Source organism: Taudactylus pleione, unplaced genomic scaffold (genome assembly GCF_031769625.1).
Source record: "Taudactylus pleione unplaced genomic scaffold, aTauple2 ptg001312l, whole genome shotgun sequence".
NCBI lineage: Eukaryota > Metazoa > Chordata > Amphibia > Anura > Myobatrachidae > Taudactylus > Taudactylus pleione.
This window is the reverse complement of record NW_028285712.1, coordinates 1-243,312: the sequence shown is the minus strand read 5'-3', so window position 1 is coordinate 243,312 and position 243,312 is coordinate 1. Positions and strand designations below refer to the sequence as shown.

Here is a 243,312-nt window from a genome sequence, read left to right as displayed (position 1 = left end):
ATTTATGTATTTTACACTTCCAAGATGACAAGATGCCAATAAGCAGAGTGATATATAAATCATGTATCGGAGACTCATATAAACCTGTGGCTGTATGAGAGCTCATAGATTTGAGCTGTCCTGGTGGGTCACACCAATGACTAAGCACAGTCACAATGACCACCCTGCTGTACAAGATCCCAAGTGTGAGATAACCAGCCCTGTGTTACCATCTGAGAGCCCATAGATAAGAGCTGCTCTGGTGGGTCACACCAATGACTAAGCACAATCACAATGACCATCCTGCTGTGTAAGATCCGGCGTGTGAAATAACCAGCCCTGTATGACCATGTGACTTCATTTCCTGATATTGTGGAGAGGAGCCAAACCATACTGGCATGGTATTAGCTGAGAGCCCATCCCCTGTATGATGTATGAGTCATTTCTGGGATCCAAGAATACTCTGGACCTTTGGACATTGAGTTACAGCATAGGACATTTGCATACAAGCAATAGGAATTGGGTAATGTCACTTTACATTCTCCAAGATGAAGATTGAGGACACAGATTACATGTTGGCACTGGTTAGTTATGAATATTGTAATGAGCTATATATAAAGTGACTGTTGTAATGAGATAATAAGCTTTCAGAATTGAAGCTCAGACATACATGTCACTGCTGCTGACTGGGTGATATCTATATGCTAATGACTGCTGACTTGTAATTCCCTGATATAGAAACCTATAAAGAAAATGATTTAGATTTACCTTTTGTCTAGTGTACAAGTTATTCCCAACTTCGATACTGGGGTAGTGAATTTAATACGACTGATGTGTGGTATTATTTTTATTATATAGGGGGAGAGGGGACTGTACAGTGATATGTGTGATATGATATGACACAGCTCCCAGCACACACTATGTGGTATTATTATTATATAGGGGAGATGGGACCGTACAGTGACATATGAGGGGGAATAACACAGCTCCCAGCACACACTGATATGTGGTATTATTATATAGGGGAGATGGGACCGTACTGTGACATATGAGGGGGAATAACACAGCTCCCAGCACACACTGATATGTGGTATTATTATTATATAGGGGAGATCGGACCGTACTGTGACATATGAGGGGGAATAACAGCTCCCAGCACACACTGATATGTGATATTATTATATAGGGGAGATGGGACCGTACTGTGACATATGAGGGGGAATAACACAGCTCCCAGCACACACTGATATGTGGTATTATTATTATATAGGGAGAGGGGACTGTACAGTGATATATGAGGGGGAATAACAGCTGCCAGTATACACTGATATGTGGTATTATTATATAGAGGGAGGGGATTGTACAGTGATATGAGGAGGATAACACAGCTCCCAGCACACACTGATATATGTTATTATTGTATAGGGGAGAGGGAACCATACAGTGATATATGAGGGGGAATAACACAGCTCCCCGCACACACTGATATGTGGTATTATTATTATATAGTGAGAGTGTACTGTGCAGTGATATATGAGGGGAAATAACACAGCTCCCGGCACACACTGATATGTGGTATTATTATTATATAGTGAGAGGGAACCATACAGTGATATATCAGAGGGAATAACTCAGCTCCCAGCACACACTGATATGTGATATTATTATATAGTGAGAGGGGACCGTACAGTGATATATGAGGGGGAATAATACAGCTCCCAGAACACACTGATATGTGGTATTATTATTATATAGGGGGAAGGGACCGTACAGTGATATATGAGGGGAAATAACACAGCTCCCAGCACACAGATATGTGGTGGTATTATTATTATATAGGGGAGAGGGGACTGTACAGTGATATATGAGGGGAAATAACACAGCTCCCAGTACACTGTTGTGTGGTATTATTATTATATAGGGGAGAGGGGACTGTACAGTGATATATGAGGGGGAATAACACAGCTCCCAGCACACACTGATATGTGGTATTATTATTATATAGAAGAGAGGGGACCGTATAGTGATATAAGGGGGGATAACATCTTCCAGAACACACTGATATGTGGTATTATATAGGGGAGAGGGGACTGTACAGTGATATATGAGGGGAATAACAGCTCCCAGCACACACTCATATGTGGTATTATTATTATATAGGGAGAGGGAACCATACAGTGATATATCAGAGGGAATAACTCAGCTCCCAGCACACACTGATATGTGATATTATTATATAGTGAGAGGGGACCGTACAGTGATATATGAGGGGGAATAATACAGCTCCCAGAACACACTGATATGTGGTATTATTATTATATAGGGGGGAAGGGATCGTACAGTGATATATGAGGGGAAATAACACAGCTCCCAGCACACAGATATGTGGTATTATTATTATTATATAGGGGAGAGGGGACTGTACAGTGATATATAAGGGGAAATAACACAGCTCCCAGTACACACTGTTATGTGGTATTATTATTATATAGGGGAGAGGGGACTGTACAGTGATATATGAGGGGGAATAACACAGCTCCCAGCACACACTGATATGTGGTATTATTATTATATAGAAGAGAGGGGACCGTATAGTGATATGAGGGGGGATAACATCTTCCAGAACACACTGATATGTGGTATTATATAGGGGAGAGGGGACTGTACAGTGATATATGAGGGGAATAACAGCTCCCAGTACACACTGATAAGTGGTATTTTTATATAGGGGAGAGGGAACCGTACATTGATATGTGAGGGGGTATAACAACTCCCCTGCCAAGGTTTATATACAGGGTGCGGCATATGCGGTCTGCCGATAAAGGTAACATCCTATACAAAGTAGTAGACATCTAGAGCTGAATCTCACTCTCCTGAGGGAATAATGGAAAGAAGAATTAGTAATGACTACATCTGTATGCTGGAGGGAAGAGGATGAGAAAGGCAATGACAAGCTGTTGCCATATGCCATAATGACACAAGCTTCCCCCCTCCCCTGTAGCCTCCTGTATCTCTACCCCAGGAACTCTCCCGCGTGGAAGGGGGGACAGGTAAAGTTGAGGTAAGTAGACTTATAGGGGAGGCATTCTTGTCTTATTCTCACAAACCCTCTCCATTGTTCAAATGTCTAATAACCATTTCACACAGGCAAAAACCCAATTGTTTGCATGTGAATGCACATTGACCTAGGTCTGGCATATGTGTGAAAGATCTGACCATGGTTGACAGTCCTGGGTCTGCAACCATGGTCCTTATCGGTTTCTTCCGGGACTTACAACCCAGGTCAAAGACCCAGCTAAAGTCTGAGAGGTGCGACCTGGATCTTGATTACCAGGGTCACGCCTAAAAGAATTTGATTGGCCGGGGACAGTAGTGCTTGGAGATAATCTATATACATGTAGGGAAGGGGAAGATGAGATCATTGCACAGGAGATATGGTTCAAAATATCACACAGACTTGGGTTGGGTGGGTGTAAGGAGGTGCTCACTAGTGTATATACTGTATATAAGGGAGAGAGAATAGAAAATAACTCCTTTGGTAAGGGGAAAGTGAAGGGGAAGGTTTATATATTAATACATACCTTTTATTGGTATAAAATAAAATTACGGCATGACACATGTTAACAACAGAGATTAGTGCGCACAGAACACATATTAATGATAATATCTGCATCTATGCACTGGATTATAGATGAATTAGTCACATACTGATAATGCCACTATTAGTGTCTATTAAGGATATGATATACCGGTGTAGACCATGTGCGGCGGGGTTACTATCAGCAGTAGTATATGTATAGATACAGTATGTTTATGCAAACAGTCAAAACCTTCTTGTTACATTGTAAGTTGTAAGTATATAATACATAAATAAATCAGAGTAATCACGTCACACACCCACAACAGGTTACACTCAGCTAAGCCGCTGTACAAATGAGATATCACACCCACAACAGGTTACACTCACCTAAGCCGCTATACAAATGAGAAATATCACGTCACACACCCACAAACAGGTAACGCTCAGCTAAGCCGCTGTACAAATTAGAGATATCACACGTCACACACCCACACAACAGGTTACGCTCAGCTAAGCCGCTGTACAAATGAGAGATATCACATGTCACACACCCACAACAGGTTACGGTCAGCTAAGCCACTGTACAAATGAGAGATATCACACGTCACACCCACAACAGGTAACACTCAGCTAAGCCGCTGTACAAATGAGAGATATCACATGTCACACCCACAACAGGTTACGCTCAGCTAAGCCACTGTACAAATGAGAGATATCACATGTCACACACCCACAACAAGTTACACTCAGCTAAGCCACTGTACAAATGAGAGATATCACATGTCACACACCCACAACAGGTTACACTCAGCTAAGCCACTGTACAAATGAGAGATATCACAATTGGTCCCGTATGCACTGCAATTATATACTAGAAAAGAACAGACTCATTTGCACATATCAGCAGTTTGCTATAATAACATATTATGTTATGTACATCACAACAAGTATAATAAGCCCAAATTGGTGATAGTCCTTATATGCACTATCCTGATACACAGGTAACACAAAAGTATATACATGCAATAGCAATCAGCAAGCATCTGCAATGTATGTGTACCTTTGGCAGTAGTGGGCTTACACAGGCAAACACTGAGAGACATGAAACAAAGTGCATCAGGGAGGGACCCTCATGTGTGACAAAGGCAAAAATAAAGAAGAGAATACAACAATAAACAAAGGTGCAAAATACACAATATATTAAACGGCTGTTCCCCAGGAACCCATCCCAATTAGTTATCTCAATGGATATATAATAGAGGCGTACCTCCATTCTACCCGGGAGAATACGATACAAACCTTTTTAATCTATCAGATATGAAAATCAGAGGCTGTGCACTTATAGGTCAGGGATCTACTTTCCAATGTCTTACTGAGTATAGGAGGAAGAATGAGAGTCACTGGCACATAGAGAACAGTGTAGACTGCTTCTGCTGTTAGTGCCTGGACACTCTGACATTCCTGATGCACGAAGTAGCGCTGGGAATTAGGTGACCGGCAACTGAGAGAGCAGCGAGAAGATAAAGTAAAAGATTCCTGTAGCTGATCTCTCCCAAAGAATAGGTTTGCGGTGTGGGGGTCCGCAGTGCGCATTGAGGTACCCCCCCTATCTGGCTGGCTGACTTGCGTTTTGCCAGAGGCTTTGTCAGCTAAGTTGTTGGCACTGTGTATGAGAGCTGTTGGTGAGTGCGCACTCTGTACAGCAGTTACTAATTCCTGTGTATCGGGCTTTGAGCTGGCTACCGAGCAGCAAACACAAATCCAGCTACTGCATGAAGCTGAGGGAAATAAGAAAAGGTGGCAGGAACGTGAAGTTTTGCACAGCTACAAGTGATATTGAGGCATTCTTGTGCACTTTTGAACGTACTGCCGCCCGATTAAAGTGGCCAGAGGAGGAATGGGCTGCCCGGTTAGCTCCCTGTCTCACAGGGGAATCACAGCGAGCCTATACTGACCTGACAGTAGCGAAGTCTAGCTCGTATCCTCATCTAAAGCTGGCCATTCTTAGCAGGGTTGTGGTGATCGGCCCCAGTAAAGCTCAGGAGTTCCATGATTGGCGGCTGAACCCCTCTGTGCCTCCCAGAGTTCAACTGGCTAAGCGTGAAAGGGTGGTTACAGCCAGAAAATCATGCAGCACTATGCATAGTAGAAATTGTTGCCTTAAACTATACGGTTATTAGACCATGGGATACAACATTGGGCCCTGCAAGCTGACCCCCAGACATTTGAGGAGTTAGCTGTGGTGGTTGAGTGGCATTCTACCTTCGGAAAATTAACCAAAACTAAGCAAGGGTGGCAACCAGTGCCCGAAGCCCAGAACCCTGGTACCCGTTGCTAAGGACAAAACCCTGTTTTCTGTGGTGTGTTTCAACTGCGGTGAGTCCTGTCATATGCGGTGGCACTGTCCAAAACAGGATGAAACGATGGATTGCAGCGCTGGGAAAGTAACCCAATCTATGGTCATCATGGCTGCTGAGACCATCTCTCCGGCAGAAACCACCCTGTTCTGTATGATGGTACAAGTGGATGGCCGGCAGATCTGGGAACTAGTTGATACTGACTAGATTAGAATATGACTAGCCATAACGTAAACATTAATATTTAGACATATAACACATAAATACCGCATATAAAAAAAAATACGTACAACGAATGTATTGGTTGTACGTATTTTTTTATATGCGGTATTTGTTGGTATTTATGTATGTGTTACATGTCTAATTATTAATGTTTACATTATGGCTAGTCATATTCTAGTCAATAAATATACATTGCATATAAAATATACTAATAAATGTATATATATTTTTTAGTGAACATCAGACCCCCCGATTATTCTATTTTTATTTAATAATAAATGGTGTCGTATTAGCGCAAATAGACCTTTCTCTTTGTAATTCATGAGAAGGGGGCAACAGTATAAGAGACAGGGGATGGGTGAGACGTCCACCACTATCCAGAAAGACGTCATTTTTAACCTCTCCTCCTACGATCTGTCCGATAGTGAATATAGTTTATTATCTAAAGGACTATCATTTGTACCCAACACAAATTTTGATGAATTTACATGGAATATTGGGAAACGTGAACTAACATGCAAGTTGAAGTTAAAAGAATTAAGGATGAGAAAACATTAACTACAAACCCGATCCCACAACAGCTAAAAAATTTAAAAATAAATCATCGTTTGAGCCTCAGTCACACAATCCAAGTATAAAAACTTTTTCTAGTTTATTGGAACCGGAAGTAAAAAACAATATGAAAATAATACCACCACCACATCCTAATTTGTCTCCATTGGAACGGCAGGCCTTAAACAATCTGTCACGCAACAATAACCCGATGATTCGCCCCGCTGATAAGGGGGCGTCATTGTACTTCCAAGATTTAGCAGACTATAACAAAGAAATTGTGTGACAATTACCGGAACCATTGGTTTATAAGAAACTTAGTGGCGATCCAACTAACATCTGTAAGAAAAAGCTGTTTAATACTCATAACTAATACATTAGCAGTGGATTGTGGTCTTATTACTGAACAAATCAAAGAAATATTGTTACCAGAATTTCCTCGAGTACCAACTCTACTATCCCTAAAATAAATAAGGGCTTAGACCCGCCTCCAGGTCGCCCAATTGTGTCAGCCCAAGGCTCTTTATTTCAGCCTAAAGTGACATTTTTGGACTCTACTTCAACCATTAATTAAAAAATAAACTACATTTCTTTTGGATACAACTAGATTGTTGAATAAACTGGGTACACTATCAGAACTTCCTGATGAATGTTGGTTCTTTAGTGTTGATGTTACCAATCTATATACCATAATTCCGCATGCCATGAGCCTTATGTCTTAAGAATTTTTTTTTTTACATTAAGAAAGTAATTATGACATGACACAAATTGAGATTATACTTTATTTATTTGATTTGCTTTTGAATAATAATTATTTTGTGTATGATGACCATTTTTTTCTTCAGACTCAAGGCTGCGCTATGGGTTCTGCTGTGGCTCCGTCATATGCAAATATATTCATGTTTGCAGTTGAACATCAAATATTTTTTTGCAAATAAGAAAATGGTTGATCAAATTTTACTGTTTAGTAGATTCATATTTGATCTCTTAATTGTTTCGTGTGGAGATAAACAAATTCTTTGTGATCTGACAGATGATCATAATAGCTCAGACAGCCTAGTGAAATTCACATATCAATTTAGTTGTAATAATATTGATTTTCTTGATGTAAACCTTGTAATTCTAGATAAGCATATTAAAACCACCGTATATTCCAAACCTACCGATCGCAACACATTTTTGAAAGCTCAAAGTTGTCACCCTGGGAGCCTTATCAATGGCTTACAATATTCCCAGTTGATTCGGATTAGACGAATAAATAGTGATATAGGCACAGCGGAACTACAAATTGACTCATTAATAAAAAAAAAATCTACAAAGGGGATATGATAGAAATAACCTGTATACATGTAAAAATAAAGTATTAGCTCTGGAAAGACAAACATTACTGCAGAAACCAGACTGTAGAAGAAGATCTAGCAAAATTTCCATGGGTTAATAAATACCATTCTGCTTCATATATTATCAACAAAATGGCTAAAAAGGTTTGGTTTAGTGCACTCAGATGAGGCAGTTCATGTGTCTGATTATAATTTATTGCCTTGTTATACCAGAGGCCGTAATCTCAGAGACATTTTAATAAAAACTGAAATTTCAACTAAAGTGCAGTGAAACAATACTTTCTGCGCAGAACTAAATTAGACTGCTTTAAATGTACATGCATTAAGTGCCAGTATTAACTGGGGATACATTTGCACACCCCCATACAGGTAAAATGTTTAAAATATGACATTACTTTGTGATTCAACTTTTGTAGTTTATTGAATAATTTATCCATGTGGGCTGAACTATATCAGTAAAACTGAACAAAAATGTAAAGAACGCATGGAACAACATAGAGCGGCTATTCGTGCCGCACTTACAAGTGGTGGGAGCAAACTGTTGCTCGCCACTTCCAGGAATTTAAACATGCGCTAAGAAGTCTCAGATATTGAATGATTGAGTTTCCATCGTTAAGAGGTGGGAATCGCCCTCTTATGTTATTATAGAGGCGAGATGGATACATCACCCTAAAGGATTGAATGATAGTATCCCATATTCATGTTTCCAATAAAATTACAAAGTGTATTTTTGTGAAGCGACGTAACCATTAAACTATAGGACATATGTTTTATGATATTACATTGTATGGTGACTATAAGCCTCATCTCTGCTACAATGTATATTTTTGTATAGCTATGTTACTTGATTTTGCTGTTCCTTTAACTTTGTAACCATGGTGATGGGTAAACACTTCTGTATCATTGTAGTGTTCTTTGTTGATGAGGTCTACAATGAGCACGCTGCTGGGGCGGGAATGTGATCCCAGCCTGGAAGCCACCATTACACTTGGTTGATAAGGTATATAAGGTATGTTGTTGTGTTACTTATTTATCCTGATGACAATATGATAAATATATTGAAATGTTGAGAAAGTATCTCCGTAGCTGTGATCATTTCTAGTTTATGCCTGGAGTGCCGCACCTTTATGGTTATTATCTCAGTATTTGTGAGGGCACCTGCAGTAGCATTGAAAGCAAATTGGAGTGCCAGACCTTGAACTGATTTATATATATATATATATATATTACAGTATAATATTGTACAACGGGGATTGAAATGAGGACTCCAAACAGGCAGGTACTTGGTAAAGCAATGTCATTTTAATGGTAGCAGACACTGCAGCTTAGCATACATGAGGCTAGGCCTGGGCACATACAGGCACATAACAAAAACAAACATAAAAGTCTCAGCACTCCTTGTGCTAATCAGTCAGCAGTGGCTTGCAGCCACAATTTGGGCATGCTCTCCCAGCATACCCCTTTGACCTTCCAGATCCTGGCAACTTAATGCTAACCACCACCCCCTGTCTATCGCCTGGCTAGCTTATCCATCATCAGGAGCAATGAGCAATAGGTGTGTGAGAGTTTTAAACCCTTCCTATGCTGCTGACTTCCTAGTGGCTCTGGGAGACCAGGAAAACCCGGAATTCTATATTACCAGTTTGAGCTGTGCAGCCCAGAAAACCTGGAATTCCAAACTTCTTTTGTAGGTGCAGAATGTGCTAATCTTGTTTTCCTCTCCCTTGGAGGGAGTTGATCATACCAGAATGTGGGCAATTAAGATGAGAGACAACCCCTCTCACCACAGTATATTATATACATATAGCAAATTAATATTCATCCTAGGTCCCTATCGGAGACTTAGGGGTGAATTCAATTACTCACGATATTGCTTTAACTTAACGGGTGTTAAGTTATCGCACACTTCATGACGTTTGTGCGATCATTTCGTCTTTCTGCTATGCTCGCCCCATTATTCGCACAGATCTATTACAAAAGTCACAAAGCCGCACACACGTGATCATCTTTCATGTATTTTGCTAGGATAATTATAAGAAAAAAATAGGTAAATCTGCCTGTACCCCAAAAAGGCAAAGTGATGTAGGATAATAATATAAAAGTGTATTAGTGGCCCTAATAGAAGCATTTGGGGTTCTTATAAAGGGTGAATGACTGTTATAGGCACGTTTCTAAAACAGTTAAATAATGACAGTAAGTTTTTTTTCCTGCAAAATAAATGTACTGCTTTCTTAGGGGGGGGGGCATAAAAATGCATATAAGTATATTTTTGGGTTCTTATAGGCAACTTTTAAAAAACATTAAAAATACACTTGTAACGCCTATCTGCAAACTAAAAAACACCTGTCCCATCCATACAGCCCCCCCAAAAAACCTGTCCCACTACTTTAAACCCACTTTTTCCAACATGTCAATATTGGCCAAATTAAGCTAATTATAACATTCTTTTTTCCTAATTAGTCATACAGGAGGGTGTCCCAGTGGTTCTAAACCAAGTCCTGACATTTTTGGCCTAAAATAGGAGTTGTGCACTTTTTATCACCTACTCAGGAGGTGCTGAAAACTTTTTGTGGATTTTTCCTATGGAGCAAAAAGCGGCTAATTGAATTCCCTCCTTAATCTTTAGTGATCTATTAAATATACAGTATAACCAAGTTATTCAATTATTATTCATCCTACGTCCGTATTGAAACCTTCATCTGTAATTATGTAGAATATGGATAGCTTAGATTTAGGCATAATGAGAACCTCCCGTAAGATATCTTGGTATATTCGAATATGGAATCATACTGATATATAATATATACATACACAGATGGTGTAATGGTTAGCATTACTGCCTCACAGCACTGAGGTCATGGCTTCAATTCTTAATATGGCCCTAACTGTGTGGAGGTTGTATATTCTCCCTGTGATTGCGTGGTCTTCTCCGGGTACTCCGGGTTCCTCCCAAAGTTCCAAAAATATACTGGTAGGTAAATTGGCTCCAAACAAAATGAACTCTAGTGTGTAAGCAAATGGTAGGGAATATAGTGTAATATCCACTGATGTGAATGGCCAAATATTCAAAGCATTCCAGAATGTGTGTGCGAGCTATATAAGTAACTGATAATAAATAAATAATATACATACATACACATATAAACAAAAAGGTATAAAATCACATAAGTGAAGTCACACAGAGGATTATAACATATCTTGGGGGTCGGTAGGACCCGGTGACTCTTGTCTATCTAGTCTAGAAGACCACAGAGATATCAGGTGATAGTGATGAGTTTAATTAGTTGAAACCATCTTAGTGAAGCGAATTCAGTTAGCACATCCAGATCACCTACTGATGACACAGATAGTGAAATCTGCCACTGCCCCTAGGGGTGTTACTATTAAATACTATAAATTTTTATTGCATCTTTATCAAGCCCTATATTAATTATGTATCATTGTTTAGTTTTCTCTAGCACTGTATAGCCCTCCTCTTTTTATATTGACACACATCCCAATTATCTGCGGATGGATAACTTAAACTGTTACTGTGTGGCTGGAGTGTTGCTACAACGCTGTTTTGTATCAGCTCAGAAAAATGCTTTTCTCCTATGTGATAGGTGATGTCTAACAAGATGCAATTTTTGTGTAAAACATTTTCCACACTCAGAACATGGAAATGGTTTCTCACCTGTGTGACTTCTCTGATGTGTAACAAGATCTGATTTCTGTGTAAAACATTTCCCACATTCAGAACATGGAAATGGTTTCTCACCTGTGTGAATTCTCTCATGTCTAACAAGATATGATTTCCGTGTAAAATATTTCCCACACTCAGAGCATGGAAATTGCTTCTCATTTGTGTGATGTCTCTTATGTGTAACAAGATGTGATTTCTGTGTAAAACATTTCCCACACTCAGGACATGGAAATGGCCTCTCACCAGTGTGATGTCTTTCATGTCTAACAAGATGTGATTTCCGTGTAAAACATTTCCCACACTCAGGACATGGAAATGGCCTCTCACCTGTGTGACGTCTCTCATGTGTAAGAAGAAACAATTTACATGTAAAACATTTCCCACACTCAGAACAGGCAAACACTGTAGCAGGTGTATGAGCTGCACTATGTGTAACAAAAGCTGAGGTATCAGGAGAACAGTCCTCATGATTAGAGGGATCAGATGATATATCTGCACTGTGAGGTACTGGATGTTTATTAAGTATAACTGATTTGTCTCCTGGAGATTCCTGTGTGATGTTATCTTCTATCTTAATATCTGTAGACAAGATGAGATCTCCCTCCAAGTCATTCCTGCTTGTGCGTCCATCTGCTGGGAATACAATAAATGTATTATGAGATCTTTATACAGCTCACACACATTACCAGCACTTTACAAAGAATATTTGTCCGTTCACATCAGTCCCTGCCCCAGTGGAGTTTAAAATCTAGAATCCCTACCACATGGATACACATGTACCCACACTAAGATAATTTTGTGTCAGAAGCCAAGCAACCTACCACTATGATTTTTGGAGGGTTTGAAGGAAAAACATACAAACTCCACATAGATATGAAGATGGTACATCACCAATGGAAATCTCACCCCGAATGCAGACTTTGCTGGGTAACGTTCCCTAGCCTTCATCACAGAGCAGGAAGCCTCATTAGCCACAATATCCATCTATACCGCCCTCACACATACACACGGGAAACATGTGGGCTAATCACCAACTGCGTCACTACACAAAGTTCCCCAGGATATATATGTAGTAAAATCAGCCTCTATATGGTCCTCTGGTCATCCTCAGGGAGAGTAGCCCCACCAGAGTCATGTTACTAAATTAGGGTAATGAGTCACTGTATATAACCGCTGAGAGGGAAGGAGAGCGATAGGACAGAGCAACACAGAATGATGGCGGCACAGAGCGGGGGGCAGCAGCACAGGGTAGGGGAATGGTACATGGCACAGAGAGGGGAGGCAGCAGGACAGGGTAGCGGAATGGCGCAGGGCACAGAGTGGGGGAGGCAGCAGAACAGGGTAGGGGAATAGCACAGGGCACAGAGTGGAGGAGGCAGCAGGACAGGGTAACGGAATGGCGCAGGGCACAGAGCGGGGGAGGCAGCAGAACAGGGTAGGGGAATGGCACAGGTGTAACGCGGGGGAGGCAGAGGGACAGGGTACTAGAAAGGCGCAGGGCACAGACGGGCAACAGCAGAAAAAGCAAAACAGAAGGACAGAGCAGGATTCAGAGACAGGTCAGCAGATAAAGCGCAACAGTACAGAGCATCTAAGCAGAGAGACTGGAGGAAGCCATTGTGCAATGACGGGTGTGTGGTTATAGCTCTGTGTGTGTGTGAGAAGGTGGAGTTCATGTGACATGTGCATTGTGATGTGTAGTATGCAGCACATTGAAAATCAGTCACATATTACTCAAGTAAGATAATGGCTATTACATGTAGCTGTGCATGAGAAGGATCATGGGGTCTCATTACCTTAGCCAGTGATTTAATCATTATAGTGACATCCCATGTACTGATATACAAGATACACCAGAGAGAGGAGACTGGTCAGATATCTGGGCTGGTAACACACAGTGACATGATGTGAGGAGGAGAGCAGGAGTATAATAGGGGCTGATGGCTCCTGATGTATGAGATACACCAGAGAGTGTGGGGAGGAGACTGGTCAGATCTCTGGGCTGGTAACACACAGTGACATGATGTGAGGAGGAGAGCAGGAGTATAATAGGGGCTGATGGCTCCTGATGTATGAGATACACCAGAGAGTGTGGGGAGGAGACTGGTCAGATCTCTGGGCTAGTAACACATAGTGACATGATGTGAGGGGGAGAGCAGGTGTATAATAGGTGCTGATGGCTCCTGATGTATGAGATACACCAGAGAGTGTGGGGAGGAGACTGGTCAGATCTCTGGGCTGGTAACACACAGTGACATAATGTGAGGGGGAGAGCAGGAATATAATAGGTGCTGATGGCTCCTGATGTATGAGATACACCAGAGAGTGTGGGGAGGAGACTGGTCAGATCTCTGGGCTGGTAACACACAGTGACATGATGTGAGGGGGAGAGCAGGAGTATAATAGGGGCTGATGGCTCCTGATGTATGAGATACAGCAGAGAGTGTGGGGAGGACACTGGTCAGATCTCTGGGCAGGTAACACAGTGACATGATGTGAGGGGGAGAGCAGGAGTATAATAGAGGCTGATGGCTCCTGATGTATGACATACACCAGAGAGTGTGGGGAGGAGACTGGTCAGATCTCTGGTCTGGTAACACACAGTGACATGATGTAAGGGAGGAAAGCAGGATTATAATAGGGGCAGAGGAGGGTGTAGAATAAGAGATTGTAGTGACTGAATTATTATTCATGTTTACTTATAATAAGCCAATCTTAGTGCTATATGCAAGATATGTAGTTATTAACATGTGCCACACACATTGGAGCTTACTATCTAAATACCCGAACACACAGGTGCATTGTGTGAGAAGTCAATTAACATACCAGTATTTTTGGGGGATTTGAAAGGAAATCCACTCAAAACGGGTAGAACACACAAACTCCACACATATAATAAGATGGTTAAAATCTAACTGAACACTATATCATGGTGCAGAGAATGTGACTATTCTGTAATAAGTGTTTATTACTCACCTGTGCTGATATCTGTAGGGATTTCCTCCTTCTTACACTGCTGATCACTTCTCACATACGTCTCTTCTTCTCCCTCTATATTTTCTGCCTTTATATCAGTCACATACGTCTTTTCTTCTCCCTCAATATCTTCTACTTTGATATCAGTCACATACATCTCTTCTTCTCCCTCTATATCTTCTGCCTTCATATCAGTCACATACGTCTTTTCTTCTCCCTCAACATCTTCTACTTTGATATCAGTCACATACATCTCTTCTTCTCCCTCTATATCTTCTGTCTTCATATCAGTCACATACGTCTTTTCTTCTCCCTCTACATCTTCTACTTTGATATCAGTCAGATCTTCACTCTAAATGACCCATAAAATAATAACACATTAAAAATGTATGTTCCATTAAGAATATTTGTGTATTAGATGCACACAGGTCAGAAAATAAAATATTGGATTTCTATACTTACATTATGTATCCTTCTATCTCAGTCCTCTGAGGGACACTGGATACTATGAGGTACAGTGGGCTTCATTCAGAGGCGGCCGTACGATCTACGACCGAACGGCCGCCTCGATGTTTGTCCAGTGCGCATGCGCACGAGGGAGCCGGCTCCTTCGTGCGCATGCGTGAGACCCGCTACGACCGACAGCGCCGGTCGTAGCGGGTCTCTTTCCAAAGGGGGCGAGCTTTCGATGTTGATTGACAGCTCGCCCCGTTTGGAAGGTGGGCTGGGGGGGTGGCAGCCCAAACGGAGGCGTTCCCATGGGAACGCCTGCCGTTTGGGGGAGGCCCCACTGACATCACTAGTGATGTCAGTGGAGAGCTTCCGGCTCTGACAGAGCCAGAAGCTCTCCAGGGCTTACGACAAGTGAGACCCTACCCTAGGGTCTCGTCGTAAGCCCCGATGGTCGCTGACCATCGCGACCATCACCCTAGCGGTCATTAGAGCTGTGGGTGTAAACCCACAGCCTAACGACTGAAACAGAGGCGGCCGGTCAGGATGCAAGCGGTCGCCCAGTTTCTGAGCGACCGCTTGCATCCTCCGACCGCCTCTGAATGAGGGCCAGAGTGTGGAGACAGAAGCATGGTCACTTTATATTAACTGGAAAACATCCATAAGTGCTGGTGTTTCTGCACTGTGTACAGATCCCAGCTGGTGTGTGACTACCCTCTTCTGCTCTTCCTGCGGATACAGTGTACAGATCCCAGCTGGTGCGTGACTACCCGCTTTTGCTCTTCCTGCTGATACAGTGCACAGATCCCAGCTGGTGTGTGACTACTCACTTCTGCTCTTCCTGCTGATACAGTGTACAGATCCCAACTGGTGTGTGACTACCCGCTTCTGTTCCTCCTGCTGATACAGTGTACAGATCCCAGCTGGTGTGTGACTACTCGCTTTTGCTCCTCCTGCTGATACAGTGTACAGATCCCAGCTGGCGTGCGACTACCCGCTTCTGCTCTTCCTGCTGATACAGTGTACAGATCCCAGCTGGTGTGTGACTACCCGCTTCTGCTCTTCCTGCTGATACAGTGTACAGATCCCAGCTGGTGTGTGGCTACCCACGTCTGCTCTTCCTGCTGATACAGTGTACAGATCCCAGCTGGTGTGTGACTACTCGCGTTTGCTCCTCCTGCTGATACAGTGTACAGATCCCAGCTGGTGTGTGACTACTCGCGTTTGCTCCTCCTGCTGATAGTGTATAGATCCCAGCTGGTGTGTAACTACTCGCTTTTGCTCTTCCTGCTGATACAGTGCACAGATCCCAGTTGGTGTGTGACTACTCACTTCTGCTCTTCCTGCGGATACAGTGTACAGATCCCAGCTAGTGCGTGACTACCCGCTTTTGCTCTTCCTGCTGATACATGTACAGATCCCAGCTGGCGTGCGACTACCCGCTTCTGCTCTTCCTGCTGATACAGTGTACAGATCCCAGCTGGTATGTGACTACCCGCGTCTGCTCTTCCTGCTGATACAGTGTACAGATCCCAGCTGGTGTGTGACTACTCGCGTTTGCTCCTCCTGCTGATACAGTGTATAGATCCCAGCTGGTGTGTAACTACTCGCTTTTGCTCTTCCTGCTGATACAGTGCACAGATCCCAGCTGGTGTGTGACTACTCACTTCTGCTTTTCCTGCTGATACAGTGTACAGATCCCAACTGGTGTGTGACTACCCGCTTCTGTTCCTCCTGCTGATACAGTGTACAGATCCCAGCTGGTGTGTGACTACTCGCTTTTGCTCCTCCTGCTGATACAGTGCACAGATCCCAGCTGGTGTGTGACTACCCGCTTCTGCTCTTCCTGCTGATACAGTGTACAGATCCAAGCTGGTGTGTGACTACCCGCTTCTGCTCTTCCTGCTGATACAGTGTACAGATCCCAGGTGGTGTGCGACTACCCGCTTCTGCTCTTCCTGCCGATACAGTGTACAGATCCCAGCTGGTGTGCGACTACCCGCTTCTGCTCCACCTGCTGATACAGTGTACAGATCCCAGCTGGTGTGTGACTACTCGCGTTTGCTCCTCCTGCTGATACAGTGTAAAGATCCCAGCTGGTGTGTGACTACCCGCTTCTGCTCTTCCTGCTGATACAGTGCACAAATCCCAGCTGGTGTGTGACTACCCACTTCTGCTCTTCCTGCTGATACAGTGTACAGATCCAAGCTGGTGTGTGACTACTCGCTTTTGCTCCTCCTGCTGATACAGTGTACAGATCCCAGCTGGTGTGCGACTACCCACTTCTGCTCTTCCTGCCGATACAGTGTACAGATCCCAGCTGGTGTGCGACTACCCGCTTCTGCTCCTCCTGCTGATACAGTGTACAGATCCCAGCTGGTGTGTGATTACTCGCGTTTGCTCCTCCTGCTGATACAGTGTACAAATCCCAACTGGTGTGTAATTACCCGCTTCTGCTCTTCCTGCTGATACAGTGTACAGATCCCAGCTGGTGTGTGACTACCCGCTTCTGCTCTTCCTGCTGATACAGTGCACAAATCCCAGCTGGTGTGTGACTACCCGCTTCTGCTCTTCCTGCTGATACAGTGTACAGATCCAAGCTGGTGTGTGACTACCCGCTTCTGCTCTTCCTGCTGATACAGTGTACAGATCCCAGCTAGTGTGCGACTACCGGCTCCTGCTCCTCCTGCACATAGTGTACAGGTCCCAGCTGGTGTGTGACTACCCGCTTCTGCTCTTCCTGCTGATACAGTGTACAGATCCCAGCTGGTGTGTGACTACCCTGTTCTGCTCCTCCTGCAGATAGTATACAGGTCCCAGCTGGTGTATGTCTGCCCGCTATTGCCACTGAAATCCTCCCCTTAACCTCACTGGTTAAGTTTACACCCAGGTTATTTGACACACTGTGCGCCTGATTCAGAGCTGGCGTTTTTCTTTTTTTTTTTGTGCGGTCTCCTGGTCGGTCGCTTAGCTGTGGGTGACCACCCACAGCTATTGCGAGCGGCCAGGTGATGGTCTCGACCATCGCGACTAGCGACTAGACTCTTGTGGTAGGGTCTCGTTCCCGCAAGCCCCAGTGCGCTTTCGGCTCTATTAGAGCCGGAAGCTCACCCACTGACATCACTCGTGATGTCAGTGGGGCCGCCCCCAAATGGCAGGCGTTCCTTCGGGAACGCCTCCGTTTGGCCAGCCACCCCCCCTGCCCGCCTCCAAAATGGGGCAAGCTGTCAATCAAAATCGACAGCTGCCCCGCTTTGGTGCGAGACCTGTAGTGACAGAGCGCCCGTTGCTATCCGGGTCTCGCACATGTGCACGTCGGAGCCAGCTCCGGTGTGCGCATGCGCAGTGGCCAAACATCGACCCGCTTGCGAGCGCGTCTGAATCAGGCCCTGTGTCTTTGAAAAACTTCCCAAGCTAGAAATATATAATATGAACCAAGATAGGTGGGAACACTGGGCCGCCATGGAGTGCTGGGAGAAATAGGAATTATCAGGTACATAAATCACTGTTTTCGCCTTTAGTCCTCCTTGGCAGCCCTGACCATAGGACGTACAAAGGCTATACAATAGCGAGGACTACAAAGAAACATATAAAGCAACATATGCTGCATACTAATAATTTTTTTTCTACGATCCCCCGTGACAACCGTTACAATGGGATAACATTCCACCTCCTATAGCTTAGACAGGATGTTTTCTAGGGACCGCCCACCTGCTGGTATATAGCCTCACTCCTCTTCTTCCCTCTGTGTCTTTTCTTCTGTCTCGTAGTGAGTGGAGATTGTGTAGGAAAGTTTATTTTTTTCTGTCAGGGGTTACCTCCCTTTTTTAGCCAGCATAGGTGTGTTTCCCGTGACTGTGCGGGGTGGCACCTCGAGGGAGAGAATACAGCCCCTGGGAGTGTGGCCTTTACAGAATCCTGCCCAAAAAGTGTGCTGCCGGGAGTGTACTAACAGTCACCCTGGACAATGGCCACGGTGTTGGGAGCGTGGCCTTTTCAGATTCCTGCCCATACTGCCGCTGGAGGGGCTGGAACTTTCTATCCAAGCGGCCATTTGACTTACCCATGTGGCTGCTGTAGAGCCGGGCCATCGGGTGTATGAACAGAGCAGTTCCCTGCTACTTCAGGGATCGTGGAAGACCCACAGTGCACAGCAGGTTAGATGTGTCCCAGGATGCCGAGCGGGTCAGGTCGCGCATGTGCAGCAGCTAACCAAGGGAACTCTGCCTCTTTATAGATGACGCCGGCTACCACAGAGCAAACATAGTAACGGAGTTGTGGCTGTGAATTGCTACTGAGCTGCTTACTGGATTGAACCTCTGTTAAGAAATGGATAAAGAACCTTTCCCCATAAGCATTATAATGCCCAAAAGTGGTAAGTCCTTTTCTAAAGAGCTTGGTTTTACTCTGTTATTTTTAGGTAGTGACAGGTTTTATTGTTATATTCAGTGTGTCTGCAGTAACTTAAGGACCTAGAAAAAAGGGGCTAAGGAGAAGCATTTATCCTTAACATGTGCTGTCTGTGATACGATTTTTCCTGGGACTCTGGATAAAACTTTGTGTGGGGATTGTGAGGACAATCCAGTTTCTATTGCTAATCAGTCTAAGCAGCTTCAGGAGTCAATGGAATGGATGAAGAAAACTTGTGTGTCCAGAGAAGAGCTTTTGGGGATGCAGAGTGTTAAAAGGTCTAGATCTCAGATCTTGGATCTCCTCCGAATGATGAGGCTTGGGGCGACATGAGACTGGGATAGCCAAAGTTCTATTGCAACCAAAATCAAGGAGACTGCATATAAAATTTATTATAGGTGGTATTATACTCCTGAAAGACTTCATAGAATGTTTCTATCTTCTTCACCCGATTGTTGGCGGGACTGTGGCTGCAGGGGCACTATGGCCCTCATTCAGAGCCGTACGCTCTGAATGAGGGCCGGGCTCCATTTTCATGGAGCGTCCTCCTGGACGCTCGTATAGCTGTGGGTCACCACCCACAGGCTATACGAGCGTGCATTGTGATGGTCGCGATGGTCGAGACCATCGAATTTGCGAGCCGGAGCCTGCGGTTGAGGTTTTCAACCGCAAGCTCCGGAGTGATTTTGGCTCTATCAGAGCCAAAATCACTCCCACTGACATCACTAGTGATGTCAGTGGGCCGGCTTCTGACGGGAGGCGTTCCCGTGGGAACGCCCCCGTCAGGGAGGCACGCCCCCGGCACGCCCACCAAAGGGGGCGTGCTGTCAATCAACATTGACAGCACGCCCCCTTTGATCGGACACAACGAGCGAAGGACTTTCCTTCGCTCGTCTCGTCTGGCGCATGCGCACGACGGAGCTCCCTCCGTCGTGCGCATGCTCAGTCCATAACATCGACCCACTTGCGAGTTCTGGGACTACTAAATTCTCTTCTGGAAGCTCCAATTTCAAAAAGATCCTTGGATATTTTTATTGTTCTATTCACCCCCGAATATTGGCAAATTTTCAAAAAAAATTGGCTGCACACATCCTCGCAGCAGCAAAATCCCTTATCGCTCTAAATTGGAAAAAGACCTCCCCACCACTCCTCTCTGTACTTAGGGATCAGATTTGGCATGTTGCGACCATGGAGGAGATAACTTATTACCTCCATGATCGAGGGCCTGTTTTTTCTCAAGTTTGGACTCCTTGGCTGACTGCTGAGTATAGTCCCCCTCTTTCTTCCACACACTCTGTACAGCGACCCATGGGCAACGACTGATGATTACCGTCCAGAAGATGTTTGATATGTATTGGTTCTTTGGAAGATGTGTCGTCTCCTCTTCCCCCCTCCTTCCTCCTCTCTTACCCTCTGTTTACCCCTCTCTTTTCTACCAAGTATTTTGAGTAGCTTTTATTTTTCTTTTCTTTGTTTAGTATTGTTTATAAAATTTGGTCTGTATTGGGTCTCTCTGACCCGTTTTTTTCTTATGTACTAAATTGTATTTTGAATGATCAAAGAATTATGAAAAAAAAGGTCTAGATCTCAAACTATCCTAAATTAGGGATAGGTATGGGAGAACGACAGCGGCATTCAGATGCTCAGAATCCCGAAAGGGGCCAGATAAGTATCAACCCAGCCCATTCACACCCTAACCCTCCTTCCTGCATCCTAACCCTCCCTACCCCAAACTCTAATTCTTCCGGTTAGTGCCTAACCCTCCCCCCTTTGTGCCTAACCTTAACTCCCCCTGGGGGTGCATAACCCTAAGCCCCCCTCTTCACAGCCTAACCCTAGCCTCCCCGTGGTGCCTAAACATAACCTTCCCCCGCTGCAAACAACTACCCGGCCCGCTATACTTACGATCGGGCTGCTGGCTGTCAGGATTCCAGGCGTCGGCATCTCAACTGATGTTGGGATTCCAGCACTGGGATTTTGACTGCCGGCATCCTGATCGGAGGTAAATTGACTACATCCCCCTAAATTATGATGGTGCAGTTTCCTCAGAGGAGCCTTTGGAAGATGAATTATGTGACATTTCCAGTGAATAATCCGTTGAGATAAGGGAATAAGCTAGAATGTTTAATGTTGACCTGGTTGAAAGTATGCTAAAAAAAATATCTAGAAAACCATGAATTATAAAGCAGCTGTGGTTCCTTCAGGGGAACACGATCCGTTATTTGAGGATAGGATAGAAAAAGGTCAATGATTTTCTGTGCATAGAGTAATGAAAGAGTTAATTTCTAAGGAGTGGCAGAATTTGGATAGGAGACAAGAAAAATTGTCCTGGATAGAGCATATGTATCCCTTTAGGGGTGATCAGTTCCTTAATTGGTGTGTAGTGACTAAGGTAGATGCAGCTGTGGCAGACTTCTAGAACTACGATACCCTGGGAAGATGGTGCAACATTTTGTGGTTCTATGGACAGAAGAATGGAAAATTCTCTTAGAAGATTGCACATTTCTTCTGTGGCGTCTTTAAAATCTGGAGTGGCGACAGCCTCAGTAGCTAGGTCCCTTAGGCTGCGGAGTTCTAATATGCATATGGATCTAGAGGAGAAGATTTCTAAGCCTTATATAATGAGACATTTGTAGATTATGCAAAAGGCCATAGAATTCCTATGTGAAGCATCTCTGGATGTGACATCTTTCTCAGCAAGGTCTCTAGTGTCTGGTGTGTACCAGAAAGGAGAGCTTTATGAATACGAGCTTGGGTGGCAGATGCCCATTCCACGAATAGGCTGGCAACATTACCGTTTGAAGGTACCTTACTATTTAGCGCTGAACTTGATGCTATGACACAGAGATCATCTTTTGAAAAATCAGTCAGGCTGCCGCAAGATAGAAGGAATAGATTTTCTTTGCCTACATCCTCCAGACAACAATTGAGGCTAAAAGTTATAGGCCATGAGTTCCTGCCGGTCAAGATGCCGCTGGTCAAAATACCGACAGTGGAAGTTCAACAGTGAGAATCCTGACACCCATATGTAAGTATAGTAACACTAACCCCTACCCTAACCCTCCCTCCCCAGTGCCTAAACCTAACCTCCCCCTCCCCGCATCCTAAACCTAACCCTCCCCCCTTAGTGCCTAACCCTAACTGTTATGGGGCATCTGAATCATAAACAAGAAGTATTTTATTAATGCAGGACACAGCAAAAATTATGAGATTGGCAGAAAAGAATCTGAAATCTCTAACAGCAATGCATGTGCCTGGGAAACAGAATGTATTGGCAGAATTCCTCAGCAGGAAAGTTCTTCTTCCAGGAGAGCGGGAGATGAATGGCGACGTGTTCCGAATGATTGTAAACAAATTTGGCCAGCCTGATGTGGACTTGATGGCAACACATCTCAACAGGAAGGTAGAAAACTTATTTTCCAAATATTATCTTCCTGAGACAAAAGCAGTGGATGCTCTCTCAATACAATGGAAGTTCCAACTGGGTTATATCTTCCCGCCATTCCCAATAATAGCTTGAGTTTTAAAACAGATGAGAAGACCAGGTGGAGGTAGTGGCGATTCTTTCTTTCTGGCCAAGGAGAGTGTGGTTTGCAACTGCCATGTTCTTGGCAGTACAGGAGCTGTGGACTCTGCCAGTGAGGCCAGATCTTCTACATCAGGGGCCAGTTAACCACCCATACCCACAAAAACTCTGAAGGCATGGAGATTAGGCGGAACCAGTTGAAGGATAAAGGCCTAACCGACCAAGTAATCCAAGTCCTGCTGCAAGCAGGGAAGAAATGATAAAGTCTGGAAGAGATTTATTACCTGGAAAGGGTCTGCTGAGGAGGTTACCAAGCCAATAACTCTGCAAGTCTTGCAATTCCTACATGAGAGGTTTTCAAAAAGTCAGACAATTTCACCTATCAAGCAGCATTGAGTGTCCTATTGGATAGAAGGCTGTCAGAAGAAGATTTCATTAAAAGATTCTGCCAGGCTATTAAAAGAATCCGTCCAACCATCAAATCTTTTGTAGCTCATTAGGACTTGAACTTGGCTTTAAATTCCCTAATGATGCATCCATTCCAACCTTTACAGGATGTTCCATTAAAATTTCTGACTTGGAAAATTGTATTTCTTCTCAGTGAGTTGCAACCTTTGTGGGCAAAACAACCTTACTTGATTTTATGTATTATTGAATAAATATTTTGTTATGAATCATACCAGCGCAGAATTATATTTGTATAGTCTAGTCTAGTGTTTGTATGAGGTGGGCAATTACCTCTTAATGATTCTGCAGCAGGTGTGGTGGTAATTGAGCTTAGGCATGGAACAAGCACTGAGAATAATTATTCTTGATTTACTTAAATGTTCTGCCCGATAAGGTGGTATTGAGAACAAACCCAGCCTTTCTACCTAAGGTGGTAACATCTTTCAATTGGAATCAAGGGATCATATTACCCTCATTTTATCCTGAGCCTCAGAATGAAAAGGAGGAAAAATGACAAACGTTGGAGAAACAATGAAAGATATTAGAAAATTCAAACACTTGTTGGTTATTCCAGGTGGAATTATAAAAGGTTATGCTCCCACAAAACCATTTCCAGATGGATTAGAGAGCTGATCATATTCCTGTACAAAAATGACGGTCGGAAGGTTCCAGTTGTGATGAAGGCACATTCAACTAGGGCAATGGCTACTTCATGGGTAAGGAAACTCAAGCTTCAGTGAGGGATATGTGTGAAGCAGCCACATGGTCTTCAATTCATATGTTCTCTAAACATTATGCTCTTATGAGTCTTTGTACTAAGCCTTATAGAGAGATAAAGTTCCAACCAATCAGCTCCTGTCACTTTACAGGCTGTTTGAAAAATGGCATTTAGGAGCTGATTGGTTGGTACTTTATCTTCATCCACTTTACCTCTTTCTCTCGAAGTCTTAGTACATAGACCCCTTAATATTTCTACCGCCCACTTTGGGGGTCATGTTCTGCACAGGGCACTTGCTGAATAACTTGGCATGATAAAGTATCTTGTTGGCGTTACTGACCCGACCCTTATTCTGCTTTGGTATTTCCCATTGTGATGTCTGCCATGGGGGGGATCAGAGAAGAAAGTAGCAAATTACACTCACCGATAATTCCATTTCTTCATAGAGACCCCATGGCAGCCTTCAGAATATCCTCCCCTTGTAGTGTTTTCCAGGAACCAATTATACGGAGACACTGGAAAGACACAGAGGAAGGGGGGAGTGAGGATATATACCAGCAGGTGGACTGTCCCTAGAAAATGTCCTATCTAAACTATAGGGGGAGGGATGTTATCCCATTGTAAAGGCTGACATGGGGTCTCTATGATGAAATGTAATTATCAGTGAGTATAATAATACATTTATTACATGGCTGTGTGGAGAACGTGTCGCACACTGAGAATCAGCAGAGGATAATATATCCCAGTGGTAATGACTAGTGAGGTCATCCAGCTGCCTCTGCTAAGTTCTGTCACTGAGGGCTGTGCTTCCTTTGTCCAAAAAGTTACCTCTGCTCCAGTATAGGGGCTTATTACCACCCCTGGTACCTTATGTGCACATTTCCTGTATCCCTGTGTCATTACTTCTGTGCAACGTATGGAAGGGGCACAAACTTATACACCAGATACACTGTCACAAAGATGAGGTAATCAGTGACCCTGAGAAAAATTTACCCATTGAAGCAAGGTGTGTCAGGGTGGGTGCCCTGTAGACCCTCGAAGACAAAGAGTTAACTAAGGTAAGTCTATCATAACTCTTATTTTCTTCTTCAGGCTCCATGAGGATAAACAGGGATACCATGTGCAGTAAAGCAGTTTTCCCTAAGGGTGAGGACGCTCTTGAGCAGAAAGGAGAATCCACCGCCCAAAGGAAGCATCCTGAGAGGCAAACATATCAAAAGCTTAAAACCTGATGAAGGTGTGGACAGAAGACCACACGGCCACCCCCCACCCACAAATGGATGCAGCCTGTCAATCAGGCGAAGGTGTCCAGGGCACTGTAATCCGGGGTGGCAGTGATATCGCAGTACATGCGCCGTCCACCCACCATCGGGTTTGTGTACAGGTCTAAATCAGACCCCAGGCTTCTAAGAGACCTTGGGGAGATTTATCATAGCCTCTTAAGAGTGAACGAGTAGAGAAGTTGCCCATAGCAACCAATCAACATCCACCTTTTATTTTATAGAATGTATATGATAAATGCTAGCTCACAGCTGATTGGTTGCTCTGAGAAACTCTCCACTCTTTAGGAGCTTTGATATCAGGGCTGTGGGGTCGGGAAGCCAAACCTTCAAGTCAGACTCCTATTAGTAACACCGACCCCACAGCCCTGTGTAATACATCTCCCCCTCCTGCATGGAGACATAGACAGTGACATCCCGACACCTTATAGGAACCTGACATACGCAATGTTACAGTCATCACCCAGACACTTCCCCTGGTGTTACTGTATAATGTCCCATTCCCAGCAGTCACCTCTCCAGTCATCACCCAGACACATCCCCTGGTGTTACTGTATAATATCCCATTCCCAGCAGTCACCTCTCCAGTCATCACCCAGACACATCCCCTGGTGTTACTGTATAATGTCCCATTCCCAGCAGTCACCTCTCCAGTCATCAACCAGACACATGCCCTGGTGTTACTGTATAATGTCCCATTCCCAGCAGTCACCTCTCCAGTCATCACCCAGACACATCCCCTGGTGTTACTGTATAATGTCCCATTCCCAGCAGTCACCTCTCCAGTCATCAACCAGACACATGCCCTGGTGTTACTGTATAATGTCCCATTCCCAGCAGTCACCTCTCCAGTCATCACCAGGACACATCCCCTGGTGTTACTGTATAACGTCCCATTCCCAGCAGTCACCTCCCCAGTCATCACCCAGACACATCCCCTGGTGTTACTGTATAATGTCCCATTCCCAGCAGTCACCTCTCCAGTCATCACCCATACACATCCCCTGGTGTTACTGTATAACGTCCCATTCCCAGCAGTCACCTCTCCAGTCATGTCCCTGTATTATTACTATAGATATAAGTGATATCAGTGTGACACTCCCAGATCCCCTCACCTCCCCAGTCATGTCCCTGTATTATTACTATAGATATAAGTGATGTTACTGTGACACTCCCAGATCCCCTCACCTCCCCAGTCATGTCCCTGTATTATTACTATAGATATAAGTGATGTCACTGTGACACTCCCAGATCCCCTCACCTCCCCAGTCATGTCCCTGTATTATTACTATAGATATAAGTGATGTCACTGTGACACTCCCAGATCCTCTCACCTCCCCAGTCATGTCCCTGTATTATTACTATAGATATAAGTGATGTCACTGTGATACTCCCAGATCCCCTCACCTCCCCAGTCATGTCCCTGTATTATTACTATAGATATAAGTGATGTCACTGTGACACTCCCAGATCCCCTCACCTCCCCAGTCATGTCCCTGTATTATTACTATAGATAAAAGTGATGTCACTGTGACACTCCCAGATCCTCTCACCTCCCCAGTCATGTCCCTGTATTATTACTATAGATATAAGTAATGTCACTGTGACACTCCCAGATCCCCTCACCTCCCCAGTCATGTCCCTGTATTATTACTATAGATAAAAGTGATGTCACTGTGACACTCCCAGATCCTCTCACCTCCCCAGTCATGTCCCTGTATTATTACTATGTATATAAGTGATGTCACTGTGACACTCCCAGATCCTCTCACCTCCCCAGTCATGTCCCTGTATTATTACTATGTATATAAGTGATGTCACTGTGACACTCCCAGAGCCTCTCACCTCCCCAGTCATGTCCCTGTATTATTACTATGTATATAAGTGATGTCACTGTGATACTCTCAGATCCTCTCACCTCCCCAGTCATGTCCTTGTATTATTACTATAGATATAAGTGATGTCACTGTGACACTCCCAGATCCCCTCACCTCCCCAGTCATGTCCCTGTATTATTACTATAGATATAAGTAATGTCACTGTGACACTCCCAGATCCCCTCACCTCCCCAGTCATGTCCTTGTATTATTACTATGTATATAAGTGATGTCACTGTGACACTCCCAGAGCCTCTCACCTCCCCAGTCATGTCCCTGTATTATTACTATGTATATAAGTGATGTCACTGTGATACTCTCAGATCCTCTCACCTCCCCAGTCATGTCCTTGTATTATTACTATAGATATAAGTGATGTCACTGTGACACTCCCAGATCCCCTCACCTCCCCAGTCATGTCCCTGTATTATTACTATAGATATAAGTGATGTCACTGTGACACTATCAGATCTCCTCACCTCTCCAGTCAGCAGGTAGATGATCTCCAGGGTTAGATTTAGTATCCTCTCAGTCATGTGAGTCCTGTCTGTGTCCATCCTCAGTGATTTATACAGGACACGTCTCACCCTCACGTGACTTCTAGTAAAGACTCTCTGGTTCTTCTTGTGTCTAGTAATAAATATAATAATCATCACAGATTACATGTATCTCTGAGTAATCAATATATTATAATAAATATCACAGGGTATTTGTAATATATACCTGTTAAGTCCTCCTCTTCCCTGAGCCATTTCACACACCTGATACACACTGATCACTATACACAGGTCACACACCTGATACACACTGATCACTATACACAGGTCACACACCTGATACACACTGATCACTATACACAGGTCACACACCTGATACACACTGATCACTATACACAGGTCACACACCTGATACACACTGATCACTATACACAGGTCACACACCTGATACACACTGATCACTATACACAGGTCACACACCTGATACACACTGATCACTATACACAGGTCACACACCTGATACACACTGATCACTATACACAGGTCACACACCTGATACACACTGATCACTATACACAGGTCACACACCTGATACACACTGATCACTATACACAGGTCACACACCTGATACACACTGATCACTATACACAGGTCACACACCTGATACACACTGATCACTATACACAGGTCACACACCTGATAACCAGTGATTACTACACACAGTATAATATACACAAGTACACAACACCATATGACAAGATATTTCCCCAGGCCAGATCCCTCACAGCCCACCCACCTTTTCCTCCTCATTCCACCCTCAGGTCATTCTCCCCAGTAACCTGGGATAAAGTCTCTGCCCCCATCATCTCTCCCTACTTCTCTGCTCCCCCTCCCCCATTATATGCCCCCGATAGCGCACCACATCTCCCAGCCAGCCTCTCTCCCCCACTACTGCCCTATTCCTCTGTCTCCTAATATCTGGGCGACTTGTGTACAATCATCCATCTTATTTTCTCTGCTCCCACATCTGCAATAATTACTGTGTCAGCAGTGTTTTATGGTCTGTGACTCCGCACCTGGAGTGGGACCATAAGTCCCAGCATGCCCTATCATGCTGGAATCCACAGTAAGCCTACCACTGTTGGATGTACGTTCCATGTGTGACAATTCTCCAGGCCATATTTATGTAGCACAGGGGAGAGGCTGAAGCATTTCTTGGAGGATAATCACTTACAAACTGAGAATCTAGAACAGTGTTTCCCAGCTCCAGCCCCGAAAGGTTCTTAAAAGGGCATGTTTTCCATATCTTCTTGCAGAAGCAGAGGTGCCTGCATCACTGACTAACACAATCTAAACGATCCATAGGTGGTACTTATGATCTCACTGGTGATTCTGGAAGGAGACCTGGAAAACATGCACTGTCATGAATCCCTGAGGACTGGCGCTGGTCCTTACACACATGATGGTAAGAGAGAAAGTGCTGGGAGCAGAGGCGGCTCCATACAGGTTGGTAATAATTAGAGGAATGAAAAGAAAGCTAAGAAAGCGTCAGACAGGTGAGGAGTCAGCAGGGCCTATTACAGAGGACGTCTGTGCATCTTATACATCACCCGGTGTACACTATGGTGTCTCTCTGTGTATTCTGTCACTTCCACACTAATAACCACCTACTGAGGGTACTGACCACCAGCTACAGCTGATACATTCTGTATGGGGGGTCTGAGTGCACCGGACACCTCCCTATCTCTATAGTCTGTTACCCACCGAGCAGTGACTGCTCCAGCTGTATTATAGTAACACCAGGGTCTGCTCCACCTGTATTATACCAACACTGATGTCTGATCCACCTGTATTTGATAAGTAACAAAATAGTCTGCTCCACCTGTAGTATATGAAACACTGGAAGCTGATCCACCTGTATGATGGTAATGCAGCACATAGGTCTGCTTAAGTTATATATGTAACACTGGAGTCTGCTCCACCTGTAATATATGTAACACTGAAATCTAACCTACCTGTATAAAGATAATGCAGCGCCAAAGCTGTATTATAATAACAACAGTCTGCAGTGCATCACCTGTCATATATAACATTGGAGTCTGCTCCCCCTATATAACACAAATAAACACCATTACCTGCTGCCAGACACAACAATGGCCGCTCTCTGCCTCCTCCTCCTCCTACTGACACTGTATCCAGTAACGTAAGTTGCTGTTCTGGAAGAAGAAACGCCCCTCTCATCTCCCTGTAGCTATGGCTACTGTCTGCCCCGCCCCTCTTATCATAGTGACCGCCCTCTCATTCCCTTCAGGGCGGTGATTGGCAGCAGCGAGAAGCCAATCAGGCGGCATATAGTAGGAAGGACGTCCTGTAACTAGAAGCCACCTGCTCCTACCGCTCCCATCTCCATCACTAGAGTAACAGCTGTATAGTCTAATGGTGTCCTCATGTGCGGTGACCGGCTGCCATATTCTTATAGTCTCCCAGTCACAGAGCAGAGGGGGCGGGGCCACAGGGGCTTTCGCTGCCATTTTGTCATAGATATTCCTGACAGCCGGAGCCAGGTAACGTGTCCTGTATATATTATATTATTATTATTATTATTATATAGGGGAGAGGGGACTGTACAGTGATATATGAGGGGGAATAACACAGCACCCAGCACACACTGATATGTGATATTATTATATAGGGGAGAGGGGACTGTACAGTGATATATGAGGGGGGATAACACAGCTCCCAGCACACACTGATATGTGGTATTATTATTATATAGGGGAGAGGGGACTGTACAGTGATATATGAGGGGGGATAACACAGCTCCCAGCACACACTGATATGTGGTATTATTATTATTATTATTATATAGGGGAGAGGGGACTGTATAGTGATATATGAGGGGGAATAACACAGCTCCAAGCACACACTGATATGTGGTATTATTATTATATAGGGGAGAGGGGACTGTACAGTGATATGAGGGGGAATAACACAGCTCCCAGCACACACTGATATGTGGTATTATTATTATATAGGGGAGAGGGGACCGTACAGTGATATATGAGGGGAATAACACATCTCCCAGCACACACTGATATGTGGTATTATTATTATATAGGGGAGAGGGGACTGTACAGTGATATATGAGGAGGAATAACACATCTCCCAGCACACACTGATATGTGGTATTATTATTATATAGGGGAGAGGGGACTGTACAGTGATATATGAGGAGGAATAACACAGCTCCCAGCACACACTGATATGTGGTATTATTATTATTATTATTATATAGGGGAGGGGACCGTACAGTGAAATATGAGGGGAAATAACACAGCTCCCAGCACACGCTGAAATATTGTATTATTTAGGGGAGAGGGGATTGTACAGTGATATATGGGGGGGAATACCACAGCTCCCAGCACACACTGATATGTGGTATTATTATTATATAGGAGAGAGGGGACTGTACAGTGATATATGAGAGGGAATAACACAGCTCCCAGCACACACTGATATGTAGTATTATTAGTATATATGGGGGAATGGGACTGTATAGTGATATATGAGGGGGAATAACACAGCTCCCAGCACACACTGATATGTGGTATTATTATTATATAGGAGAGAGGGGACTGTACAGTGATATATGAGGGGGAATAATACAGCTCCCAGCACACACTGATATGTAGTATTATTATTATATAGGGGGAGGGGACCATACAGTGATATATGAGGGAATAACACAGCTCCCAGCACACACTGATATGTGGTATTATTATTATATAGGGGAGAGGGGACTGTACAGTGATATATGAAGGGGAATAACACAGCTCCCAGCACACACTGATATGTGGTATTATTATTATATAGGGGGAATGGGACTGTATAGTGATATATGAGGGGGAATAACTGCTTCCAGCACTCACTGATATGTGGTATTATTAGTGTTCATTCTAGGTCCGGCAAGGGGTATGTCACTCAAGCGCTCGCCTGCAAAGGGGGCATGATGCGGCCTGTTCATCACTCTTGGGGATTTGCCCAGCTAGGCTGCCCCCAAGCTCTCCTTTCTCTGTGAATATTCACCAGCGTTGAGCGCTGCACCGCAATTTTTCCCACCCGAGGGGCACTGCAGTCCGCAGGTGGGGTCACCACCTGGCATGATGTTTTAGCGGTTTGCCAACAGGGCGCCGCCAAAGGGGCAGGGTGCATTCTGCCCTTTGAAATTGGCCCACTAAAACAACCTAGTCAGAATGCTGTATTATTAATATTTAAAGGATAAGGGACTACAGTGATATATAATGGGGATTAAATCAGATGTTACCACAGACTGATATGTTGTAATAATATAAAGAGCTGTGGGAACTGTTTAGTGATACTTCAGCATGGAAAAACAGATCTCACCACACACTTATATGTGGTAGTATTATTATATAAGGGAGAAAGGATTTGACGGAAGAGTTTTTTAATTCAAGCGCGAAAAATGCAACCTTGCTGTGTCAAACGGCAGAAGGTAATGGTATTTTACTGTACAGAGGGAGTGGCCTGTGGTATCCTACACTATATAGGTGGAGCTGCCGGTGGTGTCCTACTTTACAGGGGGAGTGGCCTGTGGTGTCCTATACAGTGGTAGCAGCCTGCATTGTCCTACTGCACAGGAGGATCGGCATGTTTTGTCCAACACTTTACAGGGGGAGCGGACTGTGATGTCCTACTACCCAGGAAGAGCGGCCTATTGTGTCCTACTATACAAGAAGAGCGGCCTATTGAGTCCTACTGTGGTGTCTTATACAGGGGGAGCAGTCTGTAGTGTCCTACTATACAGGGGGAGCATCCAGTGGTATCCTACTATACAGGGGAAGCTGCCTGTTGCACTCTACTATACAGGGGGAGCAACATGTATTGTCCTACCCTACAGGGAGAGCAACCTGTGGTGCCTTCCTATACAGGGGGATCAGCCTGTTGCACTCTACTATACAGGGGGAGTGGCCTGTGGTGTCCTACTTTACAGGGAAGTGGCCTGTGTTGCCCTACTATACTGGTTGAGTAGCCTGTGGTGTCTTACTATACACTGGGAGTGGCCTACGGTGTCCTACTTTACAGGGAAGTGGCCTGTGTTGCCCTACTATACTGGTCGAGTGGCTTGTGGTGTCCTACTATACACTGGGAGTGGCCTACGGTGTCCTACTTTACAGGTGGAGCGGACTGCGGTGTCCTATTATACAGCTAGAGCAGCCTGCAGTGTGTCCTGCTATACAGGAGGAGCAGCCTTTGGTGTCCTACTATACAGGGAGAGCGGCCTGTGGTGTCCTTATATATTGGGGAGTGACCTGTAGTGTCCTACTATACAGGGGGAGCAGCCTGTGGTGTCCTACTATAGAGGGGGAGTGGCCTGTGGTGTCCTATTGAACAGGAGGAGTGGCCTGTGATATACTATACAGGGGGAGCAGCCTGTGGTGTCCTATACAGGGGGAGCAGGCTGTGGTGTCCTGTTATAGCAGCAGCTGCAGAGTAATAATAACAGTAATGAGTGGTCGAGGAATAACACATAATAGGTATAACATGTATGTATATACCAGATGATACATAACAGGAACTGGGGAAGGATGTGTGAGAAGGACACAGACAGGACATGTAATAAAGGGCTGCACTCCCTGAGCTGAGACTGTCTGTCAGGGCGTCTTGTTATCCTGAGCAATAGAGACTCTCTCAGAGACAGCCAGTGGCTGTGACAGTCCCCAGATCCTCAGAGTGTCACTGATTATCCCCCAGGACATGTCTCACCCCACCCTACGCTGCACACACACGGCCGGCAGGCTGGTCACACATGTAACATACATCTGAGGTGCGGTCATTTGTCATTTCATCATTTGTGCAGAGTGACTGATGGGATTCTGTATTGTGTAACCCTTTGTGTGTCCCCTGGGCTGCCTGCTGTCCTATCCCTGTGTTACTAACCTCTTCTGTTCCCTTCCCCTCCCCTGTGTTACTGACACCTCTGTACAGCTGTTACATCCCCTGTTGTGTGCTCTGTATTCCTACGTTACTTCCCCTCTCCCCATATCTGCACCCCTTCTGCTCTCCTGTGTACTCTCCCCTCACATCCCTGTTACCTGTATGACCTCAGTATAGTCACAGATTTTCTCCGTTTCTGGAATAAATGTAAAACAAAAGTAAAAAATCCCAACATCCCTAATTCATGTGTTTGTACAAGATACACGTGGAGCAAATTTCACCAAATCTGTGTCTGGGAGGAATAAGACCCCCGGCCAGGAGAGGAGCATTGGTGTAACCTTATACAGTACAGCATTGTGTGACGGCCTCTGAGGAGCCTTATGGGGCTGGGTCACAGGAACCTCTGACAGACACTGACCAGGGCTCTATGGCTGGGGGGAAAGGGGAGACTTACTGGTCACTCAGTGTTACATGTCTGACTGTCTTACATGTGTTCTCTGTGATGTGTATTCTATTTATTCCTAGATAATCCTGCTGTGAGGAACCAGAGTCTTTATTACACATCACACGTTCTATATTCTCACTGATTCACTGAAAATGGACATGGATGAAAGTCACAGGACTGAGAGGATCTTACATCTCACCCTGGAGATCATCTACCTGCTGACTGGGGAGGTGAGAGGGTCTGGGGGTGTCACAGTGACATCACTTATATCTATAGTAATAATACAGGGACATGAGTGGGGAGGTGAGAGGATCTGGGAGTGTCACAGTGACATCACTTATATCTATAGTCATAATACAGGGACATGATTGGGGAGGTGAGAGGATCTGGGAGTGTCACAGTGACATCACTTATATCTATAGTAATAATACAGGGACATGACTGGGGAGGTGAGGGGATCTGGGAGTGTCACAGTGACATCACTTATATCTATAGTAATAATACAGGGACATGACTGGGGAGGTGAGGGGATCTGGGAGTGTCACAGTGACATCACATATCTATAGTAATAATACAGGGACATGACTGGGGAGGTGAGAGAATCTGGGAGTGTCACAGTGACATCACTTATATCTATAGTAATAATACAGGGACATGACTGGGGAGGTGAGAGGATCTGGGAGTGTCACAGTGACATCACTTATATCTATAGTAATAATACAGGGACATGACTGGGGAGGTGAGGGGATCTGGGAGTGTCACAGTGACATCACTTATATCTATAGTAATAATACAGGGACATGACTGGGGAGGTGAGGGGATCTGGAGTAGTATCACAGTGACATCACTTACATCTATAGTAATAATACAGGGACATGACTGGGGAGGTGGGAGGATCTGGGAATGTCACAGTGACGTCACTTATATCTATAGTAATACAGAGACATGACTGGGGAGGTGAGGAGGATCTGGGAGTATCACATTGACATCACTTATATCTATAGTAATAATACAGGGACATGACTGGGGAGGTGAGGAGGATCTGGGAGTGTCACAGTGACATCACTTATATCTATATTATTAAGCAAGCAACAGGGAGCTGGTCTCCGATATTAGTATCAGTCCCAGAGTCCTCACTGGAGTTGGGAATTATATGTTGTTTTCTTTCTGTCAGTGACACAAAGATGTTGGAGCTGCAGGAGATACTATATACTCTACATTTTTCTGTATATAGGAGATTGCTATAATATTTGCTTTAGTGAAATAGTCTTTTTGTATATTATGCAAAGTGATCATCTAAATAAACAGCCCCATTTAGGTGGAGTTTAAATGACTGTCTCATTGATGTCTCCCCCAATACACAGGATTACACAGTAGTGAAGAAGACATCCGGTGAGCATGAGACTCCCAGCAACCGTCCCCATGTGACAGGAGGACTGAGCAGGACCCAGAGCCCCATCATGGTGCCTCCACCTCACTCACTGATACATGAGAGACACAATGACCAGAAGATGCTGGAACTCATCAACAATAACATTCACCTGCTGACTGGAGAGGTGATTGCTGGGAATGGGACATTATACAGTAACACCAGGGGCAGGGGCAGAACTGTGGGAGACAATGGAGGCGCCTGCCGCCGGGCTCCAGCTCTGAAGGGGGCACCTCCTTCATTGTCCACAACATATTCACCCCACTTAGGGCTGTAATTATATACCCGGAGTGTACCGTCACGGCCGCCCAATACATGGCACCCCTTCCCAGTACCTGAGAAGCCATCATACACTAGTGGAAAGCTCCATGTCAGACCATCAGCTGCTGCCTTTGTCTATCTGTAGCCTATCTGCATGCACATTTCTATATTAGAGTGTCAGCGGGTATGACAAGGGGGGGCACCAAATTATAACTTGCCTCCGGGCTTCTGGGATGAACTTACGCCACTGACCAGGGGATGTGTCTGGGTGATAACTGGAGAGGTGACTGTTGGGAATGGGACATTATACAGTAACACCGGAGGATGTGTCTGGGTGATGACTGGAGAGGTGACTGCTGGGAAGGGGACATTATACAGTGACACCAGGGGATGTGTCTGGGTGATGACTGGAGAGGTGACTGCTGGGAATGGGACATTATACAGTGACACCAGGGGATGTGTCTGGGTGATGACTGGAGAGGAGACTGCTGGGAATGGGACATTATACAGTGACACCAGGGGATGTGTCTGGGTGATGACTGGAGAGGTGACTGCTGGGAATGGGACATTATACAGTGACACCAGGGGATGTGTCTTGGTGATGACTGGAGAGGTGACTGCTGGGAATGGGACATTATACAGTGACACCAGGGGATGTGTCTGGGTGATGACTGGAGATGTGACTGCTGGGAATGGGACATTATACAGGAGATGTGTCTGGATGATGACTGGAGAGGTGACTCCTGGGAATGGGACATTATACAGTGACACCAGGGGATGTTTCTGGGTGGTGACTGCTGGGAATGGGACATTATACAGACACCAGGGGATGTGTCTGGGTGATGACTGGAGAGGTGACTGCTGGGAATGGGACATTATACAGTAACACCAGGGGATGTGTCTGGGTGGTGACTGGAGAGGTGACTGCTGGGAATGGGACATTATACAGTAACACCAGGGGATGTGTCTGGGTGATGACTGGAGAGGTGACTGCTGGGAATGGGACATTATACAGTGACACCAGGGGATGTGTCTGGGTGATGACTGGAGAGGTGACTGCTGGGAATGGGACATTATACGGACACCAGGGGATGTGTCTGGGTGATGACTGGAGAGGTGACTGCTGGGAATGGGACATTATACAGTAACACCAGGAGATGTGTCTGGGTGATGACTGGAGAGGTGACTGTTGGGAATGGGACATTATACAGTAACACCAGGGGATGTGTCTGGGTGATGACTGGAGAGGTGACTGCTGGGATTGGGACATTATACAGTAACACCAGGGGATGTGTCTGGGTGATGACTGGAGAGTTGACTGCTGGGAATGGGACATTATACAGTAACACTAGGGGATGTGTCTGGGTGATGACTGGAGAGGTGACTGCTGGGAATGGGACATTATACAGTAACACCAGGGGATGTGTCTGGGTGATGACTGGAGCTGTGATTTCTGGGAATGGGACATTATACAGTAACACCAGTGGATGTGTCTGGGTGATGACTGGATAGGTGACTGCTGGGAATGGGACATTATAAAGTGACACCATGGGATGTGTCTGGGTGATGACTGGAGAGGTGACTGCTGGGAATGGGACATTATACAGTAACACCAGGGAATGTGTCTGGGTGATGACTGTAGAAGTGACTGCTGGGAATGGGACATTGTACAGTAACACCAGGGGATGTGTCTGGGTGATGACTGTATCATTGTGTGTCAGGTTCCTATAAGGTGTCAGGATGTCACTGTCTATGTCTCCATGCAGGAGGAGGAGTATATAGAGGATGACAGGGGTCTGTACAAGGACGTGATAATGGAGAATCACCGGCCCCTCACATCACTGGGTAAGACGAGACTGTAATTTATTGTACAGGGGAGAGCAGGTATGGGGGCCTCCTATATACACCCATCACCTGATAATCACATATATACAATGTACTCAGGGCCTGATTCAGCTTTGGGAATAGAGTGAGAATTAGCATGTAACTGACAATCTTGGTGAAACCATGCTGCACTGCAGGTGCGGCAGATGTATAATGAGCAGAGAGATTTAGAGTTGGAAGGGAGGTGTCCAAACTGACGTCTAAATTGCAGTGTAAAAGTAAAGCTGTGCAGTATATGTGGGCTACATGCAAAAGCAGCCAGTATTTACCCTAAATGCAAAATAATGTATGTATTTGCACCCCTTGCATTGCAACATGGTTTGTCCTGGTTCACAGTTACATGCTCTTTCTCACTCTGAATCAGGCCCTCAGTCACTGTGTGTCTCCTACAGATGGACTCAGTAACAGAAATACTCCAGAGAGATGTCCCCGTCCTCTTTATTCACAGGATTGTACAGAGGAGAATCACAGGACCCCACAGGAGCATCAGGTAGGTGGGATTTAGGGTCTCACCAATATACCAAAGTGTCTTTATAGGATCTGTAGGAAGCTGTGTGTGTCTTATTAACCAGAATTCTTCTAATTAGTGTGATTTAATGAAATCTGACATTTCTAAATTGTTATTTTATTGATTTGTGGGTTTCTTAGGGTGAAAGTCTGGCTAATATAAAGGCAGAAGATATAGAGGGAGAAGAAGAGCCGTATGTGACTGATATGAAGGCAGAAGATATAGAGGGAGAAGAGACGTATGTGACTGATATGAAGGCAGAAGATACAGAGGGAGAAGAAGAGACGTATGTGACTGATATGAAGGCAGAAGATACAGAGGGAGAAGAAGAGACGTATGTGACTGATATGAAGGCAGAAGATATAGAGGGAGAAGAAGAGACGTATGTGACTGATATGAAGGCAGAAGATATAGAGGGAGAAGAAGAGACGTATGTGACTGATATGAAGGCAGAAGATATAGAGGGAGAAGAAGAAACGTATGTGACTGATATGAAGGCAGAAGATATAGAGGGAGAAGAAGAGACGTATGTGACTGATATGAAGGTAGAAGATATAGAGAGAGAAGAAGAAACGTATGTGAGGGGTGATCAGCAGTGTAAGGAGGAGGAAATCCCTACAGATATCAGCACAGGTGAGTAATAAACACTTACTCAATCACTACAACAGTACAAACTAATCAGGGAAATGTATCTGTCCAGTGGTGGAGTCAGGAGCCATCAGCCCCTATTATACTGCTCTCCTCCTCACATTATGTCACTGTGTGTTACCAGCCCAGAGATCTGACCAGTCTCCTCCCCACACTCTCTGGTGTATCTCATACATCAGCAGCCATCAGCCCCTATTATACTCCTGCTCTCCCACTCACATCATGTCACTGTGTGTTACCAGCCCAGAGATCTGACCAGTCTCCTCCCTGCACTCTCTGGTGTATCTCATACATCAGGAGCCATCAGCCCCTATTATACTCCTGCTCTCCCCCTCACATCATGTCACTGTATGTTACCAGCCCAGAGATCTGGCCAGTCTCCTCCCCACACTCTCTGGTGTATCTCATACATCAGTAGCCATCAGCCTCTATTATACTCCTGCTCTCCCCCCTCACATCATGTCACTGTGTGTTACCAGCCCAGAGATCTGACCAGTCTCCTCCCTGCACTCTCTGGTGTATCTCATACATCAGGAGCCATCAGCCCCTATTATACTCCTGCTCTCCCCCTCAATTCATGTCACTGTGTGTTACCAGCCCAGAGATCTGACCAGTCTCCTCCCCACACTCTCTGGTGTATCTCATACATCAGGAGCCATCAGCCCCTATCTATTTCAGGGTCCATAGGGGGTCCACAGGGTTGACCTTGGGATATAGGTTGGGAACCAAATCCGGGCACCACGCAGTTAAAGCTTTTAGCTCCCAGGATGCACTTGGGTCCACTCTCCCTATAACCCCACCCCCAAGCCAGAGGCACCTCAGTTTAAGTTGGTGCCCGGCCGGAGTCGGGTCACCGTTAGTGCAGGGGGAGCTGATTAGCAGCCCCTAAGCTTATTTTATTTTTATTTTTTAGGGACAAAGTTTTTTCCAACTTTGGACTCTTCAGAGCGGCAGCGTTGGACTGTCCATAGGACGTCTAACCTGCTGCTCCGTCACCCCGCTGGCGCTGAGACGCCAGTACAGATCTGGGGATCTCAGCGGGACCCCAGAGTCTGTACTAGCCGGACTCTGTGGGCGCCCAGGACTGCTTGCGAATCCACGGGGAGCATGTAAGGTCGCGGATCACCGCTTGCGGTGATCTGCGCATTTCAAATGCAGTCCTGTGCCTCCGGTCTCTGGGGACAGACCGGAGGCGCCGGCAGTGGCGGCGGGCCCCCCATACCCCGTGTGTCCACTAGACCACCAGGGACTTAACGATCGGCGCAGGGAGCCGGCTTCCCTGGGGTTAATAGCCGGCCAGGGGAGCAAGCCTTCCCTGTTACAGCGGCTCCTCCCCTCAGCTCAGCTCGCCTTTCAGTATTATAGTCTGGCGTCGCTGAGCTGCTTCCTCCGCGGGCTACGCTTCTTCTGAGGTCTCCAGGTGGCCATTTTCTATGTGCAGCAGCAGAGCTTCGGAGATGGCAGTGAGTCCAGTCCCCCTGCGTACCGCACCATCAGGTCAGTGTACACAGCGCTGTAGCCTTCCCAGACACTGAATCTGGGCAGTTGAATGCAGTGACATAGTGCAGTATATTATATGACATGTTTATGTATATATATGTATATATCTGCATGGTATGTGACTTATGCTAGTGCTGACTGTCTGTACTTTATTATCTCACCTGTCAATATATATCTATCCCTTTTCTTTATCTGCCCTAATACAGCTGTACTTAGGGTGGTTCTGAGGCCTCACATTTATATACTTGTTAATATTTGTGAGGTTTGTCACATACTGTTGCGTGCTGCACGTTGCCATATTTTCGATGGAACTGTGTGTTGCATACGCTGAAAATGTGTCCCTGCAGTTAATTTTGGCATCAGTCAGGACCAGTATATTGCTGCTTGATATTTCCGCCAAGATTGGTCAGATATGTCTGACCAGGAGATAGAGCGTTATACTGCAGCCATTTTTACTATCCTGCAAGTCATGTGCTGCAGGTGTTAGTGCGGAGGATTTGACTCATAAAGGGTTCTGTATGCGGCGCCATCTGGTGCCGAGCCCCTTACACGACCCCTTTGGGCGGTTTGTTTTCTTGGGATCCTCTCAATTGCGGATCGCCGGGCGGGCCCCATTGTTGTACCTCACCTGGGGGTTACTTCACCATACTGCCCTCTTCATCTCAGGGTATCTCGCAGTTTCTTGCACTCTTCCCCTGTGACACAGACTACCGCTCCCTGCAGGGGTTTTTCCAAGTATATGAATTCCCCCTGGTGCCACAATAGTCTGTCATTCCCCTTGCAGGGATTACCACAGCCACCCTGGGTGGATGTCGTTTTCTATGAAACGCAAATTGGCGTGGTTGGCGCCCTGTGGTTACTTCCCAGTTGGCTCTGCCGTGTACTGGATACTGTTTTGGGCTCTTTCCCTCTTACACGGGGGGAAGCCTATTTCAGGTTTTATTATCCCTGCTTTAGGGCTGGTAGCAGGTCCATTCTGGTTAGAGTGAATGTTGACCTGCACCTGTATCATACACCCTCCGTCTTACGTGCCTTCGGGTTCCCTGTTGCTGACTAGCGGTTGGATCGCATGGCGGGACTCTGGCTGTTGCCAGATACGAGGTATTACAACAGCGTTTGGCCTCCTGTCCCAAATTCCCTGAGGGTCATCACGAGACCCTCCTGGGGTGGATGGGCGTGTTACTCATCTCATTACAGATGTTACTATGCCTCCCATTCCGGCGTGGTCGGATTCTTCGGATCCATAGGTGGTAACTCTACCTGAAATCAGTATACTCGCTTTCAGGGGTTGTTACCCATCCTACCATGGCTATAGCATGGTTGGTTAATACTATTGCATACTGAGCTGATGCATTTGTAATGTTTTTTCCCTTCCAAAACGTCTGGGGTTCAAATGTATTTGGTCGCTCACGTAATATATGCAGTTGTCATAGGTGGAAATGCCTATATTGGATACCAGTCTCCTAACTTTCAGAGTTCCGGTTGCGACTGTATCCTCCGTCATACCCTATGGCTACGCTCTGGGAATGCAGAGGTGCAGATACCATCTATAGGGTAGATCTTGTTTGGTCCTGACCTTGACAAGATTGTAGTAACATTGGCAGTATTACTAACGACCAGTTTACCGCCTTCAGCTATGCCCACTACAAGGCCTCAGACTAAGTCTGTTAAGTCTTTGTGTCCTCTGGGTCAGCTGTAAAGGTCTGTTTCTTCGTAGACTGTCGGCCTCTACAAGGGCCGACATATCCAGTCCCGAGCAGGCCTGGACTGCCAGCCGATCCTGCTTCTGAACCTACGGATATATCTTCAGCCTGACGTGACAGGCCTCCCACTGGGAGATAGCGAATTTCTCAGTTAGCCTGGTACTAGTGTCAGGTTGCCGCGGCTACGTGGGTAGGAGGATACGCCCTCTCTTTGCTCAGGCGGCCTCTTTACATGTGATGGTACGCGGGCCCTTATTCAGACCCGAACAGGGCCTTACAAATCCAGAAAGCTATACAGTTGTTGCGGTCAGTGGAGCTGATGAGGCCATCCCCACTTTCTCAGCGAGGGACTGGTTGTTCTGCTTTCTTTCTGGTGTGGCTGAATGGTTCTCTTTGGCCTATTCTCTGTCTCAATTCCCTGAACCAGTTCCTAAAGCTACCTGGGCTCAGGAGGCAATCCCTATGCTCCATCATACTATGTTTGGAACCTGGGGACTTTATGGTATCACTGGATATACAGGACGCCTGCTTACGGGTACTTACAGAGACCTTTCCTCAGCATGGACTGAGGTTTGCTATATCACAGCAACACTTACAATTTTTCGGGCTCTGCCTCTTGGGACTGTCCTCAGCCCCACAGGGGTTTACCAGCGTTTTGGATTTTCTGACAGTTCTCCTGTTCAGTATATCCCAATGCTCCTGTACCTGGACGGTCTCCTGCTCTTAGCAGGATCACCGGGGTACTTTACTGCCAGATCAGGATGACCGTGGCTTCTTCAGGGTGCAGACGTTTAATCAACGGGGAATAAGTCCTCCCTCTCTGGGTATTCTTCATCTAGGAGCCCTGCTGGATTCTCAGAATCTGAGAATTCTTCTGGCGTAAGACGGAGTCTCCACTCTTCCATTAGGAGTCCATGGATGTCTACGCAGTCGACATATGTCTTTACACTCTGGGATGCATGATCAAATATTCAGTGTCTGCCTTTGGAAGGGTGGAATGGGCTCAGTTCCATTCCAGGCCTTTCCATAATTGGCTTATCTCCAGATGGAACGAGTTTTTTCTGTCAGATCACTGTTCGAACGATGTGCTCTCTCCGGAGGCAAGTCGGTCCCTTTCCGGGTGGCTATGGCCATCTCGTCCAGGGTATTCTTTGCTATGGACAGTGTCTGGTTCGCATCCATTTCAGTGCAGTTGGACGTCTGTCGATTCTACCCTGTCAATTAACTTGTTGGACCTTTAGCCTGTCTTGGGCCTTCACTCTGGCATAACTCTTGTTTCCCGGTGAACTTGAAAAGGTTCAGTCCGACAGGGTCAGGACAGTGGCTTCCTTTTTAGCAACACTGTTGGTTGGGTGGCAATGACAGGTATGTCACACATTCGGACATAGTCCGAGGGTCTCCTCCCGACCATCTTGGCAGCGTTCATTTCAGGAGCTCTCCATTGGGAAGCGGGAGTCCTCAGTCGTCACGACGTGCATCCCGGGGACTAGTCTCTTCCCCAAGAGAGGTTTCATCTCCTGGTGAGCAGGGGGGGCCCCTGAGGTGGCCCTCATGGCCTTCTGACTTTATCACACTATGGTGTTACAGTCCAGCTCTCGGGATTCTGAAGCAACTTTCAGTGACTCTTTGTCGGTGAAGTGGTCCTTCCACTTTGCGTACCTGTGTTCTCCGGTCTCCCTTCTTCCTCGAGGGAAGTGTTTCAATCAAGACGGAGATGCTTTCCTGCTGGTGGCTCCTGATTGCCCCAGATGTCAGGGGTACTTGGATTTTCGGATTCTCTCCATCGATACTCCATTCCTGATGCTTCACTGCCCGGACCTGTTGTCTCAGGGTCCTTGGTTTTGCCAAGGACCTGGGTCGTTTGTCTTTGACTGCGTCCCTACAGTGGTCTTACGGCTTCCCTGGCTTTGTCATCGTTGGAATGATTAGAGCACATAGATCAGCTTTTGCTGGGACCTACAAACAAACTGTGGCAGCCATAATTCTTATGGTATTGTACCTGTTGATACAATCCTCCGGTGTCCAGGATTTCCAGATATTCTGGCATTCCTTCCGGCTGGCTTGGGTTTCTCCCTCGGCCTGGCCTTCCTGACAGTGCGGATCCCTACACTGTCAGTAGGGTTAAGATATGGAATTGCTCCACTCTGGTATCCAGTTCATCCTTTGGAGTGTTTTCTGGATTATGCCTCCTTTTGTCCTCCCTAGGGACTCCTTGGGAGTTAGTAGTGGTTCTTCGTTCCCTCCGGGGACAGTCAATGGAACCGCTGGTTGTGATAGCCATTACATGGTCTATTGCTTAGGCTCTCTCTTTCTCTCAGGGTGTTTATATCAACCAGGAGAGTGTCTGAATTGGGAGCGTTCTCATGTGGTTCCCTCTTCTGGAGGGCATCATGTCAGGGTGTGAGTTGCTCCGCCCTGTGTTTCTTTTTAAAGTGGTTTTTAGGTACCATATTCTGGAACTTATGGTACGGCCATTCAGTCCCCAGTCCTCTCGGCTGGTGTGGCCTCATTGACTGTGGTCCGGCCTCTTGGGATTTATGTGATCCGTTCAAGGTCCTTACGGAAATCGGACCCCTTATTGGTGGTCTGCGATTTCTGGTTTTCACAGGAAAGGATGGCCGGCCTATAGCCAAATGTTGGCTCGATGGCCTTGTATGTCTTCCTCAGGGGCCTATCCATGGGTAGGCCTTTCTGTTGAGGCTTGTTTTCTCGGGCCATGTAACCCTCGAGGGCGGCCCGCTGTGGCGCCTCGCTGTTTTGCCTTACTAGGTGACCACGCCTTTTTAAGGTTCTAGGCATTGGTTTCCTTTGCCTCTCAGGATGCTTCCTTTTTGGCGACGGATTCTCCTCTCAGCACAGGAGCGTCCCCACCCTTGGTTGAACTGCTTTGAGACTGAAGTAGAAAACAAGAGATATGGTAAGAACTTACCTTTGTTATCTCTGTTTCTACGAAGTCCATAGGGTCCACAGGGCGCCCGCCCTGACGCACCTGGCTTCGTATGGGCTGTGTGGCTGGTCACCGGTTTTCCATCTCCCATTTCTGTGAGTATGGTTATTGAGTGTTCCAGTTTTCTCTCTCTTTTTCTCTCCTCCTTCGGCCTTTGGCTACTTACAAACTGAGGTGCCTCTGGCTGGGGGGTGGGGTTATAGGGAGAGTGGACCCAAGTGCATCCTGGGAGCTAAAAGCTTTAACTGCGTGGTGCCCGGATTTGGTTCCCATCCTATACCCCCAAGGTCAACCCTGTGGACCCTATGGACTTCATAGAAACAGAGATAACAAAGGTAAGTTCTTACCATATCTCTTGTTATTCATGTAAATATTCCCCAAAATGGCGACGTCTGTGCATTTCCAGCTTCTCTTTCTGTACATCCCATGGATATTGCGCATCTTTCCTGTAAGCCTAGAGGCAGCAGTGTCTTGGTCACGTGCCTTCAGCTTTCATGGTCTAGTACAGGCCTGGCCAACCTGTGGCCCTCCAGCTGTTGTGTAACTACACATCCCAGCATGCCCTGCCACAGTTTTAGCATTTCCTTATAGCCAAACTACAGCAGGGCATGCTGGGACTTGTAGTTTCACAGCAGCTGCAGAGCCGCAGGTTGGCCAGGCCTGGTCTAGGTTATCAGAACACATTATGGCCCTCATTCAGAGTCGGGCGCTTGATGCAAGTGATCGCTCTGAGGGTGGCCGCTTGCATTTTTTAGTGCGGCCTCCTGGTCGCTAGCTGAGCTGTGGGTTACCACCCACAGCTCTAGCGAGCGACCAGGTTAATGGTCGCAATGGTCAAGACCATCACGACCATCGGGGCATGCGACGAGATCCTAAGGTTGGGTCTCGGCATCCGCAAGCCCCAGGGAGCTTCCTGCTCTGATCGAGCAGGAAGCTCCCCACTGACATCACTGGTGATGTCAGTGGGGCCGCCCACAAACGGTCAGGTGTTCCTTGAGGAACGCATCCGTTTGCTCAGCCACCCCCCCTCGGCCCGCCTCCCAAACGGGGCGAGCTGTCACTCTCCATCGTTTGGTGCGAGACCCATAGCGATGGAGCGCCCGACGCTAGTCGGTACCGACGTGCGCATGCCCAGTAGTAAAACATCAACCCGGTTGCGAGCGCTCAGCGCTTGCGACTGGGTCTGAATGAGACCCTATATCTAAAGTATATGAGATATACTCTCCAGTGATGGCTCAAAGCAATCTCCAGCGCAAGTAAATTATTAACACAAACATGTCCGCACCTGTGTTACCCATATTGTCCATTTGGCCTAATGACGCCTTTGTCTTTTGGTCTTCATGCATATTGGAGTTTCCTGTTCATGCCTTCCGTACTAAGGAGACCAATCATGTAACACGTCATGTTTAAGTCACAATAATTTTGTATTCCTTCATAATGACTAAATATACTGTAATAAGTGTCAGGCTTATCACAGGAGGAATGTAATTAACCTGTTACTGTGAAATTGAAATTCTATTTAATTTTGGTTTCCTGATGTGATAACTGATGTAGAGTTTGGGCTGGATCCCTGCTGTGATATATACATTATCTGTATGTAAAGAACCGATGTAGCTCTGTAAGGTGTATACGCTCTGACTATCTGAGAGGAGAGAACCTGTGTAACACCTTCTATGCTTTGGAGTAACTGTCTTTGTATAGACAAATCCTATGAGCAATAAATATCCAATTGCCCCAGACACCTGCATCTGCTCGTATCCTGTGACTACCAGAGAAGCACCAAACACTACTTCCAGCTGTTCTGGTTTGAGCCCAGTGTCTCCAAGCTCAGTCCCTCTGCCAGCTACCATGTGCCAACTGGTCCACAGTGAGAGATCAGTGGCAATTAGCCAGCACCACCCAGGAGGCATTGGGGGGAGTCAGTAACAGGCGGTTGCTGACAGTCCCTAGGAGTATTAAAGTAAGCCCAAAATAATTCTACAGTCACCTGGAGGAACATCTGACACTTTGGGGCTTGTCACCTCCACTCACAATCTGTGTATCCAGCAAAGGCAGTGATCGCGGTGTTGACAAAATATGTGGGTCCCAGGGACCCTCCACTTTAAAAAAAAAATGGGGTCCTACCTGACCATTTCTAGGTCCCATCATAATTTATGCTTTAGAGCTCCCCATATGCCTCTCAGACCTCCCCTAACCCCTTACAAATGATGCCACACAGCCATGCCCGGCCTTTACACATTATGCCGCACATTAATGCCCTTTACACATTATGCCGCACAGCAGTGCCCGGTCTTTACACATTATGCCGCACATTAATGCCCGATTTTTAAACATTATGCCACACATTAATGCCCCGTCTTTACACATTATGCCATGCAGTAATAGACCTTACAAATGATGCCACACAGCCATGCCTGGCCTTTACACATTATGCCACACATTAATGCCCTTTAGTCCCACTATGCATTGCCCCAGTAGTAGTCCCCCCCATGCATTGTCCCTAGTAATTGACTCCCTATGCATTGCCCCCAGTAGACCCCCTATGCATTGCCCCAAGTAGGAATCCCCCTATGCATTACCCCTAGTAATAATCCCCCTATGCTTTATCCTTAGTAGTAATCCCCCTATGCATTGCCCCTAGTAGTAATCCCCCTACGCATTACCCCTAGTAGTCCCCCTATGCATTGCCCCCAGTAGTAATCCCCCTATGTATTGCCCCAGTAGTAATACCCCCATTCATTATCCCTAGTAGTCCACCTATGCATTGTCCCCAGTAGTAATCCCCCTATGCATTGCCCCAGTAGTAATACCCTCATGCATTATCCCTAGTAGTCCCCTTATGCATTGCCCCCAGTAGCAATACCCTAATACATTACCCCTAGTAGTAATCCCGCTATGCTTTATCCCTAGTAGTAATCCCCCTATGCATTGCCCCTAGTAGTAATCCCCGTATGCATTACCCCTAGTAGTCCCCCTATGCATTGCCCCTAGTAGTCCCTCTGTGCATTGCCCTCAGTAGTAATCCCCCCTATGCATTGCCCCCAGTATTGGCGTCACTCACACCTTCAATTGGGCCTAATGACCCCTATGTAGCCCAGGCCTTGTGCCCACCTATATACCTACAGGCCTATTGCCTGAAATTATTCCACGGGCCTAGTGCCCGACAACCCTGGTGGTCTAGGGAAGGGGGTAAATAACGGTGGCCGAAGGCCGCCTACCCGTAAGGTGGAAGAGGCTTCAGTCCTCAGCTTCAGTCTTCTGCCGTTGGCCCATCCTGGCCAGCGGCACCGCCTCTTCCTTTCTTCCTCCTTGATCACGCCGTCTTCTGGCCTCTTGCGTGGCCGCCGGAACTGTTGCCGCGCCGCTCTTCTCTTGTCTTCGGAAGGTCTTCACTCCTCCCCTCCACCACCGGACTGAACTTTCCCTCTCAGCGGCGTCTGATTCAAGACACCGTGATTGGCTCGTCGCTTCTGCCTCCGATTGGCTGCTGGACCGCGAGCCGTGTTTGGCTTGTGGCCAGTGCCAAACAACCGCCGCTTCTGGGCAGCGAGCTCCGCTTAGCTTGCGCCTGGAGCCAAGCTTCTCCCGCCGCCACTTTACCACTGACGCTGGTGGAAGGGACCAGGCGGCCCCTTCACCAGGTACCTGCCATGGTGGCTTACCCGGCGCTGGGAACAAACACTATCCCAGCGCCCGGCACGGATGCTGTGCCGATGCTGGGATCAGACACTTGATCCCAGCATGGCTTTCCACAGCAGCAGCAGCCAATAACAGACAGCATTGTGTCTTTCTCAGGGGGACGCGCTGTGCTGCAGCCAGCTGTCAGGGATTGGCCACAGCACAACGCGTCCCCGGGGACCCGGCTACTTGTTAAAAGTGAGTCCCCATTGCTCAATAGCGGGTAAAATATGTTCTATAGCGCGTATTTGCGAACACTGAAAGGACAGTATAGGGATTTGTTCATATTTTGGTCAAAACATTTAAGCTTGTAATCCGGCATCAGGAGTTCCTAATATTCTGCTAGTTACTCTATGACTGATCCTTCATACACCACTGACTTGTAGTTACATCTTTCTTGTCTCTCAGCTACAGAAGCTAATTGTGAAACAAAAACCTATTGCCACGCGGCTGGTACCATGTAACGTATGGGTAACATCCAGGACTGGCCTGTTTTATTTTGTTTGAAAATTGTGCCTAAAGTCCTGAATGCTGTCAATCATGCCGGTATGAGGCTGTTTTGTGTGTGGCTCACTAGCCTATGCTTGTTTAGGCGTTAGCCTCTGGATCTGGGAGGTGAGCACATGTTACCAGCAGTCTAATGGTGTTTGATGTATATACAATATAGATACTTGCAGGAACCTTGATACTGGGCTGTAAGCTTAAATGTTTTGCTGAAGTCCTTGTGCTTGGATTGCTAGATGTACCCAGGTTTGTAGTGGTGACTCCAATGCCGACAACAATTGTCTTTATGTTTTGTATTAGAATAAACATGTAACCCCTGTGATAGCTATAACATAGCATAATATGTGACCGTTATACATTGTACCATGACACAACGGAACTTCCCCATTTGTTACTAATTTGGGGACCTGTCACCGTAGTCTCTATTGGAAAACTATCCATGTTACAGAGAAACAATACTTTTTTCATATATTTAATTTATTCCCAGCAGATGGATGTAACAGAAGGAAGATCTCAGAGGGACATCACATCTTATCTACAGATGGTGACATAGAAGGTCACAACAACACCCGAGATTCTCTAGGACAAAACCCTAACACCACAATTATACATCCAGCACCTCACAGTGCACATGTGTCATCTGATCCCTCTTATTATGGGGAATGTTCTCCTGATACCCCAGATAGTGGTACACCTATTATAGCTCATGCAGTAGATAAAATGTATTCCTGTTCCATAGATCCCCAACAGAACACAAAAGTCATTAATGACCAACCAACTAAGACCAGTGCAAAGCACCATACATGCTCTGAGTGTGGAAAATGTTTCATCTATAAATCAGCTCTCGTCACACATCAGAGAAGTCACACAGGTGAGAAACCGTTTCCGTGTTCTAGGTGTGGGAAATGTTTTACACACAAATCAGATCTTGTTACACATCAGAGATGTCACACAGGTGAGAAACCATTTCCATGCTCTGAGTGTGGGAAATGTTTTAAACATAAATCACATCTTGTTATACATCAGAGATGTCACACAGGTGAGAAACCATTTTCATGCCCCGAGTGTGGGAAATGTTTCGTCTATAAATCATCTGTTGTTATACATCTGAGACGTCACACAGGTGAGAAACCGTTTCCATGCTCTGATTGTGGGAAATGTTTCAGAGACAAAAGATATCTTGTTAGACATCAAATATGTCAAACAGATGAGAAACCATTTCCATGCTCTGAGTGTGGAAAATGTTTTACAAGAAAATCAAGTCTACTTAGACATCAGAGATGTAACACAAGTGAGAAACAATTTCCTTGCTCTGACTATGGGAAATGTTTTACACATAAATCAAATCTTGTAAGACATCAGAGAAATCACACAGGTGAGAAACCATTTCCATGCTCTGAGTGTGGGAAATGTTTTACCAGAAAATCAGTTCTTGTTATACATCAGAGAAGTCACACAGGTGAGAAACCATTTCCATGCTCTGAGTGTGGGAAATGTTTTACCAGAAAATCAGTTCTTGTTATACATCAGAGAAGTCACACAGGTGAGAAACCATTTCCATGCTCTGAGTGTGGAGTATGTTTTACAAGAAAATCAAGTCTACTTAGACATCAGAGACGACACATAAGTGATAAACCATTTCCTTGCTCTGACTGTGGGAAATGTTTTACAAGATTTGATTTATATGTAAGACATCAGAGAAATCACACAGGTGAGAAACCATTTCCATGCTCTGAGTGTGGGAAATGTTTTACACAGAAATCAAATCTTGTTACACATCAAATAATACATAAAAAAAACGAGCTGATAGACATAAAACACAATACTTTAAGCAATTCAAATGCTTAAAATCTTTTGGCTAATTTATTGTGTTTGAGGGTATGAAGTTGTGGATGCTGATGGTCTAAATGCCGACCGTCGCCATCCCGACTGTCTAATCCCGGCTAGGCTCCAATGACAGGTGTCGAAATCCCGACAGCTGTCATTTTACCTTCGCCGGGAGCCCGATGCCCGGCATACTGATCGAAGGTAAGCCAGGCACGGACAGCCATGGGAGGGAGGGTTAGGTTAGGGGCTCCCATGGGGACAACCCCCCCCCCCCGGGAGACTTAGGGGTAGGCTGCGGGGAAGTTGGGGGATAGGTTTAGGCACTTAGAGGGGGGGTTAGGAGCGCCTAAGGAAGGTTAGGAGGGGGTTAGGATAGCGTTATTTATCTTAATGAACGATCAGGATTATCACCTCTGCCGGGCTATTGCTGTCGGGATTAAGTATTACACACTGATTCCGTTTTGAGTACCAGTAATAGTAGAATGGACAATACACAGCGCCATCAGTGCACAAACATTGCTACTTTTTTTCACATAACAATCAACCTTAATAAAAGGAAAGTATATATCACACAGTCATGGACAACTGAAGGGAACAGGGAGGGAAAGTTGTATTTTGTGTTGCTAATCAAAAGCAAGTAATCCTCAGCCTCCTTGTACTCTAGCTAAGAGATCCATGTGGTGACAAATACCCAATGTCAGTCCATCGTGGAGAACATCACATCTTCCATCTGATGTTATACATATGTGATGTAATGAGTTACTGTAATTGTCATTACCTGTGTGTGATGGGGATCAGTGAAGCATAGATTATAGTAGCACACTGCCTGTTATATACTCACACACACACAGTGCTATGTATGTCCTCTCATCACTCTGCATTTCATTCCACTGACCAATTGGCTCAGATGTAGTCTTATCAGCCAGACTATATCTTACCAATCAGTCTTAGGGGGCAACTAGCTGAGGGGGCAACTAACTGTGGTAATACACAAAGCATGCAATAACTAAGTGTGTTTTCTAAACAAGTGAAATAAAAACAGTGTAACAAACATTGATCACCATATGTGACCAGGCAATTTCGTATTCAAACCTGACATTTGTTTATGTCCTGTCCTACAAATTTCACCTTTTAATAGAAAAAAAACATTTGTTAAAAATTTGGTTTTTTTTATATCGCTCCATGGTATCTTCTCTAATGATATTACATCCATCACTCTCCCTGTATATCACCCCTCTGTATACATTCCCTCCTCATTACTCCCCTCTTATAAACACACATGAGCTTTTCCTATATCACTCCATGGTATCTTCTCTAAGGCTATTACACCCATCACTCTCCCTGTATCTCGCCGCTCTGTACACATTGCCTCCTCATTACTCTACTCCCCTCTTATATACACACATGAGCTTTTTCCTATATCACTCCATGGTATCTTCTCTAAGGCTATTACATCTGTCACTCTCCCTGTATACATTGCCTCCTCATTACTCTACTCCCCTCTTATATACACACATGAGCTTTTTCCTATATCACTCCATGGTATCTTCTCTAAGGCTATTACATCTGTCACTCTCCCTGTATATCACCCCTCTGTACACATTGCCTCCTCATTACTCTACTCCCCTCTTATATACACATATGAGCTTTTTCTTATATCACTCCATGGTATCTTCTCTAAGGCTATTACACCCCTCACTCTCCCTGTATATCACCCCTCTGTACACATTGCCTCCTCATTACTCTACTCCCCTCTTATATACACACATGAGCTTTTTCCTATATCACTCCATGGTATCTTCTCTAAGGCTATTACACCCCTCACTCTCCCTGTATGTCACCCCTCTGTACACATTGCCTCCTCATTACTCTACTCCCCTCTTGTATACACACATGAGCTTTTTCCTATATCACTCCATGGTATCTTCTCTAAGGCTATTACATCCATCACTCTCCCTGTATGTCACCCCTCTGTACACATTGCCACCTCATTACTCTACTCCCCTCTTATATACACACATGAGCTGTTTCCTATATCACTCCATGGTATCTTCTCTAAGGCTATTACCTCCGTCACTCTTTCTGTATGTCACCCCTCTGTACACATTGCCTCCTCATTACGCTACTCCCCTCTTATATACACACATGAGCTTTTTCCTATATCACTCCATGGTATCTTCTCTAAGGCTATTACATCCGTCACTCTCCCTGTATATCACCCCTCTGTACACATTGCCACCTCATTACTCTACTCCCCTCTTATATACACACATGAGCTTTTTCCTATATAACTCCATGGTATCTTCTCTAAGGCTATTACATCCGTCACTCTCCCTGTATGTCACCCCTCTGTACACATTGCCACCTCATTACTCTTCTCCCCTCTTATATACATACATGAGCTTTTTTCTTATCTATTTACACTGACAAACATCCTTATCCTGTCACCATAAAAATCTTTTATACACCGCTTACAACTATAGTTATCGTTCTCTCCCTCTTCTATTTGCTGGTGTCATATCTTCAAATCCAGGCCCCACTCATAACGGAATATAAATCCAGTAAACTTCATAAACATCATGTTTTTCCCATTACCCTCCCAGTCACTATAATGTGCCTTATGGAATGCTGCTCTGTAACAAATTTACATCCATCCATGATTTTATCTCAAAAAACCACAACCTTCTAGTGATAACAGAAACATGGCTCACACAATCAGACACTCCCTCCCCTGCAGCACTGTCACACAATCAGACATTACCTCCCCTGCAGCACTGTCACACAATCAGACACTCCCTCCCCTGCAGCACTGTCACACAGTCAGACACTCCCTCCCCTGCAGCACTGTCACACAATCAGACACTCCCTCCCCTGCAGCACTGTCACACAATCAGACATTACCTCCCCTGCAGCACTGTCACACAATCAGACACTCCCTCCCCTGCAGCACTGTCACACAATCAGACACTCCCTCCCCTGCAGCACTGTCACACAATTAGACACTCCCTCCCCTGCAGCACTGTCACACAATCAGACACTCCCTTCCCTGCAGCACTGTCACACAGACACTCCCTCCCCTGCAGCACTGTCACACAATTAGACACTCCCTCCCCTGCAGCACTGTCACACAATCAGACACTCCCTCCCCTGCAGCACTGTCACACAATCAGACACTCCCTCCCCTGCAGCGCCGTCACACAATCAGACACTCCCTCCCCTGCAGCACTGTCACACGGTGACTATACGTCACACACACCTCCAGGCCTGGTAATAGTAAAGGAGGAGGGGTTGGAATATTACTGTCCCAATCTATCACATACACAGTTCTCCCACAGGTACCATCACTCACAGTTACATCATTTGTACATTCTATCAGGACTGTCACCCCTTTCTCTCTGCTTGTTGCTGTCTATCGCCCACCTGGGCCACCCCAACAATTTCTGTTACATATTTCTGCCTGGCTCCCTCAACTTCCTATCCTCAGACATCTCCACCATCATCATGGGTGATATCAGTATCACTACTGACAGTCCCCAATCATCTCATGTCTCCAATCTACTCTCTGTAACCTCCTCTCTCAGCCTCTCCAAATGGTCTCTACTCTTCAGGAGGTTCACTGCCTTGTTCTACTAACACCAAGGAAGAACTAGAAGAGGTTGTCTGTCATTGGTGCACATGTATAATATATAACTTATTGTTAGCTGTAACATGTATAGATTATATTAGATTATATACAGTCAGTGAGATATTAAGATAATTAGAAATGTGACTATATAATGAAACGTGTCATAAGGAAATTCTGAGCCATACAGCCCTAACATTAATTCCTCATATATATGATATATATATATATATATATACGTATCTTTCTCACTTGTTATATATCATTATATATTGTGATAATAAATTCTTTATTCCAAATCCCTCAATATTGATCAGCGTTTTATTCTATGTGCTCTTATGTCTATTTAAATCACATTCATTGGTGATCCCAAAACATCTTCCATAGAGAATATCATCTGATTCCTTTTACAGTACAGACAAATTAGCCAGAGTATAACGTTTTGTACAATGTATCTCTTTGTTGAAGCTTAATTTATAAGGAACATATTTTACATAATTCTATACTTACATATGCTTTATAGTGAATACAGCTCATGAAATTCAATATGGCCATTGCACAGCCATTTTGCTTTGTACAAACTTAGTAATAATAAGTAAAATGAGTTGAGATATCTTTAAGGACAACTCTCTATGAAAGTGTTTATCTGAAGAATGGTACAAGAGCTTGTCCATTTACATATAATTCTGGTCTAAGAGAAATGTACGCACCAAATATAGTGATAGAGCATCTCATAAATGAATCTATTTCTTTTTGTTTGCCAAAGGAACGAGCCAACAAGAATAAACTATGTCTAACTGCTGAATGTTATATCTGAATATGCCAAATGTCGTTATATGCTTGCATAATGTGGAATAATGTAAAATGTTCTAGATGGATGATGTAAGGGGGCGTATTACCTGAATATTGTAATAGAAAGATATAATAAACTCTGTAATAAAGTCAATCATTGTTATTTTGCATTATAACCCTGGGGGATATGCGCTCCCAGTTAAGGGCTAGATCTATTTATTTAATTAATAAATGACAAATTCTTAAGTGTACTGGATTGGAGTCTATATTACTTTGTGCAACAATGAAACACCAGGTAAAAGGATTAAACAGCTGGAGGCACTGCTGAGATACCTTTACAACACCTACACCTGTCGTTTCTTCACTTCCTCAACAAGTGGAGAGAAGTGTCTGTGCCTGCTGTGTGGCCAGCAGCTGGAACATCCCATCTTATATATCGGTGAGTATAGAAATGTTTGTATTCATATACGTATTCTGTTATGTGAGAGGAAACAGGTGACCAGTGGATGTAGCTAAAGTTGAACTCAGAGATGATTTTACATTGTTGTTGCATTTAAGTAATATTGCTAAAAATAAAGTTAATTGTATTGAGATACTGTAATAATTTTAGAATGTGGACTGATCACCCACAGCTCAGGTGAGAAGAATAATTAATTTAGAGATTATGTATTTTAATATTTGTGTAGTGAAGACTATATGAAGTTATTCTGGAGTGGGTGCCTGTGTTTCGTATGACAGATGTGTCCCAAGTGGTAATACAGACTGTAAATCAGTATGAGTGCTGGTATTTGCTTGGAGAAAAAAGGCGATCATAGAACAGCTTATCCTGAGTACGTGCAGTACTATGATGAGTTATGTTAAATGACAAGAGATGATAAAATGTGTTTTCCATTATATGGAACATTTAGTAGAAATAGTTTAACTTGGGTAGAATAAATAATAATTAAAGAAATACTGTAAATAATAGCAAACTGCATCTCTTTAAAAGTGCAGCAGAAAGTGTGAATTTGTAATGTTTACATAATTGGTATGAGTAATCTAAATGCAGAGATCAGCCTGTGTGCATGCGTAGTTCTAGTCCTTAAACCCTACACTTTCCTAAATAAATACATGATACATGCTGCTGGGACAAGTATAGCAGACTCTTTTTTTGCTGCTGTAGATACTTAGAGATTTCTTACATTGTCATTGTTACATGAACCTATTGGAAAAGATTGGAAATGTGATTTATGAGATAAAAGTGTTGATATTATTACTGCCAATAAACCAAATCTTTAATGCTACGTTATACTGGACTAAATAAGAAATGTTTGAACCAGTTGCTGATAATTATTAGAGATTATTGGTAAATCTTAAAGATTACATAGGTTGCTTATATAATTAAGGGACTTTTTATGGATAGGTTGAATGATGCATTACGTTATGTAATAGGGTAACAATTCAATATCTGGAGTGAAAAGAACAATCCTTTAACATAATTGTTAACTTTAGAACGGCATAGGAGTAATATCTTACAGCGAAGAGAAACAGGAAAAAAACGTATGAATTTTTAGATAAAGAGTTTTTAGAAAAATGTAGTTGAAAGTGGACTATTAGTGACAGAAATATGATCCTATATACTTCTTATATACAGAGCAGGATTGTAAACTTTCATGCAGATAAATGTAACCATAATTGTAATTGTTTTACTTGTTTGAATATTTTCAGAGTGAGAAATTGTCCGTCTGTGTACTTAGTACATCAGTGTATGTTACCACCATATATGTATATCCCTCCCAGATCTGAGAAAAGTTTGTTTCAAGGGGATAAAATGCTTTAACTCTTTTATAGCATAGGATTGTGTTGTATTCTTGCATCATAGTTTTCTTTTGTACCTGAGCAGAGTACTAATGAAAGAAGGTTATGACATACTTTTTTATTAGATACACAGTATCTACAAAGTGTTTTAAAGAGACAGAGGTAATATGTTTTATAATGTCACAGTTTACAATATGTAAAGAAGAATCTGCAATCTTTTTTTGCTCTTACAGATGACTCAGTCCTAATCTAACAGTGATTTATTGTTATATTCTAAGTTGTTTCAGACTTCAGTAAGAGATACTAAGCTGTTGTGGTTTTTTTGCAGAAGCAGGTTACAAAGTTTAATGAGACAAAATCCAACTGTATACTGATGAGTTTAAATGTACAGGACATTGTTTACCATCAGGTCGAAGACATTTATATCCTTAAAGGGTGGTATTTATTGTTAAGATGAATTGCATCTATTTGTTTACATACTATTGTTCAGATATTTAATAATGCTCCACTTAAACATGTTCCTACAGCCAGATTTTCTCGATGGGAGATCACAGATGTCATATTTTGAATTGTGCTACATTGATCGTCTTTATCCTCAACAGGGGGGAATATGGTTGATGGTGAGGAAAAAGGAAGACAATGAACATGTTTGCAATAATGAAATATAAAAATAGTTTTCAACAATGGAAACTTCAGCAATGTTTGTTTTAGCTGAAGCTTAATTAGATAATCCTGACTTGGTTCTCTTTACAGTGAGGGCAATGTTAGGAAATTAAAGCTTTTTACAAAAGAATATCGTATTGGGTTTTTGAGAGGAATTAAAAATATGAGCAGCCCTTGTAGAATGTGTTCATGGGTTAGTACAGTTAGGAGCAGATAATATGAGTTGCATTGTACAATCTTACTAGTATGCTCCAGCCAGAGCTAAATGTGAAAGTTGATAAACAATGTAGAGAAGAAGGTAACTACTAAAACATTTGCTAAGTATTACAGATACTGTAAATTGATTTTATTCACTTACCAAAGTAAAAGGGGATTAAAGTATGCTCTTGTCAAGTTTTCAGGATGTTTTAAAGTATGTTGTTGACATGTTTTTAGATACTGCGGAGTTTACAGCTCCGAGATGCTTAGAAAGAGATTTTGCAGGAATTTGTATGTAGACATGGTTTACCGAGTGTTATTGATAGTAAAAGGGGAACTCATTATGTCAGGGGAAGCTTTTCAGAAAATGTGTGAAATTATGGGAATAGAATTAAAGTTACACGTCATATTAGACTTAATGGTGTTATAAAAAATAGGCTAGTTAAACTTACAAAGGAGACAGGAATGGCATTGTCTGAAGGCCTACATTTGGTGCTTCATAGTATTAGAATCACACCTAAGCCTCATCTCAATCTCTCTCCTTATTTACTGTTTATTTGGACTACAATCAAGATGTTACTAAACCAAAGTCTGATTTGAAATTGCAACATGATTTGACTGTTCAATATGTTATACAATTGTCTAAGCAGCTATAAGAAGATCTTTGGAAGCTCAACAGGATATTCAACAAATCCCGGCATTTGTTCCAGAAGATGAAATACAGCCTAGAGACTATGGTATGATGAGAAGTTTTCCTTATGTTCTGGTTCCGTTACAGATCAATGGGATGGTCCTTGGCATGGCAAAGTAATGCTGACAACAGGTACAGCTATAAAGGTTGCTGAGAAGGACACCTGGATCCACGGCTCACATTGAAAAAGGTCAGAGAGATCCGAGCTTAAAGGGGACTAAAAGACTCAGACTCAAGTGCTGATATAAAGACTGAGATATAGAGACTAAGTTGCATTTATGAGAACTCTTCCATCAAGATTGAGATGATTGCTTACAATAGACTCTGCCTATAGACTAACAAAGAAAGCTTTTCATTTTCCTTAGTTGGTAGCTGAAACATTCGTGTTTATTGTAACATTGACTTTTTTTTTTCTGGAGAGAGGGTGAGCAAAGGTTTATGGTATGAGTACACATCCAGTAGTGTGGATAATGGGGTTTATTCTAATAAGTCTTTTCCTTCCTCTTTTATAAGCAGGGAATATGAATGGTGTCGGGAAGCTATTGAAAAGTGAATTTGTGATTACTGTACTAAATCACCAGAACAAAGGTGTATACTATGAATATTACTCAAAAGAATATCCAATTCTACAAACTTATTCATTGATGGGTAAAGTATTAAATGCTACTAATAGTTGAATTTGTGCCATTGTTGAGTTGAAATATACTGAAATTACTAAGATAGTTACCATAGAAACAGAGTGAGGATTGTGTAATTAAAAGTTGTGAAGAAAAAGGGTTACTGATAACTATAACGTGACAAAAACACTAGTAATTGTGTTAGATCCATATGTAAGTGAACGCATTCCTTTTTATTGTAATAAGATAGTTTATGAAATGAAGCAAACTACACCTCAGATTTGGATGACTGCAGGAATGGTTACTATTCCAATGCTAGAACACTCCATACAAGTAGGAAAATGTTGAGTCAGAATATTTTAATAAGATCATTACTGTGTACAAACTCTAAGTTTATCGCTGTATTGAACAATGTAAGGAAGATTTTAAAAGAGCTGAAAGCTTATTATGTGTAATAGACTTTTACAATGAGGCATTTGATTGTACACTGCTAGTGATTAGTTCTAATAGTGAGTTTTCCAAATAGTGAGACAGATTATATAAGTCAGACATATTGGCTATTGAATGATAGTTGTTACCATGATATTTGGGTTTTATGTTCTTCTACTAAATAATATTTATTATATATGTGGAAAGTATGCCTACAAATGTTTGCTAATTAATTTTGAAGATATTTTCTATTTAAGCAGACTGATACTACAATTTTATGTTATAACTCATGATAATGTGTGAAAAGTTCTTTTGCAGGATGCCAGACGTTCTAAAAGGTTCATTGATCCAGTGAATAAAAGATCAATTTCCCGGATTGATACTTGTGAGACATCGTGTTGGCACCACCTTTGCTAACATCCGTACGTATGGTAATTTGGGATATTTGGATAATCAACATGAAATTATTGAACTGGACAATTTTATTGACAATGAGACTGAACTTTATGATAGGACTTTATAGTTATGTTGGACATGAATTAAAAACATTCCTGAATGAACTGTTACTACAGCACTGTCCATAATTGATCGCTTAATTGTGCAGACTGGAGGATATTGTCTAATTTTTTTATACAAATCTTGGAATTCGTTGTTGAAAGTATTTGACCAATGATACTACAGATGAAGAAGTCATTATTATCAATTACATAAATGAGGCTTATAATATACAAAGAAGAATTTGAATGAATACATTTTGATAAAGATTTTGAAAATAATTTATGATGATCATGATTAGATTCTAGTTTTTGATTTCTCAGGTTTAGAAAAGTGGTTTTTCAAACATATTTTATCTACTGACAAAGTTTATTCTTGAGATTTTAATCCTGGTTCTATGCATTCTATAGTTTTGGCCTATGCTGTATTCAGATGGTTACTTAAAAAATGAGAACCGACAAAAGTGAAAACATCCAAGAAATGGAGGTTGATGAACATTACATTCCGATGTAATTTACAAGATATAGCACATGTAAAATGTGTATACCTAAGGGTGGAATTGTGGAAACTTAATTTATAAGAAACATTATATTTTATATAATTCCATATTTACATATGCTTTATAGTGAATACAGCTCATGAAATTCAATATGGCCTTTGCACAGCCATTTTGCTTTGTACAAACTTAGCAATACTAAGTAAAATGAGTTGAGATGTCTTTAAGGAGTTTGATCATTTACGTATAATTCTGGGCTAAGAGAAACATAGTGACCAAATATAGTGATGCACAGCACAATGAGCATTTCATAAAGGAATCTATTTCTATTTGTTTGCCAAAGGAACAAGGCAACAAGAGTAAACTATGTCTATCAGGATAAATGTTATATTTGAATATGCCAAATGTTATATGCTTGTATAATGTGGAATAATTAGAAAATTTAGGAGTATGATGTAAGTGGGCGTATTACCTGAAGATTGTAATAGAAGGTATAAAACCTCTGTACTCTAATCAATCATGTTTATTTGCTGCATTATAACCGTAGGGATATGTGCTCCCAGTTAAGGTCTAGATCTATTTATTTAATAAATGACAAATTCTTAAGTGTACTGGATTGGAGTCTATTACTTTATGCAACAATGGAACACCAGGTAAAAGTTAGGATTCAACATCCTATATGTCACACTGTAATGATATAATACACTACAGGGATATAGTGATTACAGACATGCTCTCAGTATATGATGTGCAATCACACACACATAGAATGACAAATGAGAGTTACCTTTGTCTATGTGTCACACTGTAATTATATAATACACTAGAGGGATATAGTGATTACAGACATGCTCTCAGTATATGATGTACAATCACACACACATGGAATGACAAATGAGAGTTACCTATGTCTATGTGTCACACTGTAATGATATAATACACTAGAGGGATATAGTGATTACAGACATGCTCTCAGTATATGATGTGCAATCACACACACATGGAATGACAAATGAGAGTTACCTATGTCTATGTGTAACACTGTAATGATATAATACACTAGAGGGATATAGTGATTACAGACATGCTCTCAGTATATGATGTGCAATCACACACACATGGAATGACAAATGAGAGTTACCTATGTCTATGTGTCACACTGTAATTATATAATACACTAGAGGGATATAGTGATTACAGACATGCTCTCAGTATATGATGTACAATCACACACACATGGAATGACAAATGAGAGTTACAAATACTTAGAATGAATGTATAATCACTTTATTACAGGATTGCAGCATATAGATGATGAGCGTTTTATAAAACATATCACTTTTCTAATCATTACTGTTCACCATCTTAGGTCCGTATTCAATCAGACGCGAAAAGTCGGAGAAGTTTCACCTGTCTGATTTTCAGCCTCATTAACCAGTTTCAAAGGTGAAAACTTTTTGCACACGTCCCGGCTTTTCGCCTTATTCAATTCCAAAGCAGGCGAAAACGGGAAACGGCGAATGCGGAACAGGCAGAAAGTACTGAAACAAATGGGGGAATCAGTCTGTTCCCCCCAAAAACATGCCCCGACAAAGGAAATGAATATACATGTGTGCTAATTTGGGGTACTTACAGTAAGTTGGGTAAATTGCTTGCTTTTAGCGTCTTTGTAAAAGTGGTGAAGAATGATTTAAAGCAGTATTTGTAGGTGGAAATATGTGCTCCAGGCAAATTTTGGGTACTTGAAAATGGGTGCTAGCATATTTTAAGGCTCAAAAAGTGAACTTTTTAAAAAATGTGAAAAACCCACCTACAATCCTAAAAACACCTGACCCATCCTTGCAGACCAACAAGAAGTCTATTTTGCTAGTTTTTATGCTTGACCCCCACTTTGGGGTATTTTGGTTTTTAAAAAAAAAGTTTTTTGGTTGATTTGTCCTTTGGGGGCTGTCCCAAGGGGTCTGAGTCGTTTCCCCATGTTTGAACCCCAAAATAAAGATTTTGCACTTCTTTTCACCTGCTATTTATAGGAGATACTTTTCCGCCTATTACAATGCATTGAGTTACCGCGTAGGTGAAATCCGCCTGGAATTGAATTTGGAAATACTTTGAAAACAGGCGGAAAGTCCGAACCCGCGGAAACTTATCTCCAAACTGCACTTTTTGCCTCTTATTGAATCCGGCCCTTAGACTCTATCTAATTGATTTTAATATTTTTCTAAGCAAGGTCTTTAATAACTTAATAATAAAAGTTACATTTTATGTATGATTACTTCTATTTATGTGCACCATTATAGGAACATTCCTTCTCCCTCTGTCTGTGTGTTATACTGTAATCTGGTATTATAGATGTATCATAGATGTATATGCATATTCCTGCCTCTAATATATTTCAGTAACTGGTTCAGGCTCAGCGGCTCCACCTTCTTCTTATATTGTATATGATGGTAGCGCAATAAATACCAATTGGTGGGATCTATTGGGGCCCTGTGAGGATGTAGAAACTCCAGCTAGGATGAGTCTCCCCAGAATGGTTGTTATTACGCTGCCATCATATACAGTTACAGTGTTATTATCTCTGTACCATCATGTATAGTTAGTGTTATTACGCTGCCATCATATACAGTTAGTGTTATTACGCTGCCATCATATACAGTTAGTGTTATTATCTCTGTACCCTCATATACAGTTAGTGTTATTACGCTGCCATCATATACAGTTAGTGTTATTATCTCTGTACCATCATATACAGTTACAGTATTATCTCTGTACCATCATATACAGTTACAGTGTTATTAGCTCTGTAGCATCATATACAGTCACAGTGTTATTATCTCTGTACCATCATATACAGTTACAGTATTATCTCTGTACCATCATATACAGTTACTGTGTTATTAGCTCTGTACCATCATATATACAGTTAGTGTTATTATCTCTGTACCATCATATACAGTTAGTGTTATTATCTCTGTACCATCATATACAGTTAGTGTTATTATCTCTGTACCATCATATACAGTTATAGTATTATCTCTGTACCATCATATACAGTTATAGTATTATCTCTGTACCATCATATACAGTTATAGTATTATCTCTGTACCATCATATACAGTTACAGTGTTATTATCTCTGTACCATCATATACAGTTATAGTATTATCTCTGTACCATCATATACAGTTAGTGTTATTATCTCTGTACCATCATATACAGTTAGTGTTATTATCTCTGTACCATCATATACAGTTAGTGTTATTAGCTCTGTACCATCATATACAGTTAGTGTTATTATCTCTGTGCCATCATATACAGTCAGTGTTATTATCTCTGTACCATCATATACAGTTACAGTGTTATTACGCTGCCATCATATACAGTGTTATTATCTCTGTACCATCATGTATAGTTAGTGTTATTAGCTCTTTATATGTGACCTGCAGACACTCCTGGTGACTGATTACGCTGTGATCAATGCTCTCACTGCGTCGCCTCCACTTCCCGCTGCTGTACTTCGTTTACGGGTGACTATAGCGTATGTAGTGTTCATTCTAGCACCCTGCACCAGTCATAACCCGTGTAGTTCCTCTTTCCTGCCTGGGGTGTCGCTCTCTGCTCTGGTGACTCTACCACTCTCAGCTGATGCAACAAACTGCTATGATACAGACCAGAGTTTGCTAGAAGCACCAGAGCAGAGAGCGACACTCCAGGTACAAAAGAGGAACTACACAGGCTGTGAGGGTGCAGGGTGATAGAATGAACACTACGTATGGATTAGCAGCATTGCATTGACTGTCACTAGATACCGCCTACATAATGTTCTTTACTTAATTTTTAAACTCTATTCATTGTGTTTTTCCTCTACACATCTGGATTGTGCTCTGAGCAGCAAGTAGGGTCAATGAATATTAGCTAACTGAAATTGTATTCTCCCTGTGTCGAGTTCTCTGATGTCTCAGAACATGTGATTTATTCTTAAAACATTTCCCACATTCAGAGCATGGAAATGGTTTCTCACCTGTGTGACTTCTCTGATGTTTAACAAGAGATGATTTCCGTGTAAACCATTTCCCACACTCAGAGCATGGAAATGGTTTCTCCCCTGTGTGAGCTGTCTGATGTATAACAAGTTATGATTTATAAGTAAAACATTTCCCACACTCAGAGCATGGAAATGGCTTTTCACCGATGTGTGTCATCTTATGTCTAACAAGAAGTGATTTCTGTGTAAAACATTTCCCACACTCAGAGCATGGAAATGGCCTCTCACCTGTGTGACTTCTCTGATGTGTAACAAGACTTGATTCATGTCTAAAACATTTCCCACACTCAGCACATGGACATGGTTTCTCACCTGTGTGACTTCTCTGATGTCTAACAAGATATGATTTCTGTGTAAAACATTTCCCACACTCAGAGCATGGAAATGGCCTCTCACCTGTGTGACTTCTCTGATGTGTAACAAGTTTTGATTTCTGTATGAAACATTTACCACAGTCAGAGCATGGGAATGGTTTCTCCCCTGTGTGATGTATCTGATGTCTAGCAAGTTCTGATTTTAGAGTAAAACATTTCCCGCACTCAGAGCATGGAAATGGTTTCTCCCCTGTGTGACTTCTCTGATGTATAACAAGAGTTGATTTAGCTCTAAAACATTTCCAACACTCAGGACATGAAAATGGTCTCTCACCTGTGTGACTTCTCTGATGTATAACAAGATATGATTTCTGTGTAAAACATTTCCCACACTCAGAGCATGGAAATAGTTTCTCACCTGTGTGTGTTACCATATGTCTGACAAGATGTGATTTATGTGTAAAACGTTTGCCACACTCAGAACATAGAAATGGCCTCTCACCTGTGTGACTTCTCTGATGTGTAACAGAAACTGACTGACATATAGAACTTTTACCAGATTTAGAACAAGATAATATATCACCTATATGAGCTGTACTGTGTGTAACAAGATCTGATTTATCTGGAGAAAGTTCCTCATGATTAGAGGGATCAAATGACATATCCGCACTGTGAAGTGCTGGATGTATATTTAGGGTAATTGGAGTTTCTCCTGAAGAATCTTGTCTTATGTTCTTATCTTCTATTTTAAAATCTGGTGACGTGATGAGATCTCCCTGCGAGGTATTCGCGCTTGTGTGTCCATGTACTGGAAACAAATATATGAGAATAGAAAAAATTGTTTACATTGAGGAGCAAATTATCTTGACGTCTCAGCACTTTCTTAACATGTCTAAGACCGAGCTGATTTTCTTCCCACCATCTGCGTTCCCTGACCTTCCTCAATTTTACTGTCCATTGACAACCTCACTACCTCTTCTATCCCATAAGGCAACGGTCTTGGAGATATCCTTAACTCGCCCTCTGCTTCAATTCCCACATTCAGGGCCTGATTCAGACTTGAGATTAGAGTGAGATATCTCTCTCAACTGTTCATCTTGGTGAAACCATGCTGCACTGCTGGTGGGGCAGATTTAAAATGTGCAGAGAGATTTAGATTTGGGAGGAGAGTTTCCAAACTGACATCTAAATTGTAGAGTAATAATAAAGCTGTGCAGTATTTGTGGGCTACATGCAAAAGCAGCCAGTATTTACCCCACATGTAAAAAATTTTATGTATTTACACCCTTTGCATTGCAATATGGTTTGTTCAGGTTCACAGTTGAGAGTGATATTTCTCTCTATTCCCAAGTCTGAATCAGGCCCTCAGTCCCTCTCCCACACCTTCAATATATCTTCAGATCAGACCCTCTCTCACCCTGTAGGTAACTAAGACCCTCATCCACTTACTGTTCAACTCCAGACTGGGCTACTGTAACCTCCTCAACACCCATCTCTCTTCACTGTAATCTGTCCTCAATGCTGCTGCCTGGCACTTCTTAAAATTACAGCTTCTGCCTCCCCTCTACTACAGGTCCTACACTGGCTCTCCATCCCTCTCAGAACCCAATTCAAACTCCTCACACTCACCTATATAGCCCTCACCCAATCATCACCCCCTACATCTCCAACTGCATCTCCCTCCACTCTCCCATCACCTACTTTGCTCTACCAATGCCTGGCGCCTCTCCTCCCAAATCAGTATATCCTCCCACTCCTGCCTTTAAGACTCTGTCCCTGTTGCTCCCCACCGCTGGAACTCTCACCCTCTCAGATTCTCCACCTCTCTCCAAAGCATCCCACAGACTTTCAAAACCTACTTCTTTACTAAAGCTTCCCTGCTCTCATCCTAACCCACCGCGCTATGCTCCTCACTCAGTCTCTCCTGTGTGACCCATCTATCAGCCCCTCCTCCTATAGATTGTAATCTCTAATGAGCAGGGCCCTCTTCCCTTCTGTGCTTTCGCTCCCCTGACCTATACTATCACCTCCTCCCCAATACTAACAGCGGCACCGAACCATTGGGCTCAGCCCGTGCTGCTTCTGTGATTACTGTGACTATAAGCTGCAGTGTTGTTATAGCTGGTGTCCCATATGCTACAATGTTTGGTACTGTAAGTCTTTTGTACTATTCCCTTGTTAGGCTTCCAATGTGTTCTGTTTATATACTGTGTAAGGCAATGCTGAACCCATATAAATAATGGTAAATAATACTATTAGTGAGTCCACGATGTATAATTTGAATTTGTAAACTACTGTACAGCTACTTTATTACAATAATAAATGTACATACACAATATATGGCTCTTGCTGCACAGATAAAGTGTTGTGATAAAAATACGATCTTACCGTAAAATCTCTTCCTTGGAGTCCATCTGGGGGATGCCTTACATCTGGGTTATGTGTAGTGATGGGTGGTGTACATCTGGGGGATGCCTTACATCTGGGTTATGTGTAGTGATGGGTGGTGTACATCTGGGGGATGCCTTACATCTGGGTTATGTGTAGTGATGGGTGGTGTACATCTGGGGGACGCCTTACATCTGGGTTATGTGTAGTGATGGGTGGTGTACATCTGGGTTATGTGTAGTGATGGGTGGTGTACATCTGGGGGACGCCTTACATCTGGGTTATGTGTAGTGATGGGTGGTGTACATCTGGGGGACGCCTTACATCTGGGTTATGTGTAGTGATGGGTGGTGTACATCTGGGTTATGTGTAGTGATGGGTGGTGTACATCTGGTGGATGCCTTACATCTGGGTTATGTGTAGTGATGGGTGGTGTACATCTGGGGGACGCCTTACATCTGGGTTATGTGTAGTGATGGGTGGTGTATATCTGGGGGACGCCTTACATCTGGGTTATGTGTAGTGATGGGTGGTGTACATCTGGGGGACGCCTTACATCTGGGTTATGTGTAGTGATGGGTGGTGTACATCTGGGGGACGCCTTACATCTGGGTTATGTGTAGTGATGGGTGGTGTACATCTGGGGGACGCCTTACATCTGGGTTATGTGTAGTGATGGGTGGTGTACATCTGGGGGATGCCTTACATCTGGGTTATGTGTAGTGATGGGTGATGTACATCTGGGGGATGCCTTACATCTGGGTTATGTGTAGTGATGGGTGGTGTATATCTGGGGGATGCCTTACATCTGGGTTATGTGTAGTGATGGGTGGTGTATATCTGGGGGATGCCTTACATCTGGGTTATGTGGAGTCGGACACATTAAAAAACGTCTCCCACCCGGTTCCCATCGGCTCCCATCCCCTATATAACTACTCCCAAGCCACCGTAAGCTCAATCTAATGTTTAACAAAGCCGGAGGAGAGCCACGGAAGAACTGAGAGAACCAGAAACCAACAGTTATCCAGTATGAAAAACAAGGGAGGGATCCCGGCATCCCCCAGATGGACTCCAAGGAAGAGATTTTATGGTAAGTAAAAATCGTATTTCCTTTATCATCCATCTGGGGGATGCCTTACATATGGATGATATACCATATACCAAAGCAAGCCAATTAAGGGCAGGGGAAGCATAGAACTGACCGCACTAAGAATTTTCTGCCCAACACTAGCATCTCTTGCGCTGAATGTATGGATGCGGTAACATTTTGTAATCTTGTGAAAGTGTGTACGGATGACCAGGTCCTGTAGATGATTTTCAGAGTTGCTCAACTGAGGCACCATGCCGTACAGCCCAAGAAGCTCCAACAGCACGAGTAGAATTAGCCCGAATTGAGGCTGGAACTGTCATATTCGAGGAAAAACATGCCTGTCTAATAGCAGAAGTGACCCATCTAGCGATTGACCATTTTGAAGCAGGCCAGCCTCTAATTTGGTGCATCGATCAACACCAACAAAAACATTTTGTACAAGTAAAAACAGTGACTTGTTTCTTAGAACACTTGTCTGGCTTATCCATACTGAGAAAGACAAGTCTACTCCAAACAGAGAGCTACCTAACTTCCCATAGAAAGAGCTCCGGGGTTACGGCTTAGCTTGTCAGGCCTCCATCACGCAGTGCCTGCTCTGACTTCCACCAGACCTCAGCGCTCTGGCTTTGCAGGAGCCTGTATTTTAATCAAAATAAATACCTGGGGGAGTGGATGCGTGGCCGGGCGCCGGGTCCTGCTAATTCCGGACACCTGTGAACATAGCATCCAGCATCTGCGGCTCAGCCTAATGATATCACCGCTGCGCGATTACACGTGCAGCAGTCATTTACTCACTCTTTGACACATAGCCTCCGGCGCTTGCCAATGACGCCACCCGCCGCAGGCTCTATGTGCAGCGGCGCTCTATCTATCCGGCCACCTGTTTAATCTCTGGCCTGGAAACTACTTGTGGCCCCTCCTGATGACATCACTGCTGTGCGCCTGAACGTGTCAGCGACGGCCTGGAACCAGCAAAGTCTCTCTCCTTTAAAAGCAGCAGTATGTCTCTGCTGCTGTAACCCTCAAACCAAATGCAGCGCTGAGGATTGAAGCAGTGTTGTGCTGAGCAGCCTCTGGAGGTGTGAGACAAGCCGACTCTACAGGATCTGTAATAACAAGGCCCAGCCAATCTGCTCTAAAGCACTGTGCAGTATAATGGTAACAAGATTCTTATACTAGTAACATATATGACCTTTATGCCTGCGGCCCCCTCAGATGTGTGTCTGGCATGGAGAGAGACCCAGGGACATGGTAGTTTGGTGACTCTCTCAGTGGCCGTCTTTAAAGTGGGATCCAGGTTCATACAAACCATCTAATCTATATAACTCCCTCTCTGTTGGTGCTTCTCCAGGAACCAAGCTCCCAAATCCAAAGCTTTAACATAAAGAAATAAAACCTAACTAAAAGCTAGGACCTATCTAGTGCCTTACTCCAAAGGCACTAAACACAAGACTGAGCTTATGGTGGAAAGTTATTATATATATATTTTTATTCTTTATTTTTTATTTTCATTATCCCATTAATATGTCATTTTTGCATTTCCTATCCTATATGTATTTTTATTAATTTTTTGAGTGTTTAATTTTACTATTTACTGTGGTCTTCTTATTAAATATTAGTATCTTTAGCGCCTGTCTATCTGTGCTTTCGATTTCTTGGTAATTGTTGGGAGGGTCCAGATTCCTCCACCTCTATGATGGCTGCTTTATACTAATTAATCCCCTGGTCCTCTACACACTCCCTACATTTATCCTGGTCCACTGAGGTGGTTATAGTCCAGCGCCTATTTTTTGTCTGTGTGTTATGGTGGAAAGGGAGGAGTTATATAGGGGTGGGAGCCAGTTTTCAATTAGCTAGTGTCCGACTCCATCCTTCACTATATATAACCAGATATAAGGTGTCCCCCAGATGGATGATAAATGTATATTATGCAGCTGGGTCCAGCCCAAAACCACTCTACATAAGTTAACAAATCATTAAACAAAAATTAAATATAATTTAAATTTCACAGTAACAGGTTAATTGCAAATTGAGCAATAATATTCTGCATATAATCCTATGTAGTATCAGTAGGCCAGGCCAAGCCCTTTGGCTGAGCGTGTAGAATTAGGGTTTGTTGTAGCAGGGCATGGTTGCACCCTAAGCCGGCCCCATCCACTGAGCGTGCAACACCATTACCTCATGCGGAAGGGGCGTGACACACTGCTTCACTAAGTGCAACAATGACCGTCCTAAGGACGCCCGATTGCCCGCATATACTGGCCAGGGAGCCAGTCAGTCCACAGGATACTCTGCGGGTGATCCAGAAGCAATCCTGGCTGTAGGCACCCTGCTAACCAGGAACAGGGACCAGCGGGGTAGACAGTGCTGCACACTGAGCCTCTGCGCCCTTTGCGACGACACAGGTCATCCACAGCTAGTTACAGCACTGTCTACAACACAAGGAGAATATGCAACTCCTTTCTGTAATAAGTCTTTATTACTCACCTGTGGCGATATCTGTAGGGATTTCCTCCTCCTTACACTGCTGATCACCCCTCACATACGTCTCTTCTACCTCTGTATCTTCTGCTTTATTATCAGTCACATACGTCTCTTCTTCTCTCTCTGTATCATCTGCTTTATTATCAGTCACATACGTCTCTTCTTCTCCCTCTGTATCTTCTGCCTTATTATCGGTCACATACACCTCTTCTTCTACCTCTGTATCATCTGCCTTATTATTAGTTACATACGTCTCTTCTTCTCTGTATCATCTGCTTTATTATCAGTCACATACGTCTCTTCTTCTCCCTCTGTATCATCTGCCTTATTATCAGTCACATACGTCTCTTTTTCTTCCTCTATATCTTCTGCCTTCATATCAGTCACATACGTCTCTTCTTCTCCATCTGTATCATTTGCCTTATTATCAGTCACATACGTCTCTTCTTCTCCCTCTATATCTTCTGTCTTCATATCAGCCAGAATTTCACCCTAAGTAACCCACAAAACAATTAAATAACATTTTAAAAATGTCAGATTTCATGAAATTACATTAAGTAGAAGAATTCTGGATAATAAGACACACACAGCTTCTCTACATATCATATAGTGACAGTCACTTTGGTATATTGGTGAGACTGTAAATCCCACCTACCTGATGCTCCTGTGGGATCCTGTGATTCTCCTCTGTACAATACTGGGAATTAAGAGGATGGGGACATCTCTCTGGGGTATTTCTGTGACTGGATCCATCTGTAGGAGACAGACAGTGACTGAGTACATTGTATATATGTGATTAGCAGATGATAAGTGTATATAGGAGGCCCCCATACCTGATCTCCCCTGTACAACAAATGAGTCTCTTACCCAGTGATGTGAGGGACCGGTGATTCTCCTTCATCATGTCCTTGTGCAGACCCCTGTGTTCCTCTATATACTTCTCCTCCTGCATGGAGACATAGACAGTGACATCCTGACACCTTATAGGAACCTGACACACACAATGATACAGTCATCACCGAGACATATCCCCTGGTGTTACGGTATAATGTCCTATTCTCAGAAGTCACCTCTCCATTCATCACCCAGACACATCCCCTGGTGTTACTGTATAATGTCCCATTCCCAGCAGTCACCTCTCCAGTCATCACCCAGACACAACCCCTGGTGTTACTGTATAATGTCCCATTCCCAGCAGTGACCTCTCCAGTCAGCAGCTGAATGATCCTGTTTGTGAGTTCCAGAATCCTCTGGTCATTGTGTCTCTCATGTATCAGTGAGTGAGGTGGAGGCACCGTGATGGGGCTCTGGGTCCTGTCCTCCTGACACACGGAGACGGCTGCTGGGTGTCTCACATTCACTGGAAGTTTTCTTCACTACTGTGTAACCCTGTTTATTGGGGGAGACATCGATAAAAGGGTAAAATTATACTCATGGAGCTGTTTATTAAGGTTTCATCAGTCCATAATATGCATGAAGGGTCTGTCTTACAAATAAAACCCCTATCCCATCTGTAACTATTTACCATATATAGGAAAGTGGACAGAATATAGCACATCTCCTGCCATCTTCATTTCAGTGATAGAAAAGAAACAAAACAAGATACCATGAGCAATGTAATATATCCCAGCTCCTATGATAACTAAGGCACTGATACTATATCTCTCTGTATTATTACTATAGATATAAGTGATGTCACTGTGACACTCCCAGATCCTCTCACCTCCGCAGTCATGTCCCTGTATTATTAGTATAAATATAAGTGATGTCACTGTGACACTCCCAGATCCCCCCACCTTCCTAGTCATGTCCTTGTATTATTACTATAGATATAAGTGATGTCACTGTGACTCCCAGATCCTCTCACCTCCCCAGTCATGTCCCTGTATTATTACTATAGATATATGTGATGTCACTGTGACACTCCCACATCCCCTCACCTCCCCAGTCATGTCCCTGTATTATTACTATAGATATAATTGATGTCACTGTGACACTCCCAGATCCTCTCACCTCCCGTCATGTCCTTGTATTATTACTATAGATATAAGTGATGTCACTGTGACACTCCCAGATCCTCTCACCTCCCCAGTCATGTCCCTGTATTATTACTATAGATATAATTGATGTCACTGTGACACTCCCAGATCCTCTCACCTCCCGTCATGTCCTTGTATTATTACTATAGATATAAGTGATGTCACTGTGACACTCCCAGATCCTCTCACCTCCCGTCATGTCCTTGTATTATTACTATAGATATAAGTGATGTCACTGTGACACTCCCAGATCCTCTCACCTCCCCAGTCATGTCCCTGTATTATTACTATAGATATAATTGATGTCACTGTGACACTCCCAGATCCTCTCACCTCCCGTCATGTCCTTGTATTATTACTATAGATATAAGTGATGTCACTGTGACACTCCCAGATCCCCTCACCTCCCCAGTCATGTCCCTGTATTATTACTATAGATATAAGTGATATCACTGTGACACTCCCAGATCCCCTCACCTCCCAAATCATGTCCCTGTATTATTACTATAGATATAAGTGATATCACTGTGACACTCCCAGATCCCCTCACCTCCCAAATCATGTCCCTGTATTATTACTATAGATATAAGTGATATCACTGTGACACTCCCAGATCCCCTCACCTCCCAAATCATGTCCCTGTATTATTACTATAGATATAAGTGATGTCACTGTGACACCCCCAGACCCTCTCACCTCCCCAGTCATGTCCCTGTATTATTACTATAGATATAAGTGATGTCACTGTGACACCCCCAGACCCTCTCACCTCCCCAGTCAGCAGGTAGATTATCTCCAGGGTGAGATTTAGTATCCTCTCAGTCATGTGACTCCTGTCCTTGTCCATCCTCAGTGATTTATACAGGACACGTCTCACCCTCACGTGACTTCTAGTAACAAGAATTTGACGCCTCACTGCACAGAAATCTAGGAATGAATATAATTATTAGAAGCTATTTATTACCAGTTATTTATGTAGTGTGCACATATTACACAGTGCTTTATAGGGAATATTTAGTCACATCTGTCCCTACCCAGATGAGCTTAAAATCTACATTCCTACCACATAGACAGCCCATACACACACGTTCTAGAGGTAGTTTAGAAAGAAGCGAGCTAACCTACCAGTGTGGCTATGGAGAGTGGGAGGAAACCAGAGCACCTGGAAGAAAACAATGCAAACTCAAAGAGAACATACAAAATCCACACAGAGCCTTGTTCAGTAATTTAATTCATGACCCCTTGTGCTGTGAATTACTAATGCTGTCCACTATGCTATCACGTTGCCCATAAAAATACATGAGTGACCACTAAGGGGCCGATTCAGACCCAGACGCTGAAGGTGCCCACACACATACCGATGTCCTCACGATACGATTTTATGGCCAATTTCCTCATGAACTTTCACGGGAGCTCCCTTGCCGTCGTGATCACGATTTGGAGTTAAAAATGTCCAATCTGACTAAAGATCTATCTTGCAGCCAATGCATTGTATCCCAGATTTATTAATCTGCCCTACAGCACGGCTGATCAGAAGATGCGATATACGACGAGCGGGAACGCGCATCGGCATCGTGCTTGTGAGTATAAACTCACGATTTGTAGGTTTTTTTTACCAGATTCGTTACCAAATCGTGTAAAATGTCGCTATGTGTGTGGGCACCATAAGCCGCATTCACTCGCTATGGGCGATTGTCGCCCATCAGCACATGCATGTGTGGCAAAATACACATGCGCAAACTAGTCTGTGCGATGGGGAAGTGCTCGCTCGAAGAACACAGACAGGCCGTTCCTTTGAGTGACAGAGAGTGCCGTTTGTGGGTGTAATATGGGATGATCCGGGAAAAAGGGTATGCAGTCAAGAAGCCAGCGGCTTCCCGACTGTCATATCCCGGCGAGGGTTAAACGACCGGCATCTACATCTAGACACCTGTCATTTCACACACGCCAGGAGACTGACGCCCGGCAACCCGATCAAAGTGATGCTGGGCGCCTCTGCGTACAGCCGCGTGCGGGGGGGGTTAGGTTTAGGGCTCCCGAGGGGGACTTAGGGTTAGGCTAGGGGGAGGGAGGGTTAGTTTTAGGCACCCCTGGGGGGACTTAGCTTTAGGCGGCGGGGAAGGGGGGGTTAGGTTTAGGCACTTAGAGGGGGGATTAGGATTAGGTACAGGGGGGAAAGGTTAGGGTTAGGGGGTTAGAAATAGGTTAGTCTATACTTACCTTCGACGATCGGGATTCCAACCACCGGGCAGGGGTCCGGCGGTAAATAATACCGATTCCGGAAAAAGGGGGAGTGGATGTGCAAACGCAGGCGTGTCCGAGCGTCAAAACAGCGTTCTTTGGGCGTGCATAATTAGCATGTCAGCGTCACTGTACACTTCACCTAGTTTTATTTCAGCCTGCAGTGATCGCAGTGCTTGCGGCGGGGTAGGGTCTACCTTAAGGTCTGCGAGCAGCTGTGATGGCTCTTGATGTTACAGATTAATCATACTGTTCCTGGAGATGACGTGTGCTAAGAAAGAAAAGTGCGCGTCCTTACACCTGCGAGTGTTCACTCTGCCGTCGCTCTCTAAGACATAGAGAGCATAATTTAGCCTGGCTGTGCGATCGCGAAATTTGCATATCCGCCCCCTGATGGCTGCGAGAGAGCGCAGCTTAGCGTCCGTGTATGAATGAGCTTCTAAGTTCCATCATTCCCAGAGCCATAGACACTAAGGGGGTCATTCAGACCCACTCGCAAGCGGCAGTACGCTCGCAAGTGGGTCGATGTTCCCCACTGTGCATGCGCACGACGGAGGGAGCTCCATCGTGTGCATGCGCGAGACCCGGACTGCGACAGCCAAGCTGTCGCTCCGGGTCTCGCAGCAAAGGGGGCGTGCTGTCGATGGTGACTGACAGTACGCCCCCTTTGGTGGGCGTGCCGGGGGCGTACCTGCCAGACGGAGGCGTTCCCATGGGAATGCCTACCGTCTGAAGTCGGCCCCACTGACATCACTAGTGATGTCAGTGGGAGTGATTTTGGCTCTGATAGAGCCAAAATCACTCCAGGGCTTGTGGCTGGGAGACCCTACCGCAGGGTCTCCGTCGCAAGTCCGATGGTCAAGACCATCGCGGCCATCTTTTTGGACGCTTGTATATGCTGTGGGTGGTGACCCACAGCTATACGAGCGTCCAGGGGGACGCTCCATTATAATGGAGGAGGGCCCTGATTCAGAGCGAGCGCTCTGGTCAGAGCGTCGGTTCTGAATCAGGCCCTAAGTCAGTGTTTCTCAGATGTTCCTCTGACCCAGCTTCATAGGGCTGCTCAGTGACCACCACACGGCATTGCTGGAGGTTACACCAATGTCTCTCCCTCATGGCCAGGAGTCCTGGACCTCCAAGACACATACTTGATGCAATTTGCCTGAGGAAGCGGACCTGATCCAAGTAAAGGAGGTTACACCGACACTCCCAGGTGCCCCCCTCTATTAGTGACTTGGTAACCATGGTTGGGCTGAGCCTTCCTGGATGAGAGGGTTATTAGTCCCTTCCCTAGATATGATGTTGTCCCCAGTGTTGGGGTAAAAGTGAAGGATGACTTGTTATTGTGGCCCTTTGTATGCAGATGCTCTCCCTCTGGGTGTGTGTTTTGCAGGGGCCCCTTCAAAATGTTGCTGTGGGGCCAAATTCTCTATTTACATCCATGGTACTGAGACACCTATTCTCGGAGCTGGAAGAGATGGAATTGGTAACCTAACATCTATTCTGACAACTCAAACAGATAGAACTACTGCTCCAGCACAAATTCCAGCAGCTGGAATGAAGGGATCAGGTAATTACAGCCCTAGTCTTGAACCCAGAATGGATGGCTAAGGCACTGGTAGAACCAATTGGGGCAGCTATAAGGAATGGCCAAGGTTCTCGTAGCCCTATACCAGCACCTAGAATTGCTGGCTATTGTACACAGAGCTACATTCTGGCTCCCAGAACAGATAGCTAAAATACTCAGGGCTCCGTTGCGGTAGCCCAAACACCTGCCTAACATACTCAGAGCTCACCCCAACACCCAAAACCGTTGGTTAAGGTTATCAGAGCTCTAATCCAGAACCAGGAACAGATTGCTAATGTACTCAAAACTCCATTCTGGCACCCGGAGTAGATGGCAAACATACTCTAGCTCTGTTTGAGCACCCAGAATGGCAGGCTAACATACTGTAGCTCCATAATGGCACCTCTTCCGGTTTATCGATGCCAGCTGCATACTATCACACTATCACTGAGTCACACTTTCAGGCAACCAATGTAAAATGGTCCAAGGGGGCTCTAAAGCATAAAAAAGGGTGTGAGGAGGCTCTGAGGCATATAAAGGTGCATGTGGGGGCTCTGGGGTGGCATATAATGGCATAAGGAGCTCTGAGGCATATGAAGGGGCTTTGAGGCTTAGGAAGGGGCACAAGGGGGCAAGAGTCATATAAAAGGGCATGAGCGGCCTTTATGGCATTTACAGTGCTGTTTTTGGCAACGTCTCAGGAACCTGTAAAATGAAGAGGTGGTAATCCTACCCTCAGATCTGGTCACAGTGATGGAGAAGGCACGGTAGTGGTGAGGGGGCATGTTTCCCCACCGTGTATGCAGATAGTGCTGAGGAGCAGAGCTGGCTCCTTGCAGGGATTCTGGGCTGCACTCTGTCCTGAGCAGCAGCAGCTTCCTATGAGGAGGCTGTAATTTCTCCCTTTCTGTCAACCACCCCCAAATGAGGACGTGTACTGATAGCTCCACAGAGGCAGGGGGCGCTGCAGTGAGCTGAGCCGTTCAGGAGGATTCCATGTGGTAGTGGATAGATCCCCATCCGTAGATGTACCGACATCATCAGTTACTGTCCAATGTCATTCCCTACTATGCACGTGGACATAGATGGAGAATACAAACCTGTGGGAAGCGAAGCGAGCCCCCGTGCCCGAAGCGTGGCGAGCAAAGAGATCCTGTGAGGGGACAAATACTTCTTTTGGTGGCCTTTATGGGCATGGAATCGCACGTCCGGACTCACTCCACATCACTTCCAGGTACAACTAGTGAATGGGATCTATACACTACCGTTATACACAGTCGAGTCACATTATTATGACCACCTCTTGCATTTGACGTCGTCAGCGCATAGCCCATGAAGTACGTCACGTGGCGTGCGCTGGCTTGGTGGGTATATAAGGTGTGCGATAGGCCGTCTGCACACATATCACCCGTTGCGGTCATGGGTAAAAGGGGCGATTTATCCGAGTTGCAGAAAGGGATGATTACTGGCTCTCTGGCCAAGGGTGGCAGTATTTCTGACACAGCGCAGTTTGTGAACTCGCGTGCTGCTGGGGTGAAGGTGTATCGTGACTGGACAAATGGCACCATTGGGTATAACTGACTTGGAAACTGCGGAGCACCACGTGCCATTGATGTGAGAGGTGAACGTCGGCTACGAAGGTGCGTGTGGGCCAACCGACACGCTACAGTGGAGCAGCTCACCGTCAAAATGAACCTGGGGGGGTCACCAAACGTGTGTCTAAAATGACAGTTCAGCAAATCCTGCTGCGTATGGGGCTCCGAAGCAAACGGATGGTCACTGCACCTATGCTAACGAAGGTGCATCGCTGGAAAAGGCCTCAATTTTCACACCTGTATCGGAATTGGATCTCTGCTAATTGGTGAAGGGTTGTCTTCTCTGATGAGTCACGTTTTCTGCTTCATCGAACGGATGGACGCTGGCGTGTCAGGCGAGAAACATCGGAGAATAAACACCCTGCAACCATTGTTGTGTTCGCTCTATGGATACTCCACTATGCATCCTCCAGCAGCTGTGGGACGCACTGCAGTCAGCATGGCTCCATATACCTGTGCCCACCTACCAGCACCCTCTAGCTGCTGTCTGTGCTGGACACGGTGGTTACTCTGGCTATTAGCTGGTGCTCATAATAATGTGACTCCACTGTGTATATTTACCAGATATTGCTGACTAATTGTATTCTACCAAGTCACCAGAAAGCAGTCTCTTACCAAGCAAGGTCTGTGCTATCTGTATTATAGTAACAATGGAGACTGCACCACCTGTATTATAGTAACAATGGAGACTGCACCACCTGTATTATAGTAACAATGGAGACTGCACCACCTGTATTATAGTAACAACTGAGTCTGCAACATCTGTATTATAGTAACAACGGGGTCTGCACCACCTGTATTATAGTAACAACGGGGTCTGTGCCACCTGTATTATAGTAACAATGGAGACTGCACCACCTGTATTATAGTAACAATGGAGACTGCACCACCTGTATTATAGTAACAACTGAGTCTGCAACATCTGTATTATAGTAACAACGGGGTCTGCACCACCTGTATTATAGTAACAACGGGGTCTGCGCCACCTGTATTATAGTAACAACTGAGTCTGCACCACCTGTATTATAGTAAAAAAGGGGTCTGCATCACCTGTATTATAGTAACAACTGAGTCTGCACCACCTGTATTATAGTAACAACTGAGTCTGCACCACCTGTATTATAGTAACAACTGAGTCTGCACCACCTGTATTATAGTAAAAAAGGGGTCTGCACCACCTGTATTATAGTAACAACTGAGTCTGCACCACCTGTATTATAGTAACAACTGAGTCTGCACCACCTGTATTATAGTAAAAAAGGGGTCTGCACCACCTGTATTATAGTACCAATGGAGACTGCACCACCTGTATTATAGTAACAGATCCTGCACCACCTGTATTATAGTAACAACTGAGTCTGCACCACCTGTATTATAGTAAAAAAGGGGTCTGCACCACCTGTATTATAGTAACAATGGGGTCTGCACCACCTGTATTATAGTAACAGATCCTGCACCACCTGTATTATAGTAACAACTGAGTCTGCACCACCTGTATTATAGTAACAACTGAGTCTGCCCCACCTGTATTATAGTAACAACTGAGTCTGCACCACCTGTATTATAGTAACAACTGGGTCTGCACCACCTGTATTATAGTAACAACTGAGTCTGCGCCACCTGTATTATAGTAACAACTGAGTCTGCACCACCTGTATTATAGTAACAACTGAGTCTGCACCACCTGTATTATAGTAACAACTGAGTCTGCACCACCTGTATTATAGTAACAACTGAGTCTGCACCACCTGTATTATAGTAATAACAGAGTCTGCGCCACCTGTATTATAGTAACAATGGAGACTGCACCACCTGTATTATAGTAACAACTGAGTCTGCACCACCTGTATTATAGTAACAACTGAGTCTGCACCACCTGTATTATAGTAACAACTGAGTCTGCACCACCTGTATTATAGTAAAAAAGGGGTCTGCACCACCTGTATTATAGTAACAACTGAGTCTGCACCACCTGTATTATAGTAACAACTGAGTCTGCGCCACCTGTATTATAGTAACAACTAAGTCTGCGCCACCTGTATTATAGTAACAACTGAGTCTGCACCACCTGTATTATAGTAACAACTGAGTCTGCACCACCTGTATTATAGTAACAACTGAGTCTGCGCCACCTGTATTATAGTAACAACTGAGTCTGCACCACCTGTATTATAGTAACAACTAAGTCTGCGCCACCTGTATTATAGTAACAGATCCTGCACCACCTGTATTATAGTAACAACTGAGTCTGCACCACCTGTATTATAGTAACAACTGAGTCTGCACCACCTGTATTATAGTAACAACTGAGTCTGCACCACCTGTATTATAGTAACAACTGAGACTGCACCACCTGTATTATAGTAACAGATCCTGCACCACCTGTATTATAGTAACAACTGAGTCTGCACCACCTGTATTATAGTAAAAAAGGGGTCTGCACCACCTGTATTATAGTAACAATGGGGTCTGCACCACCTGTATTATAGTAACAGATCCTGCACCACCTGTATTATAGTAACAACTGAGTCTGCACCACCTGTATTATAGTAACAACTGAGTCTGCCCCACCTGTATTATAGTAACAACTGAGTCTGCACCACCTGTATTATAGTAACAACTGGGTCTGCACCACCTGTATTATAGTAACAACTGAGTCTGCGCCACCTGTATTATAGTAACAACTGAGTCTGCACCACCTGTATTATAGTAACAACTGAGTCTGCACCACCTGTATTATAGTAACAACTGAGTCTGCACCACCTGTATTATAGTAACAACTGAGTCTGCACCACCTGTATTATAGTAATAACAGAGTCTGCGCCACCTGTATTATAGTAACAATGGAGACTGCACCACCTGTATTATAGTAACAACTGAGTCTGCACCACCTGTATTATAGTAACAACTGAGTCTGCACCACCTGTATTATAGTAACAACTGAGTCTGCACCACCTGTATTATAGTAAAAAAAGGGGTCTGCACCACCTGTATTATAGTAACAACTAAGTCTGCGCCACCTGTATTATAGTAACAGATCCTGCACCACCTGTATTATAGTAACAACTGAGTCTGCACCACCTGTATTATAGTAACAACTGAGTCTGCACCACCTGTATTATAGTAACAACTGAGTCTGCGCCACCTGTATTATAGTAACAACTGAGTCTGCACCACCTGTATTATAGTAACAACTAAGTCTGCGCCACCTGTATTATAGTAACAGATCCTGCACCACCTGTATTATAGTAACAACTGAGTCTGCACCACCTGTATTATAGTAACAACTGAGTCTGCACCACCTGTATTATAGTAACAACTGAGTCTGCACCACCTGTATTATAGTAACAACTGAGACTGCACCACCTGTATTATAGTAACAGATCCTGCACCACCTGTATTATAGTAACAACTGAGTCTGCACCACCTGTATTATAGTAAAAAAGGGGTCTGCACCACCTGTATTATAGTAACAATGGGGTCTGCACCACCTGTATTATAGTAACAGATCCTGCACCACCTGTATTATAGTAACAACTGAGTCTGCACCACCTGTATTATAGCAACAACTGAGTCTGCACCACCGGTATTATAGCAACAACTGAGTCTGCACCACCTGTATTATAGTAACAACTGAGTCTGCACCACCTGTATTATAGTAACAACTGAGTCTGCGCCACCTGTATTATAGTAACAACAGAGCCTGCGCCACCTGTATTATAGTAACAACAGAGTCTGCGCCACCTGTATTATAGTAACAACAGAGTCTGCGCCACCTGTATTATAGTAACAACAGAGCCTGCACCACTGGTATTATAGCAACAACTGAGTCTGCACCACCTGTATTATAGTAACAACTGAGTCTGCACCACCGGTATTATAGCAACAACTGAGTCTGCACCACCTGTATTATAGTAACAACTGAGTCTGCACCACCTGTATTATAGTAACAACTGGGTCTGCACCATCTGTATTATAGTAACAATGGAGTCTGAACCACCTGTATTATAGTAACAACTGAGTCTGCACCACCTGTATTATAGTAACAACTGGGTCTGCACCACCTGTATTATAGTAACAATGGAGACTGCCCCACCTGTATTATAGTAAGAACTGAGTCTGCACCACCTGTATTATAGTAACAACTGAGTCTGCACCACCTGTATTATAGTAACAACTGAGTCTGCACCACCTGTATTATAGTAACAACGGAGTCTGCACCACCTGTATTATAGTAACAACTGAGTCTGCACCACCTGTATTATAGTAACAACGGGGTCTGCACCACCTGTATTATAGTAACAACTGAGTCTGCACCACCTGTATTATAGTAACAACTGAGTCTGCACCACCTGTATTATAGTAACAACTGAGTCTGCACCACCTGTATTATAGTAACAACTGGGTCTGCACCACCTGTATTATAGTAACAATGGAGTCTGCACCACCTGTATTATAGTAACAACTGAGTCTGCACCACCTGTATTATAGTAACAACGGGGTCTGCACCACCTGTATTATAGTAACAACTGAGTCTGCACCACCTGTATTATAGTAACAACTGAGTCTGCACCACCTGTATTATAGTAACAACGGGGTCTGCATCACCTGTATTATAGTAACAACTGAGTCTGCACCACCTGTATTATAGTAACAACTGGGTCTGCACCACCTGTATTATAGTAACAACTGAGTCTGCACCACCTGTATTATAGTAACAACTGAGTCTGCACCACCTGTATTATAGTAACAACTGAGTCTGCACCACCTGTATTATAGTAACAACTGAGTCTGCACCACCTGTATTATAGTAACAACTGAGTCTGCACCACCTGTATTATAGTAACAACTGGGTCTGTACCACCTGTATTATAGTAACAACAGAGTCTGCACCACCTGTATTATAGTAACAACTGAGTCTGCACCACCTGTATTATAGTAACAACAGAGTCTGCACCATCTGTATTATAGTAACAACTGAGTCTGCACCACCTGTATTATAGTAACAACTGAGTCTGCACCATCTGTATTATAGTAACAACTGAGTCTGCACCATCTGTATTATAGTAACAACAGGGTCTGCTCCACCTGTATTATAGTAACAACTGGGTCTGCACCACCTGTATTATAGTAACAACAGGGTCTGCTCCACCTGTATTATAGTAACAACTGAGTCTGCCCCACCTGTATTATAGTAACAACTGAGTCTGCACCACCTGTATTATAGTAATAACAATGTCTGTACTCCGAATGTAGACAAGCAACAATAATAATAATAATAATAATAATTATATTACCTGGCTGCTGTCAGAGTCAGACAGAACAATACAATGGCTGCTCTCTCCGTCTCTCCTGTTCCTGTGCTGGGAATAGATCAGAGGAGACAGAGCTCAGACCAGGGGAAAATGGCCGCCGCTCCCATAATAACTGTTATTACTGTATGCTGCCTGACTGGTATACAAGAAAATGGCCGCCGACTCCCAACACTGAGGACATGTATGGTCACTGTTACTGGAGGAGAGATTACCAAGAGGCAGGGCTGAATAAAGCGGCTCCGCCCACCCGCCGTCTCTATGGCTGCAGCCATCGCCTCCTCCCTGATAATGAGGTGAGTGACGTTTCGAGGAGCCAATCAGATTGTTAAAAAAATTAAAGCAGAGCGTAGACCGCCTAAAGGTAAACACGTGATGCTGGCTGGGGAGCTGAGGCCTGGCAGTGACAGGGTTACATAGAGCGCACAGAAGGCGACGTCTCTGTGTCCGGCATCAGCAGGTAATGCTGTCCTACTATACAGGTGGAGCAGCCTGTGGTGTCCTACTATACAGGGGTAGCGGCCTGAGGTGTACTACTATACCGGGGGAGCGGCCTGTGGTGTCCTACTATACAGGGGGAGCGGCCTGTGGTGTCCTACTATACAGGGGGAGCGGCCTGTGGTGTCCTACTATACAGGGGAGCGGCCTGTGGTGTCCTACTATACAGGGGGAGCTGCCTGTGGTGTCCTAGCCTGCGGTGTCCCACTATACAGGAGAAGAGGCCTTTGGTGTTCTAACATACAGAGTGAGCAGCCTGTGGGGAGCTGCCAGCGGTATCCATACTATACAGGGCGAGTGGCCTGTGGTGTCCCACTATACAGGGGGAGCGGCCTGTGGTCTCCATACTATACAAGGGGAGTGGGAGGGGCCTGCAGTATCAAGGTCCTATACAGGGGGAGTGGCCTGCGGTGTCCATACTATACAGGTGGAGCATTCTGTGGTGTACTACTATACAGGGGGAGCGTTCTGTGGTTTACTACTATATAGGGGGAGCAGCCTGTGGTGTCCTACTATACAGGGGAGCAGCAATACGGGAGGAAAGGCCTGTGGTCTCTGTCCCTAGAGTATATACCAGTGAGGGGAGGCCTGGGCTATATACCCTGTACTGTCACACAGTCTCCTCATACAGCAGCACTGGGGGTCTCTGTACCTATAGCATATACCAGTGAGGGGAGGCCTGGGCTATATACCCTGTACTGTCACACAGTCTCCTCATACAGCAGCACTGGGGGTCTCTGTACCTATAGCATATACCAGTGAGGGGAGGCCTGGGCTATATATTCTGTACTGTCACACAGTCTCTCATACAGCAGCACTGGGGGTCTCTGTACCTATAGTATATACCAGTGAGGGGAGGCCTGGGCTATATACCCTGTACTGTCACACAGTCTCTCATACAGCAGCACTGGGGGTCTCTGTACCTATAGTATATACCAGTGAGGGGAGGCCTGGGCTATATACCTGTACTGTCACACGGTCTCATACAGCAGTACTGGAGGTCTCTGTACCTATAGTATATACCAGTGAGGGGGAGGCCTGGGCTATATACCCTGTACTGTCACACGGTCTCTGTACCTATAGTATATACCAGTGAGGAGAGGCCTGGGCTATATACCCTGTACTGTCACACAGTCTCCTCATTCAGCAGCTCTGTATATATCAGTGAGGGGTATATACCAGCCTGGGCTAAATACCCTGTCCTGTCTTATGGTCTCCTCATACAACAGCACTGGGGGGTCTCTGTACCTATAGTATATACCAGTGAGGGGAGTCCTGGGATATATTACCTGAATGGGACATTATACAGTAACACCAGGGGATGTGTCTGGGTGATGACTGGAGAGGTGACTGCTGGGAATGGGACATTATACTGTAACACCAGGGGATGTGTCTGGGTGATGACTGGAGAGGTGACTGCTGGGAATGGGACATTATACAATAACACCAGGGGATGTGTCTGGGTGATGACTGGAGAGGTGACTGCAGGGAATGGGACATTATACAGTAACACCAGGGGATGTGTCTGGGTGATGACTGGGGAGGTGACTGCTGGGAATGGGACATTATACAGTAACACCAGGGGATGTGTCTGGGTGATGACTGTGTCATTGTGTGTGTCAAGTTCCTATAAGATGTCAGGATGTCACTGTTTATATTTCCATACAGGAGGGGGAGTATATAGAGGAATACAGAGCTCTGTACAAGAACGTGATGATGGAGAATTATTGGCCCCTCACAACACTGGGTAAGAGGAGACACGTTTTTTGTACTGGGGAGAGCAGGTATGGGGGCTTTCCCTATATATAATCTATTAATCACACATATATATTAGTACCCAGTTACTGTGTGTCTCCTACAGATGGACCCGGTGGCAGAATTGCCCCAGAGAGATGTCCCCGTCCTCTGTATTCACGGGATTGTACAGAGGAGAATCGCAGTATCCCACAGGAGCATCAGGTAGGTGGGATTTAGGGTCTCACCAATATACCACAGTGACTGTCACTATGTGATCTGTAGAGAAGTTGTGTGTGTCCTATACCCTGATATTCTTATGTTTTTATTTCATGTAATTTCATCAGACTTTCTTAAATAATTTTTTTTGTGTTGTGGGTTATTTAGTATCAAGGTCTGGCATTTATAAAGGTTGAACATATAGAAGAAGACATGTATTTAAGTGATATAGAGGGAGAAGAAAAGATGTATGTGACTGATAATAAGGCAGAAGATATAGAGGGAGAAGAAGAGACGTATGTGACTGATATGAAGGCAGAAGATATAGAGGGAGAAGAAGAGACGTATGTGACTGATATGAAGGCAGAAGATATAGAGGGAGAAGAAGAGACGTATGTGACTGATATGAAGGCAGAAGATATAGAGGGAGAAGAAGAGACGTATGTGACTGATATGAAGGCAGAAGATACAGAGGGAAAAGAAGAGACGTATGTGACTAATATAAAGGCAGAAGATACAGAGGGAAAAGAAGTAACGTATATGACTTATATGGAGTCAGAAGATATAGACAGAGAAGAAGAGCCGTATGTGAGGGGTGATCAGCAGTGTAAAGAGGAGGAAATCCCTACAGATATCAGCACAGGTGAGTAATAAACACTTATTACAGAAAAAAGTCACAATCTCCTCATTCAGTCACTACAACAGTCTCCTATCCTACACCACCTTTTTCAGTACAAACTAAGGGCCTGATTCAGACCCACTCGCGAGCGGCTGTCCGCTCGCAAGTGGGTCGATGTTATGCACTGAGCATGCGCACGACGGAGAGAGCTCCGTCGTGCGCATGCGCCAGACGCAACGAGCGAAGGAAAGTCCTTCGCTCGTTGTGTACGATCAAAGGGGGCGTGCTGTCAATGTTGATTGACAGCTCGCCCCCTTTGGTGGGCGTGCCGGGGGCGTGCCTCCCTGACGGGGGCGTTCCCACGGGAACGCCTCCCATCAGAAGCCGGCCCACTGACATCACTAGTGATGTCAGTGGGAGTGATTTTGGCTCTGATAGAGCCAAAATCACTCCGGAGCTTGCGGTTGAAAACCTCAACCGCAGGCTCCGGCTCGCAAATTCGATGGTCGCGATGGTCTCGACCATCGCGGCCATCACAAAGCACGCTCGTATAGCCTGTGGGTGGTGACCCACAGCTATACGAGCGTCCTGGAGGACGCTCCATGAAAATGGAGCCCGGCCCTCATTCAGAGCGTGCGCTCTGCTCAGAGCGTACGGCTCTGAATGAGGGCCTAAGGCATTAAATGTGTCTGCCAAGTGGGACCCCTCCCACCTTGTCGCTGTGTGTTACCAGCCCAGAGATCTGACCAGTTTCCTCCCCACACTCTCTGGTGTATCTCATACATCAGGAGCCATCAGACCCTCTTATACTCCTACTCTCCTCCTCACATCATGCCCAGTGACTTGGCCAGTCACCACCTCACACTCTCTGGTGTATCTTATACATCAGGAGCTATCAGCCCCTATTATACTCCTGCTCTCCCCCTCACATCATGTCACTGTGTGTTACCAGCCCAGAGATCTGACAGTCTCCTCCCCACACTCTCTGGTGTATCTCATACATTAGTGTAAGGGATGTAGCTATACTAAATAAATCACTGGTCAATGTGATGAGACCCCATATAACAGCCATGATTCTGGCTTGTGCACTACCACATGTGAGAGCACCGACTATGTTTTTTGAATATTATGTGATTGTCGGTATACTGTGTACTACCCATCACACACAGACACACAACCACACACCCGTAGTTGCACAGTTGCTTCTCCACTTTCTGTGCTTAGATGCTTTGTACTGTTACACTTTATCTGCTGACCTGTCTCTGTATCTTGCTCTGCCCTCCTGCTGTCTTCCTCATTCTGCTGTTAATTATCTGTGCCCTGCACTATTCCCCTACCCTGTCCTGCTCTCTCCCCCGCTCTGTGCCATTCCCCTACCCTGCCTTTCTGCCTCCCCCGCTCTCTGCCCTGCACAATTCCTCTACCCAGTCCTACTGCCTCCCCTGCTCTGTGCCCTGTGCCATTCTCCTAGCCTGTCCTGCTGCCTCTGTGCCCTGCTCTATTCCCCTACCCTGTCCTGCTGCCACCCCAGCTCTGTGCCCTACCCTGTCCTGCTGCCTCCCCCGCTCTATGCCCTGCACCATTCCCCTACTCTGTCCTGCTGCCTCCCCCGCTCTGTGCCCTGCACCATTCCCCTACCCTGTCCTGCTGCCTCTCCTGCTCTGTGCCCTGCACCATTCCCCTGCCTGCTGCCTCTCCTGCTCTGTGCCCTGCACCATTCCTCTGCCCTGTGCTGCTGCCTCCCCTGCTCTGTGCCATGCACCATTCCCCTGCCGTGTCCTGCTGCCTCCCCCACTGTGTGCCCTGCACCATTCCCCTACCCTTTCCTGCTGCCTCCCCCGCTCTGTGCCGCCATCATTCTGTGTTGCTCTGTCCTATCGCTCTCCTTCCCTCTCAGTGTTTATATGCAGTGAGTCATTACCCTAAGTTAGTAACATGACTGTGGTGGGGCTACTCTCCATGAGGATGACCAGAAGACCATATAGAAGCTGCTTTTGCTATATATATATATATATATATATATATATATCCACCTGGAGAATTTTGAGTAGTGTGGATGCAGCTGTTAGTAATTATCCCACAAGTTTCCCATGTGTATGTGTGAGGGTGGTCTAGATGGATATTGTGGTTCACCAACATAACTGGTTGAGATTGTCCATGTGGCTGGATCTATGACTTGTGCAATTAATGTGCTTGTGTCATTTTACCTGTTCAATGAGAGTCTTGTTTCTTGTTGGTTCATTTGTAAATATAATAATGTGGTCATCGTTTGTACCTGCAAATTAAACAGCTAAACGACTTCATTTATAATAACATGGTGGTGTAGTGGGGTTAGGATTGCTGACTCACAGCACTAAGTTCATAAGTTTAATTTTCAACCAAAGTGATGTGTGGAGTTTGTATGTATTTCCTGGAAAAATCATACTGGTAGGTTAATTGACTTCTGACCCAAATAAAGCATATTGTGTGTGCGAGTAGATATGGTTGTGAATATAGATTGTTAGCCAATTGGCCAAATATTATCTGTAAAGTGCTGTGAAATGTGTGAGCTTTATGAAGAACTCTGAATAATAATAATAGTTATTGTATTTCCAGTAGATGGACGCACGAGCAGGAATGACTTGGAGGGAGATCTCATCTTGTCTACAGATATTAAAATAGAAGATAACATCACACAGGAATCTCCAGGAGATAATCCTGTTACTCTAAATATACATCCAGCACCTCACAGTGCAGCTATATCATCTGATCCCTCTAATTGTGACCAATGTTCTTATGATATAGCTTTTGTTACACATAGTGCAGCTCATACACCTGATAAAATATTTCCTTGTTCTGTGTGTGGGAAATGTTTTACACTGAAATCAAATCTTTTAACACATCAGAGAAGTCACACAGGTGAGAAACCATTTCAATGCTCTGAGTGTGGGAAATATTTTACTTATAAATCAAAGCTTGTTACACATCAGAGCTATCACACAGGTGAGAGGCCATTTCCATGTTCTGAGTGTGGGAAATGTTTTATTGATAAATCAAATCTTGTTATACATCAGAGAAGTCACACAGGTGAGAAGCCATTTTCATGCTCTAAATGTGGAAAATGTTTTACTAATACATCACATCTTGTTATACATCAGAGAAGTAACACAGGTGAGAAACCATTTCCATGTTCTGAGTGTGGGAAATGTTTTACTTCTAAATCAAAGCTTGTTACACATCAGAGCTATCACACAGGTGAGAAACCATTTTCATGTTCTGAGTGTGAGAAATGTTTTATACAGAAATCAGCTCTTGTTAGACATCAGAAATGTCACACTGGTGAGAAACCATTTTCATGCTCTGAATGTGGGAAATGTTTTATTGATAAATCAAATCTTGTTATACATCAGAGAAGTCACACAGGTGAGAAGCCATTTCCATGCTCTGAATGTGGAAAATGTTTTACTAATACATCACATCTTGTTATACATCAGAGAAGTCACACAGGTGAGAGGCCATTTCCATGCTCTGAGTGTGGGAAATGTTTTACACTGAAATCACAGCTTGTTATACATCAGAGACATCACACAGGTGAGAAACCATTTCCATGTTCTCAGTGTGGTAAATGTTTTACACAGAAAGCAGATCTTCTTATACATGAGAGAAGTCACAGAGATGAGCGGCCATTTACATGCTCTGAGTGTGGGAAATGTTTTACATATAAATCGGCTCTAGATATACATCAGAGAAGCCATTTCCATGCTCAGAAAGTTAAAAAATGTTATACACAAAAAGATCATCTTGTTACATATCAGAGATCACAAAGGTAAGAAACCATTTTCATGCTCTGAGTGTGGGAAATGTTTTAGACCGAAGTCACATCTTGGTAGACATATATCACACAGGGGAAAGCATTTCCATGAGCTGATACAAAACAGGGCTGTAGGAACACTCCAGTCACACAGTATTTTAAAATTTGAAGTTTTAATACATAATTGGGATGTGTAACATTACTATACAAGCGGAGGGATGTACAGCGCTAGGGAAATCTGAACAATAATAAATGATTAATATAGGGCTTGATATAGGTGCAATTAATCATTTATACTATTTAATTTGAACTCTCACAGGGGCTTATCTGGATGTTCTAACTGAATTCAATCCACCCAGATGGTTTGAATGAATAAGTAGAACTGACCACTATTTCCTGATATTTCATCGCTATCATGTTAGTGGGTTAAACAGTTAAACCTTGTCTGCTGTAATTGTGATCCTGGAGGAAGGAATGTAATAACATAAATTACTGCAGCCTGGCATCTCTACAAAAGGATTTTTATTTATTAGATACAATTGATCTCTAATACTTATAAGAATAGTTGATGTGCAATAAGGGTCAATTTAATCATATAAGCTGAATACAAAAGTGTAAAGAGGCGTATCCACTAGGCGATATATGCAGGCGATTACACAATAACGATGTAGTTATCGTGCAATCGCTTGCAAATCGCACATGAATCAGGCAGGTTTAGGTCGGAAACAACCAGTGATGCGTGCGCCCGATGGTTGTTTCTGATATCTATCATCGCCCGTACATGCTGGTCAACCTGATCGCGTCAGGTTCAGCATGTACGGGGATGATGGATGTGCCTGGACTGAACGAGTGAACGTTCAGTCTAGGTACATCACAAGACATACAAACGATAGCACGATTGCAATGTCGTAATTGTGCTCTCATTTGTATATCTATAAGTGGATACGCACCTTAAGCCTATAACACCCCAAAGAGCAAAAACAAACAACCAGAAAACAAACAGTAGAGATTACCGTACATAGTTGTGCACTGTAGGAGAGCAGGCTGGGGTAGGAAGGGAAATTATGGCCAAAATAAGGTGCTAGCATAGAGACCTTGTGGGTTAAGTCAATGGCTGATGCTGCAGGGTCTCCATGGTGAACTCCTGAGTATCCTTGGTGATTATAGGTGGTATGTAGCTGCCGGCGGAATCTGTATGACATACTGCCAGACCTAAGCTCGGCGGATGAAATACCAATACCAGAAATCCAGTAGATGAAGATTTCGACTGTGCCTGGTAAGTATCCTAACCCTCTCCCCTCCTAACCCTCCCTTAGTCCCTAAACCTAACCCCCCCGTGGCCAACAGGTCCTGGCACCTGGCTTACCTACGTTCGGTATGCTGGGCTTTGGGATTTTGGCGTGGGACTGATGATAGGCGTCGATATTTAGATGCCTATCATTAGTCCCATGCCGGGAGAGTCTGGAGGTCGGCATTTCAACCGCCGGTTTCCTGACTGCATACTGCTGCCGGCTAATGGTGATTGTATTTAGTGTCAGTACAATCCCTGGACATCTGCATTATTAACGCTGTAAGGAAGGGTGTGACCACAGCTGCTAGAATAGGAATTCATTACGCAACTAAACAGCACCACGAGAAATTTACACTTCACCACGCAATACTGTAACACAATGGTACAGTTCCTAGACCTGGATGTACATATACAAGAAGGGAGGATACAAAGACCCACTACACAAAAGTAGTCATGAACAGTTTTATCCTGGCAAATAGGGAGCATCATCCACAGTGGTTGGACAACATTCCAAAGGGTCAGTTTATCCGTATAAGAAGAAGAAGAAGAAATTGTTCCACGGTAGATAACTTCAAGAAACAACAGAAGATTTAAAGAAACAACTAAAGGAGAAGAAATATATGTATATAAAAAAAAGCAATAATATAGACAGCGTATGAAGAAGTCCATTTCAATGAAAGAGAAACATTGCTACAATATAAAAACGGACAAGAAATGCTGTAAACAAATCAGTTTATTTCTTAACGGAATACAACGCGAAATCTCTCAGCATAAAAATAATATGTAATAAACACTGGAACATACTACTAAAGGATGAGACACAATTCTACCGCTGAGACTTAGTAATATTCAGAAAGGCTCCTGATATCAGGAAACGACTGGTTCACAATCACATAAACCCAGGAAACTCCCAACAAACGTCAGTAATTAACCTATGGAAAACCAGGGGCTTCTTTTACTGTGGTAAATGTAAAAACAACACAACACAACCAGTGACACTGTATATCTAATGTAACGAGAGAACTTTAGCATCCGACACTTCATGATGTGTGACACAAAGGGCATTATCTATTTACTAGAATGCCCGGGGTTGAATGTAGTATGTGGGTATATTGATTCCTAATAGTCGCTATTTAGCGCTGCAAGTCGCTTAAGAAAGAATTGCTTTCCAGTCCAATCGTGTGGTTCCAAAGCACAAAAAGTTATTTATGTAAAGAAAAAGTAACACGATTAAAGATTTAACAATTAGAGTAAAAAGCAATAAAATAGTACAAGCCGATACATACGCATGCGCACTGATCCCGTATACAGTCATCAATCCAGATGTCTGTGATCATCAAAGAGGATGAGTGTACACTGAGATCGGGACACAGCCTATATACATTACAAGTTTCAGAGTTAACAAAGGGACAAATTGACAGGTTCTCATTGGTTCTTGCTTCTGGTCATTGGTCAGTTCATACGGTGTCAGGGGTATAGCTCAGCTCTCCAACAGTCCCTTTGTGTATCTTTTCTGCTGAAGAACTGGTTAAAACTGGCTACAACACTACATACAAGAAATAACATTCTATTCAATAACTGCCTATCCATAAGTAGCGGACGCATTATGCGATTTCCTTTCCGATAGAAACGGATGTCTGCAAATAAACAGGGATTTAGTATGATACCAAACATGACATGTCCACTGTATTCCATACTTTAGATCTTGTTAAAGTACATATTAAATCATAATTATTACATAATACCTTTAATAACTCTGGTTATCAACTATAGTGTGTGGGAACCATTTTATACATATGCGTTTGCTTATGTGCGTCTGCATTGAAATAGCAAATGTGCGTATGTATGTATGTGAATACGCATATGAGCGTCTATATGTACGTATGTGGATACACATATGAGCGTCTATATGTATGCATATATGTATGTGCATCAGTGTATGTGTGTGGTGGATGCGCAATTGTGCGCATCAGATTGCGCCGATGCAGAGTAGTGTTCAATTTACTCGCCATCAGACTATAGATGACTAGATCATCAGATAATAATTGCAAACGATCATATCCAATTATTTGACTTTGACTGTCCACCTTTTGATAGCAAACATAAAACAATCACATTCTATTCTTAACCTTTATAGCCATGCATAATAAATCATTCAATGTTCTGAATGGTGTGACACAAATTGGTCATTGAACCGTCAATAATGCATTTCAGAAAGGGTAAAACAACCCTTATACGCACTCAGCAGATCTATAGGGGATCATTGGTAGAATGTGGGACCTCATCAAACCTATAAAGGAAGTTTGGGGGAATTGAGACTACATTATCTATGATGTTTAAAAGAACACTTACAATAATTATTATTATACATGACTTAGCGTATTCACATATTATTATCCGATGGTACACTCAATTTCAGGATTGTAATGCAGTTCTTTATCAACCTTAGTACCTACACCACCACTATTCACCATCATGATTTAATTTTTACTGTTTACCTTAGTGGTACTTTTTCCACACTTCAACACAGCTAGAACACATCTGGCACATAAACCAATTACTAAAATAACAATCAGTATAAGAATAAGGAGCTTACCTATACTAGCAAAAATTTCCTGTACCCACTCTCCCAGACCGGTGAACCATTTTACAGGGTTTAACCATGAGAACCATTTCTCTACCCTTTACCTCTGACTCATACAACAAAGTATTATGGTCCTTCCGAAACTCCCACTTCAGTTGTAGGATTTCATCCATTTTCCGGTCAATCACCTCTTTGGGGTCACTAGTATTATTGGTAATGTACGTGCAACACTTGACACCAAATTGGGTGGCCAAAGTCACACAATATCCACCAGTAATAGATGTTAAGTAGTTTAAAACTAGCCTATGTTGTACCAACTCCTTTTTATAAGTCTGTAGCTCCTTACCAGTATACCTGGAAGTGTCATTATACATCTCTGTGATGTTGTCTATTAATTTAGCCAAGTCTTGGATATATGATAACAACAATGTAGACAGACCAACATAATTCCATTGGTTCTTGGTCTTTGTAGTACACTGTAGTTCATAGGACAGTTCACTAGGGGTATGTCCCAATTCTCCAAATTACATTGTCTTTCTTTAATTGATTTAAACTAGATAGAGACACTACAGTTTATACAGTCTAACCAATAATTTCCTATATTCCATAACCATCGAATGCAAGATGTGACTCCCTCGCTGATAGATTCGGATATCTGGAAATAAACAGTGTTAGTTTAGTACCAAACATGCCATGTCTATCATGTTGTATACCATTAATATCAAATACATTTTACATCATAACTTTAATATAAATCATAATGCGCAGGAACCTTTTATGAGTGCATGTATATTTATGGTTATATGTAAGTATGCATTGTGTGTCTACATGCAGCATAAAAGGTGCACTGTATGCAGGGGTTGTGTACAGCGCAAAACATGCACTGTGTGTGATTATTTACAATGGAAACTATATGTGTACACACATTGTGGATACACATGCGATTGTGTGTGTGTATATATATATATATATATATATATAGCTTTAAACAGTAACTGGTTATTATTATTACTTCTGTCTGAACTAGAAAATGACAGACAATGGAGTTTCTCCCATTCACAGGTGGAGCAAGCCTTGGAAAGATGTCTGATAATTTTAACAAATACAATCTAGAATACAATTGTTAGTTCTGCTTAACCACATCAGCATTGGACACAAGGCTTACAATTGCTAACGATAGCTAAACGTCTGACAATTGTTTCCAAATCTATATTCAGAACACTCCCTCTGAGCATATCAGTGTCTGTGTTATACTTCAATCGCCACAGGCATACTGTGTATGCAGAGCAAACACTTACAGTATCTGTGTATTCTTAATTATTTGTCACAGACATGTCCTCAAGACTTGTCTGTCATCACTGAATATATGAAGTCTTTAAAAATATATATATGTGTATTTGTGCACATTTATTATATAAAGACTTTAACAGTGTGCAGTAACACAGCAGATGTACACAATGCTAAAATAGCGCCATGCACAATGATATTATACTGACTACGCCAGATGGCGTCATGCAGACAATGCAAACATGGCGTCTTCAGATATTAATTTTACAATTTAGGTCTCAGCCAACCATCCAGCTTCAACAGTCCACCCTTTGATAGAAACAATATGCTATCACACTCTGGGCCTGACTCAGAGATGGACGCTCTGAAAGAGCGCTCGCTCTGAATCGGGGCATTTTTTTTATTTTTGGAGTGGCCTGGCCGCTCGCATAGCTGTGGGTGACCACCCACAGCTATAGCAAGCGTCCAAGTTGATGGTCGCGATGGTCAAGACCATCGCGACCATCGGGCTTGCGACGAGACCCTTGTGGTAGGGTCTCATGGCCGCAAGCCCCAGAGAGCTTCTGGCTCTAATAGAGCCGGAAACTCTCTTAATGACACCTCTGGTGATATCAGTGGGGCCGCCCCCAAACAGCAGGCATTCGCTTGGGAACACCTCCATTTGTGAAGCCACCCCCCGGCCACGCCTACCAAATGGGGCGAGCTGTCAATCACCATCGACAGCTCGCCCCCTTTGGTGCAAGACCCAGAGCGACAGAGCACCCATAGCTAGCCGGGTCTCGCGCATGCGCACGACGGAGCCGGCTCCATCGTGCGCATGCCCAGTGGGCAAACATCGACCCGGTTGCGAGCGCTCAGCGCTTGCGACTGGGTCTGAATCAGGCCCTCTGATCTTAACCTGTTGTAGTCATGCATGATAATGGATTATTTATGGTTATACATGGTGTGACACAAGTAGGTCACTGAACCATTAAATAATGCGTTATCAAGAAGGTAGAACAACCCTTACATGCCATCTGCGGATCTATAGGGATCTTTGGTGGGATGTGGATCGAACCTATAAAGGAAGTTTGGGGACTTGAGAATACATTATCTAGGATGTTTTAAAAATAACCTTAATATATCTATGCATGACCACACGATTTCATATTTCATCATCTGATGGTACACTCTAATTCAGGGTTGTAATACAGTTCTTCCTTGACCTTGGTATCCATAATATCATTGCTCACCACCATCATCTCTGTTGCTCTGTTCACCCTTGTACATTTTCCACACTTCAATACATTAGGAACACATCTGACACACAAGCTAATTACTAAGATGACGATCAGTATAAGGATCAGGAGTTTACCCACAATAGCAACCAGTTCCTGGACCCACTCTCCTAGACCGGAGAACCATTTCACAGGATTCAAACAAGTGAACCACTCTTCTACCTTTTCCTCTATTTCAACCAGTGAAGCATTATTGTTCTTTCAAAATTCCCATTTCAGCTGCAGAATTTCATCCATCTTCCAGTCTATCACCTCCTTGGGGGTCACTTGTGTTATTGGTGATGTATGTGCAACACTTGACACCAAATTGGGTGGCCAGAGTCACACAGTATCTGCCAGTGACAGCCATTACATAATTTAACACTAGCCTATGTTGCACAAGTTCTTTCTTATAAGCTTGTAACTCCCTATCGGTATACCTGAATGTGTCATCATACATCTCGGTGATATTATCTATTAATTTAGCAAGATCTTGGATGTCACCAGGTGTCATGTTTCTTTTCTCACGGTGTTCATAATGCGTATGAAGATATTGAGATGGTGTGTTTTTATGGATGCCAAGCATTTCACCATGTGTAAGGGTCATAACCTCTGTGTGAGGGTCTGGGTTTGTTGTGGACCCGTGGTGTGACAGGAGCAGACACAGAAGCAGATTTAAATAAAAAGGTGGAGTTTTAATAAGTGACTTAGCAGACATGAGAATGGCAAAAGAAAAAGTCCACTAAAGTGCACTTGATAACTGTGGTGAAGCAAATGGGAGAATGTCCAGATAATGAGAGGCAGGAAATGTCCAGTATGCAGGTTTTGGTGAGCTGTAGCGAAGTGCAGGCAGAGGTAATAAAGTCCAGCTGGGAGTTAGAGTGTGAGGCAAGGTGCAGGGAAACAGCAGGTTCAGGTACTCAGGCAGGGGAAAGGTAAATGGAGGGTGCAGGGTGAGTCAAGCAGGTTTGGAGCAGGCAAGGTAACAGGCTAGTAGCGCTTCCAGACGGACAGGTAAGGCACAGGTACTCTCAGCCGCAGCTGAGAAACACGTTGCACTGGCAATGAATGAAGACCTTCCTAAATACTAGGTGCCGTGCTGTGACTGGCTGGAAAGGGCTCATGACCCACCAGGTTTGGACAGCTTGAATCACATGACCTGAGGCAAGATGGCGGCGCCCATGCCAAATGGAACGGAAACACCACCAGGCCTCAGTGACAATGTGGCCGCACAGAACCACGTGCAGCCAATGCCCCTCGCCAAACACCAGCACCACTGCGAGAGACCCCTCGCCACAATGACCTCACAGGTAATACTCAGTGACCACCATGCCAAGAAACGCTGGCCGTGACAGTACCCCCCCTTAAACCCCCCAGGTTTCTCCGGATGGGCAGCGTGGAACCTTTTGATGAGTGCAGGAGCATGGATATCACGGGCATCAGTCCAACAATGCTCCTCTGGGGTGAAACCCCTCCAATCCAAGAGGTACTGCAGATGTCCTTTGCGGATACGAGAGTCCAAGACTTGGGAAACCTCGAACTCCACGCCTCTTCCCATTTGGACACGGGGTGAAGCAGGAATGACACAGTGGAACTGATTCAACACTAGGGGTTTAAGCAGGGAGATATGAAAGGAGTTGGGAATTTTCAGGTAAGGGGTAACTGAAGGCAATAAGCCATGGGGTTAATAATTTCTATAATGGAGAAGGGCCTGAAGAAGTGTGGAGCAAATTTCATAGATGGTACTCTGAGCCGTAGGTTCCGGGTGGACAACCAGACTGGGTCTCCAACTTGCATACGTGGTAATATCCTACGCTTCTTGTCAGCTTGAAATTTGTAACGGGAGGATGCCTTTTCCAGGTCAGCATGAACTTGAGTCCAAATTGATGCAAATCTTTTTACAGTGTCTTCCACAGCTGGTACATCAAAGACGGGCAGGCTTTGAAATTGAGGAACCCAAGGATGAAGACCGTAGACCACTTAGAATGGGATTTGGTTCTTGGAAGAATGGTAGGAGGCTTTATGCGCAAATTCAGCCCATGGCAGCAATACACACCAATTGTCTTGGGAAGATATCATGAAAATCTTCAGGAAGGTCTCAAGGTCTTGATTAACCCTCTCAGTGGAACCATTGCTTTGTGGGTGATAAGCCGTAGAAAAATTTAGTTTTACTTACAACACTGAACATAAGGCTCTCCAAAATTTTGCTGTAAACTGAACACCATGGTCAGAGACTATCTCGGCAGGAAGACCATGGAGACGGAATATATGTTGTACAAACAAATTAGCTAGGTCAGGAGCAAAAGGTAATTTCTTTAGTGGTATGTAATGGACCATTTTTGAGAATCACTCTACTACGACCCAGATGGTAGTGAACCCTTGAGAATTCTGCAGATCCGTGATGAAGTCCATGGCGAGATGCGTCCATGGACGTGATGGAATAGGTAGCGACAACAACTCACCAGCCAGAGCCTGACATGAAGACTTATGCTGAGCACACAAGGAGCATGAAGAAATAAACTCCGACACGTCCGCTTTCATGGATGGCCACCAATAGCCTCTCTTCAGAAATTCCAGGACTTCCAGGTACCTGAGTGACCTGCAAAGCAAGAGGAGTGAGCCCAGGTGAGGAGCTACTTCCTTAACTCTGGGGCCACAAAGTACTTCCCAATGGGAGGCTGTACTTGGGGTGTGGCAAATACTCTTGACTCCAAGAAAGGGGTATTTTGTTGATTCTCCGCTTTGTCATCACAGAGGAGAGATCTGGACAGAGCATCTGCCTTTTGATTAAGGGCTTCAGACTGGAAGGTCAGAGTGAACTGGAACCGAGCAAAAAATACTGCCCATCGGGCCAGACGAGGACTCACACACTGGAGGTTCTTGAGGAATAGAAGGTTTCTATGATCTGTGAAAACAGTGAAGGGGAACTTAGCCCCTTCCAGCAGGTATCTCCATTCTTTTAATGCCAATTTCACTGCCAGGAGTTCTTGTTCACCTATGGCATAATTTCTTTTGGCAGGCAAGAATTTGTTGGAGAAAAACCCACAGGGATGAACTCAATTATCCTCATAACGCCTGGAAAGAACTGCACCCACGGCCTCTGAAGACGCATCCACTTCCAATAGAAAAGGCCTGTCGAAATCTGGTTGAAGTAAGACTGGAGCAGAAATAAAAGCCTGTTTTAAAAGCTGGAAGGCAGTCTCTGCCTCATGTGATCATAGGGCAGGATTAGCGTCTTTATGGGTCAGAGTGGTGAAGGGAGCCAATAATGAGGAGAATCCTTTAATAAAACATCTATAGTAGTTGGCGAACCCAAGCAATCAATGGCTTTCAAGGTTTGAGGTCGGGAGCAATCCAAAATTGCCTACACCTTCTTGGGATCCATTTCAAGACTGGAGCCGGAGATGATGTAACCAAGGAATGGCACACTGGGTACCCCAAAGACACATTTCTCCAATTTGCAGTAAAGGTGGTTCTTTCTTAGATGGAATAATACTTCCTTCACATGTTCATGATATTTCTCTATAGAAGACGAAAAAATCAGTATATCGTCCAAGTAAACTACAACCGAGACATACAACAAGTCCCGGAAATTTTCATTAACAAAGCCCTGAAATATGGCAGGGGCATTGCACAACCCAAGGGCATCACAAGGTATTCAAAATGTCCATCTCTAGTATTAAAGGCAGTCTTCCATTCATCACCAGCACGAATATGGATGAGATTATAAGCCCCTCTCAGATCCAATTTTGAGAATATGATGGACCCCTTAACTCTGTCAAACAACTCTGTGATCAGTGGAAGAGGATTCTTGACCGTTATATCATTTAGGCCCCTGTAATCTATACAAGGCCTCAGGCCACTGTCCTTTTTGCTGACAAAAAAGAAGCCAGCTCCAGCAGGAGAGGTGGAAGGATGAATAAATACTGTTGCTAGGTTGTCCTGGATGTATTCAGACATGGCTTGAGTATCGGGCAAGGATAGAGAATAGGTGCGACCACGGGGTGGCATCTTGTCAGGCATCAGCTGGATTGGACAATCCCATTCTCTATGGGGAGGAAAGACATTCGCCTGTTGTTCGGATAAAACATCAGAGAACATCTGGTACTCCTTGGGAATAGCTGGAGATATTAATGAAACTGTCTTTCTTACAGGTCGTATTTTGGGAAGAAAGGATTTCTGACAGTCAGTTCCCCATGACAGAATCTGCATAGAACATCAGTCTATCTTGGAATTATGCTGGTGTAACCAGGGTAGTCCTAAAATGATTTCTTGGGAGGCCTCATGTATCACTAAGAATTTTAAAGACTCGGAGTGGTATGCCCCAACACGGACCAATACTGGTTGAGTCTCCTTGGTGACCACTCCTTTAGCTAGAGGCCATCCATCTACAGAGGTCAGGGAGATTGCGTGATTGAGAGATGAACAAGGAATCTGTAGTTTATCAACTAGGCTGGAAGTCATGAAGTTTCCGGCTGCTACAGAGTCCAGTAGAGCAGAAACAAAAACAGGCTTAGGCTTAAGATCCAAAGCTAAGGAAATTTTGAAATCTTTAGTATTTGGGGATGGGCTCATAACTCCTAACTTGATGTCCCCAGGGTCAGTTAGGAATGGGTGTTTTCCCGATTTACAGGAGCAGAAGGCCACCAGGTGACCCGAATCTCCACAGTATAGATAGAGGTTTTTTAGCATCCTTCTCTGACGTTCCTCTTTGGAGAGATGGGTTTGGTTCACCTGCATAGGCTCCTCATCTATTGGAGGCTCTTCATCTATAAGAGGATGGGGTGGATGGGTAGGCAAGGGAGGAGTAAATGACCTTTACCAGTCAGTTCTGTGCTATGCAGCCTGACATTCTCTGAAGCGTAGGTCAATTTTGTTGCAGAGTGAGATCATCTCATTTAAATTAGTTGGAAACTGACGGGTGATCAGATCATCCTTTAGTTGGTCCGAAGGCCATGCCAAAAGGCTGAGGTGAGGGCCTCCTCATTCCATTTAAGCTCTGATGCCAAAATTTTAAACTGTACAGCATATTGGCTGACAGGACGGGTTTCTTGTCTCAGGGTCATGATACTGGTCGATGCTGGCACAGTGCATCCAGGTTCATCGAAAATCCTCCTGAATGATGATACAAAGTCCGCATAGTTATCCAGCAGCGAGTCTGAACGCTCCCAGAGTGGTGAGGCCCAATCCAAAGCTTAGCTGGACAACAAAAACACAATGTATGAAACTTTAGTTCTAGCAGTGGGAAAATTATCAGGCTGTAAGATAATGTGTATATTACACTGATTTAAGAAACCACGACAGAGCTTGGGATTGCCGTCAAATATGCTTGGCATAGGTAGGTGTAAACGAGGGGATACCCTGGTCCCTGTATTACCAGGCACAGGAGGAGGTGTAGTTGCTGATACCCCAGGGGTGGATAACGAGGTTTGCATATTATCTTGTCACTTACACATCTCCTGTATAAACGGAGCCATTTGGTTCTGCATAGTTTCCAGGTTTTCTAAACGACCAGCAATACTCTGGAATAAATCCACTCCAGACTCCTGTTCCGTGGCCAGATCCATGGGGCCAGTGCAAACTGTGAGGGTCTGGGTTGGTTGTGGACCCGGGGTGTGACAGGAGCAGACACAGAAGCAGATTTAAATAAAAAGGTGGAGTTTTAATAAGTGATTTAGCAGACATGGGAATGGCAAACTAAAAAGTCCAGGTTTAGCACTAAAGTGCACTTGATAACTGTGGTGAAGCAAATGGGAGAATGTCCAGATAGTGAGAGGCAGGAAATGTCCAGTATGCAGGTTTTGGTGAGCTGTAATGAAGTGCAGGCAAAGGTAATGAAGTCCAGCTGGGCGTTACAGTGTGAGGCTAGGTGCAGGGAAACAGCAGGTTCAGGTACTCAGGCAGGGGAAAGGTAAATGGAGGGTGCAGGGTGAGTCCAGTAGGTTTGGAGCAGGCAAGGTAACAGGCTAGTAGCACTTCCAGACGGACAGGTAAGGCACAGGTACTCTCTCTCAGCCGCAGCTGAGAAACACATTGCACTGGCAATGAATGAAGGCTCTGGACCTTCCTAAATACTAGGTGCCGTGCTGTGACTGGCTGGAAAGAGCACATGACCCACCAGGATTGGACAGCTTGAATCACATGACCTGAGGCAAGATGGCAGCAAACATGCCAAATGGAACGGAAACACCACCAGGCCTCTGTGACATTGTGCCTGCACAGAACCACGCCAGGCAATGCCCCTTGCCAAACACCAGCACCGCTGCCAGAGACCCCTCGCCACAGTGACCTCACAGGTAATACCCGGTGACCACCATGCCGAGAAACCCTGGCCGTGACACTCTGGAAGTATCCTTCCCAGATAACATAAACCTTTGGGAACTCAGAGAGAGCCACTTACACGCTTTCCTTCCACATATAAAATACACATCATCTGGGAGTACATAAGGAATAGAATGCATCATTATCTACACAATTCTCTAACAAATAATCTTACTCCAGATTTTCCCATCTGACTAATACATGTTTTAGGTTGTACAATAACTGCACAGTACCCTTCTGGTACTCTGCCAACCATTACCTTGGTGGAACTGAGGGTATATCTATATCGGAAGTGTCTCCCACCTAATCTAATGGAGCGTAAAAGTAAAAAATTGGTGATATTCAAACATAAAAGTGATCTATCTACTTGGTACTGGTGGAGTTTAAAATGGGGTGGTTTGGACATAAAAAAATTTCCATCCAGTGTCTCCCCTTTTTGTAATTCTAAAACCTCAGAGACATTCAATGGAAATGGCACTAACCCTACTACATTATGCTGTCCCTGAGACATGTGAGAGCACACCCAACAGTCAGTTTGGTTTAAAACTTTGCCCACCATGGTATGATAATCCTCTAAAGGATACCCATCCCAATACGGGTTATACTTAGGCTGGCACCCACAGAACTCACAAATACAATATTCCTCAGACAATAACCCTTCACACTGCCTCCGAGTTTCCAAAATGACAGATCTCTTGGTAATTACTGTACTGAGTTTGGTCAGATACTCCCCCGATTGGTTTAGCACTCCTTTTGCCGACTCCACTCCATCAATATCACCATCATCCTCTCTCTCCATCATCTGCCCCCCGTTACAGAAACAGGACCTCCCGAACCAAACAAGGATCATGAGAACTCTGGAAGAAAGAACACAAACCCAGCCCACCACTTCATTGCTGGAACAGTGGGCTGCAAATTTCCCTAGCTCAGATTATCTCACTACAGTCTTTAACTCTCCCAGAACAAGCTCGCGATTGACAGGGCTATGTTATCTGCCTCGACACCGCCTTGTATCTCCACGGGTTGGTTGACCTTTCTGCAGTAAGTGGAATGGACCCAGGTATCTCTCTCTGCCAATTTTAAGGATGTTGTACTAATCGGCAACACTTGATACGGACCTTTGAACCGATCTGTCAAACAACCTGAACATAAGAAATTTTTGATCATAACAAATCTCCAGGTTTGACATCATGACAGTTTGTTTCTGGCATATCAGGTGACTTCAGTTTCTGCTGCTGCTGTTTCAACTGTTTACTCATTGTTATAAGATACTTTACAGTAACCTTGTTGTTACTCTTCAATCTTCCTGTGGACTTGCAATCAAATGAGGTTGTCTACCAAACAGTATTTCAAAGGGGGAAAGCTCAAGAGGGGGTCTAGGAGTTGTCCTGATGCTATGAAGGACTAGCGGTAATGCTTCTAGCCATCACAATCCACTTTCTGCCATGATCTTACTACCCATCAACTTACAGATGTTCTGGAAGACATCACCTATGAAATGAGTACCTCTATCACTTTCAATAATTCTAGGGATACCGTATCTGCATACAAACTCCTGTACAATCTTTTTAGCAATGAACACAGCAGTATTAGTGGCAGCTGGGTATGCCTCTACCCAGTTAGAAAACACATCTGTACAAACTAATACATACTTGGGGCTCCTGCAGAGAGGTAATTGGATGAAATCGAATTGTATTACCTGAAAGGTCCATCTGTCAGAGGGATGTGGGATGGCTCGGTTGGTATTGTTTTTCCAATGTTCTTCCTCAAGCATGTCAAACAGGACATTGCCCTCTTTTTAGCTTGAGAAAACCCGGTGCACAATAATACGCCCTGACCAACTTGCACATACCTTGCTTTCCCAAGTGAGTCAGACCGTGCGCTGTCTCAGCCAAGCTTGGGTAGTATGCCTTAGGTGCCACCGGCTTACCTTGTCCATCTCTCCAGAGTCCAGAGGACTCCTGTCCACATCCCTTGGATCTCCAGACTACCTTTTCCTGAATGGAACACAAATTTTGCATCTCAATTAACTTCTGCATATCAATAGTTTGAAAAAAAAAACATCATCTGATCAATTGGTATATTTATTTTCAACCCTGCTGCCCATTTGGCAGCTTCATCTGCTCTGTTATTTCCCAGTGACACCGGATCATCCTCGCATGTATGGGCTTTACACTTAATGATGGCCACTGCCTTAGGCATTTGAATCGCTATTCGGTCAGTAGTCAGATGACATAGCCCCTGGGTTAGGCAGTGTCTCAAGTATTTAACCCTGATCTGGCATGGCTGTAATTTGTCCTTTGCAACCTTGTGCCCTGCTTGTCTATTGTATTAGAACAGATCCAGTGGCAGGTTGAAAAGATTGTAAACAGTCGTGTATTGAAAGATTGTTGTTGTGTGGGTTGGGGAGTGTGGAAAGATTGTGGTTGTGTATGGGGATATGGGTTTGGAGGTTGTGTGGGACATGTGTATTGTGGCTGTGTGTGATAAGAGTGCTGCGGTGGTATTTGCATTCCTTCCAGAGCTTGGATACTAACAGCCATTAGTTTCTCGCTCTGCATTTCTCTCTTCCTAAGGATGTTTTATCATGTTCAATTGTAGATTACCTGAGTGTGTCTACTGTAACTCCCCTCCATCCAGGAAGTGAGGTCTGAACCCTGGTCTTTATAGTGTTTTTAAGAATATAAATTAGCACCGTGATTTTCATTTCCCTGTGATGGGTGTTGTCTTTGATATCTTCTATACCTGTGTAATGGGTAATAGTCTGCAGTGCTCTGGAGAAATAATCTGCTGCAGACTCACCCTCTTTCTGCTTAATTGTAAAAATGTTACTCCAGTTAACTACTACTGGGAAATATACGGCCAATTGGGTGACAATGCTGGTTATGTTGTCCTGATTGCCTTCATCAGTTATGGGACTATCTCCATCCAATACACAGGCCATGATCAACTTTTTTCATGTCGGTATTGTGTGGAAGACATGCCCGTAATACCACTTGCCAATTTGTTGGTTGGCTCATGAGCATTACATAAATCCTTTACAAATCTCTGGCACTTTGCTAATTCTTTCCTAGGATCAGGAAAATCTGTCATTATGGAATGTAGCTCCGCTCTTGTCCATGGACAATGCATCGCTACTTCCCTTGTGGCCACTACACCATGTGCGTCTGGATTCCCATCGGGAACAGTTATTGTCCGGATGGGATGGATGCCTACTGCACCGCTACCTATGGCCTTGTTACCTGGTGGAGGGTTCAGCCTACTACTACTACGTATGGTATTAGTAACTCCGCTATGGTTACAGCGGGTGTTAATACTTCCTGCACTATCACTGGTGGGGCTACCTCTACTACTGGTACTGGTGGGGTAGCTAGCTGTGCTTGTTGTGATGGTGAATTTAACATTTGGGCAACATGGGAAAGAGCGGACATTACAACAGGTTCATCATCTGCACTATAAACATGTTCCTTATAGTTACTCAAGAGAGGGTACAAGTTGTTACATTTTTATGATTTTTTTAGATCGACTGTACCTTCACCCCCATCTGCATAGGGCAGAGGAAGTGCGCCTGCACTATTAACATTTCCTTCGGCAACGCTACCTTGCCATACGTGCTTGCTCCCCTGAGGTGCGCTCACAATGCTATTTAGCGTTGCGTATGCGTTCCCTTGCGTCGTAAGAGCGACACTAGTTTCCGCCGCATGCACACCGCTAAGCCACATACTCCCCTCGTGCTGCCACAACTTTAAGCAATCATTGAACTTTATCCTTTTCCTTAGAGATTTCACTAAACATATACCATCTCTAACTTATTTAGTATCTCTGAATCAAAGCTACCAATCTTAGGAAAAGGTTTTCTACATGTCTTGGTCATCTTGACCCATATGTCACAGTACACCGTAATGCACGCACCATACTTTTAAACATGATAAACCTTGCTGAGCCAACCGGCCATTCCACCAGCAGCACATCATCAACCATTAAAATAGAGGGCTTCGCACCCATCTGAGAAAACGCTTAGCAATTTCTAGAGAATTTCGATTGGTGAACGATTTTTAGTGAGCTACGTTCACGCACTCCCTCCGGTTTATGCACAGCCATCCCGTTAGCATTTCAGACAGCTTGCACAATGAGGAGCAGAATAACCACCTATTAAATTAGTCTACCTGCGGCGATTTCAACCCAAGCTTCAGCCGCTCGCTTCTTCCCTTTTATGCACCACCTTCCCGATAAGCGAAATGGTCAGTGTGCATAAACGAGGAGTAAAATAACCACCTAGCTGATTATTTTACTTGTGGTGAATTTATCTCAAGCTTCACCACTCGCTTCCTACTTTGAGTTTACTCCAAGCTGGTAGCATCTAGGAGTTCCAATAACTCCTAACCTTGCCAGCAAGTTAACTCCCACAACAACCCACTTCATAATCTCAGTTTATATAACCATGCGGTCCGATCGCATTGCCCAAAGACCCTAACTGATCAACGGACTTTGCCATTAATGGGTGTCGGACTGAGAACCCCCTTAGTTTCTCGATAACCACAATGTACCTGCTTTGTACACTGGCCCAGTAGTTTGCACGGCCTCGTCAGGCCCCTACTGAGTTTCCACTTTAGGCTTAACAGACAGAAGCCTCCACTTTATAATAACACGTTTCAATCACATACACCCTTTTCTGCGCAGAAAAAAAATAATCCTTTTCCCCAAATATAGTAGTGTAATTCAAAGGTTTAACAAGGAATCACATTATAAATATAATGAATGTTTGAACACGTGGCAGCAATACAGGAAATATGCGTACGCTATTGTGCGAATTACCCTCTAACACAAAACTTTAACAATGAAAGAAAACAACTTTTCCTTCCTTGTCCCTAGGTCCTAGTTAGCGTTCCTTTAAATCACACAATAACGGATAGCGGACTCTCAACATTAGCTGGACTTTGTAGTACGCTGTAGTTCATAGGACAATTCACTAGGGGTATGTCCCAATTCTCCAGATTACATTGTCTTTCTTTAATTGATTTAAACTAGATAGAGACACTACATTACAGTGTATACATTCTAACCAATAATTTCCTATATTCCATAACCATCGAACGCAAGATGCGACTCCCTCACTGGTAGGTTCAGATATCTGGAAATAAACAGTGTGTCAGTTTAGTACCATACATGCCATGTCTATCATGTTGTATACCATTAATATCAAATACATATGTTTATACATCATAATTAATAACGTTAATATAAATCATAATGTGCAGGAACCTTTTATGAGTGCATGTATATTTATGGTTATATGTAAGTATGCATTGTGTCTACATGCAGCGTAAAAGGTGCGCTGTATGCAGGGGTTGTGTACAGCGCAAAACATGTGCTGTGTGTGTTTCTATTTACAATAGCAACTGTATATATGTGTGCATGCATTGTGGATACACATGCGATCGTTTAAGTGTATATATACATATATATATTAATATATATATATATATAGCTTTAAACAGTAACTGGTTATTATTATTACTTCTATCTGAACTAGAAAATGACAGACAATGGAGTTTGTCCCATTCACAGGTGGAGCAAGCCTTGGCAAGATGTCTGATAATTTTAACAAAAGGTTTTCCTATGCTTATCTAGAATACAATTGTTAGTTCTTAACCACATCAGCATTGGACACAAGGCCTACAATTGCTAACAATAGCTAAACATCTGACAATTGTTTGAAAATCTACATTCAGAACACTATCTCTGAGCATAGAAGTGTCTGTGTTATACTTCTATCACCACAGGCATACTGTATCTGTATGCGGAGCAAACACTCACAGTATCTTTGTGTATTCTTATTTATTTGTCACAGACATGTCCTCAAGACTTGTCTGTCATCACTGAATTTATAAAGTCTTTAAAAATATATATATATGTGTATTCGTGCGCATTTATTATATAAAGACTTTAACAGTGTGCAGTAACACGGCAGATGTACACAATGCTAAAATATCACCGTGTACAATGACATTATACTGACTACGCCAGATGGCGTCGGGCAGGCAATGCAAACATGGCGTCTTCAGATATTAATTTTACAATTTAGGTCTCAGCCAACCATCCAGCTTGACAATATCTGCACAGTACCCTACTGATACTCTTGCCAACCATTACTTTGTCATAACTACGCATGTACCTGTACCGGAAGTATCTCCCACTTGCAATAATTCTGCATACAAGTTCAGAATCGATAGGCTCATTATCAGCTCTGGTGAATAGGTCATTGTTTGATTGTTCCAGATCACCTCCCAATTTCCCAGTTTTCTGAAATTTGTGAGATTTAAGCATAACAGGGATCTATCTACTTCGTACTGGTGGAGCTTAAAATTAGGGGGTCTAGATATATTATATTTCTTGTCCACCGGCCTTCCCCCATGTAATTCACGGACCTCAGAGAAATTTAATGGGAATGGTACTAATCCTACATTATGTTGTCCCTGAGGCACACTGAACATTCAGTCTGGTTTAAGACCTTACCCACTAAGGAATGGTAATCCTCTAAAGGATGCCCACCCAAATACAGATTACTCTTGGACTGGCATCACTGGATGACTTTTCATCAACTAGGGATCCACAGTACTCACAAATACAGTATTCCTCAGACAATAACCCCTCACACTGTCTCCGAGTTTTCATGGCTAACAGATCTCTTAACAATTCCTGTACTGAGTTTGACCGTATACCGCCCTGATTGTTTGATCAATCCCTCTTCCGACTCCACTCCATCGACATTACTATCGGCCTCCCTCTCCATGATCTGTCCTCTGTCACAGAAACAGGAAATCCTGAAACAAATAAGGATGAGAAGAACCCTGGAAGGAGGAAAAGACAGAAAAACAGTCCGCCACGCCATTGCTGGAATAGTAGTCTGCACATGTCTCTGGCTCAGGTGTTTTCACTGCAGTCTCTAGCTCTCCCGGAACAGGCTCGCAATCAACAGGTCCACATTATCTGTCTCGGCTCCGCCTTGTACCTACTTCGGGTGGTTGACCTTTCTGCAGTGAGTTCAATGGACCCAGGTATCTCTCTCTGCTACTTTCAAGGATGTGGTACTCATCATCAGCACCTGATAAGGACCTTCCCACCGGTCTGTCAAGCAATCTGAGCATAAGAAATTTCTGATCATAACATATTCTCCAGGTTCAACATCATGATGTCAGGGTTCAGCCTAGGATCGGCCTCTCTCACCTCCTTGCCGGCTTCCACTGACTTCCTTGCGGTCAGATGTCTGGTGCAGTGATGAATGTGGGGCTGAGTATTCTGCCTTAGGTGCTTTTGCGAGCTTCCATGGTCGGCTGTGTGCTGGGGTTCGAAGTTCCCATCATGGGTGCCGCCATGACAGTTCCTCTCATGTGACAGTACTCCTAACCTATGGTAGCATGATTAGAGTCAGCTGATGCTGTGCTCCAGTAATCTGCTACCCCTGGGTATAAATCCGCCTCCAGAACTCCAGGAAGTTGCTGTTCAACTTCTTCTCTGTTCCAGTGATACCAGCATTGCTCTGTGCTAATCTTTCAGAGAGTTACTTCAGCCTGTTCACAGTTCTCCAGTTTCCAGTATTAGCTTCCAAGCTATTCTTAGTCTGAGAGTAGTTCTCTCCCAGTATCCAGACTGTTTTGTTTTCTGTCTGTGTGTCTTTGTATATGTGCTGCTAGTATTGCAGCTTCCTTGTGTCACTGAGGTGTCAGATTACCTGCTGGTATTAATTAGCTCTCAGCTGGACCTCCCAGCACATATCTGTGTCAATCTGCCCTGTGTCTTGTCAGTGCAAATCTGCACTTGCATTTAGCACTCTCCTAGTGTATGCCTGACTTCTCTTTGTGTCTTGTCTCTGCCAATCATTTCCAGCATTCCCATATATTCCCTGAGTCCACTCTGCTCTTGTCTGTACAATCTCCAGTATATGTCTGTGTTCTTTGCTCAGTGTCTTGTCTCTGGTAATCAGCTCCAATCATTTCTAGCATTCCCATATATTCCCTGAGTCCACTCTGCTCTTGCCTTTGCAATCCCCAGTATATGTCTGTGTTTTTCTGCATACTTAACTGTTTACAGTCCATGCCTGTGTTATAGCATTCAGTTCCATTTCCAGAGTTCATTCATTCCATTCACCTCCAGTGCTATTGCATTCATTATAGTTTCTGGTCTTCTGCCATTCCCAGGTACCTGTCCAGAGGGCCGCGACCTGCTCACTTGGTGCAGCTGAAAACCAAATCCCAATTGGAGGGGTCACTGGAGAAAACCACCAAGTGAGTTAGACTCCACGCCTCTGGGCAGGTCTAGCCAAACCTGGGTTTGGCCACAACTAGGAGACCTAGTCTAGTCACTCCCCTAGTCACCCGAACCCCTCGGCTCACCGTCCTCCACAGAGGAATTCTTGCACTGGATCATGACACATGACAGTTTGTTTCTGGCATATCAGGTGACATTTTCAATTTCTGTTGCTGCTGTTTCAGCTGTTTACTCATCTTTAAAAGATATCACACAGTAACCTCATTATTACTCTTCAAATCATCTCAAACAGTATCTTAAAGGGAGACAGATTAAGAGGAGATCTAGGAGTGGTTCTGATGCTATGGAGGACGAGCGGTAAGGCTTCTGGCCATCCTAATCCACTTTAAGCCATGATCTCACTCAGTTTGTTCTTAATAGTACCGTTTACCCTCTCCACCTTGGCACTGGCATGTGGTCGGTAGGGGGTGTGAAGTCTACTATTGATACCCATAAGCTTACACATGTTCTGGAAAACATCACCAGTGAAATGAGTACCCCTGTCACTTTCTATGATTCTAGGGATACCGTCTCTGCATACAAACTCCTGAACAATATTCTTATTAGTAAAAACAGCAGTATTAGTGGCAGCTGGATATGCCTCTACCCAATTAGAAAATACATCTGTATAAACTAATACATACTTGAGATTCCTGCAAGGTGGTAATTGGATGAAGTCAATTTGTATTACCTGAAAAGGCCCGTCTGTCGGAGGGATATGGGATGGCTCAGTGGGGATTGTCTTCCCGACATTTTTCCTCAAGCAAGTCAGACAGGACATGGATCTCTTTCCAGCTTGAGAAGAAAAGCCTGGTGCACACCAATATGCTCTGACCAACTTGCACATACCTTCTATTCCCAGGTGAATCAGACCATGCGCTGCCTCAGCCAAGCTTGGGTAATATGCCTTGGGAGCAACAGGCCTACCTTGTCCATCTCTCCAGAGTCCGGAGGACTCCTGAACACATCCCTTCGATCTCCAGAGTGCAGGCTGAAGAGGTTGTGCAGGTACCATGGAGGCTGCACAGGCAGCGTTTTTTAGGGGGCGTTTGAACCTGATTGCGTTGGCCAATGGCGAGGTCATACAGATGTTCAGGCTCAATAGAGCCAACATATTCCATCTGTATGATCTTGCCTAGACCCTGAGACAGGTCGCTCATGTGCTGTCTCAGGAATGCATAAGCTTTTGAGTGTATTGCACTTTTTTGCTACAGGAAACTTCCAGTCTATCACTGGTAGGGTCATTGGAATTTCCCAGTCCACATTTTCCAGGTATTTAACAGGTCATGGCCTCATTTCAGCCTCTGCTCCAAGCCTTAATCTGCTTCCCTAACCAAGAGTCACACTGGCATGCAGTCAAGGTTGCTTTTCATGGCACTGCAGGCATGCCAAATGTCCTTGGTGCAATAGACTGCACAAACATTGAGCTAAGACCACCTCGGGCTAGGGCCCATATGTTTTTGAATAGGCACCATGCCCATTCTACCAATGTCCAGGTGGTTTGTGATGAAAAACTCAAAATCATGAGTGTTGTAGTTGGCTACCCTGGCTCATGTCACGATGCCTTTATCCTCAGCCAGTCATCCCTCCATGACAAATTTGAGGCTGGTCAAATGCCGGAAGGATGGCTGCTGGGTAAGTATTTTCAATTTTGGTTTTGTCTAAGTTACATAGAAATACACATATAGTTCTAAATCTAATTTCTCTCTTCTGCACAATAGGTGACTTTGGTTATGGGTTTTGCTCTTGGTCACTGACTCCACTGTTGCTTCCAAATTCGCCAGCTGAGCACAAGTATAATGATGCACATAAGTCCACCAGGTGTGTGATAGAACGTACATTTGGCTTGTTAAAGTCTAGATTCCGTTGTCTAGATAAATCTGGTGGAATTTTATTATATGCGCCCAATAAAGTGTCAGATATTGTGCTCTGCTGCCGTCTTTTGCATAATATGTGTTTGCAGCAGCCTTTAACCGCTGATTATGTGGAGGACAGCCAGCTGGCTGGCTTTTTGGACACATCAGGCGACAGCGTGAGCACAGGAACTGGAAGACAGGTGAGGCAGAATCTGATTGAGGAGCATTTTACTGTCATTCCTCACCTGGTTTATTAAATGTGTCCTATGTTTTTATGTTCCAAATTTATGCTTAAGTGTTTTTAATGGCTTTTTTGTTGTCCAATTTTTTTGGGCTTATTCTAATACCTACATTGTTTGTTTTTTTTGTCATTTAATTAGGAATTAACATATTTGGCCAGTATGTTTTTTTCCCTAGAGTTTTCTGCTAGCTATTTTTTTCGGTATGTTTGTAACCTGCTGTTTTGGTCCCCTGAGTTTGTGTGTTCTGCCCACACCCTTGGGCCAACATTGCTGCTTTTACTGTTATTTGTTATTATGTTTTGTTGGTCAACCTTTGATGGAACCTGTACCTTTCTCATCTTTAACCAAAGCTTAATACATATTTACCACGTCATTACACCCATTTTGTGATGTCTAACTCAAAAATAGTCTGGTCTTTGGCATTCCAAAAATTGTTTTTCTTTTTTTATTATTTTCGAAGCAACCAATATAACCTATTTGGTCATTTGAAATGTATATTTGCAAAGTAAACAATCTGCTTGGTCTTTTTGACAAAAATATTACACAACGTCTTTGTGAAATAAACAAACACATAATTACATAAAAAATGGACAAAGAAGAGGACTTCCGGTTGGCGGCGCATCGTGTATGGCCGCTTTTTACCAGAGCTCCTCCAACTTATTTGAAATCCTGGTCTATCTGTCCTCCCACACAGCCTCTGTCTGTGATACTTTCACAAGAAACTGATAAGGAAGACTAGAGGCTGCTGCTGGACTCTTTATTTTTGGAGGAGCTGCTTTATTCCCCGGAACCCAGCCTTTACTTCTAAGGTGTTTATGACCGCCAGTGTTTGGCGCAAAACTATGCTGTGACTTGTTTCTCCTACTCATCACAAGCTAAGATACCTCTTGCTCTCCCTCAATAACTGCCCAGTAGCTTTCTTCACTGGTTGCTTCCCAGTTTGGCCCCGTTGCCAGTGTGGTACCTCCTACCTCTGAAGTCTGGCTTGCTGTGCGGTGTTGGGAAGACGCTCAGTGGAGGAAGCACTGTGTGCTTCTTCCCCTGTGCCTGCTGCTGATGGGAAGATCTGACTGCATCTGTTGCTCTGTGCTCCCTCTGTCTTCCAGGCTGGTTATTGCTGTGATCTTTCCTGCCACCGCTGGATCATACTCCCTGGACAGTGACCCTCTTATTCATTTGGCACCATCTTGTCACCGCTGCTGACTTCCTGAGGACTTATCTTCAATGCGCCTCCTAGATGGTGGCTTCAACTTCTGTATCTATCCGGCTTCTGCACTCTCGGCAGCATCTAACTCTGAGTCTTTCAGGTAATCTGTGCAATGCTGCTGCCTGCTGATACTCTATTGGATGTCCGTCTGTGAAACTGTGACCCAGCTGTTTGTGTCTGCCTGATTCTACACCTATCTACTGGATTTATATTCTCAGGTATATCTGAGTCTATATTACTGATCAACTTCAGACCAAGGACACTGTCAACAAAATTATAATATTGCTGGACTCGTAGCTTATCAGTTTTCTAGTATTGCTGTGATTGCATATAACAAATACGCCATCTAGTGGTGAATTATATTCAATACAACTTACTGGTTAAACTTTTATTACAGTGTCATTGATATATTCAAACCTGCCAACTTTATGGTTACTGTTTATGGTTTCAGTTGACCTGGGTTATAACTGTACTTTACTGCTCATGTAATATTGCTTTTGTACTGTTTTGTATTATCTGTGTTACTTGGTCTGTACCTTTATTGGCTATGGATTCCTTGCCCAAATTTCCCATTGTAAACACGCCACAACTGACTGATTTTGTATCTCAGCTCTGTAACAGGCTGGATGTTATCTGGGTTTCACTCCAAGCAGTGATGTTACGATTAAGCTCTGTCGCACCACCTGTCTCCGACTTACAGCAGAAGCTAGAGGATGGTGATAGCGTACTGCCTTTACTGACAAATATTGCTCAGTCTAATTCTCTGGTTCTTGTTTTCCCACCCACTGATCTGGTTGACCTGAGTAATTATGATGCTCGTCCTAACCTTGAAATCCCTGGTGTGCCTGGGGGAATCGGGAGATCTGAGCTGCCTGATATGTTTAATGATTTCTCTCTCCCTCCCATTTCCATCTTTGGCTATACACGTGTGCTTCTTGGTGACGGAGTCCTCCTGGGGCTCCCCAAATTTAGGTTTGGTTTCCCAATTTCTCTGGCTACACAGGGCTCTGCTTGCCTAATTTCCTTGGATGCTCCCAGGTTGGTTTCAAGCACTCCCATTCCTTACTTAAATCGCCCCTTTTTATTCCCTAGAAACGGTATGGGTTGATGCATATATTTATTTTACTTTTGCCTAGTCCATTTCCCACTGGATGCTTTATTGTTGCCTAATACAATTTATTCGATTTCATGCTGGCTGCATTTAAACCACGATTAATGTCTCACTCCTCAAATATTTGTTTACTTGTCACTATCTGCAACTAACATTTTATTTCTCAAAGTTCACTGCATATACAAAATGTATCTAACATACTGTTAAATGTTTTAAAATCTATGACATTTGTCATTTTGACCACATTTGTGTTATTTCTGCTTTCCTTGTTTCTCCTTCCCATGACTCCTCTTATCCGATTATTATGCTAGTTTTGCATATATAGAAAATTGAGAAAGTTTCTTGTTCTGCTATCATCCTTTGTTAAATATCTATCTGGATGTACCACTTTGTTTCTCCTTATTTATTTTTTTTGGGATAACGTGTTTTTTTTGTGTGTATTTTACACAACCATGATGTATATCTCTCTCTATGTTTGTACATCTGTAGGAACTTTCTTGCAATAAAAACATTTTGGAAAAAAAAAAAATGGACAAAGAAGTGTATTAAAATACACTTGAAACACAACACACAAAACTGTCCAATCCCCTTTTCATGTTTTCAGGTAGATTAACACATACAAATTTCCATCAATACTAGCAATTCTATCAAAACATAGCAATTCTTTACAAATGTACGTAAGGATAAAGGGGCCTATTCATTAAACCTAAAAATTCTCTGGAGATAATTAGCTTTAGAACTCGCATGGAGTTCTACCTAATTATAGGTGGAATTCATCATTCCTCCTCTCCATAAGTATCTATTCCAAAAAGCTGTCATTTTTGCGATGACAGCTTTTCGGGAAATAGATACTTTTCCCTCTCTACACCACCTTATCGCATCTGGAAACAGTGCTGCGCATGCGCTGTTACATCTGTAAAACCAGCGCATGCGCAGCACTGCCTACAGATGCGTTACACCCTACACCCCCCTCCGCTCACCTCCCCCCCCCGACTTACCTGTCCGCGCAGCAGCCTCCGGCTCCGTCCTGCTGGTCTGTCATGTGGTTTCCCAGCAGACCACATGACAGATTAGAAAAAAAAAAACTTTTAATTTTTTGTCTAAACTTTCTTGTGCTCTGCTGGGGAGCACACATGTCCGATCAGCCTCCGGAGCCTGAGGACGGAGCAGAGCACTGGAGGGACTCGTTGGGGGACCTGCACACGCGGATACAGGTAAGTTTCACCTGCTATTCACCACCTCACAGTGGCGAATAGTAACTGCATCAAATTCCGAAAATTGATAATTGTCGGAATTTGATGAATACCACAATTTCCACATCCCCATACTAATGTACTAATGTACCCATACTAATGTACTAATGTATGGGGAGTGTGAAAATTAACGCAAGGGAACTTAGCAAGGAGATATCTGTGATATCTCCTGTGCTAAGTGGCTACATGAATACCAAAATAACGTTATTTAAGGAAAATGTCCTTAAAAACGTTATTTTAGTGTTGATGAATAGGCCCCAAAATCTGATTTGTCTATTCACCATAGTTTTTACATCTGGCTTTTGTTCAAGAAATCAGTTAGAGTGACCCCTCCCTGACTTGGTTTGCCACCCTGACTTGGTTTGCTGCCACCTCTGGTTCGCAGTGTTTGTCTAGGTGGTTTTAATTGGTGTTGGTGCCAGTGAAGTGCTGCTCGAGGTCAGGCTTGCTGTTGTTTCGTGTAAGCGACCTAACATTTGTGTGCCTAAATTTTGCAAAACAGCACAATACTCCCTAAAGGCAGCGGTTTGGTTTGCCATGATCATGAAATGATTGTTGTACGTGTGCAGCCTCCAATCTCACAATGCTCTGTCTTATTTGTTCTAAAGAGTTGGCCATTCGTGTAAGCTCCACCCTCTGAGCCATCTGGATTTTGATATGCCTATGACCAATTTTGTTTATGGTCTGATTTTGGGAAATGTGCTGTTGCAATCAATCAATTTGTTGTTGTTGACAAATATACATTTCTTGCCAGTATGTGGTTTCTGGCTGTGGTGGTGGAGGTTGAGATGCTGGTTGTGCTTGTGGTGTCCCCAACAAAATTGGGGGAGTGGAGGGTAGAAAATTTGATGCTGGCATCACTGGTGTTGGAGGTATGATGGTTAATGTAAATGTGTTTTCAGGTTCAGAAAGTCCGTCTTCAGTCGAAATGGTGTCTGCAGGAAGATCAGGTTGTTCCAGAGAATCTAGAAGAGAGTTTCTGGTAAGTTTTTTTGAAATCACCGTCACATTTCTAAAGTTTTACCCGCAAGAATAAAGTTTTAGTAGGTATTGTCCTCCAAACCTAAGAACATGAGCCATATTATCTTGGTTTACACACATTTAAAAGCCAAATTATGGAGAATGTTTGGTGTCCTTAAAAACAGAAAAATTGTTTAGGTAAATAAGACAAAACTAGCATGGGCCCAAAAAAAAAAAAACCCCAACAGGTGCAACATGACATACCCAAGCCAAAAAAATAAATAACAACGTATGATTTAGGTTTCACAACATACAAATCTATTTTTGGAAAAATAGAAGGCACATAGGTAACAAAAACAACTTTTTTTTTGTGATAAAGTCAGCAATTAAGGTTCGTACATTTTAAAAATGTGTAATGTATGTTTTTAAAACACATACGAAGTCAATATAATATATGAACAGAGTAACTTTTAGGAAAATAACAAAGTTATCCTTTTTAAAATGCAAAATCACAGGTATGATCTTACATTTAAGTACCTAACTAAGTTGAGAAACCAACACAATACTGCAAATGAAAGGCACAACAGAACTCGCCAGTGTGTTTCCATGGGACGAATTAAAAGTAAAAAAAGAAGACCCTTAAAATTAGTGTTAATTTGTCCAAACTTCTAAAAGCAAAACCATGTAAGTAAACCTCTAAAATTACTGAGACCTTAAACTAACAATGTCAACCATGAAAAAGTATTAGAAAAAAATGGAAAAAAAAAATACTAACAATTATGCATATATTTTCCCAAAACAGATCCACAACAACTCACCGTACAGAAGAGGTGTAGAGGGGCCTCCAGAAAACAAATCAACTTCATCACATATTGGTGTTGCAAAAACTGGGGGGTCAGATGCCTCTTTTTGGGAGGGCAGATTTGATGGTCCTACAGAACAACATTAACATTGTCATGGTCTCATTTACATTACTGTGGGTCTACACACAACTCCAGCTCCACAACTCACCAGCCTCCTCGGCCTCTTCATGCTGCTGTGTTATTTGGAGCTGCTGCTCTTGTTGCTTCTGCTGTTGCTGGGGTGGTTGCTGCTCCTTTTGGGGGAGTGATTTTTTACTCTTTTTCTTGGCTCTTTGTTAAAAAGAAAAATATTTTTTTTTACACCAAAATGCATGCCATTTCTATGTGCTAACAAGGTACCATCAGACAAAAATGAGTGATGCCTCATTAATGACATAGGGCTTTAAAGAAATTAATCAAGTTGCATTAAGTGTGTTGCAGGGGTATTTCCATTACATTTCCAGGATTTGGGAACCTGATCTTTGTTTTAATTAATTGTACTTTGGACCATTTAATAAAAAAAAAAACACATTATGTTGTTAACTCCAATATCTAAAAAAACATTTGTGGTTGACTTATTTAGTGCTTGGTATTTGAAAGCGTATACCAAGAACAAATCCAGGATGAAATGACAAACATGTTCGAACCTACCAACTGCAAAATACACTGCAAGCTGGGTGAAAACACCTAACACAATGCATGTGATTGTAGGGTCCAAATACTTTCTGCAAAATGGTTGCTGTTGGTTACCACACTCAAATTAGTAAATTCATTTATAAAAAACGTAAAATAAAACAATGACACTGGACCATTAAGTGAAAACAATACACTTTTTACATGTTGAAATTAACTATTGTGAAGAAAATGTTAAGCTTAGCGCTCTATGGTACTGCAATAAGTATTCTATTCACGTCCTAATGTATGTCGTGGTCTATCTATAGAGCGTCCTAATGATTGTGTGTAGTTCCTAGTAGGCTTATGTCAGGTAGGCAATATCTATAGGCTGGATATTCCTTAATAATGCAAAAAGACCTTGCACTTCAGTCCTATATCAGCTCAGCAATAACTTTGGGCAGTGTGTTCTGATGGTGAAATATGCAACAACTCTGTGTTCTTACACCAGGTGGACAATATCTTTGGGCAGTGTGTTCTGATGGCGAAATATGCAACAACTCTGTTCTTACACCAGGTGGACAATATCTTTGGGCAGTGTGTTCTGATGGTGAAATATGCAACAACTCTGTTCTTACACCAGGTGGACAATATCTTTGGGCAGTGTGTTCTGATGGCGAAATATGCAACAACTCTGTTCTTACACCAGGTGGACAATAACTTTGGGCAGTGTGTTCTGATGGCGAAATATGCAACAACTCTATTCTTACACCAGGTGGACAATAACTTTGGGCAGTGTGTTCAATAGGTGGTGAAATAAACACATAGACAACTGTGATCCAACTCTCCTTGTATGCAGGAAGTCTCTGAGTGTTTCTTCCCTCCTCTCTGTATAACATCATGGATACCTCAAAGTGAAATGAGTGCAGTATCAGGGTACTTGGACACTATATATGCAGATTGTTAGTAGATTGGAAAGTACTCACCAAATAGTGGCTTCTGCTGGTCCCCCAGCTTGCTGACTTGTAACTTCATGCATATGGGGCTAAATGATGTGACTATGGAGCTGATGTTAATCTGAATAAAACCTTTTATTGTACGCTTGTACTAAAAAAACAGCTGTGTGTTGCTGCTATTAACAAAAAAGTCCAGATATTTAAAGTCAATGCAACAAATGTTCTGGTGGTCCCAACGCATATCGTCCCCGTTTTGGGACTTTTTCAAGGGCAAATGGGGTGGTGGTGTGACTTACCCTGCTTTATACCCACTGTAATTAACCTGGGAATCCCTTCTGTGTGTGTATCAGCCTTACTTCCGGGTTCCGTCAGTATTGCCGCTCACGTGACTCATCACATGTCCATGTATTCCTACTGCACATGCTCCGATAGGTGTATGTGGTCACAATGTGTAGCGCTGGTCTATCTCTAATACCTCCCCTATATTTCTCATTAACAGTGCTTTGTATGGTATTTAGACCTGCCTAGTGGTTAGGCTTCGGTCTCTACCCTTGAGGCGGCCATTTTTGAAGTGATATTTACAATGCCACAGACTCGAATACAGTCTGCCTTTTGTTAATGTTTATTTTTTGTGTTTGGGAAATCTCTATTACCTCACAACTAACCACCTTTTATAAATGTGGTTACATAACAAGTAAATTTCTTTATCTCCATCATCTGCATAGCTAGAGTCGAATAAATATACTGAATAAAATGAAGTGTGGAATATTCTATTCCGATATATAATATTCTATATGCATATTCAATTGAGATTTATTGGTGGCTCACATATATACACATATATATATATATATATATTACACATACATATCGCATGACATCTTCTGCATGTTGCATGCTAAGTTAACTGATTAACTAATGTGTCTTAGTCTTACACGTGGGGTATTCCCCCTAGGATATTTGGAGTATAAATTTAAACAAGTAGGATTGTATTATTGGGGGACAGATCAATCCTTCATTGGATCTAACTTGTCATATAGAGAGTAGGGTTGTTGTTCATGAATCTATATGACATAATCACTAACTCAGGGATTAAGATTAAGTTCGATGCCTATCCAATGCCTAGGGTGGATTTCTGCACCAGAAGGGTTGTTCCAATACAAGATGTTGCCATTTGGCTTACATGGGGCACCTGCTACCTTTCAAAGGATGATGGATAAAATTCTAAGGCCCCATAGACAGTATGCTGCTAATTTAGCAGTCTCACTTACCCAGAGTACAAGCAGTGTTGGTCTACATCTATAAAGCTGGATTGACAGCCAAAAAGTGTTGTCTAGGGATGGAAGAAGTAAAGTGTATTGCATACACCATTGACAGGGGTTTGATGAAGCCCCAACTTAATAAAATCAAGGCACTACAATATTGGCCACAACCCCTAAATAAGAAGCAGGTGAGAACATTCTTAGGAATCACGGGGTAGGAGTTTATACCCAATTTTGCCACCATTGCAGTCCCACTGACAGACCTTACCAAAGGCAAAGAAACAGTTATGGTTAAATGGAGTCCTGAAGCAGAAAAGGCTTTTCAAGAGTTAAAAGTAGCATTGTGCACCCAACCAGTTCTGACGATACCTATATCTGATGAAATTCAGGTTGATTACTGGTCATGCCCCTTTAAAATGGTCAGAGAATAAAGAGAGCAATGGGAGAATAACTAGGTGGTTCTTGGTACTGCAAAATGTTACATTTTCAGTAGAGCACAGGCCAGGAAGCCAGCTGGCCAATGCAGATGCTTTGTCTCATGTGTTTTATATGGTGGCTGCAGTTGTTCCGTCCCACAGGTCAAAATAAAGGGGGGGGGGATATGTGACAGAAGCACTGGTAAAGTGCTAAATCACATATATGTATCTAAGGTTTTTGACCTATGTATTTTAAACCCCCAGGAAATGTATGTGTCTGCTTGATTAGAGTTTGGGCTTTAAGTAAAAGCCGGATAATGGGTCCTGGGGGTGTGGATGTGAGAGTGAAGGGAGGGCTCCATTCACGAGGCTGGTTTATGTGTTGGGGCCTTCAGCCTGAGAGCAGGCTAATTAGTGACTGCAGCTGTGAGAGGCTGATAAAGGCTGTGTCAGGGTTTGGCTCAGTGTCTCATACCTGGGAGACAGGCAGCAGACACACTATGATGTACCACTTGTAATACTGTGCATATGCCTATGTTGGTGGTTAAGGCAGTAGGCCCTATCACTTTGAGAGAGGGAATTTATTATCTAGTTAGTGCCCAGACAGACTAAGATTTATTTTTGTTTTACATTTTTATACTGCACAATAAAAACTAGCTGTGGCTAGCTTGCACGAAAATCCTGGACTGCTGTGTTGTTTCCTGGCAGGTGTGTTTTGAGGTGCACATCTACCCTAGGAGAGGGACCTCCTACCCCAATCCTATTACAGCACATACATACACACACATACTTTCTGTGATCATTTTATCCTTAATGATAATGGGTAATGAATATTTGTCAGTGTAACAGCAGTATATTAGTATATTTAGACATTGAAGATATAATGGCTTTAATTTTTATAAAAAATTTGCTATGAATAAAATTTGCACTACTATTGGGGTAAGAATTTGGTATTGGGATTGCGTAGAATAAAAGTATAGGGCAATATTATTGTTATTCATATGCTACTGAGGACAATGCCTAGAATTTATTTCATTGTCTATACAGGAAACTAATAACTGAGGTTAGGTTGTGGGTGAGATACTTAGACTTTGGGGGGGTTACAGTTAAGCTGTGGGGGATAGTTAGGCTGTGGGTGGAAGGCTTAGGCTGTGGGGGGGTTAGGGTAAATCTGTGGGGGGTTATGGTTAGGCTGCGGGTGGAAGGCTTAGGCTTTGGGGGTTATGGTTAGGCTGTGGGGTGGTTAGGGTTAAGGCATAAGGTTTAGACTGTGCAGGGTTAGGGTTAATCTGTGGGGGTCAGTGTAAGTCTGGGAGTTATGGTTAAACTGTAGGGGATAAAGTTGGGCTGTCGGGGTAGGGTTAAGCTGTCAGGGGGTAGTGTTAGGCTGTGGGGGTTAGGGTTTAGCTGTGGGGGATAGTTAGAGTTAGGCTGTGGGGGATAGGGTTAGGCACCTTATGGAGGATTAGCAGGATACTTACTGGAATGTTGAAGGATCACAGGTCTGAAGTTACATGACAGCTGGGACACGGAAGCTGCTGCAGTCATCAGGAGCAGGTAAGTAGCTGCTGGGCCACCAGGGAGAATATGGTGACATTCAACATGGTTCATATTGACATTCTCATTGCAGCATTATAAATGTTGCCAGATCACACCATCGATGGCTTGGTTCCAATGTTAAGTGGCTTACCCAAAAAGGCTGAGGTTCCAATGTTTCCTTATCATTGACAATTCAGTTCCAATGTTAGCTCACTGTGACTGACTCCCGCGGCCGACCTTCCCCCACTAACTTCAGAGAATCTTCAACCAGACATGCAGCTTGGGCAGCGGCCAGTTGTCTGACGTGATGGTAACACTCATTATGTCACAACAGAGCAGCTCTGCCTGGCAATGACAAAGTGCACTGCTGATTGGCTAATCTCAGAGTCCATCAGGACAGTCACATGGGTGTCACAGGAGGCAGAGCAGTGTGTGATCACTACTGATTGGCTAAGCTCAGAGTCCATCAGGGCAGTCACATGGGGGTCACAGGAGGCAGAGCAGAGTGTGATCACTGCTGAGCATGAAGCACAGTAAAAGCCAGCCTACCATTATTAGGAGGTGGTGGGTCAGCTCAGCCAGTCCTGCTGTAACCATGAGGAGTCCTGTGTAGAGACATCAGAACACACTGATATTTCATAACCAATGTTTAACATTAAAATTTTTTGACCAAAGCTAAATACATCGGCTCTATCAATGGTTTCTTTATGTCCATTTCTTACTGTAATACAGACATCAGTAATATTATCTAAGTTGTCATCAGAGAAAATGTGGAGATGATTTACCAGAGATGGTTCCAGTGACAATTCCCAGCATCCTCCTCCAGTCCTCAGACCAAAGCTGGGGGATGTGCAGAGGGGCAGGTACATTAGTCCATGTATAAGGGGGAACTGTCCTATTATATCTGTATGACTAACATAGAGCAGACACTTTACTGACATAGGGAGACGCTGTGACCCATCAGATAGGCTCATACACAGGTCCTTGTACCCATTACATGATCCCACATATGGGCTGTTATGGATCACGTGTGGTGAATTCTCCCATGTAATACAATTCTTCATTGCTGATCAATACCATATACTATACACTACACGGGAACCCTGGTATTGCTATACTATACACTACACGGGAACCCCGGTATTACTATACTATACACTACACGGGAACCCCGGTATTACTATACTATACACTACACGGGAACCCCGGTATTACTATAATATACACTACACGGGAACCCTAGAATTACTATATTGTACACTACACGGGAACCCCATTATTACTATTCTATACACTACAGGGGAACCCCAGTATTACTATACACTACACACAGAAAAAAGAAAATTGCCCTCCAGCACACTGCAGATAATTCAAAAATACTTGAATCCTACATGATAATAGAAATTCAGAGGTATTGGTTTACATACATTTGCAAATATATGAATAAGCGCTGGGCCGTCGTCAAGGCTACTCTATACCAGCGTCCCTAAAATTAAGGGGTTCACGTCCGAGAAGCAAGGCACCCCAAAAAATTCCAGCCAAGGACCACCCCCAGGGCATCACACGAAAAGGGGAAAAAAGGTGATAGTGAAGTGTTAAAGGATAGGTGTGTAAAGATAAATCAATAAGTGTTAATGAGATGTAAAAGAATTAAAATGACATAAATAATACACAAACGCATAGAAAAGTGAAAAAATATTCTATGTGAATTAAGTGGTGATGCCATGAGCAAGGTCCAGCCAGAACAATCCCGGGGGCCCCACTCCCAAACGCTCACCCCCAAATAATTATTGCTACATAATAGTAGCACCCACTCTGGGTCATATAATAACAAATTGATGTACTGCATGATAACAGTACATGTATGAGCTGAGAGCTAACTTACCTTGGAGGTACCCCAAAAAACCTCCACATGGCACTATAAGGATCAGCACCTCCTCCTAATGCTGACTCCTTTCGTGCCTCCAAACTGCAAGCAAAAAATATGGTAGTTGCTCAATCAGCTTGTAAAGGGCGGGGTTTACACTGAACACAGAAAAAAGAAAATTGCCCTCCAGCACACTGCAGATAATTAAAAAATACTTGAATCCTACATGATAATAGAAATTCAGAGGTATTGGTTTACATACATTTGCAAACATATGAATAATATAATTTTTTGGGGTGCCTTGCTTCTCGGACGTGAACCCCTTAATTTTAGGGACGCTGGTATAGAGGAGCCTTGACGACGGCCCAGCGCTTATTCATATATTTGCAAATGTATGTAAACCAATACCTCTGAATTTCTATTATCATGTAGGATTCAAGTATTTTTGAATTATCTGCAGTGTGCTGGAGGGCAATTTTCTTTTTTCTGTGTTCAGTGTAAAGCCCGCCCTTTACAAGCACCTGTAGTATATTAAGCTGATTGAGCAACTACCATATTTTTTGCTTGCAGTTTGGGGGTGAGCGTTTGGGAGTGGGGCCCCCGGGATTGTTCTGGCTGGACCTTGCTCATGGCATCACCACTTAATTCACATAGAATATTTTTTCACTTTTCTATGCGTTTGTGTATTATTTATGTCATTTTAATTCTTTTACATCTCATTAACACTTATTGATTTATCTTTACACACCTATCCTTTAACACTTCACTATCACCTTTTTTCCCCTTTTCATGTGATGCCCTGGGGGTGGTCCTTGGCTGGAATTTTTGGGGTGCCTTGCTTCTCGGACGTGAACCCCTTAATTTTAGGGACGTTACTATACACTACACCTGAACCCCGGTATTACTATACTATACACTACATGGGAACCCCAGTATTACTATAATATACTCTACACCTAAACCCCGGTATTACTATAGTATACATTACACGGGAACCCCGGGATTATTATACTATACACTACACGAGAACCCCGGTATTACTATACTATACTCTACACGGGAACCCCGGTATTACTATACACTACATGGGAACCCCGGTATTACTAAACTATATGCCACACGGGAACCCCGGTATTACTATACTATACACTACACGAGAACCCCGGTATTACTATACTCTACACGGGAACCCCGGTATTACTATACTATACACTACACGGGAACCCCAGTATTACTATACTATACACTACATGGGAACCCCGGTATTACTAAACTATACGCCACACAGGAACCCCGATATTACTATACTATACACTACACGGGAACCCTGGTATTACTATAATATACTCTACACCTAAACCCCGGTATTACTATAGTGTACATTACACGGGAACCCCGGGATTATTATACTATACACTACACGAGAACCCTGGTATTACTATACTATACTCTACACGGGAACCCCGGTATTACTATACTCTACACGGGAACCCCGGTATTACTATACACTACACAGGAACCCCGGTATTACTATACACTACACGGGGACCCCGGTATTACTATACACTACACGGGGACCCCGGTATTACTATACTATACACTACATGAGAACCCCGGTATTACTAAACTATACTCTACACGGGAACCCCGGTATTACTATACTATACACTACACGGGAACCCCGGTATTACTATACTATACACTACATGGGAACCCCGGTATTACTAAACTATACGCCACACAGGAACCCCGATATTACTATACTATACACTACACGGGAACCCTGGTATTACTATAATATACTCTACACCTAAACCCCGGTATTACTATAGTATACATTACACGGGAACCCCGGGATTATTATACTATACACTACACGAGAACCCCGGTATTACTATACTATACTCTACACGGGAACCCCGGTATTACTATACACTACACGGGGACCCCGGTATTACTATACTATACACTACATGGGAACCCCGGTATTACTAAACTATACGCCACACGGGAACCCCGGTATTACTATACTATACACTACATGGGAACCCCGGTATTACTATACTATACACTACATGGGAACCCCGGTATTACTAAACTATACGCCACACAGGAACCCCGATATTACTATACTATACACTACACGGGAACCCTGGTATTACTATAATATACTCTACACCTAAACCCCGGTATTACTATAGTATACATTACACGGGAACCCCGGGATTATTATACTATACACTACACGAGAACCCCGGTATTACTATACTATACTCTACACGGGAACCCCGGTATTACTATACACTACACGGGAACCCCGGTATTACTATACACTACACGAGGACCCCGGTATTACTATACTATACACTACATGGGAACCCCGGTATTACTAAACTATACGCCACACGGGAACCCCGGTATTACTATACTATACACTACACGGGAACCCCGGTATTACTATACTATACACTACACGAGAACCCCGGTATTACTATACTCTACACGGGAACCCCGGTATTACTATACACTACACGGGAACCCCGGTATTACTATACTATACACTACATGGGAACCCCGGTATTACTAAACTATAAGCCACACAGGAACCCCGATATTACTATACTATACACTACACGGGAACCCTGGTATTACTATACTATACACTACATGGGAACCCCGGTATTACTAAACTATACGCCACACAGGAACCCAGATATTACTATACTATACACTACACGAGAACCCCGGTATTACTATACTCTACACGGGAACCCCGGTATTACTATACTATACACTACACGGGAACCCCGGTATTACTATACACTACACGGGAACCCCGGTATTACTATACTATACACTACATGGGAACCCAGGTATTACTAAACTATACGCCACACAGGAACCCCGATATTACTATACTATACACTACACGGGAACCCTGGTATTACTATACTATACACTACATGGGAACCCCGGTTACTATACACTACACGGGAACCCCAATATTACTATACTATACACGGGAACCCTGGTATTACTATACACTACATGGGAACCCTGGTATTAATATAATAAGTTGGGGATGGGATGTTGGCCGTCAGAATACCAACAGCAGCATACAGTCAGAATCCTGATGCCTGGAGGTAAGTACCCTAATCCCCCCTCAGCCCCCTCCTTGTACCTAACCTAATACTTACCATCAGGATGTCAGCGGTGATTCTGGTGCTGGGATTCTGATCGCCAGTATTTTACCGCAGAGCTGCCGACTACATCCCAATAAAAAAATGGTTACAGGTATATCCCTCATTCCCCCCACACATCGCCTTTTCCTTTATACACAAGTTATCACTAAACATAGCAGTGAGGCAGAATTTTCTACATCAGAGTCATTTTATTGCAAGGTTACAAGAATATAGTTTCCTTCTGTAGTAACACTTGGAATGTTATTTATTGAATATTTAATACTACAGATTACTATAATATTGTGTGAATGTTTTGCTGCTAGAATAGTGCAAGAAAAGCAGATTATAAAATGAGCAGCTGCTGTATCCTGCAAACCTAGGGGCAGACACACAAGCAGCAGATAAGGTGGGTGGAGCTGGAAATCTTTAACTACAAAGAGAATGGTAACAGCAGCACAAAGTAATTCAGCTCATATAACTCCATTACAACTATGATCAGACAAGACTGACATGGATACAGCTAGGTAACAGAACAGAGTAATGATGTGAGGCTCCCGGCATACTGGTGCAGTGACTCTGTGCTGTGCACCTGTATATAGATAACAGATCATACATCCAACGCTCAGAGATGTGCAGCATCCTGGCATTTTCCATCAGGTGGGGTCTGTACGTATTAGGAGCCATCCATGAGGAATAGCTGTTCTGGCTTTCTCTCTTTGGTATAATATAGTCCTTACATTAAAGATGAGAGTAACATCCTGCACATAATAGTCCTGTAAAGTCCAGTTACTCATATAGAGCAATTCCTGTTATTATTCATGGCTTGTGTACAATACGTCATTTCTGTATTACTCATGTATTATAAGCTGCAGGATATGATACTCGCACAGTGCTGTCATTCCCTCCATGACACACATACAATAGAGATGACATATTATCTAATACATATGTACTAACAATATACTGATATATACCATGATAGGAGGTAATAACAGGACAGGCCAGTGTATCCATGCAGGTGCCCATCAGAGAGCAAATCCCCAACACCAGAGCGGTGTCACAGTGACAGGAGACAGGAGAGAGGGGCACACGTGTAAGACAAAACCTTTCTTGTTTGGGTATGAGAAATGGATACTAAGACAGTCACAGTATAAAGGTACTAAAAGCAAAGTTAGGATAAATCTAAAAAACAAAACAAAGATCTTACACCTAGGCCATCACAGAATATGTGCACCACCAAAAGGACAACTGGTCACTATTCCAGCTTTACTAACAATGTACAAAAAGTTGCAGGTCAAAAAGTGTGGAAAATACTAACAAGCGCGACACGCAGCTGTGTTACCCCACATGGACGTCAGACAGGTCCGTGCGGTGTTTGATTTTCTTACTTGTTACCAAACTCTTTGAACTATTTTTGTAGGTTAATAACAAAGCTTGTATTGTCCTTTCTATGCTCACTACCTCACTACCAAATAATCTCCATCTCCTGACCCTGCACATTACTGGTGGTGTCACCACTGTGGGAGGTGAGACAGGACATACTGGGGACAACCTGTACTGATCCTACTTATCCTGTAATGTCCCTGTATTATTCCCCAATTACTTCGTACCCTGCTCACATATGTATTCTGCTGGGGATATCGGGAGCCTGATGCACTTATTGTACATTACTGTTAGTGGTTTATACCAGGACCAGCAGCTTCCTGTGTCCCAACACTAATTACATTATATAATAATGTACAAATTACATAAGTGATAATCATTGTAATGTCCTTATCTTTTGGAATAATGTAAATAGTAGGTTACAGAGAATCTAATTAGAAGGAACCAGACATCAGACTGCTGTAAGGAGATTAGAGATCCATTTACCAGGAAACCCAACCAGAGAATACTGGATCCAGTGAGATAAAATCAGCGGTTACAGATGTCATTATATCGCCCATCTCACCCCATCACTTACAGCCCAGTCATCACATGATGTCATAGTTTCCCACTTCCCATATTACATCCCCAGCACATTGTCATGATGACAGATTAGTTATGTCCCTATATTACATCATGTGGTCTTGTTACTGTACAAATAGGCCAATAGCACAATAATATTCTAATACAGAGCTTCCCAAACTCTGCCATTACAATCCAAGTTTTAAGGATATCCATGTTTTAATACACATTGTTAATTCAAACTGACTAAGGCATTAAGTGACCTGTGCTCAAGCATGGATATCCTTAATACTTGGCCTGTAATAGTGGAGTTTGGGAAACTCTGATCTGATAGAATAAGGAAACTGACAGCCATTACATGAGGAATGTGTGGGAGCCCTATGTTGGTGACATCCGTGTGGATATATAATAAAATGTAATATATTAGTGTATAGGGGCTGATTCACCAGCGGACACAATGATGATAGTTACACAGATAGAGCGAATGTTTGCCATCACACCAGCATCTAAGTTACACTGCGCACGTACAGCGATCACATTGTGATTACGGAAGCACAGAGGAATACATCGCATAGTGAGTGGCAGGGTGACAGCATTTGGGGGGGAAGTAACAGGGGGGTGGACAGAAAACTGCAGGAGTGTCTGTCCGTGTGATTGCCATGTCATGGGCGTGGCTGTCCGTGTGATCGCCATGTCCTGCAGATGTGTCCGTGTGATCTCCATATCATGGGCGTGTGTCCGTGTGATCGCCATGTCATAGGCGTGTCTGTCCGTGTGATTGCCATGTCATGGGTGTGTATAAATTAGCCATAGCGATGGCAGCTGCAGCATGAGACCTCTCTGCGTGTCAGGAGAGCTGCAGTGTTTGCGGCTGGTCAGACCTGATGTAAATGCTGTGTGACTGCTTGATGTGCGGCGATGGTACCGATGATTACACAGGAGGGCGACATTGTACGGTAAGAAGACAGCAGTGGGCGTGGTTATGGAGGCTGTGCCCCGCCATTAGCACCTGCAATCTGTAAGAGACTGCAGCTGCATTTGCTTCCACTGCTGAATCAGGCCCATAGTGTGATAATGCAAATGTAATTTAACCTTCACTAAGCAGGGACAGCAATCTAGGCTAACATTGTATTTATGCTTGTTCTGATAATTCCCAATATTACAGTACTGCAAATACCGCTGCAATTTCTATATATTTCTAGATGCTCATACACATCGTTTTTCTCCTGTGTGACGTTTCTGATGACTAAAAAGAGCAGATTTATTTGTAAAACATTTCCCACACTCTGAGCATGGAAATGGTTTCTCACCTGTGTGACTTCTCTGATGTCTAACAAGATATGATTTCTCTGTAAAACATTTCCCACACTCTGAGCATGGAAATGGTTTCTCACCTGTGTGACTTCTCTGATGTCTAACAAGATATGATTTCTGTGTAAAACATTTCCCACACTCAGAACATGAAAATGGTTTCTCACCTGTGTGAATTCTCTGATGTATAACAAGATTTGATTTCTCTGTAAAACATTTCCCACACTCAGAGCATGGAAATGGTTTCTCACCTGTGTGAATTCTCTGATGTCTAACAAGATCTGATTTCTGTGTAAAACATGTCCCACACTCAGAGCATGGAAATGGTTTCTCACCTGTGTGAATTCTCTGATGTCTAACAAGATTTGATTTCCCTGTAAAACATTTCCTACACTCAGAACATGAAAATGGCGTCTCACCTGTGTGACATCTCTGATGTATAACAAGGTTTGATTTCTTTGTAAAACATTTCCCACACTCAGTGCATGGAAATGGTTTCTCACCTGTGTGACGTATCTGATGTACATCAAGTGTTCCCTGATGCAAAAAATATTTCCCACATTCAGAACATGTAAATGGTCTCTCACCTGTGTGAATCTTTGTATGTCTAGTAAGAGCTCCTTTCAGTGTAAAACATTTCCCACACTCAGAACATGAATATGGTCTCTCACCTGTGTGACTCTTTGTATGAATAGTAAGAGTTCCTTTCAGCGGAAAACATTTCCCACACTCAGAACACAGAAAAGGCCTCTCAGCTACGTGAACTCTCTTCTGATGTATAGAAAGACTGATCTGATTGGTAAAACCATTCCCACATTCAGAACATGACAATGGATTATCACCTGTGTGATATGAGCTGTGTGTAACACTACTGGGATTATCAGGGGAACATTCTTCATGGTTAGAGAGATCAGATGATATATCTGTACTGTGAGATGCTGGATGCATACTTGGGATAATGGGGTTTTCTCCTGGAGAGTCCTTTGAGAAGTTATCATCTACATCACCATCTGGAGATATGAGACGTCTCCCCGAGTTATTCCTGTTGCTGTGTCCATCTGTTGGGAACAATGAGTGTTATGGTAAGAACTTACCTTGATTAATGCTTGGTTTCGAAGTCCATAGGGTCTAGAGGGAGATCTTGGGGTATAGCTGGATCTGAATCCCGTGCACCACACAGTTAAAAGCTTTGCTCCCAGGATGCACTGGACCATCCTCCTCTATACCCCGCCCCCGAGGCACCTCAGTTGGTAAGTAGCCAAAGGCCAGAGGAGGAAAAAAGAGAGAAGACTGGAACACTCAAAAATCACACTCACAGAGGAGACGGAAAACAGGTGACCAACATAAGAACCCACATGAAGCCAGGTGTGTCGTGGCGGGTGCCCTGTGGACCCTATGGACTTCGAAGAAAGAGTTAACCAAGGTATGTTCTTACCATAACTCATTTTCTTCTTCAGAATCCATAAGCTCCACAGGGAGACTGCCCACGAGGGGGGCTCACAGACCGAGTAGAATGAGCTTTAACAGAAGCCGGAACAGGCAGGCCTGCCTGTGTGTAAGCCTCTGGAGACAGTTATACGAAGCCATCTAGCCAATGTTTGTTTGTCGGCTGGCCATCCCTTTTTGTGAAATCCAAAGAGCATAAATAATGATTCCAATTTCCAAAGGGAACTGGTCCGGTCCACATAAATTTTGAGAGCACGGACCACAGCCAAGGAGGTCTCGCCCGCTGAGAGGTCAGGTGACAGAATGGCCGGTCCTATAATTTCCTGATTAATGTGGAAATTAGAAACCACTTTAGGAAGAAACTCAGGGCGAGTGCGAAGCACAGCCTTATCCTTGTGAAATATCAGAAAGGGAGAACAATAGGAGAGAACCCACAATTCTGACACCCTCCTGGCAGATGCATTTGCCAGAAGAAAAAGAGTATTAGCTGTTAACCACTCAATTTCCACCGAATCTAGTGGTTCAAATGGAGGGCCTGAAGAACTACAACCAAATCCCTAGGAGCCACCGGAGGGACAAAGGGAGGTTGAATCTGGAGAACACCCTGGAAAAAGGTGTGGATATCCAGGAGCGGAACCACACAGATAGTGCAGAGACATGCACTTTCAACGAGGCCAGTGAGGAGGTCCAAACCAGATTAAAGGAATGCTAATATTCTGGAAATACGAAACACTTGAGGGTCGAATGCCTTGTGCGACACCACTAAGAATATGTATGCCACACTCTGGTAGATCCTGGCTTAAGTGCTCGAAGCATCATGCCGATGACCAAGCTAAAGAATCCCTCGGAGCTTAAGATGGATGTCTCAAGAGCCACACCGCCAAAGACAGATAATCCAGGTCTGGGTAAAGACAAAGACCACGAGACAACAGGTCCTGATGTTGAGGCAGCAGGAACGGAGTGTCGATGGAGAGACTCCGAAGATCTGATTACCAATTACGTCTGGGCAAAGCTGGAGCCACTAGCAGGACCATGCCTCCGTCTTGCTTGAAATTCCAAAGAACCCGAGGAACCAGGGATACTGGAGGAAACAGGTACGCAAACTGGAAGGTCCACTTCACTGACAGAGCATCCATTTGCTTCGGCATCTCTTGTCTTGGACCCGTACACTGGCAACTTGTGATTGTGATGGGAGGCCATGAGGTCCACCTCTGGGAGGTCCCATTTGTCCACTAAGAGTTGAAACACCTCTTTGTGAAGAGATCATTCCCCTGGATGCACGCTGTGATGGCTGAGGTAGTCCGCTTCCCAAATGAGGACTCCCGGAATGAACACTGCCGAGATGGCCAGGAAGTGACTCTCTGCCCAAGTCAGGATGCGTGACACTTCTGTCATTGCTGCCCAACTTCGAGTGCCTCCTTGATGGTTGAAATAAGCCACCGTGGTGGCATTGTCGGACTGAACCTGCACGGCTTTTCCGTGAAATATGTGTCTTGTCATCCTGAGGGCCCTGTACACAGCCCAAAGTTCCAATATGTTGATTGGAAGGAAAGCTTCGTCCACTGTCCAACGGCCCTGAAACAAATGCGGGCCATTCACCGTGCCCCATCCCCGGAGACTGGCGTCCATTGTGAGAAGTACCCAGTCCGGGATCCAAAAGGGGCAACCCTTGGTGAGAGAATTTGTCTGTAGCAGCCAAGGCAGAGACAGGCGCACCAGCGTCTGAGTCCTGATTTGGTGGGGTAATCTGTTCCACTTGGATAGTATCAGTCTCTGCAGGGGCCTTGAATGAAACTGGGTATATTCCACCACGTGGAATGTGGACATCATGGATCCTAGAACCTGCATTGCCGAGTGTACCGACACCCGGCGACAGAGCAGGCAATTGCGCACCCACAGTTGCAGAGAGATCTTTTCCGGAGATAGAAAAATCCTCTCTGATGAGGATCCAGAAAGGCTCCCAAATTAACCATTCTCTGAGGGAATGAGGACTTTTTCCAACTGATCAGCCACCCGTGCGCTTGTAGACAAGCGATCATCAGGTGCAACTATTGCTGAAGTACCTCTGGAGAGCACGCCAACTACAGGTGGTCGTCTAGGTACGGCAGGAGTTGTATACCCTGACTCCGTAGGTGGGCTGCCATGACCGCCATAATTTTGGTAAATACCCTTGGAGCCGTGGAAAGGCCAAAGGGCAGCGTCCGAAACAGGAAGTGTTGTTGCAGTATAGTAAACCACAGATAATGCTGGTGGGAAGGCATTATGGGGACATGTAGGTATGCATCCTGAATGTCCAGTGATACCATGTAATCCCCAGGTTCCATAGCCAGTATGATGGATCGTAAAGTTTACATCCTGAACCTGGGCACCCGGAGGAACTTGTTCAGAGATTTGAGGTTGAGAATAGGCCGGCCCATTCGGCTTTTGAACCAGAAACAGAGTACAGTAGTAACCAGTCCCGCGCTGAGATAGTGGAACTGTAACAATAACCCCTGCTTTCAGCAAGGACTTTATGGCTTCCTGAATCTGTAAGGCCTTGGTCTTGTCTATAGGAGGGCTCCTGCAGAAAAACTGGTGGGGAGGTCTTTGATGAAAATGAGAGACCACTTCTTTTATCCATGCATCCTTGGTTGGGTGACACCAGTACTGGGCAAACTGAAGAAGTCGGCCTCCCACCCTGGGATCCCCCAGAGGGAGGCCCGTTCCATCAGGCTGAGGGTTTATCCTCTGTAGGTAGTAGGGCTTCTGGCACCCCAGGCCTGTTTCTAAAGCTGCGTACACACACAATGATTTTTTGAACGATTATCGTTAAACGATATCGTTTGAAAAAATCGTTCACTTTCTGAGTCAAACGATGAACGATTATCGTTCATGTGCGTTCACGTTTGTAGTTCAGGCAGACTTGTCAACTCAACGATTTTCATTAAGGGAAAAAAACGTTCATTACACTTTAAAAAATCTGACAGATAATCTGACAGAAAATCATTCATAAAATCGTTGGTAACAAAATCATTGTGTGTGTATGTAGCTTAAGGCTTAGAGGTCGACTTGGCCGCTGATTGTCTAGGGAAAGACTGTCCTTTGGGCTTTCCTTGAGAACGAAAGGACCGAAAGGAAGAGGTTCTAGCCTTTGAAGGAGCAAATAGCAAAATGCCTTTGATGCAAATGGCAGAAAAGCTGAGTTAGATTTTGCCAGAGTGTCCACAATTTTGTCCAGGTCTGGGCCAAACAATATCTCCCCATTGAAGGGCAAGGCTTCCAGGCCCTCTTTGGAATCAGCATCCGCCGTCCAGGAGTGTAACCACAAAGAGCAGCGAGCAGAAACGGCTGCGGCCGAGACTCTGGAGGTCAGTAAGCTGGTATCCAAAGCAGCCTTACCAATATAGTCGGCTGCATCCATCATGTGGCCCACTAGAGACCTTTGAGTCTCAGAGGCCTCCTTGGCGAAGGTGTCCTCCAGAACATTTGCCCAGTTCTCAATGGCCTTAGCCACCCAAGAGATAGCCATGGACGGAAGGGCCACAGCTCCAGAGAGAGAGTAAATAGATTTCAGGCATGGCTCCACCTTCCTGTCTGTAGAATCCTTCAGAGAAGAAATGGAAGGCACAGGCAGAGTAGTTCCCTTAATCAGGTGAGTAACATGAGAATCCACCGCAGGTGGCGATTCCCACTTCTTGCAATGACCGTCAGAGAACAGATAACATGAGGCCAAATACTTTTGCGGTTGATACCTCTTACCAGGCGATTGCCAGGCCATGTGGTTTGCCAGCTGGTCATAAAGAGGGAAAACTGCTGAAGTCACCGTAGCCTGTTTAAACTCAGGGTATTTGGATTTAGGGGCAGGAACGTCATCCTCTATATCTAGTATGGATCGGACCATCCTTACCAATGCTGGAACATTAATAGCGGATTTGGGCTCCACCTACAATGCAGGGGAATCCGAATCAGACACCCCAGCCATTTCCCCATCATCTGATGACAAGTCCGAGAGTTGCGTAGACTGGGATGACAATACAGGACGCCTTTAGATGCCTTCTGAGGTCTTTCATTCCGCAACATGGTCTGACAGGCCATAGACGAAACTGCCAAACTCTGAACTGAACTAGAGAAAACATCCACCCAGGGTGGTTGCACAGCTTGCGTAAGACCCTGGAAGGAAATGACATTGTTGTGGTACCAGAGGGGATTGCATATAGAGTGGTAACCCCCGAAAGGGAACAACAGTTTGAGGCCCAGGAGTAGACTGCAATATTTGCGGGATACCCAAAGAGAGAAGGATGGCTGTTTGGTGTATTCCAATGAGGATACAATTCTGTGAATTAGCAGCTCCACCATTTTGTGGGTGACAGCAATCTCATTCTGTGAGAGTGCTGAATCTGCAGTTAACCACATTGTGTCATGGCATTCCATATCTGTATTATGCAAGGAACATGTAAAGTAAGGCGTCAGCCTTAATGATCGTAATTTCATTGCTTTTTAGAGTTTGAGTGGCAGAAATTCAGTAGGTTTTGTGAAATTTGAGATCATGTCTAAGAAGCCCTAATGGGACATGTGAAACCTTAAGGTTTTTTGGCTATGGAATTTCATTGCTTTTTTAAAATGTATTAACAATCAGGGTTTTTAGGAGCAAACCGGGTCACCTGTAGGGAAGAAGGGCAACAAAATGATACACTAGCGCAGGTGGAAGAGGGGCCGGAACACAGGAGACGAGAGTCGGCTGCAGGGGTGGACTGTATGTGTGCGGGGTAGCAACAGCAGCATGGGTGCGGAGGGGCAGCAGCGGGCGACAGAGTGCTCACCGGTACTGGGCATGCGCCTGAGAAAATAAAATCAATAAGTCACAAATGCACGGGCGCATCTGTGAGATCCATCTATGGGCTATTCAATTTGGAACGAAAAGTCCGTTATCAGCGATAATTCATCGCCGATGTCATTTTCACTTATCCCCATATTCAATTTTAAAGACTTTTCGCACGTGCGAAAAGTCTTTGTAAACAAAAAAGGGGATAAGTTTTCACCACTGCATAGGTGGCGAAAAAAATTGCAGAATTGGGGTGTAGAATTAAAAAAAGTACCCTGCAGCCTTTGGAATCTCCCCTTAAAGTAATCTGTGGAAATTTTTTTTTAAAAAAACAAGCATAGGACAGCCCAAAAAAAGGGGTTAAAAACTAGCAAAATTGACTCAGGGGGGTCCCCAAGTATGCTGCAGGTGTTTTCTAGAATGCGGGTGGTTGCGGCAGGTGGATTTTTGAATAATTTTTAAAAATAATTTTAGGGACTTAAAAATATGCTTGCACCCATTTTCATGTACCCCAAATTTGATGGGAGTAGTTATTTTTACAAAAAAAGAAAACTAAATGCTATTCTTCACCACTTCTTCAAAGACGCATTAATGCACCTGCCGCAGCTGGTTAAAACCCCCCATTACCTTCAGCATGCCAAATCGGGGGTACCCATAGTGATCCCCCATGTCAGACCATCTTTGGTTGTTGACAGGAAGATTTCCCCAAAAGTGACAGGATTTTTTGATACTTACCTTTTTTTATCCCGTTTTCGCCGATTCCTAACTGAATACGGGGATAAGTGGGCACGCGCCCGATACTTTATCCCATTGAAAAACGGCGATGATGGTGAAAAGTCTGACCACGGACTTTCTGCCTCTGAATATGGCCCTATGCATTTATGTTAAAAATTGAATGTGTAGTGTCCTTAGAGGACACTACTAATGTTCGTGTTGTTGTGTTTTTTATTTGCCAAGACCCTGGATTGCCTACTTTGGAACGAAGAAGACAGATCCACGTATAGGAGGAGGAGAGTATGGATTTTTTATTACAGGTACTCCATAGGATTATCTACTGGGGACAGATTGGCTACAGGGATACATAGGTGAGTATGTGAGATAGTGAGTACGTGTGTGTGCATGTTAGTTGTAATAAAATTTTACTTTTCTACGGTGTGTGTGTTCTGTGGTCTTTTAATATTGATTTTGCTATGGTTCTCCAAGTACCAGCATGCAGGGGAGGCTTGCTGGGAACTGTAGTTCTGCAGCGAAAGATAATATTTTAACTTTAATTGCACCACACTTTACATAATCAACCCGGCACCCACCGGCCAGGGGTGCCGTGGATAGTCCCGGGCTATCAGCCTGGGATGCCCTGGAGAGGGGGACCCCTTTATTAGGGGGGTCCCCAGCTCTCCAGGGATCCCCGGCCTGGGCTGATGCTTTGACTGGGGGGGGGCTCGGTGAAAGGGCTTCCCTGGCTGTGGCATCACCCCCCCCCCCACTAGAAACGGTCCGGTGCTGTTTCTGGTAAATCCAGGGGGACCCTACACTTTTTTGCCCTGTATTTCCAGAACCAGGGACGGCTCAGAGCCCAGTGCTGGTTGTGCTGAATACGGGGGACCCCTAGGTCATTTGTCCCCAGTATTTTGGCAACCAGGACTGGTTATGAAAAGCCTGATATGGGTGAGCCCCACGTTTTTTGTCCCCTGTATTTAGCAAAACCTAGCCCGGAGCTGGTTGTTGTTTTTGGGTGGAAGGCCACGCCATTTTTTTATTTTTAAACAAGTTTTTTTTTTAAATTAAACACAGATGCACAGACGAATCTTAAGGGGCGTACACACTGGGCGATATTACTGAGCGATTGCACGATTACAACATCGTAATTGTGCAATCGCTCAGTAATCGTGCACTAAAATGTAGGAAATGACCAGCGATGCACGCGCCCGCTGATCGTTTCCGACATTGCAGGCCAATCTGCCGATAACGACAGATTGGCCATGTTCAGGAATGATGGAGTGTGCCTGCACTGAACGACTGATCGTTACATGATTACAATGTCGTACTCGTACTGTCGTTCCTGATCGCACAGTGTGTACGCACCTTTACTGATCCCGTATTTTGTTTCTGTGTTTGTTTATTTAAACACAGATGCAGGTATTGCAGATCTTTCAGATCCGAGCATCTGTGTGCTGCTACCTCCCCCGGGGCCTAACGCCTACACCACTGCCACTAATGCCCGCTACCGTCCCCAGGTCCCGCCAGGAGCTAACGCCCACAACCTCCCAGGTCCCGGCCGCAGCTAACACCAGTCTAATTCCCCTGAGCTCATCGCCGCTACCGCCCGCAGATGACAGCCATCTTGGTGCACCCGAGTGAAGCCACAGTGAGTACACCTGCTGGAGGCTCCTACTGAGGCTGCGCAACAAATTGAAACTTTCTATCTGTATAATGGCGGGTTCCTGAGGTAATAGTTTTAAAACTGTAACTTTCTCAATTACCTGAACCCCAAAAGGCCGACTGTGCCCTTATAATATATATATACGGGAAATCAGGAAGCGCAAAACTGAGAACCCACAAGTGATGCAAAACACTGGTCCAACAATACGGCACCGTGCAGCACACATGTGACAGACTCACAAATAATTGACATATAGAGATATATAATCCATAAAACCTCCCCTCACACACCGGTCAGGGCTGTAGGAAAAGGAAAGGGATAGATACAGACTGACAGAATTGAGAAAAAAAAAAAGCCAGCACTGGCATAAGTGACATACAATGCAGATAGAAAATACCTACTGCAACTTGGCACTACAATCAGCTGCCCAGATTCAGTGTCTGCTGTATACACTGACCCCAGGGGAAAGATATACAGGGGGACTGGTCCGCACGCTTCTCCAGACAGATCTGTACTGGCGTCGGCGGGGTGAAGGAGCGGAAGCGCAGATGGCCTATGGACAGTCCGACGCTGCCGCTCTGAAGAATGAAAAGAAAAAAAACTATAAACTCATAAAAATAAAATAGCTTTGTGGCTGCTAATCAGCCCCCCTGCGCAAACAGTGACCCGACTATGGCCGGGCACAACTAGAACTGAGGCGCCTCTGGCTCGGTCGCGGGGTATAGAGGTCGATGGTTCAGTGCATCCTGGGAGAAAAGCTTTTAACTGTATGGTGCCCGGGATCCAGATCCAGGTATACCCCCAAGGTCTCCCTGTGGAGCCTATGGACCCTGAAGAAGAAAGAATAATTATATGGGAATTAGTGCTCCTGCATAACTATACTATACTGTGAAACTATTATAAGTTGTGCCCGGCTGTACCCCAACATCTCCATACTGTGTAACTATAATAAGACGTGCCCGGCTGTACCCCAACATCTCCATACTGTGTAACTATAATAAGACGTGCCCGGCTGTACCCCAACATCTCCATACTGTGTAACTATAATAAGACGTGCCCGGCTGTACCCCAACATCTCCATACTGTGTAACTATAATAAGACGTGCCCGGCTGTACCCCAACATCTCCATACTGTGTAACTATAATAAGACGTGCCCGGCTGTACCCCAACATCTCCATACTGTGTAACTATAATAAGACGTGCCCGGCTGTACCCCAACATCTCCATACTGTGTAACTATAAGACGTGCCCGGCTGTACCCCAACATCTCCATACTATGTAACTATAAGATGTACCCAGCTGTACCCCAACATCTCATACTGTGTAACTATAATAAGACGTGACCGGCTGTACCCCAACATCTCCATACTGTGTAAGTATAATAAGTCGTGCCCGGCTGTACCCCAACATCTCCATACTGTGTAACTATAAGATGTACCCAGCTGTACCCCAACATCTCATACTGTGCAAGTATAATAAGACATGCCCGGCTGTACCCCAACATCTCCATACTGTGTAACTATAAGACGTGCCCGGCTGTACCCCAACATCTCATACTGTGTAACTATAATAAGATGTGCCCGGCTGAACCCCAACATCTCCATACTGTGTAACTGTAATAAGACGTGCCCGGCTGTACCCCAACATCTCCATACTGTGTAACTGTAAAGACGTGCCCGGCTGTACCCCAACATCTCCATACTGTGTAACTGTAATAAGACGTGCCCGGCTGTACCCCAACATCTCATACAGTGTAACTGTAATAAGATGTGCCCGGCTGTACCCCAGCATCACCATATTGTGTAACTATAATAAGACGTGCCTGGCTGTACCCCAACATCTCCAAACTGTGTAACTATAATAAGACGTGCCCGGCTGTACCCCAACAACTCCATACTGAGTAACTATAATAAGACGTGCCCGGCTGTACCCCAACATCTCCATACTGTGTAACTATAATAAGACATGCCCGGCTGTACCCCAACATCTCCATACTGTGTAACTGTAATAAGACGTGCCCGGCTGTACCCCCAACATCTCCATACTGTGTAACTGTAAAGACGTGCCCGGCTGTACCCCAACATCTCCATACTGTGTAACTGTAAAAAGACGTGCCCGGCTGTACCCCAACATCTCCATATTGTGTAACTATAATAAGACGTGCCCGGCTGTACCCCAACATCTCATACTGTGTAACTATAATAAGATGTGCCCGGCTGAACCCCAACATCTCCATACTGTGTAACTGTAATAAGACGTGCCCGGCTGTACCCCAACATCTCCATACTGTGTAACTGTAAAGACGTGCCCGGCTGTACCCCAACATCTCCATACTGTGTAACTGTAATAAGACGTGCCCGGCTGTACCCCAACATCTCATACAGTGTAACTGTAATAAGATGTGCCCGGCTGTACCCCAGCATCACCATATTGTGTAACTATAATAAGACGTGCCTGGCTGTACCCCAACATCTCCAAACTGTGTAACTATAATAAGACGTGCCCGGCTGTACCCCAACAACTCCATACTGAGTAACTATAATAAGACGTGCCCGGCTGTACCCCAACATCTCCATACTGTGTAACTATAATAAGACATGCCCGGCTGTACCCCAACATCTCCATACTGTGTAACTGTAATAAGACGTGCCCGGCTGTACCCCCAACATCTCCATACTGTGTAACTGTAAAGACGTGCCCGGCTGTACCCCAACATCTCCATACTGTGTAACTGTAAAAAGACGTGCCCGGCTGTACCCCAACATCTCCATATTGTGTAACTATAATAAGACGTGCCCGGCTGTACCCCAACATCTCCAAACTGTGTAACTATAATAAGACGTGCCCGGCTGTACCCTAACATCTCCATACTGTGTAACTATAATAAGACGTGCCCGGCTGTACCCCAACATCTCCATACTGTGTAACTATAATAAGACGTGCCCGGTTGTGCCCCAACATCTCCATACTGTGTAACTATAATAAGACGTGACCGGCTGTACCCCAACATCTCCATACTGTGTAACTATAATAAGACGTGCCCGGCTGTACCCCAACATCTCATACTGTGTAACTATAATAAGACGTGCCCGGCTGTACCCCAACATCCCCATACTGTGTAACTGTAAAGACGTGCCTGGCTGTACCCCAACATCTCCATACTGTGTAACTATAATAAGATGTGCCTGGCTGTACCCCAACATCTCCATACTGTGTAACTATAAGACGTGCCCGGCTGTACCCCAACATCTCATACTGTGTAACTATAATAAGACGTGCCCGGCTGTACCCCAACATCTCCATACTGTGTAACTATAGTAAGACGTGCCCGGCTGTACCCCAACATCTCCATACTGTGTAACTATAAGACGTGCCCGGCTGTACCCCAACATCTCATACTGTGTAACTATAATAAGATGTGCCCGGCTGAACCCCAACATCTCCATACTGTGTAACTGTAATAAGACGTGCCCGGCTGTACCCCAACATCTCCATACTGTGTAACTGTAAAGACGTGCCCGGCTGTACCCCAACATCTCCATACTGTGTAACTGTAATAAGACGTGCCCGGCTGTACCCCAACATCTCATACAGTGTAACTGTAATAAGATGTGCCCGGCTGTACCCCAGCATCACCATATTGTGTAACTATAATAAGACGTGCCTGGCTGTACCCCAACATCTCCAAACTGTGTAACTATAATAAGACGTGCCCGGCTGTACCCCAACAACTCCATACTGAGTAACTATAATAAGACGTGCCCGGCTGTACCCCAACATCTCCATACTGTGTAACTATAATAAGACATGCCCGGCTGTACCCCAACATCTCCATACTGTGTAACTGTAATAAGACGTGCCCGGCTGTACCCCCAACATCTCCATACTGTGTAACTGTAAAGACGTGCCCGGCTGTACCCCAACATCTCCATACTGTGTAACTGTAAAAAGACGTGCCCGGCTGTACCCCAACATCTCCATATTGTGTAACTATAATAAGACGTGCCCGGCTGTACCCCAACATCTCATACTGTGTAACTATAATAAGATGTGCCCGGCTGAACCCCAACATCTCCATACTGTGTAACTGTAATAAGACGTGCCCGGCTGTACCCCAACATCTCCATACTGTGTAACTGTAAAGACGTGCCCGGCTGTACCCCAACATCTCCATACTGTGTAACTGTAATAAGACGTGCCCGGCTGTACCCCAACATCTCATACAGTGTAACTGTAATAAGATGTGCCCGGCTGTACCCCAGCATCACCATATTGTGTAACTATAATAAGACGTGCCTGGCTGTACCCCAACATCTCCAAACTGTGTAACTATAATAAGACGTGCCCGGCTGTACCCCAACAACTCCATACTGAGTAACTATAATAAGACGTGCCCGGCTGTACCCCAACATCTCCATACTGTGTAACTATAATAAGACATGCCCGGCTGTACCCCAACATCTCCATACTGTGTAACTGTAATAAGACGTGCCCGGCTGTACCCCCAACATCTCCATACTGTGTAACTGTAAAGACGTGCCCGGCTGTACCCCAACATCTCCATACTGTGTAACTGTAAAAAGACGTGCCCGGCTGTACCCCAACATCTCCATATTGTGTAACTATAATAAGACGTGCCCGGCTGTACCCCAACATCTCCAAACTGTGTAACTATAATAAGACGTGCCCGGCTGTACCCTAACATCTCCATACTGTGTAACTATAATAAGACGTGCCCGGCTGTACCCCAACATCTCCATACTGTGTAACTATAATAAGACGTGCCCGGTTGTGCCCCAACATCTCCATACTGTGTAACTATAATAAGACGTGACCGGCTGTACCCCAACATCTCCATACTGTGTAACTATAATAAGACGTGCCCGGCTGTACCCCAACATCTCATACTGTGTAACTATAATAAGACGTGCCCGGCTGTACCCCAACATCCCCATACTGTGTAACTGTAAAGACGTGCCTGGCTGTACCCCAACATCTCCATACTGTGTAACTATAATAAGATGTGCCTGGCTGTACCCCAACATCTCCATACTGTGTAACTATAAGACGTGCCCGGCTGTACCCCAACATCTCATACTGTGTAACTATAATAAGACGTGCCCGGCTGTACCCCAACATCTCCATACTGTGTAACTATAGTAAGACGTGCCCGGATGTACCCCAACATCTCCATACTGTGTAACTATAATAAGACATGCCCGGCTTTACCCCAACATCTCCATACTGTGTAACTATAAGATGTGCCCGGCTGTACCCCAACATCTCATACTGTGTAACTATAATAAGATGTGCCCGGCTGTACCCCAACATCTCCATACTGTGTAACTATAATAAGACGTGCCCGGCTGTACCCCAATATCTCATACTGCGTAACTATAAGACGTGCCCGGCTTTACCCCAACATCTCCATACTGTGTAACTATAATAAGACGTGCCCGGATGTACCCCAACATCCCCATACTGTGTAACTATAATAAGACGTGCCCGGCTGTACCCCTACATCTCCATAATGTGTAACTATAAGACGTGCCCGGCTGTACCCCAACATCTCATACTGTGTAACTATAAGACGTGCCCGGCTTTACCCCAACATCTCCATACTGTGTAACTATAATAAGACGTGCCCGGATGTACCCCAACATCCCCATACTGTGTAACTATAATAAGACGTGCCCGGCTGTACCCCAACATCTCATACTGTGTAACTATAATAAGACGTGCCCGGCTGTACCCCAACATCTCCATACTGTGTAACTATAATAAGACGTGCCCGGCTGTACCCCAACATCTCCATACTGTGTAACTATAATAAGACGTGCCTGGCTGTACCCCAACATCTCCATACTGTGTAACTATAATAAGACGTGCCCGGCTGTACCCAACATCTGCATACTGTGTAACTATAATAAGACATGCCCGGCTGTACCCCAACATCTGCATACTGTGTAACTATAATAAGACGTGCCCGGCTGTACCCCAACATCTCCATATTGTGTAACTATAATAAGACGTGCCCGGCTGTACCCCAACATCTCATACTGTGTAACTATAATAAGACGTGCCCGGCTGTACCCTTACATCTCCATACTGTGTAACTATAATAAGACGTGCCCGGCTGTACCCCAACATCTCCTACAGTCAGTGGTCGCGATTGTGGGAGCTCCCGGAGCAATTAAATTCAGCGCAGTGTTAAGTCAGAGAATGCCAGCTCTCACGACGTAACCTGGGTATTTAGTCATGAGAACCGGCATTCTCCGACTAAAGTGCTGGCTGTGAGGCTGTTAGTGCCGGGCTAAGCCGTCAAACAGCCGCGCGGTCGGAACTTTCATCAGAGTTCCTCTTCCACCCTCAGAAACATCGCGCTATACTGAATGGCGGCCAATGACTTCATCATGTATTTGGCGATGTTTCTCATGAGGAGGATTAGGGTGCAGCAGTAACACTGGCCGGGGAGTAATCACTAAAAATTACAAAGGGGGAGATGTACCAAACCTTTCAGAAGGTTTGTGGAGAAGTTGCCCTTAGCAACCAATCAGCTTCTGTCATTTCACTGACTGTACTTGATAATGATAGCTAGAAGCTGATTGGCTGCTGTGGGCAATTTCTCCTCTGTATCTCTCTCTAAGGCTTCATACATTTCCCCCAGATTCTCTCTCTTATGATATGTTATGTACTATGGGTGCAACATCAGGGCTTAAACCTGGGATTTCCTGCACTGAATTCAGACACCTTATCTATAATCTACACCAGTGGTCGAAGTGTGCCGGTATGCGGCGGTATGACATACCGGCACTTCGATTTGCACTGACCCAGAAGTTGCTGTGTCTGTACACTACAGTGAGCTTCTGGCCTTCTGCACAGCGGGGGAGTGGCTGCACGTGTGACTCATACAGCCACACACTCCAGAGCCCGGCTTGCCACTTGCCTGTATAATGCTGCTTCTCGCCGGAAGTTCTGCTGCTCACAGGGCTGGGAGGCTGGATGGCCCTTGTCTGCTGTTGCTACTGGATGGATCTCCGGCGCTCCCCTCTTCATAGACACAGATACACTCCCTCTGTGCCTCCACTCCTCCTCAATTGACTGCTGCCCTTGTCTCCCGCGGTGTTGCAGATTACCGATGGACACTGTGGTCCCTGCTCCCCGCTCCCCACATCATCTCCACTCCCTCAGTGCCTCCCCACCCATCCTTCTCAATTAATTGCTACTGCTGCTCCTGTCTCCCACGCGGTTGCAGATTACAATGGTCGGAAATGCGGTCCCTGTTCTCCGCTCCCCTCCCCTTCTCCTTATTTGACAGCTGTTGCTCCTGGCTCCCACAGGGTGTGGGTTGCTGCTTGATGGAACTCCGGTCCCTGCTCACAACCACATCTCCTTTCCCTCTGTGCCTAACCTCCCCTGCTCCTCAATTGACTGCTGCTGCTTCATGCTCCTTTGGGGTTGCGGGTTGAAGGTCGGAACTCCACTCCCTGCTCCTCTTCTCATCTCCACTCCTTCTGTGACTACACACTGCCTCTGGACAGACACCATCCTAGGAGACAACCTGCCTACCTGTACCATGTCTCCGCAGCTCTGTTGACTGATTAGTGAGTAATACCTTCTATGGTGTATGTTTTTCCTGTGGGGCCTATGTCTGTGTATTTATTACTGTGGGGGCCTGTGTGTGTGTGTGTGTGTGTGTGTGGTTATTACTGTGGGGGCCTGTGTGTGTGTATTTATTACTATGGGGGCCTGTGTGTGTGTATTTATTACTGTGGGGGCCTGTGTGTGTGTATTTATTACTGTGGGGAATGTGTTTGTTTGTATTTTGTTATTGGTGACAATGTGTGTTTTTTTCATGTGAATTCTATGGGGGGAATTCAAAGTGCATAATGTGTAATGGGCACTACTGTGTGTACAGAGGCGTAACTAGGGTATTTGGAGCTCAGGGCAAGCCCCCCCTATGCGCCGAAAAATGGGTATGGTCATGAGGGCATGGTCACTTTAAAATGGACGTGCCAACATGACACACCCCTTTCTCATCACTCTGCACCTTAATGTGTGGTCCCCCCTATGCAGTGCCACTTATATAGTGACCCCAGTAGTAGTCCCACCCATGCAGTGTCCCCAGTAGTGGTACCCCCTATGCAGTGCCCCTTATATAGTGACCCCAGTAGTAGTCCCACCCATGCAGTGTCCCCAGTAGTGGTACCCCCTATGCAGTGCCCTTTATATAGTGCCCCCAGTAGTGATCCCCCGTATGCAGGCCCCCAGTATTGATCCCCCCTATGCAGTGCCCCTTATACAGTGCCCCTGTAGTGGTCCTCCCTATTTAGTGCCCCCAGTAGTGGTCCCTCCAAGTGCAGTGGCCCTTGTGCCCCCAGTAGTAAGCCCCCCCAGTAGTAGTCCCCAGTAGAGGTCTCCCTTCCCGATGCAGTGCCCCCAGTAGTAGTTCCCCCCCCAGTAGTGCCCCCAGTAGTAGTCCCCCCCACCAGTAGTGCCCCCAGTAGTAGTCCCCCCCCCACAGTAGTGCCCCCCAGTAGTGCTGACAAAAAAATAATAAAAATAAATAAAATAAAAAATTACCTGAATCCCCGCTCCGGCTCCCGCATTCATCCACGCATCAGTCCTCCCGGGCTGGCGCGCTCTGCATTATGGGAGCTACGTCATGATGTCTCTCCCATTACCCACTGCAGGAGCTGGAAGGCCAGCTCATGAGTTAGCTCCAGCCCGGCTCTTGCAGTGGGCGCTGCAGAAGTCAATGAGAGTCTGTCTGACTCTCTTCGGCTGCTGATTAACACACACATTGCCGCCGCGCTGGCGGCAATGTGTGTGTAAATACACAGCCTGAGCCCGCATATTTACAACCTTACTTTTTCCATACCCCCACTACAAATTCCCACTTCGACCACTGATCTACACTGTAATGGATGTTACACTGAGCTAAAACAGTCACTACTAATAGAGTGCAGAGTGCTCTATACATTATATCACACACAGGACATACTAGCTGCATCCTGCTGTGTCCTCATACTCTCCATATCTCCATCTCAGTATGTGTAACAGAGTGCAGGCATGGTCTATACATTATATCACACACAGGTCATACTAGCTGCACCCTGCTGTGATCTCCATCTCAGTGTGTGAGATACACCAGAGAGTGTGGGGAGGAGACGCATTCGGTATGGAATGCCGGCTGCCGCATGACCGGCAGTTCGAATCCCGGCTACGGCAGCCCGACAAAACAGCATAACCCGGCAGCGGAAGACCGACAGCGCTGGAAATCCCGATCGTCTAAAGGTAAGTATAAACTATTCTATTCTAACCCCCTAACCCTCCTTAGGGGTGCCTAACCCTAACCTCCCCCCTCTAAGTGCCTAACCCTAACCCCCCCTTCCCCGCTATCTAAACCTAAATCCCGGGGGGGGTGCCTAACCCTAAGACCCAGTGGGGGTGCCTAGCCCTAACACTCCCTCCCCCTAGCCTAACCCTAACCCTCCCGGGGGGGTGCCTAACTCTAAGTTCCCCCCAGGTGGCCTAAACGTAACCCTCCCCCACCCCTGCGGCTGTCCGCTTGCAGCGCCCGGCATCCCTTCGATCGGGATGCCGGGCGCCAGTGTCGGGAAAATGACAGGCGTCTGGATTATAGACGCCTGTCATTTAACCCTAGCCGGGATTAAGGATTCTAGATGCCGGCAGTCGGGATTGCGACCGCCGGCATCTTAAACATATCCCGGAGGAGACTGGTCAGATCTCTGGGCTGGTAGCACACAGTGACATGATGTGAGGGGGGAGAGCAGGAGTATAATAGAGGCTGATGGCTCCCGACTCCCCAACTAGGCAGATACATTTCCCTCATTAGTTTGTACTGACAGTGAAAGGTGTAGGCTAAGAGATTGTTGTAGTGACTGAGAAAGGAGAATATGTGACTGTTTTCTGTAGTAAGTGTGTATTACTCACCTGTGCTATCTGTATGGATTTCCTCCTCCTTACACTGCTGATCACTCCTCTCATATGTCTCTTCTTCTCCCTCTGTATCTTCTGCCTTCATATCAGTCACATATGTCTCTTCTTCTCCCTCTATATCTTCTGCCTTCATATCAGTCACATAAGTCTCTTCTTCTCCCTCTGTATCTTCTGCCTTTATATCAGTCACATACGTCTCTTCTTCTCCCTCTGTATCTTCTGCCTTTATATCAGTCACATACGTCTCTTCTTCTCCCTCTGTATCTTCTGCCTTTATATCAGCCACATACGTCTCTTCTTCTCCCTCTGTATCTTCTGCCTTCATATTAGTCACATACGTCTCTTCTTCTCCCTCTATATCTTCTGCCTTCATATCAGTCACATAAGTCTCTGCTTCTCCCTCTATATCTTCTGCCTTTATATCAGTCACATACGTCTCTTCTTCTCCCTCTATATCTTCTGCCTTATTAGTATGAGCTGCACCCTAAACAGAAATATTTTTTTTAAATAATGTTTGGTTTCAATAATTGAGAATAAACAGTAGAATATTAGTGTATTAGACACACACAGCATCTCTACACATCATATAGTGACAGTCCCTTTGGTACCTGATGCTCCTGTGGGATCCTGTGATAGTCCTCTGTAAAATCCTGGGAATAAAGAGGACGGGGACATATCTCTGGGGTATTACTGTTACTGGGCCCATCTGTAGGAGACACACAGTGACTGAGTACATTGTATATATGTGATTCTCCTCTGTACAGTGCTGGGAATACAGAGGATGGGGACATATCTCTGGGGTATTACTGTTACTGGGCCCATCTGTAGGAGACACACAGTGACTGAGTACATTATATATATGTGATTCTCCTCTGTACAGTGCTGGGAATACAGAGGACGGGGACATCTCTCTGGGGTATTTCTGTTACTGGGCCCATCTGTAGGAGACACACAGTGACTGAGTACATGTATATATGTGATTCTCCTCTGTACAGTGCTGGGAATACAGAGGACGGGGATATCTCTCTGGGGTATTACTGTCACTGGGACCATCCGTAGGAGACACACAGTGACTGAGTACATTGTATAAACAGTGTTCTCCCCAGAAATTTTTTCCAGCCGGGTGGCATCATGAAGTAGCCGGGTGAGGGCCTTCGCAATAATAAAATGTTTTAAACCCTGACCTTACAATTAAACTTGAAATAACAATTCATATAGTAATTTTCTTATTATTAGAGGTCCAGGGGCCTATTCATGATGTTAATTATCAGGGTCTGAATGGACCCCTACAATTAACATTCTGACTCACCGCGGCTACCGGAGCAACTCATCATTGCTCCGGCGCAATGACAGCTGATGCGATATCAGTTGTCCCCGGGAGCCGCTTCATTGCTCCTTTTCGGAGCAGTGAATCTTTTTACTGCTCCTAGCGGAGCAGTGACGGGACTGCGCATGTTTAACCTACAGGTCACGCATGCGCATAAGAGTCCCGACATCCAAAGGAAGGAGCCAGACAGGGGCGAAGGGATCTGAAAACATCCTTCATCGCAACCTGGACCTCCTTACCATAGGGAAGGAGCAGGTTGCAATGCCATAGCAGGAGCATTCGCCATCTGAAGATGGCGAATGCTCCCACAGTCAAGCTCTAAAAATATTATATTTCCGGAGCTTGATGAATTCTGTCCCCATACTAGTGTGTGGGGACAGCAGGCCGTTCCACAAAAGGAAGGTAAGTAGGAGATAGCTGTGATATCTCCTGCTTTACCTACTTGATGAATGGCACGATAAGTTAATTTTTACAATTGCAGGTGAAAATGTGCACTTTCACTTTCTTTTGTGAAAATTAAGTGATGATGAATAGGCCCCTCAGTCATCTGATTATGAAAAATCTGCAAAGTCTGTAGGATCTGGTCCTTTTTATATAGCTCCCAGATACTGTCCCCACTTGCAGGATCTCAAAGTGCCGGGTGGTGCCTGGGGAGAACACTGATATATGTGATTATCAGGTGATGTGTGTATATAGAGGTCCCCATACCTGCTCTCTCCTGTACAATAAGTTATAGTCTCATCTTACCCAGTGATGTGAGGGGCCGGTGATTCTCCATCATTACGTCCTTGCACAAAGCCCTGTGTTCCTCTATATACTCCCCCTCCTGCATGGAGACATAAGACAGTGACATCCTGACACCTTATAGGAACCTGACACACACAGTGATACAGTCATCACCCAGACACATCCCCTGGTGTTACTGTATAATGTCCCATTCCCAGCAGTCACCTCTCCAGTCATCACCCAGACACATCCCCTGGTGTTACTGTATAATGTCCCATTCCCAGCAGTCACCTCTCCAGTCATCACCCAGACACATCCCCTGGTGTTACTGTATAATGTCCCATTCCCAGCAGTCACCTCTCCAGTCACCACCCAGACACATCCCCTGGTGTTACTGTATAATGTCCCATTCCCAGCAGTCGCCTCTCCAGTCATCACCCAGACACATCCCCTGGTGTTACTGTATAATGTCCCATTCCCAGCAGTCACCTCTCCAGTCATCACCCAGACACATCCCCTGGTGTTACTGTATAATGTCCCATTCCCAGCATTCACCTCTCCAGTCATCACCCAGACACATCCCCTGGTGTTACTGTATAATGTCCCATTTCCAGCAGTCACCTCTCCAGTCATCACCCAGACACATCCCCTGGTGTTACTGTATAATGTCCCATTCCCAGCAGTCACTTCTCCAGTCATCACCCAGACACATCCCCTGGTGTTACTGTATAATGTCCCATTCCCAGCAGTCACCTCTCCAGTCATCACCCAGACATGTCCTCTGGTGTTACTGTATAAAGTCCCATTCCCAGCAGTCACCTCTCCAGTCATCACCCAGACACATCCCCTGGTGTTACTGTATAATGTCCCATTCCCAGCAATCACCTCTCCAGTCATCACCCAGACACATCCCCTGGTGTTACTGTAAAATGTCCCATTCCCAGCAGTCACCTCTCCAGTCAGCAGATGAATGATCTTGTTGGTGAGCTCCAGGATCTTCTGGTCATTGTCTCTCTCATGTATCAGTGAGTGAGGTGGAGGCACCGTGATGGGGCTCTGGGTCCTGCTCAGTTCTCCTGACACACGGGGATGGCTGCTGGGTGTCTCACACTCACCGAATGTCTTCTTCACTACTGTGTAACCCTGTGTATTGGGGGAGACACAAAATATCACTGAATACACTCCCAGATCCCCTCACCTCCCCAGTCATGTCAGTGCACAACAGGGGGTGTAACAGCTGTACAGAGGTGTCAGTAACACAGGGGAGGGGGAAGGGAACAGAAGAGGTTAATAACACAGGGATAGGACAGCAGGCAGCCCAGGGGACACACAAAGGGTTACACAATACAGAATCCCATCAGTCACTCTGCACAAATGGTGAAATGACAAATGACCGCACCTCAGATGTATGTTACATGTGTGACCAGCCTGCCGGCCGTGCGTGTGCAGCGTAGGGTGGGGTGAGACATGTCCTGGGGGATAATCAGTGACACTCTGAGGATCTGGGGACTGTCACAGCCACTGGCTGTCTCTGAGAGAGTCTCTATTGCTCAGGATAACAAGACGCCCTGACAGACAGTCTCAGCTCAGGGAGTGCTGCCCTTTGTTACATGGCCTGTCTGTGTCCTTCTCACACATCCTTCCCCAGCTCCTGTTATGTATCATCTGGTATATACGAGGGTGGTTCAATAAATAAAGTAACAAGACCTCTCATTGCGTAAATGTATTCACCTTGTACATATACGTATAATAAATAGTATGGCCTTGGTACAGATTGTTTATCCACAGTTGGCTGTGAATCGCCTTCCACCCAGGTACTTCTTCCATGGTCCAAAGAGATGGAAATGACTTAGTGCCAGGTCAGGGCAGTAGGGAGGATGGTCCAGTATCTCCCAATGGTAGCGCTGTAACAACACATGCATGCGGTTGGCTGAGTGGACGTGCTTGGCTGCTCATCTTGAATGTATGTCCTGCTGTTATCAAAGGCACCAACCCCAAACCTGTTACCATGACATTATCACCGTACACTCCAATAAGCTGGTGATGAATTACAGCTGCTGATGTGCCCTTTATACACAGAAATCTGATCACACTATGCACCTTAATGTGTGCCCATGTTACCGCCAGCCCCGCCATCTTACACCTGATGCTGGGACAGTATGACTGATATGAGGCGCAGTGTAATGGGTGTGAGGGGAAGCAGTGGTCTACCTGCTCTGTCCTGGTGGGTAATTAGAATGAAATAGAGAACATTACACATGAGAGGTCTTGTTACCTTATTGACCACCCTCGTACATAAGGGGTTGGGTTCAACATCCCGATGGTCAAAATGCAGATGGTTGGAATGCCGGAATCGGAATCCCGACACTGAAAATCTCGACATTTTCACTAAGTATCCTAAGGTTAACTCTAAACCCAATCCACCCTCCCACAGCCTAACCCTAACCACCTCCTCTCCTCCCGCAGCCTTACCATAAACCTCCCCTCCGGTACCCTAACCCTCCACTCCCACAGCCTAACCCTAACACTCACCATTTGAAGTTGTCGGCATTTTGACCCGTCCGGATCCTGCAGACGGTATAGGGCGCATCAGGATTCTGACTGTCGTGATACAAGCTATTTCCCATACATACATGTTATACCTATTATGTGTTATTTCTTTATCTGACAGCTCATTTGTGTTATTATAACTCTGTATCTGCTGCTATATAATAACAGGACACCACAGGCTGCTCCACCTGTACAATAATTGTAGCAGGACACCACAAGCTGCTCCCCTGTATATAATAATAATAACAATTAATAACAACAACAACAATAACAGGACACCACCTGCTGCTCCCCCTCTATAATGATAATAAAAAGGAAATCACAGGCTAATCCACCTGTATAATAATTTTAACAGGACACCAGAGGCTGCTTCTCCTGTATAATAATAATAACAGGACACCACAGGCTGCTCCCCCTGTATAATAATAATAATAACAGGACACCACAGGCTGCTCCCCCTGTATAATTATAATAATAACAGGACAATACAGGCTGCTCCCCCTGTATAATAATATTATAAATAACAAACAAAAAGACACAGTATTCCTTTATGGGGCACTCACGGACCTATATCAGTTCAATATGACAAAATTTTGTCATTCAGTTATTTGGGAATATGATAACTATATTAAAATATAACCTTTATTCATATTAATGTGTAAAAAATGTTGTCCTCGAAATATAAAGTATACAATGAAAAGAAAATAGTATGAAATTAAACCAGTTAATAAAAGTTGTGTTACCACATCAAGTTCTTAACGTATTATTTATTATTATATGAATATTATGTCATGACATTTTAATAATCCATGATTAGTGTATGAATAGGGTGTCAGTAGACAATGGACACTTCACAAATAATAATTCACATAGATCTAATTAAACTCAACTCACATCAACTGTTAGTATCCACAGTGACTGTGTGCAGACGTATTCACAAACCCTCCTCACTGTCTGATTACAGCACTAGCTATGTAAGGGCTCAATATATAAAGGTATTATATCTATATAACCCACAGTATAGTGAGTAATTGTAATGCTGTCCTCTAATGGAAGATCTCATAAGATGCTCTATCAGGCATTTGGAATGACGTTCCCTAATAATCTAATGCACTGTTGTATGAGGAATCACCAATCACAGTTATATAATATAATAAAGGGAGGCTTGTATTTATATGCACTGGTCTGAGTGGTATAAGGTCAGAGAGCGTATTCTAACAGTGCCTTATCTGCACTAGCTCCTATAACTTCAGTCTCACATAGAACTGATCTTAGTCAGATTATATAACGTGCAGATAGCTGAGGTGATCTTGTGCCCATTGTAATTAGAATAGGCAAAAAGATCCGGAGTAGAGGTACCTTACTAACAGGTAGGATCATTCTATGGCAGAGGTTCCCAAAGTACGCCATTACAGTCCATGTTTTAGGGATATCCAAGCTTGAGTCCAGATGGGTAAATCAAATGGATTGAGGTACTAATTAAGTCACCTGTGCTCAAGCATGGATATCCCTAAAACGTGGACTGTGAAGGTGGACTTTGGGAACCTCTGTTCTTTGGGATGGTCCGATCTAATTGTTTTTTGAGTTCATCAGAGTTCTCGATACTAACGATTTGAACGTAACACTTTCCTGTGAGACTAGCCACACAGAAGTCACGTTCCCGGATCTGAGAATACAAAGATCACCAGACGGCAAAATACAAACGGATCTTTTCAGGAAAAAGACAGCTAGGAACAGTTTAGTACATAACACAAGTGCACACTTTCCTCCAGTATTACATAACACAAGTGCACACTTTCCTCCTGTACTACATAACACAAGGGCACACTTTCCTCCTGTACTACATAACACAAGTGCACACTTTCCTCCTGTACTACATAACACAAGTGCAAACTTTCCTCCTGTACTACATAACACAAGTGCACACTTTCCTCCAGTATTACATAACACAAGTGCACACTTTCCTCCTGTATTACATAACACAAGTGCACACTTTCCTCCTGTAATACATAACACAAGTGCACACTTTCCTCCTGTATTACATAACACAAGTGCACACTTTCCTCCAGTATTACATAACACAAGTGCACACTTTCCTCCTGTACTACATAACACAAGTGCACACTTTCCTCCAGTATTACATAACACAAGTGCACACTTTCCTCCTGTACTACATAACACAAGTGCACACTTTCCTCCTGTACTACATAACACAAGTGCACACTTTCCTCCAGTACTACATAACACAAGTGCACACTTTCCTCCTGTACTACATAACACAAGTGCAAACTTTCCTCCAGTATTACATAACACAAGTGCACACTTTCCTCCTGTATTACATAACACAAGTGCACACTTTCCTCCAGTATTACATAACACAAGTGCACACTTTCCTCCTGTACTACATAACACAAGTGCACACTTTCCTCCAGTATTACATAAAACAAGTGCACACTTTCCTCCTGTATTACATAACACAAGTGCACACTTTCCTCCTGTACTACATAACACAAGTGCACACTTTCCTCCAGTATTACATAACACAAGTGCACACTTTCCTCCTGTACTACATAACACAAGTGCACACTTTCCTCCTGTACTACATAACACAAGTGCACACTTTCCTCCAGTACTACATAACACAAGTGCACACTTTCCTCCTGTATTACATAACACAAGTGCACACTTTCCTCCAGTACTACATAACACAAGTGCACACTTTCCTCCAGTATTACATAACACAAGTGCACACTTTCCTCCAGTATTACATAACACAAGTGCACACTTTCCTCCAGTATTACATAACACAAGTGCACACTTTCCTCCTGTACTACATAACACAAGTGCACATTTTCCTCCTGTACTACATAACACAAGCGCACCCTTTCCTCCTGTATTACATAAAACAAGTGCACACTTTCCTCCTGTACTACATAACACAAGTGCAAACTTTCCTCCAGTATTACATTACACAAGTGCACACTTTCCTCCTGTACTACATAACACAAGTGCACACTTTCCTCCTGTATTACATAACACAAGTGCACACTTTCCTCCAGTATTACATAACACAAGTGCACACTTTCCTCCAGTATTACATAACACAAGTGCACACTTTCCTCCAGTACTACATAACACAAGTGCACACTTTCCTCCTGTATTACATAACACAAGTGCACACTTTCCTCCTGTACTACATAACACAAGTGCACACTTTCCTTCTGTACTACATAACACAAGTGCACACTTTCCTCCAGTATTACATAACACAAGTGCACACTTTCCTCCAGTATTACATAACACAAGTGCACACTTTCCTCCTGTATTACATAACACAAGTGCACACTTTCCTCCTGTATTACATAACACAAGTGCACACTTTCCTCCTGTACTACATAACACAAGTGCACACTTTCCTCCTGTACTACATAACACAAGTGCACACTTTCCTCCAGTATTACATAACACAAGTGCACACTTTCCTCCTGTATTACATAACACAAGTGCACACTTTCCTCCTGTAATACATAACACAAGTGCACACTTTCCTCCTGTATTACATAACACAAGTGCACACTTTCCTCCAGTATTACATAACACAAGTGCACACTTTCCTCCTGTACTACATAACACAAGTGCACACTTTCCTCCAGTATTACATAACACAAGTGCACACTTTCCTCCTGTACTACATAACACAAGTGCACACTTTCCTCCTGTACTACATAACACAAGTGCACACTTTCCTCCAGTACTACATAACACAAGTGCACACTTTCCTCCTGTACTACATAACACAAGTGCAAACTTTCCTCCAGTATTACATAACACAAGTGCACACTTTCCTCCTGTATTACATAACACAAGTGCACACTTTCCTCCAGTATTACATAACACAAGTGCACACTTTCCTCCTGTACTACATAACACAAGTGCACACTTTCCTCCAGTATTACATAAAACAAGTGCACACTTTCCTCCTGTATTACATAACACAAGTGCACACTTTCCTCCTGTACTACATAACACAAGTGCACACTTTCCTCCAGTATTACATAACACAAGTGCACACTTTCCTCCTGTACTACATAACACAAGTGCACACTTTCCTCCTGTACTACATAACACAAGTGCACACTTTCCTCCAGTACTACATAACACAAGTGCACACTTTCCTCCTGTATTACATAACACAAGTGCACACTTTCCTCCAGTACTACATAACACAAGTGCACACTTTCCTCCAGTATTACATAACACAAGTGCACACTTTCCTCCAGTATTACATAACACAAGTGCACACTTTCCTCCAGTATTACATAACACAAGTGCACACTTTCCTCCTGTACTACATAACACAAGTGCACATTTTCCTCCTGTACTACATAACACAAGCGCACCCTTTCCTCCTGTATTACATAAAACAAGTGCACACTTTCCTCCTGTACTACATAACACAAGTGCAAACTTTCCTCCAGTATTACATTACACAAGTGCACACTTTCCTCCTGTACTACATAACACAAGTGCACACTTTCCTCCTGTATTACATAACACAAGTGCACACTTTCCTCCAGTATTACATAACACAAGTGCACACTTTCCTCCAGTATTACATAACACAAGTGCACACTTTCCTCCAGTACTACATAACACAAGTGCACACTTTCCTCCTGTATTACATAACACAAGTGCACACTTTCCTCCTGTACTACATAACACAAGTGCACACTTTCCTCCTGTACTACATAACACAAGTGCACACTTTCCTCCAGTATTACATAACACAAGTGCACACTTTCCTCCAGTATTACATAACACAAGTGCACACTTTCCTCCTGTATTACATAACACAAGTGCACACTTTCCTCCTGTATTACATAACACAAGTGCACACTTTCCTCCTGTATTACATAACACAAGTGCACACTTTCCTCCTGTATTACATAACACAAGTGCACACTTTCCTCCAGTATTACATAACACAAGTGCACACTTTCCTCCAGTATTACATAACACAAGTGCACACTTTCCTCCTGTACTACATAACACAAGTGCACACTTTCCTCCAGTATTACATAACACAAGTGCACACTTTCCTCCTGTACTACATAACACAAGTGCACACTTTCCTCCTGTACTACATAACACAAGTGCACACTTTCCTCCAGTATTACATAACACAAGTGCACACTTTCCTCCAGTATTACATAACACAAGTGCACACTTTCCTCCTGTATTACATAACACAAGTGCACACTTTCCTCCAGTATTACATAACACAAGTGCACACTTTCCTCCTGTACTACATAACACAAGTGCACACTTTCCTCCAGTATTACATAACACAAGTGCACACTTTCCTCCTGTACTACATAACACAAGTGCACACTTTCCTCCTGTACTACATAACACAAGTGCACACTTTCCTCCAGTACTACATAACACAAGTGCACACTTTCCTCCTGTATTACATAACACAAGTGCACACTTTCCTCCAGTACTACATAACACAAGTGCACACTTTCCTCCAGTATTACATAACACAAGTGCACACTTTCCTCCAGTATTACATAACACAAGTGCACACTTTCCTCCAGTATTACATAACACAAGTGCACACTTTCCTCCTGTACTACATAACACAAGTGCACATTTTCCTCCTGTACTACATAACACAAGCGCACCCTTTCCTCCTGTATTACATAAAACAAGTGCACACTTTCCTCCAGTACTACATAACACAAGTGCAAACTTTCCTCCAGTATTACATTACACAAGTGCACACTTTCCTCCTGTACTACATAACACAAGTGCACACTTTCCTCCTGTATTACATAACACAAGTGCACACTTTCCTCCAGTATTACATAACACAAGTGCACACTTTCCTCCAGTATTACATAACACAAGTGCACACTTTCCTCCAGTACTACATAACACAAGTGCACACTTTCCTCCTGTATTACATAACACAAGTGCACACTTTCCTCCTGTACTACATAACACAAGTGCACACTTTCCTCCAGTATTACATAACACAAGTGCACACTTTCCTCCAGTATTACATAACACAAGTGCACACTTTCCTCCTGTATTACATAACACAAGTGCACACTTTCCTCCTGTACTACATAACACAAGTGCACACTTTCCTCCTGTATTACATAACACAAGTGCACACTTTCCTCCAGTATTACATAACACAAGTGCACACTTTCCTCCAGTATTACATAACACAAGTGCACACTTTCCTCCAGTACTACATAACACAAGTGCACACTTTCCTCCTGTATTACATAACACAAGTGCACACTTTCCTCCTGTACTACATAACACAAGTGCACACTTTCCTCCAGTATTACATAACACAAGTGCACACTTTCCTCCAGTATTACATAACACAAGTGCACACTTTCCTCCAGTATTACATAACACAAGTGCAAACTTTCCTCCTGTATTACATAACACAAGTGCACACTTTCCTCCTGTATTACATAACACAAGTGCACACTTTCCTCCTGTATTACATAACACAAGTGCACACTTTCCTCCTGTATTACATAACACAAGTGCACACTTTCCTCCTGTATTACATAACACAAGTGCACACTTTCCTCCTGTACTACATAACACAAGTGCACACTTTCCTCCTGTACTACATAACACAAGTGCACACTTTCCTCCAGTATTACATAACACAAGTGCACACTTTCCTCCTGTATTGAGAGGGATTCCAAAAGGCGAATTTTTACACCTAAGAAGGAACTGCTCGAGTTATCTGCACGTTATATAATCTGACTAAGATCAGTTCTATGTGAGACTGAACTTATAGGAGCTAGTGCAGATAAGGAACTGTTAGAATACGCTCTCCCCCTGTAAAAAAAAATAATAACAGGACACCACAAGCTACTCCCCCTGTATAATTATAATAATAATGGGACACCACAGGCTGCTTCTCCTGTATAATAATAACAATAGAACACCTCAGGCTGCTCCCCCTGTATAATAATAGTAACAGGACACCACAGGCTGCTCCCCCTGTATAATAATAGTAATAACAGGACACCACAGGCTACTCCCCCTGTATAATAACAGGACACCACAAGCCGCTCCCCCTGTATAATAATAGTAACAGGACACCACAGGCTGCTCCCCCTGTATAATAATAGTAATAACAGGACACCACAGGCTGCTCCCCCTGTATAATAATAGTAATAACAGGACACCACAGGCTGCTCCCCCTGTATAATAGTAATAACAGGACACCACAGGCTGCTCCCCCTGTATAATAGTAATAACAGGACACCACAGGCTTCTCCCCCTGTATAATAATAGTAATAGCAGGACACCACAGGCTGCACCCCCTGTATAATAATAGTAATAACAGGACACCACAGGCTGCTCCCCCTGTATAATAATAGTAATAACATGACACCACAGGCTGCACCCCCTGCATAATAATAGTAATAACAGGACACCACAGGCTGCTCCCCCTGCATAATAATAGTAATAACAGGACACCACAGGCTGCTCCCCCTGTATAATAATAGTAATAACAGGACACCACAGGCTACTCCCCCTGTATAATAACAGGACACCACAAGCCGCTCCCCCTGTATAATAATAGTAACAGGACACCACAGGCTGCTCCCCCTGTATAATAATAGTAATAACAGGACACCACAGGCTGCTCCCCCTGTATAATAATAGTAATAACAGGACACCACAGGCTGCTCCCCCTGTATAATAATAGTAATAACAGGACACCACAGGCTGCTCCCCCTGTATAATAATAGTAATAACAGGACACCACAGGCTGCTCCCCCTGTATAATAATAGTAATAACAGGACACCACAGGCTGCTCCCCCTGTATAATAATAGTAGATGACATTACCAGGGATACAGCAGGAGCCGCCGCTAGAACAGGATCACACGGCAGCCGGTCATGTGACGCTGATGCTGCTGCTGGAGTAAGGGGGAGGAGCTCCGGGCACTAGAGCAGGACTCTATGTACAGCTACAGTAAGTGTCCCCAGTGTGCAAAAGAGACGGAGGCGGCGGCCATTTTCCCGAGGCCCAAATCACTTCATGAAGAACAACAGGTGACTATAGATCCCCTTCAGTGTTTGTTCCCTGGAAGTGACGTAGTAGTGAGGGCGGAAGTGACGTTACACGCCCATACAGTCTCTCTCTATCATTCCCAACAACTGCAGATACAGGAAGCAGCAATTGTTGTATTTGGCAGGAGGTAATTATGTTATTATTCTATAGGCTGAGCAGACTCTTGTGTCACTTTACTGTAGTACAGATGGAGCTGACTCTGGTGCTGCATTGTCATTGTGCAGGAGGGTTGCATTCAAGTCTCCTCTATTTGTATGATACAGGTGGTGCAGACTCAGTTGTTACTATAATACAGGTGGTGCAGACCCTGTTGTTACTATAATACAGGTGGCGCAGACCCCTTTGTTACTATAATTCAGGTGGCGCAGACCCCATTGTTACTATAATACAGGTGGCGCAGACCCCATTGTTACTGTTATGCAGGTGGTGCAGACCCCGTTGTTACTATAATACAGGTGGCGCAGACCCCTTTGTTACTATAATTCAGGTGGCGCAGACCCCATTGTTACTATAATACAGGTGGCGCAGACCCCATTGTTACTATTATGCAGGTGGTGCAGACCCCGTTGTTACTATAATACAGATGGTGCAGACTCCGTTGTTCCTATAATACAGGTGGCACAGACCCCGTTGCTGTTATAATACAGATGGTGCAGACCTTGCTTGGTAACTGATTGCTCTGATGCCTAGGGATAGGGATTATAAAATGGGTCAGCGGAATTTGGTAAATATATGGAATTCTCCTGAACGGCTCAGCTCACTGCAGCGCCCCCTGCCTCTGTAGAACTGTCAGTGCACGTCCTTATTTGGGGATGCGTGACTTAGGGATGGACATCGGAAGCCAACCATCAAATGTTTGAAACTTACGATGTGAAGGTAACTAACCATCGCATCAAAAGAATTCAATGGTAAAACTATATGATATGCACATACGCAATAATAACTGCAGCTTGGTAGGCAGGGGGTGGGATTGGGGGCGGGGTCTGGAGTAACAACATAATACTGTGTACTCTCTAATGTGCGGATTCAGACCCGCTCGCGAGCGCAGGAAGCTCGCAAGCTGGTCGATGGTGCAGAATTGCGCATGCGCACTACGGAGGGAGCTCCGTCATGCGCATGCGCGAGACCCGAATAACGACGGCCAAGCCGTCGTTATGGGTCTCGCACCAAGGGGGGCGTGCTGTCGATGGTGAGTGACAGCACGTCCCCTTTGGTGGGCGTGCCGGGGGCGTGGCTGCCAGTTTGAGGCGTTCCCATGGGAACGCCTACCGTCTGAGTCCGGCCCCACTGACATCAGTAGTGATGTCAGTGGGAGTGATTTTGGCTCTGATAGAGCCAAAATCACTCCAGGGCTTGCGGTCACCGAGACCCTACTGCAGGGTCTCGTCGCAAGCCCGATGGTCGCGATGGTCTTGACCATCGCGACCATCATCATGGACGCTCGCATAAGCTGTGGGTGGTAACCCACAGCTATGCGAGCGTCCATGAGGCCGCTCCAAGTTGAGGGAGGAGGGCCCTGATTCAGAGCGAGCGCTCTGGTCAGAGCGTTCAGCTCTGAATCAGGCCCTCAGTCTTTGCATATAAATGAAGGGACATAAATAAGTGAACAAGAAACCAGTGACTTACAGTACAATACAATGCAGGACAAGGGTTATACACATTGCTGCATTAGTGATCAGAGTACTCAGATACACAACAAGGCGTGTTAGGTGCTCTAGTGGGGAGTGAGAGGTATATGTAAGTATAAGTAAGTAGAAGCACAAGAGGGATGAGGGCCCTGCTCGTCAGAGCTTACATTCTAATGGCTGTCCCTGCGTTATGCTGCTGGGACTGTAGGGTACACTACATACCCAGGATGAACCCATGAAGATTCCCTGATGCTGGCAGCAGACAAGGAGCCAGGGGAGGCATAGCTATTAGCAATTCAAAAAAACAAGCCACCACCGGAACACCACTGAATGATTACCACCCGATGGTGACAAACAATCGAAGGCCGCCATCGAATGGTAAAAAGCACTACCATAAAAACAAACATTGATGGTGAGTAAACATCGGATGTCAGTGTCCATCCCTAGTGTGACAGGCAGAAATTACAGCCTCCTTGTATGAAGCTGCTCAGGGCAGAATGGAGCCTGGGAGCCCTGCTCGGAGCCAGCTCTACTCCTTGGCGTGATCTGCATACACGGTGGGGATACATGCATCCTCACCACTACCGTGCCTTCTCTATCACTGCACATTGTGACCAGATCTGTGGGTTGGGTTACCACCTTTTCATTTTATGGGCAAAAACAGCACTTTATATGCTATAAAGGCCCCTCGTGCTCTTTTATATGACTTAGAGCCCCCTTGTGCCCCTTTATAAGTCTCAGCGGACAATCGCACCCCTTCATATGCCTCAAAGCCCCCTTATGCCGCTATATGCCAGCCAAGAGGCCACACGTGCCTTTATATACCTCCAGAGCGCTCTCACACCCCTTTTTATGCCTATGAACCCACTTGCACCCCTTTATATTGGTGGCCTGCAAGTGTGACTAAGTGATATGCAGCTGACATCGATAAACAGGAAGAGGTGCCAGTATGGAGCTACAGTACGTTAGCATGCCATTCTGGGTGCTCAAACAGAGCTAGAGTATGTTTGCCATCTATTCTGGATGCCAGAATGGAGTTTTAAGTGCATTAGCAATCCGTTCCCGGTGCTGGATTAGAGCTCTGATACCCTTAACCAACCATGGTGGAGGGAGCTCTGAGTATATTAGCCAGGTGTTTGGGCTGCCAGATTGGAGGTCTGAGTACGTTAGCCATCAATTCTAGACCCAGAGTAGGGCTACAAGAACCTTGGCTATCCCTTTAAGCTGCCCTAATTAGGTTTCCCAGTATCTCAGCCATCCATTCTGGGTGCCGGTATGGGGCTCTAAGTTGCCGAGCCGTTCATTCCAGCTGCTGGAATAGGTGTTGGAGCAGTAGTTCTATCTGTTTGAGAACAGGTGTTAGGTTACTAATTCCATCTCTTCCAGCTCCCGGAATAGGTGTCCCAGTACCATGGTTGTAACTAGAGCTTTGTGGCCCCACAGTAACATCTTGAAGGGGCCCCTGCAAAACACTCACACCCAGAGGGAGGGCATCTGCATACAAGACAATAACAAGTCATCATTTACTCTGCCCTCAATACTTAAACACTGGGGGGCAACATCATCATATCTAGTGAGGGAGCTATTAACCCTCTCACCAAGGAAAACTCAGGCCAGCCTTGGTTACCAAGTCACTAATAAAGAGGTGCACGTGGGAGTGTCGGTGTAAGCCCCTATACACGAATCAGGTCCACTTCCTCAGGCGATTGCATCAAGTATGTGTTGTGGAGGTCCAGGACTCTTGGCCACGAGAGGACTATTGGTGTAACCTCCAGCAATGCCGTGTGGTGGTCACTGAGCAGCCCTATGAAGCTGGGCCAGAGGAACTTCTGAGAAACACTGACCTAGACTCTATGGCTCTGGGAATGAGGGGATTAGTGGTCACTCAGTGTACTCTTACATTTATATAGGCAACACAATAGCGTAGTGGACAGCATTTCTACTCTGCTCTGTGGTCGTGAATTTAATTCCCAACCAAGGTCCTGTATTTGTGGATTCTGTATGTTCTCCCCCTGTTTGCATTGGTTTCTTCCACTCCAAAGAGACACTGGTAGGTTAGTTGACTTCTTTCATAAATACCCCTAGTGTGTGTGTATGGGCTGTCCATGTGGTAGGAAATGTAGATTGTAAGCTCCCCTGGGGCAGGGATAGATGTGACTAAATATTCCCTGTAAAGCGCTGGGTAATATGTGCGCACTACATAAATGACTGGTAAGAAATTGCTTCTAATAATTATATTTATTTCTAGATTTCTCTGCAGTGAGTTGTCAGATCCTTGTTGATAGAAATCACGTGAGAGTGAGATGTGTCCTGTATAAATCACTGATCACCGACGATGGACAAGGACAGGAGTCAGATGACTGAGAGGATACTAAATCTCACCCTGGAGATAATCTTCCTGCTGACTGGGGAGGTGAGAGGGTCTGGGAGTGTCACAGTGACATCACTTATATCTATAGTAATAATACAGGGACATGACTGGGGAGGTGAGGGGATCTGGGAGTGTCACAGTGACGTCACTTATATCTATAGTAATAATACAGGGACATGACTGGGGAGGTGAGAGGATCTGGGAGTGTCACAGTGACATCACTTATATCTATAGTAATAATACAGGGACATGACTGCGGAGGTGAGAGGATCTGGGAGTGTCACAGTGACATCACTTATATCTATAGTAATAATACAGTACAGGGACATGACTGGGGAGGTGAGAGGATCTGGGAGTGTCACAGTGACATCACATATCTATAGTAATAATACAGGGACATGACTGGGGAGGTGAGAGGATCTGGGAGTGTCACAGTGACATCACATATCTATAGTAGTAATACAGGGACATGACTGGGGTGGTGTAGGGATCTGGGAGTGTCACAGTGACATCACTTATATCTATAGTAATAATACAGGGACATGACTGGGGAGGTGAGGGGGATCTGGGAGTGTCACAGTGACATCACATATCTATAGTAATAATACAGGGACATGACTGGGGAGGTGAGAGGGTCTGGGAGTGTCACAGTGACATCACTTATATCTATAGTAATAATACAGGGACATGACTGGGGAGGTGAGAGGGTCTGGGAGTGTCACAGTGACATCACTTATATCTATAGTAATAATACAGGGACATGACTGGGGAGGGGAGGGGATCTGGGAGTGTCACAGTGACATCACTTATATCTATAGTAATAATACAGGGACATGACTGCGGAGGTGAGGGGATCTGGGGGTGTCACAGTGACATTACTTATATCTATAGTAATAATACAGGGACATGACTGTGGAGGTGAGAGGATCTGGGAGTGTCACAGTGACATTACTTATATCTATAGTAATAATACAGGGACATGACTGGGGAGGGGAGGGGATCTGGGAGTGTCACAGTGACATCACTTATATCTATAGTAATAATACAGGGACATGACTGGGGAGGTGAGGGTCTGGGAGTGTCACAGTGACATCACTTATATCTATAGTAATAATACAGGGACATGACTGGGGAGGTGAGAGGATCTGGGAGTGTCACAGTGACATCACATATCTATAGTAGTAATACAGGGACATGACTGGGGTGGTGTAGGGATCTGGGAGTGTCACAGTGACATCACTTATATCTATAGTAATAATACAGGGACATGACTGGGGAGGTGAGAGGATCTGGGAGTGTCACAGTGACATCACATATCTATAGTAGTAATACAGGGACATGACTGGGGAGGTGAGAGGATCTGGGAGTGTCATAGTGACATCACATATCTATAGTAGTAATACAGGGACATGACTGGGGAGGTGAGGGGATCTGGGAGTGTCACAGTGACATCACATATCTATAGTAATAATACAGGGACATGACTGGGGAGGTGAGGGGATCTGGGAGTGTCACAGTGACATCACTTATATCTATAGTAATAATACAGGGACATGACTGGGGAGGTGAGGGGATCTGGGAGTGTCACAGTGACATCACATATCTATAGTAATAATACAGGGACATGACTGGGGAGGTGAGGGTCTGGGAGTGTCACAGTGACATCACTTATATCTATAGTAATAATACAGGGACATGACTGGGGAGGTGAGGAGGATCTGGGAGTGTCACAGTGACATCACTTATATCTATAGTAATAATACAGGGACATGACTGGGGAGGTGAGGGGATCTGGGAGTGTCACAGTGACATCACATATCTATAGTAATAATACAGGGACATGACTGGGGAGGTGAGGGTCTGGGAGTGTCACAGTGACATCACTTATATCTATAGTAATAATACAGCGGCATGACTGGGGAGGTGAGGAGATCTGGGAGTGTCACAGTGACATCACTTATATCTATAGTAATAATACAGGGACATGACTGGGGAGGTGAGGGGATCTGGGAGTGTCACAGTGACATCACTTATATCTATAGTAATAATACAGGGACATGACTGGGGAAGTGAGGGGATCTGGGAGTGTCACAGTGACATCACATATCTATAGTAATAATACAGGGACAGGACTGGGGAGGTGAGAGGATCTGGGAGTGTCACAGTGACATCACTTATATCTATAGTAACAATACAGGGACAGGACTGGGGAGGTGAGAGGATCTGGGAGTGTCACAGTGACATCACTTATATCTATAGTAATAATACAGGGACATGACTGGGGAGGTGAGGGGATCTGGGAGTGTCACAGTGACATCACTTATATCTATTGTAATAATACAGGGAGATATGGTATCAGTGCCTCGGTCCTCACAGGAGCTGGAATATATCACATTGCTCACAGTATCTAGTTTTGTTTCTTTTCTATCACTGAAATGAATATGGCAGGAGATGTGCTGTATTCTGTCCACTTTCCTATATACAGTTACAGATAGGATAGGGGTTTTATTTGTAAGACTGACCCTTCTTGCATATTATGCGCTGATGACATTAAACAGCTCCATGAGTATAATTTTCCCCTTTTATTGATGTCTCCCCCCATACACAGGGTTACACAGTAGTGAAAAAGACATCCGGTGAGTGTGAGACACCCAGCAGCCGTCCCCATGTGTCAGGAGGACTGAGCAGGACCCAGAGCCCCATCATGGTGCCTCCATCTCACTCACTGATACATGAGAGAGACAATGACCAGAAGATCCTGGAGCTCACCAACAAGATCATTCATCTGCTGACTGGAGAGGTGATAGCTGGGAATGGGACATTATACAGTAACACCAGGGGATGTGTCTGGGTGATGACTGGAGAGGTGACTGCTGGGAATGGGACATTATACAGTAACACCAGGGGATGTGTCTGGGTGATGACTGGAGAGGTGACTGCTGGGAATGGGACATTATACAGTAACACCAGGGGATGTGTCTGGGTGATGACTGGAGAGGTGACTGCTGGGAATGGGACATTATACAGTAACACCAGAGGATGTGTCTGGGTGATGACTGGAGAGGTGACTGCTGGGAATGGGACATTATACAGTAACACCAGAGGATGTGTCTGGGTGATGACTGGAGAGGTGACTGCTGGGAATGGGACATTATACAGTAACACCAGAGGATGTGTCTGGGTGATGACTGGAGAGGTGACTGCTGGGAATGGGACATTACACAGTAACACCAGGGGATGTGTCTGGGGGATAACTATCATTGTGTATGTCAAGTTCCTATAAAGTGTCAGGATGTCACTGTCTCATGTCTCCATACAGGAGGGGAAGTATATAGAGGAACACAGGGGTCTGTACAAGGACGTGATGATGGAGAATCACTGGCCCCTCACATCACTGGGTAAGAGGAGAATGCAATTTATTGTACAGAGGAGAGCAGGTATGGGGGCCTCCTATATACACATCACCTGATAATCACATATATACAATGTACTCAGTTACTGTGTTCTACAGATGGACCCAGTAACAGAAATACCCCAGAGAGATGTCCCCGTCCTCTATATTCACAGGATTGTACAGAGGAGAATCACAGGACCCCAGAGGAGCATCAGGTAATATAGGCTCTTCCCAATGACCACAAAAAACAAAGTGACTTTTCACTAATTGACCTGTATTTATTACTTATTCTGCATCTACGATATTTTAACATGCTGATATTATACTATTTATTCTCAAATAATGTACTCAGACATTATTAAGGTGTTATTTTATTGTTTTCTGTGAAATTTAGAGTAAAGATCTGACTGATATGAAGGCAGAAGATATAGAGCGAGAAGAAAAGACGTATATGACAGAAATGAAGGTAGAAGATATAGACAGAGAAGAAGAAATGCATGTGACTTATATTAAAGCTATAGAGGAAGAAGAAAAGATGTATGTGACTTATATGAAGGCAGAAGATACAGAGGGAGAAGAAGAGACGTATGTGACTGATATGAAGGCAGAAGATATAGAGGGAGAAGAAGACACGTATGTGACTGATATGAAGGCAGAAGTTACAGAGGAAGAAGAAGACACGTATGTGACTGATATGAAGGCAGAAGAACAGACGTATGTGACTGATATAAAGGTAGAAGATATAAATGGAGAAGAAGAGACGTATGTGACTGATTTTAAGACAGAAGCTACAGAGGGAGAAGAAGAGATAAATGTGTCTGATATGAAGACAGAAGATACAGAGGGAGAAGAAGAGATGTATGTGGCTGATGATAATAAAGCAGAACATACAGAGGGAGAAGAGATGTATGCAAGAGAAGATCAGCAGTGTAAGGAGGAGGAAATCCCTACAGATATCAGCACAGGTTAGTAATAAACACTTATTTTTTTGCAGAAAAAAGTCACATATTCGCTTTGCTCAGTCACTACAGCAATCTCTTCTACACAATCCTCTTCCAGTACCAACTAAAGAGGGAAAAGTATCTGGACAGTGAGGAGTCAGGAGCCATCAGCCCCTATTATACTCCCTGCTCTCCCCCTCACATCATGTCACTGTGTGTTACCAGCCCAGAGATCTGACCAGTCTCCTCCCCACACTCTCTGGTGTACCTCATATATCAGGAGCCATCAGCCCCTATTATACTCCTGCTCTCCCCCTCACATCATGTCACTGTGTGTTACCAGCCCAGCGATCTTACCAGTCTCCTCCCCACACTCTCTGGTGTATCTCATACATCAGGAGCCATCAGCCCCTATTATACTCCTGCTCTCCCCCTCACATCATGTCACTGTGTGTTACCAGCCCAGATATCTGACCAGTCTCCTCCACACACTCTCTGGTGTATCTCATACATCAGGAGCCATCAGTCCCTATTATACTCCTGCTCTCCCCCTCACATCATATCACTGTGTGTTACCAGCCCAGAGATCTGACCAGTCTCCTCCCCACACTCTCTGGTGTATCTCATACATCAGGAGCCATCAGCCCCTATTATACTCCTGCTCTCCTCCTCACATCATGTCACTGTGTGTTACCAGCCCAGAGATCTGACCAGTCTCCTCCCCACACTCTCTGGTGTATCTCATACATCAGTAGAAGGGATGTCAGCTTTATCGTACCTGTGTTCAGGGCCGTAAAGAGCTGCGCTGAATCCCAGTGGGGGGCATTGGCTAATCACTGGAGGTGTGGCCATGACCCCTTAGGGTTTAAAAAGGAACATTTTTGCAGTGCCGCGTAGTGGTGCGCTGAGAGCCCCTCAGCTCTGCGCAAAGCCTGGTGGAGGCACGATTAGTGTGATCGCCCACCAATCCCCCCCAACAGGCAAGAGGCTATTCAGTGTGTGGTGGGCTGATGTGAGGTAAGAGGGAGCGGAGGGGGTGGGGCCGAGCCTGAGCCAGGCCCCTCCAGCAAGCCCGGGTCTGGGTAATTAGTACCCGGTCTCACCCCTCTGCCCCCATACCTGTGTTCTACCACATGTGAGATTATCCTCTTGAATAATAATACCTTACTAGTTCATTCTTTATATGTGTATACTAATACTTCAATACTAAAGCTGAATAAAACTTACCACACATCTAAAGATTATCTGTCCAACCAGCCAACTAGTTGATTGGTTGGAATGAAAGTCTGGTAACGTATGGGAGTAAATGATGATCAGCAATTTGCTCCTAAATGCCAGAAAACAGATGAAAATGGCCGTCAGTTATGTTTGATCTAAACAATTTGTTCAAACAACAGTTTTTGTCCATTTTCCGGCGTTTGTGAGCAAATAACTAATTGTTATTTGCTTTCATACTTTACCAGATTTTCATTCCAACCAATCAACTAGTTGGCTGGTTGGACAGATAATCTTTAGATGTGTGGCCAGTTTAAGAGGCGTGACTTTATATTGCATTCTAGTGTAGCAGAGTTAGTGCACATTTTGTGATGTTTTTACAAAATGTGCACCAACCCTCCACTGTATTAGAGGGCTGCCAGAATTGTGCCCCCGCTTATATACCGTGACCATCATCTAATATTAGAGACTAGTGTAAAACATCAGCAATAAGGTCAAAATGGCCGCAAGAGGATTTCCTATGACTCCACCTTAATAGAGTTGCCATGTTCTAGATATGGAGGTCTTAGGACTCCGGATATACGTTTTAAAACAAAGTATTTACACTGGTATCTAATTTTAGATGATGATCACAGTGTAGAAGAACTTAGGCTTGTTATTATTGTATATAACCCTGAGGAAGTCATACAGACCACACTGGTGGTCAGGACGAAACGCGTTGTGAAGACTGATGGAGGTTGTGTCAGTGTCTATTATCTGCAGTCTTTTAGAAAGATTTTTCAGATAAGTGATTCATAGGGCTCGATTCAATTGATCGAAAAGTAAATAGTGCCTGGAGGGAGCTCCCGGCGCTATTCAATTCTGCGCCGTTAGGTCAGGGAATGCCCCTTCTCCCACCCCTTGTGCCTTAAACAGGGTGTTTAGTAACGAGAACGGTCATTCTCCGACTAAACTTCCCGGCACGTGCTGTTTTCTCAGCACTAAGGGCAGAAAACAGCAGTAGCGCGTAGACTTTTGTCGGATTTCTTCTCGCATCCCAGGAAGGGTGAGAGAAGAAATCATTATCCGGGCTTTGCAGCGCGCTGAATTGAATAGCTTCGGGAACTAATTTCCGGAGCTATTCAATTCACGTTGAATTGAATCGAGCTCATATATTTTAATCATAGTACGTTTGGATTTATCTTGTTTTTCCAGTTATATTGGCTGCACTAGAATGGATATTTTCACCATTTTTGTGAGATGATCATGTGACCTGTTTATTTTTGGGACGGGACCATGTGGTTATTACACATTCTCCTTTGGATGTGTTGTTGATTTTATGTGGACAATATTGCACAAATATATAGAGACACACTATTGCACAAATATATAGAGACACACACACATATAGTAATGTATGTGAGGCTTTGTCTTTTTGGGACATCGCAAGACAACTGCAGATGGAGTAAGAAGGCGCTTATTAATTATCTTGGAAGAGTAAAGCTTGATTCTCTATAGCCCTGAGGATGTTGTATTATACAATGAAACGCGTAAGGAATAGTGCACATGCTGGAGGGTCCTCTTATTCTGGATGAGGATTTAGGTTTCCTGAATCCAGAAAGATCTTTTTTCTGCTATTTTGTTCTTTATTATTGTATATTATTTATAAGACAGCACAAAGTGCTCACAGGACCATACAAACAGGGTAAACAAAAAAAAACCATGTCATTGGGATATTTCCCGTAAGGACAGAAGAAAGGATCCTTTTTGGGGGCACACTGTTTTAATGATTGCAGAAAAAAATAATAAATAAAAATGATAGGTAATATCTCCATGTATTAAGATTAAAAAATGTCCGATTTAAAATAAGTATTAAATGTAGTATATTTTGTAAGGGATATCAATACTTGCCGTAGTCTGAGAAATGGCGAAAATATTTAACGCATATATATGAAAACGGGTAAATACCTATAAAAGTCAATGGTTCTAGAATAATAAATGATGATCGAAGAGGCTGGTAGAGAATTTTTAGATGCTTAGAATATATGGAAAATTTTGGGGAAAGAGGGCCTGGCCTGCACACCCTAGCTCTAATGGGATGTGTTACCTAGTTGAGACTTATTACAACAAAGAAAAAAGAGAAACCAGATGCACCCGAAACCACGCTGGGGGGGGGGTTGGGGGTGCCCCGTGCCCTAGACATGAACCCCTATAGTGTTAGGGACTTACCCGATGAGGTTTATTTTGACGATGGTGGGTAAGCTCATATATTTGGCCTAATTTCTGCCAAAAACCTCATATATTATGCATAATTATTAATGGTTGTATGGTGCATCTGGTTTCTCTTTTTTTTTTTTTAATATATGGAAAATACCAGAATATATTAAGATTAGAGCAGCATGTCAAAGTTTGACAGATAAATACAAATGAAAGATCTAATTTACTCCCAGATTTAGTATAAAATACAATTGAGCAGCTGGATCTGCTCAAGGCTTGGCAAAAAAAATAATTTAAACACATGAAGTTTCTGCAGCCCATAAATTGTAACGTTTGTAGCTGATAATTGACAATGGCCCGTATTCTATTTGAGGCGAAAAGTCCAGACTTTTCACCTGCTGGACTTTTCGCCTCCTTCACCTGTTTTCCTGGCGGAAAAGTATCGCGCGCGTTCCTGCTATTCCCCATATTCAATTCCAAAGTAGGCGAAATTGGGAACCGGCGAAACTGGGATCCGCGAAATAAAAAATGGGAATTTCCGGGAATTAATCCTAGGACCCCCTAAAGATGTCCAGACATGGGGGATCACTATGGGTACCCCCGTTTTTGCCTGCAGAAAAAAGTCGGGTTTTTAAATAGCCGCGGCAGGTACATAAATGCGGCTTTGAAGAAGGTTAAAAAAAATAACTATGCCCATCACATTTGGGGTACTTGAAAATGGGTGCATGCATATTTTTAAGTCCCGTAAATGATTTTTAAAAATTCAGCAAAAATGCACCTCCCGCAATGAAGAAAACACCTGCCGCATATAAGGGAACCCCTCTGGACTCCATTCCGCTAATTTAGAAATGTGATTCCTATTTCTTTTTTTTTTTAAACCAAAAATTTTAATAAATTTTTTGGGGTGTCCCTATTTTTTTTTAAACTTAACACAGATTATTTTTAGGGACTATTCCCAGGGGTGCAGGCTATTTTTTTTTTAAACCTGCACCCTTAGACCCCATTTGTACACTTTTTTTCGCCTGCTAAAGGCGAGCGATAAATTATCCCCGTTTTTTTACATTGACTTTTCGCACCGGCGATAAGTCAGTGAAATTGAATACGGGCATAATGGAAATAGGCAAAAATTACAGACTTTTCGCCCCATTTTGAATATGGCCCTATGTGTATTATGTAATCGCAGCCCTGTGATGATAGGAGAGGTGCTGTCCTGAAGTAGGAGTTGAAAGGTGTAGTTCCAATACCTATGTCCCGCTTCTGCTTTCATACCATGTGCAAGCAGTGAACGGGAGGAGGAGAGAGCGGGTCATAGGATTGAAGTCACAGGAGGAGGAGAGAAGTCACTTATGGTGCAGGGCGAGTGTAGCTGTGAGCACCGATATCCAGGAGCATGGAGGGAAAGGCAAAGGGCCTGATTCAGCTGCGGAAGTAGTTACTATTGCAGCTGCTAACATGATAGCAGTTGTGAAGCTTTATTATGGTAATGATGCAGGAGGCATCCATTTGTTCTGCATGCATTACTTTTCCAAGCATAGTCCAAGGATGCAGCATCGGATCATCTGCGATCACATTGGCTGGCCTTGCTGACCATGGGGTCAGGCAAACCACGCAGATGCTCAAAAGAGACCTGGCCTCTCCAATCCTTCCCACACCGTGGTGACACTCCTTAATATCGGGAAAACAGAGGCCGTTGCTGCCGCAGACTGTTAATCATTGACAGTCTGCTGCCAAACTCCGTCCAACAGACGTGTACTGCACATTTGCATTATGGGTCTGGCGCATGCGCATATTCCTGATCCTTGGGAGTCTGTGATCAGGCTCAAAGTACCTGATCGGGTTGTGCTATATATGCTGCAACCCATGTGCCCCATGGGGCAGGTTGGAGGTCCCACCACTCACTGCTGGGATCACCCCATGTGTAGGGGCCGGTTGGAGGTCCCACCGCTCACTGCTGGGATCACCCCATGTGTAGCGACATGTGTTTCGCTTAAAAATATTTTTTTAATTTACAATCATTAAGTTATTTCTTCCATACAGCTCCACAGGGCGACAATGGGGTGTAGGTGGTACTTGGAGGACCAGACACCAACAGCAAAGTTTTTTTCTATAACAGGATGCTCCAGTCCTTCCCCCTATGCCCCGCCCAAATCCCAAAGGCAACTCAGTTTCTTTGGTGTCCAGCAGAAGCTGGATCACCGTTATACAGTGGGGCTGTTATAAGGCCAAGCTTTATTTTTATTATTTCTTCTTTGGGGTCCTTGGGGTCCACAGCCATTACGTTGGGGTATGAATCCCGGTCACCAAACAGTTAACACAAACGAGCTCTCTGCTCCCAGGATGCACCGGGGTTCCTCCTCATATACCCCACCCCCTGCCTCAGGTAGCCAGTTCTTCCTGTTTGGTGTGTACAACACATAGACAGTGGGACTGCAGGAGCAGTCCTGCAGACGAGTAAAAAAGAAAAGAGAGTTCTACTCTCTGTCTCAGCGGGTGGTCCGAGCTGTCCTGGAAGCAGCCTCGTGCCTGACCGGAGACGCACCGGCCACGCGCTGCAACTACCTTCCCCGGCGCCGCACCGCTAGCCTTGGCTGGGCTTCGGCAGGGGCTCTCATGCCCTGGACCGCACCCGGATCAAGGGGATGGCGGTTAAGCAGGTGGTTGCGGCAGCCGCTGACGCCGGGACCACGTGGCGGTCCTGCCTCCGGTGGTGAGACTGGCCGGAGGCGCGCTGCAGTCGGGAGGCATACGGCTTGTTTCCTACACTAGACCGCCGGGATATGATGTTCCTGACCAGCCGGGGCTTGTGGCAGGGGCCAGGTCAGTTTACCGGGCAGGTCCAAGCAGCATAGGGGAGGTATGCTTCCCCAGCGGCCCCTCCCCCAATCCACATGCTAGTTCAGTACTCTGGCACAGTGATTGTGGGTTGCTCCTCCCAGCCTCCATATAAGGCAGCCAGCGTGTATGTCAGTTGCTCTCTGATCGCTGCTGCTGCAGGACGCTGGGCAGTCTCCCTGTTTACCTTTCCTACTGCTACTTCAGGTTTTACAGGGCTCTATCCTACCTAAGCCTAGGCTGATTGTTGGTAGTGAGAGCTTATATGCGTATGACTCATAGAAGTGTTTATGCATGACATGTGATTGTTGTCTATATGGATACTGTAATTCCTGTATACTGTCACTCTCTCCCCTTCCCTTGCTATGGGTGTGTGGGTTGAGAGTAGAACGCAGCACATATACACTCAGAACCATTGGCATAGTGTTATGTGTAAGGAGTCTGAGGGTCAGGTGGCGGGAGCCCCGTTGCTGATATCCTGTATAGCCTGCAAGGCAGGATTGTCCCCACAGGACTTTCTACAAAATGGGCTTTGTGGGAACTGCTTTAGACAGCCACCACACCAATTAACTCTGCCTGTTACAGGCCCTGAGCCACCTTGGGCATCATTTTCTTAGGTTATGGCTCAGGTGGCGGAGCGGCTGGCTGCTCCGGTACCACCAGTGTGGGGTTTGCCTCAGCAGATGCATCCTATGCCCATGATGTGGCCGCCTTGGATGGACCCTGGTGCTGGTAAGGTTATGGCATCCTCGGGGGTTTTTCAGCCTCAGGCTGTCAAACCAAAGCAGCCTAAATCTAGGTGCCATTTGCCTTCTCGCATGGGTGAGTACTCCAGTACCTCCTCCGAGGAGAAATAGGCACAGGACTCTTCACAGGAGTCTAGCTGTAAGGACCTGGTGCTGGTAAGGTTATGGCATTGACTTGGATGGATCCTGGTGCTGAAAAGATTATGGCATCCTCGGGGGTTTTTCAGCCTCAGGCTGTCAAACCAAAGCAGCCTAAATCTAGGTGCCATTTGCCTTCTCGCATGGGTGAGTACTCCAGTGCCTCCTCCGAGGAGAAATAGGCACAGGACTCTTCACAGGAGTCTAGCTCCGAGGAGGGTGATGATCATTTCCCAGTAGCCGATGTCCCCTTTCTAATAAGGGCTGTAAAATCAGTGTTAAATATCGAAGAAGGGGATCCTCCGCTTAGGAAGGCCCCCTGTTTAAGCGCCAGAAGGTGGTTAACGCAGAATTCCCAAAGTCTGAACATTTGTCAGAACTTATGGAGGAAGCGTGGGTCTGTCCAGATAAGAAAATCCATTCTTCTAAAAGAATGGCGCTTCTATATCCTTTTCCAGCAGAGGACTGTGCCAGGTGGTAGAATCCACCGTCAGTTGAGGCACATGTGGCGCAGCTGATTAAACGTACCACACTGTTAATCCCAGCGGCTTCGCTGAAGGAAGCCACGGATTGGAGACTTGTCTCAAATCAATTTTCTCACTGACAGGAACGGCCACCCGCCCAGCTATGGCCACTGCCTGGGTAGCAAGAGCTATTGAGGAGTGGGCCAAAACTTTAACGGAGTCTTTACCAGATGCCTCTAAGAAGCAACTGGATATGATCTCCTTTATTAGAGAAGGGGCCTCTTATTTGGCGGATGCCGCCTTGGATGCAGGGATCCTTTCCACCAGGGTTTCTGCGGAGTCCGTGGTGGCATGTAGGATTCTCTGGTTAAAGGATTGGAAGGCAGATGCCGGGTCCAAAAAGGCCCTTCCATTCACAGGGGGTGTTCTCTTTGGTCCAGAATTGGACAAAATTGTATCCTCCATGGCAGCCTCAAAGACGGCAGGTTTGCCATCAGCAACCTCGTCTAAACTGAGAGGGGCGTCCTTTTGGGGGTTTTGGCCGCAGGGCAAGGCCAAGGGTCAGCCCTCAGTGAGATTTCCACCAAAAAAGGCAGGACCCAGGAAGCCTTGGCAGAACAAACGTCCAGGATCTAGGGTCCAGGATAAACCAGTGGCCTGATGGGACGGGCCTCCCCCTGGGGGATCCCAGAGTGGGGGGCCGACTGCTTCGGTTCTCGGGCGCCCTGGCACCTCACGATGGAGGATGCCTGGGTTCGAGGAATTGTCTCCCGAGGGTACGCCCTGATGTTTTGGAGGACTCCTCCTCAAAGGTTTTTTTGTGTAAACCCACAGGAGGGTTCAGAAAGAGCTTTGGCCCTTCAGAAAGCAATTCTTGTCTTACTAGCATCGGAGGTAGTGATTCCGGTGCCAGAGAATCAGTTCCGAGAGGGGTTTTACTCCAATCTGTTCTTGGTTCAAAAGCCGAACGGGTCGTACTGGCCTATTCTGAATCTGAGAGAGCTCAACACATTTGTTCGAGCCCCCGGGTTCAGGATGGAAACATTGCAATCGATTGTGTTTGCAATGGAGCAGGGGAACTATATGGTATCCTTAGATATACAGGATGCCTACCTCCACATAACAATCACACAGGCTCATCAAAAATGTCTTCGTTTTGCGGTAGGAGGGGAACATTTTCAGTTCCAGGCCCTACCTTTTGGCCTGTCCACAGCCCCTTGGGTATTCACCAAGGTGATGGCGGTGATGATGGCATGCCTCAGACGCCAAGGCATCAGGATTTTGCCTTACATGGACGACCTCCTGTTGCTAGGGCAGTCCCCGCAGCAGTTACAGGATCATTTGAGGCTGACAGTATCATGTCTGTACAGTCACGGCTGGATCATAAACTGGCAAAAGTAGTTACCCTGTCCGGTAAAACAGTTGTGTCATTTGGGAGCAAGATTGGACTTCGTGGTGCAGAAAATATATCTGCTGGAGGAGAAGATTCTTGCCTTACAATCACGAATATGCAGGTTGCTTCGCAACAGGCAGATATCTGTTCTAGTGGCCATGCAAGTCCTGGGGTCGATGGTGGCAACCTTCAGGATGGTGGAATATGCTCAATTCCACTCCAGACCTCTGCAGCAATTAATTCTGTCTCACTGGGACAAGGATCATCGCACGATCAGGTCTCAGTTGCTGCGTCTCTCTCCAGAGCTGCGGTTGTCCCTGTCCTGGTGGTTGCAGACAAAGCATCTCAGGCAGGGTCACCCCTTTTGGGTGTCGGATTGGACATTGGTCAAAACCAACGCCAGTCTTCAAGGTTGGGGGGCGATGACGGGGTCACACACTTTCCAAGGAAAGTGGTCAGTGGCGGAAAGCCGGCTACCGATAAACATCCTGGAACTAAGAGCTATATTCAAAGCTTTAGTGCAGGCTCAGGAAATCTTAAAGGGCAGGCCGGTGCAGATACAGTCGGAACAATCGCACCGCGGCTGCCTACCTACATCATCAAGGGGGCACAAGGAGTTGGGCTGTCTTGGCAGAGGTATCAAAAATCTTGGTCTGGGCAGAGACTCGTCTTCCCACGATATCTGCTGTGTTCATTCCGGGGATTCTGAATTGGGAGGCCGACTTTCTCAGTCGGCAGGAGCTAAATGCAGGAGAGTTGGCCCTACATCCACAGGTTTTTTGGAATCTTGTGGACAGGTGGGGTCTACCAGAAATAGATCTGATGGCATCAAGAAGGAACAACAAGGTTCCCAGGTACGGATCCTGGACAAGAGATCCGAGAGCTGAGTTTGTAGATGCACTGACAGTAAAGTGGCGTTACAAGCTGGTATATCTGTTCCCCCCCATTTGCTCTTCTTCCCAGAGTGGTCAGACAGATCAAACAAGAGGGCAGCACCGTGATATTAATAGCTCCGACGTGGCCGAGACAGCACTGGTTCACAGATCTACGGTCTCTCTCCATAGACACTCCATGGCCTCTGCCATTGAGACCGTATTTGTTGCTGCAGGGTCCCTGCTGGTACCCGGATCTTCATCGGCTATCGTTGACGACATGGCTCTTGAGGAAGAAGGGGTTTTCCGAGTCTGTTATATGGGCGATGCTGAAGGCACGGAAACCATCTTCAGCCCGTATATACTATAAAATTTGGCATACTTTCTTTCAGTGGTGTGAACTGAAAGGGTAAGACCCACAGAAATTTCTGATATCCAGAGTGCTTGATTTTCTTCAAAGCGGTCTGGAAAAAGGGCTCCGCCTGGCCTCTTTGAGAGTACAGGTGTCTGCTCTTTCAGTCTGGTTCCAACATAAAATTGCTCTGAGACCAGATATAAAGACCTTTTTTCAGGGGGTGTTGAGGTTTCAGCCTCCCTCCGTTTCCCTGGTTGTTCCGTGGGACTTGACTCTAGTTCTGAAGGGTTTACAGGCTCCTCCGTTCGAGCCTTTAAATTCAGTAGACATCAAGTGGCTAACAGCAAAGACGGTATTTCTTCTTGCTATGGCATCTGCACGTAGAGTGTCGGATTTAGCTGCGCTTTCCTTCCGTGAGCTGTTCTTGATATTTCATCAAGATAGAGCAGTACTACGTACTAGGGAGGGTTACCTTCCGAAAGTGGTGTCTAAATTTCCTATTAATGAAGAAATAGTAGTTCCAGCATTTCAGGGCTCTAGTCTCTCACCAGGTGAGGCTTCCCTGGATGTGGTCCGTGCATTGAGAATTTATGTGAGACGCACAAGCAAATGGATTGTGTTTCTGTTTGTTGTTGGTTTTTTGAGTTGTAATTATTTAGTTATTTTCTTCTATTTTTGAGATATTGTCTATTTGTTCTTGTAATTCTGTTTCTTTGTAGCCCTTTTGGATAATTAGTTTTCTTCATTTCTCTGCAATGTTCAATGAAGATGTGGTCACCTGTACAGTTTTGTCTTAAGCATTGGAATTGTCCTTCTGGAATATTTACCCATTGTCTATGGTAATTACTGTTGTATGCCAACATATTGTTTCCATTCACTTTCTTGATATGGGGTCTTGTTTGGATACTGTTTTCTTTTATGTGAATTTCAAGATCCAGGAATACCACCATATCTGTGCTGTAGGTGGTTGTGAACTCCAGATTTAGAGAATTCCTGTTCATATAAATAAGAAATTCCTTCAGCTCTTCATGGGACCTGTGGCCGGAGGCTGGCCACACGTGAATCATGGCCGCGGCTCTGAAAGGGTTAACCCCCTGTGCTGCGGCGCCATTTTTAAATGTAACAATAGGTGCTAGGCGCTCTGTATTTAAATGTTTTAACGGTGCTAAGTGCTGGGTGAGTATTAAAATGTATTTATATAGTCTTCCGCGGCCCGGACCTCCTCTGATGACCGAGGCAGTATTAACCCCTCGTTGCACGGTGTCAGGGGGGAGGTTGTAAGGAGCCATTGAGTGCTTCATGCTGGGGATGGGAGCTTAGCTCCCCGGTGGCACAGCTACACAGCAAGGCTGCAGTGCTGTGTGCTGACTGCCTGGAGCCGTAAGCACAGCTCCCTGGGCTCCAGGGCAGCAGGAAGCCGCTGCAGCCAGGACAAGTGTCCCAGACTGCAGGGCTAAGCACTGCATGCAGGGGGGACCAGGCTAGCCGTCTCCCTCCATGGCGCTGATTAACCCCTGGTGCACGGTATCACGGGGCACTGTGCGCTGACGCTGGGGGTTGGCGGCCTACCTCCCGGCGCCCCAGATCCACGGCTCAGCGTGGATGCCAGTTAACCCTTGATGTGCTGCACCGATGGGAGGACTGCGGCAGCTGCACGCTGGGGGTCGGTACCCCAGTACGGAGGAGAAGCCGAGGGGGCTGTGTGCCAGCTACTGGGGACCGGTGCGCTGTCCCAGGAGTCAACGGTGCCACCAGCCCCAGGAGCTCCAGAGGCTGCGACTAACAAGTGGGGGTGGGAGCGCTGGGGGACCAGGCAAGCAAGCTTCTGGTAACCCCCGGTACTGAGAGAGCCCCAGCCCTGAGCTCAGTCTGCAAGAGTTCCGGGCTAGGAAAGCCCAGCGCTTAGCCCAGAGTATACAAAAACAAATGGGTTTAAATGAAAATGTCTTTAAACTGTATGTGCAGCACTGAGCTGGGCTCACAGAACCCAAGCTGCAGTGATTAGAGCCTGATGGGGGGCACAGGCACAGAGTGCATATGTGTACAATATAAACATTTATTTTAACGGTATATACTTAATGTATGATTTTAAATGTATTATTTAAGGAAAATTGCACTTACCTTTGATTTCCCTGGTTGGCCAGGGATTCCAGAGTTCTCAGAGGGCTGCTGGATCCTCCAGCCCCTTCCAGAGCAATAAATGTGCCACCTATGCAGCCTAATGCCTGGAAGTGGTATGAGGATGTGCATAGGAAGCTGGCTAATGCAGCCAGATAATTGTTCTCAGTGAGCTCCAAAAGAGCTTCCCCTCTGTGGCCAGGAAACCATGCCTAGGGACCCTGCTTGTCCACCTCTGGAGCTCGGATTCAGGCAGGGGTGGCAGGCTTGGTCCCTTAGCAGATTCCTGGAAGACGGTTTTGGGGGTAAACCTCCCCTGGCCCTAGATGAGCCGACTCCTGGGTGGCGACTAAAACACCAGGTAGGCTCAGGCACAGGGGAGTGATCACTCCTCCTTGTCCATAGGGGACAATGTTAAATGTGCATGTGGCCAGCACATGCACAGGACATGTACTTAAGGTGATTGGCTGGAAACCACAGGGTGGACTTACCCCCTGTGGTAATGTGTATTTGAGTGGCATAAAAGAAGGCTGCATACCTGGTAAAAATGTGAAACCTTGTATATCTTTGGAATATCAAGACTGCTGTATCATCTATGTATACTATACCCCTGTAAAGCTAAAGGGAAGATCTTTTTCAAGTCTGTGAGCAATAAACATCTTTGCCGTACAACTGCATCTGAATCTTGCGACCAACAGAATTGCAAAAAGTGCTATTCCGTTCTCCAGCTGTTCTTTATTGATCCAAATGTCTCCAAAGCTCAAACCCATTGCCAGCTACCCTGCAGAGTCTGGTCCTTTGCGTGGGATAAGGAGGAATCAGCCGACACCAATCAGGGGGTGTGGCCGCAGCTAGCTAACGCATACGCAGCAGAAGCGGTTCCAGGTGCCGGAGGTAGGAGTCTGAGTGTACATAAGGAAAAGCGGTTCCAAACGACAATGGTGGGAGTTCGGTGGTGGCAGTTATATACCCACCCACTGCGCAGTGGTTGGAGTCAGTGACAAGCGGTCACTGATGGTAAGCAGGGATCCCTGATACCCCAAGGTCCAGTAATCTGTGATCGGGAGTAGAGGCTGCAGCCATCTGGTCACAGGACCAATTCTAGACGAAAAACAGATGGTCTATATACTTTACCTATTCACTATTTTATCTATGTAGATAATGCAATGATACCAGCATCTATGCTTTTTATTGTATTTCATGAGGCTTATATAAGCTAGAAGTTCTTATAGTCTTGAATCATTTTTTTTTTATATATATTTTCTATCTTTGTATATTCTTATTAAATTTATATTATTCATTTGCAATCATGGGTGCTTCCTGATTTCTCACTGCCCTACCATATGTATGGTACTCTGTAATGCTGGCACACCCATGCTTGCCTCCGGTACTGCGCCCGGTGACCTTCAATTACCTCTCCCAGTCAGGAGAGGCATAAATATATAGCATCTATATATAGCAGCACTCAGGACGACTACTAAAATAGATATACTGTGACAGAAGCACCGGTAAAGTGCTAAATGGCAAATATATTTCTCCAAGGTTTCTGACCTATGTATTTTAAACCCTCAGGATTAGTGCCTGAAGCTGTGAGATAAGCTGTGTCAGGTTTGGCTCTTGTACTACTTTTAAATACTATGCCTATGCTTGTGGTGAGGGAAATAGGCCCTACCACTTTGAGAGGGGGAATCTGTTTCGTGCTAGGATTTGTATATTTTCCATTTTATACTGCACAATAAAAACTAGCTGAGGCTAGCTTGTAGGAAAATCCTGGACTCGTGTACTGTTTCCTAAATGCTGTGTGTTTGCAGGTTGCATCTACCCCAGGAGTGGGACCTCCTGCCCCAATCTTATTACAATAGGTAGAGCTATATAACTAGACAGATAAAGTTATTTATATATATATATATATATATACATACAGATTCGGAGGTATAGGCGGCACTCCTCCAGACTTGTAATAAGTATAGAATACGTCCATTATTTCCAACGTTTTGGAAGGAGTACCTCCATCTGAAAAGTTGAAAATAAAGGACGTATTTTATACTTATTACAAGTCTGGATAAGTGCCGCCTATACCCCCGAATCTGTATATTGAGTGGGCAGACACTCTAGGAGGGCACCACAGCAAGATATATGATTGAAACCACACAGAGTGCCAGCCTCGCAGGGTTCGTATATCTTTATTAGCACAGTATTCATCTTTTTTTTTACTTTTTGTGGGACTAGCACTACTCCTCATTTTACTTAGCCGCTGTTTTTTCCCCTATAGACTAATATACAATTTTCTATTAAATTTATATATAGGATATATTACATCCTTAATCAATTAGTATTTTGTACGTTTTTTATTAGCACTAAGGAATTTTTTCTGCCTTTTGTGTCAATAGTGAGGGATAGATCTATCACCCTTTGCCTAGAACTTGGGAACCGGGTGAAAGTTCCCCCTTGGGCATTATCTAGGGCTGGCCGGCTCCTGGGATAGTAAAATGAGCCTAGAGTTCTAGGGTTCTGATCTATTTAGTAAGGTTTGTTTCTTCTCCTATATTATGTGTATGAGTGTGAACGGTAGAAGCCCAGAGTGTTCTGCATGATGTTGTACTAAGCACAAACCTCTGGGAATAGGGGTGAGAATAATATTAATTAATGATGCCTTTTCTGTGGGATACTTGGATAACTATTTTATTTCTACCAGGTGGAGAGAATACAAGGAAGACCTCGGAGGGACATCTTGTTTTGTCTCCAGATTTTAAATTAGAAGATAACCACACACAAGGATCTCTGGAAGAAAATTACATAACCCTAAATATACATCCATCACTTCTTAGTGCAGATATACCATCTGATCCCTCTATTTTTGAAGAATGTACTTCTGGTTACTCACATATTGTTGCACATAGTACAGATCATAGCAGTGATACAGTCACTTCTGATTGTGGAAAATGTTTTACTCCCAAATCAGCTCTTGTTAGACATCAGATAAGTCACACAGGTGAGAAACTATTTCCATGTTCTGAGTGTGGGAAATGTTTTACAAAGAAATCAAATCTTGTTATACATCAGAGAATTCACACAGGTGAGAAACCATTTCTATGTTCTGAGTGTGAGAAATGTTTTACAAAGAAATCAAATCTTGTTATACATCAGAGAATTCACACAGGTGAGAAACCATTTCTATGTTCTGAGTGTGGGAAATGTTTTACAAAGAAATCAAATCTTATTTCACATCATAGAAGTCACACAGGTGAGAAACCATTTCCATGTTCTGAGTGTGGGAAATGTTTTACAGAGAAATCATCTCTTGTCACACATGTGAGAAGTCACACAAGTGAAAAACCATTTCCATGTTCTGAGTGTGGGAAATGTTTTACACAGAAATCACATCTTGTTATACATGAGAGAAGTCACACAGGTGATAATCCATTTCCATGTACTGAGTGTGGGAAAATTTTTCCAAGCAAATCAGAGCTTATTGCACATCAGAGAAGTCACAGGTGAGAAACCATTTTCATGTTCTGAGTGTGGGAAATGTTTTACACAGAAATTAAGTCTTGTTACACATCAGAGAAGTCACACAGGTGAGAAACCATTTATTCTAATCAAGTATTAACCAATTTGGTATGAAAGGAATAAGTGCTAAAGCTCCCGTTCTCCATTCCTATAAATGGAGGAGAATCTAATAGTGGTTATAATTCTCGATCGAATCCTTACCATATAGTGTGTTCCAACACTTGAAACGCTTCCACCACGTGGTGGAGCACCGGAAATACATCATCTAAAGTGAGTCTTCGGCATCGAGCATTTTGTGAACACGTGGATCGTTCCGCTCACGTGATGTCCACACGCCTGGAATGTATCATGCATGTGTGGGGCTTCATGCCCATCAAGTCACATGGGCAGTATGGGGGGAAGACCTTCCATCTATTTAGACAGGATGGGTAATGTACTTAGGAGACAACACTTTTCTATAAGAAATGGGATAGATAATAAAAACCTCCCACATTAAAATGACATCACCATGGTTTAACAGTTTAAATACACTGAATAACATCACCAATTTAATAAACATTTAAATGATATATAAAAGGAGAATACATTTGTCATAGTGAATTCCATATCTACTATAGAGAAAAATCATCTAGTATTACATACGATTACATAAATACTTATAAATATGAGTAAAAAATATTTAAAAAAAAAACGTAAGAAGCCGATAAGATAATTCATGAATTTAAAAAAACCATTTGAGCTCAAAATCGCTGTTTCACCCTAAAGGTTCCAGGGTCCTCAGCTCATATATGGTTTTCATTTCCGTTTTGGCTAGACATATCTGATTTTTATTATTCTCCAGTTTCCCTCAACTTTTTTAATACCTATAATATGTTTGATACCTGCCGTAGAACATGCATATTTTAATTTAAAATGTTTAGTGTGTGATTTTAGTACCCTCTTTTAATACTCCTCATGTTCCCCCATCTATCTTTTAATTTCCTTTTTTGTTTTTCAAATATATTGGAGATTACAAGTGCATTCTATAATGTATATACAATTAGTGCTTTCACAGGTAATGAAATCCTGTATTTTAAAAACCTGTCGTGGTTGTTGATTAATAGGTCTCTTACATTTTTGATGTTGATGGGTCCTACATGGGATGCACTTTCCACATCGATGGAATCCAGTGGTTTTTATTCTATTGCGCCTTTTTTCTGGGATTGCACTTTTCACAATTTTATTTTTCATATTTTGCGCTTTTCTTTATGTGAAAGCAGGTACAGGGGTAATATCTTTTAAAAGGTTAAAATATGCCAATGTTTTTTAAAAATCTGTTCTACTGAATGATACTGATTGTTGAAAGTGGACACGAAAGGGAGTCTTGGATGATTATTCTGCGATTGTGGTTTTCTGCATTCCAGCAAATTTCTCTGGGGGATTTTTTTCATCTCTTCAATATTGTCTTCAATTGATTTTGTATCATATCTTTTTACAATGAACTTATTTTTGAGTTCTGCTTGTTGGAATACATTTTCGTTGGTACAATTTCTTCTAATTCTCTGAACCTGGCCCTTTGGGACATTTTTTAGCAACCTCGGGTGATGATTACTGGTGGTGTATATGTAGGCGTTACTGTCAGTTTGTTAACTATCATTTTTGGTGTTTAATTTATCTCCTTTATAAATTAAGTCTGAAAAATTCATCTCATATTTATTCTTGTTAAAAACTAAATTAATATTAAAGAGAGTTTTTTAAAATGTCACAAACTAAAAGAAGGTTGTCCTCTGTCCCGTTCCAGATAAAAAATATAAACATCGATATATCTAACCCATAAAACTGTATATTGTGAATAAAATCATTATTTTCCCATATTGTTGACTCCTCCCACCATCCCATAAATAAATTGGCATAAGATTGTGCAAAAGGGTGCCCATAGCAGTCCCCCTAAGTTGTAAATAGAACTGTCCATCAAACCAGAAATAGCCATTTTGTAAAATGTATAAAATGGCTTCTTTAATAAAATTTATCTTTTTATCATTAAAAAGAGGATTCTTTCTCAATGCATATTCTACACCCTTAACTCCTGCCTCATGGTCAATAATGGTGTACAATGCACTTACATCTGCTGTAAACAAGAAGCTTCTTCCATAAGGTTAATTCCCTATATTTTTCTAATTACATCCATTGTATCCTTTACATAGGATTTCAGTTTGATAACTTCTGGTTGTAAAAATGAATCGAAGAAGTGTGATAGGTTAGAGGAAACTAAGTCAGTTCCCGCAATGGGGCGTCCCGGTGGGTTTTGTTGATCCTTATGTATCTTTGGTAAGATATAAATTACTGGGAGAACTGGATCTTACTTAATTACATATTTGGATTCTTGTTCACTTATCTCATCATTTACTGATCTTTGTATCATGATTTTTATATATTAAATTTTTTCACTGGGATTTCTGTTTAGAAGTTTGTCTCTACATCGGACCCATGCACACAATAGTGGTTGACCTGACCCTCCCACAGAATTGCTAAACTTCCTGCACGCAGTAAGAGCTCAGGCTGCATCTTCCATCGCAGGGGCTTAATTATTAATGTACCTGTAATGGCCGAACGGTCACTTCCTGTCAATCAATGTGCAATGAGACTGCGTGCTCACTGTGATCGGTATCCAATCGCATTGGGCAGTTTGCGCGGGTGCACTGCCACTCATACGCATGCGCAGTGCAAAACAACTGGGTGCGTGCAAATTCGCATCTGTGTCCTTTGCTGAATCAGGCCCATAGTGTGTTGTAAACAAACAGTGAAGGGTTAAAATGTGTTATAAAATTTTAACCCTTCACTGTTTATTATATATGTACTTCACTTTTTATTTTCATTCTTTATATGCAGCCTAGGCTGCTCTTAGCTATCTTTTACACTGCACTTTTCTTACTATGGTGGTGCCCTGGGGTGGCTTGGCTGGGCCAGTTTGGGGATGTCCTGCGCTCTGGATTTGAATCCTAGTATGTTAGGGACCTACCTGGCAGCGGTGGATAGGCCCATAACCTTGGCCAAGATTATGCCAAAAACATCTATTCATTGCAAAAATGTATTTATTTATATACAATCAGTTAATTTGGAGTTGAGCACCTGTACTTCTTTTTTTTGTGCATATATCAATTGTCTCCACAGGTAGTACGTCCAATTATATATATATATATATATATATATATATATATATATATATATATATATGTTCAAGGTGTGCAGTCTGAAGCCCATTTCCCATATAAACATCCATAACTATGACAATACCGATCACAATACTGACAAGTAAACAATCTCCCTTCACTGTCACAATACCGACAAAAGCCAACCAAGAAGTCACATCAGTCAGAGGAGTCTCGCTAAGTCCCGTAATTGTCCAGATCCGCCATGGAACAGACGGCAATGTAGATGGCTAACCCCAGGCTAATGCGCGAGTTCTGCCTTCATATACCATCTAAAAATAGCCGGCCATCCCGTTTACAACGGCCATACCTGTCCCTTAGTAGAGGGCAAGTAATACCCCTTTTACACCGGAGCTAAAACCCGGGTTTTTGAAGGGTTAACCCGGGCAGCTCCCTGGTGTAAAAGGGGAGAGGGTTGGATCGCCGGGTCGAGTGACCCGGCAATCCAACCCAGTTAACTAGCAGGGTTTAACACGGGCGTAGCCCGTGAAACCCTGCTGTGAGAACAGCGCACTCCGGGTCACGATGACCTCGAGTGCGCAGTTAGCCGGCCGATTGGTCCGGCTTCAGTGGCGCTTGGAGATGACGTCATCTCCAAGCGACCACTTTCACTCCGCAAAAGCCGGGTCTATGCAGACCCGACTGCGGTGTGAGCGGCGCTGACTCGGGAATATCCTCACATACTGTGTATACGGGATACGTATCCTAATCCTACAAGGGAGATGTCTAAACATCATCCCCCCCCTTCCCCTAGCCTAATCTTAAACCTCATGCGGGGCCTAAAACTAACCCTCCCCCCATAGCTAACAGCTACTATAGTTTTGCTAACCTGCATTTTGGAAGCCATCCGTCGGGGTTCTGGCATCTAGATCTAGACAGACCTTTGAATATAGATGTCTGTCTTTAGTCATGCCTCTAGCTTTAGAAGCAAATATGTAGTAGGCCTGCTTTTCTGCTGTGGGCATTTTTAATACCTCTCTCTCTCTCTCTCTCTCCTCCCCCCCCCAGATAATGGTGCACTCCATGACCCATCGATAGCATGTCCCAGTGCCTTCTTTATCCCTGGCGGAGTCCAATATTGCAATTGTGGAAGCCGTCGCTCAGCCCAAAAAAATTTAACAGCAGGTAAATTAAACGTTTTGAAATCCAGAACCACATAAAATACATTGAAAGAGCAAAGTTCACCTAATACACACTTCAGCTCCTCCATGTGTCACTCCAGCCCCCTCCCTTACCATTCCAACCCTACAGCTCACAGGCGGCCTCCCCCAATGGCTCTCAGGCAATAGTGCCCCCGTGTATTTGTGGCCCTTATGCAGCGCCTCCTGTATTTGTGGCCCTTATGCAGCGCCTCCTGTATTTGTGGCCCTTATGCAGCGCCTCCTGTATTTGTGGCCCTTATGCAGTGCCTCCTGTATTTATGCCCCTTATGCAGTGCCTCCCATTTTTGTGGCCCTTATGCAGTGCCTCCTATATCTTTGGCCCTTATGCAGTGCCTCCTGTAGCTTTGACCCTTTTGCAGTGCCACTTATGCATTGTCCCCTGTTGTTTTTATCACATATAGTAGTGCCCCGTATGCTGCGCCCCCAGCCTACTTAGTATAACTTACCTGACCACTTTGTCTTCTCCAGCCTCCGAGCGTCTCTACTGCTGCTGCTGCCTTGCGCCTCTGACTTGATCTAACTTTATCCATCGGGTGTGCAGGGTAGGCTCTGCACCGCGTGGGTAACAATGATTTCACCCTCGCAGTGCACTACTGGGAACGCTGCTGTTCTCTGAAGTAAATGCTTCTTTAGCCTTCGGTAGCTTCAGAGGCCAGCGTTCCTGTAAGCAGGGGTAGGAGCGGAGCGCCCTAGGCAATTGCATGGGTCGCCTGCCCCTATAAACGGACCTGCATTTGTGTATACACAAACACACGCATGTTTAATTTTATATGGCAAGTCGATATTACATATTTTGATAAAAATACAATAAAGTTATGTTTATTATTATTTATTTAAAGTTAAAAAAATAATGCAAGCCATGTTTTATTCACAAAGCAAATCAACATAAATTTAGCAAATCAACATAAAATTTTAGTTTAACATTTACAAGCTAAAAAATATGAAATATACATTATTTCTTATTCATGCAAATAAAAAAAGAAATACTTTGCTTAAGACAAATTAAACAATACATTATATGTTTTTCTTTGTATAATTTTGTTATTGTATTTGTATAAATGTTTTTTATTTATTGACTTGTATTTTTTAAATCCATTTTCACTAGTTCAAATTCCTCTATTAGCTATGAAAAAAAATAAGATTAAAATCTAACTATACTCCAATATGTTATTTAAATCAATAACACACAGTCCTAAATTATTGAAACAGTTCTTCTTTCGTATAATAAATATTTAGCCAACTATTTTCTATAGCTTTGTGTATGAAATTCTGACGGCTGGTAAGTATCTCACTAAATACTGACGTTGCAATCACAAACTCTGAAGATCCTGACTGGGCATGGTAAGTATACTAACCCTCCCCTTCTCCCCCAACCCCTAACTGGAACCCTCCCTTAGTGGTGCCTAACCTCCCCCCTATGGTACCTAACCTCCCCCACTGTGGTGCCTAACCCCAAGTCCCTCTTGGTGGTGCCTCAACCTAAAATCCCCCTCCCGCAACTTAACACTAACGCACCGGTTGTGCCTAGACCTAACACTCCCTTAACCTCTGAAACTTACCTTCTGCATGCCTACATTTTGCATTCTGTAGCTGGGAAGCTGACACTGGGCTTGATTCAGCACGGATAGCAATCCTGCACACGCTGAAAAGTTTTTGAAATGAATGCCATCACAATACACTCGCAGCTCAATACTTAGAGACGCAGCACAACATAAATCCTCCCCCTTCACACAGTGATTGCTCAGGCTGCATATAGGTTTGCAATGGATAAATTATACATACCCCTGCAACTTTATTCATATACAGTGACACGCCTGCACTTGCTTGACCACACTCCCACACCACCCACCAATGATACTTGGTGTCAATCACTTCCAGGTGGGCCTGTGTATACATTGCAATCGCATTCCCTATTTTAGTGACTAGTTTGCATACACACTGTAACTAAGATGTATATACGAAGAATGCAAGAATCATCTGACTGCAGAGTTGCACTTGTGTTACTTGTAGAATTAGGGCCACTGTTTGTATTCTAGTAATGGTAATTACAGTGAGCATCCCTTAAGCTGGGATGATGACTATCCCTTTTTTATTCAAGTATTACTTTATCTTAAAACAAAATGTTGTGGGGGAAGCCCCAGAGAATCTTTGCGCTTACCGTCTGCCCACCGCCTTTTCAGCTCTATGCCAGCCTCATTGGTTCCTCCCCGTCTAGTGGCAGGCTGGTCCCTTCATACCGCCCCGCTTCTCCTGGACACAATGGCGGAGGAAAACAAACATGGCATGAAACTTCAATCTTCCCGAAAGAAAAAACAACCAGCACCTTGTCCCCAAGTCCTACTCTCAGCCCGATATCCTCATGCTGTCATCACAGGGTCCTGCGCACCAAAGTAGGATGCAGACCCCTTACGCCCAGTCTAACTCCAAAAAAATATACCGCCCAAAAAAACATCTTTTACCCCCAAAAAATAAAAGGAGTGTAACAAAACACATCCTCAGCCCCCGGCAAAAAATAAATCAATACATTTATAGGGTTACAATCAAATATCTATTTTACCTTTATAAATCATGGTTCATCAGTTCTTGGTTCCGGGTCCTGTTCTTCCTGGCTTGAGAATTGCATCCGTTCCATTTCCATCCTCATCTGAAGCTCTCTATTTTCTTCATGCATTTGCTGGACTACACTGTATGTTGATGGCATTGCAACCTGATCAGTTTGTATACATATGCATATATGTGTGTGTATATATATATACAATGGATACAATGGCAATGGCGGCGCGTGTATACGCTGCGGCTGCACTTACCGTTGGTGCCGGTGATGGCGATTCCTATGGTCCGGGTGTCCGTGTGTTGCACGCTCCGGATGTGGTGTGGTTGTTCCTGCTTGTCGGAGTCCTGTGTGGTGACGGCGGCCGGTGTGGGATCACATACCCCCGCGAGGTGCTCCTTGGTCTCCGCCTGACTGGAGTTTGGAGTGGAGTGGCAGGTTCCGGAGCTGGTGGAGTGGAGCCGCTTGCGGGAGCTGTTGGGTCCGGCGCAGAGGCTGTGCAGGTTTCTGAGGGAGGGACAGCCCCGGGTAACCCCTCAGCCACAGGCATTGTGGGTGGAGCGGGGGTGGCTGGGATTGCTGCCGCTTCTGGAGCCTGTGTGTCTGCTGCCCCTGGAGTTACTGTGCCTGCAAGCGTGGCGGCCCTGGATGGGTCTGTCGCAGCTGGGGTGGTGAGTGGTGGCTGGTCTGGAGACTGGAGTTGTGAGAAGAGCCATGTGCACGGCAATGGAAGTAGAGATTATGGGGGTGGGCAGCGCTCTGGAGGGGGGCATTTCTGGAGACTCGGTTATCCCTGGAGATGCAGGCAGGGTTGGAAGAGGCATCGGAGGAGGGAGAGGAGGCAAAAAAGGGGTAAACGAGCTGGTACTAGAGCCAGGCTCAATTTATGTTTTATCAAACCCCCTTTGCCTAGCTTATTTCTAGCAAATGTTCAGTCCCTGACTAGTAAACTGGACGAATTACATGTAGTTCTTTCATACATGAAGCATCTGGAGTCCTGCTCTGTATTAATTTTTACCGAGACTTGGCTAAATGACTTAGTTCTGGATACTGCGGTCTCTTTTGGAAACAGGATTCTGTTCAGAGCAGACAGAACTTCTTCATCAGGGAAAAGTAGGGGTGGGGGGCTGTGTTTGTATGTCCTGCGTACCTGGTGTATTGATGCTATCTGTATTGGTAATCATTGCTCAGTGGATATTGAATATCTGTCTGTCAAATGTAGACCCTTTTATTTGCCCAGAGAAGTTTCGGTGGCAATTATCATTGCCGTTTATATTCCCCCTCAGGCTAATGTGACAATTGCCCTGGGAATTCTTTATGAGAAAATTGCGAAATTACAATCTGTGTATGTTGAGGCAGTTTTTATTATAGCAGGTGATTTCAACCTGACCTGAGGAAAGTATTGCCTAAGTTATATAAAAATGTATCGGCTCCAACTAGGGGCATGCGTACCTTGGACCAGGTGTATACAAACCTCAAGTCAGCTTATGAAACTGTTGTTTGCCCCCATATTGGCAGATCCGATCACATGTCCCTGTTTCTCATACCTGTTTACAGGTCATTAGTTAGGAGAGTGCGACCGGTCAGACGTCTGGTAACTATATGGCGGGAGGATGCACTGATTAGATTACAGGATATGTTGGAATTCACAAACTGGGATTTGTTTATTGATGAGAGTAGGGTAAATGGCGATATAGATATTGACTCTCTAGCATCATTGGTATTAGGTTACATCGGTTGCTGTACAGATAGTGTTACAGTAACAAAGAGTATTAAAATATTTCCCAACGTGAAGCCTTGGTTGAACGGGGAAGTTCGATCTCTACTCAAGGCTCGTGATAGAGCGTTTAAATCTGGTGATTTAGAAATGTTGAAATCTTCCAGGTGTGAATTGCGGAAAGGTATTAGGAGGGCTAAAATTAGTTACTCCGCAAAGATTGAAGCTAGAAGTCATGATAACAGGAATCCGAGAAGCCTGTGGCAGATGATCCAGGATATTACTGGTTGTAAAATAAAAAAGGAGGTGATTAGCAATGACAATAATCTATTAGCTGAAGATTTGAACCTGTTCTACTCTAGGTTTGATCAAGAGAATAGTTTTTCTGTTACGCCCCAAATTCCCCGGGTGGGGGAGTCTCCTCTTATGTTGGAGGAGTATGATGTGATTAAATGTCTACGTCGGGTTGATTTGTGTAAATCAGCCGGCCCGGATGGGATTAGCGGTAAAGTCCTCAAGGGGTGTGCAGACCAGTTAAGTTGGATATTAACGGTCTTATTTAATTTGTCCCTTTTTAATTGTGTAGTGCCGAGATGTTTTAAGAAGGCAAATATTGTTCCAGTTCCAAAAAAGGGGGTAGTAAAATGCCTTAATGATTATCGCCCAATTGCACTAACTTCATTGATAATGAAATGCTTTGAAAGGCTGGTATTAGGACATATTCAATCTTTTTTCCCAGCAGATTTTGATCCTTTTCAGTTTGCATATAGGAAAAATCGTTGCACTGATGATGCGGTACTTGCAGCACTTCACTCTATTTTAGCTCATTTGGAAGTGAGGGATTCTTATGTTCGGATACTCTTTGTTGATTTTAGTTCTGCTTTTAATACGGTCATTCCCGTCTCACTAACATCTAAGTTGTTTGACTTGGGGTTAAGTGGGTCTATTTGTAACTGGGTTTTAAACTTTTTAACTGATAGACCACAAGTAGTTAGAATTGGAGGTGCTGTGTCGGGGGAAGTGTTGATTAAGACTGGTGTTCCTCAGGGTTGTGTTCTCAGCCCCCTATTATACTCGCTATTTACCCACGACTGCGTGTCGACTTCTGATTCTGTGAAAATCATCAAATTTGCTGATGATATTGCAGTCGTTGGGTTAATTAGCGGGAACGATGAGTCCCATTATAGGAAAGAGATCAAAAATTTGGTTTCTTGGAGTGGTGATAATCACTTGCTCCTAAATGGCGACAAGACAAAAGAACTGGTAATTGATTTTCGTAGGAGATGTTTAGAGCAGAAATTGCCAGTGTCTATTAACAACCAGGATGTTGATACAGTCGAGTCTTTTAAATTTCTGGGTATCCAGGTTGCGGCAGATTTGACATGGTCTTTAAATACACTGTCCCTAATTAAAAAGGCGCAACAGCGTTTGTTTTTCCTAAGACGTTTGAGGGCCTCGGGAGTTAGCAAAGTAACTATGCTAAACTTTTACAGATGCTCAATTGAGAGCATTCTGACGTTTGGTATCATTATCTGGTATGGCAACTGCACAGCGAGTGAAAGAAGTGCACTGGAACGGGTTGTTAGGGCTGCCAGCAAAATCATTGGCGTGCAGTTGCCAACTATTCATGATGTTTATGGGCTTAGGGTTCTAAAGAGAACCAAAGGTATCATATCGGATCCAAGCCATCCATTTCATGAATCTTTTGATAAGCTCTCATTTTTAAAACGGTTCAGAGTACTTCGGGCACGTAGGAGTCGCTTGAGGGTTAGTTTTCTTCCATCTGCTGTGCGCATGCTGAATGCTATAAATGTATCTCTTTAGTTAATTTAATTTTATTATTTTCGTGAAATTGTTTGTGATAACCTTTACCATGGATTGCTATTCACTGTTTTTTTTTTAAAAAGTGCAATGTAATTTCGTCTGTCAAACTTGTTTTGCTGATGACAACAATAAATACAATACAATACAATAGATGTGGATCTACTTCAGAGGGTCTTATTTTTATATTGTCCGTCAACAGCTACAGTTGGTTGGCAATCAATCTTGTGTTTGTGTTGCCTTGATGCTGCCACATTACCATATGGTTAAAGTGGCTGTCCATCTGTTGGAGACGACTAAAAAGCACATCAATCGTAGTCATTTGACGAAGTACTGGCCTACCGTTTCCCAACTGCATGAGTGATTTAGCTGTATATTTGAAATTTGGTTCATGCTCTGCGCTAGGCTGTTAAAATGTCGTCCCATCCTTTCCCGATCTTCTGTCCTTTGTTCTTCTATCCAATCCCGATCTTCTCTTCTCCTTTGTTCAAACCGTTCCCGATCTTCTCCTTTGTTCAAACCATTCGTGTTCTCATGTTTTCTGTTCCATCCATTCACGATGCTCTATTATTGCATTATTAATATAACAAAGTTAAAGTTTTGTAAATAAAAATAAAGATATTAAAAAATTTAAACTTTTTAATTTTTTTTTATGTATAATATTTTTTGGGTCCTTACCAATAATCTCTCTTTGAGGTGCATTTTCTTCATTTGATTGCAAGTTTGGTGAGGATGGTCCTCCAGATGCAGTATCTATGTTACTCTCTATTGTACTTTATTCTCCTGCAATTATAAAAAACAATTATATAGATATATATATATATTTTAATGTAAAAAAACAAATTTTTTTATGTTGATTAATAGAAAAAATAAACAATTTTAAAATATTAAAATTTAATAACATTACATTATAACAACGGTATGTAGTGATAATGTTGATGTAGAACAGTACAATGAAAGAAACTTAGTCTTTGATTAGTTTAGAAACAGATATACCTGTGTTTTTTCCTTTAAGCTTCCAACATATTAATGTTTTACCAATGTCATAAAATTATATTCTGTTATGAGTATTGATAGCCCAAGAAAAATCACTAGTGGAGTGTGTACTAAATATGTACTAAATCAGATTCCCTTTATGTAATCATCAGTTCTTGCAGAATCCCACAGTGAAGATTGGATGAATAAAAAAGTTGTGTACTCCACTCACTATGCAATAGGTGTTCTCAGGTATTTTAAGTTTAATTTAAACAAATGTGTACTGAACTCACGTATAGTCTAGATGTTTATTTCCATAAGTCTTTTTCATTGATGAGACAGCTTTGTGATTTCCCAAAAATATTGTGGATATTCACCAGAGTTAATTATAAATGTTCATTAAAAAAAATATACTGCTGGGTGTAAGCACAACAGATAACAGGAGTTCTCATACACTTTTACAATCTACTGAGAATAAGAAAACAGTATATTCCTGTACCTTAGTTGAAGTCCAGTATATTATATAATCTTGCATCATGCTGCAATCATTTCATAGTAAACAAGATTACTATTCTCCCTGCGCTTGTCCCTGAGGGACAGATGTACTAAGCTGTGAAAAGTTATACACTGGAAAGTGATAAACAGCCAACAACTCAGCTGCTAACTGTCATGTTTCAGGCTGTGTTAGAAAAATGATAGTTAGGAGCTTATTGGCTGTCGTTTATCTCGGTCCAGTTAATCACTTTCCAGAGCTTAGTACATTTGGAGCAAAGTGTTCGAGTGCACAGCTTCCCCGTTTCACAGTTACATTTTATCCACAAGTCTTTAAATGACAAAATTCTCTCAGCAATGAAAGATACTTTTATGGGAATAGAACATCTGTCTTGTTTTGGATGAACTAACCACTATGAAGATGAAAAGTTAACCATATCATTCAGTTTTTACATATTTATGTCCAATTTATACATATACCCAGAGTGCAGTTTTCTTTAACTTGTGAATGAACTTTCTAAAAATAAATGCTCCCCACTCCAATTAACTAATGTAGTTGGGGTAGGGTTGGATTTAGGCACTAAGGGACAGAGGGCCTGATTTAGACCTGCTCGCAAGCACATAGTGTTCGCAAGCGGGTTGATGGTTGGCCATTGCACACGCACGGCATGTGCAATGCACGTGCACGAGCCCCGGAGCGAGTGAGAATTCACTCATTCTGGGGCTCGCTACAAAACGGGATGGCTGTCGATGTTGATCGACAGCTCGATCTGTTTTGTAGGGGGGGTCTTAAACTCGTGAATGAACTCTCTAAAATGTAAATGTAGTAAATGTTCCCCACTCCAATTAACTAATGTAGTTGGGGATAGGGTTGGATTTAGGCACTAAGGAACAGGGTTAGGTATAGGGTATGGTGAGTGTTAGATTAAGTGTACTTACTAGGTGAGATTTTAGGCTCTATCACTAGGTAATGAGGGTTAGAGTAATGAGAGGGCGAGGCATATAATATCGACCAAAATGTGTAGTAATGTTTGCATTGTAATTCTGACTGACTATTTCAAGCACAACCATAATGGACAAAACACTGCTTTAAATTTTATAGCTTAAAAATTAATTATAATCAATAATTATTCAATGTCTCTACTAAGTAAATACATTGTACATTTTGGTTAAACATGCATACCTGTGTCCAACGTGGTTATTGCCCTGTCCGCTGTCCTTGGTTCACTTTCGCTGTCATGTTCTTCCTCAACAAAAGAAATTCTTCTCTTTCTCTCTTCTCCTGTATATATATATATATATATATTTTTTTTTTAAATCATTTAATAATTTTATGTATAATGTTCAAACATTTTTAAAGCAAAGTAAATAACTATATTATTTACTTTCTGTTTCTGATGGTGTCGTTGCATGTTTCTTTCTTGTAATTGTTTCCTTCTTTGTTGGTCTGGTTTTTTTACTGCTCTTCTTTAGCGTTCCTATACAATAACCACAATGAAAATTGGACATTTAGTTCTGACAATTACAAGTCTTAAACCTCACTACTTATAAAAAAAGAAAAAAACAACCATATAATAATTATAAATGACATACATACCTTGTGAGCTAGTGCCTGGAACTTCTTCCTCCCTGACCATATCGAAGTTTGTCTGTATCTTCTTTTCTCATTCTTCCTACAGGTCATTTCCATCTTGGATTTTGGTATTTGTTGTCCTTTTACAGTCACAAAGCCTCTTCTTGCATTTTTCCGGTGTGCGTTCTGTTTTAATGACTGAGGAAACGGCTTGTGAAATCTTTTCCCATGTTGAATTTGTGGTGCATGTTCTTTGCCTGCGAACCAAAAGCAGAGAGGTGTGAAGAAATACCTGGTAGATGAGGATCTCCATTTGCCTTGTGCTGAAATTCAGGGCTCTCTGCCTTGATCCTTTATCTTCAGACTCATCTTCATCATGTGAAACATTGACAGTCTCCATTGTTGAGGTGTCTTGGTTTGCTTCTTCTGGACCGATCCTCTGGTCATGCTCAGTTTCTTCTTGTGTCCTCACCTCCACGGACATGGTTTAAATAGCTATTTAAAAATAAACATTATTTAAAGACACTCAAAAAAAAGCAAAAAATTAAATGACTATTCAAACAGTTTCAAAATTACGCATACACGTTTCTAAAGTAAAAAGGCCTTAAACAAGGTAAATCAGGTTGTGTACTGGATCACAGACCAGGAATACTCAGTGACATCCCACACATCTAAAGTTAATTAACAAATCCCCTTCCACTAACCTTTAATAACCTTACATCAATACGTAACCCTTCACTTCACCCTTGCGATTAACCCTACCCCACAAAATTTAACAGTATAATTTGACATAACTGGATTGTAGCCACAGTTATACTGGCGGCAACATTCAAGCTCCATAATGGTGAGCGTTGGTATGATGAGATCCTGATACAAAATTGCATCCTGTTAAAAATAAATATATTTATATCCCTTAAAAGCGATGAAAAAATAATGCAATATCAAACATTAAATATATGTAACAAACTAAACTTATTATTTTAAATGTTTTCAAAATTTAAAATGTTGAACTTATAACATTGTTTACTATACTAATTTCTTAATGCATTTATACAGGTCATGGTTTAAGGATATCCATGGTTTAACTACCTGTCTAAGTAAAACATCAAATTCTTCATTATGTATTTTCTTTAAACTAGGACTGTTAGACTGGCTTAAGGATTGAGGGCTTCTTTTAAGCAGACGGCACCCTGGCCTTCAGTATTACAACTACATTACATTTCAAATATATACATTCATCCAATTATAAATGTATATCTCTCCCATGTTACCAGGCATGCATCTGTGCATTAAACATGTTTTGCAGGTGCTAAAAGTGTATTAAGATTTTTGTTGTACAAAAATATAAATGTATTTTTAAACTTTTATCATTTAAAAAAAATTAAAATATTTTGTTTTCTCAATACCATATTTTTGGATACATGCATTAGATTATCTATAAACACACACACACACACACACACACACACACACACACACACACACACACACACACACACACACACACACTAATCAATATTCCCACCAACAACAGAAACAAAGAATATTCATTTATATATTATATAGACCATTGATTATCAAACTGAGTAACCACATAATACACATTTTCAATCTCACACATCAGGTGCAGATCTGTGTTCATTAAATTGACTAACACAATTCAAATTATCCATAGGTATAGCTAATTATGGGATCTATTTACTAAGCATTGTTAGGAGACAGAGTGAAAAGTGATAAAGTGCCGGCCAATCAACTCCTAACTGCAACCTCACAGGCTGTGTTTGAAAAATGACAGTTGGAAGCTGATTGGCTGGCACCTTATCACTTTCTTATCACTTTTCACTCTGTCTCCTAACACAGCTTAGTAAATATACCCTTATATGAGGAAACCTAGAAAATAGGCACAGTATGGGGTGCTAATTCCAGAGTATGATAACATTTCAATGAACTAACATATAAGGGATGTAGTTAATATACCACCGGACTAAATGCCAGCAGTATATTTACTGACACCTAAATTCCAGAGGATTAAGAATAGGCGTCAAAATACCAATGCCTTTCTCAAGACCGACGCTGGAATGCTGAAGGACGCCAGACCGAACGAAGTGTCCGGCGTCCATCTGTATGGCACCGGTTGGGGGGGAGGGTTTGATTTACTGTGGGTTAGGCACCACTAAAGGATGGTGTGGTGGGGGAACAGGGGATACATGTAATATTTATAATAGTATTTTATTAACTCTCCCAAAAATTATTTTTAATAACAGTAAATACTTACGTTGATTAAAAAAAAACTTTCAGAAGCAATATGGTATTTGCTATCTCGATCAGTTAATCACCAGTTAGCAGTTGTCAATAAAAGAGCCGATTCCCTCAATGCTGTCACCATCAGTTTCAGTGGAAGGAAAATGGCAACTGTGCTAGGGCGTGTCAAAGCTTTTATATTAAACACAAAGTGCGCGAAAATATTAGCAATCCCCTTGTTCAAATCTAGACGTTGTTATTGGTTATCTCACAGGCTACAGAAAATGTCACTTAATTCATCCCCCAGGAACGGCAAAAATAATCGATAAAGGAAAAATAGGTTCTGAAAATGTTTGGTTTGCAGGCGGCCATTTTATCAGTGCTGTGAATAAAATTTCACATTTGCTTCCAAAATATTTATGTAATATCTAAATAATTAATACATCACCGCAGCTCATAGCTAGGATGGTGGATTATTAAAAGATGGCATCGTAATTTTGGCAACTATATTTTATCAGTGGTGAGGCTAAGGGGTGAGGGGTTACGGACCCTTGGTGCCACCGGGGGGAGACTTAGGGTGGAGTGGGTTAGGGTGTTGGTATTTCACTTCATATAAATTGATTTCCTGGCATACATGATGCTGTACATCTAAATATCGACTACTTCTACATCTACTACTAAAGACAGATGCATAAACCTAGATGGGTGTACCTAGAAGGGGGGTGGGATGCTGACATCTAAATCGAGACGCCCGGCATCCCTTACCATGCTTCAGCGGATTAGTATAGTTTACGGGGAGGTATTAATATACCGTCAGACTAAATGCCGTCATTAGATTTATTGATGCATAAATTTATATGAGATCATTAAGATAGGCGTCTAAATACCGACACCTATCTTAAGAATGACTTGCCAAAAGACGCCAGACCGAACGAAGTCAGTCCGGCGTACTTCTGTATCCGTGGGTGGGAGGGGCATGTTAGATTTAGGCACTCCCGGGGTGAATAAGCATTAGGCAACCCCTCCGGGAGTTTGAGGTTTACGGTGTGGGGGGAGGTTAGGTTTATTCAACCCTGGTGGGGGGGACTTTGAGTCAGACACCACCCCTGGAATTTTATGGTTAGACACCCTAAGGGGTGGTTAGAGTTAGGGGGGTGGAGGGTTAGGGTACGTAACAGCTGGCATTGGGATCTCCTCTTGTCGGGATTTGAACCGGCGGCTTCACAGCCTTCGGCCGTAGTGGGGCGAGCAAGGTTTAGGAAACCAGGGGAGATGGGTTAGGATCAAAATCATTGTGACTAACCCTGTATGTACAGCTGCTAGGGTTATCCATCTAGAATACACAGGATATGCATGGTTTAGCGGTTTAGAGACTGGAAGATGACAGATATCGTTAGCCGTCTACAACATGTTGGATATATATATTTAGTTGCCTATCTGATTTCCACAATGGGGATTTGAGTGTTGGAATATAGACCCCGATGGCATCTCTGGCGCAGGTTTATTATCTACATTCCACTCATACACATACTTGTCTGTACTGTAGGTGCAAAACAGGGAACATAAGTCAGGTGTTTTGTAATTAAACACAACCAAATTATAAAAATTAATACTGATTCACCTATACTTTGTCCACATACCTTGCATTACTTATTTAATCCTAGAAAAAGATGGTGGCTTCGGTAATAAAATATAATACTTAATTTTTTAAACAAACAAAAACAATTGGAGTATGATTGACATTTTAATTATAATCATAATAAATAAGTATTAAAATATAAATATATATTTTAAACTAAGTGTACATTTAAAAAAAAAGCCAAAGCATTAGTAAAATCAAATCATTTATTTAGTATTGATACCTTTGGCAATATTCTGTAAAGTGCATCTTCCATAAAATTTAGATTTTAAAGTGAAGAAATTAAGTTATAATCACATTATGAAAGAAAATAAACAATCTAAGAACTCAAGCATAACACAGGTAAACTTTTACTTAACATATGCAGAAAAGTGCGGCAGATTTATGCTATATTTTAGCATTAAAATATTTAAGGTTTCAAATTGTGTGCAATGCCTCTTAGAAATGTCATTGTGTCCACTGTATCTCTAGTGTGGATGCAATTCTGCAATGCTCTTTCTTTAGTGACATTTTCTTTACGTGGGGGTTTTTGGACACATTGGCTACAACTCTTTCGCATTGAATGATTGTATTGCGCTGTTCCTTGATTAGATTTGTAATAAGATTATAAATTCCCAATTTGTTGTGTCCTAGAATAGTGTTCCAGCGGTGATGCCAACCTTCTCATTTATTTTGCGTTCTGGGTATACCCAGGTCATTATTTACTGTTACCGACCAAATTTAGGGGGGAAAAGTTGGAGGGATTCTGGCTGAGTTGCTCCACGTTCCTGTTTTGCCAAGTACATAATTTTCCTCAGAGTATCGAAGTACTGGTTGAGCGTTAGCAGGCATCTGAGTTTTTCATTCAATGAAGGCAGATGGGATTTCACTTTCTATCAAGAAAGCAAGTGCTTGTAAATGTCTCATTTTTAATGAAAATTCAGGGTCTGACCCATATTGTTCTGCTAGTCCGGTGTCCTGTATGTTTTTCGAAATACTTTGGGATAAGTGGAAAAGACAGCATTTGTGTACACTGCTCCCAAACTCATTCTTAGCTGCATGAATGACACCCAATTCCAAGTCAGTCATGAAATATTGTGGTGCCAATTGGATTTCATTTTCATCAGCAAAATCCTGCAAATCCGAAAATAATAGCTTGTAGCATTCCAGGGATGTGCTGGAGAGTAAACCATACACCTAAGGTAGGAATCTTTGGGAGGACTCATCTGTCCCAACCATGAAGTTTAATTAAGTTCTCTACTGTACAAAACAATAATATTCTGTTACCAGCAAAGGTTGTATCTTTAGCCAGGAAAACAGCACCATCAATTTCTCTTACATTTTGGAGCACATTTATATCTATCAAAGACTGGGCTTCTGTAGGTAAATTCTCTCTTCTGGCCCTTTTTATAACTTGCCTCAAAGCATCTTGATTAGGTATGGCAATAGCACTGGTAGTTGACATTTCTGTGGTGACATTCTGAATTATTTGTGCAGGAGATTCTGTTGTACATCTTGCCCTTTGTTTCAGAGCAGCTCTGGCGATTAATACATCAGTCTGCGGCACGAGGAGGATGATTGTGCTCTCCATGTGAACGCACTGCTGGTTCTCCACAATCAATGGTTCTGGCATATGACAAACAGTAGCCACTTCTTTTCTCCCCACAATTCCAATAAGAAGTGTCACCTCTCGTCTTGTTTTTAGCAAACAAATATCCATGTATGTTCAATAACACCTCCCTTTTGTGAAGGAACAAGCTTGCAGGAGGGTTATTGTTGCTGTTGTTGTTGTTCCATTTTTAGGTCGTTAAAATTCTTGACCAACTCAAAAGCAAAATTTTCCAGTTTGGACTATTTGTGGTGAAAGGCGTGGTGTTTATAGGTAGGCTGTATCTGACAAAATTATTCGGAATATGCTGCGCTATATAAGAAAGTGTTAATAATAAATTGGTTAATGATTATTAAACAATAAAGTTATTTATATAGATATTCATAATCACATACTGTAAATTCTATTGGATTTTATTAAAGTCCCTCCCTCTGGGTTCATGCTAAATATCGCAAAAACAGTAGATGGGTGGACAGGATCTTTTGGGTGGTATGGTAGCTACATCCATGCCATGCATAAATAAAAAAAATCCTCCTATTGTCTAACCCTCCACCTAATACTGCTACACCACCATCCAGTTTAAGGTAATTATTTCAAAAAATAAAAAAGTCTATACTTAATACTTATTATATTTCAACTGAAATTCCTGTGTGACTGGATCATGCAGCCCACCAAGAAACTGTGTATTCTGGCTGGACCAAAATGCAATATATAGCACCTATCCTTGTGTATCAATGCCTATTTCCCTATAGATTGTAAGCTTGTGAGCAGGGCCTTCCTACCTATATATTTGTCTGTTATTACCCAGTTTTGTTCTATTAATGTTTACAATTGTAAAGCGCAACGGAATACTCTGCGCTATATAAGAAACTGTTAATTATAAATTGGTTAATGAATATTAAACAATAAAGTTATTTATACAGATATACTCCTAGTGGGATGTAACTAATACACTGGTGGAAAAGATTCCACTGGTCTATATCCTGATGCCCAAAACACGAAGCTGGAATTAAGTTATGGGTCTAAATCCCGACGCCCAAAACACGAAGCTGGAATTAAGTTATGGGTCTAAATCCCGACACCTATCTTTAGCTAGATGCCAAAATCCAGACTGTCTGCATCCTTAACAAAAGTAAAAGAATAAGTTAGCCGCATGGGGGGGAAGGTTAGATAGGCACCCCCCTTGTAGGATTAAGATACGTATCCCCCATATATACAGTATGTGTGTAGTAGGTAATACCGCAGTTTGGGCGTCTAACTTTCTGTCTAATAAGGGACGGCTATTTTCATTTTTAGATGGGATATGAAGGCGTACTCCCGTATTAGCCTAGGGTCAGCCATCTACATTGCATTCTCTTACATGGCGGATCTGGACAGTTATTACGGGACTTAGCGACTCCTCTGACTGATGTCACTTGTTGGTTGTTTACTTGTCGGTATTATGAGGATCGGTATTGTCATAGTTATGGATGTGTCGAGATTAGGTTTGTCGGTATTTCATTTGGCGATATTTTGGTTCCTGATTATTATGATAATGAATGGAGGTTATTTATTGTCGGTATTGTAAATATCGGTATAATAAAAGTTTTAGGTGTGTTGAGATTATTTTTGTCAGTATTTCAGTTGCCGATATCTTATAACCGGAAATTATTGTCGGTATATTAAATGTTAGGTTTATGATATGTCGGAGTTTTGTTGGCAAATTCATTTGTCAGTAAATCAGTTGTCAGTTTTCTCTCAAGGAATATTAATGTCGATATTATATTTGTAGGTATTTTAACCTACTTACATTGTGGTTTTCGGTCTTTTGGGCTGTTGGATTTATTGCAATTTTGGTATTTCAACTTTGTGAGCATAATGAATTGTTGTTATTTCATTCAAATCGAGTTTATTACCCGTCTGAGTCTTGACGTTGGGGATAACAATATATTGGTATAATGATACTGTCTGTATTTTACATTTTGGTATAATGATTGTAGGTCTATGTTAAGTGTCTTTGTTACGGTGTTCAGTATTTTAACACAATCGGGATTCCACTGTGGCCAGGTTTAATGACGGTATTAGCTTTGTCGGCAAATAGTATCACACCCGGTATAAGAAATGTTACTGGTATTAGCAGTCAGTGATGATGGCGTACCTCACTTACACTGACAGTAGTGACACCAAACATGTATGTGTGTCTATGCAAATGGGAGATGGAAATCACATGTGTACAATACTCACCACTATGCATACTCTGCCTCTCATATACAGGTATCATTAGCTGGTATAAGGAATGTTACTGGTATTAGCAGTCAGTGATGATGGCGTATCTCACTTACACTGACAGTAGTGATGCCAAACATGTATGTGTGTCTATGCAAATGGGAGATGGAAATCACATGTGTACCATACTCACCACTATGCATACTCTGCCTCTCATATACAGGTATCTTTAGCTGGTATAAGTAATGTTACTGGTATTAGCAGTCAGTGATGATGGCGTACCTCACTTACACTGACAGTAGTGACACCAAACATGTATGTGTGTCTATGCAAATGGGAGATGGAAATCACATGTGTACAATAGTCACCACTATGCATACTCTGCCTCTCATATACAGGTATCATTAGCTGGTATAAGGAATGTTACTGGTATTAGCAGTCAGTGATGATGGCGTATCTCACTTACACTGACAGTAGTGATGCCAAACATGTATGTGTGTCTATGCAAATGGGAGATGGAAATCACATGTGTACCATACTCACCACTATGCATACTCTGCCTCTCATATACAGGTATCTTTAGCTGGTATAAGTAATGTTACTGGTATTAGCAGTCAGTGATGATGGCGTACCTCACTTACACTGACAGTAGTGACACCAAACATGTATGTGTGTCTATGCAAATAGGAGATGGTAATCACATGTGTACTATACTCACCACTATGCATACTCTGCCTCTCATATACAGGTATCATTAGCTGGTATAAGTAATGTTACTGGTATTAGCAGTCAGTGATGATGGCGTACCTCACTTACACTGACAGTAGTGACACCAAACATGTATGTGTGTCTATGCAAATGGGAGATGGAAATCACATGTGTACTGTACTCACCACTATGCATACTCTGCCTCTCATATACAGGTATCATTAGCTGGTATAAGTACTGTTACTGGTATTAGCAGTCAGTGATGATGGCGTACCTCACTTACACTGACAGTAGTGACACCAAACATGTATGTGTGTCTATGCAAATAGGAGATGGTAATCACATGTGTACTATACTCACCACTATGCATACTCTGCCTCTCATATACAGGTATCATTAGCTGGTATAAGTAATGTTACTGGTATTAGCAGTCAGTGATGATGGCATACCTCACTTACACTGACAGTAGTGACACCAAACATGTATGTGTGTCTATGCAAATGAGAGATGGAAATCACATGTGTACTGTACTCACCACTATGCATACTCTGCCTCTCATATACAGGTATCATTAGCTGGTATAAGTAATGTTACTGGTATTAGCAGTCAGTGATGATGACGTACCTCACTTACACTGACAGTAGTGACACCAAACAAGTATGTGTGTCTATGCAAATGGGAGATGGAAATCACATGTGTACTGTACTCACCACTATGCATACTCTGCCTCTCATATACAGGTATCATTAGCTGGTATAAGAAATGTTACTGGTATTAGCAGTCAGTGATGATGGCGTACCTCACTTACACTGACAGTAGTGATGCCAAACATGTATGTGTGTCTATGCAAATGGGAGATGGAAATCACATGTGTACTGTACTCACCACTATGCATACTCTGCCTCTCATATACAGGTATCATTAGCTGGTATAAGTAATGTTACTGGTATTAGCAGTCAGTGATGATGGTGTACCTCACTTACACTGACAGTAGTGACACCAAACAAGTATGTGTGTCTATGCAAATGGGAGATGGAAATCACATGTGTACTGTACTCACCACTATGCATACTCTGCCTCTCATATACAGGTATCATTAGCTGGTATAAGAAATGTTACTGGTATTAGCAGTCAGTGATGATGGCGTACCTCACTTACACTGACAGTAGTGATGCCAAACATGTATGTGTGTCTATGCAAATGGGAGATGGAAATCACATGTGTACTGTACTCACCACTATGCATACTCTGCCTCTCATATACAGGTATCATTAGCTGGTATAAGTAATATTACTGGTATTAACAGTCAGTGATGATGGCGTACCTCACTTATACTGACAGTAGTGACAGCAAACATGTATGTGTGTCTATGTAAATGGAAGTTGGAAATCACATGTGTACCATACTCACCACTATGCATACTCTGCCTCTCATATACAGGTATCATTAGCTGGTATAAGTAATATTACTGGTATTAACAGTCAGTGATGATGCCGTACCTCACTTATACTGACAGTAGTGACACCAAACATGTATGTGTGTCTATGCAAATAGGAGATGGTAATCACATGTGTACTATACTCACCACTATGCATACTCTGCCTCTCATATACAGGTATCATTAGCTGGTATAAGTAATGTTACTGGTATTAGCAGTCAGTGATGATGGCGTACCTCACTTACACTGACAGTAGTGACACCAAACATGTATGTGTGTCTATGCAAATGGGAGATGGAAATCACATGTGTACTGTACTCACCACTATGCATACTCTGCCTCTCATATACAGTTATCATTAGCTGGTATAAGTACTGTTACTGGTATTAGCAGTCAGTGATGATGGCGTACCTCACTTACACTGACAGTAGTGACACCAAACATGTATGTGTGTCTATGCAAATAGGAGATGGTAATCACATGTGTACTATACTCACCACTATGCATACTCTGCCTCTCATATACAGGTATCATTAGCTGGTATAAGTAATGTTACTGGTATTAGCAGTCAGTGATGATGGCGTACCTCACTTACACTGACAGTAGTGACACCAAACATGTATGTGTGTCTATGCAAATGGGAGATGGAAATCACATGTGTACTGTACTCACCACTATGCATACTCTGCCTCTCATATACAGGTATCATTAGCTGGTATAAGTAATGTTACTGGTATTAGCAGTCAGTGATGATGACGTACCTCACTTACACTGACAGTAGTGACACCAAACATGTATGTGTGTCTATGCAAATGGGAGATGGTAATCACATGTGTATTGTACTCACCACTATGCATACTCTGCCTCTCATATACAAGTATCATTAGCTGGTATAAGAAATGTTACTGGTATTAGCAGTCAGTGATGATGGCGTACCTCACTTACACTGACAGTAGTGATGCCAAACATGTATGTGTGTCTATGCAAATGGGAGATGGTAATCACATGTGTACTGTACTCACCACTATGCATACTCTGCCTCTCACATACAGGTATCAGTAGCTGGTATAAGGAATGTTACTGGTATTAGCAGTCAGTGATGATGGCGTACCTCACTTACACTGACAGTAGTGATGCCAAACATGTATGTGTGTCTATGCAAATGGGAGATGGTAATCACATGTGTACTGTACTCACCACTATGCATACTCTGCCTCTCATATACAGGTATCATTAGCTGGTATAAGTAATATTACTGGTATTAACAGTCAGTGATGATGGCGTACCTCACTTACACTGACAGTAGTGATACCAAACATGTATGTGTGTCTATGCAAATGGGAGATGGTAATCACATGTGTACTGTACTCACCACTATGCATACTCTGCCTCTCATATACAGGTATCATTAGCTGGTATAAGTAATATTACTGGTATTAACAGTCAGTGATGATGGCGTACCTCACTTATACTGACAGCAGTGATGCCAAACATGTATGTGTGTCTATGCAAATGGGAGATGGTAATCACATGTGTACTGTACTCACCACTGTGCATACTCTGCCTCTCATATACAGGTATCATTAGCTGGTATAAGTAATGTTACTGGTATTAGGAGTCAGTGACGATGGCGTACCTCACTTACACTGACAGTAGTGACACCAAACATGTATGTGTGTCTATGCAAATGAGAGATGGGAATCACATGTGTACTGTACTCACCACTATGCATACTCTGCCTCTCATATACAGGTATCATTAGATGGTATAAGAAATGTGACTGGTATTAGCAGTAAGTGATGATGGCGTATCTCTCTTACACTGACAGTAGTGATACCAAACATGTATGTGTGTCTATGCAAATGAGGAATGGGAATCACATGTGTACCATACTCACCGCTGTGCATACTCTGCCTCTCATATACAGGTATCATTAGCTGGTATAAGTAATGTTACTGGTATTAGCAGTCAGTGATGATGGCGGACCTCACTGACACTGACAGTAGTGATACCAAACATGTATGTGTGTCTATGCAAATGGGAGATGGAAATCACATGTGTACCATACTCACCACTATGCATACTCTGCCTCTCATATACAGGTATCATTAGCTGGTATAAGTAATGTTACTGGTATTAGCAGTCAGTGATGATGGCGTACCTCACTTACACTGACAGTAGTGACACCAAACATGTATGTGTGTCTATGCAAATGGGAGATGGTAATCACATGTGTATCGTACTCACCACTGTGCATACTCTGTCTCTCATATACAGGTATCATTAGCTGGTATAAGTAATGTTACTGGTATTAGGAGTCAGTGATGTTGGCGTACCTCACTTACACTGACAGTAGTGACACCAAACATGTATGTGTCTCTATGCAAATGGAAGATGGAAATCACATGTGTACTGTACTCACCACTATGCATACTCTGCCTCTCATATACAGGTATCATTAGATGGTATAAGAAATGTGACTGGTATTAGCAATAAGTGATGATGGCGTATCTCACTTACACTGACAGTAGTGATGCCAAACATGTATGTGTGTCTATGCAAATGGGAGATGGTAATCACATGTGTACCGTACTCACCACTATGCATACTCTGCCTCTCATATACAGGTATCATTAGCTGGTATAAGTAATGTTACTGGTATTAGCAGTCAGTGATGATGGCGTACCTCACTTACACTGACAGTAGTGACACCAATCATGTATGGGTGTCTATGCAAATGGGAGATGGAAATCACATGTGTACCGTACTCACCACTATGCATACTCTGCCCCTCATATACAGGTACCATTAGCTGGTATAAGTAATGTTACTGGTATTAGCAGTCAGTGATGATGGCGTACCTCACTTACACTGACAGTAGTGACACCAATCATGTTTGGGTGTCTATGCAAATGGGAGATGGAAATCACATGTGTACTGTACTAACCACTATGCATACTCTGCCTCTCATATACAGGTATCATTAGCTGGTATAAGAAATGTTACTGGTATTAGCAGTCAGTGATGATGGCGTACCTCACTTACACTGACAGTAGTGATACCAAACATGTATGTGTGTCTATGCAAATGAGGAATGGGAATCACATGTGTACCATACTCACCGCTGTGCATACTCTGCCTCTCATATACAGGTATCATTAGCTGGTATAAGGAATGTTACTGGTATTAGCAGTCAGTGATGATGACGTACCTCACTTACACTGACAGTAGTGACACCAAACATGTATGTGTGTCTATGCAAATGGGAGATGGAAATCACATGTGTACCATACTCACCACTATGCATACTCTGCCTCTCATATACAGGTATCATTAGCTGGTATAAGTAATGTTACTGGTATTAGCAGTCAGTGATGATTGCGTACCTCACTTACACTGACAGTAGTGACACCAAACATGTATGTGTGTCTATGCAAATGGGAGAAGGTAATCACATGTGTACTGTACTCACCACTGTGCATACTATGCCTCTCATATACAGGTATCATTAGCTGGTATAAGTAATGTTACTGGTATTAGGAGTCAGTGATGATGGCATACCTCACTTACACTGACAGTAGTGATACCAAACATGTATGTGTCTCTTTGCAAATGGGAGATGGAAATCACATGTGTACTGTACTCACCACTATGCATACTCTGCCTCTCATATACAGGTATCATTAGATGGTATAAGAAATGTGACTGGTATTAGCAGTAAGTGATGATGGCGTATCTCACTTACACTGACAGTAGTGATGCCAAACATGTATGTGTGTCTATGCAAATGGGAGATGGTAATCACATGTGTACTGTACTCATCACTATGCATACTCTGCCTCTCATATACAGGTACCATTAGCTGGTATAAGTAATGTTACTGGTATTAGCAGTCAGTGATGATGGCGTACCTCACTTACACTGACAGTAGTGACACCAATCATGTATGGGTGTCTATGCAAATGGGAGATGGAAATCACATGTGTACTGTACTCACCACTATGCATACTCTGCCTCTCATATACAGGTACCATTAGCTGGTATAAGGAATGTTACTGGTATTAGAATATTATAGTGCATGGATATGCCTGACACATATAAACAAATACAAAATGTATTACCCAAGGAATTTTATGCTCCCCCTGGAGCGAAGTGACCAGTGATGATGTTAGGAATCACTAATATCATTTCCAAGAAACTAGATGGTGCAAACAAGGGTCTTACCTCCTTCCAGGGTATAAGTATGCAGCGCCAGCGCGCTGTACTACAGCCAACGCATTTCTAGATATTATGGGCCTCATTTATAAACAAGTTTTATCATTTATTCAAAACTCATTGCATATGATAACGGTGCTCCAGCCAATCAGCTCCCATCTGTTTAAACAATGACAGTTGGGAGCTGATTGGCTGGAGGACCATTAATCATACGCAGTCACTCATTGTGAATAATAAAACTCATTGATAAATAAGGCCCTATATATCTTTATCACGGCATGGAGGGTAACTTCCAAAGTGCTCACTTTCATATTAACAGTTTTCTCTTTAAAATGGTGTCACTTCAGGTTCCGGTGCTGCAGACTGGAAGTGGAGGTCCATCTTCATGTATAAAATAAGCATCTTCAGGGGTGTGGGGCAGTAGTGACTTGTATCATAGTGCCGGTCTTCTGTCAATCTGGGGATCTTCAAGGTAATAAAAACCCTGAGTGGGATGGCGGAAGTGATGTCATCATGATGATTAGGTCTGATATTGGAGGCATCTTCAGGGAATTAGGTAATATGTAGTTTTCTCATGGGAAATGTAGTTTAATGGGACATTTCTTTTAGGATCATGCTGAAATTAGTTCTGAGACAACTGGAGTATCTTATTCCATAATAAAATAGGTTAGACATTTATACATTTGGAATAAAATTAAAGTATACAGTATGAGTAGTGTCAAAAATCTGTATTATCTAAAAAAGGATCCATGCAATGTGGTACATGTAAGGTGTGCCCAGTGATGGTACCTACTAATAATAATGTGATAGGTAGAACAAAACATGGTACATATATTAATATATTACCTGTAACACAGCAGCAATTATCTATAATATACAATGTCCATGCAAGAATAATGAGAGGACCACTGAAAAAGAGGACTTTGGAACACCTGGGGAACATACACAATGCCAAACGTGACCAACAACTGATGGGGCCACTAACACCAGGGGATAGACATTTTATACTATACCACAAATGTCACCCTAATGTACTAACACCAGGGGACAGACATTTTATACTATACCACAAAGTAACCCTAATGTACTAACACCAGGGGACAGACATCTTATACTATACCACAAAGTAACCCTAATGTACTAACACCAGGGGACAGACATCTTATACTATACCACAAAGTAACCCTAATGGACTAACACCAGGGGACAGACATCTTATACTATACCACAAAGTAACCCTAATGGACTAACACCAGGGGATAGACATCTTATACTATACCACAAAGTAACCCTAATGGACTAACACCAGGGGATAGACATTTTATACTATACCACAAAGTAACCCTAATGGACTAACACCAGGGGACAGACATTTTATACTATACCACAAAGTAACCCTAATGTACTAACACCAGGGGACAGACATCTTATACTATACCACAAAGTAACCCTAATGGACTAACACCAGGGGATAGACATTTTATACTATACCACAAAGTAACCCTAATGGACTAACACCAGGGGATAGACATTTTATACTATACCACAAAGTAACCCTAATGTACTAACACCAGGGGATAGACATTTTATACTATACCACAAAGTAACCCTAATGTACTAACACCAGGGGATAGACATTTTATACTATACCACAAAGTAACCCTAATGGGATAACACCAGGGGACAGACATCTTATACTATACCACAAAGTAACCCTAATGGACTAACACCAGGGGATAGACATCTTATACTATACCACAAAGTAACCCTAATGTACTAACACCAGGGGATAGACATTTTATACTATACCACAAAGTAACCCTAATGGACTAACACCAGGGGACAGACATCTTATACTATACCACAAAGTAACCCTAATGGACTAACACCAGGGGATAGACATCTTATACTATACCACAAAGTAACCCTAATGTACTAACACCAGGGGACAGACATCTTATACTATACCACAAAGTAACCCTAATGTACTAACACCAGGGGATAGACATTTTATACTATACCACAAAGTAACCCTAATGGGATAACAGCATTTGGCATGAGGAAAATAACATGGACATTAGAGGGAGCGATATCGATAGTGAACTATTAAGATGAGAAACAAGACTCATATGTGTAATGGGCACCAGTGGGCCTAAATGAGGAGAACAATTATACGGCATTTCTCATGTAATCCTGGGGATTTAAAAGAATTATTTTAAAAACAACTAATATTTCACAAACAATCCTATTAGTGGAGGGGGCTCCCCCACATCTGCTTAGGAACAATTACTTAAATCTGTCCCATTCCACTTAAATATAAGGAACAATTACTTCAATTTGTCTTATGTTGGTGAATATTGGGACTATTTTTATCCTTATTCTGACATAAGATTTGGTATTTGTGTTTGATATTAAGAAAATTGACACCAAAATCAGATTGGAAAATGAAGATAGGGATAGATAAATTTATGGCAGACACCTCTCCCTATTACATGTAAGAGAATTACAGTAATATATCAGGAATATACTTATTTATTATACTTCTATTTGTAAAATGCAATGTTGATCATCATAATTGTTTTACACAATTAGGTTTTTGTAAAATTCTTTTCACCTTCCCTTCATTACCTAAATGGGTGTCAATAATCCCATTTATTCACACACACACACATTTATATCTACACACTATATGGAAAACAGTATTATATATCTATCTCTACACACTATATGGAGAAAAGTATTATATTTCTACTTCAGGGTCCATAGGGTATCCACAGGATACCTTGGGGTATAGGTGTGACGTCAGTCGCAGGGCACCAAAGAGTTAAGCTTTCAGCCTCCCAGGATGCACTAGGTCCCCCTCCTATACCCCGCCCCCGGGCCAAGGCACCTCAGTTTAGTTTGGTGCGCGGCCGGAGTCGGGTGCACCTGTTGGAGTGGGGGCTAGAAGAGCCCCTGAAGCTTATTCTTCATGCAGCTGTGGCTGCACATCTGGATGAACAGCATGGACAGTCAGTCCTGACGTCCATGCTGTCTTCCCTACACCCCGCCGGTACCAGAATGCCGGTACTGATCCGGGGATGCTGGTGGGCGTCTGGGGTCACAGCTAGCGGTGACCCCAGATGCTCCGGACCATGGCCGGATTCACATGGTCCTAAGTCCCCAGGCAGGGGGCTCCCTGGGGACTGGCTGCAGCGTGGAGCCAGGCGACCAACCTGCGCTTCCACTACCCCCTGGGACAGCGGACCGCAGCAGAGCGGTAGCGCTGCGGCGTCCCAGGGGTTAAATGCATGCCAGGGGAGCGCGCCTTCCCTGTCTCACAGCCGGCGCCTCCCCCGCTGCACACAGCCCTCTCTGCATGCTGCCGACTGGTCCTGTGGCAGCGCTCCTCCCCCAGGCCAGCCTCCTCTCTGCTCCTCGGCGGCCATCTTCTCCAGAACGCATGGTGAACGCTGCTGGAAGCGCTGGACGGAAGCATCGTGGTCTGGGTCCCCCCGCATACCTCTCCTCCGCTGTGGTCAGGTCTGTGTATGCAGCGCTGTGTCCTACCAGGCCCTGTGTCTGTGTAGTTGAGTGATCAGCGCTGTTAGTGCAGGAATTGTTATTTCTCTGCATTGTATGTGACTGTGCTAGCGCTGCTGCCTGTAACTTTTCTTCTCTAAACTGTCAGCTTTATTACTGTCCCTGTTCTTTCTGCTAAAGCCCTTGCGGTGCGGTGCTGCAGGGTGGTCTCTCGCCTATTTAATACTTAATTGGTGAGAGAGGTCACATACGTGGTGCCATCATGTCTGAAAGTGATTTTCCCCTCCGGCTACAGTGTACCACGTGCAAAGTACCGTTAGCGGAGGGGGAGGGTAGCGCGGAGGGCCTTTGCCGGCAGTGTTTGTCCATGGCGTGGCCTATTACGGTTACAGCACCGGTACAGGAGCCGCCCTGGGCTTGTTTCGCTCAGGCGTTAACAGCTTTAGTGGGCCAGTTAGCTCCGCAGCCCGCGTTTACTCCGATGGGTTTGTCCCAGCAGTCTGTGGTGTCGTCACCCATGCAGGGGTTCCCACGACAATTGGTGGTACCCCATAGTCTCCCTATTTCCCCGCTCCCGGGTTCTCAGGAGCCAGCGTGGGTTAACTCCCTGACGAGTTCTGTACAGCACTTGTCGGATGTGTTGCAAGGGGAGTCTGTGATGCGGTCTCATAAAAGGCCGGTGGCGTCTCTGTCCGCTCCTTATGAGGATGACGAAGGGACGTCTGATGATGGGGAGATTCTAGATCCTTACGATCAGGAACCTCTCCATACTAAGGACGCTGATGCTAAGTCCAAAGTATATATTCCTGGACTTATTCGGGCGGTCCGCACAGCCTTGGTGATTGAGGCCGAAGTTCCCCCAGCGGCTAAATCTAAAATGCCTTTTTCAAAGATGTGAAGGGCGATGCCACAGTCTTTCCTCTTTCGGGTCAGTTGGTGGACCATTTAGAGGAGGCGTGGAAACAACCTGGCAAAAGATACCAGCCGCAGAGACGCCTGGCGGTGGCTTATCCGTTCGCGGATATTTTGCTAAGTGGGAATCCCCTCCACAGGTGGATTCTCACGTGACCCGTCTTGTTCGTAGTGCCACATTGCCGATGCCATCCATGTCCTCCCTTAAGGATGCTACGGACCGCAAGGTAGAAATCTGCCTGAAGTCCGCTTATTCCCTTGCAGGGGGGGCAGCACGGCCGGCTATGGCCATTTGCTGGGTTGCCAGAGCGATGGAGCGCTGGGCGGATTCATTAGAGGCTTCTTTTGAATCCAACTGTCCGGCCGATCAGGCGGAGTTGATTGGCAATCTCCGTGATTCGGCCACCTACATCAACGAGGCGGCTCTAGACATTAGTACTCTGGTGTCTAGAATTTCTTCAGCAGCGGTAGCTGCTCGTCGCACCTTGTGGCTGCGATCCTGGAAGGCGGACGCAGATTCCAAGAAAGGTCTGGAAGCGTTGCCGTTTACCGGAGAAGTTCTCTTCGGTCCGGATCTGGATAAGATTGTGGCCACGCTGGCGGCAGCCAAATCTGCCTGTCTCCCGTCGGCCGCTGCTCCTTCTGGTTCGGGACCATCGTCCTTTCGGTCATCTAGGGCCCAGGGCAGGCCCAAACCACAGTCGTTTCCTCGACAGGCTGGCCCTAAGAAATCGGTCAAGCCCCGGAAGCAGGCATGGAGTACCAGACGTCCGGCCCCCAAGCCAGATGACAAGCCTGCGGCCTGACGGTCCGGGCCTCCCTTTGGGGGATCCCAGGGTGGGAGGCCGCCTGCTACAGTTCGCCCAGTGTTGGTCGACCACTACGACAGACACTTGGGTTCTGGAGGTGGTTTCCCACGGATACGCCCTCTCCTTCCGGCACAGACCCCCGGCTCGCTTCTTCACCACGGGTCTCCCATCAGACCGGAACAAGGCTACGGAGCTGCGGAAGGTATTGCACACTATGCTCCAGGCTGGAGTTATAGTGGCGGTTCCATTCTCCCAGAGGGGCCAGGGTTTCTATTCAAATCTATTTTTGGTACAGAAACCCAATGGGTCATATCGTCCGATTCTCAACCTCAAAGCACTCAACAAGTCTTTGCGGGTCCCGAAGTTTCGGATGGAGACCCTACGGTCCATCATTCTGGCGCTGGAACCTGGGGACTACTTGGTGTCATTGGACATACAGGACGCTTACCTGCATGTCCCTATTCTTTGGCGCCATCAACAGTTCCTCAGGTTTGCAATCAGCAGCGACCACTTCCAGTTTCGGGCGTTACCTTTTGGCCTGGCAACAGCACCACGTGTTTTCACCAAGGTGATGGCGGTCATGGCGGCTTCTCTGCGGCTGCAGGGAGTCCGCATGTTGCCGTATTTGGACGACCTGTTATTGGTGGCAGGATCTCCAGAGCTCCTGTTACGCCACTTGGACCTGACCATTGCACTGCTGCAACGGCACGGCTGGCTAATCAACTGGCAGAAGTCCACTCTAATCCCGTCTCGGAGGATTCTGCATCTTGGAGCCTTATTGGACTCGGGACAGCAAAGGATCTTCGTGACGGAGGACAAGATCTCTGCTTTACAGTCAAGGGTGCGCAGTTGTCTGCACAGCCGCCGGGTGTCCTTACACTCGGCGATGAGGTTACTGGGCTCCATGGTGTCGGTGTTCGACATGGTGGAATACGCCCAGTTTCACTCCAGACCTCTGCAGCACCTGATCCTGTCCAAGTGGAACGGGCTGACTCAGTCTCTGAAGTCCCAGACGATTGTGCTCACCCAGGAGGTTCGCCTGTCCCTTACGTGGTGGTTACAGACGACCCACCTCAACAAGGGACGTCCGTTCTGGGTTCCAAATTGGGTCCTGTTGACAACGGACGCCAGTCTTCGGGGCTGGGGAGCAGTTTCGGGTCCACACTTGTTCCAGGGCAGGTGGACGCCGACAGAAGCGGAGCTTCCAATAAATATCTTGGAACTCCGTGCGGTCTTCAATGCTCTCCAGCAGGCACAGCGGTTTCTCCAGGGTCGCCCGGTGCAGGTCCAGTCGGACAACGCTACCACCGTGGCCTACATAAACAGGCAAGGAGGAACTCGCAGTCGGGCGGCTCTCGTAGAGGTCTCTCGGATCCTGGTTTGGGTGGAGCGCAATCTTCCGGCCATATCAGCGGTCTTCATCCCGGGAGTGCTCAATTGGGAGGCGGACTTTCTAAGTCGCCAGGACGTTCATCCGGGGGAATGGTCCCTGCACCCGGACGTTTTTCAACTACTGGTGGACAGGTGGGGTCTTCCAGAAATCGACCTCATGGCGTCCCGGCACAACAACAAGTTGCCGGTGTACGGGTCTCGCACAAGAGACGAAGGGGCGTCTCTGGTGGATGCTCTGTCCGTCCGGTGGACGTTCCGGTTCGCATACCTGTTCCCTCCGGTCTCCCTTCTTCCACGGGTAATCCGGAAATTCAAACAGGAAGGAGGGACGCTCCTGTTGATAGCTCCCGCGTGGCCCAGACGGCACTGGTTCTCAGACCTTCAGGATCTGTCCGTGGACATTCCTCTGCGGTTGCCGCTACGACCGGACCTTCTGTCTCAGGGTCCTTGCCTTCACCCGGACCTGACTCGGCTGTCTTTGACGGCGTGGCTGTTGAGACGGCCATGCTGAGGTCCCGGGGGTTTTCCAGCTCTGTGGTGCGTACCATGTTACGAGCTCGGAAACCGTCTTCCGCGAGGATATACCATCGCGTGTGGCATACGTTCTTCCAGTGGTGTCGACCGAGAGGTTATGCACCGCGGGAGTTTCGTCTGTCTCGGATTCTCGCCTTCCTGCAAGCGGGACTAGATCATGGGCTTCGCCTTGCTTCTTTGAAGGTACAGGTTTCGGCCCTATCTGTCTGGTTTCACCGTAGGATTGCTACAATCCCGGATGTGCGCACCTTTATGCAGGGTGTTCTCCGCATTCAGCCGCCCTTTGTTCCACCTGTGGCGCCTTGGGATTTGGCTGTGGTCCTGAGGGCTCTCCAAGGACCGCCGTTTGAACCACTGGGCTCAGTGGATCTTAAATGGCTAACAGCTAAGACTGTTTTCCTTCTGGCCATTGCTTCGGCCAGACGTGTTTCTGAGTTAGGGGCTCTTTCTTGTAGACCCCCTTTCTTGGTTTTTTATGGGAACAGGGCAGTGCTCCGCACTCGGCCCGAGTTTCTTCCCAAAGTTGTTTCCCAGTTTCATATTAACGAGGAAATAGTTGTTCCGGCCTTTAACTCACCGGGTCTTTCCGTGGGTGAGGCCTCTTTGGATGTTGTGCGGGCCTTAAGGACTTATGTTGACCGCACTTCTTCGTTTAGGAAGTCGGACGCTTTGTTTGTCCTCTTTGGCTTCCGTAAAAAGGGTTGGCCTGCTTCAAAGCAAACTTTGGCAGCCTGGATCCGTATGGCTATTTCTGAAGCTTATCTTCATGAAGGCCTACCGGTCCCTCCTTCTCTGAAGGCTCATTCCACTAGGTCTGTGGGTCCTTCGTGGGCAGCTCGACGTGGTGCCTCGGCAGTTCAGATCTGCAAGGCTGCTACGTGGTCTTCTGTCCATACCTTCGTGAGGTATTACAGGTTTGACACCTTCGCCTCTCAGGATGCTTCCTTCGGGCGGCGGATTCTCCTTTCTGCACAGGAGCATCCCCACCCTTAAAGGATACTGCTTTGGGACATCCCCAAGGTATCCTGTGGATACCCTATGGACCCTGAAGTAGAAAATATGAGATATGGTAAGAACTTACCCTTGTTATCTCTATTTCTACGAAGTCCATAGGGTTCCACAGGACTCCCGCCCTGTCGCACCTGTGCTGCAGATGGGCTTTGCTCTGGTCACCGGTTTTCCGTCTCCCTCTGGTGAGAATGTGATTCTTGTATGTGTCCAGATCTTTGTTCTCTCTCTTCCTTCTCCTCCTCCGGCCTATGGCTTGGTAACTAACTGAGGTGCCTTGGCCCGGGGGCGGGGTATAGGAGGGGGACCTAGTGCATCCTGGGAGGCTGAAAGCTTAACTCTTTGGTGCCCTGCGACTGACGTCACACCTATACCCCAAGGTATCCTGTGGAACCCTATGGACTTCGTAGAAATAGAGATAACAAGGGTAAGTTCTTACCATATCTCATATTATCTATCTCTACACACTATATGGAGAAAAGTATTCAGATGCCTGATCATTATACCAACAGGGACTGTAATACATATACTGTAATATGGAGTTGGTCCCCCTTTTGCAGCTATAACAGCTTCAGCTCTTCTTAGAAGGCTTTCTGCAAGTGTTTGGGGGGTTTCTGTGGGAATTTGTACCCATTCATTCTGTAGAGCATTTGTGAGGTCAGGCACTGATGTTGGATGATAACTCCTCACAATCTCCATTCCAGTTCAACCCGAAGGTGCTCGATGGGGTTGATGTCAGGGCTCAGTGTGGGCCAGTCAAGTTCTTCCACCATATCAAACCATGTCTTTATAATCCTTGCTTTTTTGCACTTGGGCAGTCATGTTGGAATAGAAACGGCCTTCCCCAAACTTCTCCTTCCCTCTAGCATTAAAAATGTTCACAAGGTTTATTACATCCCCTTATTGACCCAGTTGACGTCCTTAGCCACAGCTTGGATGTGTCACGATGTCTCCTGGTTAGGCCGTCTGGCGGCGTTTAAAATTATGTTGTTACCAAAACTGATGTACATATTTTGTGCCATTCCCTATGCAATCCCCCGTACATTACTACAACAGATGAGATGATTGATGTTTTCTTATGTGTGGAAACGTAAGCCCCCCAGAATGGCTTATAATGTTACGATTCACTCAGAACCGCAGGGTGTCTTACCCTTCCTGATCTTATTAGATATCATGAGACTGTCCTACTCTCCCAATTATGTGACTGGTTTCTGCCCCCTCATTTTAAGTCCTGGGTGGATTTGGAACATGCTCTCGTTAAAGGTTTCCCTCTCCCTGACCTTCCTTGGCTACCCAGTCAGCTCCGTCCACACCCTCCACTGTTCCCCGCAGCTGTCCTCGATTACCTAGTTTGGGATCTTAAGCACAAGACCCATTTTGAGTTTACCAATCTCAAAAGGAATGTTTCCCTCCAGGCGTTAGATAGAACTCTGCCCCATCTGCATATCTCTTATTGGATGCGCCTAGGTATCAGGTCTCTGACAGATTTCCTTTTCCCATCTTCCATCTTACCATTGTCTGACCTTTGTGTTAAATTGAATTTAAGTCCCTCGTCCTGGTTCTATCACCTTCAACTTAAACACTGGGTTTATAGTATGTATACAGATCCCAATGTGTTTCAATCACCCACGGATCGAGTTCTAGGCAGGTTGACTAGACCTTCCCGTGATGCCATCGTACTGGTATTGACGGATAAGTCCCTAGTTCAACTTAAGTGGGAGACTGATCTCCAATGTACTTTCACCATTAAACAGTGGGAATCTATTCACCTTTCTTCCTTCTCCCTCTCTAAATGCACCAATCATACTGAAATGCTGTCAAGCTCTTAAATAGATTGTACTTCACTCCCTCTAAACTCCATAAGATATGGCCTGCGACGTCAACATTTTGCTGGCGTCTCTGCCGCTAAGACGGCTCTATTTTCCATGTTTTTGGGAATGTCCTGTTCTACACTCTTTTTGGTTGTAAGTGTTTACCCTTATATATGATGTATTAGGCCTCACCTTAACCCCAGACCCCCCCCCATAGCCCTCCTACATTGGTATCCTTCCACTGTTCCTAAATCTGCCTGCTATGTCCTTGGTCACATTATAGTATCTGCCAGGGCCACCATAGCCCAGCATTGGTAATCCCCTTATCTTCCTCTATTTGCAAAAGTTATTTCTAATGGTGCGTACACACGGGTCGATTTTTTGGACAACTGAACGTCCATAGGTATCCACAGGAGACCTTGGGCTATAGGTTGATGATGTCAGTCATCGGGCACCTCATAGTTAAACTTGTGCTCCCAGGATGCACCGGGCCCCTCTCCTATACCCCGCCCCCAAGCCAAGGCACCTCAGTTTCGTAACAAGACAATGGCCGGAGGAGGAGAAGAGAGAAGGAAGAATTTCTGGAACACATAAAGTATCACACTCTCACAAAATCCTGGATAATCCAAATGTCCAAGGATTATAACCTCTGGGACGACACCATTCAAAGAAGGTGTGCCACACTCTATAATCCTCGCAGAAGCAGGCTTGCGAGCTCTAAGCATGATGTTTACCACCGAGCTGGAAAAACCCCTGGAACTCAAGAAGGTAGTCTCAAGAGCCAAGCCGTCAAAGACAGATGACTCAGGTCTGGGTAGAGACAAGGACCTTGAGACAACAAGTCCAGATGTTGTGGCAACAGCATCGGAGTGTCTATTGATAGACTCTGAAGATCTGCGTATCAGTGACGTCTGGGCCATGCTGGTGCCACCAGCATCAGCATACCTTCTTGCTTGAACTTCCGGATCACCAGAGGCAGACGGGAGAATGGAGGGAACAAATACGTGAACTGGAAGGTCCATTTGACCGACAGAGTGTCTACCAGCAGAGCCTCCACGTCTCTTGTCCTGGAGCCGTACCATGGCAGCATGTGGTTGAGCCGAGATGCCATTAGATCTACTTCGGGAAGACCCCACTTGTTCACCAGAAGCTGAAATACTTCCTGGTGAAGTGACCACTCCCCTGGGTGTACGTCGTGATGGCTTAGGAAGTCCGCTTCCCAGTTTAGTACTCCCGGGATAAACACCGCCGATATGGCTGGTATATTACCTCCGCCCAAGTCAGGATGCGGGACACCTCTATCAGTGCCGCCCGGCTTTGAGTGCCTCCTTGGCAGTTTATATAGGCCACTGTGGTGGCCTTGTCTGACTGGACTTGCACAGGATTTCCATGAAGTATGAGCCTTGCTTGTTGAAGAGCCCTTAGAACCACCCTGAGTTCCAATATGATTATTGGAAGTACTGACTCCTCTATTGACCACCTTCCCTGGAAGAGGTGTGAACCTGTCACTGCACCCCAACCCCGGGGACAGGCGTCCGTTGTAAGAAGGATCCATTCCAGAATCCAAAAGGGATGGCCCTTGGTAAGGTGACTTGTGAGCAGCCTCCAAGTTAGAGACAGACATACCTCCAGAGACGGTACCAATGTCTGTGTTCTTATCTGGCATGGAGATCCATCCCATCTGGAAAGGATCAGAGTCTGTAGAGGCCGGGAATGAAACCATCATGTTGAAGGTCGACACCATGGAGCCCAGTAACTGCATTGCAGAGTGCATCGACACCCGGTGACTGTTCAGGCAGCTGCGAAACCGCTGCTGCAATGTGGTTATCTTGTCCCTAGTTAAGAAAATCCACTGTTGTTGAGAATCCAACAATGTCCCCAGATGTAACATCCTCTGTGAGGGCGTCAGTGAAGACATCTTCCAGTTGATCAACCAACCGTGGCTCTGTAACTCTGTTATTGTCAGCTGTAGATGCTGAAGAAGCAATTCCGAGACCTGGCTAGCAATAACAGGTTGTCCAGGCAGGGTAAAAGATGGACCCCCTGCAGCCACAGTCAGGCCGCCATTACCGCCATAAGTTTGGTGAACACTCTGGGTGCCGTGGACAGTCCAAACGGCAGGGCCTGAAACGAAGTGTTGATGTAACACTGCGAACCTGAGGTACTTCTGGTCAGCCGCAGCTATCAGGACGTGCATGTAGGCATCCTGTATGTCCAGAGACACCATAACATCCCCAGGTACCATAGCCAGTATAATTGACCGCAGGGATTCCATTTTGAACCGAGGCACTCAGAGAAATTTGTTTAGGGACTTGAAATTTAGGATAGGCCTGTATGTACCATTCAGTTTTGGAAACAAAAATAGAGTGGGATAATACCCCATTCCCCTCTGGGGAGTAGGTACCGTAACTATAACTCCCTGTAGAAGCATAGATTGAATAACGTTCTTCAGTTCCAATGCCTATTCCTGATCCATCTGATGTCCCATAAGGCAGAATTGATGAGGAGGCCTGTATTGAAAGGAAAGGGCGTACCCATAGCGACGTCGCTTTTTGATCCTTCGCTGTCGGCTCTTCCTATCATTGTGAAGCAGAATTCACCAAGCGTTGGATGGTTCACCCACTAATAGGGAACGTGAGCTGGGTTTAGACCGTCGTGAGACAGGTTAGTTTTACCCTACTGATGAGGTGTTGTCGCCATAGTAATCCTGCTACTTCCCTTACCCATGTGCCTGTCGTTGTATGACACCAACACTGGGTGAACTGAAGTCGGCCTCCCATCTTCGGGTCCCCCAAGGAGAGGCCCGTCCTGTCAGGCTGAGGGTTTGGCATCGGGCTTGGCAGCTGGACGTCTAGCACTCCAAGCCTCTTCTTGGGCTTTGTGACTTTCTTAGTTCCAGACGGTCTGGGAAAGGACTGACCCTTGGCCTTACTCTGAGGATGGAAGGTCCGAAAGGACTGAGGGCCTGATTCAGAGCCGGACGCTCTGAAAGAGCGCTCGCTCTGAATCAGGGCCGTCCTTCTTGTTTTTCAGAGCGGCCTCCTGGCCGCTCGCATAGCCGTCCGGTCAGCGCTACAAACGCGGTGCAGTCTGTGTCACAGTGACACAGACTGCACCGGCCCGCGGCCCGGGGGCACATGGCACCCTGCCCCCCGGCCCAGCCCGCCACTGCACTACCACATGTATCTTCTTTACCTATTACAGGAAATATACCACTAGTTACACCACTCTAACCGCAATGTGTTTTAGTGGTACATCTATTACTGCTGAACAGACCTAAATACAGAGAATTACATGTCTTATCCTGCACATCCCATCATTATAGGCTGGTCTCCTATCAGTTATTCATGTCATCCTGGTATTGTGTTACCTACACATGTGGGGAATATGGGTAACAGACCTAAATACAGAGAGAATTACATGTCTTATCCTGCACATTCTAGCATTGTAGGCTGGTCTCCTCTATCAGTTATTCATGTCATCCTGGTATTGTGTTACCTACACATGTGGGGAATACGGGTAACAGACCTAAATACAGAGAGAATTACATGTCTTATCCTGCACATTCCATCATTGTAGGCTGGTCTCCTCCATCAGTTATTCATGTCATCCTGGTATTGTGTTACCTACACATGTGGGGAATACGGGTAACAGACATAAATACAGAGAGAATTACATGTCTTATCCTGCACATTCCATCATTGTAGGCTGGTCTCCTCCATCAGTTATTCATGTCATCCTGGTATTGTGTTACCTACACATCAGGGGAATACAGGTAACAGACCTAAATACAGAGAATTACATGTCTTATCCTGCACATTCCAGCACTGTAGGCTGGTCTCCTCTATCAGTTATTCATGTCATCCTAGTATTGTGTTACCTACACATATGGGGAATACGGGTAACAGACCTAAATACAGAGAGAATTACATGTCCTATCCTGTACATCCCATCATTGTAGGCTGGTCTCCTCCATCAGTTATTCATGTCATCCTGGTATTGTGTTACCTACACATTTGGGAATACGGGTAACAGACTCCGCACACAAGTCATGTAACCCCTATTTGTACAGAAAGAGTTGCAGTTATGGCCCCATATACAGGTCCAGCTGACCAGGCTGACTACACCAACATCTAAGCACAGGACTCAATCTTTATCATGGGTGGCCAACCAGTCGGAGGCAAAGAGCCAAAAAATATATGTAGTCAACCGAAAGAGCTGATAGCATACGCGCGTGTCCTAGCTGACACAAGGCCACGACCCACTTTTGTGCACACGCCTTTGGTATGACATTGCAGGAGCATGACCTTGTGTCACACCACCCTTTTTAGTCACGCTGGGGGCAAGCCCAGGACATTGAATATACACATTTTACATAATCTTCCCAATATACATTTTCACTGCTAGAGTGAAAGAAAAAGCCAGAGCAATATAGAAAACATTGAAATAGACACATTCACATAAACAAGGCAGATCCACATAAATCACACATCCACACAAAATACACAGAAACAAGCCAGATCCACATAAACATATTGAAATCCAGAACCACATAAAATACTTTGAGAATGCCAGTGCCCATTATGCTGTGCCCCCCTGTAGCTCTGCACATTATGCAATGCCCCCAGTAGTTGTGGTCATTAAGCAATGCCCCCATTATGCAATGTCCCCTGTAGCTGTGTCCATTCTGCAATGCCGCTTGTAGCTGTGCCCCTTCTGCAATGCCCCTGTAGCTGTGCCCATTCTGCAATGCCGCTTGTAGCTGTGCCCCTTCTGCAATGCCCCTGTAGCTGTGCCCATTATGCAATGCCCTCTGTAGTTGTGCCCCTTCTGCAATGCCCCCTGTAGCTGTGCCCATTAAGCAATGCCCCCATTAGTTGTGGCCCTTATGCAATGCACCATTTGGAGCTGGCCCATTAAGCAATGCCTGCAGCTATTGTGCCCCTTCTGCATTGACCCTTGTAGCAGTGCCCATTAAGCAATGCCGCCTCTAGCTGTGCCCCTCCTGCAATATCCCTGTAGTCGTGCCCCTAAGGAAGTTCCCCCAGCACTAGCTACCCCTCCCAGCACACACCCCTATGAAGAAACTTCCTTTCATGCTGGCACCGCTCCAAGCCATCAGGGCTCCCGACTCCCGCCGTCACTGCTGCTTCCGCCGCCTGCTGGATCTAACTGGATCCAGCAGACGCGTGGGCTCCTCACATCGCGGGTGACATCATGACGCCACCTGTGCATTGCATTACTGGTAACGCTGGCCTCTGAAGCGATCAGAGGCTTCTTCAGTCTCCGATGGCTTCAGAGACCAGTATTCTCAGTAATAATGGGGGTCTGCCCAGCTGCATTAGAAGCTCAAAATAGCCTCATGCGGCTCGAGAGCCGCAGGTTGGCCACCCCTGATCCATAGTATCACTGAGCCCTTGTGGGAACAAGGTATGTAATGTAAACACCCATAATGCCTCTTTAGCACATAAGTACCTGAGCCTGTCTGCGCCCCTGCTTGTCCTCCTCACATGCTGCACCCCTACATGTGACAGGTCTTCAGGACCACAGCTGTGATTGGTAGCAAAGTGCTGCGACACACTGTGCGGCTGGTGACCCTTTACCATGTTCATCTGTGTTCCCTGAATCGAGCTTTCAGGGAGTGAATGGTACATCCAGCATATTGTATGACACAGAGGCTTTTATTATATACATTAATATACACAGCTATTACAGTATATAGTATCGATGCAGTACCTAATATACATTAGTTGCATCAATCGGCCATAGTGTAAATATTCAGCAGCTATTCAATATCCAAAGCATATAAATGTGATATAGGTGAATAAAATGAGAGCATAGACCACACTGCGATCAGTCACCAGGAGCGTCTGCAGGTCACATATACAGAGCTGATAACACTGTAACTGTATATGATGGTAGCGCAATAAATGCCAATTGGTAGGAACTATTGGGGTCCCATGAGGCTGTAGAAACTCCAACTAGGATGAGTCTCCCCAGATTAGTATTTATTGTGCTCATTATTCAGATGCTATTCATTGTGTTTTCCCTCTACACACCTGGATTGTGCTCTGTGCAGCACTTTGGGTCCATGAATATCAGCTCATTGAAATTGTATTTCTCCTGTGTCTAGTTCTATGATGTCTATGAAGGGCTGATTTCTGATTAAAACATTTCCCACACTCAGAGCATGGAAATGGTTTCTCCCCTGTGTGACATCTCTGATGACTATCAAGATCTGATTTCTGTGCAAAACATTTCCCACACTCAGAACATGGAAATGGTATCTCCCCTGTGTGACTTCTCTGATGACTATCAAGACCTGATTTATATGAAAAACATTTCCCACACTCAGAACATGAAAATGGTTTCTCCCCTGTGTGACTTCTCTGATGACTATCAAGACCTGATTTATATGAAAAACATTTCCCACACTCAGAACATGGAAATGGTTTCTCACCTGTGTGAGTTCTCAGATGTCTAACAAGATCAGATTTTACTGTAAAACCTTTTCCACACTCAGAGCATGGAAATTGCTTCACACTTGTGTGATGTCTCTGATGACTATCAAGACCTGATTTATATGAAAAACATTTCCCACACTCAGAACATGGAAATGGTTTCTCACCTGTGTGACTTCTCTGATGTATAACAAGAGCTGCTTTATATGAAAAACATTTCCCACACTCAGAGCAAGTAAACGGCTTCTCACCAGTGTGTGTAATCTGATGTCTAACACAAAGAGATTTCTGGGTAAAGCATTTCCCACACACAGAGCATTGAAATGGCTTCTCTCCTGTATGAGTTCTCTTATGTGTAACAAGAACAAATTTACGTGTAAAACATTTCCGACACTCAGAACATGAAAATGACTTCACACCTGTGTGAGTTCTCTGATGTGTAACAAGATCAGATTTTACTGTAAAACATTTTCCACACTCAGAACATAGAAATGGCTTCTCACCTGTGTGACATCTTTGATGTGCAACAAGATCAGATTTCTGTGTAAAGCATTTTCCACACTCAGAGCATGGAAATGGTTTCTTACCTGTGTGACTTTTCTGATGTCTAACAGAAACTGACCGACATATAGAACTTTTACCAGATTTAGAACAAGATAATATTCTATTACCTATATGAGCTGTACTGTGTGTAGCAAGTTCTGAAATATCAGGAGAAAGTTCCTCATGATTAGAGGGACAAGATGACATATCCGCACTGTGAAGTGCTGGATGTATATTTAGGGTAATTGGAGTCTCTCCTGGACAATCTTGTCTTATGTTCTTATCTTCTATTATAAAATCTGGTGACACGATGAGATCTCCCTGCGAGGTATTCCTGCTTGTGTGTCCATCTACTGGAAACAAATGTATAAGAATAAACAATTTACAATGAGAGCAAATGTTCTTGGATATCACAGTGCTTTCTTAAGCTTAACATGTCTAAGACTGAGCCGATTGTTTTCCCACCATCTGGAGTCCCCTCACCTCCATCGACAACCTCACCACATCCCACAAGTCTGCTGTCTTGGAGATATCCTTAACTCTGCCCTCTGCTTCAATATCCAAATTCAGTCCCAGTCTTGCCACTTCCACCTTCAAAATATCTCCAGGATCAGAGCCCCTCTCACCCTAGAGGTAACGAAGACCCTCATCAACTCACTGTTCATCTCTAAACAGGACTACTGTAACCTCCTCCTATGTGGCCTCCCCAACACCCATCTCTCTCCAATGTAATCTGTCCTCAATGCTGCGGTCCAGCTCATCTTCTCCATACTACTGCTTCTACCTCCCCATCAATACATTCAAGCTCCTTACAATCACCTATAAAGCCACCTTATGTCTCCCCCCTTCATCTCTTTCTACATCTCCCTCCACTCTCTCATCACCTACTTTGCTCTGCCAATGCCTGGCGCCTCTCCGCCCAACTCATTATATCCTCCCACTCCTGCCTCCAAGACTTTGCCTGTGCTGCTCCCCACCACTGGAACTCTCACTCTCTCAGACTCACCACCTCTCTCCAAAGCGTCACATAGACAGTACTATTATAGGTTGAATTATTCATTGTAGACAAGCATTGGTGGAAGGACTGTGCAATAATAAGTGTGTGCTTATAGCTGGTGTGTGTGTATACATGGAGTTTGTTGTGATGTGGGAGTATATGGTTTTATAGTGCAGGGAGGAGACACTGGTCAGATCTCTGGGCTGGTAACACACAGTGACATGATGTGAGGGAGAGAGCAGGAGTATAATAGAGGCTGATGGCTCCTGATGTATGAGATACACCAGAGAGTGTGGGGAGGAGACTGGTCAGTTCTCTGGGCTGGTAACACACAGTGACATGATGTGAGGGAGAGAGCAGGAGTATAATAGAGGCTGATGGCTCCTGATGTATGAGATACACCAGAGAGTGTGGGGAGGAGACTGGTCAGTTCTCTGGGCTGGTAACACACAGTGACATGATGTGAGGGAGAGAGCAGGAGTATAATAGAGGCTGATGGCTCCTGATGTATGAGATACACCAGAGAGTGTGGGGAGGAGACTGGTCAGTTCTCTGGGCTGGTAACACACAGTGACATGATGTGAGGGAGAGAGCAGGAGTATAATAGAGGCTGATGGCTCCTGATGTATGAGATACACCAGAGAGTGTGGGGAGGAGACTGGTCAGTTCTCTGGGCTGGTAACACACAGTGACATGATGTGAGGGAGAGAGCATGAGTATAATAGGGGCTGATGGCTCCTGATGTATGAGATACACCATAGAGTGTGGGGAGGAGACTGGTCAGATCTCTGGGCTGGTAACACACAGTGACATGATGTGAGGGAGAGAGCATGAGTATAATAGGGGCTGATGGCTCCTGATGTATGAGATACACCATAGAGTGTGGGGAGGAGACTGGTCAGATCTCTGGGCTGGTAAAACACAGTGACATGATGTAAGGGGGAGAGCAGGAGTATAATAGGGGCTGATGGCACCTGACTCCCCCACTGTGCAGATACAATTCCCTCATAAGCTTGTACATTGATGTAGTGACTTAGCAAGGAGAATATGTAATGTGTTTATAACTCACCTGTGCTGATATCTGTATGGATTTGTTCCTCCTTACACTGCTGATCACCCCTCACATACGTCTCTTCTTCTCCATCTATATCTTCTGCCTTCATATCAGTCACATACGTCTCTTCTTCTCCCTCTATATCTTCTGCCTTCATATCAGTCACATACGTCCCTTCTTCTCCCTCTATATCTTCTGCCTTCATATCAGTCACATACGTCTCTTCTTCTCCCTCTATATCTTCTGCCTTCATATCAGTCACATACGTCTCTTCTTCTCCCTCTATATCTTCTGCCTTCATATAAGTCACATACATCTCTTCTTCTCCCTCTATATCTTCTGCCTTCATATCAGTCACATACGTCTCTTCTTCTCCCTCTATATCTTCTGCCTTCATATCAGTCACATACGTCTCTTCTTCTCCCTCTATATCTTCTGCCATATTATCAGTCACATACGTCTCTTCTTCTCCCTCTATATCTTCTGCCTTCATATCAGTCACATATGTCTCTTCTTCTCCCTCTGTATCACTCACATACGTCTCTTCTTCTCCCTCTATATCTTCTGCCATATTATCAGTCACATGCGTCTCTTCTCCTCCATCTGTCTCTTCTGCCTTAATATCAAGATCTTCACTCTAAATGATCCATATAACAATAATGTCTGATTTAATTGAGACTAAACAGTATAATATCAGTGTATAAGACACACACAGCTTATCTATGCATCATGTAGTGACAGTCACTGTGGTATACTGGTGAGACCCTAAATCCCACCTACCTGATGCTCCTGTGGGGTCCTGTGATTCTTCTCTGTACAATCCTGTGAATAATGAGGACAGGGACATCTCTCTGGGGTATTTCTGTTACTGGGTCCATCTGTAGGAGACACACAGTGACTGAGTACATTGTATATATAGATGTGCCCTTACACATCTTTGCTGCAGTCGAGACAAAAAGCCCCTTACGGAGCGCCAAGTCCCATTAGACACAAAGCGCCAGGTGACTTTTTTGCAACTATTTTTGCTGAAAATGCGTCTAAGTCACAATGCGATGTGATCAGCAGATTAATTGACATGCAACATATGTATATCTGTGTGTGACTGAGTCTCTGAATCTCTATACGAAGTGCTACAACCTGGCGAAAGCAGCTTTTTTCATTCCAAGTTCAGCTGTGCATCATATACAGACATAGGTGCAAACAGATATACAAGTGTCACATATCACATTAATCAGCACAGTCTGCTGGTGTATACTAGTAGCACAGGACCTGTTGGTTCATGCATGCCAGGCAAGTCGCACTGCGTGCTGTTATTTAGGTTAGATTTGAGGACACATCTCTATGAAAGACGCCCAACGTTAGCAGAGTAGCACGGGATCTAAGTGAGCTGCCAGGCAAATCACAATGTGTGGCATATTGAGGACAGATGTATGAGAACACATCTATAAGCGATTATCAGGTGATGTGTCTGTGTATATAGGGGGCCTCCATACCAGCTCTCCCCTGTACAATGAATGACAGTATCGTCTTACCCAGTGATGTGAGGGGCCAGTGATTCTCCATCATCACGTCCTTGTACAGACCCCTGTGTTCCTCTATATACTCCCCCTCCTGCATGGAGACACAGATAAGTGACAACCTGACACCTTATAGGAACCTGACACACACAATGATACAGTCATCACCCAGACACATCCCCTGGTGTTGCTGTATAATGTCCCATTCCCAGCAGTCACCACCTAGACACATCCCCTGGTGTTACTGTATAATGTCCCATTCCCAGCAGTCACCTCTCCAGTCATCACCCAGACACATCCCCTGGTGTCACTGTATAATGTCCCATTCCCAGCAGTCACCCCTCCAGTCATTACCCAGACACATCCCCTGGTGTTACTGTATAATGTCCCATTCCCAGCAGTCACCTCTCCAGTCATCACCCAGACACATCCCCTGGTGTTACTGTATAATGTCCCATTCCCAGCAGTCACCTCTCCAGTCAGCACCCAGACACATCCCCCGGTGTTACTGTATACTGTCCCATTGCCAGCAGTCATCACCCAGACACATCCCCTGGTGTTACTGTATAATGTCCCATTCCCAGCAGTCCCCTCTCCAGTCATCACCCAGACACATCCCCTGGTGTTACTGTATAATGTCCCATTCCCAGCAGTCACCTCTCCAGTCATCACCCAGACACATCCCCTGATGTTACTGTATAATGTTCCATTCCCAGCAGTCACCTCTCCTGTCAGCAGATGAATGATCTTGTTGGTGAGTTCCAGGATCTTCTGGTCATTGTGTCTCTCATGTATCAGTGAGTGAGGTGGAGGCACCATGATGGGGCTCTGGGTCCGGCTCAGTCCTACTGACACACGGGGACGGCTGCTGGGTGTCTCACACTCACCGAATGTCTTCTTCACTACTGTGTAATCCTGTATATTGGGAACATATCAATGAGAAGGTCAATTAAACTCCACCGAAATGAGGCTGTTTATTCAGGTTATCAAATTGCATAATATACAAAAAAAAAAAATCTTATAACAATCTCCCATATGTATGAAAATGTGGAGTATATAGTATCTCTTGCACCCCAAAAACTTTTTTGTAAGTGACAGAAAAAGAACAATATACTGATAGCAATGTAATACCAACTCCAGTGAGAACTGTGGGATTAATACTATATCTGAGACCGACTCCCTGCTGCTCGGATATTACTATAGATATAAGTGATGTCACTGTGACACTCCCAGATCCTCTCACCTCCCCAGTCATGTCCCTGTATTATTACTATAGATATAAGTGATGTCATTGTGACACTCCCAGATCCCCTCACCTCCCCAGTCATGTCCCTGTATTATTACTGTAGATAGAAGTGATGTCACACTGTGACACTCCCAGATTCCCTTACCTCCCTAGTGATGTCCCTGTATTATTATTATAGATATGTTATGTCACTGTGACACTCCCAGATCCCCACACCTCCCCAGTCATGTCCCTGTATTATTACTATAGATATAAGTGATGTCACTGTGACACTCCCAGACCCTCTCACCTCCCCAGTCATGTCCCTGTATTATTACTATAGATATGTGATGTCACTGTGACACTCTCAGACCCTCTCACCTCTCCAGTCATGTCCCTGTATTATTACTATAGATATAAGTGATGTCACTGTGACACTCCCAGATCCCCACCTCCCCTGTCATGTCCCTGTATTATTACTATAGATATAAGTGATGTCACTGTGACACTCCCAGACCCTCTCACCTCCCCAGTCAGCAGGTAGATGATCTCCAGGGTGAGATTTAGTATCCTCTCAGTCATGTGACTCCTGTCCTTGTCCATCTTCATTGATCAAGATCTGACTCCTCACTGCACAGAAATCTAGGAATAAATATAATTATTAGAAGCAATTTCTTACCAGTTATCTATGTAGTGCGCACATATTACACAGTGCTTTACAGGGAATATTTAGTCACATCTGTCCCTGCCCCAGGGGAGCTTACAATCTACATTTCCTACCACATGGACAGCCCATACACACACCAGGGGTATTTATGAAAGAAGCCAACTAACCTACCAGAGCACCTGGAAGAAACCAATGCAAACACAGAAAAACATACAGAATCCACACATACAGGACCTTGGTTGGGAATTGAATTCACAACCCCAGAGCAGAGTAGAAATGCTGTCCACTACACTATCGTGTTGCCTATATAAATGTAATACACTGAGTGACCACTAAGTCCCCTCATTCCCAGAGCCATAATGTCTAGGTCAGTGTTTCTTAGACGTTCCTCTGACCCAGCTTCATAGGGCTGCTCAGTGACCACCACACGTCATTGCTGGAGGTTACACCAATGGTCCTCTTGTGGCCAATAGTCCTGGACCTCCACAACACATACTTGATGCAATTTGCCCGAGGAAGCGGAACTGATCCATGTATTGGGGGTTACACTGACACTCCTGGGTGCCCCCCTCTATTAGTGACTTGGTAACCATGGTTGGTCTGAGCTTTCCTTGGTGAGAGGTTAATAGCTCCCTCCCTAGATATGATGATGTTGCCCCCCAGTGTTCCAGTATTGGGGGCAGAGTAATGGATGACTAGTTATTGTGGACATCTTGTATGTAGATGCCCTCCCCCTCTGGGTGAGTGTTTTGTAGGGACCCGTCAAAAAGGTTACTGTGGGGCCACAAAGCTCTAGTTACACCCATGGTACTGAGAAACCTATTCCGAGAGCTGGCGGAGATGGAATTAGTAACCCAACACCTGTTCTCAAACAGATAGAACTACTGCTCCAATACCTATTCCAGCAGCTGGAATGAACGGCTCGGCAACTTAGAGCCCTATTCCGGCACCCAGAATGGATGGCTGAGGCACTGGGAGACCTAATTGGGGCAGCTTGAAGGGATGGACAAGGTTCTTGTAGCCCTATTCTGGCATCTAGAATTGCTGGCTAACTACTCAGACCTCCAGTCTGGCAGCCCAAACACCTGGCTAACATACTCAGAGCTCCCTCCGCCATGGTTGGTTAAGGGTATCAGAGCTGTAATCCAGCACCGGGAACGGATTACTAATGCACGTAAAACTCCATTCTCCAGAATAGATGGCAAACATACTCTAGCTCTGTTTGAGCACCCAGAAAGGCAGGCTAACATACTGGAGCTCCATACTGGCACCTCTTCCTGTTTATCGATGTCAGCTGCATATCACTTAGTCCCACTTGCAGGCCACCAATACAAAGGGGTGCAAGTGGGTTCATAGGGATAAAAAGGGGGTGAGAACGCTCCGAGGTATATAAAGGCACGTGTGGCCTCTCGGCTGGCATATAGCGGCATAAGGGGGCTTTCAGGCATATGAAGGGGTGCGACTGTCCGCTGAGACTTATAAAAGGGCACAAGGGGGCTCTAAGTCATATAAAAGAGCACGAGGGGCCTTTATAGCATATAAAGTGCTGTTTTTGCCCATAAAATGAAAAGGTGGTAACCCAACCCACAGATCTGGTCACAATGTGCAGTGATAGAGAAGGCACGGTAGTGGTGAGGGTGCATGTATCCCCACCGTGTATGCAGATTGTGCCAAGGAGCAGAGCTGGCTCTGTGCAGGGCTCCCAGGCTCCACTCTGCCCTGAGCAGCTTCATACAAGGAGGCTGTAATTTCTGCCTGTCACACTAGGGATGGACACTGACATCTGATGTTTACTCACCATCAATGTTTGTTTTTATGGTAGTGGTTTTTACCATTCGATGGCGGCCTACGATTGTTTGTCACCATCGGGTGGTAATCATTCAATGGTGTTCCTATGGTGGCTTTTTTTAATTGCTAATAGCTATGACTCCCCTGGCTCCTTGTCTGCTGCCTGCATCAGGGAATCTTCATGGGTTTATCCTGGGTATGTAGTGTACCCTACAGTTCCCGCTGCATAACGCAGGGACAGCCATTAGTATGTAAGCTCTGACGAGCAGGGCCCTCATCCCTCTTGTGCTTCTCTTTACTTATACTTCTCACTCCCCACTAGAGCACCTAACATGCCTTGTTGTGTATCTGAGTACTCTGATCACTAATGCAGCAATGTGTATAACCCTTGTCCTGCATTGTATTGTACAGTAAGTCACTGGTTTCTTGTTCCCTTATTTATGTCCCTTCATTTATATACAAAGACTGAATCCGCACATTAGAGAGTACAGTATTATGATGTTACTCCAGACCCCAATCCCACCCCCTGCCTACGAAGCTGCAGTTATTATTGTGTATGTACATATCATATAAATAGTTTTACCATTGAATTCTTTTGATGCGATGGTTAGTTACCTTCACATCGAAAGTTTCAAACATTTGATGGTTGGCTTCCGATGTCCAGTCCCAAGTCCCCAAATGAGGATGTGCACTGAGAGTTATACAGAGGCAGGGGGCGCTGCAGTGAGCTGAGCCGTTCAGGAGAATTCCATATATTTACAAAATCCTGCTGACCCATTTTATAATCCCTATCCCTACGCATCAGAGCAACCAGTTACCAAGCAAGGTCTGCGTCACCTGTATTATAACAGCAACGGGGTCTGCGCCACCTGCATTATAGTAACAACGGGGTCTGTGCCACCTGTATTATAGTAACAACGGGGTCTGCACCACCTGTATTATAGTAACAACGGGGTCTGCGCCACCTGTATTATAGTAACTACGGGGTCTGTGCCATCTGTATTATAGTAACAACGGGGTCTGTGCCACCTGTATTATAGTAACAACGGGGTCTGCACCACCTGTATTATAGAAGCAATGGGGTCTGCGCCACCTGTATTATAACAACAACTGAGACTGCACCACCTGCATTATAGTAACAACGGGGTCTGCACCACCTGTATTATAGTAACAACTAAGTCTGTGTCACCTTTATTATAGTAACAACTGAGTCTGCGCCATCTGTATTATAGTAACAACGGAGTCTGCGCCACCTGTATTATAGTAACAACGGGGTCTGCCTCACCTGTATTATAGTAACAACAGAGTCTGCGCCACCTGTATTATAGTAACAACGGAGTCTGCGCCACCTGTATTATAGTAATAACGGAGTCTGCGCCACCTGTATTATAGTAATAACGGAGTCTGCGCCACCTTTATTATAGTAACAACTGAGTCTGCACCACCTGTATTATAGCAACATCGGGGTCTGTGCCACCTGTATTAGAGTAACAACGGGGTCTGCGCCACCTGTGATATGGCAACAACGGGGTCTGCGCCACCTGTATAATAGTAACAACGGAGTCTGCACCACCTGTATTATAGAAGCAATGGGGTCTGCGCCACCTGTATTATATCAACAACTGAGTCTGCACCACCTGTATTATAGTAACAACGGGGTCTGCACCACCTGTGATATGGCAACAACTGAGTCTGCGCCATCTGTATTATAGTAACAACGGGGTCTGCACCACCTGTGATATGGCAACAACTGAGTCTGCACCATCTGTATTATAGAAGCAATGGGGTCTGCACCACCTGTATTATAGTAACAACAGAGTCTGCACCACCTGTATTATAGTAACAACAGAGTCTGTGCCACCTGTATTAGAGTAACAATGGGGTCTGCGCCACCTGTGATATGGCAACAACGGGGTCTGCACCACCTGTATAATAGTAACAACGGAGTCTGCACCACCTGTATTATAGAAGCAATGGGGTCTGCGCCACCTGTATTATAACAACAACTGAGTCTGCGCCATCTGTATTATAGTAACAACGGGGTCTGCACCACCTGTATTATAGTAACAACAGAGTCTGCACCACCTGTATATTAGTAACAACAGAGTCTGCGCCACCTGTATTATAGTAACAACAGGGTCTGCGCCACCGTCTGCGCCACCTGTATTATAGTAACAACTGAGTCTGCGCCACCTGTATTATAGTAACAACTGAGTCTGCGCCACCGTCTGCGCCACCTGTATTATAGTAACAACGGGGTCTGCGCCACCTGTATTATAGTAACAACGGGGTCTGCGCCACCTTTAGTATAGTAACAACTGAGTCTGCACCACCTGTATTATAGTAACAACTGAGTCTGCGCCACCTGTATTATAGTAACAACAGAGTCTGCACCACCTGTATATTAGTAACAACAGAGTCTGCGCCACCTGTATTATAGTAACAACAGGGTCTGCGCCACCGTCTGCGCCACCTGTATTATAGTAACAACTGAGTCTGCGCCACCTGTATTATAGTAACAACTGAGTCTGCGCCACCGTCTGCGCCACCTGTATTATAGTAACAACGGGGTCTGCGCCACCTGTATTATAGTAACAACGGGGTCTGCGCCACCTTTAGTATAGTAACAACTGAGTCTGCACCACCTGTATTATAGTAACAACGGAGTCTGCACCACCTGTATTATAGTAACAACGGAGTCTGCACCACCTGCATTATAGTAACAACAGGGTCTGCGCCACCGTCTGCGCCACCTGTATTATAGTAACAACTGAGTCTGCGCCACCTGTATTATAGTAACAACTGAGTCTGCGCCACCTGTATTATAGTAACAACAGAGTCTGCGCCACCTGTATTATAGTAACAACGGGGTCTGCGCCACCTTTATTATAGTAACAACTGAGTCTGCACCACCTGTATTATAGTAACAACGGAGTCTGCACCACCTGTATTATAGTAACAACGGAGTCTGCACCACCTGTATTATAGTAACAACGGAGTCTGCACCACCTGCATTATAGTATCAACAGAGGCTGCGCCACCTGTATTATAGTAACAACAAAGTCTGCACCACCTGTATTATACAAATAGAAGACTTGAGTGCAACCCTCCTGCACAATGACAATGCAGCACCAGAGTCAGCTCCATCTGTACTACAGTAAAGTGACACAAGAGTCTGCTCAGCCTATAGAATAATAACATAATTACCTCCTGCCAAATACAACAATTGCTGCTTCCTGTATCTGCAGTTGTTGGGAATGATAGAGAGACTGTATGGGCGTGTAACGTCACTTCCGCCCTCACTACTACGTCACTTCCAGGGAACAAACACTGAAGGGGATCTATAGTCACCCGTTGTTCCTCATGAAGTGATTTGGGCCTCGGGAAAATGGCCGCCGCCTCCGTCTCTTTTGCACACTGGGGACACTTGCTGTAGCTGTACATAGAGTCCTGCTCTAGTGCCCGGAGCTCCTCCCCCTTACTCCAGCAGCAGCATCAGCGTCACATGACCGGCTGCCGTGTGATCCTGTTCTAGCGGCGGCTCC

At 44.2% G+C, this 243,312-nt stretch overlaps 5 protein-coding genes and 2 pseudogenes across 7 annotated transcripts; 5 read left to right on the top strand and 2 right to left on the bottom strand.

The window, feature by feature from the left end:
- Positions 1–11,517: 11,517 nt before the first annotated feature.
- On the bottom strand, positions 11,518–234,826 carry LOC148443287 (uncharacterized; annotated as a pseudogene).
- Positions 21,669–22,558, top strand: LOC148443292 (lamina-associated polypeptide 2-like; annotated as a pseudogene).
- On the top strand, positions 30,339–51,480 carry LOC148443291 (uncharacterized). 2 transcript variants are annotated; one of them, XM_088462999.1, is made up of 7 exons: positions 30,339–30,457; positions 34,374–34,523; positions 35,658–35,849; positions 37,750–37,828; positions 38,260–38,357; positions 38,516–39,008; positions 49,846–51,480. In XM_088462999.1, exons 2-7 carry the CDS (start codon positions 34,446–34,448, stop codon positions 51,201–51,203), a joined length of 2,298 nt encoding a protein of 765 aa, XP_088319125.1. In that variant the 5' UTR covers positions 30,339–30,457; positions 34,374–34,445; the 3' UTR covers positions 51,204–51,480. The 2 variants fall into 2 exon arrangements, with proteins under 2 accessions (XP_088319125.1, XP_088319124.1); XM_088462998.1 differs by having other exon boundaries at positions 49,843–51,480.
- On the top strand, positions 84,395–86,909 carry LOC148443290 (uncharacterized; the record flags this gene model as incomplete). The annotated part of the gene is made up of 4 exons (XM_088463016.1): positions 84,395–84,516; positions 86,223–86,301; positions 86,416–86,513; positions 86,676–86,909. Coding segments are annotated over exons 2-4 (366 nt in total), but the record flags the coding sequence as incomplete, so codon positions are not given.
- LOC148443289 (uncharacterized) lies at positions 86,910–93,949 on the top strand. Of its 2 annotated transcripts, none has more exons than XM_088463013.1 (2): positions 86,910–87,150; positions 89,725–93,949. In XM_088463013.1, the coding sequence occupies exons 1-2, from the start codon at positions 86,913–86,915 to the stop codon at positions 90,933–90,935; spliced, it is 1,449 nt and encodes a 482-aa protein (XP_088319139.1). In that variant the 5' UTR covers positions 86,910–86,912; the 3' UTR covers positions 90,936–93,949. The 2 variants fall into 2 exon arrangements, with proteins under 2 accessions (XP_088319139.1, XP_088319138.1); XM_088463012.1 differs by having other exon boundaries at positions 89,722–93,949.
- On the top strand, positions 163,911–190,763 carry LOC148443288 (uncharacterized). The gene is made up of 7 exons (XM_088463002.1): positions 163,911–163,967; positions 167,717–167,881; positions 170,448–170,639; positions 171,159–171,237; positions 171,351–171,448; positions 171,628–172,198; positions 187,199–190,763. Exons 2-7 carry the CDS (start codon positions 167,804–167,806, stop codon positions 187,999–188,001), a joined length of 1,821 nt encoding a protein of 606 aa, XP_088319128.1. The 5' UTR covers positions 163,911–163,967; positions 167,717–167,803; the 3' UTR covers positions 188,002–190,763.
- A 30-nt stretch (positions 234,827–234,856) lies between the features above and the next one.
- Positions 234,857–243,100, bottom strand: LOC148443286 (uncharacterized; the record flags this gene model as incomplete). Its single annotated transcript, XM_088463018.1, has 6 exons — positions 242,975–243,100; positions 237,838–237,954; positions 236,811–237,002; positions 236,103–236,181; positions 235,351–235,448; positions 234,857–235,207 (listed from the first exon to the last, which is right to left on the bottom strand). Coding segments are annotated over exons 2-6 (804 nt in total), but the record flags the coding sequence as incomplete, so codon positions are not given.
- Between the last annotated feature and the right edge of the window lie 212 nt (positions 243,101–243,312).

What these genes read in the sequence shown, in the direction of transcription:
- LOC148443289 (XM_088463012.1), top strand. Translation starts at nt 86,913, where the DNA reads ATGAAGGCAGAAGATATAGAGGGAGAAGAAGAGACGTATGTGACTGAT. An exon ending in CCCTACAGATATCAGCACAG is followed by an intron (nt 87,151 to 89,721) that starts GTGAGTAATAAA and finishes TTGTATTTCCAG; the next exon opens with TAGATGGACGCACGAGCAGG.
- LOC148443288 (XM_088463002.1), top strand. Translation starts at nt 167,804, where the DNA reads ATGGACAAGGACAGGAGTCAGATGACTGAGAGGATACTAAATCTCACC. An exon ending in TTCATCTGCTGACTGGAGAG is followed by an intron (nt 170,640 to 171,158) that starts GTGATAGCTGGG and finishes GTCTCCATACAG; the next exon opens with GAGGGGAAGTATATAGAGGA. An exon ending in GGACCCCAGAGGAGCATCAG is followed by an intron (nt 171,449 to 171,627) that starts GTAATATAGGCT and finishes TGTGAAATTTAG; the next exon opens with AGTAAAGATCTGACTGATAT.
- LOC148443291 (XM_088462998.1), top strand. Translation starts at nt 34,446, where the DNA reads ATGGACATGGATGAAAGTCACAGGACTGAGAGGATCTTACATCTCACC. An exon ending in CCGGCCCCTCACATCACTGG is followed by an intron (nt 37,829 to 38,259) that starts GTAAGACGAGAC and finishes TGTCTCCTACAG; the next exon opens with ATGGACTCAGTAACAGAAAT. An exon ending in CCCTACAGATATCAGCACAG is followed by an intron (nt 39,009 to 49,842) that starts GTGAGTAATAAA and finishes ATTTATTCCCAG; the next exon opens with CAGATGGATGTAACAGAAGG.